Here is a 288358-nt window from a genome sequence, read left to right on the forward strand (position 1 = left end):
GCTGGGAGATATTCTTTGTACCAGTCCCTCTTCGAACATCTGCAGAACAAGGAAATGCAAATCAGCTCCTAAACTTTGCTGAACAAACAAATCAAAAAATTATTGTCCTGATGTTACTACAGGAAGCCCTTTAGTGGAATACAAAGAAATATTTTATTTAGCTATGTTTTAAAACACACAGAAATCAGGTAATGCAGTCCCTATTGTGTCCAATAGCTTCAGTTTACAATTAAGCAGCTATCTTCCACATGGTGTACTTTATAAACTTCTAGTGGAGTGTGAGTGAAAACAGCACAGATTAATGAGTAGGTACCTGTTTGGAATGTTAACAACAAGCTGCCTAAATTTACAGTCTAATTTTCAAAATAATTTTGATCACCTCACTATTCGGAAGCCGGTTACTGTATTGTTAGTATCTCTGTTCATTTCTGGTCTGAACATTAGTTAGCTTGTTTTGTTTTGTTTTGTTTTAAATCTAGTAATGGCTGTTTTTACTTTGTTAATAAAACAATAAATAAAAATAATTTTAACAGCTATGAGATAACAACCACTATGCTGAGTTCTCAGATGACATCTTAATATAATTTTTATTTCCTTGGAGAGCTCTCTGAATCTTGCTGTTTTCACTTCCTGCTTTTTTGTTCAGCTCTTATGGTGGCTTGATTACGTGACTCAGCCGAAGGCATTGGGCCTGATTCAGAGTCAGTGAAAGTTTCTGAATTTTCTTCAATGGGCATTTGGTCAAGGCACTGATCATTATCTGGAGGAAGGAGTCATATGTTTACCTGCAGTGTCCCTAAGTTGTTTTCATTGCACAGAGCAAAGATGTAGACAAGATCAGAGGAATGTGTAAATTTGAAGCTAGGTTCACAGACAAAGAAACAGAAGGAGAAGCAGCATTCCCTAGCTGTGCTTATTACTAAGGTGCAACAGTGATAATTGCCAAATGTCTATATTTATAAAAATACTCATGCCTTCATAAATATCCAGCTGTGCTTTTGTCTATATACGGTATGCATCCATTTTCTATAAATATAGACCAGAAATCGTTGTTAAAGGTTTGTTAAAGTCAAAAGTAGCTGTGTTAGAGGGATGCCAAAGATTAAAAAAAAAAAGTATGAATCTAGCTCACCACAAACACCATTTGAACACAATGGTATTTTCCATGATCAACAACGGAAGCATTCTGTGCTTTTGATCTGGAGGGCTACACAGAACTCAGTTGTAGTATGGGCTATCATGAGAGGAAGTTAGCCATCTGCAGAATTCCTAATTCGTTCAGCTAATATACATAGCCACATAATAACAGAGGAGCATACTGGGCCCAGTCATGAAAATGCCTGCATCAAAGAGCACATCACAGTTAAGAAGCTACACATCTAGCACAGAACATGTACGGCAACACAGAACAAATGGATGAAGTGTTTTATGTGCAGCTGCAATATGTAATATGCCTACATAAATTCTGCAAAATGGGATTTCAGCTTTCTGTGTATGTACCATTCCCTCCCCACTCCAGGATAGAATAAAGGGTTAAGGTTTAAACTATTATCCTGCTTCTGTGTAGCCACTTTACTGGATTTTAAACTTCCACCTGTTAAAGTTCTTCATTTTCAAAAAGCACCAGGGGAACCCACACCAATAAAAAAACTTGGCAGACATCCCAATGTCATCAGAAAAGGGCAAGGGGGAGAAATCTGGATGCTAGAGTACCACTGAAAATGTCAGCAATTAAAATTAATTAAAATCATTAAGTAATTCACTCCCATCTTCTTGCTCCCCACTGGTGTTTGTTTTATCTTGACATTACAGTTGCAGTCAACTCATGCACAATTGAAAACAAGCTTTGGATTCCGAGCTAACAAAGTTGGTGATTCAGGTTTCATCCTGATTATCTTTGCTGCTTCTGGAGCAAGTGACATTATTAGACCAGATTCTCCTCTCATGACACAACCGTAAAATGGTGTAACAATTGTAGTAAACCCAGCAAGAAGCATAGCGAGTGGAGAGAACCGTAAACGATTAGATGGGACAACTGTAATCTATTCCTGGCTTACACCCTTAACTCCTGCACAGCCTTTCATTAGTCCCTTCACTTCATCCTCTTTCTGTTTCCTCTTCCACCCTCAGTCTATTTAGGTTATAAACTCTTTATTGCAGATTCTCACTACCACTGTATCCCAAGGGAGGTGAGAGGGATAGCTTTACTTCTGACACAGAATAGCCCCAGTGACTGGGGGAAGGGCTTAGAAATCCTTTCATTAAAGGTGTGGGAGTAAGACTGTGCCCTGCCAATCATTCCAGAGCTCTCTCTCCTCTGGGAGGTTGAGAGGTGTGCATGGCAGGTAATTCTTAAAATGGAAGAAAATGTTTTCTTTTCCCTGATGGCCTGCACTAAGTCCCTCCACCACTTAAGCTATGAGGTGACAATGTCTTGGCAACCACAGAAAGGCAGGAACATAATTCCACTGGGTTGCAACTTTATTAAATAACACATGTGAGAACTTTCTGGCAAAATTTCACCCACTGCAAGTGAGCCAGTCTGCTGCCATAGGCCACATCTACACAAGAATCATCTGCCAAGAGAAGTGGCTGTTTGAAGGGATTTCCTGGCAAAACTTCTTTTGATAGATTGCGTCTACACATAAAAGTGGTTTGAAGAGCAATCTGCTGTGTTGACAGAGAGCAGCCAGACTGCCCTGTTCTCTCTGAACAGAATGGCTGACCAGAAGCTCTGCAAACAGGGCTGTCTGGCCAACAAAAATCCCTGTCTGTCAACAAAAGGGCTCTGGAGCATCTACACAGCTATTTTGTCAACAGGACACTGTCAAGAAAGGTATTATGAATGTGGACAGGTATAACGCTGCCAGAGGATGTACCATGTTTTATTCACAGACTGTCGACAAAGCACATTTTGTGTGTAGGTGCTGTGCTTGTTTCTGTGACAAAACCCCAGTTTTTCTGGAAAAAACCCTCTCGTATAGACATAACCATAGAATTTAAGGCATGGTGGGGGACTACAGGCATCCTGGCTGCATTGATTCACCAGGGCTGATCTTGTGCCTGCAGGCCATCAGATAATTTGTTTACCCGCGTGTCTTCAGTCAAAATGACTTGCAGCTCCCAAGTTTGCTGCTCCAAGACAGTGGGAGCTGCAGAAAGCAGTACAGTCAGGCAACAGCTTCCCACAGCTCTCATTGGCTGGGAACAGCAAACTGTGGCCTTTGGGAGCTGCACAGTCCAGTGCCTGAGGACACCCAGGTAAAAACAAGGAGGTGGTCCAGTTCTTTATAGTAGGGGAGGCTGGTGGCCACTGCTCCCGACCACCTGGCAGCTTCCTGGCCCTTGCAGTATCCCTGGAGATCTCTTTAACTTTTGAGTGGACCTGGTCCAGGGTGTGGGTCAGATGGCCATGGGTGAGGAAACCCTTGGACAGCTGCTCAAAGTCTGTGGCTTTGTGGCACCGGATACCTGTTTGCTGCAGGACCTTCTCATCCTCTCAGAGGGAGAAGAGGTCCTGGAGCTCGGCCTCTGTACAGGAGGGGGCCTGGTGCTTAGGGGCCTGGCTTGCTTCCTGGGACGACTCCCCACTGTCCCTGGGGGGTCCCTGGGGTGGGCGGGAGTCCAGCTGGCCAGTCATGGGTCCTGTGAGGGTTGCAGGCTGGCTGGAGCATCGCAGCTGGCAGTGGGCTGTGCAGCAGCGTGGGGTCTCTGCTGCCTGCACTTTCTCAGCTTCCTGCCTGGGGTTTCTGGGACCTCCTCTTATGTTATGAGTGGTGCTGTCTGCCAGCTGATTGGTACCATGAAGGACATCCTCTTTTGAAGGAGCCACCGGGGAGCATCTACACTTGCTCTGTTTCGAAATAGTCTTTTGAAGGAGAACACTCTTCCCACCATGGGAACAGAGGACCGACTTCGATGGAACAGCCCTGTTCTTTGAAAATTAATTCTGAAAGACCGTGGTGTGTGTGTGTAGATGCTCCATGGGGAATTTCGAAGAAAGGCCTTCTTTTGATATTATTTTCAAATGTACTTGCTATTGTAGACATGGAATAGCACCTAATTCAAAATAAGCCATAGTGTATCCAATGGCTCTATTTTGAAATGGGGTCTATTGTATGTAGATGCTGTACTTAGAAATAGCTAAGTGCTGTTCTGAAACACATTTTGTATGCAGCAGCATTATTTTGAAATAAATTATTCTGGATTAGTTTATTTTAAAATAAGGCTGCTGTGTACAAATACCCTAAGGCTACTTTTACACTACAGCCATCTGTCAGCAGAGGAGATCTTCCATCAAAACTTCTGTCGACAAATCACTTCCACACACAAAAGCAAATGAAAATTGCAATCTGCCCAGCTGCTGTCTCAATAGAACAGCCAACTGGAAGCTCTGCAAACAGGGCTGCCTGGAGCATCTGCATTTGTTGACAGAAACTGTTGACAAAGGCATTATTCCTCATCTTGGACAGGCAGAATGCTGTCATCAGAGGTTCTAAGTTTTGTCAATGCATTTTCTTGACTAAACTTTCTAGTGTAGATGTAGCCTAATAGAGTAATATATTGCCGTCATCCACTTGCCTGGTAATATGTCTTCCACATTGTTTTCAATGTCCTTGTAACGGTCCTTTTAAAGGGGGTTTCTATTTAGAAGATCGTACAACTGTGGTCCACCCATAGTGTCTATTCTTTAACATTTAAAAACCCTCAATATCAAGGTCAAGCTTTTAACAGCTCTGGATTACAATCTATAAAACTAATTGACCTGAGCCATGGGAATCCTGCCAAGATTATGCCAAATGTCAAGCTGTCTGAAGTGGTATATGAAAGAGAGTAACAGTGTCAGGGCAGATTATTAAGAAGCAGGGCACAAACCCCAAAATGTTTGTGAGTGCTCTCCTTAGATTCCAAATGACAAATATTATTCCTCAGGCACTATATAGTAAATCCTTGAAATGCGCAATTTTGAGTTAGGCTTAGCTTGCATTAACACAAGTTAAGCACAACTCAAAATCCCATTACCGCCCCCCGCCACCTTGGCCCTGGCTCAACACCCCTTCCCGGCCTCTGTTCAAGTCCCCAGTGGCCTGACTCACCACCCCCACGCGTGGCTCCACCTTACAACCCCCCACCCTGGTTTAGACCTCCTGGCCCCAGCTCACCACCCCCATGTATGGCTGTGACTCAACCCCCCGCCCTGATTCAACCCCCCCAGACCTTGTTTAACCCCCACGCCCTGATATGGCCCTGGTGCAACCCCCTGTCCCAGTTCAACTCACCACCCAAGCATGGCTCTGGCACACCACCCCCATGCATGGCTCTGGCTCAAGCCCCCTGACCCAGTTCAAACCCTCCACATACAGCTCCAGCTGACCACCCCCACATGGTTCCAGATCAGCTCCATCTCCCATCCCCTGTGCAGCTACAACCCACCCCAGACTTAACCCCACGGCTCACGGCAGGACGTACCTTTCAAAAGGAGCTCCAAGTGGTCTTGCTGCTTCCCTGGCTTCAGAATCTGCATTTCACTTGGGAAAAAGCCACCTCTTGACTTATGTGAAATTCGAGTTATGGGAGGGTGCATGGGAATTCAATCCTTGCATAACTCGAGAAACTACCGTACCATCTTATCACAGAGTCTCCCATTGGGGATTCTAATCTGGCCTGCCAGCAAGCAAGGCAAGCTTGATTCTGTGATAGATGGTCACCTTACATCAAGGATCACAAAATATTAAGGGTACTTCAGGGGTCCAAGGGAGCAGTCACTTAATCCAGGTCAATTTTGACCTTAAATCTCCCACCAAAGCCATCATAGACAACCCTGTAACAAATCAACAAAAAGGTTTATTAACAAGGAAAAAAGAAATAACAGTCACATAAGGATGGCTAAATCAGGTAAGCATACACACCCAAAGAGGTCCAATCTTATGTTCAAAATGTAATAGAAGCTACTATAGAAAGCAAGCTTTTCTATCCTTTCGGATCAACCCAAGCCAAGCAGCTTGGAGATCTCATACTTAAGTTTAGGGAATCTTTGCTCCTTAGCATCTAAGCAGCATAAAAATACCCTTTCAGAGATCACTATCTGTACCTCCCTAGAGTTAAAGTTGATGAGATGAATGCTTCTGCACATAACTTTCTCATGACTGGGTAAGTGGGCAATCAACAGTTATATTTTTTTTTAAATGGACCATTTGGATTCAATAATCCTCCTTGTTGGGCAGAAGATAATACCTTCTCTGGGGCTATATCTATACAAGAGGGTTTTGTCAACAAAACCCAGGGAGTGCCTAGATTCCCAAGGCATTTTGTCAACTGTAAAGCGACAGAACACAGCACTTTTTTTGACAGCCATCTTGCACTCTCCACAAGATATAATGCTTCTGTTGACAGAGACCTGTCAATAGAAAGGTACCACATTTCAAGAAATATGTGGAGAAATTGGAAAAGGTCCGGAGAAGAGCAACAGGAATGATTAAAAGCCTAGGGAACATGAGCTATGTGGGAATCCTGAAAGAACTGGGCTTGTTTAATTTAGAAACGAGAAGACTGAGAGGCAACATGATGGAGGTTTACAAGTACCTAAAACAGTGTTACAAAGAGGAGGGAGAAAAATTGTTCTCCTTGGCCTCTGATAGGACAAGGAGCAATAGGCTTAAACTGCAGTGAGGGAAGTTTAACTTAGACATTAGGGCTCTGTCCAGACTACAGGGTTTTGTCAGCAAATCAGCCATTTCGTCGACAAAGCCCGTGGAGCATCCAGATTCCCAAGCTCATTCTATCAACAGTAAATTGACAGAATGCAGCACTTTTGTCAACAGTAGTACCCCACTACTACAGAGAAAGAACATCTCTGTTGACAGAGATCTGTTGACAAAAAGCTGGTCTGGACGTTCTGGAGGAGGGGCCTTGTAGCGACAGAAAGGGCTTCCTAGACACCAGGCAACCCTGTCTGCTGTGGTTCCAGTTAGTTGTTTTGCTTACAGAGTGGCTGGTCAGTCTGGCCACTGTCTGTCAACAGAACGGATTGCACTTTTGGTCTGCCTTGCAATCTGGGAACAATCTATCAATAGAAGGTTTTGTTGGAAGATACCTTCTGACAAAACCTTCTGCCAACAAATCCATCTAGTATAGACATAGCCTAGGAAAACCTTCCTAACTGTCAGGGTGATTAAACATTGGAATAAATTGCATAAGGAGGTTGTGGACTCTCTGTCATTGGAGATGTTTAAGAGCAGGTTAGCTAGACATCTAATGGGGTGCTCCAAAGTCCATGGAACACTGTTGACAAGCTCTCCTTGACTGCATAGGTCACTGAACCATAATTTATGAGCCAAATGAGTCACTTACGTAAGCCTAATTACAATGCATGTTTTCTTGTGACAGTAGTGAATTTGTCTCTAGTTCTTTGAAAGAAAAATGACGTGAGAATGCTCTTCAAATGCAATGATTATAATTATAGGTAACTCATTTTCACATTGCTTTGCAAAGTTCACCCACAAATGGGCAGGCTTTCACACGTGCTGCATTTCCTTGCATTGTGGTTGTTCTCCCTCTTAAAACAATGAGAAAAAGATTTTACTGTGAGAAGTGGAGACAGAGAATTAGTGGGTTTTTTTCACTCCCTATCTCCAGTAATGATACTGTCTTATTTTCTCAGTCTTTCATCCTTTGACCCTCATGGTTTCATTACAGGTTTGCTAGCAGTTACCTCAATTTCATCAGTTAATGGTGACAGGGGAAGGTTTCTTTTACAAGATCTTCTATAAAGGATCTTCCTTTGGGAAGCTAACTGACATCCCAACCATTTTCGTAATTAGCTATTGATTTTCTTGTGCTTTCTCTCTATGTCAGACATGGGAACTTCATGCTTTAAAGATGCTATAACTAGGGAAGCAATTCAAACAGTATATTTTGCACCATATTTTGAGCTCCCATTAACTCTTGTTGATCTTTCTCTTGCTCTCACTGTTTTCTTAACCTTTTAGTGCTTTCTCTCTACCATGCAGGGATATCTCAAAGGACTTGATAAACCACGACTGCTGAGTTCTAAAGTACTCTACAACTTTTCAGAGACTCCTCTGTCTTTCTGAGACTTCTGAAAAGTGAAGTGATAATATTTATAAAGGGAAAGAAACAAGCATGCAAGTGAGCAAGCAAACTCAGAAAGCTCAGTGCAAAAAATGTCTTTTGAAAGAAAAAATATATAACCAAACAAGATTATTTTATAGGGCATACTTTCTGTCATTACCCACTTTACTCATGTGGCAGAAGGGCAATGGAAACCTCTTCTTACCCACCTTGGTACCCCCTGCAAAGAGCTGTCCGTGCAAGCAGGTACAGAGTTAAAAAAACATGACATCTATGCTGAATTAACATCATCACTTGGCTCAGGGAGAATACCAGGCTTTAGACATCTAGGAAGGGACTGGATACTGCCCCCACATAAAAGCCAACTGGGGAGGATTGTTTTTAGCATTTGTAAACATCAGTCCATTCATTTAGTCCATGAAATATGCGTCCATTTGCATGCCCACGTACTGTACTTGGGGTAGAAACCTGTGGCCACATCAGGCAGGCGCAGAGACCTGGACAAATGCCATAAATAATTTAAAGATGAAATAAAATCTGCTGCTCATGCTGAGAGGGGTTGATGACAGTTCTATCACTTGTGCAAAGCTGGATATTTATGTCTTTAAAGACTGCATGCAAATATTAGCATCTTTGAAACATACTCACCAATGCATTTCGTCATGTAAGCCTCAGTAAATTTGCATCTGGAGCCCAAATAGAAGATGAGACTAAAGTGCACCCATGAAAGGGGATATGGGAAAGGGAAGGATGACATTGCCTGTCCCTATTTTACTGAGATATGATCATAAATTTACCCACCAATGGATATTAATTTTGAGTTCACCTTTTTATGAGTCACCCATTCTGGATAGCTGTACAGTATATTAAGCTATTCAATTCTTATAAAAAATGACATATCTATTCAGTTTCAAACAGGCTTTAAACAGACCTCTGTTTTGTTGTCACTTACAGAGCTAATATCATCAAAAGCAAGAAAGTCCTCAGAAATGGATTAAAAAACACCTAGGGACCAATGAACACATCCACAGTTTGTCAGCCCATGTTCCATCTCCATCCCTATGCTGAAGGATTTTGAAATACACCCATACAAGATCCATATGCTAACTTTGTCAGTGTCTTGCCAGTGTTCCTCTTTTGGGCGGGCTGGGGATTCTCTCGCTCTCACACCAATGCTCCCAGCCTTTCAAGCTGGTTGAGTTCTGTTCAGGAGTGTTCTGTTCACCATTCTTTTCATACATTGAGTTGTCTCCCTCATTACCTCAATAGACCATTTGCCAGTGACAGGAGAGACAGCAGGGATGGATCCATGCAAGAACCAACATTTTATTCCTACAGATGCATCTGACCCTACTTTTGCTCTTGATTGTAGGTTCTTCCTCCATGGTTCTAAAGGCTGCTGAGTTTTACTTCGTTGAGGCACGTTTGTCGTCTCAAACACATCACAGTAGCATGGGTTGACTTTCTCAAGCTTTTCTTTGCAGCTGTGAGGGCTAGAAGCATTTTCTTTTTTCTCTTGTTTTTTTAAATGAAAGCTTAGTCTGATATAATCCCAAAATTCAGGGAACTACAGTCAAAAGCATGGGACCGAGTGTGTATATGTGTAATGAGCCATCTTACTGTGATGGCTTCACAGTCCTTAAAATAAGTTGAAACATCTTGGACTTCTAGTAGTGTTAGTCCATTAGCATGTGGCTTGCAAATGACCCTTCTTGCCTGAAGAAAGCTCCTCATAACATGCTTATCAGTATGTGTGCGTGTATACACACACACACACACACAAAAGATGGTTCAACATATTTTAGGGACAGCAAAGCCCTCGCAACAAGATGGAAGGATCATTTTGAGTTACTCCTAAACAGTGAGTCAAATGTCTCTGCAAAAGCTCAACCACATTAATGAGATGCTTGCTAAATCCTCCACTCATGAAGACGAAACATGACCTATCATACAAACCACAAACAACAAGGCAGCAAGGCCAGCTGTTATACCGGATAAAGTGTGTAAGTTTGGAGAAGAAGAACAGTAAGAAAGATACACAAACATTCTTCTTTATATCTGGTATAATTACAAGATTCCAGAACACTGGACAAATGGTAATATTATCACAATCTTTGAAATAGAAGACAAGTCAGTATGTGGAAGTAATGAAGGCATTGTCTTGCTATCTACAGCAGGGAAAAGCCTTGCCTTTTAAACAGATTATTTTCCCCTTGCTGAGGAAATATTGTGTGAACCTCCATGTGGTTTTACACTACCCTACAGGACAACTGAAATGATCTTCATTGGCCTCCAAATCCAGGAAATGTCTTGGAAGCAAAATCAGCATATGTGCATGACCTTTATTGATTTGACCAAGACCTTTGATTCTACCAATCAGAAAGCCCCATTGAAGATTCCAGCCAGATTTCGTTTTGCTCCAAAATTGATTAAGGTCTCAAGGCTTCTCCATGATCAGGTGATTGCAATGGTTTTCTGTAATGACCTTAAAATGGAATCTTTCATCAACATTGGAGTTAAGCAATGATACATTATTGCCCTAAATGTATTTTCCAATACAGAATGGATGGACAACTCTTCGTTGCCTCTGCTCAAAATCTGAAGTCTTCAGTGCATCCATTTCTGTCTTCATTATGCTGATGACTGTTCCATCCTCACACACTGAGAATGATCTTCAGTCCATTCTGGATTTCCTCACACAAGCTTACCAAAGCCAAGGAATCTCACTATATAGAGAAGACTGAAGTGCTCTACCAATCTACTTCTGTTCTTGCACATTAACCACCATATATCACCATCAAGGGCCAGACTTTGGAGATGGTGGAGTTCAGTAGCCATCATGCTCAAACACAAAAACTGACAGCAATCTACAGTTCAGGATCCAGTGTTTATGTGGTTCCTGTGGGCAATTGCTCTGACGTGTTTTCATGGATTGTGACCTACAGCAGGACACTAAGGTCCAGGTCTATAAGATAATTTTTGTTCTTGCACTCCTTTTTGGATGTGAAACCTGGCTGACCTATTAACAGCACCTCAAAAGTTCCACCTAAGATGCCACAAGAAGATCCTTCATGTCAAGTGACAAGATAACTGCACTAATTCCAGCATCCTCACTGAAGCCACTGTCACCACCACTGAAGCAATGATCATCAGGCACCAGCTTTGGCTGGCTGGATATTTTGTGCCAGACACTAACCTCCCAAAACAGCTCCTCTATCCTCAAATAACCCATGGTCAGAGATCCCACTGTGGTCAGAGGAAATGCTACAAAGACACACAAAAGTGTAGAAAGTGTATCTTAAGAAAATTGGGGTGAACATCACAATCTGGAAGAAACAAGTCACTAACCAACCCCCAAGGTTTCATATCCTCCATGAGCAACTGACCCAGTTTAACAAGAAGTGCTTTTCCCTCAGAGACAGAATGGAAGGAAAAAGAAACAACTTTCTCCCAGCAGGCAGCTGCCATGCCAAAAATTGGTACCTATGTCAGTCGGAGTTGAAATGCTAGGATTGGACTCCTGAGTCACATCAGGATTCTTTCACTAATGACTCTGTATCTATTAATCTTTTTTTTGTTTTGTAGTTTCCTTTCTTCTATTACTTTAATTGGCTTCTGGTCTCCAAGTAGTAAATTGCTTGATTCTGTGCTCATAGAAATGTGGTTAACTTTCTAAACCCGTTCCTTTTCAAATATTTAATGAGTCTGAAATAATCACCTTCATAGACCTTTTAAATCATTCCATAAATACACTAATACAAAGCACAAAAGTTCTGACCTCAGTTAGACACTGAAACCTCAAGCAATTAAATCAGCAATCATTATCACATAGATGTATAGGAGGTTTCAGGAGATAAGAAAGGCAGAAAGCACATATTTTTTGATTGCTTCCCTGGAATTAGCAGTTAGACTCCATAATAATTTTTCTTCCAAATATTGTACCTAACTGTATTGCAAACTTGTTTTTAGCTAATTGTTCCCATTGTTGCATGTGATCATTGATTGTGTCTAACAACTAATCAATGTGTAATGACTGAGATCCCCTCTGAATTTCTCCTGGTCTAGGAAATATAAGCTTAATTTATCTGTCCATTTTTTGAGTAATTAATGCCCCCAGCCCCATCTAATAGAAGGTTACGGGTGAAAATGTTAAGGAAAGTATGCAAGTGTTTATGGAGAACAACAAGAAGTCCTGTGGCACCTTATCGACTAACAGATATTTTGGAGCATAAGCTTTCATGGGCAAAGACCTGCTTCATCAGATCTGCATCTGATCAAGTGGGTCTTTGCCCATGAAAGCTCATGCTCCAAAATATCTATTAGTCTATAAGGTGCCACAAGACTTCCTGTTGTTTTCAAAGCTACAGACTAACAAGGCTACCTCTCTGATACTTGTCACCATTCAAGTGTTTATGGTGGTCCAAATAGATGTAACTTGGAGTTATGAAATGAAAGTGTAGTGTGAACAAATGTTTCTCAGTAGTTGACTGTGAAATGATTTTCCAAGAGCCCTGGGGGAAGATAGTGTCACTAAATAATAATATGCAGTAAAGCTTAATGGAAGGAAGAGAAGGAAAGATGAAAAAAGAAAAAAGAAGAAAAGAAGATTTAAGAGAAAAATGGACAGAAAAATAAAAAAGACAGATGGTGGCACATATGTCAGGAGATGTTGGGAAGGAAGAAGGAAGAAGTATCCATATAGAAATTCATCCTAAAGGGCTCTATCCAAAAGGCATGGAACTCTGTTTCTTAAACGGAAACAGAATAAATAGAGAATGAGAATTTATGGAAGTTTGGAGGTGGAGCAACGTCAGCTTAGGTCGGCCTTTTGATGTCAAATATTAAGTGCTCAGAACATCTGTCTCTGGGACCGATGGCTGCACATACACATGGTTGTGAGCATCTGGCAAATTTTGAGAGTTGAGGTTCCCTTACAATGGAAGGAACACGTGCCACCTCACTCTTCTATGTCACTCAAGCCAGTGAAGTGTAATGTGACAAATAGTTCTGCTCATATGCTTTAAAGGAGTCATATGCTGCAAATACTTTGATTAATTGGGGCCTTAATAACTTGCCCAAGGATCCCAGACAAGCAGGAGCAAAATTATAGTTAAAATTCAGGACCTGTCAGTGACCAGCTTTGAGTTCACTTTACCACAGCCTGTTTTCTCCTCCTTTATTGCTAGACCTCATTTTAACACGGGACTTTAGGAGCTGAAGAGGCTTAGTCACTCACAGAAATGGATCATCAGTCTCTTTCTTATCTTTAATTTCAAGCAATTTATTCAACTCCACAAGGAGTTCTGCCAAGGACTTCAGTCTCACCTGTCTGTGCTATCTTCAGAGACTGTCTATGGATCCTTCCTGTCCTCAGTCATCTTGAGCATCCTTCATATTTAGTCCTCCCCTACCCATTTGATTTTTACTCCATTGTGATGGTTCTGGTAAGCATGTTTACTTAAATGGAATAGTCACCTGTCTTTGTCCTTGAAAAGCACCTGTTTGAAGAAGTTAGAGACCTCAAGAGCAGCCTTTCAAAAAGCTTAATGGCAAATGAAATGGCACTTTTCAGTGTTACTCTGGACCTCATTAAAATTTAGTATCAGCTACTGGATTTTTTAAGATCCCAACTTCTATTGAATCATTGGATTCTGTCCTTGTAATTTTATTAATAATTCAAAAACTTTTGTTTCAAATACCATATGTTAGCATAACTGGCAGCATAATAACTTCAACATCCCTAGAATATAAAAGAAGGGAGTTCAGAGCACAGGCAGAGGATGAAGATTGGAATCAAGCGTTGCAGGGGCTATCAATCAAAGGGAATATATTTTCCATTGAGGAACATCAGCCTGCTAAAGAGGACATTGTACTTATTTATATCATTAATATTTTATCATATCCTAAACAAAATACATTTATATTGTAGGGACTACTCCTATGCAGTGCAGCTATAAAATGTAAATAACAGATCATCTAATGGAGACATTACATACTTGTTTAATGCCCATGAGCTTATAGTGTATACTTTGCTCTTCAAAAAATGAAGAAGAGTGTTAAAATATGTTTGTGTGTAAATTCATATTTAGACTTTGATGCAACTCACCCACAAGTGAAGAAACATTAGAATGCAATTCCATCAAGTTAATTAACTAATAGGGCACAAATTAATGTTTATTTATATCTTTATTTTGTTTATCATATATGATGAAATTTAATGGTGTTGTAGAGATCCAGAAAGAGATCTGTGCATCCCCACGGTAAGTGAGGACCTAGGCTAAAATGGTGCATGGGCCTTGTCTTTGCTTAATGTACAGGAGTGTTAATTTAATTTCTTGTGCCAGAAGTGTATGCTAGGTAACTTCAGAAAAAAACATGTAGATAAGATCTCCATTCCAGTGACCAGACTAGAAGCTGTCATTCTGGCTTTTCACATATGATATCTAGTGAAGAATGCATCCATACTAAAATGTAAGCCATATCCAGTGCCCTTTGTGTTATTTTCCATCCATGGGTGGAAAAAATTTTGTGCAGCGAGGTATGTGTGGATGTGTACTACTTATGAGAGCTCAGCAAAGCATCTGGGTGGTACCTGAATCTCTCCTGTGCAGCCTCCCAAGTGCTCAGCTTACAGGGATCCTTGGCCATATCCCTGTTTGAGATAAAATATTTTAGGTCTAATTGAGGATGACTTGGATTGTCAGTTTCTTAAAATTATTATTTTCCCAGCCATTGCAGCTTATAGGAAGTATCTCTTGTTTACCTTGGCTTAGAGAACAGAGAAACTGTGTTTGCCAAGGTGTGTCTCTACTCAAAGAATTTAAAGAAAGTCAGAATAAAAAGATGTACTAATAAATCCAGTACATAGAGAATTTGAGTGTCATAAGGCTTAATCTGAGAATAGCAACCCCAAAAGAGTTATACTGTAGAATAATTACAGCATAATAATTACATGATGCAACTGAGTTCTGAACACTCTGTGAATTACATTTCATATAATTGACTCAGTGTTCAGCAGTGGAACAACAATGTATTTCTGAATGACTGTATGGTAAGCCTCTGAGTCCTCAGTAATATTAATTCCAAGATTTTGGTTTTTTTAGCAATAATATTATTGGGGTCTTGATGTCCATTCCAAAGCCTGGCTATATTTCAGCATATAAAATTATTTAATTTCTTAAATGATGTATCACACAGTAAGGGAAACAAAGAGAGAGTTTCATTTCTTGACAATAAAGTATTGTTTATTTACAGGAGTCACCTTCTTTAGATCTAAAGCAATGGAAATCTTTACTGAGAAACTATTGAAAAATTTTACTGTATTTACCAGTGTGCCTGCAAAAAAGTGAACACTGCATTCCAGAATACCATTTGCCCTAAAACAAAGAAGGTTTGCCAATCTGCAATTTCTTTTAGAAAATCTTGTTTTTCCTCCTATTGCAGAAACTATATAAAGGGTCTCAGAGAGGTAGGAAGTGGATTTTGCCCACGAAAGCAAATATATAATAAATAATAAATTAGTAGTGTCTAAAGTGCCACAGGACTGTTTGTTATATTAAAAGCCTCTTCTTTATATTTGACTATCAGTATCAGTATGAGCTTCATTGTTATTGTGCTAATTCCCCTAAAAGGAGACATGGAACAATTTCCATCTGCTTATGCTGGCTAGAATTTTACAAAGTAAAGGAAAAGTTGGTATCTGTCACTAATATCTGTGAGACAGTTTTAGAGTGTTGTATAAGAACTTCATGATGCAGTATTTGTGTTTGTAATTGAATTAGTGCATGAAGCTCTGCATTCACAGTGGAATAGTAGGGCCAAACTGAACCTCGGTACTAGAATTGGTGGGAAATTTTCTGGTTAATTCTCCAAGAGACCATAGGCCGAACCCACAGGACAGCATCCCATGTAGCAGCTCCTCTCCCCTTCACAGCAAGACAGCTGCCTCTGCAGCAAGGGGAGCTCTCCTGCAGGGTGGCAGAAATGTTTCTGGCACTCCAAGGTATGGGGTAGCCACAGAGTTCTTCTGCAGGTCAACAGCCCCATTCCCAGGGCCTGGAGGAGTGGGGCAGCCAGTAAGTTTCCTACCACTAAGGCAGCCCCATTCCCAGCAACCAGAGGTGTGGGCCACCAGGAGCTGCAGCCACCCCCTGCAGCCAGGGACTGCCCTCCTCCTTCCTCTCAGGGCAGCAACCTCCACAGGGCAGCCACTGCTGAAGCTAGAGAGCATCCCTGCAGCATTTCTGGAGCCCGGTGGTGTGGGGTAGCTGGTGGACCTCGTCCCTGCCTCAGGGCAACTGCCTGTGCAACTGGGGAGCTCCCCCATGGGGCGGCAGCCCCATTCCAGTACCCCTTGTCATGGGAGCCACAGACAGGGAGTTGCCCCCCACCCCCATCCCATATTTGGCATAGGGAAATACGGTCACCCTATTAATACAAGTTTTCCAAAGATCTTTCTGATTATTCCCCATTTAAACCTTTTTAAACATAAGATGCCTTTTCAAGTAAAATATCACAAAAATATTAATTTTGTTCAACGTTTTTCCTGGTTAATAATATCTGAGCCTTTTAAACTGTGTACTTCATTTGGCTTGGGGTAGGGAGGGTCACATTCACCTCTTACCTTTTTCCTACAGAAATGTGGACAAAGATCACTGAAATTTTTGAGCAATTTTCTTTATTTTGAAAATTTTTATGTGAAGTACACTTGTTTGTTCGTTTTTTGTTTGTTTGTTTGTTTTTTTCCAGTGAGCTATAATCATTATCATTTGAGGGGCCTTATAGACTACTATCATTGTCAGTCTTTGTTACTGCATAGGGATCTGACAGAAATCCTTTACAGGTTGCATGTCTCTAGCCTGGCACTGTCAAGATCTGACCACGGCTGAAAGAATATAATGGAGCAGGAGAGGTCAATATTGTCTAGCAGCATTACCAACACTTTCACCACTCACTGAGCACTTAGAAGCCATTTAGTGTTAGATTAAAGCTAAATAACAGCCGAGAACACTAAGAACCAGGACTGGTAGATGTAAACACACTTCATGGAACCATGGGAAACTTGGCTTAACTCATGGTAAATATTCATCTGTCTAACTAAAATAATGCTGGATTATTGATGTTGCTGGTCAAGCAAGTGTGGGGCTAAACAGGTTCAACCTGTAGTTCTCTTAACATGCATTTTTTTCAGGAAAATCTCCCATTAATTCTTGTAAACGCTTTTATTTAATTCAATACTACCATTATATTTGTGAACATGATGGAGAAATTTGCTGAACTTGAGATAAAATGTGACACTTTTAAATCAATATTTGCAATTATAATGTGTGTTTTGCTATTTAAGCTGTATGAAGATATTAGTACAGTGATTCAAAAACATATAGGTCAAAATAAAGATGAAATCATATCAACAGAGAAACAGGAGAACTTAAAATTATAAAATGTTATGTTCTGTCATCTGTCATGAAAATCCATTTCTCAGCCTCTTGCAAGAAGTGCATTTGAATTTCAGAATCAGTTCTATGATTATCATATTATTACCTTGAAAAGTAATGTTTTATTTCTATAAAATACCATTGGAATAGTTTTATTTCTGGAATCCTTTCACAAGTCATTTTTGTACTCTAGACCACTTTTAGCATCTTCTATGTGGTTAAAAATGTAACAATTAAATATCCTACCCTGCAAAGGCTGAATATGCTCCAATGCATAAAGTTAAGCATGTATCTAAAAGCATTAGGGCCCTAATCTATAAAATTATATTTCTGCTACTTCATATAGCTGCATCTCCAGACAAATATCAGTTGTTAATGTTTCCTTCTGTATTGAAATGCTGCCCTATGGAATAAACCTAAACTTAAAATCTTCAGTTTGGTTAAGATTGGGAAGAAACTAGCTGTTTTATTGTTTAGTGCTTTAGCATCAGCTGAAATAATTCTTTCCAAAACCATATTTCCCCTCCTTACCATAAATTCAGGGTTTCAGAAGAAAAGCAATCACTCCAGAAATTGCACAGAAGAGAAAGATTTAGTGGGTGCATGAAATCAGCTTCTTGCATGTTGTGTGCCAGTTGACTCTTATCGTGTAATTATGTGGAAACTGCTCCTAAACCTTTTGTTCCCTGTGTAGTGCCATCGTCTACGTAACACACTATCCATATGCCTTACTAATACATCATTGCCATGACAGCTTCAATGGTGTACTGAAGCAACAGCTCATCAGAGCGGCAGCACACTCTGATGATTTATCACTGTAACACATCATCAGAATGAGGCAGTTTAATAATATATGATTAAAAAAACCTACAGGGGTATTATGCAGGAGTGAATTCAATTTAGGCATCAGATTGAAAGTATGAGAGAAAACTTCCAAACTATTGTCACTCAGTTAACAACAGCATTTGCATTCTTGCAGAGGGTCACCTACTCCTCTCCTGCACACCTTGTCCATTTAGTACACACCCTGAAGCATTAAGGAACATTCAAGGCTGCAAAGCAGTGGTACAATTTTTTGGTTTCTCTTGGAATGAGACAATGGTTTTACTATGTTCTAATATCTGGTTTTATTCCCATCTCTGCCCAGGCTAATGGAGTCATAACAGCTCTGTCCATAATGGACTAGTAATGTGCTTCAGAGAGATGCTCTCAGGGGGTGCATCCTGAAATATGATACAGTCAAACAGGATTATAGCATTTATTCTCACTGGTTACAAGGTCAAAGTCATACCGCATAGGAAACATGAAATGGAAATTGGATATACAGAGAATGCATACTTAAAACCGATCTAGTAGATATGTTCTTGCACTGGATGGCTTTGCTACAGGGAAAGATAAAATAAAATGAGCTGAAGAAAGTTTAGAAGAACACCTCTTTAGAAATTATGACCTGACTTTAACTTTGAAGTTTGCCACGCATACATAACTAAATCGAATATCTACTGAGAGCAATCAGTAATATCATTCCTCCTTTGGACTCAACTTCATTGGTCAACGTGAAAGCTCACATTACTTTTCTCCTAAGCACTCTGAGGAATACAAGCTACATATCTGCCCTGCTGCCCCAAATTGCATCATTTAAACATCTCACTGTTTTTACTACGGCAGTTTGTATAGCTAATATAAAGATATCAGTATGCTTGAGGGATATAATTTCCTTGGTCCCACAAATTCCTGTGATTGGGTCAATTAAATAATGGGATATTGGTAAATTCCACTTATTGAAGAAGTACTTTTCAATTTATATTCCTTTTTCATATTCAATGTTTCATATGTGAGACAAATAGTGCCAGTTGCTGTCTTCATACCTCTGTAACATTACTGATATTAAGGGAATGGCTTATGATTTATACCAAGGAAAATGGCAGCAGATGCAAGCTTTTAGGCTTCAGACTGGGAAAATTAAAGGATTTAGAATAATACTGATACTAATGTTAATTAATTAAGGGTTAACTTGTTGTACAAGAACTAACTTGAAATTACTTGGAGACTGTTGATAAAAGGTTGTTTCTTTCTTAACTATCTAAGGGTATGTCTACACTAGAATCATCTGTCAACAGAAGTTACTGCTGACAGGGAAATTTCAACAACAACCAATTAAAGAATCAGTTAGAGATAAAAAAAGCATCATTTAAAAAGCGGAAGTTAAATCCTAAAGACAAAAACAGAAAGGAGAATAAAGGTTTTATAAATAATCAGAAGTAGGAAACTTGCTAACTAAGCAGTGTGCCTGTTGGATGATCAGAATGCTAAAGGAGGACTCAAAGATAAGTTCACTGTAGAAAAACTAAATGAATTCTTTACAGCTAAAGATATGAGAGTGATTCCTGAACCATTTTTTTTTAGGTCCCAAATCTGAGGAACTGTCCCAGAGAGAGGTGTCATTAGAGGAGGTTTTGGAACAAATTGATTAACTAAACTGTGATAAATCACGAAGACCAGATGATATTCACTACCAGTTCTGAAAGAACTGAAGTGAGCAATAGTAGAACTACTAACAGTGGTTTGTGAATTATTCCTTAAATCAAATTCTGTACTAAAGGACTGGAGGATAGCTAATGTGATGCCAGTTTTTAGACAGGGCTCTACAGGTGATCCTGGTGATTATAAGCCAGTAAGTTTAACCTCAGTGCTAGGAAAAATGGTTGAAACTATAGCAAGGAATATAATTGTTAGACACATAGATTAACATAATTTGTTGGCGAAGGATCAACATGGCTTTTGTAAAGAAAAATCATGTCTCATCTATTTACTAGAATTCTTTGAGGTAGTCCATAAGCATGTGGACAAGGGACTTATAATGTACTTAGATTTATAGAAAGCCTTTGATAAAGTCCCACACCAGAAGCTCTTAAGCAAAGTAAGATATCAAGGCATAAGAGGGAAGATCATCTCATGGATTCATAACTGGTTGAAAGACAGGAAACAAAAGACAGGAATAAACTGACATGTTTCAGAATACAGAGAGGTAACTTGTGATGTCCCCCAGCAGACCATACTGGGACTCCTCCTATTCAACATAGTCATAAATAATCTGGAGAAAGGGGAAAATAGTGAGATGGCAAAATTTGTGGAAGGTACAACACTGTTCAAGATAATTAAGTCCAAAGCAGAATGTAAAGTGTTACAAAATGATCTAACTGTACTGGGTGACTGGCCAACAAACTAGTACATGAAATTCAATGGTGACAAATGCAAACTAATGCATATTAGAAAATATAATCCCAACTCTTCCTATAAAATGATGGAGACTAAATTAGCTGTTGCTATTCAAGAAAGAATGAGCCTGAAGTCATTGCTTATAGTTTTCTAAGAGCATCTGCCCAAACAGAATGTTGAGAATCATTAAGAAAGGTACAGAGCAGATCTTATTGCCTCTATTAAATCTATACGTAAATACTCCTTCCCATAACCCAAGAAGTAGGGGGTCACCAAATAAATTAATGGTCAGTAGGCTTAAAATAAACCAAAGGAAGTACTTCTACACATAATGCAGAGTCAACCTGTGGAACACCTTTCCCCAGGATATTTTGAAGGCCAAGATTATAATCGGGTTCAAAAAAGATCTAAATAATTCAGGGATGATAGGTCCATTATTGGCTATTAGCCAGAATGGGCAGCTCTAGTGTCCCGAGCCTCTGTCAGAGGCTGGGAACTGATCCTTTCAGAGGTCGCTTCATAATGAGTAGGACATCTTCCTGTCACCCTCCATTTTGTGAGTCCATTGATGGCTGAGCAGCCAGATTCTTATCACAGAAGGGGCAGATGCTGGTAGCTGTTGGAGGGAAATTTTTGCTGCTCTTTACGCCTTCTCCACTTATCATCATCTGCACTGCAGTGGGACCTCTCAAATTGCCACACGCCCCTCACAGATTACCCCTGTCCACTGGGGATATTCCTGGGTATGGTTCTCCCCAGATGTTGACAACAATGCTTCACTTTTTCATTTATGCCTCCAACACATCTTTAAATTGCTTCCTCTGGCCCCCAGTTCTCCTCCATCTTTCCTTCAACTCATAAAACAGAACCTGTTTTGGGACTCCCTGAACAGACATGTGGAGCACATGACCACTCCAATGAAGCTGTTGGTAAATGATAATAGCTCCAATGCTGGTCATGTTCAATTCTTCTGGGACACAGGTGTTCATGTGCCTGTCCTTCTACAAGATGTTTAGGATTCTCCAGAAGCACCATTGATGATATTGTTCAAGTGCCTTCAGATGACCTTTGCATGTTGTCCAGATTTCATATACATACAGTAGTGTTGTAACAACCACGGGACAATACACAAGGAGCTTTGTCTTGGCACAGATGTCCTGGTTCTTGTAGACCAGGGGTCTGTAATAGAAATAACAAGAAGAGGCTCTTTTTTTTTCAAATTCAGTTACAAGATCAGCACTTCAAGAGGTGCAAGACATGAGACTACAACATAGCCCTTAATAAATAACATCAAACCCTACTTTGTGTCACTACTATTTTAAGAAGAGTTCACGTACAATGTTTTGCATCAGTTAGAAATTAAAGTTACTGCCATCTCCAGGCTTTACCTCCTAAGCCCCCAAATCCACCCCCGCATCCCCAAGCTTTACCCCCATCCCCAGCTTTAACACCTTCAACCCCAAACCACAATCCCAACCCTAGGTTTAACCTCTTCAGCTCTGCCATTCACCCCACAGCCCCCACTTCCCCTGTGCTGCTCCTTGCTTCTGTCTTCTCTGTGCAGCTGTGCAGCTCCAGCAGGGGCAGGCTCCACCGCCCCTCCCCCCAGCTTTCCTGCAGATTGACTTCTCCCAAGTAGAGCCCTACTGGCTTTCTCTTCCTGGGCTCCCTGCTCTGCTGGCTTCTTCCCTGCCACAGCTGACTGCTCAGTGGCTCTGGAGGCTGCCACCTCATAAATAAAAAAACTTAATTCCTTTTTAATGCAGTTTTATTTTTTTTAAAGTGGCAGCAGCCTCTGGAGCCACAAGAGGAGTCGGTGGTGGCAGTGCTTGGATCCACAAAGGGCTCCTTTAAGTGCCTCATGCAGCTCCAAAGCCTCAGGTTATTGACCGCTGTCATAGAGCCTTTGTCTCAGCTGGGCGAAAGCAGTACTTGCATAGCTCAGACGATGCTAGATTTTCTTCATAAGTGTTGATGTTAGCAGAAAGATGACTTCCAAGTTATGGGAAATGCTCCACATTTTCCAGCAGTTCTCCAATGACTTCAACAGAGTGTGCAAGACATTGTCTCACTGGCAAGGGTTGGTAGAGCACCTTGGTCTTTTTGAGGTTCAGCGTGGGGCTGAGATTCTCATCTGCTTTGACAAAGCTGCTTAAGGTGGTCAGAAGGGCTACGGGAGAAAGGGTAGTGACCATATTGTTATCCAAATACTGGAGCTCCATGATGGAGGTTGTGAAGGTCTTCCTTTTAGTCTTCCATCTCCTGAGATTGAAAAGCTTCCCATTCATTGTATAGGCAATCTTCACACCGTCTGGAAGCTTTCCGTCAATGAGGTAAAGGGTCATGGTGAAGAAGATGCAGAACAGCTCTGGGGCTATGACATAGCCTTGCTTGACTCCCATTTTAACCTCAAATGGGTCGCTTTGCTCAACACTGTGACAGTCATGTTGCCGTGAAGCAGCCTCAGGATGCTAAAAAGTTATTTGAGGCAGCCAATCTTTCAAAGGATGTTCCATAGGGCACTACGACAGATTGATTTGAATGCTTTGGTCAAGCTGATGAAAGTCATATATAAGATTTGGTTTTGTTCACAGCATTTTTATTGCAGTTGCTGGGAGATGAAGATCACATCCACTGTTCCCCGGAATGGTTAGAAATCATGTTGGGATTCTGGGACAATTTCTTCTCAAAGTGTTGAGAGTCAGTTTGCAAGGATTTGAGCTAAGATTTTTTCCTGATGTTTCAAGAAGTGAGATGCCACGATTGTTTCCGTAGCCCAATTTGTCACACTTCTTGAAGAAACTGACAGACAGGGTATCTCTGAACTCTTGCAGCATGTACTCCTTATCCAGATCTTGAGAATCAGGAGGCGGAGTTGTTTGGAGAGCTCTGTCCTGCATTCTTTGAAGACTTTGGCAGGGATTCCATCTAGTCCAGTTGCCTTGTTGCCCTTCATCACTTTGATGTCAGAGTAGATCTCATTGAGGGTAGGAAGAATTTCAGGATCATCCCTAGGCAGTTGCTGAGGGATTGGGTCAAGGTGGAGGAGAAATTGAAAAGATCATAAAATTGCTCCCTACAGTTGAAAGCAATGGCTTCATTGTCTTTTGAGAGTTGGGTACCTTTCTTTGATCCCAGGTGATTGATTCCATGGTTTCTCGGTCCACAAGCAGGTTTAGTGGCATTGAAGAAACCTCTCGTGTCATTGATATGTCCAAGATTCTGGAGTTCTCATGCCTTCTCAGTCCACTATTGGTTTTTCAGAGTCCTTGTTTTACATTTGAGTTCTGCCTTGCTAACAAATTTCAGAGGATGTTCACTACAACTGATTGATTTGAATGGTTTGGTCAAGTAGTGAAAGAAGAGCTTCTCTCTTGTTTTGCACAGTTGATGGGAATTGGTGGCAGAACAAGGATCACTTGATAATTTTGAGTTCTGTTCATTCCTGTGGGCCACCTGGCATTGGCCACTGTCAGAAGACAGAATACTGGGCTAAATGGATCTTTGGTCTGACTCGGTATGACCATTTTTATGTTCTTATAGAAATTCCTGTCTTGGGTATTGAGATCATCTAATCAAAGGGGAAGGCACCTTAGGCCTGCTGCCAAAGGTGATCTGTCCAGGCCAATCTGTTTTAAAAGCAGGTGAGTAACTTGCCAAGATCAGTTTGTGAGGTCTTATTGTGGAACCACTCTGCATTGTCCATCTGCTGCTGCATATATTTGTTTCCAAAACAACCTCCTGCTAAGCGGAGTGACAGCTAGTCTACAAAAGACTTCCTATAATCTCTGGCTCTGTATGTTTTGCTTTACAGAGACTTGCTAGGAAGAGGTTCTAGCAGCTGGTTGGAGCACACAGGGTACACAAACTTTGTAATGTGTAATATCTCTGGAACATGTAAGACCATTAACAGAAGTACATTTACTTAAAATATATCTACATTACTGTTCAACATATGGGTGAAAATGTCCCTTATGTACATACAAATACTTTGTTTTTAGTTCAGTCTCGCTTTTGAAAGTACAGTTAATTTTACCCTGCAGGATTTGTTTGGGGTATCCTCTTTATATTGTATTATTCTCAGGCAAACCTACACATGATAATTCTTCGAAAGGACTCAGATTCCCAAATCTCAATCCACAGTCAGATGATATTTTAACACTCATTCAACAATAGGATTCCCCGATTGGTATTAGAGGTCATCAAAGCAGGTGAGTTGTTCCTAGGCAGTGATTTAGAGAGGTTTAAATCTTGGCTTATGCAGACTGCATTTTTGTTACCCTTCTATGTCACGGCTAATATGCCTTGGGGTGTCTCGAGGGCCCTGTCACAAATCTCTTGTTCTTTGTTTTCAGCGTGCTGCATTTAGCTACACTGATTTGTCTGTGTAATCCAGGATTTCATTTCTATCCAGAAGAAACACCAATTTACATGAATTTTCCAGTATGTTATAGCCCTGTTATAGTCCTTTTATATGTCCAGTAGTACTAGTTGGATTAGCTGAATGAAAAACAACACTGAAAGGAAGAAATGTTGCCAGTTGTTTCTTAGCATCATTTGGTTTGCATTTGTAAGAAAGGATCTTTGATTAGTAATGTATTAACTGTATCTAGGATTTGGAACCTGATGATAGCAAGGACACAGTATTGACACACAAGTGATGAAATTCACATGATAATAAAAAAGATTCATGTTGCAATTTAAGCAGTAACTGTTCTATTCACCCACATTGTTTCCAAGATATTTGTTGTGTCATGCTTACTTCTGTACGTGCCAGTCTAGCAGAGCACATTAAAGTATACATTTAACTTTAAGCACATCCACTGACTTCTGTTTTTGGTCCTCTCAAAGTCATTATAGACAATCTATGACCCAAATAGGATGAAAATATAATTGATGTGATTTAGATAAACTCAGGATACCTCCTGAGAGCTCAGTCCCTTCCTTTGACACCCAGTCTGGCTCTATATTTATTTTAAAATATGTTTTCTTCTTTACAAGACCCTTTATGTCCTTGAAATCTCTCATCTTAGTAAGCTGCTCTTGCTTTGCATTCTGGTCGAGTCCTATGACCTTAAGATGCCGGTCTGTTGACTGTGCCAAAACTGAAGCTGAAAGAGCCAGTGCATTTGCTCTAATATCTAGAATGCTGAAAAGGTTATACTTTTGAAAACCAAAAGGCTGTTCAAAATTACATTGTGTTACCCGCATTCAAATGGTCATACATTTAATTAAATGCAGAAATTGTTCCTTTTGGGTATGTCGTATGCCTTCTATTTCCTATCTCCTTGGAATGCCAGTTTATTCTTTTTTAAACTAGTTTGTGTTGTATTTAGTTCTGTACTGTGCTGGGAGTAGTTTCATGTCTAAGTTTCAGGTCTGAAACTATTGCTATGCACAATGGTCTGAGATCTGAGGACTTCATTCTCTTCTTGTTATGTCATGTAACAGCCAGTACAATCCCTGACATGCATACTGAGTGTAAATAAGTCCAAAATAGTATCATAGGGAAATAAAAGATCCTTCAAAGACACAGGTAGTTTAGATCCTAGTTCTTATTTACATTAAGGCAGTTGAACACTACTCAGGCGATGTAAACTATTTTAAATATTATTTGACCTCATTACACTGCCATAATGGTGTAAGGACATTAATAGCATTCAGGTTTCTAAAATTTAATTAATGTGGGCCTGATTCTCCGTTGCCAATGAATAGAAAATAAATGTAAAACATTTTCATTTAGTAGCTCTCACACCTACTTTGGATTCACTTAGCCGCGGTACAAATATAAACAGTAATCATTAATAAGTCATTGTTTGCTAACAGATGTCACACTGTTTTCATAGTTACTACAGTTGTTTCCCAGCTTAAATAAAAGGCAGATGTGGCTGGATTTTCAAAGTGATCAGATTACTCTGCTTTTAATGTACCAGTGTGACCTTTCCTGGGGGTACCTAGAATTGGGAGGGTTCCCTCTACCACCAGCCTTTAAAGTGAGGAAGTCTTCCATTTACCAGACATTGGAAACACAACCGCTGCTTTCTAGGCCTCTCTCTCTTTCTCAGATAGGTAAAGCCTCAGCCCTGTGAATATTTCCAGCCCCTGTTCCACTAGATGCTTAAAGTGTTCAGATAATTGTTCTATACCACCAGCTTACCAGTTCACCTACGATCAGCACTCCACTTGATACACAACACCAAGATAAACATCTATGTGTTTTCATTAGAAAACTATTTAACATGCGTAGAAATAACAAGTGACTGCAAGTCGCAATAGTGAAAACAAAAGATAACATGAATAAAATCATAATTCACATTCTAGGACCTAGACTTTTTAACTTGATATTTTCATGCCTCACATAGCAATGTGCATCCAGAATTCTGCCAACATTTACAAGCTTGACTTCTCAGTGAAAGAACCTGGGTGTCTGTATTTTGAGCTGTACCACAACAATCTCATACCCTTATTCATTAACACTGCACCCTCATCCTGTTTTTTTTTTTCCTATATAAACTTTCCTTTCCCTCAGTAAACATTTGGCTTACTATGCAAATTGGCAGGAGGGATAGCTCAGTGGTTTGAGCATTAACCTACTAACCCAGGGTTCTGAGTTCAATGCTTGAGGAGGTTGTATAGGGGTGTGGGGCACCTAGATTAAAAAAAATTGTCAGGAAGGGTGTATAGTTCTGCTAAACAGAGAGGGGACCAGACTCAAGCTTTCTTCCACCTCTATGAGGTATATATGGAGGCATATATTCTGAGACATACAATGCCTAGACAATCTGCTTATGTGCCTTAAGAACATAATTTTCTGTGAATATACTTAACTCCATAAATATTACTCAGAGGTTTCTCAGTGATTATGACATCCAGTGGGCCACTAGCTGTCAGTGAAGATCTCTCTTGCCACATTTGAGTGCATTATTATGTATATACCTGACCCAAAGGATCCATTTATAACTCTATGCACCTCTGTGCCTTCCAGCAGGTGGCCCCAAGAGATCCCTGAATTACAAATAGGTAGAATCAAAGGCCATTTCTAACATGTCACTTGTTCCAAAAGCGGCATGCTAATGAACAGCCTGGAAAAAGCTAATAAGGCATTGAAGTAAATTTCCGGTACCTCATTATCATTTCCGGGATGTTCATTAGCTTGCCACTTTCGGAACAAATGACATGTGCAAACAGCCAAAAAGTATCAGTTATGTAGTCCTGTAGCAACTTACATTTTGTGTGCATATTTTTCATTATAATTCAGATTCTCATACTAACACTCTCTGTCTTTTATGACTGCTGTTTACAAATTATTTTATTCAGAGGTTTGAAGAGAATATGAAAGTATGTGACATACTAACCTTATACTTATAAACACCATTAAACAAAAAAAAAGGCAACTTCTACCAATCTTTATTTTTAATTCCGATTATTAGAAAGCTAAGTTTTTAACCAACCTGGTTCATAATCAACATTGTCCAGGGATTTTATTCAAACATATTTAAGTAGCATGACAAAATGTAGCTCTAAGATTGTTTGTTGGCAAAAATTAAATTCTGAAACATAATTATAATTTTACCAATAGTCTTCCAATTCGCAGTATGGCACTGCACTATGCATGAAGGAATATGCAAGATAAGAGAATATAAAAGGGAAATGTTTTTTGTAATGGGATTACAGAATGAAAACACGCAGTTATGTAAATTTACTAATTACTACAAGGCTTTCCTTGAATGGTATGTTGACAAAAATCAGTCATGTTTTCTAAGTTACACTTTTAAACATAGAGTGACGGAGAATTTTCCAAACTTTATAAAATCAGGTTTGTCTCAGATAAGTATTACAAAATCAAATTAGCATTACCACATCAAAAAGACAGATAGTTTGATATATAATGTATCATATATAAATAATGTTCCTGGCACTAGTCCCAAGGCATGAGTTTCTGTCATAGAATCTTGCCCGTTTCTGACATTCCACTGAATTCTCATGGGCAGAGGCGTAGGGGTCTAACGTAGTATCTTCCACTGCAGGATCAGGTCACACATCGTACAGAACTGTGAAGTTCTGTGATGCAGTAAATGTCACTTGGGCCCTGCAATCTGAAATGCCCTACAGTGTTTTACTGTTCTGTCTTCTAACGTGGATCACTGACAGTCAGCATGCAGGTCATACCTGGAGCATCTGTATATAGCCACAGCCTTGATCCTGCTACTCTGATGCCAGTAACATGTCAGCAGCACAATAACACTCTGGCTTCCACCAACCTTGGTTTCGACTTGCAAGGTGATCCCAGCACACTCCTAGTCACAAGGCATAGTTTATACAGAAGAGTATTGCATTAGTGGGTAGGGTGTGAATATGGAGATGCACTCAGTGAAAAGTGGAAGAGTAAGTTTGAGGTCACCCTTAATTTGTGATCAAATAAGTCATGAGCTCATGAGAGGTTTCCTTGAGGAAAGCTTTTGGGACTGGTTCCAACAGCAGGCTTGAAATCTGATTGTAAAGACCGTCCTTTCCTCCTAACTCTCATTTCAAACTTTCACCCATATTCATCTGTGCCCTAAACATTTTTTTAAAACTCATACAGATGTCTGACAGTAGAAACAATATTTGTTAAAGTGCTCAAATGATATTCGTAGACTTATTTTAAAAATTTCAAATACGCTTTTAATCCTAGGTGATGTTTTATGCCCATGGCACTCATGAGTAATGAGGCCATCTACATTCATGTAGTACGAAGAAAGCTGGTAGGACATGATAAGATAGCTTTTTATACATTTAAATACATTAACAGTGTAACCTGCACATTATTACATTGCCTTGGCTTGCTGGGATGCATATAAAAAGATGTTTCCCAAAGCAGAATAGGAAAGAACAGCCTTTCTAATGTGCCATTTTCCAAGTTAATAGTACTGAGATACCACTTAGAAGGAGCATTACATTTGTTCTTCTGAAAAATATACCTATAACACCACTTATTTTGATGGACTCTGAAATAAGTTTCTTCCTCTTGCTCAGTTCATTACATAATGTTTTACATAAATTAATTGCATATCACTCAATGCTGAGCACTAAAAATTCAGGAAACACAAAAGCTATGGTTGGGAAAACATCACTTTACAGCACTGTCGTGAGTAGAATTGAGAAGATGGTGGAGCTATTTCTTCCATGTGTTCCACGTACGCAGCCATTTATATGGATGAAGAATGAAGAAAAAATCATTGCATTTAGGTAAAATCCGTAAACTTTTCACAGATTTCACGGTAGTTTCATTACAGCTTTATGAATGTAAATACTGATTTTTAGTGAAAAGAAGATAAAAGTTTTATTGATTGTTTTCTAACATTAAGGGATGTGCAGCAGGGTTACAGGTACAATCTGAATGGTAGAGCAACAATTTCTGTGAATGCTAATTCTCTCTCCTTTGGTCTGCATTTCTGCTGCCCTTCCAATCTGAACTGGAATATCCATTTTGTGGGAAATTACACAAATTTGAAATTTCTTTTTGTTCCAGGTCAGAACACTATATTGATTTTTGAAATTTCCCATGAACCAACTTTTCAAAATGAATGGTTTAAGCAAAACATTCCATTTTGATGAACTCATAGAATCATAAATTCTGGGGCGGAAGAGATTTCAGGAGGTCATTAATTCTATATCCCAGCCTAAAGCCAAACCAACCCTATCTTTGGACTTTGTCAGTACTTTGTCAAGCCAGGATTTAAAATATCCAGCCTAGACCACCCACACAAAATAAATCATAGAATCATAGAATCACAGAGCTGGAAGGGACCTCAAGAGGTCATTGAGTCCAGCCCTCTGCCCCAGGAAAGATCAAACCCAACTAAGTCATTCCACCCATGACTACGTCAAGCCGGGACTTAAAAACCCCTAGGGATGGAGATTCTACCCCCACCACCAGGCAATGCAGTCCAGTGCTTCACCACCCTCCTGGTGAAGTAATTTTTCCTAATATCCAACCTACTCCTCTCCTTCTGTAACTTCAGAACATTACCCCTTGTTCTGCTTCCTGTCATCAGTGAGAACAGTTTTTCCCCATCCCTTTTAGAGCACCCCTTCAGGAAGCTGAAGGCTGCTATTAAATCACCTCTCATTCTTCTCTTCTGCAAACTAAATAAGCCCAAATCCCTCAGCCTCTCATCATAGTCATGTGCTCCAGTCCCTTAATCATTTTTGTTTCTGTCCCCTGAACCTGCTCCAGCACATCCACATCTTTTCTGTACTGGGGGGCCCAAAACTGGATGCAATACTCCAGACTTGGCCTCACCAGTGCAGAATAGAGGAGAACAACAACCTCTCTAGATCAGCTCAAAATGCTCCTCCTAATGCACCCCAATATGCTGGCCTTCTTGGCTACAAGGGCACACTGTTTGCTCATATCCAGCCTTCCATCCATTATAATCCCTTAGTCCCTTTTTGCTGTACTGCTACTTAGCCAGTTGGTCTCCAGCCAATAACAATGCTTGGGATTCTTCCGTCCTTAGGGCAGGACTCTACACTTCTCCTTGTTGAACCACTTCAGATCTCTTTTGGCTCAATCTTCCAATTTATCCAGGTCACTCTGGATCCTATCTCTACCCTCCAATGTGTCCACCTCTCCCCCTAGCTTAGCATTGTATACAAAGTTACTGAGGGTGCAGTCCAGTCCCTCGTCCAGGTCATTAAAGATATTGAACAACACTGGCCCCAGAATCGAGCCTTGGGGCACTCCACTTGAAACTCACTGCTATCCAGATATTGGGCCATTGACCACTACCCATTGGGCCTGAACATCAAGCCAGCTTTTTATCCATCTTATAGTCCATGGATCCAATCCATACTTCCTTAACTTATGGCCAAGAATGTTGTGAGAGTCTGTATGAAAAGCTTTACTGAAGTCAAAGTATATCACATCCTTTATTTTGATTTAATGCACATTTACAAAGAAACAAAACAAAACAAATAGTCATAAAAAGCCACCTGGAAAGGGAACAATGAAATATTAAGTTCCAAAAGTGTCGAAAGTTTTTTTTTTCTCCCAGAGTGAAATATCATGAAATTCACATTGTCTTGGAAAAAAATGAAGAAATTTAATGCAACTGAAGAAGATGTTCCATCAGAAAAATTTTAACTTTCTCTAAATTTGTTGATGCTATCTAGATATGAGAGACCAGAAAGCCATCATTATTAGTCTTGTTCCTCACATCCCTATCATTACCAGGCCTCAGTATGTTACGCAAGGTCTCACATGGTCAAGGTATTTAGTCTCTTCTTATTATGTGGGAATTCATGCATAGTTCACTATGTCAGGGATTTGCACGAGTAACTCCCAAGAGTGTTAAATTAAGTGTTCCCATTTGTCTTTTTCTTTTGAAAGAGGAATTAATTAAATACTTACTCTCACTTCAGTTTGTCCCTCTTCTCACCCTCCCCCGCACAACATATATTTTACAGGGACATGTATCAGAACAACAATATCTTTGAACAGCTTTAGACATAGTTCTCAGTTTAATCTCAGCAAAGTGATTTTTGAGTGATTTTTGAGTTATGATGAAAGTTGTAAGTGATGGTTGGGTGCATTCACGCTACCTTTTTGACATGAAAATATATCCTTGATGGATTACTTAAAATCTTCTCTTGATATGTCGTTCAATTAAATTTGTCTTTGGGGTTGGTTTAATTTATTGTATAGTGCAATATGCAAATTGTTTGGTTTTGTAGCTAAGTGAAATAATATGAATAAAAAGACAGAATATTAGAAATATGGCTGACATATGCCATTGATCTTCTCACAGTAACTGAGTGCCCCAATTGGATTTTCATAATTTTAATGCAGAAAACCCTTAAGCATATAATTTGCACTGTCACTGACCTGATGTGCTTATCAGCTTGTTTGTCCCTGATTATTGATAAAATTTCTCTCTTGGTATCTCATTTTGTCATTGTGCAATCTTATTGTGGCATATAAATGGCATGCAACTGATTAAATGAGCAAGATAGAAGTTAAGACAACAATGTGAAAATTTAATTTTGGGTCTGTAGGAAAAAAATAAATTTGTAGCATGTAGGAATTCTTGTTTACCTACTGTCTGAATTCAGATTTCCTTACCTTTTATTGATTCTAGAAGTCAAGAAGTTGGCTTCTGTTCTTATTTAACTCAGAAGCAAGATGGTAGCCTCCAAGTATTAAGTTTTATTTTTAGCTTGTATTCCATTTTTTTAAGTAAACTCCAATAAAATTGTTTGTGGAGAACAAAAGGAGGAAATAACTATGAAAGGCTGAAAATACACCTTCAATGCATATTTAGGATAAATTGCCTGGCCCCTAACTTTCTTTCTTCAACCCTAGATTAAAATGAGGATAAAAGTGCATGTCAACTGTATAATTTTAATAGTTGGATGTTGCATTTTCTCACTGGTTCATTCCAAAGTTGCATTCATCAAAAGCTAAACTTCTTATTAAATATTCAGCATACAATGAACAGGTCTGTTTTTTTTTTGATACTTTAGTAAAAATGATTAAACAAGTAAGAGAAAATATTTCCATCTTCATGTATTTTGGCTTGTTTTAGCCTGTCCTGGAAGAGATCAGAGGCAGACACCACAATTTAAAAAGTTCTAAGCTATCTTCATAATATAATGACTGTGTGAATTCACATTGCATTTGGCCATTTTTAAGAAGTGACATATAATAATGAAGCAAGACTATGTTAAGCTCAATTTTCTTAAAACCAGAATTGAAAAGGCTACTGGGTAAGGTTGACCAGGTTGGCTCATTATGGGCTCAGGCTCATCTACACTAGCCCCCACCATTGAAGAGGGCATGCTAATCAGCCTGAGAGGAGAATAACAATGAGGTGCTGTGCTGCATATGCAGCAACTCATTAGCATAATTCCCACCTCATGAACTTCAAAGTTGCTAACTTCAAAAGAGCAGCAAGCCACGTAACAGAGGCCACTTCGAGGTACCTGCATGACTTCGAAGTTCCCTTACTCCCAAAATGTTTTTATATATGTATATTTAGAAAAGATGTGCAGAAGAAGTTGTAATTAAAACTAGTCAGAAAATGGATTCTACATCTTGGGAAATATTATGAGACTTAAACCAAAAGAAAATGTCCAAAATCTAGATGAAAAGCCAGAAAACTGAAAATTTTAACCAAAATAAAACCTGAGAAAAATCATGTCAGGTTAACTAGAATGTTCAATTTTGATATATGCAGAACATTTCACTTCAAATTTAAAAAATAAAAAAATGGAAAAATGGAAACTAAAAGTTCTTTCCAAACAAAAACAACCAAAACAGGTTTTATTTTGGTTAAAATTTTCAGTTTTCCGACTTTTCATCTAGATTTCGGAAATTTTCTTTTGGTTTAAATCTTATAATATTTCATAAGATGGAGAATCCATTTTCTGATGAGCTTTAATTTCAACTTCTTCTGCACCTCTTTTCTTTTCTGGTGCAACAGGTTCTTTATGCAGACAGCTACATGAGACTGCTATGAAGTATGAGATGAGTGAACCACAAATAAATATATGAATACTTTTTTTAGTGTTTACATATAAAAATAGAATTGGAACTTTAAGAAAGTAAAAAACAAAAAAAAAAAAAGAATAAGGTAAGTGTAGCAAAATGACTCATGATATTGTGCATGCCAACAGCCTGATAGAGATCATCAGAAGTGAAGAGGAAAAGAATAGTTAACAGAGAAGGTGCCATAAGCACCAGACTTCTGTCATCTCAATGTCTATATCACAGTCTGGGGTATACACCTTGTTTTATATATCTTTTCTATACAGCTGCACATGGCTGAGGCCATATTTAGATTGAATTCCAGGCCACTGACCAAGTGTGGTATTGTGAACCATAACTGGCATTTTGAGTGTGGACGTAAGCTACTTGAGTGAATGCTGTGTTAATATATTTCCCAAAATTTCCAATCCATTGGCGTGATTAACCTTATGGTTACACTTGCCAAAATTCCCTACAGTTTTATTAGAAATTAATTGTTTTATTTTGTTTTTTCCTTTTGGAATGTATTTGTTTATCGTAAGATACATGTTATGAAATCATAATACCCTAGGTCAAATACTAATCTAACTTTATGGTAATTGCTAGGCTCTATAAGGATGTAATTTTATTACTAAATCTATTTAATTAATTATACTTCCTTACTGCTTTTATTACATATTTAATATTAACATCTTTAAGTACCTTGTTTATGACCTAAATATAAGAACAAATCTTTCATGATCAGGCAATGGTCAAAGGTCAAAACTTGTGCATCATGTCACAATTAGTCCCTAAGGCTATGTCTTGCTTACAGCAACTTGTGGACAGAATTTTTTTTCAGAAGATATCTTCCAATAAAACATCAGTCCACAGATTGTGGCCAAAATGCCAAGTGGATCATGAGATTGATCTGCTCTGTCGACTGAGAGCAAACAGATTTCCCAGCTGCAATCTTGACAAAATGGCCAACCAGAAGCACAGCAGACAGTGCTACCTGGTTTTCCGGAAGATCTTTCTGTCCACAGAGGTACCCCCACCCTCGAAAATCCAGACCAGCTTTCTGTCGACAGATATCTATCAAAAGAGGTGTTATGCCTCGTGAGGACCATGATAAGACTTTTGACAAAAATGCTGCATTTACTGTTGAGAGAATGCCTTGGGACTCAAAAAAACCCTCTATTGTAGATAAAGCCTTTGTGTTTAGCTTTGTAGGTGACAATATTTAGGAATTGTAATTCTTGTGAAAAAATTAGAAGCTACCTTCACCCTTGCCCACACCTGCATGAGCACTTCTATACCATTACTGTCTTAAAGACCATTCTGTGCTGAAAGAGGAAAAAAGTGTGAGGCAGAAAACCATGGTTGAAAGTCATCACCTCAGCCCACAATGTTCAGGTAAATACACTCACATGCACTCACATGCACACCACTGTTGAATATAACATTAAAAAATAGCAAACAAGAGAAGGATAGTATATACAAATTAAAGATGAAAGATAACTTACACACAGGCTTTAAGAATAAATAGAAAAATATAATTTGCTTATATTTTTAGATGCTCTGTTATACTATTTGTTGACTTTCTCAACATTAGATTCACTACATTTCACAAATGACAGTAATGAGCAAGACCGATTGATCTATGTCAGAGGACCTAGTCCAGCTGTTGTTTTTGATTGATTTTACTTAATGTATAATCTTAAATTTATTCAAAGCCACCAGATTTCATGAATAATTTGGTGAACAACTATTCATGTTAAAGTTATGACAAAGGAAGTCTTCTGTAATTTATTTTCTAAACACGCTGCTAGTTGTCTGAAGAGACATAAACAGGATATGTTAGACTACATTAAATAATCCCCATATGGATATTTAATGGATAAAATGTCTACAATGTTAATATTTTCATTAGGCCATTTAATACGTGCAAGCATGGCAAGGTTTGCAGAAAATGAATTAATGCATCATTTTGAGCCTGTCATGAACTAAATAACTGATTATTTCCTTAGTGAAATTTTATGCACACTGTACAGTGTATAAAGGAGAGGGGAAAATTTTGCTCAATAATTTGAATTAAATTTGTTTAAGATAAAAATCTCTTTGTACATTGTTGAAAATAAACTTTAACATTCTGAATATGCTACAGTCGAGATAGCTCAATCCTGAATGGAAAATACACACGCTGCATACCTCTGCACTGGAGAGTTTTCCTGAGAAAACTGGGGTTTAGCCACCAAAACTCATGAAGTATCCACACGCAAAATGTATTTTGTTGAAATTGTTGACAAAACGCAGCACTTTCGTTGACAGCCTTCTGCCTCTTCCCTATGATGGAGAATGCCTTTCTCAACGGAATCTGTGAACAAAAACGCTGTGTAGATGCTCCAAAGGGCCCTCTGTTGACAGACAGGGCTTCCAGGTTACTGGGCAGCAATGTCTGCTGTGTTTCCAGTTGGCCTTTCTGTAGAGAGAGGGCGAGAAGTCCAGCCACTCTTTGTCAGAGTGCATCACTTTTTTTCTGGAAGATCTTCTGAACATGACTTCTGTCGACAGTGCTCTGTAGCGTAGACATAGCCTATATATTTAGTGTAGACATAGCCTATATATGGAAGTTTTGATTTACAAAGAGAAGAGGCAAAGACGATTTGGAGGTGGAATTATTATGATGTGTTACATCAACAATCACACAGGCTTTTTGCTAATCAGATTTTAGATGTGAGTTACGATGCAAGAAATGGAAATTTCAGAATTAAGCATGATAACTAAGTTATTGACAATGGAGAAAAATCTTATCAATTGGTCTGAGATGAGTATGGACATAGGAGATATTGAATTACAATAGGAAATTAGTATTCTAACCCATGATGGGTCCCCAAATCTGCCGGTCTGCATCAGAAATTCTCATTATTTTCAGAGAGATTAGAGTACGCAAGGAGTGCAAGGTGGGTCTGTGCTTATGTGATTTCATGGAAACTATCCCATTTTATATCAATTGAAAGTCTGACCCAAATACTTATGTTCAGACATGTTTTTTCTGTAACATATATTATAAGACAGACGGTTATATTAATGTAATATTAAAATTGAAAAAGCAAGCATATAAATGTCAGAAAGGAAATTTAAGGTTGAATGATCATTCTTAATTTTATTTTTTTTTTAAAAATACCTTCTCAGTTTATGTTTTTGCATGGTATTTAGTAGTTTATATGCATGGTATTTGTATATAACTTACTTCATTAAAAACAACAGACAAACCCAGAATAAAGGATTGAAACGAGTGTTTTAGTTAAATGCACACCTGATTCTACCAGCTTTATTCATATAGAGTAATATATTCCATGAGTAGCCCTAGTGAAACCAGAATCTGCCCCATATTTAAGTGACACATGAAGCAAAAATTCATTTACAACATCCCAGCTTGTGTTTTTCCATGAGACACAAGAATGGCTACTAGAGAACTTGCAAGGCTTCATGTCTGTTGAAATACTGAAGAACATGACTCAGGTTTTCCCTTAGTGAATATTTACCCCTTTGTTCAATAAATCTTTATATTTCACACATCTGAAGTCATTGTCTGCCTGTTAGGTATAACTCTTTAACTAATTGAAATGTCTCAGTCAAATTCATTTATAATTAGCACAGCTGAAGAACACATTGCAGGGCTTCCAATGCTATATAACACTATTGGCTCAAAAGGCTGCTTGTGTATTGATACAATGATAGAATTTCCTACATTTTCTTGTCAATTAAATTGCTGTGATTAGTATACGAGTGCAGTCAATGGATCCTTACACACTGGGTAAATTATGCAGTACCAAAAATGTCCTTTTTCAGTGTATGTTGTCAAAGAGCAATGCCTGAAAAAGCAAATTACGTATCACTGTGATAGCGATGGCATCTGGAATGTGCGGAGAGCATTCTGATAAGGTCATTTGACTGATTCCAGTAATGCTGTCTGCCACTCTGCACAATAATTCAATACATAATGCAAACAGTGCATTGGCTACTGTCTATAGAGCTCTCACCCCTCACTTGTTGCTCAGATGATATATTGCACCTGGTCAAAGAAAGGATGTTGATATTGAATTGTTGATTTTATTAATTGTTTTGTCAATATCTGTGATTCATGGATTAAGTACTTTTTCTTAGTTACTGCACACTTCATGTTGCACTAGGGAGTTCATATCAGCCCTGCATCCACAGACACGGATAACAAATGTCACTAGACTATCTGGCCCAAAGTAAAAGGATATTGTTTAATGTTTTGCAGCAACATTTTTGAAATGGTAAATAGCTGTTTAGCTAATTAGGGAAAATGTGTCAAGGGTATTGAGAATTAAAGTGTTTTACACTTTCAGAAATATGCATGGTTCCATAAGTGAAACTGGCTGCTTGGAGTTTCTTCATTGTCTTGTGTGATAACACTTCTACCTTTATCTTTCAGATTTTTTCCCCTCTGTTCTGTCCTTTCTATCCCTTCACTGTTCTGTAGAAGAATAATTAGTTGGAAGTAGAACTGGATCCAAAGCACAAGTTCAGATCTAAATGCCCTGTGATTCTGAGGTTCTAAATTTCATTGCTGGCTCCTGTCTGTACAGTGAGCTAAACAAGACCTCTGCATCCAGTAACCCCTGAACTCCAGAGCAGAATTTTACTTCTTGAGAGGACTCTTGGGTGGCATATGGCATGACAGAATTGAAGCAACACAAGGCTGGGTCTTACATTTCATCTCAAGTGCTCTAGAACAGTGGTCCCCAACCTTTTCACTAGTGAAGATCCCCAATCACCTCCTCAAACTGTTTGCAAACCCCTAATTAGCCCCCCAAACTATTTGTGGACCCCTATCAAAGCTAATTCTAGCTGCTGTATACTCCTAATTAAATGAAAAAGGAAATCACATCATACATTTTTGGACAGCAATTCATAACATTACTGGGAGATATTGAATTTAAAAATAATTGATTGTAACTTTGTAACTTACTTAAAATTAATTTCCTATGATCATTTTTATTTATCTTTTACCGTTTTTCATGGATCCCTTGCAATATCCTCACACATTCCCAGGTGTCTGCCGACCCTAGGTTGGTGACCAATGCCTCAGACATTTCAGTAAGCTCACATATTTTCTATTTGGCTCCCAGGAAAAGGAATATGAATGGGCTATATGTCTCCTTCGAATACAACTACACTGTCAAGTGATCAACATGTGCATGTATTTATATGAAACATACAGATGTAGTTATAAATTCCCAGGCAATAGTCAGATTTTTGGAAGGAATAGAAAAGCAGGAATTTCATCCCAATTGCCTAAAAGAAGTTAAATTCTGAATTTTCATTTAGAATCCTAACTTCCATTGATTCCTTTGGAGGTTAGGCTTCTATTTGGGGTTGTAAATCCTTTTGAACATTCAACACTTTTGTGACTACAGTGAATTTTGATGGAAAACATATGAGCTGTGTATACATGTTCAAGAAACTTCAAAACATGCATCCCTCTTTCGAAAGAACATGAGGAGAGGATACATGTAAGACATGTTCTTTTCAAAGAAAAGCAAAGGAATGCGGTGTAGATTTCAAAATCTGAACGCTGGCCCCATATCAGGAAGAACATCCCTTTTGAAAAACTATTTTGAAAGAGTACATGTGTAGATGCTCCACTGCCTGCTCTTTTGAAAGAGGAGTCAGCCATGTCACCAGTCAGACGGGTGCAGCCTGGGGACTGTCTAGCCTGGAGCAGCAGAAGTCTGTGATCCCTGTATCCAGGCCCCCCTTAAAGCAACATGGATGTAGAATCATAGAATCACAGAATCATAGAAGAGTAGGACTGGAAGGGACCTCGAGAGGCCATCGAGTCCAGCCCCCTGCCCTCATGGCAGGACCAAGCATTTTCTAGACCATCCCTGAAAGCCATCTATCTAACCTCTTCTTAAGTAGCTCCAGTGATGCAGATTCTACCACGTCCCTTGGCAATTCATTCCAGTGTTTGATCACCCTGACAGTTAGGAACTTTTTCCTAATGTCCAACCTGAACCTCCCCTGCTGCAATTTCAGTCCATTGCCTCTTCTTCTATCCTCAGAGGCAAGGAAGAACAAGTTCCCTCCCGCTGCCTTATGACACCCTTTTAGATACCTGAAAACTGCTATCATGTCCCCCGCCTCAATCTTCTCTTTTCCAAACTAAACAAGCCCAATTCTTCAGTCTTTCTTCATAGGTCATGTTCTCTAGAACTTTGATCATTCTCGTTGCTCTCCTCTGGACCCTCTCCAATTTCTCCACATCCTTCCTGAACTGCGGTGCCCAGAACTGGACACAATACTCCAGCTGAGGCCTAACCAGCGCAGAGTAGAGCGGTAGAATGACTTCTCGTGTCTTGTTCACAACACACCTGTTAATGCATACTAGAATCAAGTTTGCTTTTTTTGCAACAGCATCACACTGTTGACTCATATTTAGCTTGTGGTCAACTATAACCCCTAGATCCCTTTCTGCTGTACTCATTCCTAGGCAGTCCTTTCCCACTCTGTATGTGTGACACTGATTGTTCCTTCCTAAGTGGAGCACTTTGCATTTGTCCTTATTAAACTTCATCCTGTTTACCTCAGCCCATTTCTCCAGTTTATCCAGATCCTTTTGAATTATGACCCTATCCTCCAAAGAAGTTGCAACCCCTCCCAGCTTGGTATCATCTGCAAACTTAATAAGTGTACTTTCTATGTCAATATCTAAATTGTTAATGAAGATATTGAACAGAACCGGTCCTAAAACAGACCCCTGTGGAACCCCATTAGTTATACTTTTCCAGCCGGATTGAAAACCATTAATAACTACTCTCTGGGTACAGTTATCCAGCCAATTGTTCACCCACCTTATATTAGCCCTATCTAAGTTGTATTTTAGTAGTTTATTGATAAGTATATTATGTGAGACCGTGTCAAATGCTTCACTGAAGTCTAGGTATACCACATCCACCACTTCTCCCTTATGCACAAGGCTCGTTATTCTATCAAGGAAAGCTATTAGATTGGTTTGACATGATCTGTTTTTAACAAAACCATGCTGGCTGTTCCCTATAACCTTACCACCTCCCAAATGTTTGCAGATGATTTCTTTAATGACCTGCTCCATTATCTTCCTGGCACAGAAGTTAAGCTGACTGGCCTATAGTTTCCCGGGTTATTCTTGTTCCCCTTTTTATAAATGGGTACTATATTTGCCCTTTTCCAGTCTTCTGGAATCTCTCCCATCTCCCATGATATTCCAAAAATGATTGCTAAAGGCTCAGATACCTCTTCTATCAGCTCCTTGAGGATTCTAGGATGCATTTCATCAGTCCCTGGTGATTTGCAGACATCTAATTTTCTAAGTAAATTTTAATTTGTTCTTTTCGTATTTCAACTTCTAAACCTACCCCCACTAGCATTCTCTATGTCAGGCATTCCTTCAGATTTCTCAGTGAAGACCGAAACAAAGAAATCATTAAACATCTCTGTCATTTCCAGATTCCCTGTTACTGTTTCTCCCTCCTCACTAACCAATGGCCCTACCTTCTCCTTGGTCTTCCTCTTGTTGCCAATGTATTTGTAAAAAGCCTTCTTGTTTCCCTTTAAGCTTGTAGCTAGCTTGAGCTCATTTTGTGCCTTAGCCTTTCTAATCTTGTTCCTGCACGCTCGTGTTGTTTGCCTATATTCATCCTTTGTAATTTGTCCTAGTTTCCATTTCTTATAAGATTCCTTTTTTACTTTGAGTTCATGCAAGATCTCCTGGTTAAGCCAAGGCAGTCTTTTGCCATGTTTTCTATCTTTCCTACGCAGTGGGATAGCTTGCTTTTGGGCCCTTAATAATGTCCCTTTGAAAAACTGCCAACTCTCCTCAGCCTTTTTTTCCCCTCAGTTTAGCTTCCAATGGGACCTTACCTACCAGCTGTCTGAGTTTACCAAAATCTGCCTTCCTGAAATCCATTATCTCTATTGTACTGTTTTCCCTTCTACCCTTCCTTAGAATTGTGAACTCTATGATTTCATGATCACTTTCACCCAAGCATCCTTCTACTTTCAAATTCTCAAAATTTCCTCCCTACTTGTTAAAATTAAATCTAGAACAGCTTCCCCTCTGGTAGCGTTTTCAACCTTTTGGAATAAAAAGTTGTCTGCAATGCAATCCAAGAATTTATTGGACAGTCTGTCCCCTGCTGTATTAGTTTCCCAACATATATCTGGATAGTTGAAGTCCCCCATCACCACCAAATTCTGGGCCCTGGATGATTTTGTTAGCTGTTTAAAGAAAGTCTCATCCACCGCTTCCACCTGGCTAGGGGGGCTGTAGTAGATGCCTAGTAGGACCTCATCCTTGTTTTTTACTCCTCTGAGTCTAACCCAGAGACTTTCAACCCGTCCATCTCCTACGTCCATCTCCACCTCTGTCCAAGTGTGTACATTTTTAATATACAAGGCAACACCTCCTCCCTTCTTTCCCTGTCCGTCCTTCCTAAGCAGGCTGTACCCTTCAATACCAACATTCCAATCATGAGTATTATCCCACCCAGTTTCTGTGATGCCAACGATATCATAGTTGTATTAATTTATTAGTACTTCCAATTCTTCTTGTTTATTTCCCATACTTCTTGCATTTGTACATAGGCATCTCAGACATTGATTTGGTCTTGCCTCCCAGTTTTGCCCTGGCCCTCTTTTTACTCTCCCAAGCTGTGTCTACACGTGCATGCTACTTCGAAGTAGCGGCACTAACTTTGAAATAGCGCCCATCACGGCTACACTTGTTGGGCGCTATTTCAATGTTAACATCGACGTTAGGCGGTGAGACGTCGAAGTCGCTAACCCCAAGAAGGGATGGGAATAGCACCCTACTTCGACGTTCAACTTCGAAGTAGGGAATGTGTAGTCATTACGCGTCCCGCAACATCGAAATTGCGGGGTCCTCCATGGCGGCCATCAGCTGAGGGGTTGAGAGACGCTCTCTCTCCAGCCCCTGCGGGGATCTATGGTCACCGTGTGCAGCAGCCTTTAGCCCAGGGCTTCTGGCTGCTGCTGCTGCAGCTGGAGGTCCGTGCTGCATGCACAGGGTCTGCAACCAGTTGTTGGCTCTGTGGATCTTGTGCTGTTTAGTGCAAGTGTGTCTGGGAGGGGCCCTTTAAGGGAGCAGCTTGCTGTTGAGTCTGCCCTGTGACCCTGTCTGCAGCTGTGCCTGGCACCCTTATTTCAATGTGTTCTACTTTGGCGTGTAGACGTTCCCTCGCTGCACCTATTTTGATGTGGTGCTGTGCAACGTTGATGGAGGACGTGTAGACAATCGAAATAGGCTACTTCGATGTAGGGTTCACGTGTAGACGTAGCTCCAGGGTAGCCCATAGTCCCTCCCATTTCAAGTTCATCTCCCAGGTATCCATGCTCTCCACTTACCTGCAGGCTTGGCTCCCCTGCCCCCGTCAAACCTAGTTTAAAGCGCTCCTCACTAGGTCAGCCAGCCTCTGTTCAAATATGATCTTCCCCCTCCTCGAAAGGTGAACGCCATCTCTGCCTAGCAGTTCTTCCCGGAAAAGGATCCTGTGGTCAAAGAAACCAAAGCCTTCCTGGCGACACCATCTACGCAACCAAACATTCACCTCCAGGATACACCTGTATCTGCCTGGGCCCCTACCTCTGACAGGCGGGATAGAAGAGAATACCACCTGCACCCCAAACTCCCTGACCCGTGCCCCCAGAGCCCTGAAGTCACTCTTGACCTGCTCAGCATCACACCTCGCAGTATCATTAGTGCCCACATGGATGAGAAGCATGGGATTTTAGTCAGAGGGCTGGATAATCCTCAACAATGCCTGCATAACATCTCGGATATGGGCCCCCAGCAGGCAGCACACCTCCCGAGATGAAATGTCAGGGCGACAGATGGGCGCCTCCTTCCCCCTCAGAAGAGAGTCTCCAACCACCACTACTCTACGTTTCCTTATTGCAGGGGTGGCAGTAGACTTCCCAGCCTTGGGGGTATGAGGCTTCTCTTCTTCTGTACGGGGTAATTCTCGGTCTCCTGTATCAAGTACAGCATAACGGTTTTCCAGTACCACGGTGGGAGGGTTCTGAGCAGGGGTGGGACACTGCCCGCTGTGAGAAGTAACTAGCTGCCTGTGTCCACCCTGGTCCACCTCTTCCAGTGGTTTATCAGCTGTCCTGTGCACTGGGACAGTTACCTCCACAGTTTCCACCTGAATACTATCCAGGAACTGCTCATGGACTCGGATACTCCTCAACCTGGCCACCTCCTCCTGTAGCTCCCCCACCTGCTGCCTGAGAGCTTCCACCAGCAGGCACCTTCCACACTGAATATTCCCCTCAGCCTGGGTATCAGTAAGTGGGAACGGCAAGCCACAGTCCTTGCAGAACCACACCAGGATCTGGGTAGAAACATCCATGGTCAGGCAGTCTGTCTGGCTACAGGCACAAGTGGAGGAGACAGCAGTAGCGCTGGCACAGGCGTTGTGGGTCTTCCTAACCATTACAGTCCTCTCTGTCACACTCCCTCTGTCAAACTACCTCTTAAACTCCCCTGTCTGCAGCTCCCTGTCCGCTTTGCTGCGCGGAGTCATCACTGCACTGTCTTGGTGCAGCTCAGGATCAGCAGTGGCATTTAATGGCCAGCAGCCAGCCCCCACAGGAGGCCCAGGGCCTCCCTTCGGAGCTTTTGCAGGGCTTCCAGGGGCCCGGGAGTGAAAAAATAAAGGGCTCCCTCATAGACGGACAGGAAATGAGGGACCTCCTCAGCCTGTGGAAGGAAGACAATGCCCTCGGAGAAATGGGTGTGATGTAGCTAAATGCTGCTGCATTCACCCACCTTGCCCAGGGATTCCCGACGAAGGGCCACCCAGAGTGCACTGCAGACCAATGTCTGCAGTAAAGTTAAAGAACTGCACCAGGGCTATGCCTGGGCCCAGGACCAGGCTGGCTGCTCTGGGGCTGCTCTGGCCACCTGCTCCTGTGGAGCATCCTGGGGCCCCAGGATGGCTCCCCATCACTGGTGGTCCTTGACATGTCAGTGGATGAGCCGCAGCTGGAGGACCCAGGAGGCGGCTGTGACCAAAAAGAGGTCGAATGAGGATGCGGACCGTATCATCTACACCCACTCCCACTTGCCCAGCTGGATGACCGCCACCATCCCTGATGAGCCCTTCCCACAGACTTACCACAGCATGGTGATATCCACCCCCACTGGAATCTCCCACTGTGGGACAAAGGTGCCAGGCCCCATGAGCCGGTACAGCCTGGAGTTTCTGAAAACAAGGGCATCGTGTGTGCAGCTGGCCCAGCCCATGTAGATGTCTATGAACTGGCCCCTTGAGTACCAGGGCCTGGAGGACCACTGAATGGTAGCCCTTTCAGTCGACATACTGGCCAGCACTGTGTGCTGGGGTGAGGATGGGGATGTGTGTGCCATCCAAGGTGCCAAAGCAGTTCAGGAAGCCCAGTACGGCAAATCCTGCAATTGTGGCATTCAGACCCCCAGGTGGATGATCTTGTGCAGCAGCATCATGTTGATGGCTCAGATGACCTACACAGTGGGGAGGGGAACATGCAATCCTGTAAGGGCATGGCTGGGCATCCCTGGCCACCGCCAACTGCCTGTGTCCTCCTGGCCTCCTCCCAGTCCCCTGCTTGCCCCCCGCAACCTCCATGACTACAGCCCCATGGTGGTCTTTCCCACCCTGAACTGATGTCCTATGGAGCGGTAGGAATCTGGGGTGGCCAGCTTCCAGATGGCTATTGCGACCTACTTCTTGAGGGAGAAAGTGGGCCGCATGCAGGTGTTCTGGTGCCGGAATGTGGAGAGTGGAGGCAAGCCAGTGGCAGATCTCTTGAAAGGTCTGCCTGATCATCCTGAAGTTCCAGATCCTTCCAGCATCATCCCACTCCCTCAGCACTAGGCACTCCCACCACTTGGAGCTTCTGGAATGGCTCCAGAAATGTTGGGGCATCCGGGGGTGGGAGACTGTAGGATTCCTGGGCAGGGATGGCCCAGGGCCTCAGGGGTGGCTGTGGTGTGCCAGCAGGGTTTCCTTGATGAGGGCATCCTTAGCAAGGAGCAGCTGCTGGGACTCCATCCCGCGGCACAAGTGAGCTCTGCTTGGCTTGGGGACAGCTGGGCAGCTCTCAGCTCATGCAGAGTTGAGGGCGGTGGGAGGGGGCCCTTTAAGGCAGTGGCTGGCTGCAGCCCCAGAAGAGCTTGTTGGCCATGGGACCCCATCTGTGGTATTTCTGTCCCGCTTCTTTTGAAAGAATGGCTGGAGCTGTGTGGATGCTCCCTTTCAAAAGACAGAGGGCTTTCCAAAGGGTGGATTGATAGTTAATGTGTTGTTGCTCTTTTTCCAAAGCCTTGCTTTTGAATGGCATCTTCTGATTTTTGCCTTTTTGAAGGAGTGCTTACGTGTATACACAGCTATGCAGTATTTTGCTATGAAATTATACATGGTGATGCAGCAGAGAAAACTGCCTTTTTTACAGCAAATTCTGACATTTTCCTCAATAAGCAACTTCTGTCTTTTTTGATTCCTTCTGTTCTTTTGTTTACCCCTTCCATTCTCTTATTTGTCCTTTATCCATTTTCCATACTATTTTTATAATTTGTTTTCTTATTTTCACATGCTTCCTCTCATGATAGAGTCACAAAATATATTGGCATAATGGTGTTGAGCATTGCCATGCCTAACTTTTCACATCTACAAAAGCACTGGAATTTACAAAACTTGAATCATCCAGGCTCCCTTTTCAGTGAAAGGTGAAATATGTGCATCTTGGAAGGGGATTTCCAAAAGTCAGCATGCTTGCAAAGTTCTCATCTAAGCTAGACAATGGAGAGATGCTGAGGAAAAGCAGTGTGTTTAAGCTCTGCCTTCTCTAGGAGACAATCATTAAGGCACAGGTAGAGGTAAGCACCTCCCTCTTCCTGGGATTCGGGTTACAAACTGCATTAGGCAGCTATAATTTTTTTTTTTCCAAGAGATAGGCGAGGAAGATCTCCCTCAACTTTTAGCCCATTAGCTAGTGTATACATCTAGGAAAGCTCCAGTTCAATTCCCCTACCAACCCTGCCCCACCTGCTACCACAACACACTGAAGGGAAGAAAGGATTTGAAGAGAAATCTACCTCTTCTGTACTGAATATCCTAACCAGTAAGCTATAGGGTATACTGAGTGTCTACTTTCTCAATCTCTCCTTTGATGATGATCCATTGTCGATTCACCTCTCTCTCCTGTCTTTCTATATTCCGATTTTTCTGCTTGAGTGAGAGACATTAAACCAAACACAGATCAAATTAATATTTGCATATCTGTGTTTCATTTGTGAGACTCTCTTTTCATATCTTAGAGCCCCATGTCATCTCATTTTACAAGACCCACTTCTAATCTTGCACAAGACATAACTACACTACTAAAACATCTTAAACAGAATAATGCATGTTTGTGCAGAGGACTTAATAGTTATATTTGAGGTAAGCAAATTCTTCAAAAATCAGCATCACTATTTTTAGATTTAATTAAAGGAATAATTCAAAATGAGCTCCATTTTCAATGGGGAGAGTGCAACATATGCACAAAAATATGTATACAGATATTACTCCTGACATGACACCTGTTTTGCATAAACATTTTTTCCGCAATGAGTAAAAGTGTTTGCATTTTTCTGAGTGTACCCATGGGTCCCTTTTTTGTATGTTTGATCTATAGCATTTATAGAACTTTTGAAAATTTTTAATTTGAAATAAATTACCCTGGCAATGTCTCTCACCATATAGTGAAATAATACTAAAATGAATGACTCAATTAATTTTCTACAGATGTTACAATGACATGTGTTCTACAAGTGCAAAAATCAGAAAAGGATGGGGACTTGAATTTAGAAGTTACTTTAGTAGTGGTCAAATCTGGCTTTTCAGTGTATCATCAATCATTCATCACCATTTACCTTTTATTTTACCTGAGTATAGGCTAAATAAAATAGCAGACCAGATTCTGCCAGCTTTTGAAAATCTGCCATGATTAGCTTTCACTTGAACATTTGCAAGGGCACCCATAATTACTAAATATGAGAGTGTGTTGAACATCCATATGTATATTTGGAGGCCTAGTCAACTTTTCATAAAAGCCCTCGTTTATATTCACAAATCTGTCAAATCTAGTTGCACAATTATGCAGAAACCTTAGAATTTTCTCACTGAAAAATTGCCCGTTAATGCTCTCTAAAACTATGTATGTTGATATTTGTTCTTATGCATAATGAAAAAAATTATCAGAAGATTTCTGAAAATATACAAATTCATTTCTAGTAATCAAATAATTTGTTTTATTTACATATTTCCATATTTTCATTAATCTAATTTATTTGTCTTTTTATACGGCTTTTGTTTAGTGTTGTACATTACCAATTTCCTTTTCTTCTTGAAACCTCAATGTCACATTGCTTCTTTTTTTTCCCATTTTCAGATGTGAGTACTCTAAAGTCATTGAGTGCTGCATTTTCTCACACCCATTTAGCCACAAGAAAGTAAAATCAAAGCTAATATGGAAATGCAATGAGATTCATCCAGGGTATTTTAATTCTGTATTGACCAAACAAAAATTAATACAGCAAAATATGAGCTTTCAATAAAGAGATTTTGAAGGTGGGTTATGTTAAAATTTACTTTAAAAATCCTTGCTGTCTTACTCAGATGATAATTTTGATCTGATTTGAAAATGCTCAAGAGCTAATAGGTTAAATTTTCAGTTTCAGGTTACTTCGTTTGAAGTAGGAAACCCAGGGTGAGCCTCAACCTCTAGCCCCCTCAGAAGAGACCAAGGTCAAAACCCCAATTTCTTCATTTAGACCTCTCTATCACCATTTGGATCATCATATTTTAACTTTTGTGTGTAAAGCACAGAAGCAGAAATTGCAAGCCTGACCCTTCCAAAGTTCCTGCAGAAAACAAAGGAGCTTTGTTGAACTGAGTTTTTACAATGTGTGCAAATACACCGGATGGAATGAAGTGTTGGCATACTAGAATCACAGTGACATTTTAAGTCACTCTGTAAATAAAGCTTTGCAAGCCCTGCAGTATGGTCCATGGGATTTAGAAGGGAACTAACTTATTCTGGACTGATTTTTGCTCTCCCTCCGAAGCCAGGTTCCCCTCTATAGACTCCAAGCACAACCCTCTTCCCCACAGGAGTCCCTCTGAAGATGCTAAAAGGGCATCTGCAAAAATCTAAGGTCTAAAGGTTATGTTGCAGCTGAGAAGGAGGATGTTGATAGCCTCAAGGGAGACTGATTATATGGACAGGTTTAACAACTCCTTACCTATGGGAAAAACCTTCATTCATGTTTTGTGGATTTTCTGACCATCTTGGCAAACAAAGGTGAGGTTTGCACTGAGATCTGTGAATGCAATAAATATGGAGCTTGAAGGCTAAATTCTGTCTTCAGATTTACACTATGAATAACTGAGAAATGCAAAAGTTAAGCAGACAGAGCATGGCCTAACATTTCCATTTGATAATGCTAAGGTGGAATTGAGAAGATCTGAGTTCAGGTCTGTGCTCTGTCACATGTTTACTGTGTGAACATAGGCAACTCACTGTGGCTGTGTCTACACTACTTCCTTACTTTGAAGGGAAGATGGTAAATAGTGTGTCGGAAGATTATTAATGAAGTGCTGCATTGCATATGCAGTGCCTCATCAAGCTAATTCTCCCCCGTGGCAACTTCAAACTGTTAAACTTTGAAGTGCTGGATCACATGTAGCCTCAGCTAAGCCACCCGTGCTTTGAAGTGACTGGGCGACTTCAAAGTCCCTTTACTCCTCAAACTTGAGGCACTTCGAAATACCACAGGGGAGAATTAGCTTAGTGAAGTGCTGCATATGCAGCACAGCACTTCATTAATAATCTCCCGACACTCTTTTTTACTGTCTTCCTTTCGAGGGAGAGAGGTAGTTGTGCCTCAGTTGCCCATCTGTAAAATAGGAATAATAACATTTTTCTACTTCAAAGGAGAACTGAGAGCACTGGCATGTGAAACAGTTAGTGATGCTCAGATACAATAGTTAGAGAGATCATAAGACTAGCCGGTAGAGATTTTAAAGTTATGTCCCTAGCCCACTTCCTAATAACTAAAGCACCAATCCAGCATATTTAATGATAGGCATGTGCTTAATATTTTGCTGTTCTAGAGCTTTAGCTGCCGGGGATTTGGACCTACATCATATCCCTAATAGGGACATAAAAGTGAAAGACTTTATAACTCATTATCAGTGGCTAAGCTTTTGCCATTCCTCAGGAAGTGATTTTCAAAAATGTTAATGATTAATGTTATGCCACTGGATATATTTGAAGCATGTGAGACGTAAAGATTAAACTCAGTGCAGTTACAATTAAGGCTGCAATGGTCAGGACATGGCATAAGTAACCTATTAAACCTTTGCTGTCTTTCTTGTCTATGTTTCAGTAAAATAAATCAGATGACATTATCTAAATGGGCTATGGGATTTTAGATAGCTTAACAAAAATATTCTGACATTTGTTCAGATCAGTTTTCCTTTAGATGACCTCAAAGTTGGTACCAGTTAAACGCGGGGAAGTAATAAAACCAAACGAATGGTCACTTACTGTCCAGTGAACTGAGAGATTATATTGTTATACAAATAGAAACCAATTGTACTTGAAAATGGGTGGATTTTGAGACAAACATGTCAAAGTATTGCAAGCACCATTAACTCTTCTTAGATGAAGAGCAGAAGCTCCTCTTAGAATATAAATAAATAACCTCTAATGAGGTAAATGCAAGAGAAGTATTTCTTCATTTTGGATGAATCTCTGTGTAAGCAAGTGAATTGCATGTAAGAGGTTGTACAGCCTGCCATCACTCTTGTACATACGTATGAAATCTGGAGCAATAAAGGTGGGAGAACATGACCAAAGTAATATACCGCAATCCAGCAAAGCACTTGTTTGTGTACTAAATTAAATCATGTGGTCTGTCAGACAACACATGACCAGGATTCATGGTCTGCTGGTTGGAAGATTAGCTTTCCCAGCCCATACCTGGTACTGATAGGGAGCACAATGTGAATGCTGATCAATTGCGAGTTTATCTATGCCAACATCTGCTGTAGCTACCAAGATCAGTCCTTCTCAGACATTGACAAGGTCTTGAAAGATGGTGTGAAGCTCATGGCAGATATTGTATTAATGGTGCCTGCGCTAAGCCTTTCCAAGACAGTTTCTAGTGTATTTCCTCTGCAAGTGCAAGCCACAAGTTAAAAATTTTCTTCAAAGATGGATGTCTATAGTATGTTACAACTCAGTTTACCTCAGTGTGACACTGAATAGGCCATTAACATACTGCAACCACTTGAAGAAGATAGTAGTCAAAGCCAGCATTCAGGGCAATCTGCTCAGAAAATTGGTAAATTCAACCTGGTGTTCAAAAGCCCACATGCTTAAGGAATTGGCCCTTGCCCTCTGCTATTTTTATGGTGTTTATACTACTACAGGGTGTGATGGTGGAATATATGTGGCACAATGAGCTGAGGTTAAATTCAGGTGATGTTTCATAGTCTTGATAAATGCACATTGACTTAGAATCATAGAAGATTAGGGATAGAAGACATATTATGAGGTTATCTAGTTCAATCTCCTGCTCAATGAAGGACCAATCCCAACTAAATCATTCTAGGCAGGGCTTTATCAAGCCTTGTCTTAAAACCTCTATGGATGCATATTCCCGAGCAAACCTATTCCAGTAGTTCGCTACCATCTTAGTGAGATAGTTTTTCCTAATATCCAACCTAGATCTCACACTGCAACTTGAGACCATCAGTTCTTGTTCAGACATTTGCCATCATGTTAGTCGGTGGCCAGGTAATGTGCGGTGAGGTACTCCCCTGGGTCCTAAGCAACCCAGTTTTTTACTGTTACAGCAGACAGCTCCTAGCACACTCACCTATGGTCAGGCTGTTGTAACCAAATGGTTAAAGTTCTTTTGTTGTGCTGGCTGTGTTGCAGTGACAAAAGGGTTAACAAAATAGTTAGGCTTGGATCTTAACTAGTTACAAGTTTATTAAGCTACAGTTATAAGCGTGCGGTTACAAAAGGCTATTGTTTACTTCTTATATGCTAGCAAAGTACAGGTGTTAACAAGTTACGTTACAATCCAATACAAAGATATCTGTGACCATCTAACACAATGATATCTTGATACTAGTTACAGAGCTCTAATTCTTTAGCTGTGCACAAAAAAAAAAGTCAGAGACCTAGCATGGGTGTATCTTACCCTCTCTGTGTCTCTCGATACCAGCGTAGCCAAGCCGGATCGGTCACTCAATTCCGCGGAAAGACGAATACGAGGTTGGGCGTCCCCAGTAGTGGACCTCGGGAGGCAATCACCTGACCCGACCAGCAGGAAGTTGGTCGAATGCACTCAAAGTTAGAGTTCTGCTGGACCCATCTTTTATACCCCTTTTGGGTTACGTATTCTCTTTCTTATCTATGGTGCCAGATCATACTGGTCTGTCTTTGTGACTCCAGTTTGTTACAAGGGCATTTCTACTTAGTTTGCACTTGTAAGACAAGAGATAAACAATTTAGGAGTACAGGACATTCTTTTGTGCGGGCGGGGCACGTCCCCTTCTGGGTGATTGTGTGTGCATCATATTGATCAATGCCAGCTGGGGTGATTTCTTGAGGGTTCCCCTCCCCCTCTCATGTTGACAGTCTGGCCTGTCAGCCTTCTAGCTGTACTTTCTGCTTCTCAGGGTCACAATAAGCCAGCATATCTGGGCCTCAATGAGGGCATCAAAGACTGTGCTGTCAGCAGCCATTTCCGTGCCCTGTGTGCTCCTCAGTGGTGGGGGGGGGGGCAACGAGCAAGCTGGCTTGTAAGGGGGAGACTCTGTCTGGCTACACATCATTAGGAAAAGCCTGGCTCCATCCCTTTTGGAAACCTCCTTCTGATAGTAACAGAGAGGAAGCTGTGCTAGTCTATACACTATCAAAACAAAAAGCAGTCAAGTAGCACTTTAAAGACTAGCAAAATAGTTTATTAGGTGAGCTTTCGTGGGACAGACCCACTTCTTCAGACCATAGCCAGACCAGAACAGACTAATAGTTGAAGGCTGCTACCAAGTTCCCCATAATTGTTCTGTTCTGAAGACTAAATAAGACAAGTTCCCTCAGCCTCTGCTCATAAATTATGCTCACAGCCTCCCAGTCATTTACGTTGCCTTCTGTTGGATTCTCTCCAATTTGTTCACGTCCTTTCCGTAGTGGGGAGAGGTCCCAAACTCAATGCAATATTTCCAGGTGTGGCCTCACAGGCTATGGACACACAACCAGGTCATTCTGAGATAACAGCTCTTATTTTGAAATAACTTTGCTGTTTTCTACACTACACATGCACAGGTTTGAAATAAATTCAAAATAGTGGGTGCATTATTCCAAAACTGGCAAATTTCACTACAGGAAAAATAATACATAGTTCACAACAACTATTCAGAAATAGGTGCTGTTAAGACACAGAATAGCACTCACTTTGAAATAGGTGCTAATTCAAAATAAGTGCTGTGTGTGTAGACTATGTATTTCAAAATAGCTCAGTGCTATTTTGAAATACATTTTAGTGTGTAGCAGCCCTATTTTGACACAGTACTTCTGGAATTGCTTTTTTTGAAATAGGGCTGCCATGTCAATATAGCCACAGTGCTTTTGGTCTTCTAGCAGGGTATTTTTCCTGCTGGAATGGCATTTGGGAACCTTTTTTCCTGGGTGGGGTGGGGTGCTGTGCTGGAAGCTGCTGTGACTAGTTGCACATGGCTGGGCCACGCTACTCGAGGAGCTTCTGGGGGTGGCTCTGCATGTCCAGGACATGCTGTAATGGGATCCACTATGGGCAGCTTGTGCATGGTTGTGCCATGCCAGGAGCTGCTCTGGGCAGGACATTGTGCTGCAGAGGGAGCCCCTGTGGGTGGGAGAGCAGAGAAGCCACTGGCCATTCCTGTGTGAGGTAGGTGGGGGGCTTTTGAGGCTGTGGGGGAGCTTGAGGTTGCAGAAGGGGGTTAAGCCTGGGAATAGGGTGTTATTTTGAGGTTGCAGGTGGGTGGGTTATGGTTAGCGCTTTAGTGTGGGGGGCGCTAGCCTGGGGGTAGGAGGAAGCAATTTGGGGCTGCAAGGGGTTAAGACGCTTGTGTGCAGGAGTTCCAGAACCATTTTTTTTCTATAAAAGAACCATTGTCTTCTGGTAATGCTCCTACTAATGCAGCTCAATATGCCATTAGCCTCTCGGCAACAAGGGACACTTTTGACTCACATCCAACTTCCCATATACCGTAATCTTCAGGTCCTTTTTCTGCACAATTGCTGCCTAGCCCGTCTCTCCCTGCCCTATGCCAGAGCATGGGATTCTTCCATCCTATGTGTATCTGTTATTGTTGAACATCATCAGATTTCTTTTGGCCCAATTCTACAATTTGTGTAGCTCAGTCTGGACCTTATCCATGCACTCCAATACATCGACCTCTCCACCCAGCTCAGTGTAATCCGCAAACTTGGTGAGGGTGCAGACCAATCCACCATCTAGCTCATCAGTGAAGCTGTTGAATAAAAACAGCCCAAGTTCCTACCCATGTGGCACTCCACTTGATATTGGCTGCCAACTAGACATCAAGCCATTGATCTCTACTCACTGAGTCTGACAAACTAGCTAGCTTTCTATCCATCTTACAGTCCATTCATCCAAGCCATGATTCCTTAACTTGTTGGCAAGAATGCTATGTGAGGCTGTATCAAAAGCTTTTCTAAAGTCAAGGGCTGTGTCTACACTACAGTGTTCTGTCAACAGAAGTCACTGTCAACAGATATTTCCCGACAGAACCTCTGTCAACAGAATGTATCCACACCTAAAAGAGGTTCCCTCTGTTGATGCGCTCAGTTGCCAAAGAATGGGCAGACTGCACAGCTTTGTCAACAGAACAGCCAGAACCTGTACAAACAGGGCTGCCTGTTGAACCAGAAGCCCTTTTTGTTGCCAGAGGGCCCCCCCGCCAGCGTCTATGCTATTTTCTTTGGACAGAACCTGTCGACAGAGGCACTAAGCCTTGAACCGTCACGACAGAAATCTGCTGGGAAAAGTGCTGCATTGTTTTGACAGATTCTTGATAGAATGTATTTGTACTATGGACACTCTCTGGTTTCATCGACAGAAGGCCTCTTCTGTCGACAAAACTCTGTAGTGTAGACCCGGCCAAGATGTATCACATACACTGCTTTCCCCATGTCTACAGAGCCTGTTACCACATAATAGGAGGTAATCAGTTTGGTCAGGAATTACTTTTCTTTGGTGAATCCATGTTGTTTGATCCTCACAGCTTCCTTTCCTCCACCTGTTTCAAAATGGATTCCTATAGGACCTGCTCCATGATTTTTCCAGGAACTGAGGTGAGGCTGATCAGTCTATAATTTCCTGTGTTGTCCTCTTTTTAAAAATGGGCAGTACAGTTGCCTTTTTCCAAACCTCAGGACCTCCCTGATTGCCAAGAGTTTTCAAAGATAATGGACAGTGTCTCTGCCATCCAATCAGCTATCTCACTGCACTCTTGGATGCATTAGATCAATCCCCATGTAACTGTGCATGCCCAGCTTTTGTAGATAGTCCTTACCCTTTTGCCTTTACTACTGAGGGCTGCTTACCTCCTCCAGCTACTTTGTTGCCCAGTGCAGCAATCTGGCAGTTGAATTTGTTTGTGAAGACCAAGGCAAAAAAAGCATTGAGTACTTCAGTTTTTTTTCACATTATCTATCACTAGGTTGCCTTCCGCATTCACTAGGGCTGCCCACATTCCCTGACCTGCTTTTATTTTGATGCTGCTGGATCTTCCACTGGCCTCAAATATCTCAGCCCATTGTAAATATGCTGAGAAAGATCATTTGGGCAGTTATTGTGGATGCTTAAATTTAAGCTCATGCATATGTGGCTTGTTCAGTCAAAGTCATATTCTTGAAGGTAAAATTCACCAGTTTGCCAAACTGATTGTTTTACACCCTTTTTATTCTCTTGGTCACAAACATTTGGTTGAGTGAGGCTTGGCTGAAATTTCACAGGAAATGAAAACATCAGGAACAAATATTTGAGAGAAAAATCTATCTGAAAGTGATTTTTCCTCATGTATGTTAAACCCTATTTATTGTTAATACAGCAATTCATGCATTTTCAATATATATGAATTTAGCAGATTACACCAACAAAACAGTTACCAATAATTTGTTCCTGCTTTGGGAAATTCAGTGACTTAACTATAAAAAATGACACATTGAATGAACTATTTGATGAATATTATTCCATCGAGTCTGGTTTCAAACATTTGAAGAGTTCTGTTCATTCAGGTTTTGCACAAAGATGCAGACTGGTTCTAAACTCATCACGCCTGATTTACCCATCCTCAGTTCATAGACAAAGGAGTGTGAGGCAATTTGAAAAGGCATTAACTTTCCATCGCTGCTGACCTGCGGAGGGAGTCTCCCTCCTGCAATTGTCCCACTACATTGTTACAATTAAGGGACCACAAAAACCTTGTGTCTGACCCAGTGATATTGTCAGAAGGGGACAGTTGAGTAGGCTCTGATTTCAGAAGGATGGAAAATGATGGGGCACAGAGGTGGGGCAAGGAGGTCAGGAGAGATAGGCGGGCCCCCACCAACCTGTCTGGGATGGGATGGGAGGGTTTCCCCAGATCTGGGTTTGAATGCTAGCCCCCCTGTGCCCACCCATTGCTGCTGCTGGGGAGTGCGGGGTTAGAGTGCTTGCCCAAGTCTGCCTGCCCAGTGATTCTGACAGGCATTGGGCTGAGACCATGGCCCACTCTACCTGTCCGGTACTCCTATTGTGCAGTGGGGTCAGGGGCTTACAAGTCCCATGCAGCAATGCCGCTCCTCAGCAAGCATAGCAGGTAGCATAGCATAGTGTAGCATGATCAGCTGGGCATCTGAGTACTGTTCAGTAGTGCATTAAGTGGTGACAGGTTTGATATCTGTTAGTGTGAGAACTGGGCAGGACAGAAACAGGCTGGAGACTCCACAAGTCAGCAGCGATGGGAAGTTACACCAGGACAGATGACTAAGGAGGAGTACAAATATATTGCTGGAGAATGCCAGACAGTAATCAGGAAAATGAAAGCACAACTGGAATTGCAGTTAGCAAGGAATAAGAAGGGTAATAAGAAGGGTTTCTACAGGCATGTTAACAATAAAAGGGTGATCAGAGAGGGTGTGGAGCTGTTACAGGATGATGGAGGTAACCTAGTGGCAAATGCTGTAAGAAAGTTGAAGTACTCAATGCCTTTTTTGCCTCAGTGTTTATGGACAAGTTCAGTTCCCAAACTATGGCACTGGGCAATACAGTAAGTGAAGGAGGTGTGCAGCCTTTGATGGGGAAAGGACAGGCTAACGGTTACCTAGAAAATCTAGAGGTGCACAAATCTATGGGTCCAGATTTAATGCAACCAAGGGTACGGAGGGAATTGGCAGATGCCTTTGCAGATTCACCATTATCTTTGAAAACTAGTGGAGATCAGGAGAGATCCCAGATGACTGGAAAAAGGCAAATGTGGTGCCCGTCTTTTAAAAAAGGAAAGAAGGACAGTCCAGATAACTATAGACCAGTCAGCCTTACCTCAGTCTCTGGAAAAATCATTGAGGGGATTCTCAAGGAATCTATTTTGGAATGATTGGAAGAGGGGAAAGTGATCGAGAGTAGTCAACTTGGATTCAGGAAGGGAAATTCATTCCTGACCAATCTGATTGGCTTCTATGATGAGGTAACTGGCTCTGCGGACATGGAGAAGTCAATGGATGTGATATACCTTGAATTTAGCAAAGCTTTTGATATAGTCTCCCACAATATTCTTGCCCATAAGTTAAGGAAGTATGGTTTTGACACATGGACTGTAAGATGGATAGAAGGCTGGCTTGATGGATGGGCCCAAGGGTAGTGATCAATGGCTCAATGTCTGGTTGATGGTCGGTTTCAAGTGAAGTGCCCCAAGAATCAGTTCTAGGGCCAGTATTTTTCAACATCTTTATTAATGACCTGGATGAGGAGGTGGATTGGACCCTCAGCAAATTTGCAGATGACACTAAGCTAGGGGGACAAGTAGATACATTGGAGGATAGGGGTAGCATTTAGTGTGACGTGAACAAATTTGAGGATTGGTCCAAAAAAAATCTGAAGAGGTTCAACAAGAAGAAGTGTAGAGTCCTGCACTTGGGATGGAAGAATCGCAAGCATTATTGCAGGCTGGGGACCAACTGGCTAAATAGTAGTGCATCAGAAAAAGACCTAGGGATTACTTTGAATGAGAGGCCGGATACGAGTCAACAGTGTGCCCCTGTAGCCAAGAAGGCTAACGACATATTGGGATGCATTAGGGGAGAAGCATTTTCAGCAGATGTAGAGAAGTTATTATTCCCCTCTAATCAGCACTGGTGAGGCCAAATCTGGAATATTGTAGCTAGTTCTGGACCTCCCAGTATAGAAAAGATGTGGACACATTAGAACGAGTTCAGTGGAGAGCAACAAAATTTATTAAGGGGTTGGAGTACATGACCTATGAGGAGAAGCTGAGAGATTTGGGCTTATTTAGTTTGCAGAAGAGAAGAGTGAAGGAAGGATTTGGTAGCAGCCTTCAACTTCCTGAAAGGGGTCTGTAAGGAGGATGGAGAGAGATTGTTCTCAGTGGTGACAGATGGCATAACAAGGAGTAATGGTCTGAAATTACAGAGGGAAAGCTGTAGGTTGGATATTAGGAAAAAAATATTTCAGCAGGAGGGTTGTGAAGCACTGGAATGTGTTACTGAGAGAGCTGTTGGAATCTCCATCCCTAGAGATTTTTAAGTCCCAGCTCGACCTAGTGATGGCTGGGATGGTTTAGTTGGAGTTAATCCTGCTTCAGGCAAGGGGCTGGACTAGATGACCTCCTCAGGTGCCTTCCAGCCCTAGAATTTTATGGTTCTAGAGACTTCTTCTGAAGGTTCTGTTGCAGTAGAATACTGGGGGTAGGCTCAAAGGCTGCAGAGGGAAGTGCTAAGAGTGGTGCTGGGACAAGGCAGGTGCAAAAAAGGAACAGCACCAGAGCATATCTTAGAATAACAAAACATTAGGGTCAGAAAAGAAGAAAAGAAAAGAAGTCATCTAGTACAGGCCGCTTGTGTCCTCCCCTTCTCCCCGCACTCCCCTGAGGCAGAGCCAAATAAAGCTAGATCATTCCTGTCCAGCCTGTTCTTAAAACCCTGTTGTGGTGGGATTTCAAAAGCTCCCATGGAAGCCTGTTCCAAAGCTTAATGACCCAGCTGCTAATTAAGCCAAATACTTCTGGTCCACCTTAGGTGTGTGTGGAGAACAAATGATCACAGTCCTCTTTACAACAGCTCTTAATTTATTTGAAGTCTTATCAGTTCCATTCTGTCTTCCTCTCTCAAGACAAAACGTGATTTTTAACCTTTCATCATAGTCAAGATTTTCTAAACCTTTTATCATTTGTGTAGCATTCCTGTGCTTGGATGCTGCTATGGAGAATGTGCTGGGCATGGCTGCCAACTCAGTTTTGGCTGATGCAATATTGGTAGCCTAGTACTAAGATGATTTATGCCTGATGAGGAAGTGTAGCTATATTGAGCTATGCAAGCTGATGATGCAGCCCATCTCAGAGCAGGGATAAGAGAATTAGCCCCAGTCTTGCAGTCAGATCTATGAAAGTTGACCTCTGTGGCATCTCCCTGACATTAGGTGTGAAGGATAGTGGGTGCAAGGTGATAAGATGTAAGTCTGTACCACTTCATAACCTTTTAGGACAATTAAAACCATGATCTAAGTAAAAGATGTGATTTGTATCACTTTTCAAAATTGGTGTCTGTTAATGTCTATTCAATTCAAATTATCACGAAAAAAATTGGTTGAAATATCTGTTATTTTTTCAGCACAGCAGCCCTTTAATTAAGAGATAAAAAATATCATTCTAAAAAAAATAGCTCTGTATTTTAAGACAGCGTCTTGAGGCACCAGTCACCATGTTGTGTAAGATTGTACATATAAACATGGTAAGAGGCATTTTCTGCTTTGAAAGAGCTTTCAATTGAAATATGTAAAACAGAGGGTAGACGGAGAGGGAGAAGCACAGGGTGGTGAAGTGAGATACTATGGGATTACTCTCATCTATGTTCAAAGAGTCCTGTAGCAATACCTAGACAGAAAGAAGAGATTTGATGTTACTGATGTTTCCAGTGTTTAAAAAGAACAAAAAACAAAAACCAGAAAGAAAAATAATAACAAACCTTCCAGTCTATCATAAAGGATAAAATGGGCTTAACTTTTCCAGCCCCTCAAAGCATCACTCTTTTATTCTCAGATAACTTGTATTACTGTTCAGTCCTTGGTGTTCTGGAGATTGTACCATGGGTCACAATTAAATTTGTTTTCTCCGGTTTGATCCACAGTTTAACAATGTCTTATCACCAAGATCTCAGTTTTTGGCACCACATAATTAAATTTATGATTGGTTGTGCTAATTAATTTCATGGACTCTTTCATGCTAAGGTCACTCACTTGCTGACTTACCTTCATGAAAGTGCTCAGTGTTGATTCACTGATTGGTGAGAGTGTATGAATCCAATCAGAAGCTCAGATGGTCCCCTTTGTTGTTCAGTGCAGAGGAAAACAAGCTGAGTAATGTAGAGTAAGGGTAACTATCATAGTCATGGTAAGTTAAGGGCTCTAAGCAGCTAGTCTACAATGCAATAAAAAAGCCTGCAATACCAAGCTTCAGAGGCCAGGTTTGCTAACTGTGACTCCTGAGGGTTTGGATGCTGACCTAAATATTCTCAGAGAGCAGCAATGGGCAACCCAGGCTAGGATGGCTCTTCTTCACCTCAATGGTCCACAAGATTGTTGTAACCAAGATGGTCTCCTGGGATAAGGTAGTTTTGCTAACTGCACTTGTGTATTTAGAATTTGTAGGGTGACCTGTCTGAACCACAGCAATGCTTTGATTAGAGCAAGAGGGAGTCTGTGGCTCTAAAAGTCAGTGTTATAGGCAATCAGCATACACCTTACTTCATGCACCCTTGCTAACATGAATAGAAAAATAAAGTGCACTGATAGAACCCAGTGGAATCTGGCAACCATTGCACTTGAGCAATGGTAACCTAAATGTTGTATGAGCCACACATAGATCCCCAATAGGGGCCCCACAGGTTGCCCACCACTGCAGCTGAGGCAATTCTCCTTGGGCTGTAGACTGGGCGGAGACCCTCCACATCACTGAGTTTCATGTTTGCGCATAGTACATTGTAAACACTGTTTACGACAGAGTCAATCATGTACACAAGCCTTAGCCTGAACATGTCCACTGCAAATTAAAACCCCCACAGCCTGAGACTTGCAAATATAAGCCAGTTGACTCAGGCCAGCTGTGACTGCACAAAAAGTCTATTGTCAAAATGTAGACGAGACCAAGACATTGGGCTAAAACCACTGGCAACTAGCACCCCCATAATTGCGGTTGGGTTGTTCCGGTGTTAACAATGATAGGAAAAATGTCCAATAACCTAGCAAGGATGAGACAAAGAAGAAAATCCAGGGCCCAATCCTCCAAATAATCAAATAAGCTCCTTTGACTGTACTGATGTTATATCAAATTACCTACCTGAGGCTGTGCATATGTGACTAAAATGTTTCTTTGTATTTTTCACAGGATCATATTTCAGAAAGCACATTTCCGACTATTTCACAATCATAATGTACTCGGTTTGCAAATTGGTTTAAGAGAAATGCACAGGATAAAAAAACACATTTGAATAAAACTGACATGGAAATAACAAAAATGGTGGGACTATTTACTGACTATTAAATTGCTAATTTTCCATTTATAAGAGTGCAATGTAAAATGTATTGTATTTTTATTTATTATTGCATACAAAATGGAGTGCATATAAAACTAAACTGGGTGATACACATAAAAGTGTAGGGACATTGAGTGCTTTACCTCATTTTCTAAAGCTTAATTTAAAAATAACATTTTTCTTTAATTATTTCCCTACTCGTAATTAAATAAATACAGATTCTTGTAACTGGCTATAAAGGGAAGGACAAAAGGATATGACAACAAGAAGCAAAAAGTCACAAGTAATTAAAAAAAACCAAGGAATAAAAAATTCCAACTCAAAAAAACCAAGCCAAACTCATTGATGAAGTATGCAAAGCAGATGGCGATTAAAGTGTGAAAGGGAATTTACAGAAAACCAGAAAATCTGGAAGAACATAGTCATGGAAAGCAATGCTTCAGGCAAAGCAAAAAGACTTAGAAGGCAAGAAATGTTGGCATAACACAATAGTAACAACTAAGAGCTTGGAAGTAGTTAGCAGAAAGTAGTATCTCTTCACTGTTGGAGGACAGCCACTGTCTTGTAATCCTGGAAACCAAAACAGAAGTAACAATAAGATGCAAAGAAAGAGGAATAATATAACTTATTTCATATGAGAATTTCTTCCACATAACGTTAAATATACACAAACAAATATATAGTGATTTGTGATGTTAGAAGGATGTATTTGTGTATACCTTGTGAATGACAGGTAATACAGTTTTTTTCAGACAAAAAACGCAAGGTTCTGTAATCAACAGTAAAAACAATTATAAGGATGTTGTAATTTTCCTAAAAGGAAGCATTAAATATTCAGCAAATACAGAATGGGCTTGTCTACACTACCACCTTCCTTCGAAGGAGCGATGGTAATTAGGGTGTTGGGAGTTTACTAATGAAGTGCAGCACTTCATTAAGCAAATTCCCCCAAGGCAGCTTTGAAGTTTTAAACTTCAAAGTACCGGCACTCATCTAGCTGCGGCATACCCACCGGTACTTCGAAGTCCCCTTACTCCTCAACACCCTAATAACCATCCTTCCTTCGAAGGAAGGTGGTAGTGTAGACAAGCCCAATAAGTAGACAAACAACCCTTTCTGTATATCACGGTGATATTATGAGATAAACACATGATTATATCAAAGGCATTTTTGTATTCTGACCATCTTAAATAAGGAAGCTTGTGTAAGACGTTTAATCTTTGCTATGTTGAATTAAAATGTTTACTTGTAAATTCTCAGCGAAATTCTCTCTCTAATGAAATAGTAAATGCTGTAGTTTTTAAGGAGGATACCGTTTGCTCTTCATATATTAAGAAGATATACTTAGCAAAGTGGTAGAAACCCATTTTGAATGTACACTTCATCTGCACCTTAACTTTAGCATGACGACTGGCACCTTGGTAATGTGAACATTTAAACATATTTGCTCAGAATTACTCTGCTTCTGTGACTTTGCTGAATGCCCTGTATAGCAGCCTAGAGCAATCCAAGATCAGGCCCTATCAGAACAACTATATAAAACCATGCAAATTCATCTTCCATTTTAGGACCTATCTGGCCCAACTTCAGTTGAAGATAAAAAGTTTCAGCACCCCTCTTCTCTTCTGATTTGCCCATCTTGATTACAATTTTTCTAATTTGTTAACCTTGATAACTATTTTTGGGTCTCTGTGCCTCAAATATTGAATCTGTTCTGATGCGGCTATGATCTGAAGAAGTGGGTCTATCCCATGAAGGCTCACCGCCTAATAAATTATTTTGTTAGTCTTTAAAGTGTTACTGTACTTCTTTTTTGTTTTGATAGCACCATTCTCCTTACAGTCAGTCATTCAGAGAATGAGGGCTATTTACAGACAATTGTTCCACACAGGGCTGGAATGTTCAGCAGTTCATGCAAGTGCACCGGTACAACATCATCCAAGGTAAAGGTAACAGGCTCCATTTTCCCCATGTAATCTTGGCAGATGTTCCCTTACTATTTTATTATTTTCCCTTAAAAGATTGTAAATGCTAATGGTAAAGAAATGTAAGGATAGTGAATAATTATTATAGCCAGAAAGACTATCTCCTGTTATTCTACAAGTGAACCCTATACAATTCTGTGAATACACTGTTCTACTGAGAGGGCAGGATGTGGTTTCCACTTTCTCCAAAGGGCCATGGGGTCAGTCCAAAGTCCCATAGATTTCCTGAGATCTCTGGGGATAACAGGAAAGAGGGACCATTGCTATCTTTGTAAAGGCTCTAGGGATCTTCATTGTCTCTCCCCAGAAAGTTGATTGTCACTGGACCATTGAATGGACTAATTTTTGTGATGTTCATCAGGTGAGAAATCTGTCTATTTATGCTTGCACTTTTCTTACTCATGGTAAGGATTTCCATATTCTGATGAACTATGTGAATAAGGATTAATCTAGTTTAAATATTTACCTTCCTTGTACAGGTTAAATGTCTCTAATCTGGAACTCTCTTATCTGGCAACATTCATAACCTGTCATGATGCTAGTTAACCAGATGACCACTTAGCATACGTGAGACCAAGTTTGCTGTGGTCCCATAAAGTTTATTTACAGCTACCAGTCCTGGTTCTCAGTGTTCTGTGCTGTTATTTAACTGTAGTTTACCCCTAAAAGTCTTCTAAGAGCCCAGTAAGCAGTGGAAGTGTTGGTACTGTACTAGAAAATATTGACCTCTCATCGTCCAGCAAATTTGCTTGTCTGGAACTGGTCAGCTCCCAAGGGTGCCAGATGAGAGAGGTTCAACCTGGATTAAGATACAATGTGTATGTGAGTCTTGATAACAATGGGAATATTTTATAAATAAAAGTAAAATACGGCCACTGAATGATATTCTATTGTGTTAAGTTTTACATCTGCCAAGAGTAAACTTTAGTTTCACTAAGGAGTAGTGGAAGAAAAATAAAAACTAAAAAAATTGAAATGGGGAGTAAGGTTTGAATAAATTAAAAATATTGATGAAGCAATGTAAGAAAGAGGCATTAAATTTTAATGTTAATTTAAGTACAAATATTAATACTTTATGTGTTCAAGTTTCCTTGAGGCAGTAGCTCTGCATTTATGTAAATTACAATGCAAAAAACATTTTCCCTGGACCTGTGGCTATGTACATGACTGCAATTCAATGTACTTTATTTAGTAAATAAGGTTTAAATTAAATATTTATCTGCCTGATTTTTCTTAAAAAATAGAACCTGCCAAAAGTGTCTCACGTAACTTATTGCTCATTGATACACAATAAAGTGATAGTGCAACTAGCATTGCAAAATGACAAAGAAAGTAAAAAGTGAGGGAAAAAAGTAAGTCTGAGACTGGGAGTATTTACATATCTGTATTTTGTACCCCTCATGGTCTCAGCTGCAGCTTTGCCAAAGGTTAAGAGCATGTGGCACCTTAGCAGAGTGGAAGGCTGAGTGTAAAGTGCATAGTCATACTGTGTTTATTAGGTTGCCCCTTGCTCTGAAAGACAAGTACCCTTCACACGTATACTTTAGCCAGCTTACCATTTTAGCTGTATTTATCACTGTAGTATAGTGACAGAGAAAAACTGCCACGCAATCCATGTCCCATACCTCTCACTTGCATGGGAAAGAGACATGTAGCAGCCTTGTGCGAACAATCTTGGCTATATTTCAGAGTGGATGTCATTTAACACTCAGTATTTATTTAGAGTTACATATATAATATGAGAAACTACCTTTTTCTTTGAACAAGAATAGTGGTGGTGCTTAAGAAATGTTAAGTCCCAAGCCAAGATGGTGTAACTCAAGTATAGCTCTGCGGTTGTACAAGGAGTTATGTTGATCTATATCAAACGAAAATCTGTCCCGGTGTGTGCTAATTGTGAGCATACATTGATTTTAGTGGCCACACACTTATTAAAAATGAAAGTGTTTTTGTTATTCAAGCTGACAGAAAAAAAGTTCTTTCTTGTCAAACAGACATGTCTTAGTTATTGCAGAAAGAGAGGAACCATGAAAAGGGAAAATGAAGAATATTTTGGCATACATTGTAGCTTTACAATGTACACTTTAAACTAATAGAAGGTGGTACACAGCCTCAGCACTCTGGAAGCAAACCAGGAAACAAATTTCCATTAAGGTTGTGTGAACAACAGATATTTTGATTCTGTAGCAGAATGAAGGAAATTGAGAAAAAAACATAGTTTTAGTTCAACCTAAATATTTCATTCTACCCAATCTAAAAAGGTTCCATTTCATTTTTATTTTATATATTTATTTTATAAAGTAAAGCTATGTATAATTTGAAAAGAAATGACATTTTCAGCTGAAGAAATCCAAACATTTCAAAACAATAGTTCAGATTTTTGAAGTTGTTTTTATTTCTTTTCTCACTCCTTCAGTCTAAATGCTTCAGTAAATTCAACCCAAATTCATAAAGTGTTTTGGAAGACCCAAATCTTATTTTTCAGACAAATGGGAAAAACAAACCTTCAGATGAAAAAACTGGTAAGTGTTGGTTGTGATGCAAAGTTCCTCTTCTACATCTGCCCTTGTTCCTTTGGCTTTCTCTCTGGCCATCAGATCTGAGGATTGGAACCAGAGCTTCTCCTGGACTCTTGTGCTCTTCTTACCCACCCCACCCTTTACTTACAAAGGGGAGGAGGAGGCAGGTAGCCTCTATTCTCTTCCCTTTGGTCAGTTTTTAAAAATGAGCTGAATGAAACAGGGAATTAATAGGGGCCTAACGCCCCCCTCACTCCTTTTGTTATCAGGAAAGACCATGACCATATAGTCTTTTGGTATTTCTTGTATAGCAGTAAAAGTAATTCTGTATATTAATGGCACCATCCTGATTCCATTGAGTTCACTGAGGTCAGGATTTTATCCGTAGTATCTAGTTTGTATATAGTTTAAACTGGTTTAATTACAGCAGGTCCAGAAATATATTTTAATTCCTGTGAAAGCTTTAGAATAAAACACAAAACTTTTGTTTTCCTAGATACAATTTCCAGGTGTTCATTGAATAAGATAGTAGCCAACAAATTCAGCTTTTTGGTTTTCAGTTTTTTATAGGTCAAGCCTTCAACAATTAACAAAAATAGAAATTTTCTCATGCCATTTTTCATGGCAAATTGGAGAGAATCCAGACAAGGGCACCAAAAATAATTCAGGTGCTGGATTTATTTTTAGTCTGAAGAAAAAACAAACAGGTGTGGCGTGGGGAGTGGGGGGATTTGATAGCAGCCTTCAACTACCTGAAGAAGGATTTTGAAAAGGATAGTGCCAGGCTGTTCTCAGCAGTGATAGACAGCAGAACAAGAAGCAATGGTCTTGAGTTACAGTGGGAAGATCTAGGTTGAATATGAGGAAAAATATTTCATTAGGAAGGTGGTGAACCACTGGAATAGATTGTCTACGGAAGTGGTTGAATCTCCATCCTTAGAGGTTTTTTAGGCCAGGCTTGATAAAGTCTCTGTGGGAATGAATTTGATTCTCCTTTGAGCAGGGAGTTGAAAGAGATGACCTCCTGACATCTCTTTCAACTGTAATCTTATATGATACTATGATTTAATTGACAAGTCATTTTCCTCAAATTTTCATCCAGAGTTAGTCCTAATACAGGTTGTACCACTCTAGTATGGCACCCTCAGGATCTGACTAGTGCTGAACCAGAGAATTTGCCAAACCACAGGAGGTCAGTATTGTCTAGCAGCATTACTAACACTTCTATTGCTTTGGGGTAAATTAGAGCTAAACAACAGCACAGACCACTGGCAGCCAGGACTGGTGGCTGGAAACAAACTATGGAACCATGCCAAACTTGGCCATACTTGTTGTAAGTGGACATCCGGATAGCTAAAGTCATGCTGAACAAGGGATTTTCCAGACCAGAGAGTGCTGGAGTAGAGAGGGTCAACCTGTATGCATATTTTGAAAGCCCATGTTGTTTATCACTCTTTTAATATAAATCCTGGTGTAAGGAATGTGGCAGAATGAGCTCAATCCTGCTGAAGTAATCTGAGGAATGCCTTCTTTAGAGATTATTCCCATGGAAATGGGATGAGTTGTAGGGTATGTATATGCAAATAATTGCTTTGTTTTGCAAGACCATCTGGGTAGCAGTTGTGGCAGTAGTGTTTTGCCTATTGTAAATTACTTGTTGTAAAGCCACTAATTGAGCTATTACCTAGTTTTGGAATTGTGGAATATGACCAATGCTTGAAATTATTGTGAGGGTACAGGGTGGTCATCATCGCCAAATAAGATGTGGATCACACAGGGCTCCTCTCAGAAGAGCACTGGGAAGTAGAAGTGGGGAGGGGATGTAGGTTGAAGCTTCTTGCTGGGAGCCTTTTGGCCATACAGCCATAAATCTGGTTTGACTAGTCCTTTGCTGCACTGTTCAAAGATAGATAGAGCTAAAGCCCAGACAAATTTTGGGGACTGTAGTTATTCTGTGAGAATCCTTCCTGGTGGATACTGAGATTCTTGTGTCTAGACCCAGAGCTGAATCCACTGAGAACTGAAATCCCTGGCAGCTGAAGACACAAAGAGCTGAAATCACAGCATTTTGCCTGGAGCCAAACCTACCACAGACAAGCAGCCATCAGGAGCAGGAAGTGGGCAAACAGCCTGCAGGTGGTCCTGCAAGAGACTCCATAATGACGTACCGGTGAACTCTGGGTTCATATGGACCAGACCATGCTGTGAGTGGAAAGCTGAGGTGGAGGTACACTCTATAAGTGGGGGTGTGGAGATAAAGAGCTCTAAACAAGGGACTTGGCTCAGCAGACTCTGGGGAATGTGCTCACTTCAAGGGTTTTTCATTTCCTTTGTTTAGGAATACTTCATGTGGTGCTCTGTAAATTTATGTTAGGCTACTGTTATTAAACAAGCTGTTTCTATCTCAGACTCTGCGCTTGTGAGAGGGGAAGAACTACTTTTACATGCACCAAGTAGGTTGGGTGAGATTGTCCCAGGATAGTGGGTGGGGGCTTGAGCCAGTTTGGTTGTGTTATTGATGGAATCCCCTCGGACTGAACCTGGCCCTTGTCACCTGCCATTAATAGAAGGGTTACACTTAGAATACCCAAAATCTTTACTTCTAGCAAGACTGTCTCAATAAAATGAGATTGAATTGATAGGTTTTTTTATCAGAATATAACTAGGGAATTGAACTGGTGTCTGTTTTTATCATCTTATTTTATGTAAAGTTTTCGATTTCTTTTTAGCGTATTTGTGAAAACATGCACTTCCTGCGTGTAATTGCAAAAGCCACAAAATTCCTTGAGGTTCATTCTTTATACAGATAGTTTCCTTATACAATGCTGAAAATCCTTTTCTAGTTCACTGGTATACTAGCCATGCCTCAATATAGTTCAGTCTACAGTTGGAAACCAAGACATTAGTGACAACAGTTAACACCAAGTCCCTCTGAGCTCATGATGAAAATTATCTGAATGCTAGTTTAAACAAGATGAAGTTATTGTCAGCCCCAAAAAAAGAAGTGGACCTTAGAGTTAATTTACCCTATATCTGTCAATGTCCCAGACTCTTTAAAGGTGGCTGTTCAAGTGTTCCATTTCAAGAGGTGGAAGCATCATCAGATTACGTTGTTGGGTCTGACAGTTCCTTCCAATCTAACCTAAAATTTCTTTAGAAATCCTCTTGAAACAAAGGAAGGCATTCCACGCAGAATGATTACTTTCTTTCCCATCATTAGGCCTATGTGCCCAAAGCTTCACACTCTTAAACTTTAAATAAAACCATTCCCTTCATTTGCAATGTTGCTTTATTTCTGGACATAATTTGCTACTCTCAACACCAATCAGAAGAAGATAACAGCCGCGTCTACACGAGCCGGCTACTTTGAAGTAGCCGTGCCAACTTTGAAATAGCACCCGCCGCGTCTACATGTGGCGAGCGCTATTTCAAAGTTGAAATCGACGTAAGGCGGCAAGACGTCGAAGTCGCTATCCCCATCAGGAGATGGGAATAGCGCCCTACTTCGACACTGAACGTCGAAGTAGGGCACGTGTAGATAATCCGCGTCCCGCAACATCGAAATAGTGGGGTCCTCCATGGCGGCCATCAGCTGAGGGGTTGAGAGACGCTCTCTCCAGCCCCTGAGTTCTATGGTGGCCTCATGCAGCAGCCCCTTAAAGCTCCCGCCCCCTTATTTCCTGTGCAGGAAGCTGAGAGCTCATGCAGGCAGCAGCACTGCCACGTGCCCAGCCTGCACGGACCTCAGCAGCCCCAACCCACCATCCTGCACCCCAAGGCAGCCAGCCAGCCCCGCAAGCGCCCACAGGGCACCCCCACCAAGGGGAGTCAGGGCTCCCAGGCTAGTAGCCAGCCGGGGAAGAGGCAGCGGGGCCCCTCCTGGATGGAGGGCGAGATCCAGGACCTGCTGGGGCTCTGGGGCGAGGAGGAGGTGCTCCAGGTAATGGGGAGCAAGAGGTGGAAAGCGGATGTGTTCGCTCGGCTGGCCGAGGGCCTGGCTACCCTGAGTCACCCTGCCCGCACTCCTGACCATGTCAGGAGTAAGGTGAAGGAGCTGTGGCAGGGTTACGCCTGGGCCCGGGATGCAGCCAGCCGATCTGGGGCCGCCCCTGCCACTTGCCCCTTTTACAGGGAGCTCAGGGCCATCCTGGGCCCCCGGTACACCTCCTCCCCCCCAACCACTCTTGACACCTCGGCCGATGAGCCCCAGCAGGCCACGGAGATGGAGTCCGCCACGGAGGCAAGCCCTGCATCCCAGGGACCGCCCCCAGGAACCCACCTCTGGGAAGCCGGAGGAGGAGGACGGGGAGTCCTTCAGCGATGGGGGGCTCCACATTGCCCTCCCGTCCCGCAGCTCCAGCAGGGCATCCGCCCAATGGGTGTACCCCGAATGTGGGACCAGACTGTCAGGTATGTACCCCCCCGGTGCACACCCCCGGGGTTAAGGGGCGGGGACAAGAGACATGACCAGGGCCCTCCACACGCCCAGATGACCATGGCCCCATGGACAGCAGTGGCATGTCCCTCAGAAAAGTGCATCAGCCCCTGCCCCCCAGCAGGACAGCGCCATGCCCCATCCCTGGAGATGGGGGGAGTGGAACCTAGGGTCCCCCGGGGGAGGGGTGGGACACCCATCAGCAGCAACAGCATCTCCGGGGGACGGGGATCTGGAACCAGCAGCAGAGGGGTGGGGGGACAAGGGCCACAGGTCAGGGCCCAGACTAACGGCTGTCTCCACTCTTCTTCCACCCTGTGGTCCGCAGCTGCACCATTGGAGGGCCCGGAGAGGGCCGGTGTGGTGTCCATGGTCCTGGAGAGCCCACCGGGGCCATCCCAGCAGGCCAGCCCCTCGGCGGAGCACCGACCAGCCCCAGGATGAGGTTGACAGAGGAGCCACCTGCGAACGGCCACGGACCCCCAGCTACTCGCGACCATCCATCGTCAGCTGGAGGTGTCGGAGTGGCACCTGCAGGTGGAGCAGCAGCGGCTAGAGCTCCAGGAGTGAGCACTGGCCTGGCGCCAGGAGGGTTGGGGGGCCTTCATGCTCACTTTTGACCGCATTGCGCAGCACCTGGCCCCCCTGCCGCGCCGCCCGCCGCTCCACCCACTGCTCCACCCGCCATCCCTCCACAGTCTGCCACCCTGGGGCCTACCGCCAAGGGGGACCATGGGCCTGCGGACACTAGCCGGCCGAATTTGCGGGTTCTCCCAGCCCCCACCCAGCCTCGACCAGGGCTCCAGCCGAGACGTGGGTCACGCCCCCCAACACCAGGCGCTGGACATTTGGGTGTGGGGCCGAGGACGTGCCCCCCATCTTTGTACATATTCCCCCATTTGTAAATAGCTTTTGTTGGACCCCTGTTTTAGTAGCTGCCCCCCTGTGTACATAGTTCCCCCCTTTTCTTCTGTTAATAATAAGGCTGCGCTGTTTTGTTTGAAGCAACATTTCCATTTATTTCAAAGAAAAGTGTGGGGGGGTGTGCTCTCGGGTGGTCTGTGGTGTGGGCGTGGGGGCAGGGAGTGTTGTGGAGGATGGGGATGTGCAGTGGGTGGCTCACCCGCAGCTGGCCCTGCCATAGTTCACCCCACAGCCAGGTCAAAATGGGCCCGCAGGGCCTCCCGGACCTGGATCCCCTCAGGGTCGACCTGGCAACTGGGGGCAGCGGGTGGCTGGAGGTCGGCCCTGCCAGCCTCCACAGCCCAGCCCTGGAAGAAGGCCTCTCCCTTGCTCTCTACCAAATTGTGGAGTGCACTGCACGCGCCCACAACCTGGGGGATGTTGGTAAGGCCTGCATCCAGGTGGGTGAGGAGACACCTCCAGCGCCCTTTGAGGCGGCCAAAAGTGCACTCGACCACCTGGCACGCATGGTTCACGCGCGTGTTGAACTCCTCCTGGCTGGCTATGACATGGCCTGTGTAAGGGTGCTCGAGCCAGGGCTAGAGGGGGTACGCCGCATCTGCAATGACACAGAGGGGCATGGTGGTGTCCCCCACAGGGATCTCCCGCTGGGGGATGTATGTCCCCACCTCCAGCCGGCGGCACAGGCCCGAATTTCTGAACACCCGGGTATCATGGGTGCTGCCAAGCCAGCCAACATAAATGTCCAGGAAGCAGCCCCAGCTGTCCACCAAGGCCCGGAGGACCATGGAATGGTATCCCTTCCTATTAAGGAAGTGTCCTCCGCTGTGCTCTGGGGCACGGATGGGGATATGGGTCCCATCCAGAGCCCCAAAGCAATTTGGGAAGCCCAGGCTGGCAAACACCACAATGGCAGCATCCGGGTACTCAAGCTGCACGAGCCTGTGGAGGAGCAGGGCATTGATTGCATGGACGACCTGCAGGGGAAGGACATGAGAGTGCACGGGTGAGGGGTGTGCAGGGTGTGTCTGGCCCTCCACCGCTGGGCTCCCCCACTCCCCCTGAGGGCTCCCCCCCCCGGGCTCCCCCCAGGGCTCCCCCCCGGGCTCCCCACCCCCTCCCTGGGTCCTCTTACCTCCATGAGGACACACCCAATGGTGGCATTGCCCATGCCGAACTGCTGCCCTACGGATCGGTAGCTGTCTGGAGTGGCCAGCTTCCAGACAGCGATGCCAAACCGTTTCTCGACGGTAAGGGCACGTCTCATGGAGGTGTCCTGGTGCCTTAAGGCAGGGGTGAGCCACTGGCAGAGCTCCAGGAATGTCTGCTGGCTCATGAGGAAATTCTGGAGCCAGCGGTCATTGTCCCACTCAGCGAGCACCAGCCCCTCCCACCAGTCCGTGCTCGTGGGGTAGCTCCACAGCTGGCGGCATGTGCGGCGGGTGGGGGGAGGGCTGGGAGGGCAGCAAGGTCTGGGGCTGCTTCCTCATCCCCTGGGGGCAGCTCATCTTCCTCAAATAAAAGACGGTCAGCTGCCTCCTGCATGGCACTAAGTACGGCGAGCACTGCTCCTGCAGGGGCGGCTGGGTGGACCTCTGGCTGGTGCTGCTGCTGCTGCTGCTGCTGCTGCTGCTGGGGGTCCATACTGCCTCCAAGGGGTGTGCGTGCTTGTGGCTCTGCAGACCGTGTGCTGTGCAGGCTGCTTGTGTCTGGGAAGGGCCCTTTAAGGGAGCGGCTAGCTGTTGCCCGGGAAGTGCTAGTCCGCCCTGTGACCCTGTCTGCAGCTGTTCCTGGCACCCTTATTTAGATCTGGGCCACTTTGGTGTGTAGACGCTCCCCTGAAGCGCCTACATCAATGTAGTGATGCCCAGCGTCGATGTTGAACATCGACAGTACCAGCCCTGGAGGATGTGTAGACGCTATTCATCAAAATAGCTTATTTTGATTTCACTACATCGAAATAAGCTATTTCGATGAAGCATCCCCATGTAGACATAGCCAACATGCGGCATTATTGTTGATTAGCTGGAGTTCCCATAAGTTTTTTGTATCCACAATTAAAGAGACAGAACATGCCAAAAATGTTAAGAACAACAGTCTTCTTTCAGGAAGTCACAACTTCTTGAGCTGCATCTAAACAGGCCTATGTGTCTTATTTCTCTCTACAGTTACACCTATGGGTTTTCGGGCATATAACTAAGGGCTGAATTTGATTCATCAGGTATTATAGATTTAGGAACTTAGGCTTAAGAAGTTAAGGAAGTAAATATTTTTGATGTCTGGGGTATTCATAATTCAATAACTCATTAGCTGTTGCTTATCACTTTCCCTCTGGTAAACAAATAAAAGACACTGTTGTAAATCACACTGCACTGCAACATTGATTCCAGATGAGAAAAACTAAACAAAGTTGCCATTGAATGGAGAATCCAAATGATTTCATTTTTATATGAGTAACAAATATAGCAGAGAACAGAAATCCCAAACTTTAACAATTTTCAAAACAGGAATATAAACCAGAGTCATGCAAAGTGACTATGGAAACTGGTATTATATACTTGACATTACAAAATGTCCTCATTTAAGCTAATGGGCAGCACAACACTGAAACTGCTCAATAATTTGAATTCAGAGAGAGCATTCTGTATTGTTTCTGCCCAACAGCACAGTACATCATTTCTATTCTTCAAGATATTGCATATTGATGAGATACTTTTCTACTGACAGGCCACAAAAAATTAAGTCAGCACTTATCCAGTCAAAGTGGCTGAACAAATGGGGAGGCTAATGCCTCAAACTAGGTTTAAATTAGTTCACATTTCTTTAATAATTGCATTTTTGCTTTAAACTTGTTTTAAACAGGAAAATGTTTGATTCACAGTTCCTAAAGGCTAAGTTACTTATGTGTGTGATGGCAGACTGCTATGCTTCAAAGACTATGAATTCAGAAATTACCGTAACTTTGTTCTGAAAGGTCAGAGAGGGCTGGAAAGTTGCATGAAAACAAGAAGAGCTATGAGTGAAATAACCAGAATTGATAATGACCTTTAAGTTGATAAAGAATGAAAAATCATAAAATGCTTATCCATATGGAGGAGAGTGATCATAAAAAGGATTGAACAACAGGATACTAGGTAAAATAGCTCATTATGGCTGGAAATGATAAACTGGTACACTACTAAAGCAAGAGATTTTTTCCATGGGGGGGAAAAAAACCCTCCAGGAAATTTTCTTTTTAATAGTTATACTCCTCCTTCTCCCAGCATCTTTGCACTTGATCCTCTGAAGTCGTGAGTAAGCTACCGTGTCCCACTGTTTCACTCAGGTTTTCATCATCTATCTGCCTGTTAAAGAAGAAGTAAAAATAAAGAGGCCCAACACAACATTATTTCCATGAACACAATATTCCATGAATACACTTATGTTCCATTTAGCTATTCCCCTCACTATAAACATTACAGCCCTTAAAAGGTGGCTGTTTTCTGGATGTTGTGTCCTTTGTGTACACTAAGGAAATTTTACTCATAATTAACAGATGACCTGCAAACATAATTGAGCTGTGTTTACATCTCTCTGTTGGCCTGGTTTGTAGCTCATTGGATAGACTCCCATTAACTTCATTGTTATTTGAATCAGGGCCTATCTAGGCAGGCATTGAGATGCAAAGTGCTGACTTCAATAAAAATTGAAGAGGACAAGTATATGAAAGGGTTATTTGAAATTTAGTAGGATTATGGCCAAAAATTTCATCTGAATTACAAAGAACAGGGAGGGAAATTCTCTTTTTCACTTGGGCAATGTATTGGGAGAGTTCCCTGAAGAGTCATTTAGGTCTAATCAGAGACAACCTACTTTCAGGTCTCTTTCCCTCTCTCTGGTGTTTTAGTCTATGTTTCAGCACCTATAGTGCTATTTACAGATATTGATAGTCTCTCCAGCCTACCCCTCTTGCCCCTGCACCCAAGACACACTTGTTTCTGGTCAAGGGAACAGAACTGACACCTGACAGTCCTTCCTAACTCTGTCTTCATTCAGGCACTCAACACTGCCCCTCCCGCTCCAGCACTTCCTTCCTCTCAATTTATATGCTTCCTGATGCTGGGCTTGATCCCTTCAAATTAATTCTACTCAATTAACTGATCTTCCAATTACATCCCAATTAACTTAAATTGAAGGGGACTTGAGTGACAGCCCCAGAAATTGTTATGTAGAGCCTCTGTGCTGCTTCCTTAATTAAATAAACAATAATGATAAAACAGAATTCTATCAGTAAATGTAAGATAAAATAGGATGAATGACCCATGGTAGCTTAACTTCAGTTTTTAGTGAGGTACTGTACACTCCCAACTATCTAGAGGATAATTCAGAGGATATGCCAGGAGAAGGAGAAGAAAGAATTCACATCTAGGTTGCAAACAGTCTGGAGCCTTAGCCTAAAGTGTTTTTCATAGTTTCTAATAAGCACGGGCAGAGAAGGGTGGGAAAGTAGATTATCATAGGAACCCTTTACTATCCAGCCACAAATCTGACCTACTCCTTGCCTTGTCATTTCCTCTTAGACCATGTCTACACTATAGCAACCTTCTGAAAGAAGATCTTTCAGAAGAGATCTTCCAGAAAAATCTTCTTTCGAAAGATCACGTCCACACACTCAAAGTGGATTGATCATTCAAAAGAGTGTAGCCACACAGCCCTGGGCACCCTTCTGAGAGAACATGCCAAGAAACACTGCAGACAAGGTCACATGGTTGGAAAGCCAGCAACGCTGTCCCTTAAAGGGCCCCTCCCAAACACCTCCTCCTTGCACATGCTGCTGAGGCCTGCCGAGCTGTTCACAGCAAGGCTGAGCCTGTGACCAATTCTGACCTTGGCTTTTGAAAGCCATGGACCCACAGCAGTCACCTGCATGCCATGGCTGGGCTGCTGGCGACTCTCCTTACTGACACCCTCCACCTGTTGCAGTAGCTGAGCCCTATCCTCAGGGTCCCCCACCCGCCATGGGCCTGGCCATGCCCCTCCCAGTCCTGCCAGCATCTCTGGAACTACCACACTAGCTCTGACTGGTGGGACCAGGGGTCCTGGTTGAGTGGGATGATGAGCACTGGCTGCAGAACTTTTGCATGAAGAAAGACACCTTAATGGAGCTCTTCAGCTGGCTTGCCCACAGCCTCTGATGCCAGAACAGTTGGATGTGCCCTGCATTGACCCTGGAGAAGCATGTGGCCATTGCCATATGGAAGATGGCAACCCCAGAGAGCTACCACTCCATGGGGCAGCTGTTTAGGTGGGCAAGTCCACAGTTGGGGCTGCTGTCCTTGAGGTCAGCACATGCTGCTCGCTGGCCTGGCACAAAGGGCGCAAGGGAGGGGGGCAGGGAGGACTGGCCCTGTGGGACCATGACACCTCACACTTACACAGGCCCAGTGCTGGAGGGTTGTCCTTGTGGTGGGGGGCAGGGGAAGGAGGGGTCTGAGTGGGAGGGGCTGGGGCTTACTCCTTCACACATTAGGAGCTTGCTTACTCTCCATCCCCTGCAGGTTGTGATGTTGATCAAGCAGGTGCTTCTTCAGAGGGTCATGCACATTGGGGACCTGTATTCAGCCATTGCAGGCTTTGCCAACCTAGGATTCTCCCACTGCTTTGACATGATTGATGACACCCACATTGCCATCTGAGCCCTGGACCACAGCATTGGCTGCTGCACGAATCGCAAGTGTTACCATTCAGTGGAGCTGCAGGCCCTGGTGGACCATGGGGCCAGTTCATGGACATGTATGTGGGTTGGTCAGACTGGGCCCACAATGCATGTGCCTTTGGCAGCTCCAGTCTCTGCTGGAGGATAGAGGTATGGACCTACATCCTCCAGTGGGAGCTTGTGCTGGGGACATCATCATGCCCCAGCTTAGCCCCTGCAGCTGTGGCTCATGTGGTCATACACAGGCCACCTCACCCCCTCCCTACAAGGTGGGTGGCCAAGCCCAGCCCTGGTACGAGCAGCCCACAGCACCCCCTGACCCTCAGGCCCACCACAAGGGGCTCTACATCAGGGATGCCCACCTGGGCACACCTAGCAGGCTTCTCCAGGTAGCAGCCCCATCCCGTCCATGCCACAATCCTTCCCACCCAGCCATCCCTCATGCTGTCTCCCCCACTAATAAGGGACACGAGAGTGTTGGACAAATAAACTATATTGTAAAATAAACAAGAACATTTTCAACCAGTAAATAACTCTAAGAACTAAGTATGGAGGAACTATATACAATGGGGTGGGCCTGGGACATGGGGTGGAGGGGCCTCAGTCTTCAGACAGGGTGGAGGGCCGTGAGCCCTGGTGACTGTGGGTGCCCCTCCTGCCCTAGTTCAGGGTTCTCACTCAGGCTGGAATGGGGCTGGGATCATGGGGAGGCAGGAGTATATGGGGGCAGCAGCCTCAGGCTCAGTGAGGGGCAGGAGGGAAGTGTGGAGGGGCAGAGAAGCTGTCATGAATGGGCCTGCTCTGGCCATTAGCCAGTTCATGAAGCCCCACATCCCAGCAGGGGGGAGGTTGGCCTGGTGCAGAACAGTAAGGGCCACGGGGGTAGGGGGTGTAGGGCAGCAGAGGTGGCTAGGAGGCAGGTGGCAGGGACGGCAACTCGGTGAGGAGCCTACCTAAGATCCGGAGGGTGTTGATGATATTGCCCCAGGCCTCCCACAATTGTGTCAGGTTATTGAGGTTCATCTCCACCTGCTTCCAGAGCAGCTGGTTTTTCTCCTGAAGGGCGACCACATAAGCTATGGCCTCATCATCCTGCCCATGGCAGTGGCCCACCCAAGTGCTGGTGGTGAGGGCATATCAGCCCTCTGAGATGCCAAGGGTGGATGCTCTGGCTACGGGTGGGTAGACTGGGCTCTTCCGGCCCTCAGACAGTGCAGCTGTAAGGATGGAAGGGGAGTGAGAGACTGCACATCAATCAGGCAGCCCAGCTCAGCCCTGTGTGCTGTAGGCAGGTGTCCCCACCCCAGTCTGAGGGATGGGAATGTCATGAGTTCAGTGGCTTGTGTGCAATGCATAGTGGACTGTGCCACACAAGGCTTCCGCCATGCCTTGGGGACGAGGCTGACTGTTGGTGTGTGAGTGGGGTATGTGGCCAAGGAGGGCTCCACATAGGTCACAGTTGAGACAGCTACAGCCTGGCCTTTCTTGGCCCCCACCACACATGGGCAGACCATGGCATTGTCCATGGGAGCAAGTGCCTAAGGGTGTGCCCACATGCCTGGGGGTGCAGTTCTCACTGTACCATCTAGGTTTGGGCTTTTGTTTGTATGGCTGGCCCATCTTGGGCTGTGGCAGAGCCGGCTGTCCCCTCACTCTAGGTGTTGTAGAGTGCCAGGCACTTACGTGAGCATTCCAGGGGGATGTCTGGGGATGCCCAGTTGGAACCCACCTTGCTGGATGAGCCTAATGGGGACAAAATAAGGGTTCCATTGGATGACTTGCCATCATCTGAGGGGCCCTCAGAGTCCAGTCCCAGTGGCCAGGATTAGTGGAGGGTCTGAGTGGCCCTGAATCCTCCTTGGACATGGTTGCAGGGGCCTCCTTGGCCACTGTGTTGAGCTGCCCATGTCCACAAGGTGTGGCTCCCTGAAAAAGGGCAGATGGCCTTCCCTGCCCTCAAGCACTTTGTGGTGTCTTGGGCTGTCATGCACCCCTGCCTGAGTTCCTTCACCTTGGGGTGAACTTGCGCCAAGATGCATGCAGGGCAGCCTCGGGCAGTGAGGCCGGTGTCCAGCCAGCCATAAGTGGCAGTGTTCCTCCATTGACGGGTGGTTGTGCAGAGGATGTCCTCCTCCTGTCAGAACCCCAAGGGGTCCTTGGTCTCTGGCTCTGTCCAGGAGTGTGTGCTCCACCTGGGGGCTGGGATGGGTTCCTGGGACCCCTGTGTGGGCTCTGTCTGGGGCCCCTGGAGGTAGCGCGGGGGCTGGCTGGTGGCCATCGTCAGGGCATGCCATGAGGGCATGCTGCTGTTGAGCTCATGCCTTTGCTGCCAATATGGTGTCAGCTTCCTGTCAGAGGTTTTTTGTGTCCCTGTGGCTATAAACATGGTCAGATAAGGAAGCATAGAGCTCTGGGAGTGCTGGCTAGGGCATCTGCACACCCCAGATTTCCAGAGCCGTGAAGGAGCCCTCCTTCAAAAGAGGGACCCACAGAGTGTTAACACACGCATTCTTTCAAAAGAAAAGAAGGGGCTCTTCCTGATCCACGAGTGAAAATGGCTTCTGGAAGAAAAGCCACGTTCTTTTGATCTTGGATTGAAACAGTGCATGTTGTGTGTGGATGCTCTGCATGTTCTTTCAGAAAAGGGCCTGCTTTTCCAAAAGAACTTGCTACTGTAGATGCAGCCTTCAGCTGTATGGTACCCTGAAATCTCCCATACTCTCCTTAGGGGTCACCTGGTTATATGCAGTGATTCCAGTTTAGTTCTTTCCCAACACTTCTGCCCTGTACATTTGAATATGCCTTATAATTTCAATTTCTTAGAAAAAAGAAACTGCCCTCAGACCCCAGAACTGAGGTTTTTCTTGAAAAATACAAAAACACTCATGTAATTTTTGAGTAAAACATTTACAAAATGTTATTGCAGAATTTTCAATTTATAATGAATTGGTTTTTTTTTCAAAAGATAGGACAAAAACATTAAAAATTTGGAATTATGTCCCCTGTATTTTCCCATAAATTTACAAAATTCACCACCAGAAAGTTCAACAAACAACATTGTGCCAGATCCCTTGGGTATACACCCAAATTCTTGGTTGCACAATGGAACTGCAGCAATGTCACTACTAAACAGGCCTGCATGGCAAGAGAGGCAGGGGAGTACCGTCAGTCTTCTAGTGCAGTCCCCAGATTGCTTCAAGAGGCACAAGTACCCTTCCTGAGCTCTTGCTGCTTCAGTGAAGCTCTTAATTCAGTTCAAAGCAATGCAGCAGGTGGACTGCATAGTATTTCATTTCAAAGATATAAACACTGTGCTGCTCACCAAACTGTTTTAATGGTACATAGAGTGTGGGTAAAAGGTTGTGTGAGAATGTGTAGCAAAGCTGTATTTTTTTATTCATTTTATTTTCTGGATATTCTCCCATTATTGCAAATGACAAAAAGAGTAATACCTACCATTACCATACAGCAGAATGTCCTATACCAGTCACTGATTCTCTGTTAGTTCAGCTCCACCCAGGATGTTACTCGTTCAGTTTGTAATTGGTCAAGCAGCAAACAATGGAAGCCCTCTACAGAGAGTCAAGCAAAAAATAAAATAAAGTAAAATAAAAACGATGAGAAGCTGAGTACAAAGAAACCTATACAATCATACAAGAGATCAATCAAAATTGATCTCTTAAGGGAAATGGTCTTTTAATTAAGATGATTAAGATTTTTACTTGAAAAACTGAAAAAAATAATCAGATTTATTTCATACTGGGTGGCTGAATGGGAACAACCTTGACATCCCTGGGAACCTCTGGTAGCATGAGAGATGCTGGAGAGCTATGGGGTAAATTTATGCTTATGGAAAGGACTAGTTGCCAGGCAGTGACTTGCCCAGTGTAAATTGTCAGGCTCATAAGTTGTTAGGAGGCTAGATGGGGAAAGTTTTGGGAGGTGGGGGAGAGTTAGATAGTGAGGCAGGACAGGAAAAGGAATGATGGTTGGATATCAGGATGGATGGTGTGGAGAAAGAAGGAAAAATAGGGGGGTTGGCTGAAAAGATAGGTTGCTTTGCTCTGGAAGTGGATGTAAGTAAGGTACATTGAATTTCATTTATGTTGAGGAAGATATTTTGTTATAAACTGTGTGCATAAAAACTGAGTACTTATTTTCCTTCATTCCTGTAAACCCCCACCCTCCAATCCAGGAAATTTCCGTAGCTCTCTCTTGTTGAGTCATGTCTGCCATTATAATGTACATTATTTAGAGTGCAGATATCTATTTTTATTTGCGTAGTGGGCATTTAAATTGTAGGCGCTTCTGAAATATTAGTACTAAATAATACTGATTTGTTATTTTCTGTGAAGATAGATCCAAAACCCATTGAAATCATGGCAATAATTCCATTGAATTCACTAATCTTTGGTCCAGACCTTAATCAGTTTTCCTTGTTGTTCATCTGGGTGAGAGAAAGGAGAGAAAATAAAAGACTTTGATAAAGGATGTATATGACTCGAAAACTTCAAAAAAAAAAAAAAGTACCAGCATGACAAAAATATAGTCTGAAACTGTTTTCTTTTAAACTGATTATACTTCAGATCATTGGCATACTTTCATCGAACATAAAGAATTTAATGATGAATAGCTCTATAGAAATCTGAAGTGTTATAATTAACTGTTCCAAACCTTTGATTGTTAAATGTCCAGAACATGTTTTACTCAAATATGTCTATAACATCTTTAATCCCAGTTGTATTACCTAATTGATCTGCTTCATTTATTGCTTTTTTGTTTTAATGGGACTTTGAAGAAAAACATTGACAATCTTCAGATGTTTTGAAGCAAGTAGACTTGTTTCACAAATAGCCATGTTTACCAAGTTTGTATCATCTCAAATCAAGTTGACACATAATTTTTCTAAGATTGGTTTTGGAATCTTTCAATTCACTAAAAAGTAAATCAGATAGTCAGTTTGATTTTCCATAACATGAAAGATCCCTCAGAGGACTCCTGACATTTTAAATAAATCTGATTACTTATTTCCAAAGAGCTTTGTGTTTCATTAACACCCATCAAAAATCTTTTCCACAGAATTTAGGAAATATTTTTTCACCAATATTAACATGACACAACAACAAAATTAAAATGAATATTTCCTGAAGACAGATGGTAGGACACAGTTTCAAGGACCATTTGTAGACATTATGCAAGACTCATGTTTTAAGCAGCTGATATGGTAATTAGAGCAGTTATAAATATGAACTTGATCTCATTACTATTCACTTTTAGTTGCCTCTGATCAATTCATAAGACATTACATGAATTTTGAAAAGCTCTTCAAAATTGATTAGAAAACTTGGAAAGAAATGCCAAAGTTTGTCAAATAGAGAATCCTTTACATTAACAGTCATAAACAGGCTAATGAATCATTAGTCCTGTAGCTAAAACACATTCATAAACTTAAGACATCTGGATTAATTTATGAGCCAGATAAAACTTCCTCTGTGACTTTGAGGAAGTGACTTTGCTCAAGATTCTCAAAATTGGATGTCTATATTTGACTTCTAAATCCATGGTTAGCAACTAAATGAGTGTTTTTTTCTGGCCTATACTTCCTGTATTGGCCTAAAATTTAAGGGTAAGTGAAACCAATGCTTTGTCCCTTCTCCACTGTGTCCCCATCTATGTCTACTATAGGCAAAACAAGTCAACTGCAGATATGCAGATCTAGCTATGGCAATTGCACAGCCAAAATTGACATATCTGTATTTGGCTAACTTTTCTGTCTATACTGGGAAAGTTTCTCCCATCAACCTCCCTTACAGCTTACATCTCACGAGGAGTGCAGGGGTCAACTGCAACCCCTGAGAGGTAGGTTTAGAGTGTTCATACTACACTTACAAAACTGAACCCAGAAGATCAACCCTAAGCACCTTGATCTCCCAGAATAGTATAGACTTGTCCTTCGTTTCTATTCATTCCTTACTCCTCCTCTTCACCTAACTACTCTCGGGTGGTGGGTACATGGAACAACAACAAATTTCACTGTAATATATGGGTATATTCAAAATTTAAACTCAAACAGAAAGTTGCACTAAACGATTATTTTAATGGCCTGGCACAGAGTAGTCTTTTAATCACCCTTTAAGAATGATAAAAGAAGACTTCCTGGAACATGTTTTGCAATGCAGACAAAGCAGAGTAGCAGAGAAGAGATGTCAAGAAAGAATAAGACAATTTTAAATGCATTCACTTTCAAACTCTATGGGTTTGCAGGGCATCCAATATTAGATAACATCTGAACTCAAATCTCATTAATACAAGCTTAGCACGCAGGGGACATCATTTTTATAGATGCAAGTACATGATTAAAATTGGCCACAAACTAAATGAAAAGTTGTGGCATAAGCATAAATGAGCAAAGGGCATATCTACAAATTGAAAAAAATAGCACATTTTCTGAGAAGTCAGGTGCACAAGTCAGTGTGGTCGTTGGGTGACTTATTCAATAGCACTTGCGAAGATCATGCATACTCTGAGCACAGAAGCAAAATGGGGCTGACCTTTTGACAAATGCAAACTGATCTCGAACAATTTGTCCACTCTGCGAAGCACAAATAGGAATTTGCTTAGGAAGAAGCATTAGTAATTTCATAACCAATGTAATATTATTTTGCACAAATATTTTGCACTAGCTTTACTTTCTTTGTGTGATCATTCACTGACTGTTTCTTCAACCTTCTTGAGTGTAGGTAGATAACAGGATTGTGTTCTGCAGTCCTATGATTTGGTTGGAATCCAATCTGGTGCTCTAAGAAAGGTGATATTTTCTGTCATGTATTTGTAATCACACTCAATCTTATATATGACTGGGGGTTTAGAGTTGTTTTATTATGTCATACCAGGACAAAGTCTAGTATCCTTTCCTCTTGTGGAATGTCATTTTCACTGCATTGTTGGTCCCTGGGACTAGTGGAATGACTCATAAAATAAATTGTTCTTCAGTGTGAGTGAAAGAACCAGAGTCTGGTTAATAGGGACTCCAGACACAAGGTGACATCAGGGGCTTTTCAACCATTTGTAGAGTTGGGGGAAAAAAGTCAAATTGCTTATTTGTTAAAAAAAAAAAAAAACTATAGTTTTGGCTGATGCCAAACTAGGTATGAATTTGACAGAATAACTGGCCTAGCATGTCAGTGCTATTCACAAACAGGCTGGAGAAGGTGATGCTTTCGTAACTCGTAATCCACTGGTTGGAGGCCTGGGTTTAATTTCCCATAAACAATATTGAGAAAGGGGTTGAACTTGCTTCTCCCAGGTTAGCAATGTGGGCTCTAGCCTCTGAGCTATCATATAATCATGTGTAGCTTTGGTGCTATTTCTCTTGCTGAAGCTGTTCTGCTTTGAACAAAATACTTGAATGGCCACTGCTCCAGAAAGTGTCTATGCAAAAGATTCTATGGCCTGGTGGACAGAACAAAACGAAAGGCAACTGAATTTCATACCCATGCTCCCATGACTCTTAATTACACACATTTTAACAGATTCATTAGGCAAGGGGTAGTCCTTGCTTCTGCCATATAGGAGACCCAAAGCTGGCCTAGAAACTTATGGTCTATTTAGAACAAAGGAGGAATAAAAATATGGGCATTTAAGCTACATCTACTTTTGGAGTGGGGGATGTGGTTCCAAGCATTCAAAAATACAAGCACTAGGTGTCATCAAGCACTTATGCTAATACTGTAGTGTAGCCCCAGTAGCAGTGAAGAACAAAATAGGAAAACCTGCCTGGATCACATGGATATATACTCAGCATGCCTATCCCATTCCACCAGTTTGGAAAGGAAAAGACAAAAGCTCTGTCTACAAGTGCACAAATATTAGAAATAAGTGGCCCTTTTTTGAAAGAGAAGGAGGACCATCCACACGTGTAAATCTGTCTTTCAAAAGAAAATTGAAAGAATGGAGCGCAGACTTCGAAATCCGAACCCCAATCCCGTATCAGGAAGATTGCTCCCTTTAGAAATACTAAATCTAAAGAATACACATGTAGACGCTCCACAGTCCACTCTTTCAAAATACGGGTCTGCCATGGCACTGGTCAGCTGGAGCGTGGGGCCACTCCAGCTGGCAGCAGTAAGGCTCTATAGTCCCTCTGTTCAGCTGCCTTAAAGCTGCACGCATGCAGGAAACCCGTGGCGGGAAGCTGAGAGCGTGCTAGGAGCAGCTTCCCCACGTGCTCCAGCTGCAAGCTCCAGAGATACAGCAGGGCCAGCAGCCAGGCCCCCGGTGAGCCCCATGCCCCCTCCAAGCCCCCGCAGGGCCCCCAGGGCTCCCAGGGGGAGGAAAAAAAGGTCCCCCTCCTGGACAGATCGGTAGCTGCAGGACCTGCTTGGCCTGTGGAAGGAAGAGAAGGTCCTGCACCATATGGGGGTCAAGCGGCGCAATGCTGCTGCCTTCGGCTGCCTGGCACAGGGCCTCCACACCAGGGGCCACCCAGAGTGTACCAAAGAGCAGGTACGCTCCAAGGCTAAGGATCTGCACCAGGGCTATGCCCAGGCCAGGGACCAGGATGGACACTCCTGGGCAGCTCCAGCGATGTACCCCTTCTACAGGGAGCTCTGAGGAATCCTGGGGACCCAGGAGAGCTCCCCACCCCCAGTGTTCCTGGACACCTCCAGTGAGGAGCTGCAGCTGGAGGAGGAGGAGGAACAGCCCAGACTAGGGACCCATGAGGGCGACGGGACCACTGAGTGCTCGAGTGAGTAGGGGAACCTCACCATCGTGATCCACTCCCCCTCCACCAGCTGGGAGACTGGGAGACGGACATCCCCTGGTGTCACTGAGGGACCCTCTGGTATGTACAGGGAGGGGCGCACATCTACTCCACAGGGTGGGGGCGACACAATGGCTAGTCGCCCGCACAAGGACTGGTGGTCCTGGGCCACACACAGGTCACCCCCCCAACATGGGATGCGGCACACTGTGGTGGCACACCAGTGACACCCAGCACCTGCCCTTAGAGGACAGTGCCGCAAGCCACACGGGGTGGCAGCCAGTCAGTGCTGGACAGCGCCTGGGGCCCGTACACTGCAGGCCGGGAAGGGCCACCTGCAGGAGAGACCCCTGCATGCACCCCCAGGCCGGGAGGCTGAGCCCATCGGGGGCAGATCGGTGCCCCCTGGGGGGTCAGTGTCCTTTTGGGGGGCAGGAGACCCATGAGGTGGGCTCAGGTGGGTAGGCCACAGCCTGGTCCCCTCCATCCAGGGCACATTACTGACATGTTCTCCTCCTCTCCACACAGCCACACCATCCATGGGGCAGGAGAGTCCTGCGCTGTCCCTCGTCCCAGTGCCAGGCTGAGGTGGCCAAGCAACACCGTCAGCTTGCCCAGGCCAACATGGGCTGGAGGAGGACAGCCTGGGATAAGCTGCTGTCCACCATGAAGGGCATTGGCCAAGCAGTCTGGGACCATACAACCACTGTTGACCACCTTCTGGCCCCCTTGGTGGCTCCCCCCGCTGGTCCTGCCCCCCTGCCCCCACTGAGGCTGCACCCCACCCCCATCGCCACTTAGCCCACACCCTCCACCCCCATCAGGCCCACTCGCTGGCAATACCTGCTGGTGCTACCCACACCCTTCCCTCCCCACCGGGGACCCCACACCTGTGAAAGCAGGGGCTCCAGGAACCAATGGGGATCATGGCCCACCACCCCTGCCCTGGAATGAGTGCCTCACCCCCCTCCAAGTTAGGTTCTTTATTGTTCAGCACTCCGTGCTGTGTTTCTCAGGGGGATGGTGGGTGGCAGATGTGCGGGTGCGGTGCTGGTGGGGGTTGGGGTGGTGAGGACGGTGAGTGGCGGATGTGCGTGGGATGTGGGTGTGCATGCAGGTCAGAGGTGGCTATCAGAAGAGGCCTGCCTGAGGGCTTCTCAGATGTGATGGCCATCCCAGTGGGCTTGGCGGGTGGGGGCAGCACCTGGCTGCTCATAGACAGCGCCAGCTAGAGGGCCCCCCTTGGGACATAAGCATTCCCCTTTCCCTCCATGATGTTGTGGAGGATGCAACAGGTACCCACCACCTCGGGCACGCTGAGGACCCCAACCTCCAGCCTTGCGAGGAGGCACCTCCACCGCCCCTTTAGGTGCCCAAAGGCCCACTCCACCATGTTGTGGGCATGGTTGAGGCACTCATTGAATGCCTCCCAGGTGGGACTGAGGTGTCCTGTGTATGGCCTCATGAGCCACAGCTGCAGGGGGTACGCCACATCTGCCACCATGTAGAGTGGCATGGTGATGTCCTCCGCCACCAGCATCTCCCACTGGGGGATGAAGGTGCCGGCCCCCATGCACAGACAGAGGCCGGAGTTCTGGAAGATGCGGGCATCATGGGTGCGGCTGGCCCAGCCCATGTAGAGGTCAGTGAACTGGCCCCTCATGTCCACCAGGGCCTGGAGCACCACTGAATGGTAGCCCTTCCGGTTGATGTACTGGCTGGCACTTTGTGGTGGGGTGCAGATGGGGATGTGCGTGCCATCCAAAGCACTGATTCAGTGTGGAAAGCCCAGGTCCTGGAAGCTGGTGACAATGTTGTCCAGATCCCCCAGGTGGATGACCCTATGGAGCAGCATCGCATTGATGGCCCTGATGACCTGCAGAGGGGGAAGGGGAACATGTGCTCTAGTGTGGATGTGGCGGCTGTCTCCCCCAGCCTCAGGCCTGTTTTGCCCCCCTCCCATCCGTCCCCTGCCCCGTCCAGCCCCCTGCCCCCCACCCGTCCAGCCCCTGCCCCATCTGTCCACTTGCAGCTGAGGGTTCCCCTTGCCTCAGCCCCCCTCCCCCCACCCGGCCCCACCTTACCTCCATACGTACAGCCCCAATGGTGGCCTTGCCCACCCCGAACTGCTGTCCCACGGAGTGATAGGAGTCCGGGGTGGCCAGCTTCCTCATGGCGATTGTGACCAGTTTCTCCAGGGTGACGGCTGGCCACATGCAGGTGTCGTGGTGCTGGAGTGCAGGGGTGACCCAGTGGCAGATCTTGTTGAAGGTCTGCCTTGACATGCAGAAGTTCCACAGCCACCTTTCCTCATCCCAGTCCCCTAGCACCACATGCTCCCACCAGTTGGTGCTGCTGGGGTGGGTCCAGAAGTGTTGGGGCACCTGGGGAGGTGCCTGGCGATGCCCTGGGGGGACCCCCATGGTCCCGGGGGGACCATCCAGCCACCCAATGAGATCAGGTGCAGCTGCGGCGATGGTGCACAGCACTGCCAGCAGGGCATCCATGATGAGGGTGTCCTCCTGCAGGAGCTATCTCTGGGCCTCCATGGTGGGCACAAGTGGGCTCTGCTGGGCTGGGAAAGGCTGGGCAGCACTTGGCTCGTGCAGAGGGGAAGGCGGAGGGAGGGATCCTTTAAAGGAGGCGGCTGGCTGCGGCCCCAGAAGGGCGTGTCAGCCATGGGACCCTATCCCTGACGTTTCCTGCCTCCCTTCTTTCAAAAGAGGACTTGGAGCCATGTAGACACTCTCTTTCGAAACACCTCAATGGCACTTTGAAAGAGCAGATGGAAGTGCTGATCCGAAAAATCGCCACTAGTGCTCCTTTTTGACGGCCGCTATTTTGATCACTGAACTTCGATTTTCACCCTTCCGAAAGGGCACTCATGTGTAGAAACAGCTAAAGAGGGAACGTAACAGCTTCCAAATACCTAAAAGGGTTGACATTCAAGGGAGAGGGAGAAAAATTATCTTCCTTAGCCCCTGAGAGTAGAAGGAGAAGCAATGGGCCTTATTCACTGGTGGTTTAGGTTCGAAATTAGGAAAAAGCTTTCTAACTGTCAGGGTGGGTATGGACTGGAATGAATTGAGTAGGAAGGCTGTGGAATTCCCGTCACTGGAGATTTTTAAGAGCAGGTTAGATAAACATCGGTCAGGGATAATATAGATGGTGTTTTGTCCTGCCAGGAGGATAGGGGACTGGACTGGATGACCTCTCGAGGTTTCTTCCAGTTCTATGCGTTGTCTAAATACTGTGACAAGCTAAAGGGAAAGGGGGTACTAATGACTGTGGTCATTACAGTTTGATCAGCTTTTGTGTGTTGTTAGCATTGCCTGTAAGGATAGTGACAAGGTTAAATACTCCTGTGTTTTGGGTTTGAGGCAAAAAATATATTAACTTATTTATGAATTTTCAAGGTGTAATTTTCAACTCTCATCACTGTCAGTATTTGAAGGCAATTTTTTGTCATGCCCCCAGATAACCGCACTCACTGCCTTGCACATGTAATGGACTATGGGCACAAATATTTGAAATTTGGAATATGAATATCACCTAATTTATGGGTGTGACTTGAACATGCAATGAATTTCAGTGCATAAATGGATGCACGGCAGCAATGGGCCATTTTGGAAAAGATGGACTTTCACACATCATTTTGTCACTCAATGTCAATTCATAAATCAGTCAGAAGGGGATAATAAGAGTTATACCAACAACTGAAATGTGGATTTTAATGAATGCGCCTAAATGGTTAAATAGATACTCTAAAAATAAAACTATCGTGTTAGAAAATCCAGGTTAACCACATATGGTTCCTGCATTGCTGGATCAGGCTGCTCAGTTTATGTAATTTCCTGACTCTTTAGACCCTGTTGTTAGAGCATGCACTCCACCCTCATAAGTCACAAATTCTTGTAAGTGTGCATCTGAGACTGATGTTTGTGTCTGTGGTCAGAATTTGGAAATCGACTTAAATGTTTGACTCACTCTCATGCCAAACACAAAACTCCCCCTATACAATAATTCATGGGAATTTCTCCAACAGCATAACCAATATTGATTTAGCAAGGTCCTCAAAGAATTCCTCTGACAGCAGTAACATTTGTTCAGAATACTATATCTTGATGTATCCAATGGGACTTCTCTATGTACCAATCTAAAGCACTCAGCTACATGCTGTATGCACCTACTGAAGGCCAGCTCAATTGTAAGTGACACTGTAATACAACTTCCATCCAGCTATGCTCATTTCCTGGACTGTTAATGGTCAGCATGTAATTTACCTTTGGCTGAATTTATCCCCTGTATGTTTTATTACTGAATGTAATAAGGTCTCTGTGTCAGCATTTAATGTTATGGCTCCAGAATTATGTAACCGTGATCAACATCCAAAATTTTGCCTGTACTTTTGATAATCAATGAGCCTTTGTGGAATGTTTGTATATGTGGGGTAAGTGTATAATAAGTAGTGTCATGGTCCAAAAGTAAAAAAACAATAACAAAACAGTAATATCAACACAGCAAGAGTAAATAGTTCATGAGACGATATTTCAAGTTTTTAAAAAAGCAAATCCAGTTTTATTCAAATAGTGTCTGTCTTGGTAAATCTCTGACGATTTAAGAATCAAACCTGCTCTGAAGAGTGGGGGGCCATATTCTCTGTTACACAAATATAAGGTCAATGTTAATTAATGCAAATGAATGGAATAAGGGCATATTTATAGAAACAGAAAATAATTTCATCCTCTGTTAGATGCAGTACAAAGTATCCTCTAAAAGTATATACAGCATTATGTGACAAAATTATATTGGCTATAATAAAGATAGATTGTATTTTAAAATATATGCTAGATGTAGAATTACACAAGTAGTTGTATAAGTACAAGCTGCTTTATATAGTTATATAAGTGCAAAGGAGCAGAGTGTTAAGATTCAGCTTTCAAGATAGATCTCTATATCTTTAATTTCTCGGACTTTATAATGGGGCCAGAATTTTGCATGAAATATTTCACAAGACTGGTTGAATACACAATTTTTTACATTAAGGATTACACAAAAAGTAGCATTATTGACAGAATGATTTATTTGGCAAGTAGTATTACCAGCTTGAATACAAAATAATGCACAATTCAGAGTTTCTGTGTCATGTGTGGACCAGATATTTAAACATCGTAAATATAATAGTCCCACTATAGTCCATGGAGCTACACTGATTTGTATGACCTGAGAATCCATTTCATAATATCATTTTAAATAAGTATGCTTGGAAATAAGGGAGGTTCTTGTCCAGTGATGATAAAGGTTAAGTGTTGATAATACTGTGGTAATTTAATGTACCAGAGGCATAAGCACCAGAGACAATTATTTCTCCCCATTACAGTTTAATCCTTACTACTTATTCAATTTTCCTGGTACCAGCTTGTCTTTTAAAAACTGTCTCTTGGGGGAATTGATTGAGGGGGGGAGATAATATTTCTTTTTTTCAGTTTAGTGCAGTTTTCTTATTCTAGAATTGATTTCACATTTTAAAGTTCACCTGTATCCAAGCAGAACAAAAACAATTTAGAAATAGTAGAAGTCTGAATCTTTCAAAATTAGATCTATTTACTTTGGTACATGCTGTTATTCTTCTATACTGACCGGTATATCAGCACAAGCTACATAGTTGCTAGTAAGTAACAAATACTGCCTTAGGAAAAGCTATTGGACTTCACTCTAAGAGTTTTATTCCTCTACTGAATTACTCTACAAGCTAAGACTGAAGTTTGTCAGTCTTTTAGTGATGGCCATTCTTGTGCCTTTAGAACACTTCAGTACTTCAAAACTCTATCCAGATAGTATGTTGATTTATTAGCTTTTGCATTGTGTGTGTGTTTTGTGCATTTTTTGTTTTCCTTCCTGATCTTCTTTTCCCCCTGTAGGCTGGGTCTACATGGAGCTCTGCTCAGTGCTGCTGATCGAAGAACTATGCAAAGTGAGCTTCTGAGGATTGCAAAGGGCTACTTCTTTGCTTACGCCCGAAGCTCATTACCATAGCCACATGAGAGTTTGGTGCCAGCAGAAGGGGATGCTGGCATTGCAGAAGCTGTGTGGATGTACTTCTGCAGGCTAAACCCCACTCTGTCACCAGTCGCTTATGCCTGAAATGTTTTTCTGCAGTGCCGGCTCCGCCTTCTGCTGGCACCAAACTTTTGTGCAGCTATGGCAATGATCTTCGAGAGCATGCACATAAGCAGCCATTTGCAATCCTGAGAAGCTCACTTTGCATAGCTCTGCAGGAAGCAGCGCTGAGCAGAGCTCTGTGTAGACCCAGCCTCAGAGTACAGTTTTTCAACAAATCACAATATTCCACAAAGAAAAAAAAAATCTATAGGTACACAACAATGAGCAAATATTATTTCAATGAATTTCAGGGTTGTGACCATTTTCTTTATTAAAACGTCTTTATTCTAATAAGGTTTCAATTGAATTTTCAATACTTCGCTTTGTTATAGTAAAGTTTTCCCTAATTAGACCACCCCTCACTTCATTCTGTAGTTAACAGACATATTTTACTTGATTTGTTTCTCTCAGAGGAAGTTGTGGTAGAGTGTTCTAACCTATAGTCTATATTTAAGGGTTCAGAAGCTTTTTAGGAATATGAGTTGAGACTTTATTAATCTCCAGTAAACTCAACTCTTCCGCTTCATTTTATGGCTGAACATAACAGTATTTGCTCCCAAGATTCATTATAGAAGACATTGTGACAGTCAAAGTTATGTCCCTGGCATAACTGAAATGGGCTTTGTTTATCTGCCTGCTTTTATGTACCACTGACTATATAATAAATAATTTCTCAGTTGTGCTGTCTATTTATTTTTGTGAAATTACATTTAAATTACTAGCAGAAAAATATTCAAGTGAAACGGCAGTCACAGCTTACATCTGATTATAAAACTTCAAATCCTCTGAATTAGAAAATGTCATAAAACAAAGAGAAACAAGAAACATACCTTTCACAAAGGGGATCTGACTTGATAAATTCCAGTAATAGGGGTTGTTTTGTGTCCAGACTACCCAGATCCTGAATCTACTTAACTAAGACTATGTCTACACTATGGCATAAAGTCAATTTTAAGGCAGCTAGCTCAATTTTACAATGTCACTTCCTTCACTAAAAATATGATAGGGTCGATTTTAAAGAGTACTAAGGTTGACATTCTTATATAGACTATCCAAGGCTGCATAATGCCAAGTTTGAATTTAAAAGGTCAGACTAATTCTTGTGTGGAAACAATGTTACTTTAAATAGATTGTATTGGCCTCCAGGGGTGGCCCATGGGTATTCATAATGCCCCACAGGTGTCCATTCTGGCTGCTTTCACCTCTGCTGTTCTCCTGGTGGGCAGGAAGTAGGTAACAGGAAGCCCGGGAATTTGAATTCATTTTTTTTCTGACCAGTGTGGATAGTGCACCTCAGGAGCCATCCATCGCAGCTAGCCATTGCATCTAACCATCAGGTTTTTTTCTCAGGATTTGAGTTCTCAGGGTCGCAAAAGAGCTCCAGTATGGATCCACAGTGAAATCCTGGAATCTCATTTCGGTGGGGTGGGGGTGGAGTGAAGAATCAGGGATGATTGTGATAGGGTATGCCCAGGACTCTCAGCAATGCCAGGTCAAAGTGAAGGAGCTCAGGTCAAAATATCACAAAGTTAGCGAATCTTGGTCATCTCCCAATCTGGGTCATCTCCCAAGATGTGTTGGTACTATGAGCAGCTGGACTCCATTCTTGGGAGGGACCCAAACACAGTTCTCAAAGCTAACAAGGATTCTTCAGGAGACCATCCTCAGGACTCCAGTGGGAGAAGAGACAGGGAGCAGAAGGCCAATGAAGAGGAGGACACCAACGTTCAGCAGGCATTCAAGGAAGCTAATCTTGGCAGCCTGGAGCTCTTTGCACTCAACCTTGTGCCAGTCCCCTCCTCATCAACATCAGAACTTCTGGTGTCCAGCAATGGTGCAGAGTGCTCCTCTGGTGAGCATTTTTTTAGAATACTATAAGCGGTTTGTGGCTCAGGTGGGGTATAGGTTTACTTCTCTGGAGAATATTTTTTGAACTGCTACAAGTAGGTCGTGGCTCAGGTGTGGATCTATGCCCCTTAGAACAGCTTGTTAATATCTCTAGGGATATTAAATGGCCAGGGAGCAGTGCAAAAAAACTCTAATCAAAATTCCCATGCTGCTTCTAGGTTGCAAAGAAGAGACTTCGGGCTTCTAAGAATAACAGAGAGTGAAAAAGAAAATAGGCTCACACCATATGAGCACAGGATTTGAAAATTTGCCAGCATGCTTTGTTGTGCCATGATACCAAATTACTTACTTGTTGCCTGCCTTTTTGGACTTATCCTGCACTTATCCTCTTCAGACATCTCCATAAATGTCTCGGCCAAGTACTCTTTTATCTTGTGCACAAGGTTTTTGAGGAGGCCTGACTTATTGTGGCTTCCATGATAGGACACCTTGCCATGGCAGGCAACAAGTAAGTAATTTGGTATCATGGCACAACAAAGCATGCTGGCAAATTTTCAAATCCTGTGATCATATGGTAGAAGCCTATTTTCTTTTTCACTCTCTGTTATTCTTAGAAGCGTGATGTCTCTTTCTTTGCAACCTCGAAGCAGCATGGGAATTTTGATTAGAGCTTTTTGCACTTCTCCCTTGCCATTTAAATTTCTTAGGACCACCCTGACACTCCATGTGACTGGTGGACTCTCTGCATCCCCCTTATGCGTGGCCCATCACGCTGATGGATTTTCCCCCTCACAAGATTGAGGCAGAGCCACTGAGAAACTTTTTTCCATATTTTACAGTTTATATGGATGACCCCACCCCCCATCTTGCCATGCGGACAGTGGGCTTACCCTGCCCCCCTGCCATGCAGCTGCCAGGATCTGTGGACACAAAAATGTCCAGCTCAGGCTTTCCCTGCTTGAAATGGCTTTTCCCCTGCACATGATTCATGAGGAGCCACTGAAAAAGGAATATTTTTTTCCTGTTCTCCAGTTCTTCAGTATCATCATCCAAATCATCCACATCCATCACATCTGCCACTGGCTTTCTCTAATACAATACTTCATAACACTTCTGGAAGTGACCATAACACACTGTACAATGGCTATAAGCTGTTCAGGATCCATGCTAGCCCAATGCAATGGCGTGAGTGAGGGGCAGGCTTTTGGAAAGCGTCCTGAAAAAAGATGCAAAAGTCCATTTTGTTTTCCAGTGCTGAGGTGGGTGTGGGGAGGGTGGGTGCACTGTACTCTAGGATTATGACATCAGGCACCCACAAGCATTTGTGACACTTGTGGCTCATATTTTTCTCGTACCACACTGGCTCAAAAACCCAGAATGCAACAGCACTGCAGGCACTGTGGGACAGGCACCCACAATGCATTGCTGATGCAGTTGAACGTAGCTAAGGCAATGGAGACACACAATGTTGACCTTCTGGACATTGTTGGACACTCATCTTTGATTTTAAAAAATCTAGTGGTAAAAAGTCGACTTCAATAAATTAAATGCAGTGTAAACTTAGCCTAAGCTTTGTTTCTTGTCTTTTTATGCTTGCTTAACATTGCTGGGCAAAAAAGCAGAAATTGCACTCTGAAAAGTTTGGTAGTGAGGGTGCCTCGCCTATGATAAATTCACGGCCATCACCAAAAGGTGAACTAAACTGTGGCTCTAAAGGAGCACAGTGGCTACCTGCTATGCTCCTGAGGGAATTCTTTTTCAAGAAAATAAAATTTCGTGCAAAAGATTTTAAAATTCTGTACAATTCTGCATTTGTATTGCCAATAAGTAAATGTGGAGGTTCCAACCTGGCAACAGGAGCATGGGCTGCATGGAGGAAGAAGCTCACCCAACAGACCTCCATGGAACATGGACTTGAAGGTGTCACTTGACTCAGACATAGCAAAAGTGCCAGAGATGCCCCTTAAAGCCCCCAAGTCCGTATGCCTCCACATCACATTAACCAAGCCCTGGGGTAGGCAGGCTGAGGCAGACAGATAAGGCTCATCAGAATGCTAAGTAGATGAGTATCCAGGTGTGGGGAGAGAGGGTTAAGAAATCTGGATGTGGTTGGCTCAGTGGTGGGTAGTGGATGGAGGGCAATGGGACTCTGTAGGAGTGATTGGGGCTCAGCGGGGTGGACTGGTTGAAGGGAGATGGACTTGGCAGAGGTGTGGGAGGCCCAGCAGGGAGGACTGCATGCTAGAGGACTGGGGCTTGGTGTGATGGAGTTTGGGGAGCAGATGATTGGGTTTAGTGGGGCAGGTGTTGCTGGCAAAAGTAGTTTAGGTTTGACACTGGGTTCTCTGAGTACAAATACCCTGACCAGATACTTGTTGACACAAGCAGTTTATTGTCTGACAAGTATTAATTAGGCTCTTAACTAAAAGATATGGCAAGAAAGTGGTGATTATGTCCCTTCAGCAGCAGGGGACTCCAGACAGCTGCAGAGGAGTGGGAGTTCTTCTATGGGTCTGAGGCACTGGTACAAAAGTCCATCGGAGCAGCCCAAATGGCATTGATTTCTTCATTGCTTGTATCCAGTTTTTTCTTGTCTTGCTATGCAGTTCTATTATGTCACTCATTACCATTTAAGGTGTTTGCTTAATTGTTCATTACTGGTTCTATGTGTACTTTTGTCACTCACGTTGCTTATGTATGATTGTTACACCTGGTTACATAAGATCACAATTAACCCTTACAGCAGAGAAATAGATATGACTATTTTTTGGGGTGGTCTGGTCCCAGGCAATGTGGGGTTTGTCAGGTTGTGGGTTCAAGTGCAGAAGCTCAGAGGGGAATGATCTGGGTGCAAGGGTTGGGGGGGGGCAAATGTCAGAGGGGAAGGGCTTAACAGGAGGCTCTGTATGCAGAGGTGTGGCTTGACAGGATGAGAGTTTAGGTGTGGGAGGCTCGGGGGGTGGGGGGAAGATTCTGGCTGTTGGTGGGTGAGTCTAGGAAGGGAGGTGAGGCTGAATGTGTCTGGATATATGGGGTGGGGGTTGGATGGATGTGGGGAGCAACTTCCTGTACAGTGACTCCTCTCCCCTGCAGATGAGAACAGAGATGGGAAATGACGTCTGTATGCAGTCAGAGAGATTTCTGGGGGGTGAGTATGAAGAGAAAATGAAGTTTTGTCCTCCTCTGCCACAAGCCTACCTGGGACTAGTAGGTCAGCCCAGCCCTGATTAGGAGAAACCATCGCTCCCCCACTTATTGCCTTTTCATTGACTGCTCTGGCCTTCATAAACACTCTAAAATGTTACATTTACTTGTGTGTCAGAAGTTATTTTTCTGCAGAGAAGCATATAAAACTCTGAGGAGCATAAATTCTGCATGCACACAGCTTGCAAAACTCCCATAAGAATAATGCTAATATTTAGCTCAACTCACTTCTAAGCTCTTTCTAGGGACAGATATGTACATCCTCTACTGAAATAAATGTGGCTTGGTCTGACCAATAGTGATATGTGCTGAAAGGAAGCATGTTGTTATGCTTACTTGCTCTTGAAGATACCTGGTTTCAATTCCACAGACACACAAAGTGACCTTCTTGAGGTAACTTAACCTCTTTTGTGTCTTAATTTGTATACAAGTAAAATTAAATTGTAGGAAAGTGAATTTAGGATCATAGAATCATAGAAGAGTAGGACTGGAAGGGACCTCGAGAGGCCATCGAGTCCAGCCCCCTGCCCTCATGGCAGGACCAAACATTTTCTAGACCATCCCTGAAAGCCATCTATCTAACCTCTTCTTAAATAGCTCCAGTGATGCAGATTCTACCACCTCCCTTGGCAATTCATTCCAGTGTTTGATCACCCTGACAGTTAGGAACTTTTTCCTAATGTCCAACCTGAACCTCCCCTGCTGCAATTTAAGTCCATTGCCTCTTCTTCTATCCTCAGAGGCAAGGAAGAACAAGTTCCCTCCCTCTGCCTTATGACACCCTTTTAAATACCTGAAAACTGCTATCATGTCCCCCCTCAATCTTCTCTTTTCCAAACTAAACAAGCCTAATTCTTTCAGCCTTTCTTCATAGGTCATGTTCTCTAGAACTTTGATCATTCTCGTTTCTCTCCTCTGGACCCTCTCCAATTTCTCCATATCCTTCCTGAACTGCGGTGCCCAGAACTGGACACAATACTCCAGCTGAGGCCCTACCAGCGCAGAGTAGAGCGGTAGAATGACTTCTCGTGTCTTGTTCACGACACACCTGTTAATGCATCCTAGAATCATGTTTGCCTTTTTCGCAACAGCATCACACTGTTGACTCATATTTAGCTTGTGGTCAACTATAATCCCTAGATCCCTTTCTGCTGTACTCATTCCTAGGCAGTCCTTTCCCGTTCTGTATGTGTGACACTGATTGTTTCTTCCTAAGTGGAGCACTTTGCATTTGTCCTTATCAAACTTCATCCTGTTTACCTCAGCCCATTTCTCCAGTTTATCCAGATCCTTTTGAATTATGACCCTATCCTCCACAGAAGTTGCAACCCCTCCCAGCTTGGTATCATCTGCAAACTTAATGTGTACTTTCTATGTCAATATCTAAATCGTTAATGAAGATATTGAACAGAACCGGTCCTAAAACAGACCCCTGCAGAACCCCACTAGTTACACTTTTCCAGCCGGATTGAAAACCATTAATAACTACTCTCTGGGTACAGTTATCCAGCCAGTTGTTCACCCACCTTATAGTAGCCCCATCTAAGTTGTATTTGCATAGTTTATTGATAAGTATATTATGTGAGACCGTGTCAAATGCTTTACTGAAGTCTAGGTATACCACATCCACCGCTTCTCCCTTATCCACAAGACTCGTTATTCTATCAAAGAAAGCTGTTAGATTGGTTTGACATGATCTGTTTTTAACAAAGCCATGCTGGCTGTTCCCTAGCACCTTACCACCTTCCAAATGCTTGCAGATGATTTCTTTAATGACCTGCTCCATTATCTTTCCTGGCACAGAAGTTAAGCTGACTGGCCTGTAGTTTCCCAGGTTATTGTTGTTCCCCTTTTTATAAATGGGTACTATATTTGCCCTTTTCCAGTCTTCTGGAATCTCTCCCGTCTCCCACGATTTACCAAAAATGATTGCTAAAGGCTCAGATACCTCTTCTATCAGCTCCTTGAGGATTCTAGGATGCACTTCATCAGTCCCTGGTGATTTACAGACATCTAATTTTTCTAAGTAAATTTTAATTTGTTCTTTTCTTATTTCAACTTCTAAGCCTACCCCTTTTTCACTAGGATTCTCTATGTCGGGCATTCCTTCAGATTTCTCAGTGAAGACCAAAACAAAGAAATCATTAAACATTTCTGCCATTTCCAAATTCCCTGTTACCGTTCCTCCCTCCTCACTGACCAATGGCCCTACCCTCTCCTTAGTCTTCCTCGTTACCAATGTATTTGTAAAAAGCCTTCTTGTTTCCCTTTATGCTTGTAGCTAGCCTGAGCTCATTTTGTGCCCTAGCCTTTCTAATCTTGCTCCTGCACGCTCGTGTTGTTTGCCTATATTCATCCTTTGTAATTTGTCCTAGTTTCCATTTCTTATAAGATTCCTTTTTTATTTTGAGATCATGCAAGATCTCCTGGTTAAGCCAAGGCAGTCTGTTGCCATGTTTTCTGTCTTTCCTACACAGTGGGATAGCTTGCTTTTGGGCCCTTAATAATGTCCCTTTGAAAAACTGCCAACTCTCCTCAGCCATTTTTCCCCTCAGTTTAGCTTCCCATGGGATCTTACCTACCAGCTGTCTGAGTTTACCAAAATCTGCCTTCCTGAAATCCATTATCTCTATTGTACTGTTTTCCCTTCTACCCTTCCTTAGAATTGTGAACTCTATGATTTCATGATCACTTTCACCCAAGCATCCTTCCACTTTCAAATTCTCAATAATTTCCCCCCCATTTGTTAAAATTAAATCTAGAACAGCTTCCCCTCTGGTAGCTTTTTCAACCTTTTGGAATAAAAAGTTGTCTGCAATGCAATCCAAGAATTTATTGGACAGTCTGTCCCCTGCTGTATTAGTTTCCCAACATATATCTGGATAGTTGAAGTCCCCCATCACCACCAAATTCTGGGCCCTGGGTGATTTTGTGAGCTGTTTAAAGAAAGCCTCATCCACCTCTTCCACCTGGCAATGGTGCCTGTAGTAAACTCCTAGTAGGACCTCATCCTTGTTTTTTACTCCTCTGAGTCTAACCCAGAGACTTTCAATCCGTCCATCTCCTTCGTCCATCTCCACCTCTGTCCAAGTGTTTCCTTTTTTAATATACAAGGCAACACCTCCTCCCTTCTTTCCCTGTCCATCCTTCCTAAGCAGGCTGTACCCTTCAATACCAACATTCCAATCATGAGTATTATCCCTCCAAGTTTCTGTGATGCCAATGATATCATAGTTGTATTAATTTATTAGTACTTCCAATTCTTCTTGCTTATTTCCCATTCTTCTTGCATTTATATATTTATTTATATATTGGTAAAATTAAATTGATGCTGCTATGACCCTTTGAGATTCTCAGATGCAAGTTGCTACACAGGAATTAAGTTCTATTATATTGTGCAATTAAGCATGTATGCCAGGAAGAAAATCCTTCAGAGAAGATATTATAAACACATGTTGGGATAAGCAGGACTCAAATGCTCAGAAACAGAGCTGTCTTCTTATTTGTCAATTTACATAGCATAACCAGAAAGACATAGATCAAGAATTTACAGATCACCCAGAAATTCTAATGTAAACTCCAGCATTTCAATACTTGACTCTCTTTGAGGGACTTCAGGCTTATAAACTAAGAACAATGACACTTGTCTTGTTTATATCACCTTTCATCTGATGGTTGCAAAATATTTTACATACATAATTGATAACAAGAAGTCCTGTTACACCTTATAGACTAACAGATATTATGGAGCATAAGCTTTCATGGGCAAAGACCCGCTTCGTCAAATGTAATGCACTGTTGTTGCATCTGATGAAGCGGGTCTTTGCCCATCAAAGCTTATGCTCCAAAATATCTGTGGGTCTATAAGGTGCCACAGGACTTCTCATTGTTTTGGCAGATATAGACTAATATGACTACCCATCTGACACTTGTCATGACACAGGAATGATGTAAAGCAGGAAGCAGAGCTAACCAGACCCAGTAAACTTTGTTCCATTGCCTCAAAACATCATTCAGGGTGGGGCGGGGGGGCAGCTCAGGACAGGGCTGGAGCTGGGGTGTGGCAGGGAAATAACAGGGGAGGAAAAAAGCAGGGAAGAGGCAGAGCATGGCTGTGAACTTGAGGGAAGAGGTGAAGTGGAGATTGACTTGGTGGAACAGGGGCAGAATGCAGTGGGGCAGGTCCCAAGGCTAATGGGGGTTGCCCCAGATCCCGAACTCCCTTAGGGATGGCCCTGGTACAGGGGTCTGGATTTGACCCACTGACCTAAGCAGAATTTTAAATTTCCCACCACAGCTTGAAAGGCTGTCTATGTCTTGCAAGACAAACTCTAAAGGCTCAACGCTGAACTCAGCAAAGTCAATGTGAAGGCTCCTCTTCCATTCCATGGTACAGAAACCAGCCCTTACACAGCCAGGCTGGGATAGTTTCAATTTGCAAAAATTTTAAATGTTCTTTACTTCACAGTTCATGTCCAACTGACAAACAGTGATACAGAAAGAAAGAAAGCAATAAAATAACCCAATCAGATATAAATATCTGATATTGCTTTTGATGATCTGATTATGCACATACAGCAATCCAATCTTCTCTTCATGCAAACCCTAAGTGAGCTACAATTTTCATGCTTGGTATGAAAATGTCCATACTGTATTGTTGACAATCGATAAGGTACTGAATAATATTCTAATAACCTTTAGAGCAGAATTAATATAAGCCTAGGGTAGTTGTGGGAAATACTATTAAACTTTTGGGGCACTGAGTGCTTTCGTTTAACACTTTTCTCCATATACTTGCATTTAGATGAACTATTTCTTCTGACAGTAGATTGTTCTCATACAATTATCTAATGTATACTTCAGAATATTTTGAAATAAATTTAATCTTATTTAAACTCTTCCATTCCTGCTCCACTTTTTCCAGAGATACTTTTATCTTTTATCTTGGGAACACTTTAGGTAGAAAATCATTAAATTAATATTTTAAATCCTAATAATGCATTAAAATGATAAAATTGCATTTGTATATGATTTTCACTAGTTCACTGGTCCACAAAGAGGCCAAGTTACCCCTTAAGTGTTAAGAATTTAGGCAAAAATTCCAAACCACTGCTAAATGATTTTTGTATCACAAAGAGATCTTCAACTAGCCCTGTAGGAGCCTATACTAATTTCCCAAGCATGGATTGGGGAAAGAGAAACAGAATCCCAACCTATTTCTTTTTAACTGCACTGACAGAAAAGAACATAGTTCTTACCTGTGTCTTGTGTGGGTTCCCTCAGTATATTTTGGTAATAGTATCTGTTCTTAACAGTTTAATATCCATAAAAGAAGATGTGTTTGGTGACACTAGTTACTTTTGTAACAGTGGCATAGGACAATTAGGTGGGATTTCCTGAATGTTCAGGACCTAAAATATTCTGCACCATTAAAGAAATCAGATTGCACTCATAGCATATCAGACAGTTTTATTTAGTGTTTAAAGGAACTATTTAATTTAGTATTGCTAGAAAAGAAAACACTAATTAAACTAGTAATGGTAAGAAGAAGAGAAGTAAGTCATCTTTAAGAAGAAAATGCAAATACTAATCAAGCAGACTTTAACCAAGTTGTGGATGATTTTTAATATATCTACAATTTCTATTTTGTTTAAATTCTAGAGAAAATTTAAAAAAATGTCGACACAATATTCAGTAAAGCAGAGGTAAAGATGTTTTATTTTGTTATCAGTCATTAAGTGGACAAAAAAGGACTTCATTATGTTAGATGCAAAATTCAATGTTCAGCATGTATCTTTCTTTTATCTCTGAAATCTGTAGTGAGGGAGAAAACAGATATTGTAAATGTGCCTGAAAATGAAGTTGTATTTTGTGAGGGTTGTAAGGAGGTGAGTCACAGAATCGTAGATTATGAGAACTGGAAAATACATTGAGAGGTCACCAAGTCAAGCCCTCTGCACTCATGGCAGGACCAAGCATGGTACCAATCATCCTTGACAGATGTTTGTCTAATCTGCCTAGTTCTTAACCACTCTGACAGTTAGGAAGCTTTCCATAAGCCTCCCTTGCTGTAATTTAAGTTCATTGTTTCTTGTCTGTCATCAGAAGAACAAATTTTCTTCCTTCTCCTTGTAAAACTCTCATGGACTTGAAAACTGGTATTATGTCCTTTCTCAGTCTTTTCAAAACAAAACAAAACAAAGCAAACAAAACAAACAAAATTCTTTTCGCCTTCCCTCCATAGATTGTGTTTTTTAGATCTTTAATCATTTTTGTTGCTCTTCTCTGGACCATCTCAAATTTCCCATATGTTTTGGGAATAAGAGCACTTCAAAGCTGTGCGGGTACTTCAAAGAGCCTGCAGCTACACTGATTGCAACTTCAAAGTTTGCGCAGCGAGAATTAAGCTAATGAGGTTCTGCATATTCAGCGCAGCACCTCATTACTATTCACTGCTTGGGCTCATTTGCATGCCACCTTCAAAGGAGAGGGCTAGTGTTGACAAGCCCAAATAAAACCATGGGGGGAAATATAAATGTATATTTATAAAAAAAATAGAAGATTGATCAAAATAAACAGTTTGAATTATTAAGAGTATTCTCTTTTCCTTCTCTTCTCCTCCTTCCTTCCCTCAATACCTCTTCCAGTTTGTAGTCTATAAGAAACAAGACCCTTAAAGTAAATGAGGCATTTAGGAAGAACTATTTAATTCTTAATGTAGTTAACGTATGGAATAAATTGGCATGTTTGGCCATTAAAAGAAATGACATGGATGAGTTGAAGTGACACAGTGGATGTCAAAGAGAGTGTGAGAGAAATAAAAGCTTCAGAGGCAAAAAAAAGTGTCAATTTTAATTTAGTAATATTGTTAAGAGGGCTTTTCTAGAAAGCAATAATTTATTCATTGTATTCACACCACTACATATTTCAGTACATTCCTTGTTATGTAAGTGCTCGAAGTCCACATTATAACGTGAAAAAAATAGACCTGTCCTGTGCAAGGATTTGACATTAGTATAGCTCTTTCTCTCAGGCCGTGTCTACACTAGAACAAATCTTCAATTACTAATTACTAATGCATATTCAGCACCTCATTAGCATGCTGGCTGTGCAGCTCTTCAAAATTGCTGTGTTTCACAGCCGCATGGCTCGTCCAGACGGGTCCTTTTTGAAAGGACCCCACCAACTTCAAAATCCCCTTATTCCTATCAGCAGAAAGGAGTAAGGAAATTTCAAAGTTCCCGAGGTGCTTTTGAAAAGGACCCAAGTCTGGGCAAGCTGCACAGCAGCGAAATGTGGCAATTTCGAAGAGTTGCAGCTGCCGGTATGCTAATGAGTTGCTGAATATGCATTTCAACGCCTCATTAGTAATCTTTGAAATGGCCATTTGCATGGCCATTTCAAAGATTTGTGCTAGTGTAGATGTAGCCTCAATGTGTGGATTTTTCACAGCCCTGAGAAACATAGCTATATTGACCTAACCCTCATCAGACAGAGCAAGGTCAGTAGAAGAATTCTTCAGTCAAACTAGCTCTCACAACTCTGATATATGAATTATCCATGCAAATAGGAGAATCCTCCTGTGAGCACAGCAGGGCTGTGTCTACACTTGCATTCCTCTTTTCAAAGAGGTATGCAAATGAGGGAAATTGAAAATGCACATGATGTGCATTTGCATATTCTTATTTCAAAAGAGCTTCTTTCGGAAGAAGCCAAACAAAGTAAACCCCATCTTTGAAAGAATCCTTCTTCCCTTTATTTAATGGGGAAAAGGATTCTTTCAAAGATGGGGTTTACTTTTGAAAGAGCAGCATCTACCTGGTTTCCTTCTTTCGAAAGCTCTTTCAAAATAAGAATATGCAAATAAGGTGCCAAATATGCAAATATGCACCTCATTTGCATTTTCAATTTCCCTCATATGCATACCTCTTTCAAAAGAGGAATGCAAGTGTAGATGCACCCATGTAGACACTGCTCTTTCAAAAGTAAACCCCCACCTTTGAAAGAATCCTTCTTCCTTTTTCTTATGGGAAGAAGGATTCTTTCGAAGATGGTGGTTTACCTTCAAAAGAGCAGTGTCTACACTGGTTTTCTTCTTTTGAAAGAAGCTATCTTGAAATAAGAATATGCAAATGAGGTGCCAGATATGCAGATATGCTCCTCATTTGCATTTATAATTCCCCTCATTTGCGTACCTCTTTCGAAAGAGGAATGCGAGCGTAGACACAGCCAAAATGTCTATACTAAAGCTGTTGTAATACTCTGGTCTTCCCCAGTTGAATATAGTACAGAAATGTGTAGTGATATGCAGACAATCAATAAAGGATTCCTTTCAAGAAAAGCAATGAAGGGTCCTGTGGCACCTTATAGACTAACAGAAAAGTTTTGAGCGTGAGCTTTCGTGAGAACAGACTCACTTCATCAGATGCATCTGATGAAGTGAGTCTGTTCTCACGAAAGCTCACGCTCAAAACTTTTCTGTTAGTCTATAAGGTGCCATAGGACCCTTCATTGCTGATACAGATCCAGACTAACACGGCTACCCCTCCGATACTTTTCAAAAAAAGGTACACTATAATGTGCTACTGTATTTTTAACTGCCTCCAGCTGCATCTACACTAGAGTTTTGTTGATAGATCCCTGGTTTTGTCAGCAAAACCTTTGACGGGTCCATGCTAAAAATGCATTCTGTCGACACACTGTTGACAGAAATCGGCACTTTTGTTAACAGCCTTCTGCCTCCCCCCATAAGGCAGAACACATTTCTCAACAGACCCTGTCAACAAAAATACTGTGTGGACACTCTGGGGGGCCCTCTGTTGACAGACAGTCCTTCCAGGTCACCAGGCATCCCTGTCTGCTATGCTTCCAGTTGGCTGTTCAGTCGGGAGAGTGGCTGCACAGGGCAGCCACTCTCTGTCAACAGAGTGGATTGACAGAGTGATCAGCTTTTGTGTGTGGCCGTGATCTGTCATCAGAAGTTTTGTTGGAAGATATCTGCTGACAGTAACTTCTGTTGACAGATTGCTGTAGTGTAAACATAACCTTTAGTTTATTTATTTGTATTAAAATGGCAGTTAAGCGCCACAGCCATGATTTGGACTCCATTATGCAAAGTATTATACAATCACCTAGTGACAGGCAGATCCTGACTTTAAAGACCTTATAGTATAAATAAATGAGAGAGGCAAAGAGGGTGGAGGGAAACAGAAACTTGGAAAGTCAAAGTTACTTGCCCAAGGCCATGCAGCATGTCAGGGGCACCTGCAAAAATCTAGTTCTTGCCTCTTGATACAAACAGTTCACTGCCCTATCTGCTTGATCATATCTACCTGTACTTGACCAATAAATAAAAAACAAAAAAGACTACAGTCTCCATGCTCATCAATCCAGATGGTTTTACAAGCAGTAAATTCACCAAAAGAAAAATATATATTTTGTCCAGACTGGTCCTTTTTGAAAGGATCCCGTCCACTTCAGAATCCCCTTATTCCTATCAGCAGATATATATTTCTTCGCAAAGAAATGAAGAAAGGAAGCATTAGTAGGAAGAATCAATACCATCCTATATTAAATTTAAATGTACCTTTTTTCTTACTATGTTTGCAATTTTCATTGCTCCATTTTGGTTGAGCCAGACTTTTATTGTAAGCATTTATTTTCAAAAACAATTCATGTTTGCTTATTTCCTGGCACCATTTACAATGGCTGAAATCAATGGGAATAGATTTACAATAAGCTTTCTTATAAATCCTCTTTATAGAAGAGACTAAGTCCCAGTAGAAGAGGTAGGAACAAATTTCATTTTGTAGTTTCTGTTATCTTCTACCATAAATATTTTAGACTAATTTTTTTCTTTGCTGAATTAATGGTAAGTTTTAGTTACCATATGAGCAGAGCAGATGCCAACTTTGTAAGATGGATAAACATGACATGAACTGCTTCAATTTTTCAGAAATCATTTTGTGAAATATATTCATTCAACCCAAAACAACAAAACTAAAGTTATAATATCCAACTGATTCTGCTTCAAAGCACTATTGGAAACTGACGTTCTAAGTGGAGAAATATGCCAGGGGTTGGAATGCATTCCAGTCTGAAAATGCTTGCAAGAAAAACACAAAACATGAAGGAAGTTGCAGCAAATTCAGTAATAAACATAACGACTAAGTTAGACTTGCCCCTCCACTCAAACAAATAAAATGATAAACGTCACCTTGACAAATAAGGAAAATATATTTAGAATAAGAATTTTTTCTAATAATTAGGTAAAAATCAAGTCTGCATTCTGCCTTTGGTTCCCAGGATACGACTGACATATCTGTTATGTGAACTAGTACCAATACATTATCTTTTTAATTCAGTTTTTTCCACAAATTTGCTTTGATAGACATAAACATGCTTACAAGGCATACAATTCCTTTTTTTTACACAGAGTGTAATTGCTTAAGGAATTACTGGTCTAAATCTATATAGTCATTCATTGAAAACTCTCATCTTTCAACAAAGAACACTTTAATAACCTTCAAACACAGATGGTAAACTTCACTTCAACATGTTTGTTTATGTGTGGGAGGGTCATTTTATTTATTTATATCACTTTGTAAGTTCTGTTTTCTTGGACATATTTGCTGAAGTTGCCAAACGTTTATTCACTGTAAAATTTTTATCTCTGTGTTGTACTGCACAAAGGGATTTCAAATGCAATGTTTTATTCATTTTTCAAAGTCCAAAGCTCCTTAAAAGCCTCTGAAGGTCTTTCTTTCTTTCTTTCTTTTTCTTTCTTTCTTTCTTTCTTTTTCTTCTTTCTCTTTAGCTAGCAATCAGCAACAATAAGTCTCTTGTGATGCTCTAAATACAAGTCCTTTTCCCCCTTTGGGGTTGAGCAGTCTACCTTCTGACTGACACTCTTTAGAATTCTAAAAGCAGATACATAGTTTGGGGTTATTCTGCATTGAAAAGGACTGCTCTGTTTCAATATCTCACTCTGTCATGAGAGCAAAGGGCAAAGGCAAAAGGTTGCTACTAAGAATTTGAAAGCGTTGTTTCTCTTCATCATCATCAGCTCATCTCACAGACTCACTGCAGCCACAGAGAGTGAGTCCTGATCAGTTAGATCACCTCACAAAACTGCTAAATACTATGTATATGTCTCATAAAGAACATATAAGGTAAAAAGCAGAAATTTATTTTATGTGGTTGTGAAAATTACCTATATTCAAAAATAAAACAATAGAACCATTTTTGTTTCAAGTTTTCCAACAAAAACAAACATTCTTGGTATTTCTTTGAAAAATGAAAAATGTCTCACATATGGAACCAGTTGTTGAAGTCGCATATGAAAGGAGAAGGAACTTCTCCCTTCTTGCATCAAGTGAAAATTCAGCTATGAGAGGCAAGTCAATTTTTTTCTATCTTATTCACATAAGCTTTCCCCCTAAAATCAATAGATCTAATAGTGTAAAGTGAGCATGATTTGGTCCTGTTCCCAGCACATTCATTTGCTTCTGCATCGTATCTCTGCTGGAAAGACAGAAGTGATAGCTGAAGAAGAAATAAAGTTATTAAGAGGCCAACATATAGGACTTCACAATCCCCAAGTGGCTGAATAGAAGTTTATGAATAGATAGGTTTTGTATAAGTTTTAAAAGATAATTTTTAGTCACATTACTTTTTTTTAATGAGGCAAATTCACCTGATGGGACTAATAGGGGCAAAGTGGTCTTGTGGCTCAGGCACAGGCATGAGACCTGCAATAGCTGGGCTCATTCTTTGCTGGGTTCAGTTTGCTTCTTATGTGGCTGGGCAAATGCTTATCCTCCGTCTGCAACTGCACACAGGAGGGCGGAGCCTCCATAGGGCTCTGCTCAGCACTGTCTGTACTTACCTGAAGATCGATGCACTTCATTCAATTTTGCAGAGTTTGATTTTGCACATCTGGTGAAGACATGGGAAAATTGACCTCTCTGGGCTTGGCCATTGATTCCCATACTCCACACTATTCCACTGAGTAAGGGAAGTCAACACAAGACTAAAGAGGTTCGGACTACACTACAGAAGTAAGTCAATTCTGAGACCGCAATTCTAGCTACACAAATGACAAAGGTACAATTGTGTATCTGAAATCAACTTATTTCCCTAGTATAGACCAAGCCTAACGTATTTCTGTGAACATGCAGTTGATGGGCTGAAGCCTACATCATTCTGCCTGTTACTGCTCTAGCTTTCAACTTTAAATTAGTCAGACAGTTCAGGGATACTCAGAAACCATAATAAGAACACAGGAAAAAGCCTGTAAACAAGTGAAATAAACATGTGCATTATCACTATTAACCTCTGGACAAAACATCATTCTTAGTTTGTTTTCTTTCTTTCTTTTTTTTTTTAAGAACACTTCACAATGAATCATTGAAGTGGTCAGCAAACACACAAAATCCAACCATGGTGCATATGTTCCCAGAAGCTCAAACTCAACAAGTTCCTGAAATCAGACAGTTCTTTAATACATTTATTTAAGAAAAAAACTAAACCAATAGTAGGAATTTTACTTTTTAAGCTATTTGGACCATAATTCAATTTTTCATTACTAATTAATTATAGAAAATATCCAGTAATAATCTTGAATTAGGACAAGTCCAATTTTAACTGATTCAATGCTTTTATTATACAAAAGGTATATTCATATCCTTTTCTCTCTTTAATTCTCACATATTCAACCACAGGATGGACACATATGATGGGATGGTTTAGATAGTACTTGGTCCTGCCATTGCAGCAGGGGGCTGGACTCGATGGCCTCTTGAGGTCCCTTCCAGTCCTAGTGTTCTATGATTCTATGATAAATAGCAAGATTTCTCCAAGCCTCTTTGTTTCCTGAAAAAAGTTTTACTCGTGTTCCTTTAAGTATAAAAATTCTGGCTCCTGATCCTGATCCAAAGCCTGTTGGACACTATGTCCTTAGTGAGTATTTTACAGGGAGGGCTAATTCATTTATTCAGAGAGAATCTCATTGACTTTAAAAGGTTGCACTTGGCTGACAAAAATATTTTTTTCTTTTTGGAACTGAACTAAATATTTATTTAATATTCTGAATCCTAACAACAGCCTGATCCTGAATTCCTCACCTGCCTCAAATTCCTCTACAACCAGATTGCTCCTCAAGTACAATTAATTTCTATTGAGGTCAAATGTTAATGTATGGAATTTGAGTATGAACCCCTGTTCACACATCTCCCTTTGTAATCTCTTGTTAAAGTCTCTTTAATGTAGGACATATTCTCAGGTCTTTAACAGAATGGCCCACTCCATTGAAATGCTCAGTGGCAGGTTTACCTGCATTCGGACTCCTAAAGTCTGCTTGGCCCCAATAGGTATAGCAATTACCTCACGCATTACAAGGACTGTTTCCCGTCCTTTGTTATTCGTAATGATCTCATGCAGGACACTTATTAGTATCTTGTACACCTCACCCTCGTACTGGTTGTATCTGTCAGTTTCTATTTCAATTTTATGTGTTTGTTTGTTTGTTGGACCTCTGTGTTATGCGACTGCCAGTCTGTACTGGAAATTCTGTACCTCCAGATCTGAAGAAGTGGGTCTGCCCCACAAAAGCTCATCACTTAATAAACTGTTTTGTTAGTCTTTAAAGCGCTACATGACTGCTTGGTTGTTTTGTTAGAATACAGACTAACACAGCTACAGCTCTGTTACTACTCTGCAGACTGAATGATTTATAACTGTCTGCCTCCTGGTGTTACAATCCTGCTGATATTCTCTCTCTCTCTCTGACTTCATGGTGTTACTCACTTGTATGATGTCTGTGTTCACCTCAGAAGTCATTTGCATTAATGTTGTTCTGGTATTTCACTCTGGATGTCCTGTCTGCCTTCTCTCTACCTTATCCCCATGTCAAATATTTATTTCATTCTATATTTTATGGGAAAGAAGAGATAACTACTTCAATAGTTTCACCAGCTGTAGATTCACATCGTCAAATTCCTGCTGTGCCAGGATGTTCTTCTCCACTAATATAAAGCTGGCTGAAATGTCTCTGCCTTTTCCTATGCCAGCTGCCCACACAACTGTAGTGTCATGGAGACTCTGTAGTGAGTTGCTGGCAGTTTGGGAGCAGGTGGGGCATGGTGGAGCATAACGCAGTGATGGAGATTAAAGTAGGTGAGGTGTCCAAAGATACTGGAGTAACAACCTGTGCCTGAGGCTAAAACTGTATGCTATGTTGAAATGGTTGAAAACTCTGCTACCTTACTGTTATTTTTTCTACATATTTGCACATGGGTAACTCATTTGAAAATATTTGGGTCTGGTCTGTAGAAATTCATTCACTGCAGGAATTTTCAGTCATCTCAATAGTTCCACTGACTATTTGAAATAAGGATGGCTTGAGCAAGTAAAGCTTTGCAGGATTGGTCCCTGTATTACATGAAGTAGCATGCATATTCCTTCTCTTCCTACTGCGTGTTACTACTTATTTCCCATTGCTACTGCTAAGAAGAAAATAGAACAGAGATTTTTGCTCCAGTATACAATAGCAAATTGCTTTACAGTCCTTTCCTTACTCTGCCAGAATTTGTTCAAATGTTTTTCTTCGATAAAATGTGGTGCTCATCTTTAAAAAATGAAATAAGGACAATCCAGGGAACTATAGACTGGTCAGCCTTACCACAGTACCTGGAAAAATAATGGAAAGGATCCTCCAGGAATCCATTTTGGAGCACTTGGAAGAGGGGAAAGATTCACCAAGGGGAAGTCATGCCTGACCAATCTGATTGGGTTTTAAGATGAAGTAACTGGCTCTATGGACATGAAGAAGTCAGTGGATGTGAAATACCTGGCCTTCAGTAAAGCTTTTGATACACTCTCCAACAACATTCTTGCCCATAAGTTAAGGAAGTATGGATTGGGTAAACAGACTATAAGATGGATATAAAGCTGGTTTGACGGTTGGGCACACCAGGTAGTGGTCAATGGCTCAATATCCAAATGGCTGTCAGTTTCAAGTAGAGTGCCCCAAGGCTCAGTTCTGAGGCCAGTGTTGTTCAACATGTTTATTAATGACCTGGATGAGGGACTGGATTGTACCTTCAGCAAGTTTGTGGCTGACACCAAGCTAGGTGGTGAGGTAGATACATTGGAGAGTATAGATAGGATCTAGGGTGACCTGAGCTGTGTCTACACGTGCACGCTACTTCGAAGTAGCGGCACTAACTTCGAAGTTAGGCGGCAAGACATCGAAGTCGCTAACCTCATGAGGGGATCGGCATAGCGCCCTACTTCGACGTTCAACGTCGAAGTAGGGAACGTGTAGACGATCCGCGTCCCGCAACGTCGAAATTGCCGGGTCTTCCATGGCGGCCATCAGCTGGGGGGTTGAGAGATGCTCTCTCCCCAGCCCCTGCGGGGCTCTATGGTCACCGTGGGCAGCAGCCCTTAGCCCAGGGCTTCTGGCTGCTGCTGCGGCAGCTGGGGATCCATGCTGCAGGCACAGGGTCTGCAACCATTTGTCGGCTCTGTGTATCTTGTGTTGTTTAGTGCAACTGTGTCTGGGAGGGGCCCTTTAAGGGAGCGGCTTGCTGTTGAGTCCGCCCTGTGACCCTGTCTGCAGCTGTGCCTGGCACCCTTATTTCGATGTGTGCTACTTTGGCGTGTAGACGTTCCCTCGCAGCGCCTATTTCGATGTGGTGCCGCGCAACGTCGAAGTTGAACATCGACGCTGCCAGCCCTGGAGGACGTGTAGACGTTATTCATCGAAATAGCCTATTTCGATGTTGCTACATCGAAATAAGCTATTTCGATGTTGGCTTCACGTGTAGACGTAGCCCTGGATAAATTGGAGGATTGGGCCAAAAGAAATCTGATGTGGTTCAACAAGGAGAAGTGTCTACTTCCCAGGTATTGTTATAGGCTGGGGACCGACCAGCTCAGCAGTAGTACAACAGAAAGGGACCAAGAGATTATAGTGGATGAAAGGCTGCATATGAGCTAACAATGTGCTCTTGTAGCCAAGAAGGCCAATGGCATATTGGGGTGTATTAGGAGAAGGATTTTGAGCAGATATAGAGAGGTTGTTGTTCCTTTCTATTCCACACTGGTGAGGACACATCTGGATTATTTTGTCCAGATGTGGGCCCCGTAGTACAGAAAGGATGTGGATGTGCTGGAGCAGGTTCAGTGGAGGGCAACAAAAAATGATTAAGGGGATGGAGCAGATGACCTATGAGGAGAGGCTGAGGGATTTGGCCTTATTTAGTTTGCAGAAGAGAAGACTGGAATCTCCATTCCCAGAGGTTTTTAAGTCCTGGCTTGACGTAGTTATGGCTGGGATGAATTAGTTGGGGTTGATCCTGCTTGGGACAGGTGGCTGGACTCGATGACCTCTTGCGGTCCCTTCCAGCTCTGTAATTCTATGATATCTTTTATTTTGACTATTTTAAAAAAAATGATGCCATATTTTTATCTGTTCACTCAGCAAACTCTACCTTTTTTCGACTTAAAACAATGGCCTTATGTTTAAAAACAAAACACTAACTCAAGTGTGGAAAACCTATGGCATCTCAGCCACCCACAGTTCAGGTTGTGAGATGCTTTGGTTACCTGGGCATGTGCAGGCATGGCTCCTCACAGCTCCCATTGTTTGGGAAGAGTAAACCATGGCCTTTGGGAGCTGTAAGGCTTCATGCCTGTGGGCACTTAGGTAAACAAACCAGCTGGTGGCCTGTCAGAGTCTAACCCTGACAAATGGAATAAAGCCCATGATCAGTGGTTCTCCACACTGAGCTAGATCATCCAAAAATGATATATGTTAGTACTGCTAATGCAATAAACTTTGTGATGCAGAGTTGATAGAAAGGGAAAAAAAAATTCAAACCCACTGTACAGCCCACAATGCTCAGTTACTCACCCTTCCAATTTCTGTAATCTTAAAGCTGTTGTTTATTATTTTTGTTGTGGTAGGATCTAAAAGTTCCTTTTTTATTAGGCAATGTACAAGCTGGAGAAAATTTGGTATTTTCTTCGACAATAGTTCCCTCTATTGGGAAAGGTAGTTTCTGCAAAATTGCAGATGGCTTTTTGTCAGAAATATTGAAATTACATATTTTTGTTTTTGGCTAGTTGAGACTCTAAGCACACAGCAGCCATTTCAACACAGGCAAGATCTTCCAGAAGAACGGTGCCTTCTTCTGGAAGATCTGAGGAGCATCTACACATGCAAGATGCTCTTTCGGATTTCTTCTGGAAGAAGGCGCCCTCTCTTCTGGATTCTGTATTCCATTTCAGAATCAGGAAGAGGACCTTCTTCCAGAAGAATCTTCCGGAAGAAGGCATGTGTAAACGTTCCCAGACTGCTTCTTCTGAAAGAAGCAGTCCTCCATGGTGGCAGCCTGTGGGATAGTGGGGCTGCTGTAGACATCCCCAGCAAACCTCTATGGTCCCCAAGTCCTTGCAGACTTTAAAGCTGGAAGGACCCGGACAACCTGTGGCAGGAAGCTGAGCGTGTGAGACAGGCAGCACGTGCAGGGCTGCCTGTTACACTCCTGCCGAGGCCCTGCAGAGCCCAATGAGTCCCAACCCACAGGGATGGCTAGCTGGCCAGCACCCCGCACTGCCCAGGGGAGCCCCAGGAACCTGGATGAGAGCAGCCAAGACCCTCACCAGGCTCCAAAATGGAGGGCCCCCTCCTGGACTAAGCCAGAGCTCCAGGACCTCCTGGGGCTCTGGCACGATAAGGAGGTCCTCCAGGACACCAGTGTGCACTGGAGGAATGCCCCAGCATTCGCCCGCCTTGCCCAGGGTCTGGCTGCCCGTGGCCACCCCTCTCGGATACTGGAGTAGGTCAGGTGCAAAGTGAAGGACCTGTGGCAGGGGTACATGCAGGCCTGGGATAGCGCTGGCAGATCCATCCGTGCCCCTGTCAGCTGCCCCTTCTACCTGGAGCTTCGGGACCTCCTGGCTGCGGATGATGCCTCCCCAACCCATGTCACCATGGAGACAGCCACACCTGAGCCCCCTGCTGCACTGGAGGAGGAGGAGGAGGGACCCACCACTGTGGACATCCCATCTGATGGGGAGTCCACAGATGGGTCCCTCATCATCATGGTGCCCTCCACTGCCAGCAGCCAGGCTCCCTCCAGTCAGGCATCACCTGTCATATATGAGGCCACCTCGGGTAAGTGCACAGTGGAAAAGCATAGTGTGGGCAGGGGGAAACCTGGGCCCCAGCCCCAGGCCCCAAAGCCCTAAAGCCCATCCCCGGTCAGGTCACTGGGCACACCCATGCCTGCAAGCAGCACCCGTCTCTGTCTCCCATGGAACGTCCCATCCCCAAGAGTGCTGAGGCCCCCTTTGGGCAGCAGAGCTGCATCTGGAACCCCCCATGGCCAAGCCCTGCCCCCAGCCCACAAGCCCAATGCCAGGGTGGGCCACCGTGGATAGCGCCCCGGCTCTGGCATCATGCCCCAGTGGCCGCCGCGGTGGGTGCATGCAAGCCTGCATTGTGGCCTCCCCTAGCACATGCCTGTCCCATGGATCCGTGGGAGGAGTAATCAGCTGGAGAGACTGGGACCATGCCACCCAGGTCCCAGATGTGGCACTGACTTCCCCATCTACCCCCACCCTTTCTCTCTTAACAGTGGTACCATCTGAGGGTTGTGTAGCTGGACAAGGATCCTGGGGCCTGCCAGCCCCATTCAGGCCAGAGGACCCAGCAGCCCACCAGCTGGGCCTGCACCAATCCTCGCTGCTTGGCAGCCATGCGTGCGCTGGACCCAATGCAGCCGCCATGAGGAGGAGGTCAGGGCCTGCACAGCAGCCCTCCACCAGCAGAATGCCCTCGCCGAAAGACAGCTGGCCCTCAACGAGGCCAAGCTGCAGTGGAGGCAGAACACATGGGGGGAGGTGGTGGGGCTGCTCTGCACTGTGTGTGGGACCCTATCAGGCCAGCCCCCAGCCCCCCAGCTGCCCCCCCACAGTCCCTCCAGAGATCCCCCCAAGGCTCCCCTGCTGTCCCTCCTTCAGTCCCTCCAATGCCCCCCAAGGCCCCCGCTACTGTCCCCCTGAGCCCCTCCCCGCTGGCCCCTCAGCTGCTTCCATGCCCCCAGCCCATGACTCTGAGGCCCTGGCTGCCCTACTGTCCCCAGGCCTGCCCGATGCTGTGCTGAGGGACCTTGCAGCATGGCTTTTTGCCACGGTGGGCTCATGGAGGGTTGCCCAAGTCACAACCTGCCCCCCTCTGGCCCCTCCGCTGAGGCTGGGACAGATGCTGATCAGCCCTACGTGTCAGTGCTTCCAGCCCCATCAGCGCCCTGCAGGGGACTTCACACCCAGGGTGGGAGGGGCACCCGCAGGTGCTGGGGCTTGCGGCCTTCCACCCCATCCCTTGATTAGGACCCCCCATCATTCCTTCCCCAGTCTCCGTCCAGGTTTAAATGCCCCTGCCCCCTTACCCTCATGTATATAGTTCACTCCCTATCAGGTTTTGGTTGTTATTTTATTTATTCATCATTTGCTATTTACATTGCTCACAGTTGTTAATGGTTGAGGGTTAGATATATGTTATCATTCAGCACCCCCTGTGTCTCTGATTACTATGGGAGAGGGTGGGGAGTTGTGGGGTGTGAACATGGGGTGTATGTAGGTGGGGGCCTGTGGGGGAGGGGTGCAGGGGTTAGTAGTCCCATCAGCTGAATGCTTCCTGAAGCGCCTTCTGGATCTGGAGCCCATCATGGTTAAGCCACCTGTTGGGGGCCACAGCAGGCTGCTGGTAGTGGAGGGCGAGCTCCGCCATCCAGCCTTGTGACAGGATTCCCTCACGTGCCTCAATGAGGATGCGGAGCGTGCAGCTGTCAGCCATGACCTGTGGGATGTTCTCCACCCCTACACTGAGGCACTTGAGGAGACACCTGAACTGTGCCTTCAGATGGCTGAAAGCGCACTCGACTGGATACTGGGCCCATGTGAGCCAGGTTTTAAACAGCTCCTGGGAGGGTGTGGGGTGGCCTGTGTATGGGTGCATCAACCAGGGCTGGAGTGAGTAGGCCGGGTCACCCACAAGGCAAAGAGGCATCATGATGTCCCCGACAACGTGCTTCCACCAGGGTCCGAATGCAGAACAGGGTGGAATTCCACAGGATCAGTGCATCATGTGCCCTGCCCAGCCAGCCGACATAAATGTCCGTGAACTTCCCACAGGCATCTGCCACTGCCTGGAACATGATGTGATGGTATCTCTTGTGGTTGACGTATTGGCCACCACTGTGGTCCAGGCCCCTGTTGGCGATATGTGTCCTGTTGATCGCCCCAAAGCACTGGTGGAACCTGAGCGTGGAGAAGCCCTCAACAACTGCGTCCAGGTCTCTGATGCTCACCAGCCACCGCACCAGCACGTGGTTGATGGTCCTCATGACCTGCAGGGGAATGGGCGCACTCGTGTTCATACTTGGAGGGGGCCCTGCCACCTCTCCCTTCCACCTCCTCCCTCCCTACTGGGCACCCCCACTCAGGGACCCCTCTCGCAGCGGCCATGCGGTATCCCTTCTCCCCACCCCCCAGTCCTGCTCCCTCCCAATCAGCGCCTGGGGTCCCCCGAGCCCGCTGCCCCCCTCCCTCCCTCCAGTGGGACAGGGTCTGGGGAAGGGCTTACCTGGAGGACAACAGCCGCAAGGGTGGATGTGCCCACCACAAACTGCAGCCCAATGGATCGGTAGCTGTCCGGGGTGGCCAATTTCCAGATGGCGATGGCCACACCCTTCACTGGGGAGAGGGCTGGCCTCATCCAGGTATCCTGGCATCATAGCATGGGGGGGAGCCAGCTACAGATCTCGAGGAAGGTCTCTTTCTTCATCCACATGTTCTGCAGCCACTCGCCTATGACAACCCTGTCCCACCAGTCCATGCTGGTGGTGTGGGTCCAGACATGCTGGACCGGTTGGAGGGGGCCCGGCAGGGGTGGTCAGGGTTCAGGACCCACAGGCCTGGGCCTCTGTTTCCACAGGAGGATGAGGAGGGTGGCCAGGAGGATGGCAGTGTGTAGGTGAGGGCAAGCCTGCTGTACTGTGTCTGCTGGGGGTCTATGCCTGCTGGTTGGTGAGTTCTGAACAGGGACCTGGGTCTGGCTTGCTGTGCACAGAAGTGGCTGTCCTCGGCAGCAATTTCAGGGAGGGGCTGTTTGGGTGGGGCCCTTTAAGAGGCTGTGTGGCTGGTGGCCCCAGATGAGCTCCCTGGCTGTGCGACCCCGTCCATGTGGTTTCCTGCCCTGTTCTTCCAGAGGAGTAACAGTGCATGTGTAGATGCAGTCTTCCAGAAGAAGGGGCGGCTCTATCAAGATCCTGTTTGATGTGTAGATGCACTCTTCTGGAAGAAGATCTTCTGGAAGAGATCTTCTGGAAGATCTTCTTCCAGAAAAAGTGCCATATGTAGAAATGGCCAGCATGTTTTCTTTCAAATCAGTTCCATGCTTTAAACAGCCATTTCCCTAACAATGTATTGCTGTAAGCGAGTTGCAAATCAGGCACCATTTTTCCCTCTAGGCTCAATGGAGAATTGCAGAAGTGGTAAGAATACACTAGGGCTACAGCTACACAAGAGGCTTTTCCCAGAGAAACTGGGCTTTTGTCGGGAAAGACTACAGTGCATCTACACACAAAATGTGCTTTGTCGACAGTTTCTTGACAAAACCCAGCACATCCACCAGCAGCGTTATACCTCTCCCCATTCAGGTATAAAGCTTCTCTCAACAGTGTTCTGTCAACAAAACAACAACGTAGATGCTCCGGGGCCCTTTTGTCAACAGAGTCAGCCATTCCAGCAGAGTTTCCAGTCAGCCATTCTATCAAGAGAGGGCTGGGCAGTCTGGATGGTCTCTGACAACAAAGCAGATTGCTCTTTTGATCGAATTTTATGCAGAGATGCAATCTGTTCACAAATGTTTTGCCAGGAAATCCCTTCTGACAATGACTTCTGTTGACAAAGGTTTCTCATGTAGATGTAGGTGAATAATGGAAGAGGTGGTGTAGCTAGAGTATGTCCCATAGAAGTAAATGGTGGCATTAGAACTAGAACCCCCATGTAGCAATGAGAGAAAGCAATTCAATGTTAAATTGCCTGAAAATGAAAATTTTCTGATCAAATCAACAATTTAAAAAATTATTTGGTGAATATAATTTTTTGTTATAAAATTTGAGATATACAGATTTTTTAATCAAAATATCAGAACAGAACATTTGGCCATTTTCACTCTCCATAGTTAGATAAATTGATTGAATCTGCACACTGCTAGTCCTGAGACTGTTGCTTCTGCTGTCCAGTGCATATTCACCATCAGCTGGGTCAGTTAGAAGCAAAAATAAATTGGATATTCATAACTTTGATGCATATTCACAGGGTAGAGAATGAGCTAAAAAGTTACAAAATGGCCTGGGAGAACCAACAACAGAGAGAGAGGATGGAGTTAGAAAAATAAAGGAAATGCACCACACCAAAGATTTCTTATGTTCAACTGTTTATTAGGAAAGATAAAAATCACTTCTTTTTTTCCCATCCTGAATGAAATTATGCCTTTCTTAGGATTAGCATTCCTCAAACTCTGAGCCTTCACTGAAATGTCCTGACCTCCTTTAAGGGGAATTCAGTTATCTGATAAGTTCTTAAAGTATTTGCCTCATTCCTGAAAAAGAGTATAACAAAACATTTATGTAGTTTTATTATCAGGGAAATTCATTAAAATCTTATTATTCATGAATCAGGTTGTATGAACTCAGGGCCAGTCTTGTTCTCATGCTGAATTCTAAAAACATAAAAACTACTCCAGTCACAGTGGCTGAACAGAGGAGAGATAACTGCCATCCAGTATTCTAATGCTGACTCAGGGATGAACACCAAGTGTCACCCCAAAGGGACTCTGTGTATGCGTCAGTGTGTGCACAAGACAGACAGAGACAGAAGTAGGCATAAAGACAAAGAGAGAGCCTGTGGAAGGAGGATGACTCATGGTTTGCTTGTTCCTGCTGGTGAAGTAAGACAATGAAACAGTGAGAATAAATAAAAAAGTACATCTCTCACTGCAGGATCATAAAATTATTCATTCCCAAGAACAGTAACTTCCTACTTTTTCATGGTCCACAGGTTGTTTTATTTTTCTGTGTTCCACTGCAATGATAATATAGCATGATTATATACTATAATGCTTTGCATTTCTTCTATAGGATAGTGTTTTTTTCTTATTTTTTAAAAATAAGGGGTTTGCTCAGACCCAATTCTGTGTGGAAAAAGAATCTAGTTCTTATTACTGTTATTGGTGGTATTTACTTCCTCAGTGTGATATTCTGTGTTACTGTTCTGTTCCTTCAGGAGCAGCCTCAGAGCAGAGGTTAGCCACATATTCTGATGCAGTACTATTCTGAGTCCCTGTGTTTCTGTCTAAGTTGTATAATGAATGACTGCTGCTGTGCCAGCAGAGCCCTTGTAATGTTCTCTATGAAATAAATGGCTGGTGAATGCCTGGCATGCTTGAAATACTAAACACAGAAGGAGCCGTTGGAAAAAGTGCTTTCTCCAAACATTTTCTAAGGGCTAACACTACTTCAGTGCATAAACTATTATTATGATTTTTGAAAAGCACTATGGTGAATACATGAAAAGTGGAAGCAGCCAAACCTTTCTCCACAGCCCAAATAGATAGCAATACACCCAGTTTGTTACAGAGGAGGAAGCATATTGTCTCTTTCACATTGATGTGAAATTGGAAAAGATACATTAATTTCAAAAAGTTTCAAAACCTTTGAAAAGTTTCAATTTTGTTCAAGGGAGGATTTACATTTCAGTTCAATTATTTCACTTCTATATCAATGTAGAAGACTCATGTCTTTTCATGGTCTAGTAGATAAGTTTTCAATTTTGAGATCTTGACTTGACCTTCTGGTGAATGGGATGCAAGCTAAATCTTGGCTATATGGGTCAGCTTTAGCTTGAAAGAAGAGGCTGTTATATGGAAAGGTTGAAAAACAATGATTTCTTGAAAGATGCCCAGTAGTCTTGTACACTGGACTGGTACCCACATGTGTACAAGGTGTACAAACAGGTGTGCTTCGGTGGGACACTACAGAAAGTACCTAATTCAGAACAAACTGCTTAGAAACAGGACTGTTTACAGTCAAAGACTAGTAGTCCTCCACTATAAAATACACCAAACCTGTTGCAAAGAGAATGGTCTTGCCATACTGGCTAATCAGAAGTCATATAAGCAATTACCTCAGATGCACCAGTTCCCTTGTATCATCACCAGTCATACTCCTTGTGCAGTGAGTGATTATGAAAGCCAGTCTCTTCACAAAAGTTTCTTCTGATCCCAAAAGAGCAGTCACATGCGCAGGTCAATATGGAACTCAGATCTTTCTCAAAAATCTCACTGTTGCCAATCCTTTATTACATAAAGTCTAAATAGTAATCCGTAAAGAAATAGAGGTGAAAGCTAAAATTGTTACGCAAATCAAATACATATAACATTCACAAATTTATTGGTTCAGTCCTGTATCAGTGATGGAATAAAGTGCCGGCTGAAGTCTAGTCTCTGCCTACTTCCAAATAATTGCAAGGACCTTAGTTCCTTTGTTAGAATGTTCCCATTGGTATAAGTCCATATTGCAAAGACTTAAGAAGGTAAAATTGTGAACAGGAAAGAGGCAGAATGATGGAGTTCCCAGGCCTTTTATATCTTCTCCCATGTGGACAGAATCCCATTGTTCTTACTGTGGAAAAGTGCAATAACAAAACGAGTTTGTCACGTGAGCTACCACTCAGGCAAATAATCAGTCCCTTAATGACTCAGTTCTTTCCAGGTAGATGCCATTGCCCCAACGCTAATTTGAATGTTTGCAGGAAATTCCATTTAGTGTAGATGAGGGTCCCCCACAATTCATTGTCAGTTGAGTATTTCTTGATGAGCCATTCAACTTAAATAGTCCTTTCACAATACCCTGGACAAGCATCTAGGTTACGGTTTCCCAGAACTGAAATATGAATACATAGCCAAAGCTCAAAACTTCAGATATAACAATGATACATGCATACAAATAGCATATTCATAACCAGCAAAGCATAAACTTTTCATATGCATTTCACTTGGCACACTTTATATGAGATTTTTTGCAATTATATGACAGTGGTTGCAACAGTGATCTGCGTGGTTGTGTTTTAATCAAATAACATCACACCATAACTGGCTACTTCTACACTCGCTCCCACCTTTCAAAAGAGGGATGTTAATGAGACACTTCGGCAGATGCTAATGAGCTGCTGCTATGAATATGCAGCACCTCATAGCATAACACCAACCGCAGCAATTCGAAAGTGCCACTTTCAGATCGTACACTGCCCCTGTAGACAGGCCTTTCAAATGGAACTCCCAGTCTTTGAAAGCCCCTTCTTCTCATTTGTGCTTAACTTTTACTCCAGTGGAGAAGAGTAATTTTTCTGAGAGCAGTGTAGTATCAGAACAGGGACTAGGTAGTGGGATGATATGGCACAAGGGGTAAGTTGCCCCCAGGCCCAGCATTTCAAAGGTCCCTGGAGTTGTGGCTGCTACCACAGCTACTTTGACAGCAGCAGCAGCAGCTGGAGCGCCAGGCCCCTTTGAATTGCTGCAGCAGCCCTGCTCCAGCTGTGCACAGTTGTCAGGCAGTTGGGGAAGGAAGGGAAGCAGTCTAGGCAGTGCTGAGGGCTGACTGCCCTCAGCCCCGCCCCTTCTGCTCTTGGCCACAAGCTTTCTGGTATGCAGAGCAGGGCCCCCATCCCACCTGGCCCCTGGGCCTGTGGTGGCTGTCAATGCTGCTGATTCCAACCTGCTTTTAACTCTGTGACTATCTTCTCTTGCAATGAAAATATACCTGAAAAGGATATTCTGCACTGGGTTCCACATTATGCAAAATGTTGCAGTTTCCAGTTGAAGTTTAAGATCAATTTAAAGTTTGGAATGATGGATTTAAAAGGACCATTGAACTTCTCTAGGCAAACAATACAGTGCAGCATTTCCTCAATATATTTTAATTTGTGAACAGATTTACCCTTGGTTTCCCAAGCAACGGCATGGGTTTTACCTGCTGCTCTATGGAACATTTTGCTTTGAGTGGTGGTGTGAGGATGTACATGTACTGAGATTCTAATGCACACAAGACTGAAGTCTTCAGGGACTTCATTAGATTCAACATATGTGTGGGAAAGTGGACATGTTTACAGGCAGTGCCCAGAGGCATAGCACAACAGGAGAAAATGTAATTCCCAGTCTCACAAGGATCCTTTCTGCTTCTCTGTGCCTGGGGAGTCAGAGCATTCTAAGGAGCCTGTCAGGAGCTAATGAAAGCCCAGTGTTGAATGGCAAGGACTCTCTGATCTTTTGGGGGGTAGAACATGTCCTTTGCTGACACAGGATTGAGAAGGAGTCAGGATAAGGGAGTAGGAACCATTGACAGCCAAGATGAGGACACAGTTATTATAATATGGTGGGATGGATATCTGAATTGGGGAGATGGGAAAAGAGGAACTGGCAAGGAACATTCCATACACAACTGGTTATGGGGGAATCCAGGTCTTCCACAAAGAATTAACAGGCTATGGGTAAAGCAAGCCCTATAGCTGCCACACAGATTTTGATGCACTCCATTTCAGAAACAGAAGAGCTTCTTGAAACTAGACAGGGAAGGAGGATGCTAAGGGTCTTCTGTGGTTATGGTACCTGACAGCGACAACTGTCTAAACCATATAGCATCTTCACAAACAGGCTTTCTGTATTAGCCACTGGTCCAGATGAGGTAGAGAAGGGAAAGAAGACTGTGGATGCATTATAAAAGCATTCACTGCAGAGGGAAAGTACCCAAGAATTGTGGGCCTTGAACAACTTCAGAAACTGTCAGAGTTGGGATGAAGAACTGAGGACTCGGAAGACACCATTATTCCCTCTGGTCCTTTCCTTCCATGTGCTGAAGAATATATATATATATATATATATATATATATATATATATATATACACACACACACACACCTGTACAGAGGCATATGTAAATGTGCACCACTGATAGAAACAAAGAAACCTAGCTGCAGGCACTCTGCTAATCAGCTAGGCAGCATTTCAGTTTCTCCTGAGCAGCCACACAGCTGCACAGCATACAGGGAAAAATGCAAGGCATCCTTGCTGAGAGTAATGAAAAAGGAAAGAGCAGTGGCTAACAGACAGAAAGGAGAGAAGGGTATGCCAGAGCATGTAACAACATTTGCACATTCACCCAGTGGAACCTCCAGGTCTGGAAAGCAAATCTCAGTGTGTAGCTTTCTGTACAGTCCAGTATGCTAAAGACACCTGCATCATGAACTTTCCTTTCCCAACCTGCACTGGTGTCAGTGAAATGGCTGCAGAGATCAATCAGTGCCTCTAAGACTCGGGAGAAGTAGCCCTTTTGGTTGATATACTCTGTCACAGGATGGTCTCATGTCAAAATTGGAATGATCGTTCCATCTATTGTCTGGCAGCACACAGGGAATCCCATTGCCACAAAGCAATCAATTATTTTCTGTATATTACTCAGTGTCACAGCCCTTCACAGCCAGGCTTTCCAAGTCCAATTTTATTCACAACTGGCAAGTAGCAGTACGGATTTGCCAGCTTCCACACTGCTATTGCCACTCACTTTTCCACTATGATGGCAGGTTGCATTATGGTATCCTTGCATTGTAGGGCAGGTGTAAGCTCCACACACAGTTCCAGGAAGTTGGATTTGTCCATCCAAAAGTTCTGCAGCCACTGCTCATTGTGCCACTGATACATCACAATGAAATCCTACCAGTTACTGCTTCTTTTCTGAATTTAGTCCCAAATGCTCACCATGTTCAGCTGCTCCATGGATACCAGCAGAAATCCTAAATTGTTTCTGATGATTGCACAAACAGGACAGACACCACCAATTCACTTTGTGTTTCCCAGCTCATGCAACTTTGCACACGTAGCTGTGTTGTGGTCTTTATGATCTTCAACTGACTGGTCAACAGTTCAGGACCTGGTCTTTTAGGCAGAGATGCAGGGCACCCAGTTTGCAGTCAGAAACCCATAGAATGATAGTATGGAAAGAACTGTATCTTGGGATGGTGAGCATGCCCCTGGGATGCACCATGACATGTCTCCAGATCTCCCATAAATAGAAGGTAGCAAGTTTCATACTAGGATATCTACTCAGGATGCACATTCTCTATTCATGAAAGATCTCCATCTGTGGATGTGTGCCACCAACTCAAGGATCAATGTGTGAATGTGCACAACTGATGAAATTACAGTGGCATATGGTTGTCAACATAAGTTAACTCTGTAGTGTAGACAAGGCCTTAGTTTTGTTCTTGCCATTCTTCTCTTAGGCTATATCTACTCTATCCTAGAAGATCAACACATTCAGGGTTGATCTTCCAGGGTTTGATTTTGTGCTTCTAGTATGAGCATGTGAAGCTGACCTCTGTACTCCATGCAAGATGCAAGGATTAAAGGAGGTTGATGGGAGAAACTCTCTTGTCAACATTTCCCAGTGAAGACATCCAAGTTAGCCAAGCATAGATATGTCAATTATAGCTGTGCAATTGCTGTAGCTTGAATTGTGTATCTGGGTCGACTTACTTTGCCCAGTGTAGACATAGCTTTATTTTGCTTCATGCCCAAATTCTAACACATTTTGTGGTTCCCTTGGAATCAGGATATATGAAGAAGAATGCACCCCTTTTGGCTGTGTTGTGCCAAAAAAGCTAAGCTTTCTTAAAAACAAAACAAAACAAATTAAAAGCCCTTTTGGTGGCAAGGAACCTCACCCAAAATGATCCAAGTGTATTCAAAGCTGCAAAGTGTTCTTGAGTCAGCAGAAAATCTGTATGAGTACAATTCAAAAGAGGTATGAATTGGCTCCATTCATCCCACTTGAACCCATGGAATTAAAATACAAGAATTTATGCTGGTATTTTCCAAGGTTCCACTGGGAGTTCAGCATCTGTGAGGGTGCCTCAAAAATCTCTACTTTAGATATGAACTATCTGACTGCTTGTCATTTAGGGTTGAATCATGGAGGACTCAGGGTGCTTGCATTTCCCATTGATCTCAACATCCAGAACCATGCAGCAGATAAGCACTTAGCAGTACTGTTCATGTAATGTCCTCCCTCTCAATTCACAAACACCTCTCTCATGATTTACCAAAAGCCCCAGGTGCCTTACCTGCACAGTAAAATAGCCATCTCCCTCTAATCTCCTCTGCAATGCAAATAGCTAAGACCTTTTTGCAAGCACTGAGTTCAGAGTCTCAACAGATTTTAAGATTTGGCATTTTGGGCTTGATCCTGCTCATATCAAAGTGAGAGATATAAGTGCTCACGACTTAATTCTGTGGATGTTGCAGCTTGCAAATTTGGGCTACTAACTTGCATATATACAAAATTTGGCCATTAAAAAAACAGTAACAATCTCCTGAGGCTGGGAAATCTGCACATAGACTGTGCACCAGTGCAGTTCTATTTCCTTCTACTGGCACTAAATATGTTGTCCTTTAAGTTTACAGAGAATTCTCTTGTTTCTTTGTGGTGCAAAGAAAAAAGGAAGGGTTGACCAGTCTTTCACATGTTCCTTTTAATTTTATTAGTTTCAGTCAAATCCCCTCTAGTTGATCTCCTTTTCAGGCTAACTAATCCAAGTCTTTAAATCTCATGCCAGGATGGATTGGGTGTAGGAAATACACATTATTTAAATATCTTCAATAATGTAATGACCTATTTGCATTTTAATGCAGATTTTGACTACTGCACCTGAGACTTCCAATAAGGCAGGGATTTATATTTTAAGGTAATTAAGGATTGAGCAGATTGTGAAAATTCTGTTTGATCTATTTAATAAACCTGTTTACTGTTCTCAACAATGGGGTTGCTGACCCTTGCCCCAAACTACAAAGGAAAATAGTTTTTGTTTTTATTTTTTTTCTGGATTACTCAGAAAGTGGGTTGTGTTCTCCTAATGAATATACCTCTTTAACAAACAAGCTGCTTTGGTATTCCTGTTTCTATCTCTTGCTGAATGAAACAGAAGAGAAAAAAGTAAGACAAAAATGCTGAAAATGCTGAATATGTCATTACAATCCCCTTATTACATGGAACATTGCAGCTTTTTTATTCAGCCGTTGCTTGCTCTGGTGTATAGGGAAGTGCCCTGCATACCTGTAATAGCATTAATAGGAGTTAGTCCCATAAAGCCTTGGAGTATTGATTGCCAAACAAAACTCCACATGTGAATGCTAATTAAAAATAGGTTGGAAGTGAAATAGTTGAGCTGTCAGAAGCTCCCATGAGAAGTTTCTATTTCTGAAATAAACACTACAGACTCAGTTGGCCACTCTGGCACAAGGGTGCAAAGTGCACAGTCCTGCAGGTAGTTAGTCTGGGAGAGAGCAGATAGTCTTTCACTGTTGCACAAAATTGTCCCACTGCTCAGAAAGATCATTCTAATTGGAGGTTGTGAATTGACAGGCACTTTGTTCAAGGAAGCTATTTAGGGATGCAATTAATCAGTATGCCTTCTTGCTTTCTTGGGAATGTTTTCTTCTCCCGACAAAATAGCTCTTGCAAGTCCCAGGCTTGGTCAACTTTTTGCCAGCAAGGATCCTCCTCTTTTAGTGAGACCAGCAGAAGTCCCCCTGTGCTTGAATCAGGGTGACAACATATGCAGCATGGTCAGCATGATATTGGAAACAAGCTCAGCTGTTAAGGTTATTTATTTTGAGACTACTAACCACTCGTTCGCTGTAGTGGTGCCAGTATCAGTACTGTTAGGATGGTGATCACCTCTCATTCCATAGAAGGGCTGTTGGAAGGCTAGGTATCATGACACACTGAGCTCGCACTGTGTCCTGAAAGGTGCATGCATGCAGCCATACTCCAGCCATCCAGTTAGCAAAAGTTTATCTAAGATCTATGATGCCCCACCACCCTAAAGGTGTGATTAGCAGAATCCCAAAGTAACTGATTGGCAACATGCAGCTATTTGATCAACTAGAGTCCAGCTGTTGTGACTTGATTTCCTAGCATCCATGTTCAGTTTGATTCCTGGCATCTGACTTGTGGTTCCCAACCCCCAGTTTATCTCTTTCCTCTGACTCCCTGGTATCCTCTCCCATCCTGACTCTGGTTCCCAAATTATGGTTCTGGTCTCCAGATATTTTGACCCAGCTGACTATTGGTCGTGCCTCTGACTACTAGGTCTAGTTATCCAAAAACTAGCTTTGTCATTTAGTTCAGCTCCATGTTGTCATAGCAGGGATTAGAGCCCTTGGATACCTGCCGTTTGGAGTTAAATAGATCCCCACTTGTCCCTTCTTAAAAGATAAATTGTTTAAGATTCAAATCCAAACAGCTTTATAGGAAAATGCTGGCAGCAAGAGTCCCACTGTCCCACTCTGCTCCTGTATCTCCCTTTTCAACACATTTCTTTGGCTCTGGGGGTTTGGGCATAAGGATTCTCTGTTTTCTTACTTATCCACTCGACTTTCCTATGGACCTCTGACCAAAGGCATCAGCACTCATAACATTGCTTATCATTCCTGAGATAAATGTGCCCAGGCCAATGGGGAGGGAAGAAGCTACAATGACACTAGACTTATGAGAAGCAAAGTGGAAGCATAATGAAATCACCCTCATTGCGAGAACAGAATCAAGACTATTTTCTGTATTTGTGCATTTGCACAGTGCTGCTGGAATCATTGCTTAGTGTCTGCTGTGACAAAGATTTAGCCAAACTAAATACTTAAATATATAGTCCTGTGGAAAAACAGGAAAATATTTAATAATGCATCTAAAGCAAGCATTTTCCTCTTGGATCCTGAGATTTGGATAATTTATCTTAAATGTGCGGAATTTGTGTTGAAACAGAAGTTTTCTCAGGGTGCAAAGCAAAATGTCCCCTTTAGACCCAAGAAGAAAATGTTGCTGATTATATAATTTTGAAAAAAGGTCAAACATAATTTAGAATTCTAGATATTAGTGTTTCCCTAGCTTCATTAACTTCAAAAGTTTATGTTTAAAAATACAGTGTATTATGGGTTTAGAAATATTTCTTGTGATTAAATCAATACTTGGCAAAAACATGGTTCTTCCCAGATTTAGCTGTATAAGCATTAAACTTTCAGTCACTGTACATGCAGAATACCTATCCTTATCAGAATGCCTGAAGAAATGAATACAAAGAGGCTAGCCTGAAATCTGGTTTACAGCTCTGCCTTTTACAATAGTAAGAATGGAATCGGCTGGAGGAATAGGAAGATCAAAGTCTATATAAAACAGAGAAAAAGAAACACTAATTAACTACTTATTTCTTTTTTTTTCTACACAAGTTATGATATAGAAACACATTCTGTTTCATGAACCTAAAACTGGGATCTGAAGAAAAAATTAGGTCAGAATGAAGGCCTTGTCTTCAGATAATCTGTGCTTTATGTGAGATGGGAGGAGGATGACAATGCTGTTCTTGACACACACAATAATTAATGTAACTCAGATACCTTCTTCTACCTTCAAACACTCCATAGGTTTGTGAGACTGAGAAATATATGGTTTCAGTCTCACTTCTTTCAAAAGGAGTTATCAGTTCTGGCGAGGGCTAGATTCTCATCCCTTTGCTCACACTGCACTGTATGTTATGCCACAAATTTACCCATATAATTTAGAGGAACTACCTGCGGTATAAAGTATTACTGGCTGGGTCTACATTAGTGTTAGCCGGTGGCCGGGTAATGTGCGGTGAGGTGCTCCCCTGGGTCCTAAGCAACCCAGTTTTTTACTGTTAGAGCAGGCAGCTCCTAGCACTCTCACCCACGGCCAGGCTGTAGTAACCAAACGGTTAAAGTTCTTTTTGTTGTGCCAGCTGTGTTGCAGTGACGAAAGGATAACCGGGTCAGGCTCAGAGCTTAACAAGTTACAAGTTTATTTAAGCTACAGTTATAAGCGTGCGGTTACAAAAGGCTATTGTTTACTTCTTATATGCTAGCAAAGTACAGGTGTTAACAAGTTACGTTACAATCCAATACAAAGATATCTGTTACCATCTAACGCAATGATATCTTGACACAATGACATCTAGTTACAGAGCTCTAATTCTTTAGCTGTGCACAAAAAAAGTCAGAGACCTAGCATGGGTGTATCTTACCCTCTCTGTGTCTCTCGATACCAGCGTAGCCAAGCTGGATCGGTCACTCAATTCCGCGGAAAGACGAATACGAGGTTGGGCGTCCCCAGTAGTGGACCTTGGGAGGCAATCACCTGACCCGACCAGCAGGTAGTTGGTGGAACGCACTCAAAGTTAGAGTTCTGCTGGACCCACCTTTTATACCCCTTTTGGGTTACGTATTCTCTTTCTTATCTATGGTGACAGATCATACTGGTCTGTCTTTGTGACGCCAGTTTGTTACAAGGGCATTTCTTACTTAATTTGCACTTGTAAGACAGGAGATAAGCAATTTGAGAGTACAGGACATTCTTTTTGTGTGGGCGGGGCACTTCCCCTTCTGGGATGGTTGTGTGGTCATCATATTCATCAATGCCAGCTGGGGTGATTTCTTGAGGGTCCCCCCTTTCTCATATTGACAGTTTGGCCTGTTAGCCTTTTAGCTGTACTTTCTGCTCCTCAGGGTCACGATAAGCTAGCATATCTGGGCCTCAATGAGGGCATCAAAGACTGTGCTGTCAGCAGCCGTTTCCGTGCCCTGTGTGCTTCTCAGCGGTGGGGGGAGGCAGCGAGCTACCTGGCTTGTAAGGGGGAGACTTTGTCTGGCTACAATTAGCCTCTTCCTTTAGGAAGGGGCGTGTTAATGAGCGGGTTTGAAAGATGCTAATGAGGCACTGACATGAATATGCAGCAGCTCATTAACATAATGGCAGCCTTGGCACTTCAAAAGTGCCACTTTTGATCGCACGCAGCTCATCTACACCGGGTCCTTTTGAAGAAGACCATGCATTCTTCGAAATCTCCTCATTCCTATTCAAAAGGACCCTGTGTAGGTGAGCTGCATATGATCAAAAGCAGAACTTTCAAAGAGCTGCAGCTGACATTATGCTAATGAGGCACTGCATATTTATGGCAGCACTTTATTAGCATATTTCAATTAAGTTCATTATCATACCCCTTTTGAAATTCTGGGCCTAGTGTAAACATAGTCATTATGTCAGGAAAAAGCTTGAGTTAACAATGAACTTATGGTTTACTTTGATTTAAACATATACAAATAAAACAAACTCCTATGTCAGCTTCTAAGTGCCCCTAACACAAAATTTATTAAAAGTCAAACTTAAAAGCAAAATATTACATCAGTAACATTTTCTCTGCACAAATAAGCCAGTTCTAAAAAAATCTCCAAATTTCCTCATCTTAGTTCCTGAAAGTAGTTGAGATGCATACCCCGTCAGCCCTCAACCTTTCTAAATATAGACTTTGAGCTTTGTAAATACCAACTTTCTGGGATAACAATTTACTTTGTATTTGATAACTGTGTCCTAAGATTAACCTGAAATAAAATATCATGTAGTTTTCTCACTGGTATGGCTAACTAAAAATTAAAGGTATATCTATCTGCAACAATTTAAAATTTGAACAATCAGTTATCTGCCTCTGACTTCCGTTGTTCACACTCTGTTAGTTACCGTACAGACCTATTGTTTAAATCTCATCATTACTTTGATTGTTTTGTCATATAGCAATGCTGATACATACAGCAACTTTGTATCAACTTCTTTTCATCTTCCGCCACATCCAGATTTTCAGTTACTGTGTTACTAATCCATTATTCAAAGAACGAGAAGCTTAAGGTATATCATTGCAAAGATCTAATTTAAAGATTATATTTCAATGAAACAGAGAAGAAACCTTTAATGGGAAAATATATATAGGTAGTCCATCGTGTCCGACAATGATGACTTGAGCTTGCAGAAGTTCGTCAGTTGTGGTTTCGCATGTGGCTGAGGACTCCAAGCTTTGAAGGGCATGGATGTTCACAGTGGGGGCAAGGGAATTGTCCTGGCTCTGTTGGTGCAGCTGCTGCTGTTGCTTTCTTCCTCTCACGAGCATCAATGAGGCGTATGTGTCACTGCTGTTCAAAGTTGTGATACACATGTCATATGAGAACACGCCAGCTTGTTCGGTCTTTTGCATGCTGCTGTAGCTGATCTGGTTTTAAACCAGCATGAGCAATGTTGGCCTTCACACAGTCTATGTACCTCTTGCAAGCCCTACCTTGATTCCTTTTGCCCTGAGAGAGTTCACCGTAGAGGAGTTGCTTAGGGATTCTTGACTCCTCCATTTGTATAATGTGCCCTGTCCAGCTAAGCTGGGCTTTCAGAACCATGGCTTCAATGCTCGTGGTTCCTGCTCTGTCCAGGACTTCCAGGTTTGTAACTCAGTCCTACCATCGAATACGCGGTATTGACCTCAGGCTGTGTGTGTAGAAGCACTCCTGCAGTTTTATATGTTTTCTGTACAAGGTCCAGGTTTCACAGCCATACAGGAGATTGGTCAGGACTACAGCCTTGTACACTTCCAGTTTAGTGGACTGTCAGATATTGTGCTGAGTCAACACACATGCTCTGACCTAGTGCCCAGCTGGCCTGGCAGATTCTGGCATTGATTTCTTTGTCAAGGGAGTCATCATTGGCTATCACGCTGCCAAAGTACTTGAACTCCTGTACTGTTTTTAACTCTGTTCCTTCAATAGAGATTGAAGCATGAAGGACAGCAGATCCTGGAGCAGGTTGAAACAGTCCCTCGGTCTTTCCTAGGCTGATGGTCAAACTAAAGAGGCAAGTGGCATCAGCAAACTTGTTGACAATGAGCTGGAGATCAGATTCCTTGTGTGCCATAAGTGCACAGTGGGCAGCAAAAGGGCTTCAAGGATGAGCCTCTCAAGTGTCTTGGTTTTAGCATCAGACGACGAAGGTCGAAAAGTGACCTATCAAGTCTGTATTTTATATAGACTCCATGGTCCAGGTCCCTAACTGCATAGATGAGGACACACTTGAAAAAGAGGTTGAATAGCACTGGGGCCAGCACGCACCCTTGCTTCACACCACTGGATATCTCAAATGGATCTGAGGACTTGCCATTTGAAAGAAAAAAGCCAGTCATGTCATCGTGGAACAGACATATGAGGTTCACTTATCTTCTCGGACAGCCAAGTTTTGACAGGATAATCCACAGGGCTTCTCCGTTGATGAAGTCAAACACCTTGGTCAGGTCTATAAAGACAGTGTACAGATCCAAGTTCTGCTCTATGCACTTTTCCTGGACCTGATGAACAGCAAAGATGTCAGTGGTGCTGCGGCCTGGGTGAAAGCCACACTTTGCCTCTGGTAGGTTCTCCTCTGAGATGCTGGTGATCAGACGGTTGAGGATGACTGAAGCCAAGATCTTCCCAGCAGTACAAAGAAGGGAGATGCGCCGGTAATTTCCACACTCAGCTTTGTTGCCCTTGTTTTTGAAGAGCGAGGTGATTGTGGCATCCTTAAAGTCTTTGGGCATGGCTTCTTCTTCTTCCCAGATGCTGATCAAGATGTTGTGAAAGGCTTCAAGTGACACTGGTCCTGCCGCTTTGAAAATTTCAGAAGGGATACCATCCATCCCAGGGGCTTTTCCAGAGCTGGTCTGGCTGATTGCCTTGTTGACTTCATCCATTGTAGGGGGCAGGCCAAGACTGTCTATTGTGGGTTTCTGAGGGATCTGGTCTCAGGCCACAGGGCTGAGAATGGAGGGTCTGTTGAGAAGGTTGCTGAAGTGCTCTCTCCACCTACTGTTGATGCTGTTCTTCTCCCTCAGAAGAGTCATGCCATCTGCAGAAAGGAGAGGTGTAGTACTTGGCTTTGAAGGCCCATATATAGTTTTGATAGCACTGAAGAACATCTTGGAGTTCTTGGTATCAGCGTAGTATTGGACTTCATCAGCTTTACTCTCCCACCACTCACCTTGCATTTTGCAAAGTGCCATTTGCACCTGGCTCTGAAGGTGTTTGAAGCAATCATGTTTGGAGATTGAGGACTGATTGTTTTGCCATAGGAGAAATGTGTTCTTTTTTTCCTCTAAGACCTTCAGGATGGCTTCGTCATTTTCATCAAACTAGTCTTGGTGAACTCTCTTTTTCGGTTGTACTGTTGACTTGGCTGACTCCGTCACCAGGGTTTTGAACTGATCCCACTTTTGTGTTGGGTCTCCAGTCAGAGGTCCATGGGACATCAGCACTTTGTCAAGGAAGGCTGTGAATTTCTCACAATGACCAATATGTTGCAGCTTCCCGATGTTGAAGGAGGGTCTGACAACCTTGAGCTTCTTGCAGTGTAGTGGTTTGATCATAGAATCATAGAACACTAGGACTGGAAGGGACCTCGAGAGGCCATCGAATCCAGCCCCCTACCCCAATGGCAGGGCCAAATACTATATAAACCATCCCTCATAGATGTCTATCTAACCTGTTCTTAAATATCTCCAGAGATGGAGATTCCACAATCTCCACTGACAATTTATTCCTCAGTTTGACCGCCGTGACAGTTAGGAACTTTTTCCTAATGTCCAACCTAAACCTCCCTTGCTGCAGTTTAAGCCCATTGCCTCTTGTTCTATCCTCAGAGGCCAAGAAGAACAAGTTTTCTCCTTCCTCCCTATGACTCCTTTTAGATACCTAAAAACCGCTATCATGTCTCCCCTCAATCTTCTCTTTTCCAAACTAAACAAGCCCAATTCTTTCAACCTTTTTTCATAGGTCACATTCTCTAGACCTTTAATCATCCTTGTCACTCTTTTCTGGACCCTCTCTGGTTTCTCCACATCTTTTTTGAAGTGCAGTGCCCAGAACTGGACACAATACTCCAGCTGAGGCCTAACCAGCACAGAGTAGAGCGGAAGAATGACTTCTCGTGTCTTGTTCACAACACACCTGTTAATGCATCCGAGAATCATGTTTGCTTTTTTTGCAACAGCATCACACTGTTGACTCATATTTAGCTTGTGGTCCACTATAATCCCTAGATCCCTTTCTGCTGTAGTCACTCCTAGATGGTCTCTCCCCATTGTGTATGTGTGAAACTGATTGTTCCTTCCTAAGTGGAGCACTTTGCATTTGTCCTTATTAAACTTCATCCTGTTTACCTCAGACCATTTCTCCAATTTATCCAGATCATTTTGAATTATGACCCTTTCCTCCAAAGTAGTCGCAACCCCTCCCAACTTGGTATCATCTGCAAATTTAATAGGCATATTTTCTATGCCAATATCTAAATCATTGATGAAGACATTGAACAGAACTGGTCCTAACGCAGACCCCTGCGGAACCCCACTTTTTATACTTTTCCAAAATGTAATTGGAGATATGCATCTCCTATAACTGGAAGGGACATTGGGAGGTCATCTAGTCCAGTCCCCTGCCCTCTTAGGGGGATCAAGCACCATCCTGGACATCTACTTGCCCCAATTCCTAAATGGCCTCCTCAAGGATTGAGCTTACAACCCTGGGTTTAAGCAGGCCAATACTCACACAACTGAGCTATCCCTCCCCCCATCAGTTCAGCATTCAGCTCCCCACATGTCCCTGGTGATCTTAACTTCTTCAACGTCCCACCTGCTATTCATGACATAGTCAATCAGGTGCCACTGTTTTGATCGCGGGTGCATCCATGTGGTCTTGTATTTATCGGCTTGCCTGAAGAGAGTGTTGGTAATCATTAGGTCATTTTCTGCACACAAACTCAGCAGAAGGCAGTCATTGGAATTTATGTTAACAAGACCATGAAGCCTTAGCATCCCCTTCCAGGTCCTACAGTCCTTGCCAACCATGACATTGAAGTCACCCAACAGAAGAAGCTTGTCAGTAGGAGGAGTCACTTTCACAAGATGGTCAAGGTTCTCATAGAAACTTTCTTTTGCTTCATCACTGCTAGTCAGTGCGGAGGCGTAAGCGCTGATGACTGTAATGTGGTGAGAGGTGTTGAGGGGGAAGTGGAGCTTGATCAGACGCTCACTGATGCAAGTTGGTAGGTCAGCAAGCTGGTGCAGAACTTATGTCTTGATGGCAAGTCCCACTCGGTGGATTCTGTCTTCATTTTCTGGCCTGCCTTTCCAGAAGATGTAACCTCCTTTTAGTTAGAGATGGATCCTTCCTCTGCTAGTCTGGTCTCGCTCAGGGGGCTATGTCAATGTTATAATGTGCCAGTTCTCTTGCTATGAGGAATATTCTTCTCTCAAGCCTCATAGCATTCTCCCTTTCCAAGAGGGTGCAAACGTTCAGCGCTGCAAATATCATCTTTCTCTTCACTGTTTTCGAATGCTGTGAGGGTAAAACTGCCAGCTGTGGCATGCCGGCCATTTTGGTTGGGACAAGTAATTTTTCGGACACCTTTTCTAGTCCCCTCCCTCATTTTGAAGGTGAGCAATGCTGTACCTAAAAAGGCCTGCTCAGTCACCTGGGATGCTGCTGAACTCCTCTGTTGTCCTGGGGTCAGAGTTGAGTGACCAAAGTCCACAGGCCGCCTATGTGTAGGTTTGGAGCTACAACTCCCAGTGGTCACCTCCACCTGTTGCTTTGCCCCTCTGCCATTGCCATAGGACTTTGAGGTAGACAGAAGTGATGGGAATGTGCAAAAAACCTGTGTGGGAGAATTTTTAAAGTGGAAAAGCCATTGCACAGGGGCAGTTGCACTCTCTCGACCTCAGAAGCCTGGTTCCAGTGGTACGAAAAGTCATCACGGTGGGACTTTCTAGGCTGCAGTGGATGGCCATGTCGTCTTTGGTGCCTTGTCATGCCCTTTGCTCTCCACAGAGCATTGCAGAGCCACCTTCCTGGTCATTGGATCTTGCTGTTGATCTCATCTGCCCAGTCCGCTGGGGCTGACTTTGTGTGCTGGGATAGGCAATTCCTTATCTCACCACTGGTTTCAGACCTGCCAGCTACCCTCACCTGGTTTAGCCCACCTGTCAAAGAGGTTTATCAGGATGTGGTTGCTGCATGCTACAGCTTCTTGGAGACACAGGTGAGAGCTGGGTGCCAGGTGGGGACCAAAGGTGCATGAACTGCCCTGAAGAAACATGACAAGTCCCCACACCAGAGGTGCTACCCCTCCTGGACACCCCATACACCCCCATGGGAAAATGGGATGGTGACAAACAAATATTTTTGGATTCCTTTTGTCCAAAGAAAATGAAGCTACCAAAAAAAAAAAAGATAATTGGAATGCTATTTACAAAAAAATGAAACTGCTTGTGGTTGGCTGTGCTTTAGTATTTCAGTAGATGAATGGTATTTTTTTTTATCTGATAGCAATCATTTTTCTGATTCTCACCACCCAAGTCAGCAACTTCATCACTTTATAGCACATGCATCATAAACAATATCCAGAAGAACTGCTAAATAAACGTGAAAACTCAGCTAGAGAAAACACTGCTTTTCCACAAAGAAGACTTGAGATCAACTCATTCTTTGAACATTTTTGGTCCTTCCTATCTGAGGTGCACTATCTTGGCTTCTCTTATGGAGGGGAATTAAATTATTGAGAGCTGAGCTGTATTTTTTGGGTCAAGTCTGACTAATGACTTTTCTTATTTAAAACTATGAATGCCATTTTTTAAAAAATGGGAAATCGAGGAAGCTATTTTGTATTAACTTTTTTGAGACTTGGTGCTCTTTTATGCAAAATTTGTCATATAATGCCTTTGAATATGTAAATAAAAAACATGTTTTCAAAATTAAAGATGACCGGCTGTTCTTCAAAACTGGGTCTCTAGACATTTAAAGTCAGTAAACATGAAGTAAGGAACAAGATTTTTCATGCTGCATTTTGCCTATGGAGCATGAGTATATTGTAATGTACTAAGAATTATTTTGAACATAGGGACAGAAACAAGTAATTTGAAGCTTTGTTTTTTCTTTGTTTTTTGTTTTTGTTTTTTAATTAAGGTAGCTTAATGTACTGATTAATTTAAGAAGTCAACATTTGACCATGAAAAGTACAGATTAGTTGTCTCCAAACAAAGAATTAGATCCAACATAATGTCTGATTCATTTTCTGTAGTGTGGACAATAAAGAACAAAATATGTTTCATAAGTAGATATCTCTCAGCATTTGCACACTGCAGTGAAATAAAGGAAAGAAATTAACTAGAAAAGATTATATGAAAATAGTTGTAAGTAAGAGACATATGATCATCTCAATCTGCAGTTGAATTCCCAATGATATCAGTGAGACATGCCTGTAAGGATCAAGAGCAACATGTAAGCTGGAAGAAATTCAAAGGCCACCCAGCTGATTAGCAGAGTGACCACAGCTAAGTTTTTGTTTTTTTATTGGTGCTGTGCATGCACATACCTTGGTGTGCATATAAAAATTATTCCACAAAGGGGTGGAAAAATTCTGCACGTGCATGGAAAAGATTAGAGAGACCATTGATCCACAGCAGTATTTCTTCCTAAGACCCTGATCCAAATTCCACCGAAGTGAAAGGCAAGACACCTGATTGTTTCAGTTACCTCTGAGTGCCAAATTTGGCAAAGAGAAAGCAAAGATCTGTACACAGATCAAATATATATTTATGTGGGCACATTAGGTAAAAATTCAGGCTAAGAGGTGAGCATTTTAGAACTGGTAATACTGGTAACTCACTCTTAAATATGCCCTCAGACAAAGACTACACTTTGAGGTCTATTTCAAGATCTAGTTCAACATTATTTGCAGCCCTTTGTATTTATTTCCTTCCAGTGTGCATACCGCTGATTTTTTTATGAATAGTTTTATGAATACACATTTATGCAAAAACCTTAATCTGTGAATTAAAGTTGTTGGAAACCTATTTCATTTTTCCTACTTGTAACTGAAAAACTCCATATGATGAATCTGATCCTAGGTTTATCAGTGTCTTCTGAAAGATCTAAAGACAATTAGGAATGCAAAGGAAGTAAGTTTTTCTGAGGGACAGTCAGAACTGGCAAAACCACACTTTTGCCAGTGAGGACTTCGCCCAAGTATTACTTCATCTAAACTCACTCACTGTCCATCATTATAAATTATTAAAGTATAGTGGCAAAGTTTTTTATCTTATCATTAGCTAACTTTCATTTTATAATTTAATGTTACAAGGCAGTATATGTTATCCCTTTAAACTATATGGGGTCTGGGGAGGAATTACCAAGGACAGGAACCCTTTTCTGTCAAAATTTCTCATCTTATTTAAGCTTGGGTTTTCAAAAGCCTTTTTCATTGAAAATCGAATTTTGTTGGTGAACCATTATGAAAACACCTTAGAAATTTTCCTAGGAACGCTTTTTGAGGGGTGCCTCATTGCTAAAGCCTTGCTATCAAGTTATTTTTGTAGTGCTTCAACTTCAAGTCCTTCAACTTCAACTTCAAGTAGCAAGCACACACAATGGCTCTCGCTACACTAGCCCCTCCTTTCTGAAAGAGCCATGGTAATGAGCAAGGTTTGAATATGCTAATGAGGCACTGCCATGAATTCCTAATAGGGATAAGGGGTTTTCAGAGACTGGGGGTTCCTTTCAAAAGGTTCCCATCTACATGGGTGGAGTGCAATTTGAAAGCAGCACTTTTGAATTGCCGCGGCCACCATTATGCTAATGAGGTGCTGTATATTCACGGCAGTGCCTCATTAGCATAGTCTGACCTTGCTCATTAGCATGCCTTTTTTGAAAAGAAGGGGCTAGTGTATACATAGCCAATGATTTCCTGGCAGAAATCTTCCTAAGCTAGTTAAATGGCAGTTTCATAATCTGTCAGAAGACCTCAGGGTTTTCTTCTCTTATTTTTTCACCGCAAAGCATGGTAATGATTTGTTCTCCAAGCCCTACAGTTTAGGGGGAAAAAAACTGGCAGAAGCTGTTTCTCTTGTTGAACTGTCATGGCTGTGTTGTCTCTTTGTTCGTTTTGGGATTTTTGAGACCCTGGATGGGGCAGACTTCAGTTTAATTGAAGAGCTAAATTGCCTTTCCCCAAAAGGAAGGCATTTATGATTGATCCACAAATGAAGAGACCTGTGACATTATGGAATAGGTCTGCATCATCAAGAAAATGGAGTAGGACCTTTGTCATCTCTAACTTCTCTCTGACTTCTCGGATCCTAATTTAAAATAAAATTTAAAAAAAAAGTAAAAAAACCACCACTGTTAATATCCTCCCGTTTTATGATCATAACATAGGTAAAATTATTGTGAAATTTAATGTGAATTTTTCTTCAATTGGAACTGTGGATCTAATCCAAAGACCGGGGAATTCAGTGGAGAGGCATCCATTGGCTTTAATAGGCTATATAGCAGGCACTCCAAGATGCATTCTAATGCAATTAAAATTTAGTTCTACTGACCCTTACAAAAGATGGCATAAAATATTTGTGCAATACTTTTGCATTTCAGTGTTGTTCTACTGACACAGTTAAGCTCATCTGTTTCTCCAGATGAGTCACACTCATCACCATAGTAACTGGTTGCTATAAGAGAATTTAGCAGCAGAAGAGACTTATTGTGGTAGAATTGTGCCCATCCAAACTTATTGATAGACTAAATAAATAATTATCTAAAAAACACTGTGTTCTATTTTGCTTCCACTCGATACAAATGGAGAAAATTTCAAGTATAGCTTTGTATACATACTTATGGAATTGAAATGCTACATGTGATCATTTTAGTTATATCTATATCTGTCTAGATAAATATAAATATAAATATAAATATTGATGATGTTCTGAAAAAAGAATAATAGTTTATATACTTTATTAACTGAAACTTAATTTACTTCTATATAATTAAAATTTAGACAAATTGTTTATGGACTAAATCAGATCCAATATGGATTATTGGTCCAATTTTGACCTATTTTGAAAAAAAATCTTCTTAAGAAAATAATGCAATGGCTATATCTTCATTAAATATGAAACTATTTAACATATAATACATTCTGCCATTCCTACATACTGCCTTGCATCCCCTGTAGACATCTTCATGGATCCTTTTTGTGGTTTTACTGTTGGGAGTAGTAGTTTTCTTGAAGGCGATCCAGCAGGTGCTCATCCACTCTATAGCCTGTCCCCTGCTGGTCTGCCCTTAGTCCAATGTGTCTTCTCAACCCAAATGCTTGTCTTGGGATTTTGCCTTCTTTGATCATTGCTATGGGGAATGGGAGGGGTGAGCTATGAGGATAGAAATATTAATGGATGTTTTTGTGGTTAAGATGAAGAACTGGGACTTCAGAGCTCTGCATTAAGTTATTCAATCTGTCACAGGCTTCATGGGTCATGTTAGCTAATTCACATAGGCCTAAATCCACAAACATGTGAAGGCTCCTTACTTCCTTGGAAATCATTTAGGAACCTATATCAGTGTGGCTCTGAGCCTTAATTTCTGTGTCTCAGTTCACCATCTTTTCTTCACCCTTTGTTTATCACATAAGATAGACAATTCTTGGAAACAGGAACAGGCCCTAATGACATACGTGTGTACACTGCCTGTCACAAAGACACCACAAACTTGGCTGGTGGCACTCGGCACAATTATACTGCAAATGCTAATGGGCCAGTATGACATTCTATAACTCAAAGCAGCTCCCTGGAAAACTCAAATTCATCACTGTTATACAATTATGATATGATATATTTTCACAAAGTGTGCCTTCTTTAATATAATTTTTTAAAGTCTTGACCCATTAAACATGAATATCCTGTTGGTTATATATGCTATCATTGTATGTGATGCTACAAAGTTTTGATACATGTGTGTCGCTGAAATATGTTAATTTGTTGGGAACACCCACAACCACTCTCGTCAGGTCCAACAATGGAGTAGCCAGATGAGCTGATGGCTTGTTAACGAGACTCACTCTCCCAGTGATGATCTCAGAAGGTGGATATATACAATGGAAACTGCTTGACTCACATCATAGTTAAAGAGAGAAAGCCATGCTAGCTTATATACTATCATAACAAATAATCAGTCAAGTAGCACTTTAAAGACTAACAAAATAATTTATTTGGTGAGCTTTCGTGGGACAGACCAACTTCTTCAGACCAGAGCCATACCAGAACAGACTCAATATTTAAGGCACAGAGAACCAAAAACAGTAATCAAGGTGGGCAAATCAGAAAAAAAATATCAAGGTGAGCAAATCAGAGAGTAGAGGTGCGGGGCGGGGGGGGAAGTCAAGAATTAGAGTAAACTAAGCATGCAAACGATCCCCTGTAGTGACCCAGGAAAATCCCATCCCTGTTCAAACCATGTCTTAATGTGTCGAATTTGAATTTGACACATTAATAAGCGGTTTGAACCGAGATGGGAATTTTCTGGGTCACTATAGCGGGGAGGGGAAGCAGCTTCCTTCTACACCCGTCAGGGTTTGAACCACAGGTGCTCTTGTATTTTGGACACCTGGATTAGAAGGTTCAAGTATCTCTGACAGTGATTACATACAACTGGAAGTCTGGAGGGGCTGAGTTTGGATCCAGCAAATCTAATTCTCCAAACCCTGTAACAGGAATATGTGAGCATCTCTATTCCTCAAGTATGCTTACTACTTAAACACCACCATCGGGAAATCTCATGAATTATTTTATTCTATTAAGTTGCAAAATATATCTTAATGACTTTCCACACTATAAGTTCCTCCAATCCTCTATGTGGATAAAACACTAACTAATTTGATTCCTCACTTTGAATTTCTTGATGCCAAGACCATTAATATTACTTATTTTATCATGATTTATACTTAAGTATGTACTGTATTCAAGCTCAATAAACATTTAGGGCTCCAAAAATGGGAAAAGATTTATTAAACACTGATAGTGAGGTAGCCTAAGAAAAACAAGTTAAGTATTTATTGGAAAAATATTTTTTTCCCCTGTGAATGGTTAAAATTGATTCTGTGTGAAGTAAACACATTGGATTATAACATATTATCACAATTTACGTTTAAAACTAATTTATTCCAGGGACAAGACAACAGCAATATATATAAAATCATCTCCTGCTTTATAAAGTTAATTATTAATATTAATGGATAGAAACAATATTTAAGAAGAATGTTGTGAAAGGAGCTGTAAAAATAATCCTATGTGACCATTCGGAACAGCTTTTAAACACAAAAAGCTTTAGAAAGCCACTTAAGGATACATTTTATAAATATTTAGTTTCATCATATGCTCAATAGTTGCCAGCATTACCATTTTACAATCTAAAGTGCAGTCATTTAGGCCAAAATTCTTGATCATCCTAAAGTTTAGACTATGTCATAATTTTACTCTGACACAGTTACTGATTTATGTCAAAGTATTTCATGGTAATTAATCCTTGTATTGATTACTAAACACCATTATGTTAAGATTGTCCTCTGATTCTTTGGTGAGTTCTCTAACAAGTGAAATTATTACTTATAAATATGAATTTATTTCATTTGACAATTGAAATCTCACACCTCAGAAACATCTCTATCCATGACACTGATGAGATTTTTTTAAATATGTATTTGCAGGAGATTAATGGCCATAGCATGTTACTGTAAATTTTAAAATATTTCTACAAAAGATTAGGAACTTGCATTTTTCATGGTATATTGTTGTATGTATGGGGAACGGTGGTTGTTAAAAGAAAAAATGTTTTAGAAAAACATATAGAAATAAAAAAGACTTTTTTTTTCACAACGCACACATACAACGAAAGTATTAAGGACCAGATCTAATACTATCATTGATTTAAATAGGATTTGGATTATGTTGTAGATATTTTCCTCCCAGAGAAAACCCTCAAGAGAGGAATAATACCTCTAGAAACTCTACAAAATTCTCCCATTGAAGTTTTTGCTATATCTTCCTCCCAAAGGACAGGGGTATGAAGACTTCATGGGGAGTGGGTGAACGTTGAAAACCATTTGGATTTATGGTGAACATGCAAGCCAACCCAGGCACATCAAGGAAAAAAATCTTCTGCCAAGCCTGGCATTACTAAAATCCACCTTTATTAGTGGTGTCAAATGACTAGTGTTTTCTAATGCCTCCAGGGGACTTGGATATTTCTTTAGGTACTTTTATAATCCCCATCAGAGTAGTATCCAATGAATATCAATCAACTGGAGCAGGATGTACATCTGACATTGATTGGTGGAAAAAGTCTTTTTGTTGTGGAGGAAGCCATTCACAAATAAGAATATACTTCAAAATAAATGGGTCATCAGCAAGAGCAAACAATCAACTGGTTGCAATGACAAACAATGGCAGAGCACCCATCGCAGCCCAGGAAAAAGGAAGGCAAGTCATCAAAATAAAACTTTGAAGATGTACCTAAAAATCAATGTTTGAATATTGGTGAAAACAGCTCAAACATTAGTGATTTAAGATTAACAGACTCGAGCTTATAGAAGGATACTTCAAAAGAGAGACATAGAGCCCCTTCAGAAATGCACAAGAGAAATCCTTAAAGCTTAATTATGTCCACACTGAAAATGACCAATAGATCTGCTTCCTAAACTGCAGAATGTGTTGCAAAAACAAAGAGACAGTGAGATGTGCTTGGACTTGCAGGAGCTTGGCCATGAAAGAATATATGAACCAATCGAATGACATTTCCATGTGTCTACACTGAAGCCTTTATGGCAAGTACACTTTTAAAAAACCTGTGCAGCCATGGAACTGAAAGCAATCAGGGAATGAAGAAGCTATAAATGTTATGTGATCTGGTAATTGTCACAAGCTGAATGATTCAGTCATAGTGGGTTGATTGAGAAGAGAAGACAAATAAGATTCTGTTAATTTATGATGCCATACCAGCAGACAGAAACATTAACAAAAGAGATGAAAAGAATGAAGTATGAAGAATTGTCTTTCAAAGTAGAATGACTATGGAAAATAAAAGCAAAGATGAGGCCATTGATTATTGAGGCATTCTAAAGCAGTCCTTAATGATATAAATGAACAGTCCAGGAACCCATTAGGGCTGCGTCTACACTACATTCCCCTTTTGAAAGCGAGATCAGATTTACATGTCTTGCTTCCAAAAGAGACTGCTTTTGAAACAAAAACAGCTGTGTAGGTGGGGTTCCTTTGAAAACAAACCCCATTTTCAAAAGAACCCTTCTTCCTGAAACAAAAATATAAAGAAGGGTTCTTTCAAAAACAGTGTTTGTTTTTCAAAGGAACCCTATCTACGGCTACGTCTACACGTGAAGCCAACATCGAAATAGCTTATTTCAATGTAGCAACATCGAAATAGGCTATTTCGATGAATAACATCTACACGTCCTCCAGGGCTGGCAACGTCGATGTTCAACTTCGACGTTGCGCGGCACCACATCGAAATAGGCGCTGCGAGGGTACGTCTACACGCCACAGTAGCACACATCGAAATAAGGGTGCCAGGCACAGCTGCAGACAGGGTCACAGGGCGGACTCAACAGCAAGCCGCTCCCTTAAAGGGCCCCTCCCAGACACAGTTGCACTAAACACCACAAGATCCACAGAGCTGACAACTGGTTGCAGACCCTGTGCCTGCAGCATGGATCCCCAGCTGCCGCAGCAGCAGCCAGAAGCCCTGGGCTAAGGGCTGCTGCCCACAGTGACCATAGAGCCCCGCAGGGGCTGGAGAGAGAGCATCTCTCAACCCCCCAGCTGATGGCCGCCATGGAGGACCCGGCAATTTCGATGTTGCGGGACGCGGATCGTCTACACAGTCCCTACTTCGACGTTGAACGTCGAAGTAGGGCGCTATTCCGATCCCCTCATGAGGTTAGCGACTTCGACGTCTCGCCGCCTAACGTCGAAGTTAACTTTGAAATAGCGCCCGACGCATGTAGCCGCGACGGGTGCTATTTCGAAGTTAGTGCCGCTACTTCGAAGTAGCGTGCACGTGTAGACACAGCTTACATGTCTGTTTTTATTTCAAAGCAGTCTCTTTCGGAAGCAAGATTGTGTGAGAATAAGCAAGTGAGGCACAACATATGTAAATCTGTGCTTCATTTGCATTTCTGATCTTGCTCATTTGCATTCCCCTTTCAAAATGGGAATGTAGTGAAGATGCAGCCGAGAAGTGCAAGATAGCACAAACAGATGACCACTAGAAAACAGTGATCTTGGGCACTGTGAAATTTTAGGGAAAGTCAAAGGAGAATTAATGTATTTGAAAAGGTAAACTACAGAAAGTCTACAGAGGGTTTAATAAACCCCCGGATGACCCAAACTTATAGAATTAGTTTGTGATCAGAAGTTTTGGTTATCCATGGGAATAAATTTTAGACAGAACCTTTCCCCCTTTCATCCTTAAAAATCCTGTATGTTTTGATGTCTAGTTGTTTAAACAATCCCCATAATGTAATACTGAGGGAAAATACTAACACTAATAATTGATAATTCAATATAATGGATGATAGATTCTCTTTTTTAGCTCTGTATGAAGAATTTCAGGGATGTAGGCTCTCCAGGTCTGGAACATCTGGTGATATAAAATAATCTTTTCAAGATCTTTCTGTCTTGTTTGGTACTTGAGAAGTGTCTGCAAAGCTGAGAATATTTGTGGCTCAAGAAAATTCACTATGGCTAATCTCAAGAAAATGATTTTTCATCTGCCAAGATACTTCTCAGATGACTATTTACCCCTTGTAGGTCATGGATAAAATAAAGTGCAAAGTGTATATCACAATTCTCTTCACTGGATTGAGAATAAACATCTACTGTATTTTAATAAATCACTGCTGATTAATCTTTCTTTTAAAAGGTACTTTTGTAAATATATATTTTCTGTATTCCTTATCAGATTCAAAAGAAATTTCTCCAGCACTATTAGAGATGAAAGATATGCAGTGTAACATGCATGGAACAACACAGCAAGAGAGATAATCATAGAAAGGGAAAACAAACATGGTTACTGATCAGTTTATTTTTCATATTAACAAAATTGAGGTCATGTGTTCATCTTTACCTACTGCATGTTTTTACTGAAAAATAACAGGCCAGTCATTCCTCCCCTTCCATTTTGGTGTCTAACACCAGAAGAAAAGACTTGTTCCATCATGCCTTTCGGAATTGGTATTCCATTTATGAGGAAATCTGACATCAAAGACTTAGCAGCAGAAAGGCAGGTGGGATCAGTCAAGTGAGAAAAAAGACCGTGATTCAATAATGTATCCTGTCTGAGCATTTGATTGCTGCTGTTCCTGGAAATAATGCTTCTGACTTCCATTTTGAATTTGTGCTTCTATCTAAACTGCTTGACTACAGAATAATAACTTGCATACTTTCTAGGCCATATGTAACATTTGCTCTGGCAAGAATGAGGTCAAAGAATCCAAAGGGATATGCTAATGAACTTGTGGCTGTCAGAATTGCTTTATCTGTGCATTCCAGCTAATATACTGTTGGGGTCATTTTCTGGTTAAACTGTGTCTATTCTATACATTCCTTCGGAGTTTTTAATGGGCAGTTAATGTGATGTTTTGTTTTAATGGTCCTACAGATGACTAAGAAGAACAACAACAACAATAATAACAACAATGAAAACAAAAATCTCTTTGTAAACTCCTGGATTACACAAGGGTTCCTGATTACCATTTGTCCTTCCTCTGGCATTTTTAATCACTGCAGAATACTTTTTAGAGATTTGTAGGAGACGAAGAAGGATGAGATGATGGATTAGTGCTAGGTGTGCATTTTTCTATGTGATTGCAACCTAAAAATTGTGTTTTCGCTGGATATTGAATATGAGCCTAAATTCATCATGTGCAGGTAGGGGTGGGCTTGTGAATATAGTGAGGGTATATTGGCATGTGATGGATGTCAACATGAAATCACTTTTTAATAATTTGGGATTGTTGCTGTTGGGGTTGGGGAAGATATATGCAGTCATCATTGTTTGACTGAAGAGGACACAATTGTGCTTGGGTGTTGTCTATAGATTTCCTTGTGTACATGGCTACAATTGCCCTGTAAACGACCTTGGCCTGTGGCAGCACCCCCTCTGGGTGGCATGGGCCAACACAGCTCGCCCTCCAGGTAACTGGCTGGCCCAGGGCTTTGTCCCCTTTAAGGGCTGGCTGCCGTTGACAAACAGCTGGAGAGCCCCACCAGCAGTCCAGGGAGGGGCAGCAGTTACACAGGCTGTTTGGAAGCCCAGCCCTTGGCTCAGGGCAGGGCAGCGGTCCAACAGACAGTTGGGCCCCAGCCCTCTGCTTGGGGAGGGGCAGCAGTTCCACCAACAGTTTGGGCTCTCAGCCCTTGCTTCAGGGCGGGGCTGTAGGTAAGTGCACAGTTCGGGGGCCCAACACTCAGTTCAGGGCAGGGCAGCAGCCAAGCAGCAGCTTGACAGCCCAGCCCTCAGTTGGGGTGGGGCAGCAGTCAGACACACAGTTTGGGAAGCCCAGCCCTCAGTTCAGGGTGAGGCAGCAGTCACAATGCTTTCCCCTAACTGGGGTTGGCTTTAGAGAGATGGGGGGTGACCCCGCCAAGGAGGAGGTAGGGGGTCACAGGCCCTCCCACTCCACTGCGACCCGGCCCAGGGCTGTATGGATCGCTCACACCTGAGCATGGCAGTGGGGATCCAGGCCACAACACACCGCCATTGGCTCAAGGGGAGCGTTCCCTCAGTCTGCTTCCTACCTCTACCTCCATAGGTGCGGGGTCCCAGTCGGCCTGGTCTGCCGGTCCCGGCCAGTAGGTCTCGTCTGGGTAGTCTGCCCTTGGTGGCTCCAGCCAGTTGGACATCTCGATGTCGTTGGGGTAGTCCAGCAGTGGCAGGACTGTGGGCTCCAGGCAGTCGGAGGCCTCTGTGCTGCAGATGTCTGGCAGAACTCCGGGATCTTGTACTTCTGGGGCCCCCAGGTAACTAGCCCTGGGCAGTCTCTCTGGTCCTGGCCAGACCTCGGGGGAGGGGGCCCTCCACTGGCGTGAGGACCCCGGTAGGCCTGGGAAGTCCAGGTAGTAGCCCAATGGCATCCTTATCTGTGGCCGCCCAGGCTGGTTTGTGGGGTAACTCTTGCAGACAGGCTGGGTGGCAGCGGGTCCTGTGCCCAGGAGCCTGGCCAGTGGCTTCCTCCCTGCATGGTGGCCCAGCCTTTAATGGACCTCGAGCCCCGCCCCTGGCCCTTCTGTCTCTAGGCGTTGCCCTCTGAGGGGTGGGGCACAAATATTCCAGCTCAGGGCCCACCCATCAGGACCTCTGAGCAGCCTTCTCCTCCTCTGAGTCTGGGGGAGGTCACAGCACCTTGCTACATGCCCCCTAAGGTACAAGAAGCAATATTTATTAGTTTTTCACATATAAGAATGCTATAACACTTTATATGTTTGTGTGAAATCTAATCCTGACAATCAACACAGCCTTGCTGCACCAATATATTGCATCAATTTGAAAACCCTTCAGAGAACTCAATTTGTATTAGAGGTATATGTTACTCTTACATATTTCTCTGATGATCATATCACTTATAATAGAAATCAAGCTCTTTTATGATATTCATGCTGGGCATCCACACATCACAAATGACTTTTAGAAGTCTTGGCCAATATCCTGACATACATTTGGACAGAGGTGTGACACTTTGGGTATGCAGCCCAAACCAGTTAGAGATTGTCACCACCTTCCTTGAGACTTTGTGTGTTTCCATGCCATGCATTTTGGAACAGAGCCCTGGCAGCAGCAGCTGTCCATGCAATGAAAACAAAATTACGTACAGGTGTTTAACTGATGCAAAGTGGAGTGGATTGGGATAAAATGATTACCAACAAACAGAAATACAAATAAACTTTTGTGACTTACATTCAGCTTAACAAACAAATTTCTTTTGTTCAGCGTTTTCTCACTAGAGTCATTCTTCCAGTGGGGCTGTCCCATCTTTGGCTAGGACCCAACACCTGGCACAGTGTGGATGCTCAAGCCCAGGCCCCGTTAACCAGACCAAGGATGTATATGCATAGAAAACAAAACAAAACAAAAACCTACAGCTGTGAGACTCAGAGCCTGGTTGCACAGTCTCCTCATGGGACTTGTACTGCTGCATTACAGATAACTATGTGTGACAGGAGTGACCAAACTTATTGACCCTCTGAGCTGTAGGCAGCAATCATAGGATATGTCTTCCAGGGCTTGTGGCTTCAGTCCCAAAGGGAGTGCCAATTGGGGCCCAGGACTTAGTTTCTAAAGGAGTACTCTGCATGGCTAAAGCCCCGAGACCCTCCCCAGGCTGAGCAGAAGGCAGAAGCATCATATAGGAAGAGGTATGTGAAGATCATGTGACCTCACCCCTGACTTTTGCCAGGATTTGCTGGCCTCACTTGGTTGCATGATGCTACAGAATCCCCTCTCAGCACAAACTCAGAGCTGAGCCATGGGGAGAGGCAGCCTTGAGCAGGTGGGAGCAGCAGGAAGACTGCTACTTTTCTATTGCCTCTCCCCAGGAGCTGTAGGTAGGAGCCACTGAGAGTAAGAAGGGGAGAGGTCTGAACTGGCAAGACTAAAGCTGAAGTGGGAAGCTTTAAATTGTGCTCCCCTATGCTCAACAGTATCAGTTGTCTCTTGCAGAAGCCCCTTGCCTTACCACACAATACTAGAGCCGCAAGTTCCCGACTCCCCAGGTCTGGTATTTGGAGAATGAGGGGACTTGGGGGGGATCTGGGAGCTACATGTTACCTATAAAAGCACCACATGTGGCTCATGAACACATGAGCATGTAGGACACACACACTCAGAGACATCAAGTTACCTTAGCAACTCTTATGAATTTGATGATATAATTCCGTACTGTCTGAGATCATTAGAACACTTGCTTTGCAAGTTTCCTGTTCACATATTTATACATATTGGCTATGGCTACACGAGCGAGTTTTGCCAACAAAACCCCACTTTTGTTGAAAAAACTGGTGGAATGTCCACACACAAAATGCACTTAGCCTCTCAGCCAAGAGGCATCACACTGATGACAGATTCTGTCAACAAAAACCTGTGTGGGTACTCTGGGGGGCCATCTCTCGACAGACAGGGCACCTAGAACAATAAGCAGCCTTGTCTGCTGTGCTTCTGGGTGCCTGTTTTGTCAAGAGAGCAGTCCGGTTACTCTGCTGCCAGCACTCTTCTCCTTAGCTTTTGTCTGTGGCCACACTCTTGACATAAGTTTTATCTAGAAATCCCTTCCAACAGTGACAACAGAGCTCTGTAGTATAATTACACCTATCGTGTTTTCAGAAAGAAGTGGACAGATTCTAAAGAATACTGGAAAAAATTAACATACAGGATTTCAGACCCAGTAGTATCTTCCATAGATCAAAGCTATAAAATGTGTAATGATCTAATATGAGTGGAAAAGAAGGGGCACATATAAAGGGCCACTGTGTACCAGAAACATGGGAAAAGCTGTAAGGCTTTAAGTCTTAAAATAATGAAAATGATTAAGGAGGGAGTGTTAGTGAAATATATTATAATCAATTATTGGAATCCAATTGAGAAAAAGATCTTTAATTTACTCGTATAAAAAACTAAACAGGATGCAATTTATTAAGTTTATTTCAGGATGTGTAGTCTAAAGTGGTTCATTATTACACAAAACATGACAACTTCCAAGCAAATGAATATTTACAAAAAGAGACACAGAAACACTAGAAAAATAATACTCCCCTTTTAAACCTACATTTAAATAAGTGTCACATCCAGCGACAGCCAAATTCACTAATAGAACTATACAATATTTACAAAAGTTGGCTATAGGAGCATCTCTGGCCACATCTACATGAGAAGCCTCTGTCAACAGAAGTCACTGTCAGAAGGGATTTCCCGGCAAAACTTCTGTCGACAGATTGAGTCTACACATAAAAGCAGATTGAAAGAGCAATCCACTTTGTCAACCAACAGCAGCCAGACTGCCTGGCCCTCTCTCGACCGAATGGATGACCAGAAGCTCTGCAAACTGGGCTGCCCAGTAAACTGGAAGTCCTTTCTTTCGATAAAAGGGCACTGGAGTGTCTACATGGCTGTTTTGTCAACAGAAGATTGTGAAGCATACCTGAATGGGGAGAGGTATAACACTGCCAGCAGATGTGCTGGGTTTTGTTGACAAACTGTCACCCAAGTGCATTCGCCTTGTAGACACTCCGCATTTTTTTTTTCCAGCAAAAGCCTGCTTTTACTTGAAAAAGCTACTTGCGTAGATGTGGCCTCAGTGACCAGCAGAGATATTTAGCTGAAGGTGGAGGGAGAGAGGATTCCATAAAAATCTTGCTACAAGATTTCTCACTAGAAATAGTTGTTTTCTAGGTACATTGTTTCCTATCTGGTCTCAATATTACTTAGGAAGCTAAATTGGATTGTAGACACAACCCAGACAAAAAAGAAAAAAATTAGTGGTTCTTTGCAAACTTAAATGTGTGTATGTTTTATTTTTTAAACAGATTCTAGCTTCCATTAACATTTACACAGGTTGAACCTCCCAAAACTGATATTCTCTGGTATGGCAACATTCTTGCTCCAGCAGGTCCGTGGATCTTATGGAAGCAGAGAACCCGAGTTGAGAGGTTAGTAGGGAGAACCTGTCTGCTTTCAATAGGGGACCCCGGGAGGGCTTGTGTTCCCAGTCAGAGGTGGCCTCAATAAAGATGGGGCCACACTGGCAGCTGTCTGGGGCTGGAAACAGTTTGTGCATGGCCCAGGTTGGTGCCTGTGCGGCTGTGGCACCAGCCTCTGTGGTGACTAGGGCTGAGGCCATAACTGGCAGCCTTGTTGTAACCAGAGCTGGAGCATGGGGCTGTGGCTGCGTCCAGCACCTGTGGGCCCAAGGCCGAAGATGATGTCCATCAAGCTGGGGCCACGTCTGGCAGCCTATCTGGTGCTGAAGCCGGCCTCTGTGGCCATGGCCAGCATCACGAGCATGGCTGGCCCAGTGTCAGGCCTTTAGGAGCTGAGGTCCAGGCAGGAGGTAAGGGTACCTAGGCTGGAGGTGCAGGGCGGGGTGGGGGGTGGAGTGGGGAGTGTTGGGCAAAAGCAGATGCTGCAGCAAGGTGGCCAGTGGCACAGGAGTACCCTTTGTCTGGCAAATTCTTTTGTTCAGAACCAGTCAGGTCTGGAGGGTGCCAGACAAGGGAGATGCAACCTGTATATTTGTGTTATATATTCACTGATTCTCTAACTCATATATTGCCTGATTATGCAACTCTGTGATGGAGTGTACTTATTTACACAGTCTCACTGAAATGAATGACACTACACATGCATGTATACGCACACTTCTAGGTAGCAAAACTGAAGAAAAAATAGAATGTAGAAAAGAAAAGAGCTCAGTCACCTTAAACAGTTTCCAACTCACTTCTCTAAAATCCAGTCACAGGTGCTGAAGATTTTTCTTCACATCCTATTATTTACTGTAGTAAGCAATTTGTAGATCTCTGCTCACTCCATCTTTCCCTCAGATAGGCATCTAAATCTGTAATGGGTGGTCTGATTTCCAGAGATACTGCGCATGAAGGGTTAGTGCATTTTCCAAAGCTCTGAACATCAGCTCCTCCCTACAGACACCTAAATATGAATGCAGCTAACCAACTTTAGGCCCCCGACTATGAAAATTTTGTCCCCTTATTCTGCTGATCAGGCTTTCTTATTTGGGTTCTGCAGATCTCTTTCACAGCAGAAATTAGTGTACTACTCAGTGACAGAAGAGAGGGCTGAAAACATATTATATCTTTTGGTTTTCTGTGTGCTCTTTTTAAAACTGCCTATATTCATGTATTAACATTTCTGTGGATTTAATTAAATTCAGTTTTGTAGTAGATAATAGCATCAGAAACATGAAAGGAAATATTGAACATCTAATTCTGCTCTTTCTCATCTAATGTTAGTCATAATTTAGATTAGTTTTCTTGTCCATTATTTTCTGTGTTAAACAATATTGGGCCATTTTTTTTTTTAATCTTGTGTTCAAAACCCTGACCTCTCACTATTTTTTTCCAAAAAAGTCTTCTGACTTCTATCTTCTTCTAAAAAGAAAAATATTCTGTCTTTGAATATTGGTCCTGCGAGCTATCACACAGTGGCTATGTCTACATGTGCCCCAAACTTTGAAATGGCCACGCAAATGGCCATTTCGAAGTTTACTAATGAAGCGCTGAAATGCATATTCAGCGCTTCATTAGCATGCGGGCGGCCACGGCACTTCGAAATTGACGCGCCTCGCCACCGTGCGTCTCGTCCAGACGGGGCTCCTTTTCGAAAGGACGCCGCTTATTCCGAAGTCCCCTTATTCCCATGAGCTGCCACCAGCATGCCTACTCAGCTGTCCCTGACGACTGCAAAGGCCACATGGCCAGCACTCGGAAGCCTCCTGAGCCCCAAGGTCCCCCTCAGAACCCTCACAGGGTTCCCAGGAGCCCGTTCCAGAAAAGGAGAAAAGGGACCCCTCCTGGATGGACCTCAAACTTTGAGACATCCTGGCTCTCTGGAAAGAGGAGGAGATCCTCTGGCAGATGAGGTCAAGGGGAGGAATGCTGCCACCTTCGCCCTCCTGGCCCAGGGACTGATGAGCCATGGCCACCTGGAGTGGACCCTGGAGCAAGTCTGGAGCAAAGTTAAAGAACTCCAGCAGGACTACGGCTGGGTCCAGGAAGAGGCCGAGAACTCAGGGGCAGGTCCTTCCACCTGCCCCTACTGCTGGGAGCTCCGCTCCATCTTGGAGCCCAGGGACAGCTCCCCACCCCCAGTTGCCCTGGATACCTCAGCAGACCAGCCCAATCTGGATGAGCTGGACGAGCCAGGACCAGCCACCCCAAGCTAGGGTGTGGACACCACCTGGGACTGGTTCAGCGAGGAAGGCGACCTCATCATAGCCATCCCCTCATGGTCTTCCAGCCAGGCCATGGGGAGCCAGGCATCACTGGAGATCATCGTGGGACCCCCCGGTAAATACATGGGGGACTGGTACCCTGGCTGACACAGCAGTGGCAACACTGCTGCCAGTGGACTGGGTACAGGCCCAGAGGCCCAGGGCCAGACAACCCGGCAGGCCACAGCCCCCCACACGCCCCTTGCACCCACCTGAGCCACCCATTACCTAGACCTGTGAACAACTCCAGGCACCCAGAAGCCCAGTGGGATGTCCATGGGCCGGTCAGCACCCAGGAATCATCCCACCTTGGGGGAAGCCCTGTGCACACCTGACACCACATGAATGCCATACCCACCATGGCTGGGCCCTGGCAGGTACAGGGGAGGCAAGGGAGGCAGGGCCCCAAGGGGGACAGAGTCCCAGGGTGGACGGGGGGATGGGGTCCTGCTCAGGGACTGACATGCCATCCGTCAATGCTTCCAGGTGCAGCAAGCAAGGGCCAACACAGCCCATCAGCCTTGGTGGTCTCCGAGAGACCCTGGAGGCATCAGACAAGGGCCAGGCACCTCCAGAAGCATCATTGCACCAGGCACGCAGCTGGGGGTCGCAGCAGTGCATGGGGGATGACCTCGCCAGTGTCCACCAGGCAGAGCTAATGAAGCAGTGCCTCTGGCTGGAGAAGGCCGACCTGGCATGGCAGAGGGAGGTGTGGGACCGGCTCATGTCCTGCCTGGAGGGCATCTGTGGGACACTGCAAGAGCATGTGGGCAATGTAGTCCAGCTCCTGGCCCTCCACACACACACTCCAGCTGCCCACCCCTCCAAGCCCCACACACAGGCCCCCCGAGATGCCTCCCAGGGGACCCTGCCCACCCCACCACCCACAGAGACCCCCACCCCACCCCACCACATACTGATGCCCCCTGCTGCCATTCCACCATTACCCCACCTTCCAGTGCTTCCTGCCCCATCCCAGCCCCACTGTGGAGCTCATTCCTAGGGGAAGGGGATCCCAATGCCAACAGGGGTCTTGGCCCACAACCCCCATGCCCAAGTGACCGTCCCAGTTCAGGACCCTCCCTGAGCCCCCTCCCAGTCCGGAATTGCAAAAGACCCGGGCGTCATGGGTTCACCCCAATCAGCCCACGTAGAAGTCCATGAACCAGGCTTTGTGGTCCACCAGGGCCTGAAGGACCACTGAGTGGTAGCTCTTCTGGTTGATATAGAGGCCGGTGCTGTGTGGTGTGGCACAGATGGGTATGTGCATCCCATCCAGGGCACTGAAGCAGTTCGGGAACCCCGATGAGCAGAAACTTGCAACACCAGCATTCAGGTCCCTGACACAGACAACCCGATGCAGAAGCATCACATTTATGCCACAGAAAACTTGCAAGGGAGAGAGGCCCTGAGCTCTCATGAGGGTGTGGCAGGGTATTCCCAGCCAGTGTTCCTTCCCCCTGTCCCCTTCCCAGTCAGTATCTGCCCTCCTGGCCAGCATCCCCCGCCGTCCTCCTCCTGGCCAGTGGCCCCCGGGGGGGGCCCTGTGCCCATGGGCTCCCTCCCGCTCCCTGTGCTGGGGGTGTGCCCTAGGCCCGACTTATCTCCATGAGCACTGCTCCAATGGTGGCCTTGCCCACCCTGAACTGGTGCCACACTGAGCAGGAGAAGTCCGGGGTGGCCAGTTTCCATATCACAATCGCGATCCACTTCTTGAGGGGGAGTGTAGGCTGCATGGTGATGTCCTAGTGCCTCGGAGCTGGTGCCAACCAGTGGCATAGATCCTGGAAGGTGTCCTGGCTCATGCAGAAGTTCCACAACCATGTGGCATCATCCCATTGCTCCAGAACCAGTAGCTTCCACCAGTGTGTGCTCCTACGGTGGCTCCACAGGAGCAGGGATGCCAGAGGGTGGGGTGCAGGCTGCCGGGGGGGTCCATGTTCTCAAGGGTGCTGTTCTGTCTCCAGAGGAGGAGAGGGGCAGCTGTGATAACCATGCAGACAAGGTGGGCAGCACTGTCCACAATGTCTGCATCCAGTGCCAGGAGCAGGGTGTCATCAACCAGGGGGTGCTGCTGTGCTGGGGTCTGCATCATTGTTGGCAGCTCAATGGGCCTTGGCTAGTGCAGGGCAGGGGAATTGGAGGGGGGCCCTTTAAGGTGGTGTCTAGCTGTGGGCCCTGGAAGGACTTGGAGTCCATGTGAGTCCGTCCATGACATCTCTGCCTCCTTTCTTTCAAAAGAGTGCTTGGATGTGTGTGGACACTCCCTTTTGAAAAAAACAGGGCAGGTCATCGAAAGAGGGGGTCAGACCTGTGATCCGCTTTGCCATGTGGTTGTATGCTTTTGACAGCCAGGATGTTGATTTCTGGCTTTTGATTTTGCCCTTTCGATGGTGGCCTCCCCTGTAGACATTGACTCAGAGATCAGGATCCCATTGTGCTAGGCACAAAGACATAACAAAAAGAAACTCCTTGTCCCAGAGAGATAATAGCATATGTGGTTGATAAAATCTTTGAGCCTTTCTCTTTCTCAGTCCCATCATCCCTACTGCTTCTGTATGTCAAAGAGTGGAGAGTATGGAAGGATGGAAGAGGAGGTACAGGGATGTATTTCTGTCTGCTTCCGTGTCCCTGAATGTCACGGAATTTCCTTCTGGACAGGCAGAATGATGGAACAATTTTTATATATAGAATGTGAAGTATACTTAGTGTCCAGTGCCTTCCTGAATACGGAGCAAAATGAGGTTAGCCAGTAAAAATTACTGGTAGAGAGAAATGTACTGTTTTGCAGAGGTTGTAAAATGTGGAACAGAGGAGAAGCCATAGCTAAAACATTTTTAAAATTTAAATGCAGGTGTAACATTTACTGGAATCATGCTTTTACCCTCTCTCCATAGTAATACATAATGATTGATGGGCTGTGTGTGTCTGTTTGTGTATACATTTTTCCCTCAAATTTTAATAATTCGTTGTAATACTGTGATTTTCTTGTTCGGATTATTTTATTGCAGCATTAAATTGTTTACCCCCAGGAAGCATTGAGACATACAGGGGTCTGTTTTAAAATCCCTATATGAGAATTAACTGTATATCCTGCAAAACATCAGTGGATCAAGTTTTAAAAATGTGGCCTTTTCCTTGGATGGGATACTTTACTACATAAGTGATGATATACTTACAGATGAAAGTGTGAGGACAGGAAGTTTTCATGATCAGTAGCCTCTGGTTAATAGACGAGAATGCAATTAAAATGCTTCAGCTGATAGGGAATAAATTGAAATGTGTCCAAGTTGAAATGACCACTTCATAATTTGAATATTTTGAAATGGTGTCAGTAAAATGCAATCTGAATGTATTTAATTGACATAAATGCAATTCTGACCATTCATGACTTGTTATGGAACAACTATTCTTTTCTAAATTAAATATTATTCAGCACGCCACTCTAAAAAGATTAATTTAAAAAATAGTATTTTATGTGCTTGTTTGTTGTTAGGTTCTCTTTAATTACTACAGGAACTGTGCTACCCTTGTCACATAAGCTGGTTCTACATGCGAGCACCCAGATGGCAGAAGGGAAGGGGCTGGATGGGGCAGGGGACAGATGGGAGGGGGCAGAGGGCTGGATGGGGCAGGGGAGGGATGGGAGCAGGGCAGAACAGGCCCGAGGTGGTGGGGAGATGGACTCCACAGCTGCATTATAGCATGTGTCCCTCTCCCGCCCATGCAGGTCATCAGAGCCATCAATGTGATGCTGCTCCATAGGGTTGTCTGCCTCGGGGCTCTGGACAGCACTGCTGCTGGCTTCCAGGACCTGGGCTTTCAGAACTTCTTTGGTGCTTTGGACGGCATGCACATCCCCATCCATGCGCTGACACACAGCGCCGGCCAGTATGTCAACAGGAAGGGCTACCATTCAGTGGTGCTCCAGGCCCTGGTGGATACAAGGGGCTAGTTCACTGACATCTATGTGGGCTAGGCCAGCCACACCCATGATGCCTGGGTCTTTTGCAACTCTGGGCTCTACCGGCACATGGGGGCCATCCCACAGTGGGACCTCCTCCTGTTTCCAGAGGCCAAGGAGGTCCGGCAGCTCCCGTTCCATCCAGGAGGGGGGCCTTTTTTTCTCCCCCTGGGAGCCCTGCAGGGGCTCGGAGTGGGGGCCATGGGGCTTGTGCGGGGCCTGGCTACTGGCCATGGCTGCGGTGCTGGAGCAAGGGGATGGAGCATGTGCAGCAGCTGCTCCTAGCATGCTCTCAGCTTCCTGCCAAGGTTTTCCTGCATGCATGCAACTTTAAGGCAGCCAGACATAGGGACCATAGAGGCCCGCTGTTGCCATCTTCCAGGACCTGGGCTTTCAGAACTGCATCAGTGCTTTGGACATCTGTGTGGGCTAAGCCAGCCACACCCATGATGCCTGGATCTTCTGGAGCTCTGGGCTGTGCCAGTGCATGGGGGCCGGCACATTTGTCCCCCAGTGGGAGATCCCCGTGTTGGAGGACATCACCATGCCACTCTGCATGGTGGCAGATGTGGCGTACCTCTGCAGCCATGGCTCATGAGGCCGTACACGGGACACCTCGACCACACCCAGGAGGCATTCAATCAGCGCCTCAACCACACCCACAATGTTGTGGAGTGGGCCTTCAGGCTCCTAAAGGGGTAGTGGAGGTACTTCCACATGCAGCAGGAAGTAAGGGTCCTGAACGTGCCCCAGGTGGTGGGCACCTGTTGCATCCTCCACAATGTTGTGGAGGAAAAGGAGGTGCCTATGTCCCCCAGGTGGCCCTCTGGCCAGCTCCAGCTCTGAGCAGCCAGGCACTGTCCCCATCCGCCAGGCCCACCGGGATGGCCACCACATCAGGGAGCCCCTTAGGCTCGCATGCACACCTACATCCCATGCACATCCACCACCCACCATCCCTGCCACTGCCACCCCCACCTGCACCTAACCCACACATCCACTACTCACCATCCCCCTGAGGAGCACAGCACAGAGTGGTGAACATTAAAATAAACATTTATCGAGATCATGTGTTGAGAACTACATACAGGTGGGGGGAACCTAACTTGGAAGGGTATGGGGAGCTCATTCCGAGGCAGGGGTGGTGGGCCACGAGCCCCATTGGCCCCTTGAGCCCATGCCTCCCCAGGTGCGGGGTCTCCAGCAGGGAGGAGATGGTCCAGGGATCACTGGCAGGTAAATCTGGAGAGTGGGCCTGGTGGGGAAGTGGGGATAGGCTCAGTGGGGGCAGGGAGGCAGGCTTAGCAGGGGCAGTGGGGGCAGGCTGAGTGGGGTCAGAGGGTGCAGGCTTAGTGGGGGAGCTTCCGGGGGGCTAGGAGGCAAGCAACGTTGGCCACATGGTCCTGGAGGGTCTGGCCTATGCCCTCGAGGGTCCCCAGCAGCCTCTCCCAGGCCCCCATCTGCCACTCCATCTCAGCCTCAGTGAGCTTCAGGTGCTGATTGGCCACCTTGGCCTTGCGCTGGCTGGCTGGGTCCTCCTCAGCCCAGCTGGGGGTCCTCCGGCTACAGCCCTAACTGCGTACTGTGAGAGGTGGCATCTGGGTGCCTCTGAGGTCTGTGGCAGGGCTTTCAGGGATGAGGGACAGCACAGGGCTCTCCTGGCCCACAGACGGTGCAGCAGTGTGGAGAGGAGAGCATGTCAGTAATGTGCCCCGGATGGAAGGGACCTGGCTGTGGCCCCTGCACCCCCAAGGGACACTGACCCCCCAAGGGGCACCAACCACCCCCCACAGGCTGGGCCTCCCAGCCAATGGGAGTGTATCCTGTGGTCTCTCATGCAGGTGGCCCATCCCCACCTCCGGTGTGCAGGCCCCAGGTGCTGTCCAGCACTGACCAGCTGGACAGCACCTTGTGCAGCTTGCGGTGCTGTCCACTGCACGCAGGTGCTGGGCATCACTGGTGGGCCACTGCGGGGTGCCACATACCATATGAGGGCTGGCCTGTGTGCAGCCTGGGACGACCAGTCCTATGTACAGCCGACTAGCCATTGCATCATCCCCCACCCTGCGAAGCAGGTGTGTGCCCCTCCATATACATACTGGAGGGTCCCTCAACAATGTCCAGGGATGCCCAGCTCCTGGTCGCCCAGCTGGAAGAGATGGAGGGTATATAGATGGTGAGGTTCCCCTCCTCACTCTACCACTCTGTGGTTCCCTCACCCTTCTGGGTCCCTGGTCCAGGCTGCTCCTCCGCCTCTGGCTGCAGCTCGTCCGTGGACATGTCCAGGAATCCTGGGGGGTGGGGAGCTGTCCCAGGGCCCTAGGATGCCCTGGAGCTCCCGAAAGAAGGGGCATGTGTCTGGAGCAGCCCCTTAGTGGCTGGCCTGGTCCCTTGCCCAGGCATAGCCCTGCCACAGCTCCTTGACCTTGGAGCATACCTGCTGTGCGATATGCTCCAGGTGTCCCCTGGTGAGAAGGCCCTGATCCAGGCGGCCGAAGGCAGTGGCATTGCAGTGCTTCACCCATATTTCATGAAGGACCTCCTCCTGCTTCCAGAGGACAAGGAGGTGCCGCAGCTCCTGCTCCATCTATTCTCAGACTATGCACCACAGAGATTGTTCCAGGAAGGATAAAATATATATGCGTAAAGTAATTTCAGAAAATGAATATGATGATTTCCAGTAGAAATGAGACCACAATTTATGGACAGCTAAACTTAAAGTCTCTCCAATTTGCAAGATCTTCCAGGTTTATTTTTACTTTATTAAGGATTTAAATGATGCTGTTGTTTGTCTTCCACACAGAGTCATATGAATTAACCTTTTACATAGAACCTGTCCTCCCTGTGGAGCTCTGTTCGCAAGAATCACAAAGACAGCAACCAATGCAGGATTATAGGACACATGGGTATATGGAGTCATGCTGCAGACAAGCTGAGAAGGACCAGAAGAGGAGCCCTAGATAGAGTGTAGCTCAACTGGGCTCTATTCAGAACTACATGAGATTTGAGGAACTGCATTTTCTTTTGTATAGTACTTGCAAACTGCTTATACCTAATACACATTTGAGAGCTGGGGGATATGACAGATAACTTAGTTGAGTATCAGAGGGGTAGCCGTGTTAGTCTGGATCTGCAAAAGCTAAATACAAAAGCAGTATCTTTTTTCCTGGTGTTCACTCCTCCAGATCAACTGCTGGTAGTAGGCCTCACCCTCCCTGCCTGAGTTAACCTCGTTATCTCCAGCCTTGCTCTGGCCTGCCTATTTATACCTGCCTCTGCAAATTTCCACTACCTGCATCTGACAAAGTGGGTCTTTGCCCACAAAAGCTTATGCCCATACATTTCTGTTAGTCCATGAAGTGTCACAGGACCCTTGTTGCAATAACTTAGTTGGGAAGTGAAGTAGCTGCTGATTTCATGGTATGCACTAATAGAGCTAGATAATCAAAGCACTTCAATAGTGTGGGTCAACAGGTTCCCTGAAAAACAACTATTAGTAAAAGTCTCCTTCACAGTTACAAAAATTTGTGTTTTAGTACCACTGTATACTTAGTAAGTGAAAAGAATAACAACGGCCTAATCAGCACAGGAATTTATTACTGCCTGTTTCTCTCTCTGTCATGAAAGAAAAAATATGGATCTTGTCTACTCTGAGCTTGATACCGATATGCTAAAATTTGTGACTTCTCACCACCCCACAAAGGTCTGTGTCTAACCGACACAATGAAGCCTCAAGTTACATTAAGCTTGCTTTCCTGTTTTTGAAAGCTAATGGCAAACAAGCATGGTCTAGAACACATGACCGTGCTATTTAAGTCACTAATTTTGAATGCCAAATGACAGCATGAGACAATCTGCAAATAATTTCAATGTAAAGGGTATTAGTGTACCAGCCTAAGATATTATATTATTTTAACTAAGAAAATTTATGATCATACCATTGTGATCTACTGGCATGATTCTCAGCAGATCATCTTCAGCCCAATGATATGTTAGTACAAGAAACTGTTTGAAATTTATGGCAAGGAAAGTTGCAGATCAATCTTGCTTACACCGTTGTCTTAGCAAGTTCTGATATAATCATTATTCTTTGTATTTATTTGCCCCAAACTTGGTCAATGTAGAATTCACACAGCCCCACTCTTTCTCGCCATTGTTCTGTGCAACACCAGGAAGAAGCAGAAACACTGCCTAATGTTATGTTTAGAATGATTCTATTTTTCTGATGTCTGCATCCCTCCTCCTCCATTATATATTATCTCCATAGTTACAGCAAGTGAATTTCTTTATGACTCTCTGAAACAGAAAAATATATCTGAATATTTACTTGTCTTTTCTTACCTGTCAGAGCTCTTTGCTGCTTTTATTTCTAATTACTTTCTCATATAACTATAGGGTACCCAAAGAATGGGATACTATGACCAGGTATTAGAATGTAGCCTAATGGAAATATTGAAGTATGCTTTGTCTTGTGAAGAAAAAAAATCCAGAAAAAACCCAGCAATATTTTGGGCTGTTGCTGTTACTTAACCAGTCACAAATCATCCTTGGTAATGGCAATCCCCCAGAGACAGATAATGCTACAAATGGTCTGACCCAATTCCAAAATTCACTTTAATAATGATGAACTGAAAAAAATATATATTTATTCTTTCAGACTTGTGGCCAGGGAAGAAAGAGGATGTCAATTGCTTAGCATTTTTTCTAGATATACATGAGTCATTTGGAGTCACTGACTACCAATGGAACTCCATTGTGGTTAGAGTAATATTTCAGAAAAGTTGCTCAGAGTTACTGCTGTGTTAGCTGCTGTTATTTTTGAATTTTAAGAAAGAAAGTCTACAGAACAGCAAATAGCAGTTCTATAAGATGCAGTTTTGACAACTTGCCACTGAAAAAAGAAAACATTGCTTCTGTCTAGCAAGGCTGAGGAATGTTGAAATAAATCTAATGCAGAGGATAGTACAAGCAACTTGTGAGATAGGTGATGAGAGAAAAAAAAGCAAAAGAGATCATTTTAAGACAAACTGTCTTAAGCAGAACAATTTAAAGGAAGTCCAACACATATCAGTTACATGGAAAAAAACAAAACAAAAAAAACTAATGACTTAACATCAAACATAATGTCACCAACAGCCAAGTTTGTTAAGTTAACATCCAAGCAGGTGTTACAGTTGACAGTTTATGAGCTAAGTGGTTGAAGTTTTCAAAACATATTTCATAGCCAAACACTACAGTATTTTAGTTAGAATTCACTTCCCATATTCATTGACTTCAGATATTTTTGTAGGACAAATGGTATTTTTAGTAGAATGAATCAAAGGCTGAAAGTACATTGAAATATGAATAAGCTTATATTTTAGTAACTTACATGGTTACAGCAAACATCTGTTTCTTCAAGGAACCTTAATACCTCATTAATCCCCCCCACACTGCTGCACATGCGTGCGCACACACACACTTCACAGAAACATCCACACCTCTGTGCATCTCTTATTTCTAGATATTGTAGGTGTGAAGAAAGCATAGTTTTGCAGACCTGTCACTGCTTAAAGAATAATAAAACTCTGATTCAGATTGCTCTACAGAAATTATTTAGCAAGTGGCACAATTATAACAGCTACTGTTTAAAAACAAACAAACAAAACAGTTGCTGTAGGAGCACTTGTCCTGACCTTGTATCCTTTATCTCATTCAGCAGAGCCCAAAGCACTTCCCGTATGAAGTGAGTGGTATGTAAAAAGTGTGAATTCGCCTTGAATAATAAAAGATCAGCCTGTTTTCTTTTAAGTTGCCACTATCTGTGAAAAGCCCATCATCTGCACTCCAAAGCCTGCATTGTAAATGCAGGAGTCTAAAACCTCATGGATAAGTCTACTTGAGAGGCTTTTCTTGGCAAAACTGGGCTGTTGTAGGGAAAAACCATGGAGCATCGACACACAAAATGCGCGTTCTCAACAGTTTGTTGACAAAACCTGGTACATCTGCTGGCAACCTTATACATCTTCCTGTTCAGGTATAACACCTCTCTTGACACTGTTCTGTCAACAAAACAGCTGTGCAGATGCTTCGGAGGCTTTTTGTGGACAGACAGGGCATTGGTTCACGAGGCAGCCCTGTTTGCAGAGCTTCCAGTCAGCCGTTCCGTTAAGAGAGGGCTGGGCAGTCTAGCTGCTCGTTGTCGACAGAGCGGACTACTTTTTCAATTTGCTTTTATACGTCGACTCAATCTGTCAACAGAAGTTTTGCTGGGTTCTGAAGTTTTGCTGGGTTCTGACAGAAGTTTGCTCCCTTCTGACAGTGACTTCTGTCAACAGAGGCTTCTCACATAGATGTAGCCCTTCAGTATTAATTTGCCAACTACTTGGAAAAAAAAGACTCTAGGTTTCCAACTCACTTTCCGGTACCATGGTCTATGGATGCCAAAACCAAACAGTTGAAGATAACTCCCAGCCTAGGATACTCAGCTGAAGAAAAAATACTCCTTGGCTACATCTACATTAATGCAGACGAGTAACCTACTCAGGGTTGGCATTCCAGGGTTGATTTCAAACACTTGCAAAATTACGCTTTCAGGAGTCAAAGTCGAACCCTGTGCTCCTCGCAAGTGGCAAGGAATAAGGAAGGTCAAAGGGAGAAATGCTTCTATTGACTTTCCCCTATGCAGACACATGGAAGTTGACCACAGATAAGTCGATTTTAACTATACAATTGGCACAGCTAAAACTGCACATCTGCGGTTCTCTTCTATGTCTAGTGAAGACATAGCCCTTGTAGCATAACAATTAGAGGAGGGTGGGTGATTTGAACAATGCAGCAGGTTGTCATTTTTTTTTTTGGCAGTACAGGTTCTAGTCATAAGATTTATTCATATAGGTACAAGTCCTCACTGCAGTTGCGTCAATATCAATACTCTCACAGAGTTCAGTGGGAGAGATTTAACACATAATAGCTACGTCTACACTGGTATGCTACATCGAAATAGCTTATTTCGATGTAGTGAAATCGAAATAAGCTATTTTGATGAATAGCTTCTACACATCCTTCAGGGCTGGTGCCGTCAACATTCAACGTTGACGTTGGACAGCACTACATCGAAATAGGTGCTGCAGGGGAGCATCTACAAACCAAAGTGGCCCAAATCAAAATAAGGGTGCAAGAAACAGCTGCAGACAGGGTCACAGGGTGGACTAGCACTTCCAGGGCAACAGCAAGCCACTACCTTAAAGGGCCCCTCCCAGACACACTCAGCCTGCACAGCACCCGGTCTGCAGAGCCACAGGCATGCACACCCCATGAAAGCAGCATGGACCCCCAGCAGCAGCAGCAGCAGCAGCAGCAGCAGCAGCAACAGCCAGAGGCCCACACACCCGCCCCTGGAGGAGCAGTGGTTGCCCTGCTCAGTGCCATGCAGGAGGCAGCTGACCATCTTTTATTTCAGGAAGATGAGCTGTCCTCGGGGGATGAGGAAGCAGCCCCAGACCTTGCTGCCCTCCCAGCCCCTTCCCCCCCGCCACACACGCCGCCGGCTGTGGAGATACCCCACAAGCACGGACTGGTGGGAGCGGCTGGTGCTCGGTGAGTGGGACAATGACCGCTGGCCCCAGAACGTCAGAATGAGCTGGCAGACATTCCTGGAGCTCTGCCAGTGGCTCACCCCTGCCTTACGGCACCAGGACACCCCCATGTGACGTGCCCTCACTGTAGAGAAATGGGTCGGCATCGCTGTCTGGAAGCTGGTCACTCCAGACAGCTACCGATCCGTAGGGCAGCAGTTTGGCATGGGCAAGGCCACCGTCGGGGCTGTCCTCATGGAGGTAAGAGGACCCAGGGGGAGGGGGGAGAGCCCGAGGGGGGGGAGCCCAGGGGGGGTCCCGGGGGGGGAGGGCCAGACATACCCTGCACACCTCTCACTGGTGTTCTCTCATGTCCTTACCCTGCAGGTCATCCGCGCAATCAATGCCCTGTTCCTCCAGAGGTTCGTGTGGCTTGGGGACCCGGATGCTGCCATTGCAGGGTTTGCCAGCCTCCTCTTCCCAAATTGCTTTGGGGCTCTGGATGGGACCCATATCACCATCTGTGCTCCAGAGCACAGCGGAGGATGCTTCCTCAATAGGAAGGGATACCATTCCGTGGTCCTCCATGGCTTGGTGGACAGCTGGGGCCACCTCTTGGACATTTATGTTGGCTGGCCTGGCAGCATCCACGATGCCCGGATGTTCAGAAATTTGGGACTGTGCCGCCAGCTGGAGGTGGGGACCTACATTCCCCAGTGGGAGATCCCTGTGGGGGACACCACCATGCCCCTCTGTGTCATCGCAGACGCGGCTTACCCCCTCCGGCCCTGGCTCATGCACCCTTACATGGGCCATGTCACAGCCAGTCAGAAGCGGTTCAACACGCGCTTGAACCATGTGCACCAGGTGGTCAAGCGCACTTTCAGCCGCCTCAAAGGCTGCGTCTACACGTGCACGCTACTTCGAAGTAGCGGCAGTAACTTCGAAATAGCGCCCGTCACGTCTACACGTGTTGGGCGCTATTTCGAAGTTGAAATCGACGTTAGGCGGCGAGACGTCGAAGTCGCTAACCCCATGAGTGGATGGGAATAGCGCCCTACTTCGACGTTCAACATCGAAGTAGGGACGTGTAGACGATCCGCGTCCCACAACATCGAAATAGCGGGGTCCTCCATGGCGGCCATCAGCTGGGGGGTTGAGAGATACTCTCTCTCCAGCCCTTACGGGGCTCTGTGGTCACCGTGGGCAGCAGCCCTTAGCCCAGGGCTTCTGGCTGCTGCTGCTGCAGCTGGGGGTCCGTGCTGCATATACAGGGTCTGCAACTAGTTGTTGGCTCTGTGTATCTTGCACTGTTTAATGAAAGTGTGTCTGGGAGGGGCCCTTTAAGGGAGCGGCTTGCTGTTGAGTCCGCCCCGTGACCCTGTCTGCAGCTGTGCCTGGCTCCCTTATTTCGATGTGTGCTACTTTGGCGTGTAGACGTTCCCTCGCTGTGCCTATTTCGATGTTGGGCTGAGCAACGTCGAAGTTGAACATCGACGTTGCCAGCCCTGGAGGACGTGTAGACGTTATTCATCGAAATAGCCTATTTCGATGTCGCAACATCGAAATAAGCTATTTCGAAGTTGGGTGCACGTGTAGACGTAGCCAAAGGGTGCTGGAGGTGTCTCCTCACCCTCCTGGATTCAGACCTCACCAACATCCCCCAGGTTGTGGGCACGTGCAGTGCACTCCACAACCTGGTGGAGAGCAAGGGAGAGGCCTTCTTCCACAGCTGGGCTGTGGAGGCTGGCAGGGCTGATATCCAGCCACCCACTGCCCCAGTCGCCAGGTCGACCCTGAGGGGATCCGGGTCCAGGAGGCCCTGCGGGCCCATTTTGACCAGGCGGCAGGGTGAACGCTGGCAGGGCCAGCTGCAGGTGAGCCACCCACTGCACCCCCCGCCATCCTTCACAACACTCTCTGCCCCCACGCCCACACCACAGAGAACCAGAGAGCACACACACCCCCACACTTCTGTACAATAAAAAAATGGAATTTTTTAAAACAAAACCCTGCAACCCTTTGTATTATTAATAATATGAAAACAGAAGAATAAGGGGGGAACTATGTACATGGGGGGGCAGTTACAAAACAGGGGTAGAACAAAAACTATTTACACCAACATGGGGGGAATGAGTCCAAAGGAGGGGGCCTTGGGGGGGCAATGTCCTCAGCCATGCACCCCTATTGTCCTGTGCCTGGTGTTGGGGGGCACAACCCACGTCTCGGCTGGAGGCCTGGTCGAGGCTGCGTGGGGGCCAGGAGAACCGACAGGTATGGCCGGGCAGTGTCCGGAGGCCCATGGTCCCCCTCAGTGACAGGCCCCAGGACGGCCGATGGAGGAGGGACGGCAGGCAGAGCTGCGGGCGGAGTGGCGGGGGGGCCAAGTGCTGTGTGATGGCATCGAACGTGTGCATGAAGGCCCCCCAAGCCTCCTGGTGCCAGGCCAGTGCTCGCTCCTGGAGGTGGAGCCTGACGCAGGAGGGTGGCGAGCAGCTGGTGGTCTGTGGATGCCCGCAGATGGTCCTGCCGCTGTCGGGCTCATCCTGGGGCTGGTTCATGCTTCGCTGAGGGGCTGGCCTGGTGGGATGGCCCTGGTGGGCTCCCCGGGATGACAGACACCGCGCCGGTGCTCTCCAGGCCCTCCGATGGTGCAGCTGTGGAACAGAGGGGGGAAGAAGAGTGAAGACAGCCGTTAGTCTGGGCCCTGACCCATGGCCCTTGTCACCCCACCCCTCTGTTGCTGGTTCCCCATCCCCATCCCCCAGAGATACTACTGCTGATGATGATGGGTGTCCAAGCCCCCCCCCCGGGGGGGACCCTAGGTTCCGCTCCCCCCATCCCCAGGGATGGGGCATGGCACTGTCCTGCTGGTGGGCAGGGGCTGATGCACTCTTCTGAGGGACATGCCACTGCTGTCCTCGGGGCCATGGTCATCTGGGTGTGTGGAGGGCCCTGGTCATGTCTCTTGTCCCCGCCCCTTAACCCCAGGGGTATGCACCAGGGGGTGCATACCTGACGCTCCGCTCCCATGGTCAGGGGACAGCCATCGGGTGGACACCCTGCTGGAGCTGTGGGAGGGGAGGGCAATCTGCAGCCCCCCGTCGCTGGAGGCCCCCTCCTCGTCCTCCTCCGGTGTCCCAGGGGTAGGCTCAAGGGGGGGCCCTTGGGGTGCAGGGCTGGCTTCCAGGGCGGACTCCGTCTCCGGGGCCTGCTGGGGCTCGTCATCCGATGTGTCAAGAGTGGCCAGGGGGGAGGAGGTGTACTGGGGGCCCAGGATTTCCCTGAGCTCCCTGTAAAAGGGGCTAGTGGCGGGGGTGGCCCCAGATCGGCTGGTCATGTCCCGGGCCTGGGCGTAACCCTGCCGCAGCTCCTTCATCTTACTCCTGACACAGTTAGGAGTGCGGGCAGGGTGACCCTGGGCAGCCAGGCCCTCGGCCAGCCGAGCAAATGCATCTGCATTCCGCCTCTTGCTCCCCATTACCTGGAGCACCTCCTCCTCACCCCAGAGCCCCAGCAGGTCCCAGATCTCGGCCTCCGTCCAGGAGGGGCCCTGCTGCCACTTCCAGGGCTGGCTGGCAGGCTGGGAGCCCTGGGTCCCCTTGAGGGGGTGCCCTGTGGGCGCTTGGGGGCTGGCTGGTTGCCATGGGGTTCAGGATGGTGGGTTGGGGCTGCGGAGAGACGTGCAGGCTGGGCACGTGGCTGTGCTGCTGCCTGCATGAGCTCTCAGCTGCCTGCACAGGAAATAAGGGGGCAGGGAGCTTTAAGGGGCTGCCGCACATGGCGACCATAGAGTTCAGGGCCTGGAGAGAGCATCTCTCAACCCCTCAGCTGATGGCCGCCATGGAGGACCCCGCTATTTTGATGTTGCAGGATGTCGATCATCTACACGTACCCTACTTCGACGTTCAACGTCGAAGTAGGGCGCTATTCCCATCTCCTGATGAGGATAGTGACTTTGACGTCTCGCCGCCTTACGTCAATTTCAACTTCGAAATAGCGCTTGCTGTGTGTAAACGCGGCGGGCGCTATTTCGAAGTTGGCACGGCTACTTTGAAATAGCCAGCTAGTGTAGACACTGCTAATGAGTTACTATATGAAGCAATGAAGTCAAGTGGTAAGCTATTGAGAGTCAAGGAAGAATATGATTGTAGCAATAAAAATATGAAGCAATATCCATTTTAAGACTCTGTATATGGGTAGGCAGAATCATTTACAAATATGGAGAAAGATGCACTTCCAGTAGCGGGTCACAAATGCAAAATAAAATGTTGCTGGCTACTCACAAATGCCTGATTATACTACAAACACTAAACATGAATAAAGACAAAAGGGCTTGTTGGGAGACTTATAGATCCTGTATATGAGGGAATCAATGACACCTGAAAACATATATATATATATATATATATATTACTGAAGACCAAGAAATTGGCCATTGTTTCATGTTTTTTTCTTTTGGTAATAAAGAAAAACAATTCAAACAGAATATGTAGAGTGCATGCATTTGATGACATTGGAAACCCAAGATTCAAGAAATTGTAGAATTACACTGAGACAAGAAGAACTAGCTCAGAAGACACTGTAGGACACATGGGCTATGTCTACACTAGCACATTATGTTGAAGTAGCCTATTTTGAAGTAAGAACATGGAAATAGGCTACTTCAACGATTATCGTCTACATGTCCTCCAGGACTGGCAATGTCGATGTTCAACATCGAAGTCACGACAGAGAACGTCAAAAGGAGCCGCCCTGGAAGGAAATGCGGAGCGTCCACACACACAAGCACCCTCTTTCGAAATAAGGGGCCAGGAAAGACTGCAGACCGAGTCACAGAGCACACTAGCCCTTCTGGGGCAGCTGCAAGCCGCTCCTTTAAAGGGCCCCTCCCAGACACACCCAGCCTGCACAGCACGAGGTCTGCAGAGCAGTAGCCACTCTCTCACAGACCAAGTCACAGCAGATATGGACACCCAGTAGCAGCAGCAGGAAGAGGAGACCCTCCAGGTAGTCATCCAGGGGGCAAGCGCCCTGCTAGGTGCTGTCCAGGAGGCCTCCCAGTGGCTCCTGGCAGAGGATCCCACCCTGGAGACAGAGAGGGATGCCCCTGACCACCAGGCTCCCCTCTTCCTCCCTCACTGGCTGCTCCCCCACTTCTGGAACTACTCCACCAGCTCCGAGTGGTGGGAGCAGCTCGTCACGGGGGAGTGGGACGACGATATGTGGCTCCGGAACTTCCGCATGCACCAGCAGACCTTTCTCTGGCTCTGCCAGTGGCTCACCCCAGAACTGAGGCACCACGACACCCAGATGCGGCGTGCCCACACTGTCTAGAGGAGGGTCGCAATAGCCATCTGGAAGCTGGCCACTCCAGACAGTTATTGCTCCGTGGGACACCAGTTTGGAGTGGGAAAGGCCACGGTTGAGGCCGTCGTCATGGAGGTAAGGAGGCCCGGGCACGCACCCACTGGGGGGCGTGGGGGCCGGGTGTGGGCTTGGGGAGGGAGGGAGGGGCTGGGTATGGGCTGGGGAGGGAGGAAAGGACCAGGTGTGGGCTGGAAAGGGAGGGGTATCGGGGAGGGATGGGCTGGGCAAGTGGGGTACCCGGGGAGGAGCCTGGGAGGGGGGTCTGGGGGATGGGCCCTGGGGCACCCTGCATAGCCTCATGGGCACCTGTGTTCCCTCCCAACAGGTGGTCCGTGTGCTTAACGCCATGTTGCTCCAGAGGGTCGTCTGACTCAGGGACCTGGATGCAGCCACCACCGGATTCACCTCCATGGGGTTCCTGAACTGCTTCGGGGCCCTGGATGGGACCCACATCCCCATCCGCGCCCCAGACCACAGCAAAGAAACATACATCAACCGCAGGGGCTACCACTCTGTGGTCCTGCAGGCCATGGTGGACAATCAGGGCCACTTCTAGGACGTGTATGTGGACTGGCCCGGCTGCACACACGATGCCTGTGTTTTTAGGAACTCGGTCCTGTGCCGCCGGCTGGAGGCAGGCACCTACATCCCCCAGAGGCAGAGCCCTCTGGCAGACACCACCGTGCCCCTCTGCCTCGTGGCGGAAGCGGCCTACCCCCTCCAGCCCTGGCTCATGCGCCCATACACTGGCCACCTCAACGCCAGCCAGGAGAGGTTTGATGCCCGCCTGAACCACGCCCACCAGGTGGTGGAGAGAACATTTGGCCATCTGAAGGGCTGCTTGTGGTGCCTCCTTGCCAGACTAGAAGTCAGCCTCCAAAACATCCCCCAGGTTGTGGGACCATGCTGAACGCTCCACAACATCGTTGAGAGCAAGGGGGAGGCTTTTGTCCAGGGGTGGGCAGTTGAAGCCAGCATGGGCTTCCCCCAGCCGGCCGCCAGGCCCACCATGAGGGGGTATGGGTTTGCAAAGCCCTGTGGGCCCACTTCAATCAGGGACACCCCTGAGCACCTCCCTGGCCTTCCCCAGAAGACCCCCCCACACACACAGCCCGCACTGCCTGCACACTGCCCCCAACACCCACACGCCACCCCCCTACAAGCACATGCCTCCAGCTTTTTGAAAAATAAAACCTTTTGTTTTTAAACCGGATAACTTGTTTTGTTCAGCACAGAAACTGCAACTAATATACAAAAAGGGGGATAACTATATACATGGGGGACAACTATCTACATGAGCCAACAGACGAGCCATCTGCTGGGCCCCCATCAGTCGGGAGTGGGGGTAGAGGGGCGTTAGCCCTGGCGGGTACAGCTCACAACCCCCCTTCCCCATGTCCGCAGTCCCCGGCGTGGCCGGCTGGGGGCTGGAAGGACCGGCAAGTATGGCTGGGAAGCCTCCACTGCCCAGTCTTCAGACCCAGTGGGCTCTGTGGAGCTTGCCAGTGGTGAGGTGGGTGGGGCGGCAGGAGGGGCAGCAGGCGGCGAGGTGGGTGAGGCGGAAGGTGGGGCAGCAGGGGGGGCCTTGGGTGGAGCAATGGGGAGGGCGGTCCAGGGGGCAGCGGGGGGCGGGAACCTGGCGACGGCCTCCCAGATCGACCCAGCTATGTCCCTGAAAACCCCCATAAAGTCCTCCCATGGCGCCCACCGTCGGGTGGACTCCTCCCGCTCAAAACAGAGTATTTCCTCCGCCACCTCCGTCTGCTGTCGGAGAGCTGCCAGGAGCTGAGGGTCCACCAGGACAATCCCCAGAGTCCGGCGGTGGCGGGACTGTCCCACTGGCCTTGGGGGTGTCTCCAGGCACTGGCGGCAGCTGACCTCCAGTGGGCTGTCGGGGACAACAGAGGGTGCCTGGCTGCCTGGGGCATCAGATGCTGCAGCTGGAGAGAGGGAGAGAGGGAGGGGAAGGCTGTTAGTACAGTGCCCTGGCCCGTGGCCCATTCTCCCCACCCCCTCTTGTGTGCTGGGTCTCCGTCCCCATCGGTGGGTTTGATGTCCCTGTTGGCTGTCACCATGGCATTGTCCCCCTGCCCCCAGGGTCAAGACTGTTCTGTCCATGGGTACAGGTGCTGACTGGCGCTGATGGCCGTGCCACCATCCTGGGACTGTACTGTGGCTGGGCATTCGCGGGATGGGGTCTGCTGGGGGTGTGTGAGGCTCCCGGTCATGGCTGGTGCCCCCGCCCTGTGACTCATGGGTGTGTGCTCTGTGGGGTACGTACCTGACCATCCATTGCCGCGGTTGGGGAAGCCTGGTGGTCAGATGCCCAGCTGGTGCTCCAGGAGGGGAGGTCGATGAGTAGTCCCCCTCCTCGCTGCTGGACCCCTCCTCGTCTGTCCAGAGGGGGGTCTCCTCAGGTGGACCCTGGGGTGCGGGGCTGGCCTCCAGGCCGGATTCCAGTTCCAAGGCCTGCTGGGGCTCATTGGCAGTGGTGTCAAGTGTGGCCGGGGGGGAAGGAGGTGTCCTGGGAGCCCAGGATGTCCCTGAGCTCCCTGCAACAGGGGCAAGTGACAGGGGCATCCCCAGACAGGCTGGCCGAGTCCTGGGCCCAGGCGTACCTCTGCCACAACTCCTTCACCTTACTCCAGATGTGATCCAGAGTGTGGGCAGGGTGACCCCGGGTGGCCAGGCCCTCAGCCAGTCAAGTAAATGCTTCTGCATTCCGCCGCTTGCTCCCCATCACGTGGAGCACCCCCTCTTCACCCCAGAGCCCCAGCAGGTCTTAGAGCTCGGCCTCTGACCAGGAGGGGCCCCGCCTCCTTTTGGCCCCCTGCTTGGCTGCTGGGGGTGCCTGGGTCCCCTCAGGAGGGGAGCCCTGCGGGCACTTGGGGGGCTGGCTTGAGGCCATGGATGGAGGCAGTGGAGAATGGGGCCTCTGAAAAGCATGCAGGGCTAGCACGTGCCTGTGCTGCTGCCTGCATGCTCCCAGCTTCCTGCCACAGGAAATCTGGGTCCATGGTGCTTTAAAGGCTGCTGCACACGGGGACCATAGAGCCCCGCAGGGGCTGGACAGAGCGTCTCAACCCCTCAGCTGATGGCCACCATGGAGGACCCCGCAATTTCAAAGTAGCGGGATGCGGATCGTCTACACACACCCTACTTCGATGTTAAAAAGGCAGTGAGAGAGAAAAGGGCAGCTTTTAAAAAGTGGAAGTCAAATCCTAGTGAGGAAAATAGAAAGGAACATAAACACTCCCAAATTAACTGTCATAATGTAGTAAGAAAAGCCAAAAAAGAGTTTGAGGAACAGCTAGCCAAAAATTCAAAAAACGATAGTAAAATGTTTTTTAAATACATTAGAAGCAGGAAGCCTGCTAAAAAAGCAGTGGGGCCCTTGGACGATAAAGATATAAAAGGAGCGATCAAGGAAGACAGTGCCATTGCGGAGCGATTAAATGATTTCTTTGCTTCAGTCTTCACGACTGAGGATGTTACAGAGGTTCCTAAATCTGAGCCAGCCTTTTTAGTTGACAAATCTGGGGAACTCACTCAGATTGAAGTGACATTAGAGGAGGTTTTCGAATTAATTGATAAGCTGAATAGTAACAAGTCTCCAGGACCAGACGGCATTCACCCAAGGGTTCTAAAAGAACTCAAATGTGAAATTGCGGAGTTATTAACAGTGGTTTGTAACCTATCCTTTAAATCCACGTTGGTACCAAATGACTGGAAGACGGCCAATATAACACCAATATTTAAAAAAGGCTCTAGAGGAGATCCTGGCAATTATAGACCGATAAGTTTAACATCAGTACCAGGCAAATTAGTAGAAACACTAGTAAAGAGTAAAATTGCAAGGCACATAGAAGAGCACGAATTGTTGGGCAAAAGTCAGCATGGTTTCTGCAGAGGGAAGTCGTGTCTAACTAATCTATTAGAATTCTTTGAAGGGGTTAATAAACATGCGGACAAGGGGCACCCAGTGGACATAATATACCTAGATTTCCAGAAAGCCTTTGACACGGTCCCACACCAAAGGCTTTTATGTAAATTAGGTGGTCATGGGATAGGAGGAAAGGTCCTTTCATGGATCGGGAATTGGTTAAAAGACAGAAAACAAAGGGTGGGAATAAATGGTAAATTTTCAAAATGGAGGAGGGTAACTAGTGGTGTTCCCCAGGGGTCAGTCCTGGGACCGATCCTGTTCAACTTGTTCATCAATGATCTAGAAAATGAGGTAAGCAGTGAGGTGGCAAAGTTTGCAGATGACACCAAGTTGTTCAGGACAGTCAAAACCAAAACAGATTGTGAAGAACTACAAAAAGATCTCAGCAAACTGAGTGATTGGGCAGCAAAATGGCAAATGAAATTTAATGTGGGTAAGTGTAAGGTAATGCATGTTGGAAAAAATAACCCAAATTACACGTACTACATGATGGGGTCAAATTTAGCTACGACAGATCAGGAAAGGGATCTTGGAGTTATAGTGGATAGTTCTCTGAAGACATCCACACAGTGTGCAGCAGCAGTTAGTAAGGCAAATAGGATGTTAGGAATTATTAAAAAAGGGATTGATAATAAGACAAAAGATATCATACTTCCCTTATATAAAACTATGGTACGCCCACATCTTGAGTACTGCGTGCAGATGTGGTCTCCTCACCTCAAAAAAGATATATTGGCATTAGAAAAGGTTCAGAAAAGGGCGACTAAGATGATTAGGGGCTTGGAAAGGGTCCCATATGGGGAGAGGCTAGAGAGACTGGGACTTTTCAGTTTGGAAAAGAGGCGATTGAGGGGCTATATGATAGAGGTATATAAAATCATGAATGGTGTGGAGAAAGTGAATATAGAAAAATTATTTACCTTTTCCCATAATACAAGAACTAGGGGACACCAAATGAAATTGATGGGTAGTAGGTTCAAAACTAATAAAAGGAAATTTTTCTTCACACAGCGCACAGTCAACCTGTGGAACTCCTTGCCCGAGGAGGCTGTGAAGGCCAGGACTCTATTAGGGTTTAAAAAAGAGCTCGATAAATTTTTGCAGGTTAGGTCCATAAATGGCTATTAGCCAGGGATAAAGTATGGTGCCCTAGCCTTCAGTACAAGGGCAGGAGATGGATGGCAGGAGATAAATCACTTGATCATTGTCTTCTGTTCTCCTTCTCTGGGGCACCTGGCATTGGCCACCGTCGGCAGATGGGATGCTGGGCTGGATGGACCTTTGGTCTGACCCAGTATGGCCATTCTTATGTTCTTATGTTCAATGTCGAAGTAGGGTGCTAGTCCCATCCTCGGATGGGAATAGCGACTTCAATGTCTCGCTGCCTAATGTCGATTTCAACGTCGAAATAGCACCTGGTGCATGTAGACGGGTGCTGTTTCGACGTTGTGCTGGCTACTTTGAAGTAGCCGGCTAGTGTAGACGCACCCATGGTCAAATAAGCAATGAAACATATGTTCTTAAAGAAGTTGGTGGAATCATTTCTTTTAGATACCTCCAGCAGCACTGACAGGTGCTGCAGGCCTTGGGGCAAAGTGTGGTGGTGGTTTGGGGGACAAGAGCAGGAGGGGCAGGGCTTAGTGCATTCTGCCCTGAGGCTTTCCCCACCACATGTGGAGCACTCTGCGTTGTCTCAAAGGGGCTCTGGGGCAACTACCCTCTTTGCTGACCTAACCTCACATGATCAATGGCCCTGGATACCTCCAAGACTTAACCTGACACGTAAAAAGGGAGAAAGCAGATGTGGAGGATTTACTATATGTTACTTCCATCTCACACAATTCTAATTTTACCTACCATTGTGTGCCAGTATTCGATATTAACGAATGAGTGTTCCAGACATTTATGAAAATTATGACATGCATTATACCATAGTCATTGCTTGCTAGGGGTAATCCATTAGTTTATATACTGGCAGAACTTGATGAACTAAGAACTAGATTCTGCCACTTTTATTCAAATCGAAAAGTAGTAACAATAGCAAAGAATATCTGTTTTCCCCCTAATAATTCTAATGTAATATTCATTGGCTGTGTCTACACTAGCAAGTATTTTTTTGAAAAGCTGGGCCTTTTTCAACAAAAACCTTATGGAGCATCTGCACACAAAATGCATCCTTTTGATCTGAAATCAGAAGAATGCAGCACTTTTTCTGGCAGCCCTCTTCCACTCTTAGGTGAGGAAGAACACCTTTTTCTGAAAGATTCTTTTGAATAAAAGCCTCTGCAGATGCTCTGTGGGCCTTCATGGTGCCAGATTTTTCAGTCCCCGGTCCATTCTTTCATAAAAGCGGGGGTTGTGTAGACACTCTCTACTGAAAGAGCAGATTGATCGTTCAATCCATTTTTTTGTGTGTGGACACAATCTGTTGAAAGAAGTTTTTTCAGAAGATCTCTTCTAGAATAAGTTCTTTTTAAGGATTGCTGTAGTATAGATGCAGCCATTGTGAACAAAAATGGCAGACTCAGATCCTAAGTTAAATTAATTTGATTTTAAAAGTTTGTAAACCTTGCATAAAATTCAGTTGGCATTGGAAAATGTCTGTTTAATAGGAATAAAACCACTTAGTTACTTTTTTTCTTTCACTATAGATATGGTTTTATGAGAGCTTCTGTGATTCCTGTTCAGATATATTCTGTTGTGACTCTGACAGCTAATTTCTAAACTAGACACACCTTCTCTTTTATTTAACACTGAATGTCAAAGACAGTCTGTGCCTGGTAGTCAGTAAAAAGCATGTCATGAAATCTGGATATTTAAGTTAGCAGTTCTTGAGGTCATTAGCAGACTGAAGTGGCAATAGAAATCTTTAAATGTTTAACTGTTCTAAATGCTTAGTGGGAGGAAAGGTTAACATGCCATGAAAGGAAGATCATTCAGAAGTGTGGGATAAGATTGTTTAAGCACAGCAAGACTTCCAAAGAAATACATTTCCTATAAGTATACTGAAGCCTGTGTAAGCCAAGAACAGATCCTTTCACTATTGTCACTGCCAATAACCTTAATGCCTGTAATTTTGGCTTAAAAAAAAAGCACTTCTTACAGTGGCAAATCAGTGTGGAACCTTCACATACTGCACAGCACACATCCATAACAGTCTTTTCATAAACAATTAATCTGGATCTACACATGCACGAAACACTGAAATAAGTGGCCTTCTTTCAAAAGAATGGGAGGAACGTCTACACATGCAATACCATCTTTCAAAAGAAAATCGAAGGAATGGGGCACAGACATTGAAATCTGAACTCTGATCCCATATCAGGAAGATTGTCCCCTTTTGAAGAAGTAAATCCAAAGAGTACACATGTACTCACTCCACATCCTGCTTTTTCGAAAGAGGGGTTGACCATGGCACCGATCAACTGGAGTGTGGGGCTACTCCAGCTGGCAACAGAAGGGCTCTATGATCCCTGCATCCTGCCACCTTAAAGCAGCATGCACGCAGGAACACCATGACAGGAAGCTGAGAACACGTTAAAAGCATCTCCTGCATGTGCTCCAGCCCCACACTTTTATAGCCAAGACTACGGACAGTAGCCTGCCCCCATGAAGCCCCATGGCCCCCCCTCTGAGTTCCACAAGGCTCCCAGGGTTCTGGGTGGGAGAAAAATAAGGGACCCCTCCTGGAAGGACCAGGAGCTGTGGGACTTCCTGGGCCTCTGGAAAGAGGAGGAGGCCCTCCATGAGACAGGGGTGAAGCAGTGCAATGAGGCAGCCTTTGGCCGCCTGGTTCAGAGACTCCTCCCCAGAGGCCACCCCGAGCATACCATAGAACAGGTATGCTCCAAGGTGAAGGAGCTGTGTCAAGGCTACGTCCAGCCCAGGGACCAGGCCGGCCACACCGGGGCAGCCCAGTCACCTGCCCCTACTTCTGGGAGCTCTGGGGCATGCAGGGATCCTGGGACAGCTCCCCACCCCCAGAGCTCCTGGACACATTGGCTGATGAGCCACAGCCAGAGGTGGAGGAGCAGCCTCGACCAGGGACCCAGGAGTCTGAGGGCACAATGGAGTGGTTGAGCAAGAGGGGGACCTCGCCACCTACATACCTTCCCACTTGTCCAGCTGGGCGACCAAGAGCCGGGAACCCCTGGACGTCACTGAGAAACCCTTTAGTACATACATGGCAGGGTGTGCACTCGCTCCTTAGGGTAGGGGTGATACATCGGCTAGCCAGCCGCACACAGAACCAGTGCTCACAGGCCATACACATGCTAGCCCACCATGGTATGCGGCACCCATGGTGGCCCACCAGCAATGCCCCAGCACCCACCCCAGTGGACTGAGCTGCAAGACGCACACAAGGCGGTGGCCAGTCAGTGCTGGACGCTACCTGGGGACTGCACACCAGAGGCTGGGAGGCCCACCCACTTGAGAGGCCCCCAGCCACCTCGCCATTGGATGGGATGCCCCATCTGTGGGGGGTGGGTTGGTGCCTGGTGGGGAATGGGTGCCCTGTGGGAGGCAAGCCTGCTTCAACCACCCCTCCAAGCCCCCCACAGCCTTACCTGCTGGTGCTGCCTGCACCCTCCCCTCCCTCCCAGGGACCTTGCATCTGGTGAGGCAGGAGATCCAGGGGCTGACAGGGCTCACAGCCCACCACCCCAGCTCTGGAATGAGCCCCCACCACCTCCAGGTTAGGTGCCCCTCTCCCACCCACAAGGTTCAGCACCCCCTGCCCCTCTCCAAGTTAGGTGCTCACCACCCCCCTGCACACTACATTCCCCCACCTCTACACAGTTCAACATAATGTCCTGTTCTTTATAAATGTTTATTTATCATACACCTCCTCATGCTGTACTCCAAGAGGAGGGATGATGTGTGGGTGAGGAGCTGGTGGGGGTGGTGGTGGCAGGGATAGCGGGTGGAGGTGGGTAGCAGGCAGCCATCTGCAAGGCCTGCCTGAAGGTCTCCATAATGTGGTGACCATCCTGGTGGCCTGGCAGATGGGGATGGTGCTTGACTGCTCATAGCCAGAGCCAGCCGCAGCACCCCACTCAGGGACATAGGCATCCCTCTGCACTCCACAACATTGTGGAGGATGCAACAGGTGCCCACCACGTGGGATATGTTGAGGACCCTGACATCCAACCATATGTGGAGGCACCTCCACCGCCCTTTAAGGCACCCGAAGGCCCGCCCCACAATGTTGCAAGTGTGGTGGAGGCACTGGTTGAACGCCTCCTGGATGGGGTCAAGTAGTACCGTGTACAGCCACAAGAGTCATGGATGGAGGGTGTACGCTGCATCTGCCCCCAGGCAGATGACCCTGTGCAGCAGCATTGCATTGATGGCTCTGACAAGCTACTTGGGGAAGAGAGGGACACAAGTTGCAGTGCGGGTGTGGTGGGCCATCTTTGCTCCCCGGCCCAGCCCTGTCTGCCTCTCCCCCCCTTCCATGCTCCCTTCCTCCCACCCAGCTGCATCTTGCCCCCTTGCCCCGGCCCCCCCACCCAGTTGTGGGGGGCGCATGACCCAGTCCTGCCATATCTCCATAAGTATGGCCCTGACAGTGGCCTTGCCCACCCCTAACTGTTGTCCCATGGAGTGGTAAGAATCTGGGGTGGCCACTTTCCAGATGGAAATTGTGACCTATTTCTCCAGGGTGAGAGCGGGCTGCATGCAGGTGTCCTAGTGCTAGAGTATGAGGGCGACCAAGTGGCAGATCTCCTCAAAGGTCTGCCTCAACATGAGGAAGTTCCACAGCCACCTTTCCTCAACCCACTCCCCCAGCACCAGGTGCTCCCACCAGTCTGTGCAGCTGGGGTGGGTCTAGAGGCACCAGGGTACTCGGGGGACACCCAGTGGTGTCCTGTGGGGGTGGGCAGGAGGACCTCCCAGACACTCAAGTAGATCTGGTGCAGCTGCTGCAATGGTGCAAAGCACTGACAGAAGGGTCTCCAGGATGAGGGTGTCTTCCTTCTAGAGCTGCTGCTGTGCCTCAATTTTGGAGCACGAGTGGGCTCTGCTGGGCTGGGGACAGTTAGGCAGCACGCAGCTTGTGCGGAGTGCAGGGTAGAGGGAGGTGACCTTTAAGGGAGCCGCTGACTGCAGCCCCAGAAGGGCTTGTTGGCCATGGGACCCCGTCCACTATGTTTCCTGCCTCCCTTCTTTCGGAGGAGGGCTTGGAGCCACGCAGATTCTCCCTTTCAAAAGACTGCAGCAGCACTTCTAAAGGGCGGATTGACCTGTTGATCCACTAATGGCATGTGGTTGCTCCCTTTCGATGGCCGCTATTTCGACCACTGAATATCCATTTTCACCCTTTCGAAAGGGTGCTCATGTGCAGACCCAGCTTTAGTGTGTATCTGTGGTGGGCAACCTTTGTCCCACCAAGGTAATCCATAGGCAGGCCAGGAGACATTTTGCAGACATTAAGCATCCCCGGGAATGCCTACCCACATCTCCACCTGTCTGTGGTTTACCCTCCTGGCTAATGGAAACAGTGGGAAATTATGGCCAGCTTGTCCCTGTAGTGTAGACAATGTCTTTTCCCACAGGTCCACTGGCTGGAAATGGTGAACTCCAGCCAGTGGGAGCTATTCCTGCACACACTCAATATCATCAAAATGTCTCCTGGCACCCCAGTGCATTTCTGTGATGGGCCATGTGTAACCCCTTGGCCTTAGGTTGTCCACCACTGGTGTACAGTATGTTAAAAGCTGTCACACTGGAAGAATTACTACAGGTTGCATCTATCTGGTCAGGTGCCCTTGGGACCTGACTGGTCCCAAACACGGGAATTTGTTGGACTAGGGGAAGTCCTCTGCAGCTTGCCACCCATTCCCACTGCTGGCTCCACTTCTGCCCCTGGATGGCCTCCCTGCCCCAACCTGAGCTGCTGACCCTAGCTCCGTTGCCGGAGTACAGGTCTGCCACCCCCCACTGCCATCAGGCTCATTGCCCCGCAGGGCTCCATGGCTGACCACAAATGCTGCTGAATGAGTAAATCCCAGATTTGGGAAGTTCACTCCGTACCAGATAATGAAAAATTTAGGGGACAAAATATTTTCCCCTTATACATATTACTGAGCATGTATGCACATGAGTAAGTTGCAATTGACCTAATTGGTCACCGCTCACTATTAAAATAAAGGACTCATACCAAGGTGCTTGGAGTTCAATCAGTTCAAATGTGACATTCATCCACTGTTAAAAAGAAAAGTGAACAATTGATCACCATCCTTACTGTAAGTTAACAAGATAACTGGACAACAGGATTTTTGTTTTGTTTTATTTTTTGTTTGTTTGCTTGTGCGGAGGAGGAGATAGCTAAGAATAACTTGCATGTGTTTGCGTCCATTTGTGGAAAGTTCAGCAAACCAAAGACAGAAAAGCTTTCTGATATGGAGGCTTCAACATTGCACTTGCTCAGAGGCCCATCAGTACCTGAATGTGACTTTTAGCTCACAAGGGCTGTGTCTACACGTGCCCCAAACTTCGAAATGGCCATGCAAATGGCCATTTCGAAGTTTACTAATGAAGCGCTGGAATGCATATTCAGCGCTTCATTAGCATGCGGGTGGCAGCCGCGCTTCGAAATTGACGCTCCTTGCCGCCGCGCGGCACATCCAGACGGGGCTCCTTTTCGAAAGGACGCCGCCTACTTCGAAGTCCCCTTATTCCCATGAGCTCATGGCCATTTCGAAGTTTGGCAAATGGCCATTTCGAAGTTTGGGGCACGTGTAGACACAGCCAAGGACTGCTTCCCTTCCTTTAATGCTCATAATGATCTCAGGCAGGACACTTAACATCTCCCCTCCCATGAGCTCATGGGAATAAGGGGACTTCGAAGTAGGCAGCGTCCTTTCGAAAAGGAGCCCCGTCTGGACGCGCCGCGCGGCAGCAAGGAGCATCAATTTCGAAGCGCGGCTGCCACCCGCATGCTAATGAAGCGCTGAATATGCATTCCAGCACTTCATTAGTAAACTTCGAAATGGCCATGCAAATGGCCATTTCGAAGTTGGGGGCACGTGTAGACACAGCCAAGGACTGCTTCCCTTCCTTTAATGCTCATAATGATCTCAGGCAGGACACTTAACATCTCCCTTCCCCCATCCCCCTCCTTCAGTTCTATGTCCTTGATTTGTTAGTTTTTATTGTTTTTTTTCTTTTTTTTTTTTTGTCCTCTGTACTTATAATATCAGTCTGTGCTGGAAATGAGATTGATCTGATGAAGTGGGTCTGTCCCACGAAAGCTTATCACTGAATAAATCATTTTGTTATTCTTTAAAGGGCTACATTTCTGCTGCTTTGTTTTGCTGGAGTACAGACTAGCACGGCTACCCCTCTGCTACTATACTGACTTATTGTTAGATGATTTATTTTTTACAATTAACATTCTAAATTAATTTCTGCTTATGCCAACATACCATTTCAGGTTACAAGTTATAGATTACTATGTTTTCCTGAACTGCATCATATACTGGGGGCATTTCATTAGAGTGTGCTATTATCATATGAATTAAAGGTATCATTGATTAGACCATTCACCAATCAATTTACATTATTTAAAAGTGTTTTACTAATAACATGTATCTGAACATGGTACTTTTAGAAGGACTGATTGCTTGAATGTCAAAAATGGGCTACTTTTTAAATCCATTTTAACAATATACCAATTAATCTTTATAAAATTCTTCCTTTCTTGGCTACAAGGGAAAAAATATCTCAATTAGTTCACTAGATTTCTAAATGCTACCTAATTTTAGTTGTCCAGGTTCTGTGCTGCCTGAGTAAAACTGTCAAGGACTGAAAAGTGCAAACACACCTTACCACAGATTGTCATAGAAAAATTGGGTTTGCTACTTTCAAGATCTATCTGGGCAAAAACAAGCTTTAGGCTAAAGAAGGGGATAATTATCTGTGATGAGAGGGGGAAAGAGCAGGGAGAAGTGTGAGAAGGCTTAGAGTCAGTTTAAAGTCACCTTGCCACACCCATAAAGATTTTTTTTCAGGGTCTCCTTCTTATTACACATCTTTTCTCCCATCCATCTGTGATGTTTATAAATTCAGTCTATAAATCTGTCCCATAGTTCTTTAGAAAACTATTACTCCATTATTAGATCAAACAATAAAGAATTATGACTCCATATCTTTAGTCCTGAGTACCGGATTCCAAGGGAGCATGTACCCTAGAGTGCTACTTCGAAGTAGCAGGCACAACTTTGAAATAGTGCTTCGTGTCTACACATGCTGCGTGCTATTTGAAGTTGAAATCAATGTTAGGCGTGGAGAAGTCAAAACCGCTATTCCAATAAAAAGATGGGAATAGCGCTCTACTTCGTGTGTAAACAATCTGCGTCCTGCTACTTTGAAATAGCGGGGTCTGTCATGTCAGTAATCAGCTGGGATGTGGATACATGCTGTCCAGGCTCTGTGGTCTCTGTACACAGTGGCTCTTAAAGCTCCACGGACCTGGAAACCCCATAGCAGGAAACTGAGACCATGGAGGCAGCATCTGTGACACAAGGTGCCTCTGCATAGCCCAGATCAAGGTGATGGCAGTCAGCCAGCCCCCCAAGGGCTCCCAGAGTTCCTCTGAGACATCACAGGGCTCTCAAGCCTCCAGCCAGTAGGGCAGGAAGTGGGGCCCCTCCTGGACCAACGCTGAGCTCTGAGACCTGCTGGAGCTCTGGGGTGAGGATGGGGAGCAAGTGGCAGAATGTGGATGCATTCACCCAGCTGGGTGAGGGCCTGACTACCTGGGGTCACCCTGCCCACACTCTTGGCCATGTCAGGAGTAAGGAAAAGGAGTTGTGGCAGGGTTAGTCCCAGGCACAGGACTCAGACAGTCTATCAGGGGCTGCCCCCACCACTCCCCAATTGTCAGGAACTCAGAGCCATCCTGGGTCCCCATCACACCTTTTCCCCATCAGCTGTCTTCAGCTCTGCAGCTGAGGAGCCCCAGCAGGACGTGGACCTGGTGCCAGGACTGGAAGCTAGCCCCGCACCCCTAGGGCCAGAGCTGGCACCAGCCACTGAACCGTTATAGTGGTCCAGTGAGGAGGGGGAGCTGGTGATGGACCTTCCCTCCTGCAACTCCAGCTGGTCATCCACCTGACGGGCTTCCCCTGACTGTGGCAATGGACCATCAGGTACATACCCCACAGGGCACACAACCCCGGGGCATGGGGCAAGGGACCATATGTGACCAGAGGCTCACCACACTCCCAGCAGACTCTGGCTCACCAGGGGCCAGTCAGACTATGGCCCTGGGACAGTGGCATGGCTGCCAGTGCTTGTCAGCATCTTCTCCTGTGGAAAGTGCCATGCTCAGCCCCAGGAGGAGGGGTGGGGGAGCAGACCAGCCAAAGGGGCTGCCCACAGGGGCACCACACCCATGGATGGGGCACAGGGGACAGGGAACCAGAGCCCATGGGGAATGGGGGTCATGGAACATGAGGCAGGGCTTGGTACTCACAGCCTTCCTCTCTCTTCCCCCCCCACCGTTTCCGCAGCCTCACCATCTGAGGGCCAGGAGAGCACGGCACCATCAGTCATCCTGGACAGCACCCCCACTTACACGGACAGCGACTGAATGGAGGCACCATCAGTGCTGGGATGTGCCTACCCCCACCAGAGTTAGAAGCGAACCAGCATAGACCTCGATGTGGCTGCCTCACTCCAGCACTAGGTGGGTATCTCGGAGCAGAGCAGTGGCTGCTCTTCAAGGAGTGGGAAGCCACCTGGCTCTGGGAGGCCCAGGGGGTCTTCATGGCCACATTAAATATTGTGGCTACCTCCTTTGAGGGGTTGGTGGCCCAGCTGCCATCCTCTCTGCCCCTCCTGCGGCTCCTCCCGTTCTCCCACCTGCCAGCCCCCCAGGACAGGAACCCACTGGGGCTGATAGCTGGGCTTAGGACCCACCCCAGACATACCTACCAGTCCTCCTGACATCCAGGTGGACCAGAAGGCAGCACCACTGGCCCTTGAGGCTCCCAAAGGTCTGCTAACCACCTGCCAGGCATGGTTCAGCTGAGCTTTGTAGAACTGATGGCTGGCAGTGAGGTGACTCATATAGGGGTGCATGAGCCAGGGCTGGAGTTGATATGCCACATCTGCCACAAGGCAGAGGGGCATGGAGGTGTCCCCAGTGGGATCTCCTTCTGGGGTATGTAGGTCCCTGCTTCCAGCCAATGGCACAGGCCTGAGTTCCAGAACATGCGGGCACCATGGGCACAGCTGAGCCAGTCCATATACACATCCTGGAATTGGCCCCAGCTGTCCACCGTGGCCTGCAGGACCACTGAGCGGAGGCCTTCCTGTTTATAAATTGTCTACCACTGTGCTCCGGGGCATGGATAGGGATGTGGGTCCCACTGAGGGCCCTGAAGTAATTTGGGAACTGCATTGCAATGAAGCCTATGATGGTTGTGTCCAGGTCCCTGACTTGGATGACCCTCTGGAGCAGCAGGGTGTTGAGCACATGCACCACCTGTGGGGATGGGACATAGGCACCCATGAGGGTGTGCAGGGTGGACCTGGCCCCCTGTAGCCAGACAGAATCCCCCTGCTCTACTCCATCTTGCCCCTCTTAGGTGCCTCTGAGACACAAAGCAAAAGGAAACAGCACAGTCTTAGAATGCTTGAAAGCACAGATGCGCTTATCTCAAGCCCAGTCTTTTGATGTCTCAAAACACAGATGTGCTGTGTCAGTATGACCCTGGACTGAAGAATACAGAAAAGGAGGCTAACAGGCTAGCTGTTGACCACGGGGCCTCAAACTGCCCTTGGCTGGTACTGATAATTGATACGCCCACACTTCATCCCAGAAGAGGAACCTCTCACCCCTACAAAAGAATGTCCTGTTTTAATGATTTGGTTATCTATGTCTTACAAGTGTAAATTAAATTGCAACTGCCTTGTAAGAACTGGTGTCACAAAGACGAGCCAGCACAATTGGTACCTTTAGATAAGGAAGAATGTGTATGACCCAAGGGGTATAAAGAAGCATCCGGCAGACCACTCTAACGGAGCTCCAATTACGTATACCTGCCAGTCGGGAAAGGTCTTTGCCTCCCGAGGACCCAGGGGATGCCCTCCTCACATTGTTCTCCCCAAGGGATTCAGTGAACGACGTTGGCTATGCCAGGAGTCGAAGGATGCAGGCGTGAGAATTATACCTGTAACGTATTTTTGTGCACTTTTAATAGTAAGAGCTCTTTAGGTTGAGGCATCTGGTCCTCAAATGAGAAACTTTTCATTTGTAATCTAATTGGCATGTCATATGTCTCATCCTACTAGTAGTTAAGAAGATAGAGCAATAACCTTGTAACCATTAAGATTCTTGTTTCTGCTTTTAATAAATAGTAACCATTTAAGCTTTCAGCCTGACTCCTTCTAATTACTGTAACTCAGCTGAACACAAAAAAGAACCTGAGCCGTTTGACTATATTAGCCTGGTCAGTGGTAAGGTGCAGTTAAAGCTGAGCGCTGAGTCATGCTGCCTCCACAGAGCAGACTCTTGGAGCACCCGTCAGCCTCCCTGGCTGCCCACTGCAAAGGGACAGTCTGTCCTAGAAGTTAAAGCCTCGGGTGGAATAAGCTCTCTGCACCAACCTTTGGGGCACCCGTCAGCCACACTGGCTGCCTGGTGCAAAGGGACTGCTGGTCCTAGCAGTTAAAGACTTAGATGTGATAAGGCTCACAGACCACTCATTACCCAGCCATCGGATAACACCTCCCCACAACCCTGGGCCCTCCCACTAGACTGCCCACCTCATCCCCACCCCCCGGCCCACCCACCCCCAGATAGGTGGATGCCTGGTCCTCCTTACCTCCATGATGACGGCCCTAATTGTTGCCTTGCCTACTCCAAATTGGTGACCAACAAAGTGGTAGCTGTCTGGAGTGGCCAGCTTCCAGACAGCTATCATGACCCTCTTCTCCAGTGGGAAGACCCACTGCATCTGAGTTCCTGGTGCCTCAGGGCAGGGGTCAGCCAGTGGCAGAGCTGCAGGAATGTCTGCTGCCTCATCTGGAAATTCCAGAGCCACATGTCATCGTCCCATTCCCACATGACTAGGTGCTCCCACCACTCAGAGCTGGTGGTGTGGCTCCAGAGCTGGCAAAGCACATGTCTGGGCAGGGCAAGAGGGCCCAAGGGTCTGAGGTATCCCCTTCTGCCCTTGGGGAGGGGTCCCCCACCAGGAGCTGCTGAGGCGCCACTCGTGCAGTGCTTAGCAAAGCGCCTGCTCCACAAGCGGCAGCCTGCAGGACATCGAGCTGCTGCTGCTGCTGCTGTGGGTCCATGGCTGAGGGCACTCTGTCTGTGGGGCTTGGGGCAGCTCTGCAGGCCTCATACTGTGCAGGCTGAGTGTGTTTGGGAGGGGCTTTTTAAAGGAACAGCTTGCTGTTGCTCCGGATATGCTTCTCCGCCCTGTCACCCTGTCCGCTGGCTTTCATGGCCCTTCATTTCCAAAGGGGGCGCTTGTCTGTGTAGACACTCCCATTTGCTGTCCCTCCAATGTGCTGCACCAGCCCTGGCACTGAAGTTGCATATTTCGATGTCGCTACTTTGAAATATGCTACTTTGAAGTAGCGCTCTAGTGTAGATGTAGTCTGAATGTTCCATTTGAGAAGCTGACACCAGGGACTTCTGCCATTGTTTTCACTCCACAAAATGTTATTAAATACACCTATGTTTAAAAGATATAAAAAAGGGGTGAAATTTCTGTAAGGGTCCATCTTAATTCGGAAACTACCCTTTCAATGGCTGCTCCAGACAATCCCCGATATCTGAAGTACAGTTTTCTTCCATCCTTATTTTAGTGCACCAAAGCCATCATTGTGTAATGTTCACAAGTGCTCAGCCATCATCATTTAAAAAATACAAATCAGAACATAAGATAAAAATTTCATATTTTTATGCAAGTCAAAATAGATCACTCATTTAAACCCTCATAGCAAAATTCATTTAAACCCTCCTAGCCAAATTGTCTTTAATTCTCCAGTGATAGAGATCATACCAGGGATCACCCACGGAGACTATTCTGAACCTCGTCTAGTAAAGCTTTTTTTCATGGAGGACACAATGTGCTTCATAGCACTGTTTTGCTGGGCCCCCTATTATGCTGGGGAGCTAACTAAGACAGACTAAGGAGCTGCTAGGGGAACTAGGGCACTGCTAGGTACACTGATCATAGCCTCCTCTATAGAAATAGAACAGTGACTTGTACCTTGAGTGGCCTATTGAAGTGGGTTCAAAGGTGCACATCAGGTATTCTGTGGCCTTGAGAGGCAAGAACTATATCACCCTGGTGCCCAGAGAACTTCCCTTCCCAAATCCATTGGACATTCTGAGCGATTCCCTTTGCTACAATGTCTTTATTAAACCTTTTTACTCCATTCTACTTGAAAGCTTGAACTGATCACGTTACTATGCACCTGCAAGGCTTGATTCTATTGTGAGCCTCATTCCTTATGACTGCATATTCATATTAATAAAATCTTTTTTTCAGAGATCTTTTGTTCTGACCACATAACTTCATCCATATGGATATTCTAATAATAAGTTATAGTACAGTCTGTGCACTGTCATTAATCTGTCCTCTTCAAATTCAGCCCTATTTGTACTATAAATCTATTAATTTTATAATTCTTGGTTGGCTGATACATTGTTTAACTGTTTTGCTAATCCTTGATCACTACATACCACTGCTTGATTGGATGGTGTAGGTACTGTTCAAGAATGATCTTACAGTCTCCAGTTCTACAGCTCTGTCTCTGCCTTTGTCTGACAGTATCTGTACACATTATTACCTTTTCCTAATTCTTTATTGTATTTAAGCTTTCTTTGCCCAGGTAGTTCATCTGTGAAACAGCAAATAATCTCCCTTGCTTGGATGCTATGTGTATTATGGCATTCCACAAGGGCTTAGAGTTCTTCCTGGCCAAGATGCTTTGCTCTTATTACTTCTATCACAACTTCTCCCAAGTTCTACTGTCTCTGTGACTATTCTTGTCCCTTCCAACCACCATTTGGATCATCATCACTGGCTATGTCTATGGCAATGAGATAAATTTGACTTTATTGAAATTGATTTTTTAAACCTGGGTTTTATAAGTTCAAATTTGCTCATCCTCACTTCCCACAGGTCCTGCACAAATTTGACATATTGCTGCCACACACAAGTCGCCAAACACTGACTGTTGCAGCAGTGTATTGTGGGAGCCTATCCCACAGTTCCTGGAGCCCCGTAGCTTTATGGGTATTTTCCCTGGTTCATCATGGGAAAAAATGACCTGCAAGTGGCTGTGGGTATCTGATGATGTCTTCCCACATTTCATTTCCCTCATTCCCCTGCCATGTTAAGCAAGTGTCCCTTTTCCCAGGTGGAATCTTGCTTGTATAAGTGATTTGCTTTTTATAAGTGAGGGGAGAGGAGGGGTAGAAAAGTGATTAGAGCATTCGCCTGCTGGACCCAGGGCTCAGCGCTTTTCTTAAGAAAGTCTCCCCACTCCAGATCAGTGATCTGGAATGGATTACCCATAACTCCGGAAAGAAATTCTGTGTCACTTAAGACCTGACCCAAAGCCCATGAAAATCAATGGGATTCTTTTCACTGACCTCTGTGACCTTTGGATCAAGCCCATACCAAGGTATTGTTCTGTCATGTTTCTTTCTTAATGATCCATAATCTGCAAATGTGAATGTCTGCCCTCTCAACTTTTGATGGCACTTGCTGTGCCTACCGCGGTGCAAGCCTGGGCATATCTTAGTTGGCCGGAGGGAAACTTCCCCACAGAGGCAGCAAGCCCACGATCATTTAACCCCTGGGGGGAGACTTCCCCTCAGTGGCAGCAAGGCCCCAAAAATCTTTCCCACCCTTGAAGCCCTAACCATGCACAAGCCAGGACATGGTGCTGCCTGGCTTCATGGTCAGCACGGAATGGCAGGCACATCCATTTATTGGGTTGGGCGTTACCAACGTGATGTGGCTGAGCACAGGAAAGACTCTGGTTGTGGTGCCTGTGGTAGAGGGAGCAGGGGGTTTGTGCACAAATGTAAACTGCTGAGAAGAAGTTTCCTGGCCTCTTATGTAAGCACAACCTCCACAACAGCCTTGTTGCCACCAGGCACCACAGAAAAAAATACTAAGTGTAGAGACAGAACCATGAACTCCATGCTGGAGCTATTTGTAGTGTGTAGCACTAATAGCGAAGAAAGACAGACATTTTCTCAGGCTCTCATACGAACATGAGCCGATAGACACAGGCTTGCTGCAGCACTTCATTAGGCAAATTCTACCCTGCGGCAACTTCTAAAGGTCAAATTTCGAAGTGCTGGCATGCCGTGTAGCTGTGGGCACTTCAAAGAGCCCACATTACTCTGAAGTTCCTTTACTCCCCAAAATTCATGGAAGCATCACTGACCAAAACATGGTTTGTCCAAATCGTCCCTTGGCATACTTTAAAGTACAGTGTCTGAGAGATGATCATGCCTTTTTGGTGGAGACTACAGAAAGGAAAGGGCAAAGAAGGCCTATATTTAGACCTTCTCACTACAAACGCAAGCACTCCTGAATCAAAACTCTGATCAGGCTGCTTCAGGAAGAGCCTGACAAGATTGTAGTCATATTTCAAGGAAAGTCCTCCTGCTTCAACCATCAGTTATGCACTAACCATTCTATATATGTTCCTGTAAATAATGTAATTTTCCACTTGCCTTCCTCTCCAGAAAGTAGGGCAGTCCAGAGTACAAAAGTGCACAATGGTACATAATTAGAATGATCACATTACTTATTTCTCCTCAAAGGTTCAGAAAGAAAAAAAAAATACATGAAATGTAAGCCAGCAGCTAATAGTTAGTCTACTGGCCTCTCCATCTCAAGAATACTGATTGCTAATCTTGGCTTAGTTCACCAGTAAAATTGAACTGATTAGTAGGAATAGCTGGAAATAATTTCACTGCATAAAGCCTGTAATTTTTAACATTATTCATATAATTAAGTTCACATTGTGTTAAGACATTAGAGCACTATTTGTTGAGGAAAATATAGCTGTCAGGGCTCAGTAACAACTGGCACAGTTGGGTCAGATCCATATTAGCAAAAAATTTGCAACAAAGAAGACAGATGGGTTTGTATGGAGACAGTATGAGTTCCATTTACTCTTCTGCAAATGTAATCAAAGAGAGAATCCATTCATAACATGCAAAAATCTTCACTAGAGTGAAGCACATGCCAACCACAAAGTTTTCTAGATGTATGCAGTCAGGAAGTGGCAATAGGTCTCTCTCATTTATAGAGCGTAGCCCTCCAACCAGACCTTCCAATGGGGGAGGCAAAGCTGCCCCAGGACCAGTGTTTCAAATTGGCCTGCCTGCGCTGCTGCTTTAGTAGCGTTGGCAGCCTGTTCTCTGGGCCCCTTTGAAGAGCATCAGGAGTGCTGCTCCAACTGCATGCGGCTCTGGGAGAGGCAGCACCATTGTCCAGGCAGCATTGACAGATGACGGCCACAGGCCCCATCCCTTCCATTCTTGCCCCCCCTCCACCCGCCTTGCCCTGGGGCCCTAGGCAGCTGTTGGCTTGGAAGTTCTAAAGTAAGTAGGATTACTCCATGGATCTCAGGGTATTTGCAGAAGGACTGAATTTACATGGGGGGAAAGGTGCATTCTGTCTTGTTTGCTATCTTCTACTTTTGTCTGTCAGACTGTGCTGACATGGATATACATCTACACCAGGATTAAACTCTCTAACTGAAATCATTTCAGAGAGAGGAGTTGTGAGAAGGAATACTAACAGGATCATCTGTAAATGTTGTGTATATATTTCCCATGGGTTTTGATGCAGGGATGATGAGTAGCTACCTCTCACCTAATAGTGAGAATCTCCCAGTGGGTTGTGCTGCAGAATTTAAATCCTAGAGCTCCCTTGCAGTTAGAAGTGGGGTAATGCCACAGCATCAGCTCCGCAGCCTTTGACATATTAAGGGCAATTATTCGTGGACCATCATAATGGAAAGCCCAGGGAGTGATCTGAGCCACATCCTTAACGTTTAGTATAGTATATTGAAATATGATGAAGACGGCACACACACACAAAAATTAAGGAGCAGCTGAGCTATTTAGTAGAAAATATCCCAGTTTAATCCAAACATTCTTGGTTAAACAAAAAGACATAAGAAGAAAATATGAAATTATGGGGATAATTTTTCCACATGTTCATGTTTCAAAGTTTTCCACTGTGCATCATCATTCTCTACCATTATAAAGACTCTGTTAAAAAGCAGCATGAAAAGTATCACAGCTAACTAATCTTCCAAAAGAGGGAGGTTAAGGTTTTTAATTCTTCTTCATGCAGTGGAGAAGACTGTGAATACAGAATATTAAAAGAAATATTTCTGTATGGAAATATATTTTAATAAAATATTAATGCAATTTTGTAGGTAGATTTATAACTAGTATATCTACTTTTGTACCCCTGTTGAATCAGCAAAGACAAACACTACTTATAACAATACCAATGATGCATTTATATTCACAGTGCTGTTTACAATATAAGATTAGCAGTTTAAGCATTCACATCCATAGTCTGTAACTAATCTGCACAATTATCATGCAGAGGTTTGTATTCAGATTCAGCAGCAACATCATAAGTATGCAGAAAGAACTGTATGGTATGTACAAACTATAACTATTCATATTATAATTTCTTAGCACAAGGAATTACCTGTTTTGAACATCATAACGGGAACATTTCACAAACAAGTTTTGGTTTATATATAAATTTGCATAGTGACTTTTTGAAATTAAGCACTGCTCTTAAACTTTTTAATAGATTGAATATTTGGCATTGTTATTTTTATAAAAGTATCCTGGATGTTCAAATGCATTGATTCTTAAACCAAGCAAAGTGAAACAGAGTTCACGTCAGTTCTTCTTTTTCAATTATAGATCTTACCCACAAATAGAGTTATTATACAATGTTGATCCATTAATATTCATCAATTATTACACACAACTATGATTGCCATCATTCAGCCAAACAGTTACATGGATCAGTTTAACTGCAAATATTTATGACTTTTAATACATTTAAATTAACCAAGTTCTTCAAAAAACTGTCAGCTAGTTGATTTCTTAGAATTCCTGCTGCTATTATTTCAACACTGCTTTACGATTTGTTCTAATGTAATCAGAGTTTATATTGGATTCATGTGGTAAATACATGGACAAAATGAGGAAGTTTCTGAGTCTTGATTTAACTTTGCTATGAATATAAAGCTACTAACTTTACCTGAAACTGTGAATACTGTGAAATGCATACAGAATAAGATCTACTTAGCTGACAGAATGGCTCTTAAAATGGTCTTCCTTTTAACTGAATAAGTCAATTTCCATGAGAAACTTGAAGAATGTTGGTATGCAGAATTCATGTAGCACTACCATTTAGGTTCCTTTCTGATATCAGATGTCTTATGGCTGCCATCCAATGGACCTGTCTTGTCATATATAATTATTTAATGTTTTTAAGTATTCTATCCCTGCCAGTTTTCTTTTACAAAGCACAGTGAATATCTAAGAACCTGATCTAAAAACTACTACAGACCAAATCATCATATATGGCACTCTCTGGTTCAACACCAGCCATGGTCCAGCGTGATTTTAGGTTGCCAGATGTCAGGGCCACAGAATGGGAATGAAAGGGGGCCCTGGCCTCGTGTGTCAAAGGTGCTAGGAGCTCCATCTGCCACTGCTGCTACTTTGGCAGTGGCAGTGGCTGGAGACCTCAGTTCCTTTGAAGTGCTGTGACAACACTGCTCTTGCTGCCTGTGTCTGTCAGGGAGTAGGTAAGCAGCCAGAACTGCAGTACAGGTAGCTCTGAGGGCTGACTGCCCTTGGTCCCACCTCTTCTGCTCTTGGCTCTGCCTCTTCTGAGTGTGGAGCTGGGCACCTCTTTTCCACCTCCATGACCACAGGGTCTGTCAGCACCACTGCCAGATATAATGGGTGTGGCCAAGTTTTCCCGCAGTTGCATGAAGTTTAATTACAGCCAGTAGTCCTGGCTCTCTGTGCTATTATTTAGCTGTAATTTTACCCCAAAATGTCTTCTAAGAGCTCAGTAAGTCGTGGAAGTGTCAGTAGTGCTGTTAGACTACATTGAGACCTTGTGGTATAGCAAATTCTCTTGTTTGGCACCAGTCAAGTCCTGAGGATGCCAGATTAGAGAGGTTCAACATATATTAGAAATGTATAGTGCAATGCACAGAAATAAATTAAAAATAGAAAAGACCCATTTTATGTTCCCCAGCCACATGCTTTCTCTCCTGGGGAAAGAGAAGTGACAAAATACATGTGATATATGATAGTGATGTAATTTCATGCAGTATTGGCAGCATGCATTTCAGGAAGATGAACACACATAACACAGCAAGGAGTGTGATAGAAAAAACTGAATGGAACACGATGGGGATTAAATAATTGTCTTTACTTTTCTGAATATAAAATTTCTAAAAAGTGAATTTATTATGCATAAAAGGTACCAGATGGCAAGGTCTACAGATTGCTATTCACAAAAACAGGGTTAAATTTCTCTCTGTCCTTCTCTCCCTCTTTCTCTCTCTGTCTCTGCCTCTCTCTTTCTCACACACACACACAAACACACACATATTGTGGCTCAGTCTTGAGAAGTGAGATGATAGTTTAAATATGGTTCTTATATACTCCTAGGTCTTCTTCCTGCAGAGATGGCCTTTGATTACCTAATGATGATGTCATATGGGCATCCATCCACTAGGAATTGTAGTGAGGCCACCAAACAAAATACCAAAAACAAACATAGGCTATGTCTACACTAGCCAAAAACTTCGAAATGGCCATGCAAATGGCCATTTCAAAGTTTACTAATGAAGCACTGAAATACATATTCAGTGCCTCATTAGCATGCGGGCAGCCGCGGCACTTCAAAATTGATGCGGCTCACCACCGCGTGTCTTGTCCAGATAGGGCTCCTTTTTGAAAGGACCCCGGCTACTTCGAAGTCCCCTTATTCCTATCTGCTCATAAGAATAAGGGGACTTGTAAGTAGGTGGGATCCTTTTGAAAAGGAGCCCCATCTGGACGAGCCGCGCAGCTGCGAGCCGCATCAATTTCAAAGTACTGCGGCCGCCCGCATGCTAAAGAGGTGCTGAATATGTATTTCAGTGCTCCATTAGTAAACTTTGAAATGGCCATTTGCATGGCCATTTCGAAGTTTTTAGCTAGTGTAGACACGGCCATAGTGTGTTTTGATCAATACCAATTTGGAATAGATGTCAGCAAGTGACCTAGAGCAAACAGTCTCTAAGGTGTCCCACTTCCTTAAGTATTAAACTAGTTGAACATACCTACACAAAATACAAACCAAGCTTTGTGTATGTACTTAAGCTCCTTAGGATGTGTCTACACTAGGAACTAACTTTGAAGTTAACGTTAAAGTTAGGCACTACTTCGAAGTAGTCAGAAGAGAGTTTACACATATTTTCCCTTACTTCCAAGTTAACTTCAAAGTAGGGAACCCAACTTCGAAGTCCTTACTCCATTCCAGGGAAGGGGGTGTGTAGATGCTCAACTTCAAAATTGCTTACTTCAAAGTTGTGCTTCGAAGTAAGCAACTCTGAAGTTATTTTTGTAGTGTAGACGCAGCTTAGTGATTCACCCATTTGCTAGTGTGAGCTCCAGGACAGGATTATCCCTTACTCTGTGTTTGCCAGAGGCTGGCACATTGTGACTACTACTGTAATATATATGCTATTATAATAATGCCTCCTGTATCAAGTAATCAAGTAACACATATGACTCTGAATTTGGAAAGATGACTCTGAGTATAAGGAAGAGCTAAAAGAGAAGAGTGTAGTATACACACACACACACACACACACACACACACACACAGAACAATGAGTACCACTCAAAGGTATGCCTCTTGGCTCATTTGCATATAAGTTGAGTCACCCCAGCATTCACTCCCTGAGCACATTAATAAGCAGGTATAAGTGTGTTTAATGTGAGGTGTATCTGTGAATTCAACTTAGTGTAAGAAGCAAGAATTTTCTAAGACGGAGCTATGTGGGGAACCTTGACTCTTTGGAGGTAACTAAAGAACACTACAATTCTGAGTAGTATGAAGATATTATTAGGCTACATCTGCACTATGAGATAAATTTGAATTTGAGTAAAGATGGCAAAAATGGCTCTTCTCTAAAGATAATTGAAAAATATGGGGAAGGGCAGAAATTATTTTCTATGTATTTTCCTTGGTATTCAGACTCATGGGAACTTCATCATGGTTTATGAAAACTAAATGGGGGAACATATATGTGGTAGTAGCTGATTCTTCAACATACTTGAAAAGAGGGTGATGAGATTCTGTGGTCAGAAACTGAAGTCAGACAAGTTCATATTCTGCTAAGGCATATATTATTAAGAGGGAGAGAAATGACCACTGAAATGACTTAGCTTGGTGTTGTAGATTGTTCATGATTTAACTTCTTTATATCAAGCTTTGATATCTTCCTAAAGAAGATAGTATGGCTCAAATGGATATTATGATCTCGACGGAGAATGACTAGAACGGTTTCTATGGTTTGCAATATTTAGGACATCATTCTAGATAATCATAATGTTCCTTTCTGGACTTAAAGTCTCTGAACCTCTGAAAATTCATCAAAATGTCTATATTTGAATTTTTTGAAAGAGCTCTAATGTGCATATCTCAGTCAGAGTTTCCCCATACATAAAATGGGGATAATGAATATTTTATAGGACAATTGTTGAAAGCTAATGGCCATAAGGGTCTTAAGTGTCGTAATTATTTTGAAAAATTCTAACCAGTAAAGTGTGTTGAGTACTAAATTTACTACACAGTTAGACTGTGATTTATTTTTCACTAAGAACTATAATGCATGGCAGAATGAGTAATTTTGAATTAAATTAAAATCTCTAAAAATTACCCCCAAAATTTCAGCCAAACTTTTTTTTAGAGAGCTGGAAAAAATTTAATTTAATTTTCTGTTTCAATTCCTTTTAATTTGTGTATCCATTTATGTGTATGCCTTCCCCATCACTAAAAAGCTGATATAACAAACTATCTAGAAATAGCCTGTTTTTGCAAGATTTTCAGGAGGATTTTGCAGATTCAAGAGCTCTGCAGACAGATAAATACAGGTTGGACCTCCCTGACATGGCAACCTCTGGGCCTCAGTGGTGCTGAATGAAGAAGTTTGCCAGACCAGGAGAGAGAGAGATTCTGCCTCCCCTGCTTGGATGGCTCCCAGCTCCACTCCTGGCCTCAGCTACTGCCCTGCTTGGTCACTGGCCCCCTGCCTGGCTCTGGCTAGGCAGCAACACCCACTCAGACTGCAAATCCCTGCTGGGCTCCCACTCACCAGACCCTTTTCAGCTGCTGCCCCACTGCTGCGGGCACTACCTGGACTCCTGGCCAGCTGGCCCAGCTGCTGTTGTCCCTGGCATGGCTCCCAGCCGCCGGCCCTTCTGTCTCCTGATTTCCAGCTACCACGGGTTTCTGGCCCAGGAACATCTGTGGTCCTACTGGACTATGGATATTGTGAGGCCAGACAGCCCTGGCTTTTACATGTTCAGCCTATATCATCTTGTCTTTCAGATGTGCATCTGAGCTGAGCCTAATCCCCATTTATTTGGAATTTCATTTCTTTCTAATCCAGGAGTATCTCTTTAAGATTTCCAGGCATAGGAAGGAAAATTGATCTCTTTTTGAATTTTCTTTTCCCAGATACAGACAGTTAAGGATCTTGCTGTGGAATGTGAGTTCATTTACTGGGAGATATGTATGTGATCACTGACGTGTGAGGTTCCTAGGGTTCTACTGTCACGCACACAGGTTCCCAGGTTCATCTAGTGCTGTCCAACTGGGTTAGGTTGGAATAAGGCATTAACTAAAATGGGGTTAACTGAAAAGGGTCCCAGTAGCGAGCCTGCCGACAGCCCACCTTTCAGTACTGACAAACAAACACACGACACTGTGCCCTGTAGAACACCACGGTTCAGCAGGGCACGCTTCCCAGCTGAGGCAGCTTTCTTTCAGATCTTCACGGTCATTGGGTCGGAGCCCTTTCTGGGGTCCTGGGGCATCTTTGCCTCAGCCTTACCTGTGGCCCTTACAGGCTCATGAACTAAGATATAAACACCCCACGATACACAGTTAAGGGTACCTTTCCCTCTGACCACTGGTCAGGGTACTGGGTAAAAAAAAATGGGTATGAGTAATGAACAAATAACAAGAAGTAGACGAATTTAATACAAACAATATATTTTACTTACTCAATTTAGCAGGTACAAAGATAAAACAACAAACTGTTGCATTATGTTGCTAGAGCTATACTTATACAGGTTACTTCACAGTACTGATAAGTATTCATGCACTACTCTATCTAAATCGTGAGCAGGCAGGCGGGGGGAGGGTGATCAGTCCTCGGCGCAAGCGACACTCAGCTTCTCCAGGGCATCGGGAGTCCCCCTTTTGGGGCTTGCTGTTATACTCCTTTATAGGATTTCTGATATCGCTACTTCCCAGGGTGATATATTCCTGTACACCAATCATTTTTAACATATTTTGCTTTTTCCCTTATATGGGATATACGAGGGAAAGGGTATTTTAACATATTTCACTTGGTCCCTTATTTGGGATGTGGAATGGGGAGGGCTCACCAGCCTTAGCCTGATTAACATATTCTTTAAGTCATGTGTTATTAACCGCTCCTTCTCCTCCAGGCTCTGTGTTTGTTGCATATGGTCAAAGAGGCCCTGCCCACTTCCCTTTTTCTTGTCTCAGACACTTCCCCATATTCTTTAGCCGAGGTCACAAGCTGAGAGACTGAGCTATGCACCTGAGGTCGGCCATGCTGATATGGCCTAACCAACATTTGACAATCACTATTTCAAACAATACCGAACTCCATATTTTTTTGTCTTGATTTGTCTTGTTATTCAGGATGCATAATTGTAGCTGTCGCATCTGGGTCACACTTCTTTATTCCCTTTCCTTTAATTCTGACAGAATAATATACAAACTGAAGCTAACAGAACCTGGCTGAACCATATTTATGTTTGTGTTAAAGACCAGGGCCTCAACAATTGATCTGAAAATTATTGAACTACACCTAGACAGTATTTTCTAAAATTTATTACTAAATTACAAGTAACTTCTCTATTGGACCCTTTCTCAGTCATGCTCACTGTCAACAAACATTTAGACTCAAAAAACCAAAACCAAAAACTATTTCTGTTTGTTGCCATGTTTGTTGCAATTTGTGCTGTGAACTTGTCTCCTGGACCTGCAAAGGATATGACAACTGATTTGTGTGTATGATGGATAGCTAGATTCCACATCTAAAAATTAACTGCTAATTTCTAAATTCACTTCAGGCTGAATTCCATTAATTTTAATAGTAACAGAGAGGGAGCCGTGCTAGTCTATATACTATCAAAACAAAAAAGCAGTCAAGTAGCGCTTTAAAGACTCACGAAAGCTCACCTAATAGATTATTTTGTTAGTCTTTAAAGCGCTACTTGACTGCTTTTTCGTTTAGATTAATTTTAATGCTCTTCTTCCATGGAAAAGCTTAAAATACATCTTTGGATTCAGACATTTTGTTCTGACACCCATACGCTCACACTTGTAGAGGATTAGATATCACATATATATGTAACCTAAGGACCAGTGCATTTCAGCCCCAGCCCTGGGAACTACAAGATGTGGACTACAAACTGCAGCATGCTGGGAAAACTTCCTAGAACGTGCACTATTCCCTCTGCAGGGTTGGAGCAGAAACTGAGCTGAAGCAGCATGCAGGCTGCAGCAGAGGAGCGGGGCTACTGAACTGTGGTTCTGTTTTGTGTTTTTTTACAGAATAAAGCCTGTTCTTGGTGATTTGTCTGTGTGTCTCTGGTCTGAGGTACACACACATTAACACATAATGCAGAGCACACCAAGGAGCCTCAAGCCTAGTCTCCCAAGTTGTATAAGAAATCCCAAGGCTTCCCCTATACTGATTAACCTCACACTGCATTAGTGAACAGGGTGGGTTACATATACAATGATACAAAGCTCCTATTCTTCTTTGTGATAATTCTTCTCTGTTTCTTCATTGAATCATACTTATTTTATACCAGGGTAACTACATGGAAATTTACATTAAAAGCCTCCAAGCTGAACTTTTGTTTCCACACCTTTCTGTTTAGTGAGGGGAAGGGTGCAGTTTCAATTAATTTAAATGCAAACACTCCTTAATAAAGTGCAAATAAGGAAGTGGTTAGTTATTCTACCTACAGTTATCTTGCTACTTATTTTCATTTATTTTCTCTATAAGGGAAATGTAGTTTATGAAGAACATGATTTATTTTAACAGAGAGTAAGCCGTGCTAGTCTATACACTATCAAAACAAAGTGCTACTTGACTGCTTTTTGTTATGATTTATTTTAGTCCTAGTAAATGATGAGGAACTCTTATTCCAAATCCCAGTTCCTTAGGCCGACAATGAGTCTTATGTCTATACTGATTTCCATTGAGGACAGAAGAGCTTTTTGGTGTTATAAATGCTCAAAGGTCAAGAGGGGAGCTGTAGCAGTGGAAAGCAGCTGCAAACTCCCCTGCAGAAGTTAAATGAATTCAATGCATCTCATCAGCAGCCTTCACCAGCATGCAGGTTCTTCTTGTGGATACCTGACCACATCTTAATGCTGACTTCCTAATGTAGAAACTCCATGCACAAACACACAGTTACAGCACTTTCAACTTTCCCTTCAACTGAATCCAATGGAGTGCTGGAGGTAGTAAATTTGACCTTTCAGTACCTGTTTTGTTTCTGGTATCCTATGAGCTTGTTTTCTAGGTCTAAGTTCACTCCTGTTCAATAAGGGCTTGTCTACACTTGTCTTCCCCACAGCAACTTCCAAGTGCCCTTACTCCCCAGAATATTCACTGCAGCACTTCATTAGCCATCTCCCATCACCCTGATTAACATGCCCTCTTCAAAGTTGGGGGCAAGTGTAGACCTAGCCTAACTGTCTTTTAATTTAGAATGCTATATTCCACCTGTCTAATTAACAAGCAGTCATAGTTAAAACAACAATTTGTATTTTTATTGGTAACCATTTATTCAGTAAGATGCTAATTATTCTGAAACCACTATAAAACAAAAATATTATTCAGGTACTATTTTGCTGCTGACATGACATAATATATTGTCACATACATTACATCTCTTTGTTACAAGCTACAGCACATATAGAAATTATGTGTGTGATTATAATTATGTTTGAAAATGAGGTAGTCCAGAATCATTTATAACAACACTGAAGAGTCCATAAACAGTTATTCTTCCATCACTGACACTTGATATGAAGTAATGTTCTGCAGAAAGTAACTTATCAAAATTGATTTTAAAACCATGATGAATGGTCTTGTTTTACTTCTCCAGGGTGCCTCTTGCATTCACAAAGTATGGATTATGTTCTTCTTCATTTTCAGCACAAGTGCATGTGTGGCTACCACCAGTCCCTGATGCACAGTCTAATTAGCGTTCTCATTTGACCTATTTTTAGGGCACTGTTCCAAAAATCCACCATGGTCTTCAGTTTAAATGAGAATTAAATACATGAATAAAGGCTTCTTAAAAAACCTAACATAGTAAAAATAATTGGTTATGCAAGATTCGACCAAGCCACATATATATACGAGCAAAATGTTAGTGCTAGCATTCACGTCCAGTTGTCATATGGAAAAGATTCCTTTTCATTTTAAATATAAATAGCTACAGATTTTACGTGTCTTTTTTCAAGAAAGAGAGAGTAAAAAAAATAGTATGATGACTGAAGCTGTGTGTCCCAAGCCACTCTCCTGGCTCTTAGTCACTGTCATGGACATTCTGAGTTGTGTGCTTAGAAAATTACTTCTTAGAGTGCCTGAAATTTAATATAGATCATAGAATTTTCTATGAAAATTCAATACAAATCGGCAGACATTTCAATCCTTTTCATTTTTTCTCAGTTTGCTGTATATTTTGGTAATGAAGCTCACACAAAATTAATATAAATTAAAAAAAAAAGTTTGAATCCATTGATTTGGTGGATAAGAGATTGATTTGCCTAATGTGAAATGACAGAATAATTTCTCCAAGATGTCAAATATTTCAACATAGAAGAGGAGATTATTCAGCATAAAGATATTTTTTCCTCAGTAAAATTGTGAGCCTCAGAAACTACATCTGGCTTGCCAGAACTATTTGCTAGTATGGCATTAAAAAATGGTATTCACTATGCAGAGTAGAATTTGTTTTTTGCTAGTCCTAGGAAATACTAAGCTTATCTAAGTCTAAAAAACAAATTTTGTTTTAATTCTTTGTATTTTTACTAGATTTTACTGGGGGACTATGTTAAAATAAACAGAACAAGATGAAATCAAGAAGGAAAAGTGGTGTCAGGTGGTTCTAGTACAGGGATAATTCCTCTGTATTCTGTTGTTGTATCTCTGGAGGCTATAAACTATTAAACTGCTCTGATTATACCTGTTACCCTCATGCATTATTCATGAATTTGGTACTGCAACATCTTTAAACATCCTGTCATTTTCCATTACTTTCCATCAAATAAACCATATGCTGTTCTCATAGTATATAGATTCTAGAGAATATACAAAGCAGACAGAAACAGAAGCATTATCTGTTTTCAGATGAGCTTTTCATATAGTTATTATTTTACACTGATTTTAATTGTCTGTTTGATTATTTAGAGCTCTGATTATGAAAATTCAACACAGAGAATGACAGATTACTGCCTTCTTTATAGAGAAGAGGATGCCTTCCTCATAAACAGCTTTCCAAGCAGTGGAATAATGCTGACAAGCTATTTAATCAAAGAGGTCACATAGTAGATTTTGCTTTTGAACTTTTTTTCTCTGAACATCTCAAATGTATGGTGTAAACCCCTGGATTTAGTCCTTGCATTATTGTATATCAGATTTGTAAAATTCTACCTACCCTCTCATAGAGGGTGAATAATTGTCTTTGACCAGCGAATAGAATTCTGAGGGTGTTGAGGATGCAGGCTCTGTAGACTTGCATTTTGGTGTGAGTGTACAGCTTGTTGTTATTCCACACTCTTTTGCTGAGTCTGAACAGAGTTGTGGCTACGTTTCCGATCCTCCTATTTAGCTCAGAGTCCAACGACAGGGTGCCAGTGATGGTGGACCCGAGGTAAACGAACTCGTGGACAACCTCTAACGTATAGATGTCAATGCTGATTGATGGGGATTCAGCAACATCCTGACCGAGTATGTTTGTCTTCTTTAGGCTGATGGTAAACCCAAAGTCCTTGCATGCTTTGGAGAACTGATCCAGCAGTTTTTGAAGCTGGTCCTCTGTGTGAGACACTACAGCAGCATCGTCTGTGAACAGCACTTCTCTGATGAGGACTTCCCGCACCTTAGACTTAGCTTTCAGCCTTGCAAGATTAAAGAGTTTCCCAAAATGCAAGTCTACAGAGCCTGCATCCTCAGCACCCTCCTTTATGGCAGCGAGACTTGGACCCTGTATGCCCGCCAGAAAAAAAGGCTGAACACCTTCTACTTGCGCTGCCTCAGGCACATCCTTGGAATATCATGGAAGGACAGAGTGACCAACACCGCCGTCCTCGAACAAGCTGGAATCCCAACCATACACACCCTCCTCAGGCAGCGTCGTCTCCGCTGGCTTGGCCACGTCCACAGGACGAATGATGGAAAGATTCCAAAAGACATCCTGTATGGTGAGCTAGCCTCTGGCAAAAGACCTCCCGGACGCCCCCAGTTGCTCTACAAAGATGTCTGCAAGAGAGACCTCAGAGAGGTAGACATCGAGCTGGACAACTGGGGAGAACTAGCAGACGACCGCAGCAGATGGAGGCAGGGGTTACACAAGGGCCTTCAGAAGGGCGAGATGAGGATCAGACAGCTAGCAGAGGAGAAGCGAGCGCACAGAAAGCACACTAAGGATTTGCCAGACACCCACCACATCTGCAAGAGATGCAGCAAAGACTGTCACTCTTATGTGGGTCTTCATAGTCACAGTAGACGCTGTAAATGAAGTCCTAAATTGAAACTATAAAGGGCGCGATCTGTAGTCTACGTAGACTGAAGGATGCCTACTGCTAGAATTCTGAACTGTTTTTCATGACCATCTTCATGGTAAGACTTTGTGCCTTGTCTGGCAAACTCCATGGTATTTTTGCAAGACTAACTATGTACAATATCAATCTAGAAGAACATTTGTGAAAAAAAAAAGAAGAAAAAGATCAGGAATAAAGTGCTTAACACCAGAAATTACCAGTTTAGGAATTACTAAACAGAGGTGCAATTTGATGATCGCACTATAATGTTTTCTCTTTCCTCCTACACACGGTCTTTACTATATAATTTGATAGCATTATGTGATGAAGCTTTGCAAACTGTGAAAAATGCTCAGATCAAACAGAGATTTAATTTATTGAAGTCAGCTTATGCATCACTATTCATAACCACTACATTCATCAAGATGTTTGGTACCATTCATTCATAAATTATAACCATATCTTGCACATTAAGGTTTTATTGGGATAAGACATAAAATTTCCTTAGATGATCAAGAGGATTTTAAAATTAATGGAGTTATCTCAATTTTTCATTTTAAGATGGTTTCTTTGTTTCTTTGACATCCCTGAGCCAAGCTGAAACTGAACCAGGTATCACAGGCACTAACTATCCTTTCATTTGCATAAGTGCAAATAAAAAATCAAGAAGATGAAGTCAACGAAAGTAGAAGGGTGTAAAATTGATGTAAACGAGAGCTGAATATGGTCAAATGTCTCCAAGCTGTGTTACAGTGTAAAATAATAAAGGGCATTGTATTGATTTGGGATTTGACACTTCTCATGTCCCTTTTTACCAACACCTTGAAACTCCTATAAATCAGTTGGCTTAAAAAGACTCAGACTGTGTCTAGACTAGCCCCCAACCTTGAAGGGGGCATGGTAATTAGGGTGTTGGGAGATTACTAATGAAGTGCTGCGGTGCATATGCAGCACTTCATTAGGCTGAATCTCCCCCACAGCAACTTCGAAGTACGAAACTATGAAGTGCTAGCTTGCGTGTAGCCACGGGAGTAAAAGGACTTCAAAATAGCATGGGCTCTTTGAAATACCCACAGCTGACCCACAGCTACCCGCATGCTGGCACTTCAAAGTTTAAAACTTTAAAGTTGCCCTGAGGGAGATTTAGTCTAATGAAGGGCTGTATATGCACTTCAGCACTTTATTAGTAATCTCCTTACACCCTAATTACCATGTCCCCTTCCAAGTTGTGGGATAGTCTAGACACAGCCTAAGATAAACACAAGGGCTACATCTACCCTAGCCAAAAACTTCGAAATGGCCATACAAATGGCCATTTTGAAGTTTACTAATGAAGTGCTGAAATACATATTCAGCGCCTCATTAGCATGCGGGCGGCTGCGGCACTTTGAAATTGACGCAGCTCACTGCCTCATGGCTCGTCCACACGAGGCTCCTTTTTGAAAGGACCTTGGCTACTTTGAAGTCCCCTTATTCCCATCTACTCATAGGAATAAGGGGACTTCGAAGTCGCCGGGGTCCTTTCGAAAAGGAGCCCCATCTGGACGAGCCGCGCGGCGGTGAGCCACATCAATTTTGAAGTGCCGTGGCCACCCGCATGCTAATGAGGTGCTGAATATGTATTTCAGTGCTTCATTTATAAACTTTGAAATGGCCATTTGCATAGCCATTTCGAAGTTTTTGGCTAGTGTAGACACGGCCAAGGTATTTTAACCATATTTTGATTGGCAATACAATTTTGTTTTAAAAGCACCACAGCTGTATCTGAATGAAATGAAGGAGAATCTCAGTGTTTCCTCATCACTAGAGATCAATCTGTTGAATACATGAAGAAATTAGGTTGCACCTCATATGCAGTATTTGCTTTTTTCAGTTCTGTTCTATTTCCTTATTTTTCTTTCTGAGCAAACCATCTTTGAAGGGGAAGGTCATTCCATATCTGATATTCAACATAGAAAAGTAAAGTAGTATTTCGACGTTGCATTTCTATACTTCACATAATGAATGCAGTTAATAGGAAAGAAATACAAGAAACACTACATTATGTCCCCTGCCCCAGCATTTTTTTTCAAGAACAGATCTGATGGGTAGCTGAAGGTCACTAAGCTGAAGAATGACTTAGGGTAGGGTCTCACCTGCCATCTACAGGATTCTCAAAGGATACAAATTCAGTCCTGGTTTGCAGGGCCATCAAATGGACATTAGGCTCACTGTAAGGCACTGAGCAATTGCTGAACAGGAAAGCAGAGCTCCAGCTCAGTACCTCTGCTCAGTACCTGGTCTCAGTACCTGCTGTTTCTTGGCCTGTGAGTATAGCCTATGGTACCATTTGGCTCTAGGACAAAGGCACAAATGAACAGTAGCCAAACTATGTTACTGTACAGTAAATGGTAACAATTTGAAAGGTTTAGTGTCTTCAGTTACTAGAGGATCTGTGTCCACATCACCGGAAAATCTCACAACTAACATTTATAAGCACAAAGTTAACATGTGACCAAAACATACTTCCCATTTGTCACTAGAGGCGATCTCTCCTATTGAGACTGTGTCACTTTAGTGAGTTAGTGTAGGAAATGAATAGACAGACAGTGGCTGTTTTCCAATGCACCCCAACATCTATCTATCTATCTATCATTATTGTTACTATTTGTATTTGTATTATCTTGACCAAGAAATGTGAACCTCAGTTAAAAAAGAAAATAAGACTATCCCTAGTGCAGGGGAACTTGCCTATTGTCTTTTGTTGATGAAATTTTCACACAAAAATAGTTCAAAATATATCGGAACGCATTTTCGAAAGATGGACTCTACATGCACAAGTGAGTATGAAGGTGCAATAATTTGCATGTGCAATTTATGTAGCAAAGATTCATGGTTTTTGTACAATCATTTAATTTACAGTGCAACAAAGCTGCATGAGTGAAATGCTTATATTTTTTAAAGTCACTTACCTTACACATGAACATAAGGCACTTTTAAACTCTGATCAAATATTTCATATCCAGCATGTATATCTGAACAGATCAGTTGCTATGGTACGAGCATGGTAAGACGAAAAGTGCTATTTAGCAAATCACTGTCGACAGAAGTGTTATACCTGATCTAGGAGAGGTAAAACTGCCAGCTGAATAGCTGAGTTTTGTCAACAAACTTTGGGCAGAATACTGTAACAGGGTAGAAGCTTGGTGAGTTTTGTCAACAAAAGCCCAGTTCTGTTGACAGAGGCTGCCCGTGTAGATATAGACTGTGAGTTATTGCAGTAGCTGTCATATGGATGTTGTTCAGATACCAGTGGAATGAAATGCGGTCCATGTAACCATTATTGGAAAAGATGGCTCACAAACAGTCCTCTATTTAAATGTTAGTCCATCCTGTGAATGAGAGAATTCTGTGTTCCTTTTCAACCTGTGTTATTTCTTAATATTACATCTGTTTTATTGACTTTTCCTGGAGTGGTAAGAGAATTGCTGTCCATAATATAGCATGCAGCAGTCAATATATTTATAGAGACAGGAGTCCTGCTGTTTAAATAGACATTATGTAAGTTAACCAAATAATTTATTTTTCTTACTCTTCTATATGCTGTGACTCTTACATGTACTTCATATAATTCATAGCAGGCGTAAGGTGATATAAGGCCATAGCTTGGTTTTCATGTCAGAATGAATTACTGTATTAATTTCTTACTTTCAAAGTCCACAGAACTGAAGTTGGATGAGTTATATTATGCCACGATTTTTCTACATTTTATTAAGCTTATTAAAAGCAAGCTTTTTATTACTTGCTAAATGCTCTTTATACTTAATCAAATTATATTAATACACATACACTGAAAAATTCCCGTTTAGAAGTATCTCAACATTTGCTACCTACATATAGCATCTGGAATACTAAATGTCCTTCAATTTAGAACTCATCAAAATATTTATAGGAACTAATTTACTCCATCTAGATTTTATGTTACAAAGTATCCATGTATAAACTTTGTTTTTTCACAATTTTGCTCTTCAAAATTTATTGATGAATGCCTAGCAAACATATTTCAACATGCTTCAGAAACCACTTACTGTTTTAATCATGGAGTGTGATTTGTCATCCGTGTAACATGATAATGTTATTGCCCAGAATTGGGATGACTAAACATTTTACATATATGTAGAGAAAAATCAAACATGTTTAAATATGCTTACGTGAATGTTTCCAGTGTGACTCTTCATATGAACATACATTAGCATAAGTATTTAGGACAGGGGTCTGCAACCCGTGTCTCCATAGCTTCAGGAGGCTCTTTAAGGACTTCTTTGTGTGTAGCTCTTGATAATATAATTACAAAATAAAATAAAACTCCCTCTTGATTATATTCAGCATTTCAGTGAACATCTAAAAGCTGAACAATGAACAGCTCATATCTAAATAGCAAACGATATGTGATATTGAACTTTTGGATAACTCCTACTTTAATATGTACAGTGTATTGTGGGATATGCGTGTGCACTATTCTTAAAATAGGGGTTACAAAAAAGTTATTGATTAAGGATCAGCTCATATTCGCATGCGTTGTGTCTTTTGAATTATTGTTTTTTACTGAATTAAAAAAAATGGCTCTTCTGGCTTTTTTGGTTGCTAATCCCTAATTTAGGAGATGTTTATTTTCCTAATCACCTTAATGGGGAAAAATAAATAAAACATGTAAACATAGATGAATGTTTAATGGCATATGGGTAAGAACTTCAAAGCAAGGTTTTATGTTCTTTAATGTGATCATTGTGATTATTTTCTTCTTTTTTCTTTCTTTATTTTTTTATTTTTATTTTTGGACTGTATTCACCAGACTCTGTTTCTTGCTTATAATGTTCCATTGATAAGCCCAAATAAGCCACACAATTTGCATTAATAAATCATTTTCTTACTGTGAATTTATTTTGGGTAGAGGTTGAACAGTATGCACACTTTTAATATTTTGTTACTATATAAGAAATAATGAGCAACTCACAGGAATATTTTGCTAAACTGCAATTATTTTGTCCAGTTGGTATTATACAACCAAAATTAAGAAAAAATATCCTGCTTTCATTTTCTTTCCATGCCAGTACCATATACACTGTTTGATGCTCTATAGAAAAATCAACGTCTGCAGCTAGAAGAATGGCAAACTGAAAATTAGCTTTTTTATTTTTTTTCTGTGTGAAAAGGAATGTGGCAGACAACCCCAGATGCTAAAGAGTGATCTTCTCTTCCCTCACACCAAAATCAACACTTTTCGTTAGGATGACTAATATCCTGTCTCCAAGACCATTGCATGCAGGCCCACTGACAGGGAAGAAAAGGGTATGATTGCCCTGGGCCTGGGCCCCTTTGAATGCCGCTGGATTACTGCTTCACACAGCTCTTAGGGCTGGAGGGGACAAAGCACACTGTAGTCTGGGCAGTGTTAAGGGATGACTGCCTATGGTAATACCCCTTCTGCCTTTGACCCTGCCCCTTCTGGAATTCTGGGTATGGGCCCCACCCAAAACATATTCAAGGGCCTGCAGTAGCTGTTGGCACCACTGTTGTATGCAAGTTCCTGTCTCGTATGTGGACTTCTACCGGGTATGTGTACATCGAATCTGCCCAATTCTCATCCTAATTACACTGGTGTAAATCTGGACTCTTTACTACCGCAGAATGAAAGACAGGCTCCAATGACTGCAGGGAAAAGTGAAAGACTGCACAGACCACAACCTATTGGTCTAACTGAGTAAAAAAATCAGGCTCTGCATCTACATTTGAACAGCACTGACACAAGTCCTAGAGTCCCAGTTGTTGTCTCACACTAATTTTTCATGTGTGTAACACCATTAGTTTCAATAGACAATTTCCTGATTTACACTAACGATCATTCTGCACATTTAAGCAGGCAAGATGATGGGAGTTGGCTGGTCTGGCAAAATGAATGCAACAGTATTTTCTGGCTGTGTGTATGTGGAGAGAGATGAAAACTTCTGTGGAAGGCATAAAGGGTCATTGACTCATCATCTGGGAATGTAGGGTTGGAGAAGGAGTACCTACGTGATGGGAGGTTACTTTTACCCAAGCCCAGGCCAAAGCAGGACTCACCCTTCCTCCCTTTTGGGAGGTAAAATACCAGATTTGGTCAACACCTGCTATGAGGATTATGCTAACAGCCCTTTGCAGGGAAGGTGGGGCCGAGAAAGAATGTTTCCCTTTACCTCCATATTGGCTTGTGTGCATTTTTTTCCATCGTCCTCACAGCAATCTTCAGGAAGAGTATTGTTCTTATACAGCTTGCTGTGTGATAGGCCAAAGTAGCAACTCTTTATTTGAGTTTTGGGTGACTCTACATTGCAGGTTTACCACAGTGACTGGATAAATGGCTTGTGAAAGGACTTAAATAGAGGTGTTCATTAGAGGAATGAATGGCTTGTAGGTGAAGACTCCTGTGATTGATACAGAAGGAAGTCACCTTCATAGCCCACTTTAACCCTTTTGTGAGGTGGGAGAAGATGGCAAGCTCCCAGCAATGTTTTTTCTGGGGAGTCAGGGATGGGAAAAGATGGGGACCTGGGCAGTTTTGGAATAAACAGGTGGGTTACCTGCACTGTGATCTGAGTGAAAATTGCAGATGTCGAATAATAAAGTTGTGGACAGATTGAATTTCTGTCAAATGTCTCCTGTTCTTCTGTTGGTACAGCCAGAAAATGTAAGTGCACAGAAAGTCAGGCCAAAAGTTTGCAACATTGGTTCTAAATGATTCATGATAAGCCTCAGTCAAATTTGAAAAAACAAATATGAAAAATATTTTGCAGTAAATATGACACTTTGTTCATCCCAATATTTGTACATTCTCCTAAGAACAACCTGGTTTCTAAACCTCATAGAAAGATGACATCCATTTAACTTTATACGCTGTACTACTCTTGGGTGTTTCTTGCTTACTCATTCACAGCTGAGGTTTTCTAAAGATCACGCAGTTAATGTTTTGTTGTATCACAAACTAGCTTGTCTTTAAATAATTTGCCATAAAAGTGAAATGGACACATAAAAAAAGGTTGGATCTTAGCTTGGGAGAGGCAGATGGATAGGAACTAGAAGCTGGAATATTCAAGTGTGCTCGGAGTCTGTGCACTGGAATCACTGTAAAAGCATATTAAATTGGGTTAACCTTCCTCTGACATCAGTTGAGAGATGGGTATGTGTGATACGTTATCTTCTCAAGGAGCTATAGGGTAGCCAGCAGTACATTCTTTGGCTGCTTATGCATGGAAAGATCCTCTATGGTGACATAAGGTGGTACAGGGTACTTTTAGTTATTTGGGGTGATAGAGATTCATAGAGAGTCCTATGTGTAGGGTATAGTCTCAATGAATGGTCTCTGTTCCTCTTTCCAATCTTCATAGTTCTCAAACTAAAAATTAAATGTAACAGGAGCAATTATCATTTTTAAATTGAATCCTTTATATTTTGTTTCTGGAATTCTCAGGTCATGTTTTGTTTTCCCTCTTTCAGAAATCTACCACTGGATAAATTAGCACTTCACTGCCAAAAATGGCTCATCACTTTCACTTGAAAAATTGCACCAAGAAATAGATGTTTTTCCCCCTCACTGGCAAAAGCTAAAAATTTAGCTAGCTCAGTCTTATTAGCGAAATCTTCTTTCTAGTTCCAACACATATCCCCATCATAGGAATTATTGCATTATAACAACACATCAACACTGCTGTAGTTATGATTGTGCCAGCACTTCCATTATGACTCACTAGTCAAAAACTTTATTACCTGCAATGTAAGTAGTTTTTCAACCCAATAATGACATTTATCTCCAATTTTGCAAAAGTGTTGGAATAGTACAAGTGTCGAGATTGAACTTAATTGCTTATAATAATACAAAAGTGTGAAAATTAAATAAAAATGTTGTGTGTGACTGATGATTTGACTGTAATACCTTTTTAAGGTGAAATGCATGCTATAACTACATAATTAGTCAAACAGCTATAAAATAGGCTTTTTATTTCATATTAAATATAAAATTAAAAGTGATTGATGAAATATTATGCTTTACGTGAGATTTTTAAGAGCACATAATTAAGAAAATTCCCATTAACTGTAATTCAGTCCAATATTCTTCTATAACATTTGTATTTCTGTGTATGGTATTAACTTTAATACTTTTATATCAATTGTTCTCTAACTGAGATAGTAAAGCTGTGGGAACCAAATGTGAATTGTCTGATATTTTTCACAGTAAACCACTTTGCCTTCATTTTCTTTTAAAACAAAAAATGAAATAATTATATCCAAATTTACATTAAAACTAACATTTCCTGATCATGCATTTGTTGACAGACATTGTACAAAGTACTAAAACCTTAACTCTTGCCTCCCTTATGGTAGAAACTCTAAAGCCAGCCTAAACTCTAAATCCATTGATCTCCAAGCTCACAGGAGGAAATGAAATTGAACTCTTCCCACAAAGCAGAATTCACACAGCTCATAGCTGTGAGTCAGCCAACCTCATCCTCAGTCATGGAGAACATGTCTATTATTCCAGCCAATCCCCACTTCAATAGACAATTGGAAGAGCCGAATGCTAGGAGTTAGCCACCAGCTTCCATTCCTGTGATCTGGAGATTGGTTTCTCTGATATGGGCAAGTGGAGATGATATTATTTTCCTGACTTTATGAGCTGAGAGAGTTAGCAGATGTTGAACCTCTCTCATGTGGTGCTCTCAGGACCTGACCAGTGCCAGATGAGAGAATTTGATGGACGATGGGAGGTCAATATTTTCTAGCACATTACCAACACTTCCACTCCTTACTGTGCTCTTAGAAAATATTTAGGGGTAAATTGCAGCTAAATAACAGCATAGATCACTGAGAGCGAGGACTGACAAAAGTGAGGGATGTTGACTGGGGGGGTTTCGGTTGACAGACCTCTGTCTACATGGCTTGTTTTGTGGTGACACAAGTCTTTGCTTGGACAGTGATCATGCAAGAGTGTGCAAATGAGGTGCACAATTTGTAAATGTGTGCCTAATTTGCATTCTCAAGTACCCTCATTTGCATGACCCTGCTGGCAGTAGCACCAGACGTAGACATAGCCTTTGTGTCTGAATTATACCCCTGACATTTTCCAGATATGCCAGTGTTTATTTATTTGACTATAAATAGATCCATAAGACAGGGGAATAAGGATCTAATCATAGCAGAGGAACCTCCAAAGATCTTTTGCTGTTGCAGTGTTTTAGGATATCTTTTTTGACCTCTCCTATCTATTATCCTGTTCTGACCTTTGTCTACTTTGGGCTATGAAGTCTCTAATCTTTCTGTAATATAATGCCTACCTACAGAAAGAGAAAAAATAATAAATAATAAGGCACTAATACATGTTGTGGTATTTTATAAAAAAGCTGTTCTGAGTTTGTTAAACGTCCGATTTACTACTAAGACTAAAGTATGTAGATGCATTACAATACCATGTGTTTATCATTACATAAAATAGAAAATTAAATACTGCATTTAATGGAACCCGACAAGCACTAATATATCAGTCACTATGATATAGTAACCACTTTGAGTAACTGAGAAAGCATCTGGGTCTGTAGCTTGCTGAGAATAATTCGGGATGGAGTAATGGAAGGTGTTAGCTCACCTTTGGGTTATTTAAGACTTTCCCTGCATTTATAAAAGCCTCACTTTGGGACCATAGGTAGGGTTTAGGTACATAAAGAGAAGATGATGCCTGAGTGAGTAAGCAAGAATGAGCCCTTTTGTATAATGACTATGTAACTGTGGTTTTTCAGAATCTTCTTTCACTTTTGAGTGTTTTCTAGAAAGCTGATCTTTTTAAATCATGTTCCCTTGTGAGTCTTTATTCAAACAAGCAACCTTTATAGGCTCTATTAATTGTAAAAAGGCTGGCTTGGATTTTACTAGTCTTATTCTCCAAATTCACTCAGAATAAATATGGAAAAACCTCAGCCCAAAAAGTCCTGTGTATATAATGTGTCAGTGGGCATATTGATGAGACAGTATAATAGCTCTTCTAAATATACTTGCCTATTAGGCAGGTCCCTACTATAACAAGATTTAAATAATATATATTTTAGCTTTATTCCCTTAAATTTGGTCAGAGCTAATGATTTTCTAAATCTCCACAATTTACAGAGAAGTCGAAATAAAAACTACACTTCTGTGGTGGCAGTGTTGGTTTATTATTTGTATTACCATAACACCTAGAAGACCTAGTCATAGATTGGAACTTAGTGTGTTAGGCATACAGAACAGAAAGATGGTCCCTGCCCCAAAGAGCTTACAAGTGTTATCTAAAGGCAAAATTGTTTTTGCTGAATGAAAGTTAGAAAGTATTTCATGAACTCCCAGGCATTAAAATGTTCTCTTTGTTACAGCTGTGCAAGCTGGAGGTAGACAAAGAATCTTCTATTGCAGTGAGTAATGTCTTGGAATGTCAAGGGCACAAGAGTCAGAAGCAGTGTTTTACTCATCCTGTACAGCAGCACTCTGTTCCCTAAATGCTGTTGTGCATTCACAGACTGTTCAACAGGGACGGGGGTCCGTGTTTTTGTCCCAATCCTTATTCTAGACGTGATCTATGGAGAATGAAGGAGGTAACTATGCTGTTAGTGGAGATGGGCTTGTTTTTAGGGCTTCTGGAGCCTGATTTTCAGAAGAGGAAATAACTCACACATGCAGCTGAAATCTCTTAGAGTAAAATGCTTCTGAAAATAAAAGCTCCTGGAGTGCTAACAACCAAAGCATGGCTGCCTACTCACTGGGCTATCTATGTTTTAGCACCCCCATACCTAGAAGCTATAACTTCACTCTAAAATGAGTGATGTTTAGGCAGCTAGCAGTTTCTTCCTCCTGTGGTGGTGGTAGAGCTGTAAGGCTGCATGAACAAGTAGTTAACATAGGAAGATTTAGGAAAGAACTAGTCAGTTCACAAAAGAAACAGATACATATTCACAGCAGCAGTATTTATGCCTAACTGAAAAGGCTGCATAAAATTCAAATATATTAAATTGATATCACAGCAGGAATATGACATCCAATTATAACTTAAATGTGCATCAGTCCATGACAGGTGCTTTAATTCAAAGGATCTTCCCAAGTAATCAGTGTTTTTTAAAGAACATATATTCTTTACTTAAGAATTCTTTTCATTCGAAAGACCACACTGGCCTTTGACAAAAAGACAGTACAAAGAACCTACCTCTGTTAGTAAAACATCAGAAGAAATATTTTTGATATTTTATAGAAGCAGTATGGTGCATCAGTTTGTGTTATTGCCTTTTTGCAGTTTCCTTTTTAGTGCTGTGGGCCTCCTTTTACTTCTGAAAATATCTTAGATTTCAGTAAGTGCATGATTCAATTAATACTTGGAGCACACAATATGCCATGTATGCTGGAGACAAGGGCTACGTCTACACGTGAAGCCTACATCGAAGTAGCCTATTTCGATGTGGCGACATCGAAATAGGCTATTTCGATGAATAACGTCTACACGTCCTCCAGGGCTGGCAACGTCGATGTTCAACATCGATGTTGCGCAGCACCACATCGAAATAGGCGCAGCGAGGGAACGTCTACACGCCACAGTAGCACACATCGAAATAAGAGTGCCAGGCACAGCTGCAGACAGGGTCACAGGGCGGACTCAACAGCCAGCCGCTCCCTTAAAGGGCCCCTCCCAGACACACTTGCACTAAACAGCACAAGATACACAGAGCCGACAACGAGTTGCAGACCCTGTGCATGCAGCATGAATCCCCCGCTGCAGCAGCAGCAGCCAGAAGCCCTGGGCTAAGGGCTGCTGCACACGGTGACCATAGAGCCCCACACAGGCTGGAGAGGCAGTGTCTCTCAACCGCCCAGCTGATGGCTGCCATGGAGGACCCCACAATTTCGACGTTGCGGGACGCAGATCGTCTACACGGTCCCTACTTCGATGTTGAACGTCAAAGTAGGGCGCTATTCCGATCCCCTCATGAGGTTAGCGACTTTGACGTCTCGCTGCCTAATGTCGAAGTTAACTTCGAAATAGCACCCGACGCGTGTAGCCACGACGGGCGCTATTTCGAAGTTAGTGCCGCTACTTCGAAGTAGCGTGCACGTGTAGACACAGCTAAGTTGTTTTAATTCTATCTTATTGTTCAGTGTCCAAACCTCCTTTTCAAAAGGAATTTCATGTTCTTCATCATTGATTTCCTGTTTGCTGCTGTAGCAATTATTTTTTTTTAAAAAGGTGCTCAAAATAGTATTACACTCTTTAAGATGTGGACTGTTGTCTTTAATATGAAACCAACCCTGTGAGTGAATTTTCAGTTTTTTTTTGTTGTTGGGTTTTTTTGTTGTTGTTGTTGTTTTGTTTTGTTTTTTTAAGATCTCTGTGTTATACACCATAAGTTGAATCTCTGTAGTCTGGAATCCTCTGGATCTGAATGAGAGAATTTCCTGTACCATGGTAAATTAATATTGCATTACCAACACTTCCACTACTTAGTGGACTCTTATTTAAGGGCAAAGTAGAACTAAATAACAGCAGATAACATTGACAGCCAGGACTGGTGGCTGTAAATAAACTTTCTGGGACCATAAAAGATTTGGTTTTAAGAAGAAGGGGCTTTTGAAGACTGGGAGGGGCCTCATTAACATCTTCCGACCTCGCTGATTACCATGCCCCTTCCAAACAGAAGGGACTAATGTAGACCTAGTCTCTGTGTTATAAAACCGTCAGTGCTGTATTGGAAATGGCATATTTCTAGATCTAAGGAAACTGGTCTGTCCCACAAAAGCTCATCACCTAATAAATTATTTTGCTAGTCTTTAAAGCGCTACTTGACTGCTTGTTTGTTTTGTTAGAATACAGACTAACCCGGTTACTTCTCTGTTGCTATTTCCGGGACCAAGTGAAACTTATCTTTCCCATGATGAGTAGTCACCGGGCTAACTGAAACCATGAGAGTTTATGGATGTTGTTGGACTAGAGAGATTCAACTTGTACAATGGAAAGCATGGGAGAGAATTTTGTGTTTATACAGTGATTGGAAGGTGTAAAGCATCACATTATATATATGCTAAGTTTTCATAAGTATTTACAAATATTAGTTACTGGGTAAATATTAAAACAGTCAACATTTGTGTGGGTATGCACATGCTTTAAATGTGAATGATTTTGAAACATAAATGAAAAATAACTGTCTGGATTGTATGTCCGACTGGCTCTCTTACTATGCTGATATAATTTTTTTCTACTTCAAGAAATTGAAAAAAATGGATTGTGGTTGGGATTTTGGTCTAAGAGATAATTAGCTTTTTCGTGTTTTGAGAATATCAGCTACTTAACTTTATGTTCCAGTGCTACATTATTCTGTACAATTAGTAAGTCTCTTCCTTTGGGTGTGTGAATATAAAATTAGCAATTGAGATAAAAGTAAATTGTGTAAAATTATTAATCCCTTTGCCACCCAGCTCTTTCTCAGGGATCCAATTGCATTATGTTCCTCCATGAATCAGAGTAAAATCCATTCCTGTGCAGGGGGTCTCACAGGACCCTTTCAAGCATGTAAGCCTTTTACAAAGATGAATTTCAGTCGCAATGCCATGGAAAATGACCCCATGAATTTTTAAAAGCTTAATTTCTCTAGACTATTTCTTTGTACCTCTAAGGAGCAACTCCCAATATCTTGGCTGGTCTTCTTTCCCTTCATAATAAATACAATGATCCAGAACTATTCTTAAGTCATGCAACATCCTTATTATGTCTAATGCTATTCTTGCCACATTTGATGGGAGTAGAAAATCCTTGAAGAACCAAGCACTTGCCTCCTCAATACATTTCTTAAACTGTGTACTTTCAAAAGGGACCCTAAATTAGTGGAGGAACCTGTTCCTCTCCTCCACTTTCCAACTGATGTATTCCTGAATTCAGGAAATGTAAACAAGCAAAAACATAGCATAACTCAGCCAACATTCCTACCGGGGACCTCCACTGAATCCCTTTTGGACTCTGTCTAATGTAGCCATGACTCAAAATATGTGTCTTGTTCAAAGCCGTTCACTCATGCTGTGGCTAATGTGAGATTAAAATTATTTATTTGTACTTGTCAGTAACAACATGAGTTCATACTGTGCACCTTGTTACTTCCAAAAGGAAAAAGTTAAGTGGAGGATTTGTCATCCTCTGTTTTGGTCATGTCAACCACGTCCTCACAGGGGATGAGATTTTGAGTAAGATTTGCAAAAATAGGTAAGTGACTACATTTTGGTTCGATAATTAGCTTGTAGTGGTCTGAGAGAGTTTGGTCCCCCATTAAGCACAGTATCAAAACTATAGTAGAGCTGATCTAATTAGCACATGGGAAACAGCTTCTGTAGTGAGATGTACTTTATTTAAAAAGACAAACACTAAAGCTGTGGCTACACATGACCCCTCCAAGGGGGCATGTTAATGGCGGGAAATTTGGAATATGCTAATGAGGTACTGACATGACCATGCAGTGCCTTATTAGCATGATGGAGGCTGCGCGTGATTTGAAAGTGCCACTTTCAGAACACATGCCCCCTGTGAAGATGGGAGCCTTTCAAAAAGGACTGCTCCCCGCAACATTGAAAGACACTTCTTCCTAAAACCAAATAGGAAGAAGGGGTTTTTGAAGTCAGGGGGCCCTTTTGAAAGTCCCTCCCCCATCTACACAGGTTGTGTTCATTCCGAAAGCTGCACTTTCAAATTGCGTGTGGCCACCATTATGCTAATGAAGTGCTGCATATTCATATGAGCTCCTCATTAACATATCCCAAACTGCCTCAATGACATGTCCCCTCTGAAAGGAGGGGCATGTGTAGACAGAGCCTAAGCAAGCAAACCAACAACAATAATACAAAGGAAAGAATAAAACAAAGAAAAGAAACATAACACAAAATATGCAGCACATGAATCATTTATTCATTCCTTGTGGAGAACCCTGTGCAGTCAGTGAAACAATAAGAACAATAAAAGGAAATCAGTCCGGCATATCTCAGTAGCACAGCACACAAGCCAGGGGATAACCTCTACAATTCTCACATTAACACCCACCATATCTCATGCATAATCAGTGCTTCCCTCTTCCCTGAGTTCAGCCCCCTTTCTTTAGCTATGCTTTGGACTCTATGATAGTGGAGATCTTACATTTATACATTACTCATGAATGTTGAATAGCAGTCACATTAACTGAGTACTGTATTTTTGTTATGCTGCAATGGAAGTTTGACTTTATAGATATTTCCCAGGAATCTCTCAAAATATATTACATGTTCTGATATCTCTTTCTTCACCTCCATCAGCACTTACCACTTATTATATTTCCTTACTAATGGACTTTATCTTGTGACATAAGGTCACTTATCTGATACTTATGCATGCCTCATTTAGTTTACACTTTAAACTTCATGTTTCCTTTAGTTTGGCTAAGCTAAAGGTCTTAGGCTATATTTACACTAGAGAGATTTGTCAACAGAAGTCACTGTCAGAAGAGATCTTCCAACAGAACTTCTGTTGACAGAGTGTGTCCATACACGCAAGTGGATTAAAAAAGCAATCTGCTCTGTCAGAATGTTGCAAGACTGCCTGACCCTCTCTTGACAGAACGGACAACTGGAAGCACAGTAAACAGGGCTGCCTGATGGCCTATATGCCCTGGCTGTCGACAGAGGGATCCCAAAGCATCCACATGGCTTTTTTGTTGACATATTCTGTTCAGAAAGGCATTTTGCTTCATGGGGAAGAGGCAAAAGGCTGTCGACAAAAGTGATGAGTTCTGTCGACACTTAGTTGACAGAATGTATTTTTAGTGTGGATGCTCCATGGGTTTTGTTAAAACTAGACGTAGCCCTAGAGACTAGAAGACTGCTCTACCTGTGTTTACAGACTTAACGACTGTATCAATCTCCATGCATACTTAAAGCTTGCATCTTGCTACAGTGAATTACCTTTCCTGTTCAAATCACAAGTTACAGACATTCATAAACAGATGCCTGAGGCACATCCTTCACATCAAATGGCAAGGCTTTGAAACAGATGAGGAGCTTTGGAACAGAGCAGGACAAGAACCACTTGACATTCAAATCAAGAGAAGAAAGTGAGGCTGGCTAGGCCACACAATCAGAAACCCTTATCCAGAATAGTTCATCAAGCTTTCAAATGGAACTCTCAAAGAAAATGCAAAAGAGGAAGACCTAGCACAACATGGATATCTGCTGAGACTGAAGGACAACAACTGGGAAACTCCTAAGGTCACAAGTTCTGTACCAAGACAGAATGAAATGGAAGAGATTTATAGATGACCTATGCTCCACCTGGAGCATAAGGGTTTAAGTCAATCAGTCATTTTCATTGAAAGCCATGGAGTTGGGTGCCTCACATTGAGTGATGCCTTTGAGGTGATCTCTTCCTGTAGAGTGATAATCCTGTGTGTTAGTCAGTAGGAAGAGATGTAAAAACTGCTCTGGAAAAAAAAACAAAAACAAAAACAACACATTTTGTCCTTTTCTTTTGGACTGTTTATAGCACACAGTGGAGACATCAACAGAACTGCTTCATATCGGGACAATAACCTAAACCTTGCACTAGGGCATAATGTCATTTAACTATCGTGTCTAATCTAGTTATAAACAGTCACAGTGATGATAGCTTGGTAGTCATCCCAGGTTTGCCAGTTATTCCATTCTGCATTTTGCTATTCTATTTCACAAACTTCCACAAGGACATAATAATCAAATGCTAAACCTACATTCATTCCTTCATAGACTTTTGCACATACAAAGTGAGAAATGCATGTGCAGATACACATTTGTATATATTACCCCTTATTTTCATGCAGAAATTTGTGCACATTTTTTTTCTGTTTCATACTGAGCTGTGCTTTTTTTTCCCAAAAAGGTTTTTTTATGCACACATCTGGAAAATGTGGCTTTTATTTGTGTGTGCACAACCATGGTGAGAAACCATTTGCACACAAGGGAATTTCTTTTTGGCATTGTGACTTCTTTGCTTTGAACTGCTGGTGAAATCTGTCCCTGAAGAGTGCTTGAATAACCCAGGAGACCTATCCAAGTACTGTATTAGGGTGATCCTTTGGTGAAAAAGAGCTGTGACAGAGCAATTATGCCTCCCATCACCCTACTGTTGCTTATATAGCCAGAAAAAGGGAGTTTGGCCAAAGATATGGCACATTACCTGGTTCCCCATGCACTACAGCTATCGTTAGCTCATTTTAGCTCTCTACAGGCGTAGCACCTCGTATCGTTCTGCAGGTGCTGCAATATGGAATGAGAGCATAGGCCAGATCTCCAGCAGAATTGGAAGGGCACAATGAGTCCTGAGCTCTGATATATTATTCTTGAGATGATGTAGTGGACAACCTTCATTTTTCGAGAGCAAAATTGCTTGACAGAGTATTTATCCAGTAATTCACCACAAGTAACTTGTAAACAACTTTGTGATAAGTATTTGTGAATCATGGAAAATGCTGTGTTTGGTAAATAAAGCTATGACCTGCAGTTCCAGAAACAGTGTGGCACTTGGCTTTTTGTTGAGAGTGTAAGAGCAAGTACTCTAGAAAATGTGAATTTTTTGCTTTTATGCCTAATTTTTCTTTTAATATGGCTGCTGATATTTGGAAACTGCTAAAATATTTAATACAACTTTTAAAAGTAGAGGTCATGAGAGAGAGAAATGATTTTGAGGGCTTATGAAATGACTCATTTTGTCCCAGAATTTTGAAGGAAAGACTGTAATTTCCACAGTTATAGTAAGCCATTTGTCCTAAACACAACATGAAGAGAAGTATCTATCATCTGGATATTTTTAAACTGTCTCCCATAATACATTCCTTATAAATGAACCTTTGTACTTGGGAACAGCTTTACCACTGAAAGCAGTATTGTCCTCATGGTAGCTTTAATCTCAAACTGAAGATTCACCAAAAAGTCTTTGCTGTATGAAGAAAAAGTTTTCTCACCACCGTGCCCCTCTGCCTCGTGGCAGACGCTGCCTACCCCCTCCAGCCCTGGCTCATGCATCTGTACACCAGCCACCTCAATGCCAGCCAGGAGCATTTCAATGCCCACCTGAACCACGCCCACCAGGTGGTGGAGAGGACGTTCGGCCATCTGAAGGGCTGCTGGTGGTGCCTTCTTGACTGACTGGACGTCAGCCTCCAAAACATCCACCAGGTTGTGGGCGTGTGCTGCATGCTCCACAACATCGTTGAGAGCAAGGGGGAGGCTTTCGTCCAGGGCTGGGTGGTCGATGCCGGCATGGGCTTTCCCCAGCCAGCAATATTTGGAAATCACCATGCAAATATCATTAACTTCTGTGAAAGGTATATCTTTGTTATGAATTTCTTCAGAAAATAAACACCTGGCTCTTAACATAAAAGTACAGGTATTTGTTTAGAGCAGGAACATAACTAAATGCAGTGCAAAAACAATATTCTACATTGGTTCTGAATGCTTTCTCCAAAATTTCCACTTAGTACAAAAGAAGTTCTCGATGTAGAACTTCAGTATAAATATTATTATAAAACAAAACATTAGCTAAGAAAAAACAGGTGTCAAAAATAAAGTGCACATAAATATGAAGAAAGAAGGAAGATATCGAGAAGAATAGATGTGCATGAGCAGGAGTAAAAAGTATGCTTCAGTTTTAATAAGACAAACATGGTGCCTATACTTCCATGTTGTTCTTTTTTTAATCTTCTGTTCCGGATTATATATTAATTTGAACAGTTTTGTCCATGGTAACATCTCTTTTGCGTTCACTTTTCACAGGTATTTGTGTAAGCGCATTGTACTAGCTTGAATATTCACAGAAAATAAATTATTAATATTTCATGTGTTAGTATTCATGAAACAGAATTTAAATTCACACATGGAAACGTTTGCACTGTAAGTATGTCAAGAATAGAAACAATAGAAACAATACAGAGGCTGTGTCTACACTAGCCCAAAACTTCGAAATATCCATGCAAATGGCCTTTTTGAAGTTTACTAGAGAAGCGCTGAAATACATATTCAGAGCCTCATTAGAATGCTGGCAGCTGCAGCACTTTGAAATCAATGTGGCTTGCTGCCACGCAGCTCATCCAGACGGGGCTCCTTTTCGAAAGGACCCCCGCAACTTCGAAATCCCCTTATTCCTATCTGCTGTTAGGAATGAGGGGATTTCGAAGTTGCTGAGATCCTTTCGAAAAGGAGCCCCGTCTGGATGAGCTGCATGGCAGCAAGCCACATCGATTTCAAAGTGCCGCGGCCACCGGCATTCTAATGAGGCGCTGAATATGTATTTCAGTGCTTCATTAGTAAACTTCGATATGGCCATTTGCATGGCCATTTCAAAGTTTTGGACTAGTGTAGACATAGCCAGTGTGTTTAGACACAACCAACATAAAGTAAATTGTGACAACTCACAGAGAACTGTTCACAACCAATCCAGAAAGAGAATTTTTCACACCAAAATAATTGTTAAATAATTGTGAACTACAAATGCATTCGAGACTATCGTGATAATCTTTAACATATTGTACATAGAGAGACTGTATTTGTAATATAACTATTTGTTGTGAATTCACTTCTAGTGAACCTAAGGCAAATTTTGCACTTTAAAGACTAACAAAAAATTTAGCAGGTGATGAACTTTCGTGGGACATACCCACTTCAGATCTACACAACTGCTTTTTTGTTTTGATAGAATACAGACTAACATGGCTATCTCTCTGTTACTAAGGCAAGTTTTGAGATCATAACAAAATTGTATCATTTGATAAGTGGTTTTCTTGTTTCAAATTTAGTTGTAAAAAGTGTGTGCACAAAGTCACAGCATTATAGTTCTTACAGGAACGTGAACATTATTTTTTATGATTTTTGTGGAAATAAATCACCATCCTTATCATGAAGCAAGAGCTCTCTAGCCGCATCTACATTCACCTCCCCTCTTCTGGAAGGGGCATGGTAATGAGCAGAGTAGAAGATGCCAATGAGGCATGGATTAAAATATCTTACTCCTCATTAGTATAGCCACATGAGATCTTACTTCTGGAAGATCCCCTTCTGGAATGAAAGCTGCCATGCCGACAGGGCTCTTTCTGAAGTACATGGGGATCCTTCCAAAGGAAATCACCTTTCCAGAAGAAATCTGCACCTTCTTAGCATCTTCTGCTCTTCTCATTACCATGCCCTTTCTGGAAGGGGAGTGGACGAGTGCAGATGTGGCCTCTAACTGTTTACCTTACCTCTTACAAAATAATTAATATTAAAAGATTAAATTAGTAACAAATGTGAAAAAAAAACCTAATATATACATTCAAACTGCCAAGAATATATATAAAAGGGAAAGTATGGTATGAATAATGAAAATCAGACAAAGCTGCAAGTTTAATGAAAACTATTAAAAACACCATAATAGACACTCAAATTAAATTTGCCACCCTCACCCAAAAAAACCACATAAGCAGAGCAAAAGAGGAGCAAGACAATGAATTAATTTAGAAAGAGACAAAGAGCTAGTTTAGAATCAAAATCACATCATTTGAAAGTAGATAGTCAAATCCTACTGCAGAAAATAGTAATAAGCATGAACTATGGTGAGTCATGGGTAAAAGTAAAATTAGACCGGCCAAAAAGAATTTGAAGAACATGCAAAAGAGATGAAAACCAATAGCAACTTTAAGTACACCAGAAGCAGGAAGCCCATCAAACAATCAATGGCCATGGGACAATCGAGTTGCTAAAAGAGCACTCAAAAAAGACAAGGCCATTACGGAGAAAGTAAATTAATTCTTTGCATCAATGATCTTCACTGCACATGATAAGAGAGAGATTCCCACACCTGAGCCATTCTTTTTAAATGTCATATTTGAGGAACAGAACCAGAATTAGGTGTCAATAGTGGAGGTTCTGGAATGAATTGATAAAATAGTAAGTCACCAGGAACTGATGGTATTCAATCAAGAGTTCAGAAGGAATTCAGATATGAAATTACAAAACTACTAACTGTGATATATAATTATTGCTTAAATCAGCCTCTGTACCAGATGACTGGAGGATAGATACTGTAATCTCCCTTGGGAAAAAAAAGAAAGACTTCAATTATAGGGTGGTGAGCCAGACTTCGGTACCTGGCAACCTATTGGTGGCAACCATCATAAATAACAGAATTATCAGACACGTATGTGAACAGAATTTGTTGGGGACAACTCAATGTGGCTTTGTAAAGTAAAATCATGTTTCACCTATCTATTAGAATTTATTCAGGGATCAATAAGAATATCAGTATGAGTGTTCCTGTGAATATTGTATATTTGAATTTTTGGAAGCCCTTGACAAGGCCACTTATGAAAGGCTCTTGAGCAAATTAAACAGTTATGAAATGAGAAGCTTCTCTTATGGACCAATATCTGGTTGCAAGATGGGAAACAAAGAACAGGAGTAAATGGACAATTTTCACTGTGGAGAGAGGTAAATAGGAAGTGGCACCAAAGATCCACACACAGAAAAGTGCTGTTCAACATAGTCCTAAGTGATTTGGAAAAGCGGGTGAGCAGAGAGGTAGTAATGTTTACAGATGAAAAAAATTACTTAAGACAGTTAAGATCAAAGCTGAATGAAAAGAATTACAAAGGAATTTCACAAAACTGGTTGACAGGGCAACTAAGTGGGAGATGAAATTCCATGTTGATAAGTGCACAGTAATTCAGTTTGGAACACATATTTTCACCTATACATGCAAAATGATGTTATCTAAATTAGCTGTTACTACATAGGAAACATCATGGAGTCACTGTGGATCTTTTTCCAAAAATATCCATTCAATATCCAATGACATAATGCAATTCTATAAATTCTTGACATTCCTCCATCTTGAATACTGTGTGTGGTTCTATACTCCACATTGAAATAAATAGATAAGTAAATAAGTAAATATTCAAACTGGAAACACAAGGGGCGGAATTAAAAAGACTTACTTTTCAGCTTAGAAAAGAGATGAGTAATGGAATGATATTACAGCCTATAAAATCATGAATGGTGTGAAGAAAATGAATAGAAATGTTTAATTTACCCCTCTAACTAACACTAGAACCATCAGTCACACACTGAAATGAATAGGCAGCAAGTTTTAAACAAGCATAAGAAAGTACTTCCTCACACAATGCAGTCAAAATGTAGATGTTGTGAGGATCTTGTGAAGTAGAATCTGGTTATAAAATGTTCAACAACTTCATGGTAGGCACATCTACACCAGCCCCTTATTTTGAAATAAATATAGAAAGGGGGCCTAATTTCAAAACAGGGTGCAGAGAGTGTCCACACACATAACGACCTCTTCAAAATTGCTTTTGGCAGAAAGGGGTGCACATTTAAAAACCGCTCTTCCCTTCCAATTTCAGGAAGAGTGGCCCCTTTCAAAATTGATTTTCAAAACAGGCCATGTGTAGATGCTCCAAGGCTGCTCTTTGGAAAGAGTGGGATTGCCATGGAGGTCGCTGCGGGAAGCACGAAGACACTCTTGCCAGCCCCAGTGGGGCTCTATGGTCTCTGAGATCAGCAACTTAAAGTGGCAAGGCCCCAGAAACCCCATGCAGGAAGCTGAGAGTGTGGCCAGAGCTTCTGGAGCATGAGCTCTGACAGGCACATCCTCCAGCAGTGCAGATCCTGCAGTCAAACAGCCCATAGGCCAGATGGTGAATCCCCACACTCCTGAGACCCCCAGAAGGGCCCCTCCACCAAGCCTGAGGGGTTGTCAGAGGCAATCCAGGGCAAGAAGAGGGCGCCAAGATCAAAGACCTCCTGGGCACGCACTATTGGGAGCTATACCAGCTCCTTGGCCCCAAAGATGCTCCTGAGCTGATGCCCGTGGTAGACACAAAATGGAGGCACAGGACTGACCAGGACCATCGGGCTGGAGCAGGCTAGAAGAACCGGAAAGCACCTCAGAGGAGGAAGGGCCCCCTGGTGATTGATGTCACCTCCAGCTCCCCCAGCCACCTCCTTGAGGCAGGTGTTCCATGCTCTGTTCTCTGGAGCCCCAGATAGGCAACAGGTTGATCAGGAACCCTGGGCCGGGGGGACCCTTTTCCTATATCTCATGGCCATCTCCCAGGCCCAGGCATGGCAGCACCCATCACCCATCACCTGTACCCGTGGACAGCACGACAACCCTCCTGACTGGGAAGGGAGGGTCAGAATACATCCAGCAAGTACCCCACAGATATAGCCCCACCAGACACATGGGGAATCAGGTGAGTGGACGCTGCACCAGGGGATTGTTGAGGAGGGCAAGGCGGGGCCCCCAGGGCTGTGCAGCAGCACTAATGGGTTGTCTTTCTCTCTGCTGTGTCTCTTCAGTACCATCCTCTGAGGGCCAGGGCAGTCCCATCCCAGGTGCCAGCAGTCCGGCCCCACCCTCCGATGGAGCTGAAGAACCCCCATCCCTCCCACCCAGGCAGGTGCCCACATAGCACCAGAGGGCCCTCTGCCAGCATGACCCAGAGGAGCCTACAGCAGCACACATGGCTGCCATAAGGGAGCAAATGGCTGTCCTCCGTGAATGTCTCCTGATGTAGCAGGAGGAGAGGGCCTGGCAGTGGGAAGTCTGGGGCTAGGTGGCTGTGGCTCTCTGGCACCTTGCCCAATGCTAGACGGACTTCCCTGCCACCATCCTTACAGCCCCCTGCTGCCTGCCCTCCTACCTTTGTTCCTGACCTTGCCGCACCCCTGCCACCCTGTCCCCACCCCTGCCACCCACAAACTGAGTGCCCTTATCCCAGCCAACCTCTTCCTGGCCATCTGGCTCACACTGGGCCAGTGGCTTATCACCAGTGCAGTCCAGAACAAGCCTGGTCCCCCAAACCCTCTGCCCCATCAAGCCTGCTCCATGGTATTGTGGGCATGGTTGAGGTGGTGGTTAGAAGTGTCCTGGCTGATGGTGGTATGCCCCGTTTAGGGGCACATTAGCCATGGCTGCAAGAGGTACACCCTGTTGGACACTATACAGGGTGGCTTTCTTGTGCCCCCACCCCCCTGGGGAGCTCCTGGGCAGGGACATATGAGCCTTTCTCCATGTAGCACCTGAGCCAGGAGTTCCCTAGTACCCTCATGTCGTGGGCTTGCCCAAGCCAGCCCACACCAATGTCAGTGAAGCAGCCCCTGGCATCCATAAGGGTTCACTGGGCAGCCCTGTTTGCACAGCCATTCTGTTGACAGAAGGCTGGCAGTCTGGCTTTTCTTTGTTGATAGAATGGTTTTCTCTTTCAGTCCTCTTTTATGTGTAGATGTAATCTGTTAACAGACGTTTTGCCAGGAAATCCCTTCTGATGGTGACTTCTGTTGACAGCAGCTTCTCATGTACACATAGCCATGATGTACATCCAATAGAGAAGGGGATTTGGATTTTAGCAGCAGAACACTATTCTAAAGCATTTCTCCAGCAATGAGAACATTTATTCTTCTTGCAATTTTATTGCCACAGATTCCAAGAACTCCAGAGTTTCACATTTCTCAGGCCAGGAATCATTCACTGTCCATGCAATGTATCTAACTTTCGATGTCCTTGAATATAGCCTATGGGCTAGGCTTTAAAAGTGGATATATGCTTAACATTCCAATCGTTAGTATTGCCATTGAGATTAATACAACTTCTACTATTTGTGATGAAAGACGAATGAAAAATAAAAAGGACAAATTTTAATGTAAAATGAATATTTTAGCCAGCTAAGACATTTTGCAAATTGCATGAAATTTGCTAAATTATTTTTTTTCCTGTACCAAAAAACAAACAAACTGTGCAGAATAGGTCAATATGTTATGACACTTCAATTTGAATCAACTATTTAAAATTTGGATATATATATATAAAAGTTAAGGAAAACTTCTCAAAGCCAAGGCAAAACATTTAAATTTGTCTCCACCACATATTTTGTTTCATCTTACTTTTTTCTTTTTTTTCAGTTAATTTTGTGTGAATTTGAATTTTTTGACGATACGCGTTAATTGTCAGCTTGAAAAACTGGTTATTGTCACAACTCTATTCATTATGTCCATGTGTATGTTATGTAGCCACACTGGTTCTCCAAAACAATGGTAGTTAAAGAAGATCTTTTCTATGGACATTGACCTGGTGAAAGTGCATAAACTCTATTCCTAGTTCCCCACTAGAAAAGAACCTCTGTAAAGCATCCTTGAAAATGTGTGCTGAAAAAACAGCCTCTATGGCATGTGATAGTCAGCACTATTTGTCTGGTATTAAGAAACATAAGTGTACAGAGCAAGAGAGTAACGGCAATGAGAGAGACACAAAAAAACTTTTCTTGGGAAGGATTTATTGGCATGTTACTTTATTCCTTTTTCAAATATTCATGAGTATTTCAAGAAATCCCTGCCACCTCAGCACTGATTTAGTTTGTATGATTGCAAAAGTGAAAATGCTTATTGACTTATTATGATAAGAAAGATTAGGGTTTTTTTTTTTACTTGTCAATTCTTGCTGTGAAGACTTCTTGTTTCACATAATGGGTGCCACAGCTACCTCTTTGATAATAGTAAGGTAATATTTTCTAGGGCAAATAAATATTATATGAAATCCTAACGTCAGACTTTGAGTCTAACAATAATAAAATGTTTAAATGAGATGGCTCTGTAGCCTTCCCTTAGCGGGGAAACTGATATGACTACATCGTTAAATAAATACGCTTATGCCTACTTGTCCACAGGTTTTCAGTGCTCCCCTGCTTGTGCCTTCTTTAAGTCACATCAAATTCCTTCATCTGAGTGAATAATGATTGGAAAGTTCTTCCAAATCAATCTCACAGAGTTTTCTGGTTCCTCTGGGGGAAGGAATACTTGGCTCATCTTTTTTTAGTTCTGAATGTCTAAGTATTTCCACAAATATGTGATACAGTATGTTACATGACACATCACAACTGGTCACATAAGAGCACGTTTATTCCTAGTACCTAACATGATGCAAATCCATTGACATGAAATTAAAACTATATGTACATCTCTGTCTAGATAAACCATATATGGATGGTGTTCACAGATTTAAAATGTCTATACTCCGACCCTGTGCCCCTTTCTATTTTGCATAAGAACAGATAATTTCCTGGTTCAGAGGGGAAAGTATATTTCGCCTTCCTGGTTATCTGTGTTATCTGAAATTGTAGTATGGTTCTGTTTGGCAGCTGAAATTAATTGTATGTGATAGTTTAATGACATGCAAACTTTTTTCCTGGGTCACATTTTACCTTAAAACAATGTGGTTTGACTCTAACAACACTGACATGTAGCTAGCTAATACATTAATTACCAACCCACTGTAAAGTTTAAAACCATGATAAATATATGCAATGAATTACTCTTGTGCAAATAATTGGAAGTATCTCTCACTCGCACTGGAATTTTTTCCTTCATACGTGTGATTTTAATCAACAGTAAGAAGATAGTAAAGCAATTCTAAATTGGAATATTTGTAATACATTCACAACATGCATTGTTGTACACAGTACAGTATAATCAAATCCAAATGTTAAAACTAAAAAGCAGTCCAGTAGCACTTTAAAGACCAACAAAATTGTTTATTAGGTGATGAGCTTTCGTGGGACAGACCCACTTCTTCAGATTGTCCCATGAAAGCTCATCACCTAATAAGTAATTTTGTTAGACTTTAAAGTGCTACTGGACTGCTTTTTTGTTTTGATAGCATATAGACAAGCAAAGCTATATATCTGTTAAAATCCAATTGTTATAATTTTTATAAAATGTTCCATTCAATTTTGAAAAATCTTTTCAAAACTCACAGATCCTGCTAAAATCTAACATAAATTATAAAGGGGAAAAATAATGGATTTCTCACAGTGCATAATTCTAGCAACACATAGGCGGCGCCTACACTTGCCCTCCCTTCCAGAAGGGCTATGGTAATGAGTGAATGCAAATGAGGCATGGATTCAAAAATCTTGTGCCTCATTTGCATATACCCATGAGATCTCATTTCCAGACTATCCCCTTCCAAAAGCGAAAGCTGTTGTGTAGATGGAATTCCTTTGGGAGGAAACAGTGGTCCTTCCAAAGGAACCCCCCCTACACCCTTCCGGAAGACACTTTTTCTGCAAATGGAAGTAAGATATCATGGGAATATGCAAATGACACATGAGATATTGTAATCTGTGCCTCATTTGCATTTTCCACTCTGCTAATTAGCATGCCCCTTCCGGAATGGGATGAAGTGTAGCTGTGGACATACAGAATAATAACTTCAGCAACACCAGTTTAACATTTATAAAAGAAAATTATTTCAAAATATACCAGAAGGAATTGCACCTATATACTTTTAAGATATTGAAACATTAGGAAATGTTATTCTGAATGAATGAAAACTATGTTAAATAACAAATACAATAATAGACGGTGGCCACTTTTTTGTTAGCGACAATAGACATTTGGCATAATTTAATGTGTATTGTTTAAGTACAGGTTGACCCTCTCTAGACGGGCGCTCTGGGGACCTGACTAGCGCTGAATGAGAGAATTTGCTGGACCACAAGAGGTTAACATTGTATAGCAGCTTTACCAACGCTTCCACTACTTACTGGGCTCTTGGAAGACATTTAGAGGTAAATTACAGCTAAATAACAACACAGAATGCTGAGAACCAGGACTGGTAGCTGTAAATAAACTTTATGGGACCGTGATAAACTTGGCCATACCCCACGAAAAGTGGTAATCCAGCTAACTACAATCATGCCAGATTATGGATATTTGCCAGATTACAGAGATATTATTTGTATTTGAGCACAGCCATCCCCAAGACTAAGGGCTTGTAAAGATGGCCGAAAGTTACATTTCACCTGGACTCTCCAGTCTTGTGTAATCAGCTAAGACACCAGAAAGGATTCAGTCACTGTGTTTTTCTGACTAATGTAAGTTTTATGGCTTGGTCCAAACCGTACGGCTTTGTTTCAGAGATTTAAAGGCAATGGGTCCAACAGCCACTGCAGGCCCTGGGGCAAGGCGGGAGCTGGGCCGGGCTCTGCACCCCAGAAAGTGCAAGACCAAAGGTGGCAAGAGCGTGGCCTAGGGCCATCTGCCCTTAGTACCACCCAGACCAAGGTGAGAGGATCTCCCTCCTTCTAGCAGCAAAGAAGCACTTCCATGGCACTTCCAAGAGGCTGGATCTGCAGCTGCTGCCACTGCAACTGTCAGAGCCACTGCTTGGGGACTCGCCCTCCCCTGTTAGCAGGACTGGCCAAAAGAAACGCTAGATATCTCAACTGATGTATAAGATAACTAAGATGGGATTCCACTGTTGATTCAGCTGTGCTATTTAATGCTGTATTATTGTTTATGCTCTGGAGCCATTAGAAAAAAGCACATTGAATTTTAAATTGAAGGACTCAGCTCCAGATCCTGTGAGGCAATTTTGCCTCCTTGACTCACTATACCAAATTCCACCTAGAATCCAACAGACTTGCTCCAGGAATACATTTGATTCACTGACTTTGAGCCATGGTACTAACATTCTACTACCTGCTTGTATTTTTGGTTTGGATTTATGTTTCAAGTGCTATGGGGACTTAAATTTGCAATCAGTTAATCAACATGATAATACATTTGATGGCATCTCTAGCAAATTAATTCACCGTGTCCTCTTTCAGTTTATATAATGCACTACAGGACAACATATCTCCGTTCTAAAGGACTGGGGGTAACCCCTTGGGAGTTTTGAAAATGACAACATAGTGATGAGGAAAGTAGAAACATTTTCAAAAGGAAAGATGGTCAAGTAATGAAACGTTACAAAATAACAATTTAAATGTAATTTTGCCTACAGAGTTACCACCAAATCAACTTTAAAAATAAGAAACTTTATGGCATAGTAAGCTGATAATGGGATCAATATTTTTCACTTACAGAACTCTTATTTGAAATTTCGCTCAGCCGGACTGCACTCTTCCTGCAGTTTTGTCTATACGGAATGAATTGTTGGATCTTAATCCACTTCCTAGGGGCAAGGTGGGTGAATCACAAAAACATAATCATAGTCAATTCCCCTGTTAGTATTCTTGTAAAACATCCAAGATCAAGTGAACACAATGACTAAAAACTATATTTTCAGCCCATATTGGTGGTCCCAATCAGTCTGATGAAGTCTAAAAACCTGCATTAATTCTAACTCTTTCATACCTGGTTTGACTATACTGCCCAGAAGACCTTCAACCTCCAAAGATAACTTTGTAAAATCAAAGGTTTTTTTTTTGTTTTGTTTTTTACTATATATGCAGTTGTAATCCGTAATGGTCAATAACTGCTTTTCCATTATGAGGAATTTATGCTCCACAATAGCTCAGTAACAGACTACAAAAGTTACATTTCTTGCATTATATCATCTGTCTGTGACAAAGTTCTGACAACTTTGTTTGATGGATTCATAGTGTCAAAGCCTTTGAGGCCAGAAGGATCATTATCACAATGCTCTCTGACCTACTACATAACAACGGACAAAGAACCTTACCCAATAACAGTTGCTTTAAGCCCATAAGTTCTGTCTGTCTTATAGCATAGGTCTTAGAACCCTGGTCTTTATATAAACAATCAAGTGATGAAGAATCACATGTTCTGACATACGTTGTTCCACTGATAAACTACTCTCATTGTTAAAAACTATCACCTTATTTCTAGTCTGAGTGCATCTTACTTCATCTTCAAACCACTAGTGTATAGATTATAAGTCAAGAAGAGACAATTGTGATGATCTAGTCTGACGTCCTACATAATACAGTCCATAAAACCTTGTTTTGCTGCCTTCTGCGAGATATATTATTGTCTATCAGAAACTTCCTCCCACACAGGTATTTACTGACTGTGATTCAGTTATCAACTGTTCTTTTGAATACATGAGCATGTATGTGTTTCATTTTTGCGGTTCTTTCCTCAGGTCTTTTTTCATTTTTTTTTTTTTTTTTGTTTTGAAGTACAGAAACCAAATTGATACATTGATACAGTATTCCAGTACTGGTCTCCTAAATGTCATATGTAATGGTGTTGCCATCACCTTAGTTCTCATCGATGTCCCCTTTTTCATACACCCATTAACTGTATTTTGCCCTCCTGCTCATAAATGTTTATGTTCACTCGATTTTCCTTCAACTTCCCAGGACATAGTCCCCATTTTTTTAAAAGTGTGACCTACATTATTTGTTCCAAGATTCTATCTTGCATTTTTCTTTTATAAATGACCTGTCCTTATAAATGTTTATCACTCCATCAGGTTTTATGTCATCTGCAAACTTCACCAGCAACAATTTGTGCTTTTACTTCCAGGTCATTTAGAAAGATATTGGATAGCATTGAACCAATCACAGATCCCTGTGGGACTCCAGTCTGAAACACTATGAAAAAACACTATAAATGTATTAGCTCCAGAGATATTTGTTTGTTTTGCTCACATAGACACATTATCTGGATTACTCAATATAAATAATCATCCACATAGAAAAAAAGCAACTCTAAGAACAAGAAATGGAATGGCAAGGAAAAGTTATTCTTTTATTTGTCTTCTACAATGAGCGTGCACATATGGACTGTGTCTACTCTGAGCCCTAGTGTCAGCAGTTAGATGTGAATAAGCAGTCTTGAAAATGCAAAATGGTGATTCATTTGCATATTTGTGCAGTTAATGTGCATATAAAATCAGCTAATTTGCTTATTTACAGCAGAACTCAAGAAGTGTACACGTGGTTCTGCTGACAAAGGGTTTTTTTTGCTGGCAGAACTACATATACATGCACTGATTTCCTGCCACAAATATGCAAATTAGACGAATAAATATGGACACTAGCTGCACAAGTATGCAAATGAGCCACCATTTTGCATTTTCAAGACTGCTTAATTAAATCAAACTGCCTGCACTAAGGCTGAGTGTAGACACAGACGTGTTGTACCAGCTACAGAGTCTGAGGATTTCAGAGTGCTTCACAATACAAATTAAGCCTCAAAACCTACATGTGGCATATAATTACAATTACATGCATTTAAATACAAAAGTAAAGTTACCCAGAGTTCAGTTATGGCCTAAGATTGTTTAGAAATGTAACTGAAAACTGCACAAAAAATCTTTTTTGTCTGAGATGTGGTATATAAAATGTGTAATGCATATTTACAAGCTAGGTGTTCAACTAAGTAAATGACTACACATTTCAGACAATGGTTCAGTGGAGTAGTTAGGAGTCCCTCTGGCAATCGGTTCCCTTCTATAATCATTGGATAAGAGTTCTAAAAAATGCTTATCAGAGATGCCAAAGTGTATTCTAGGATAGTGGAAAGTAGCCTAGTTTTGCCTAGTGAAATAAAAGCCAATTGTAAGGATATGTTGATAAGTAAGGACTTTATTATGACTTTAAGATACTGCCCCAGTGAGGTCCCCAGCATGTAACCATTTAAGAGGATGTCACATGCATTCCCTCCATAGCTGGACATTAATACTGGCTGCTACAAAGAAAAAAAGGAGGGGGGGAAAGAGCATTTCAAAAAACACCTGAACTAAGCTAAAGATCTGAGTGGATACTGAATCTGAGTGAGGGAAGTAAGATTCCTGACAACCCTCTTAAGATGGGAATAGACTTTTGAAGTGAAACACAACTCTATTGTGAAAAGTGTACACAGTTATAGTAGGCTGATGGGAAGATGTACTCAGGGGCTATGTCTACACTAGGACACAATGTCGAAGTAGCCTATTTCAAAGTAAGAACTTCGAAATAGTCTACTTCGACAATTATCATCTACACGTCCTCCAGTGCTGGCAAACGTTGACGTTCAACGTCGAAGTAGTGCCGGGGAACATCGAAAAGAGCTGCCCTGGAGGGAAACATGGAGCGTCCACATGCACAAGCCCCCTATTTCAAAATAAGGGGCCAGGAAAGCCCACAAACTGGGTCACAGAGCACACAAGCCCTTCCAGGGCAGCTGCAAGCCGCTCACTTAAAGGGCCCCTCCCAGACACACTCGGCCTGCACTGCACAAGCAGCCCTGCATTGGTGAGACAAGCCTCACAGACCTCGAGCCCACAGACATGGACCTCCAGCAGCAGCTGGAAGCCCTACAAGCTGCCTCCCGTGGAGCAGGTTTCCTTCTAGATGCTGCCTGGACAGCCGCCCAGCAGCTTCTGGAATGAGAGCCCTCCCCAGGAGCACCAGGAGATGCCCCCGACCGTCGGGCCCTCCTCAGCCTCCCCCACCGGGTGCCCCACCGACTCTGGAGCTACCCCTCCAGCACCGAGTGGGGTGGGAGCACCTGGTTATGGGGGGATGGAATGATGACCAGTGGCTGTGGAACTTCTGCATGAGCCAGCAGACCTTCATGGAGCTCTGCCTGTGGCTCACCCCCACACTCAGGCACCAGGACACCCGCATGCAGCGCACCCTCCCCGTTGAGAAGAGGGTTGTAATAGCTTTCCGGAAGCTGGCCACTCCAGACAGCTACCGCTCCATGGGACAGCAGTTTGGAGTGGGAAAGGACACAGTTGGGGCTGTCCTCATGGAGGTAAGGAGGCCTGGGGCTGAACTCCCTGCTGGGGAGGGGGGCCTGTGTGAGGAGAGCCTCAGGAGGGGGGCCTCAGGAGGGGGGCCTGGGTGAGAGGGTCACACTCTGCAAACCCTCACAGGCACCCGTGTTCCCTCCCCACAGGTGGTGACTGCACTCAATGCCCTGCTGCTGAAGAGGGTCATCCGAGTTGGGGACCTGGATGCAGCCATCAAGGGATTCTCTGCCATGGGATTCCCCAGCTGCTTTGGAGCCCTCAATGGGACCCACATCCCCATCTGTGTCCCAGATCACAGTGGTGGCCACTATGTCAACAGGAAGGACTACCACTCTGTGGTCCTGCAGGCCATGGTCGACAGCCGTGGCCACTTCCAGGACATCTACATGGGCTGGCCCAGCTCTACACATGAGGCCCACGTTTTCTGGAATTCGGGACTATGCCGCCGACTGCAAGTGGGGACCTACATCCCCCAGAGGGAGATCCCTCTGGGGGATACCACCACCGTACCCCTCTGCCTTGTGGCGGATGTGGCATACTCCCTCCAGCCCTGGCTTATGCGGCCCTATACAGGCCACCTCACTGACAGCCAGGAGCGCTACAATGCCCGACTCAACCATGCCCGACAAGTGGTCGAGTGAGCCTTTGGGCACCTGAATGACTGCTGGCGTTGCCTCCTGGCACGCCTAGATCTGGCCCTTCTAAACATCCCCCAGGTTGTGGGGGCCTGCTGCACACACCACAATCTGGGGAAAGCAAGGGGGAGGCCTTCATGCAGGGCTGGGCACAGGAAGGTGCAACAGCCTACCCCCAGCCAGCCGCTGCCCCGAGCCGCCAGGCCCACTAGGATGGGGTCTGGGTCTGGGAGGCCCTAAGGGAGTACTTTCACCAGGGGGCCCAGTGAGAAACCCCCCCGGCCACCCCTGCACCCCACCCCAGCACCCACACCTCACCCTCACCAAAAGCACATGGGACACAGGTTTTGGGAAAAATAAAACTGTCATTATTTACAACAAGAACAAAAATGTCACCTCCTTTTGGCAAATAAATAATAATATTAGCAAAAAGAACAGATTAATGAAAATAATAACTATGTACAAGTGGGGACATCTCTACAAACTATAACGGGGTCAACTATAAATAACTATATACAAGGGTGGGGACAACTATTTACAGGGGGAAGACATGGGCAGGCTACCCATCAGCCCATCATTCTGGGGAGGGGATGGAAGGGTGCGACCCCCGCCACATCCAGCTGGCCAGTCCCCCTCTCAGCCGGGGTCCCCGGTGAGGCTGGATGGGGGCTGGGAGCACGGGAAGGTATGGCCGAGGTGGGTCCATGGCCCCAGGTGGCTCCTGCCCTGAGGAGCTGGTGGGTGGGGAAGCAGGTGGGACGACAGTGGGCGGAATGACAGCAGGCAGGACGACAGCGGGCAGGACATCAGTGGGCAGGGTGGTGGGGAGGGCAGGACAGAGGATATCGGGGGGAGGCAGATGGGCCACCAGCTCCTCAAGGGTATCAGCCACCCAGTTAAAGGTGACCATGAACTCGCGCCAGGCATCCTGGCACCAGGCGGCCTCCTGCTCCTCGAATTGGAGCCTCTGCTCCATGAAGTCTGCCTGGCACTGGGTCGTAGGTGGTGGTGGTGCGGCGGTGTCATCCCCGGGAGTGGACCCGGACTGGGGCAGGCGGTGTCCCTGACAGCTGGTGCTCTGGTGGTCTGGGAGGGCTGTTGGGGATGATGGATGGTGCGGCTGTAGAAACAGGGGGAAAGGGGGAAGGGAGGCCATAAGTACCCAGCCTTGACCTGTGGCCTACCCCCCAACCCCCTAAGGGCCTGTGTCCCCGCCCCATCCATCCCCCATTGGTGAGTGCAGTGATCCTGTGGGTAGCCCCCTCCCGTGGTCCTCCCCTCTCCCCTCCCACTGGGGATGGGGCATGGCACTGTCCATGGGTGGAGGTGCTGCTGGGCACTGGTGGCTATGGCACCATCCTTGTGCTGTGGATTGCCTGGGCCATGTCAGGCTGGGGTGTTGTGGGGATGTGGGGGGCCCCTGGTCACGTGGTGCCCCAGCCCCATGCTCAGGGGGTCTGTGACCTGTGGGTACATACCTGATGGTGCACTGCCAGGCTCTGGAGATGCCCATGAGTCAGACACCCGGCTGGAGCTGCAGGACGGCACGTCCAGCACCAGCTCCCCATCCTCACTGGACCACTTCGTGGCTGGGGTGGAGGGTCCCAGCTGTAGGTGTGGGGGGCAGGGCTGGCCTCCGGTCCTGACCCGGTCTCCGAGGCTGGCTGGGGCTCATCGGCCATGGTGTTAAGGGTGGCTGGGGGGGAGGAGGTGCCCTGGGGGCCCAGGATAGCCCTGAGCTCCCGGTAATAGGGGCAAGAGGCGGGGGCAGCCCCAGACCAGCTGGCCGAGGCCCAGGCGTAACCCTGCTGCAACTCCTTGACCTTACTCCTGACATGGTCAGGAGTGCGGGCAGGGTGACCCTGGGCAGCCAAGCCCTCGGCCAGCTGAGCAAATGCCTCCGTGTTCCGCTGCTTGCTCCCCATGACATGCAGCACCTCCTCCTCCCCCCAAGAGCCCCAGCAGGTCTCGGAGCTCAGGGTCTGTCCAGGAGGGCACCCACTTCCTACCCTGCTGGCTGGAGGTCTGGGAGCCCTGGGAGCCCTGGGATGGCCAGGAAGGGGAGCACTGGGGGGCGCTTGGGAGGCTGGCTGGCTGCCATTATGTCCCTCTGGCAGTGCAGAAACACCATGTGGCAGGGCTGCTGCATGCATGCTGCCAGCTTCCTGCTACGGGGTTTCTGGTTCCCTGCGGCTTTAAGAGCCGCTGAGTGCAGAGACCATAGAGCCCCACAGGTGCTGGACAGAGTGTCTCAACCCTTCAGCTGATTGCTGCCATGGAGGACTCCGCTATTTTGAAGTATGGGGATACAGATTGTCTACACACATCCTACTTCGACGTTGAACGTTGAAGTAGGGCACTATTCCCATCTTCTGATGGGAATAGCAATTTCTATGTCTCACCGCTTAATGTCGATTTCAACGTCGAAATAGCACCCGGCACGTGTAGACGCGATGGGTGCTATTTCGACGTTGTGCCGGCTACTTCGAAGTAGACAGCTAGTGTAGACATAGCCAGGTTGATTTGTGAGGGAGCATGAGGACACATTACAAGGCTTTAAAGGTAGGCCAAATATCTGACAGGTGTGGTTAGTCAAGTTAGAGGTGCTCCTTAAAGGAAAGCACTTACTCAGCCCGACAGCTATTGAATTTATTGGGTTTTGAAAGACTTCATCTTCAGGTGACATGGACACTGAAAAAGGTCCTGATATAAAAATACATTGTAAGTATGTGCTGTCTTGCCCTAAGCTTTAGTCCATTCGTTCCATCCCAGCAGCTGCCTTTGCTTGTGACATGGGAGTGTAACCCACACACCTAGGTGGGGTTCACTGTTCAATGTATTGAAACTGGACCACTTACTCTGAGATACGAGTCTCCTTTACCAGCTTAGCTGAGAGGTGCCTTTTAGCTCAAACTGTAGAGCATCCAGCACTAAGCTCTGGTAGTCCCTGGTTTAAGTCTGCCAGTCAGCTGTTACTTACGCCTTTCTGTCTTATATCAGCTTGTTAGTTCAATACTCTTTGTTTTGTTGTTGTTTTCAGCCATGAATTTCGTTGAGAACGTATTGGGCTTATTAAGGACAAAACTGTAGAAGTGGGACACCAGCTGCATGGTAGAAAACAGTGGGGTTTTCCTGCTTTAGGTTGCCATCAGACCAACAACTGTCTATAGCTCTTATTTGGGAATGGGAGGGTAAAGTTTCTCTTTTAAATGATTCACAGACTGCTTGGAGAATGCCTAAGGCAAGGCAAATTAAAGCAAAGCAACAAAACAAAACAATTCCTGAAGCTTTAAAGTGCCCTGTAGAGAGACAAAATTCATACATAAGCAAAGGGAAAACCTTTCATCTTAGTCCCTGCATTGTTATCAGTACCTTTGTACTCAGAGGACAGTTCATTCTCACTTTGCCCTGCATGGAGCTAGACGCTATGAGAGCGTTCAGACAAACAATGTTCCAGTGGGTACAAAAAGTGTGACATTTCACTTCCAGAACTCCCACATACAGCAGTGAGACAACACAGAGGTTTTTAAAGTGCAATAAAACTTTTCAATGGAACACTTTTCAACTATGGTCACACATTTAAAACATCACTTCTTTTTTTCCTTTGTTTAATGGGGAAAGAAAAACGACTGAGGCTTCTGGTTTAATGGACGTTTTCCACCGACATATCTGGATATCAGAATATTTGACAGAGTCCAAAATGATTATACTTGAGAGCCCAAATTAGGCTCCTAAAATACTATGACAAAGGCAGGCCAGGGGGCTGCTAATGAGTAGGGAAACGGGTAAAGGGCCTGCTAATCAGAGGTGCAGGGCTGCAAGATAATTGGTCACAGTTGGCAGGGAGCTGGCCCAGTTAAGATTGACTTGCTGGATGCCTACTTCAAGCCTTTAAAGGCATCCCCATTTAGAAGGAGGAAGATGAGAAAAAGAGAGACCAGGAGCAAAAGCCATATGGAATACCATCAATTATACAATTAGGAATAGGAAGGAAGGGAGGCTCAGAAGGAGCACTGAGCTCCCTACACCAGAAACCAGCTGCAAACCCACCTCCTTAAAAAAGTGAGAAGGCTGCTAGCCCAGCCACTGGCCAGGAAAAGCCCTTGCCACTATAAACATTCAAGCATGTAAATAACTCTGTTTTCTCACTGGTGCTGAGCAACGCAGGGGCACAGTAGAGACATCTGGTTGGAAAATGGGGATTCCTGACAAACAGCTAGCTAGAAGAGGAGTGGGAAGAAATTCAGGTGTTACAGCTCCACTGCAGTCTGATGGTTTTCAGGCTGATGTCTAGAAAAGTGCCATTGCTTTGATAAAACAGAAGGAAGTCAAATCTGGAACATGGGAGAAGTTGTGGAAGATGCTCTTTGGACAAATGAGACAACTAAGTTGAAGGGGAAACATCTGTTTTAATGTGGACTTGTGAAGGGGCTTATGATTTGGAGTTTTAGGTGGTTGACTGGTGTTCTACAATGATAAAAACTCTAACTGTAGGACAAATCTGAATTTCCTTTTGTAATTCTTAAATAGGCAACAAGCCCTCTTGTGATGCCATCCAGATTGCTGATTTTTGGATGAAAGATCCTTAGCATAAACTTCCAATTTTTGCTCTTCAGTTATTTGATGCTGGTCCACCACCATATAGATATCAAAAGCTAACCTGCTCTCTTTCCACTTAGAAAAAAAAAAAAAGTAATCCTGTCTTCCAACATTTAATTACATTCCCAAAGCTACTCCACCTTACTTGATGGGAAAAAGATTTGACGCTCTTATTACTGTACAAGGAGGGAATACATAGAGGACATGGCTGTCTAAAAGGCAGGGTGGCAAAATAGTTACTTCAGTTATTGCTGAAGCTTTTAGTTGACACTACTCACATTTTTGCACACATCAAAAAGATCTAGTAAAATATCGACTCTCTGATAGCTCAGTCAGTTCACTAACTTACATGGAGCAATATGTCATATGGGCTACGTCTACACATGAATGCTACATCAAAATAGCTACATCAACACTACATCAAAATAGCTTATTGCGATGTAGTGACATCGAAATAGGCTATTTCGATGAATAACGTCTACATGTCCTCCAGGGCTGGCAACATCAACGTTCAACATCGATGTTGCGCAGCACCACATCGAAATAGGCGCTGAGAGGGAATGTCTACACGCCACAGTAGCACACATCGAAATAAGGGTGCCAGGCACAGCTGTAGACAGGGTCACAGGGTGGACTCAACAGCAAGCCGCTCCCTTAAAGGGCCCCTCCCAGACACAGTTCCACTGAACAACACAAGATCCACAGAGCCAACAACTGGTTGCAGACCCTGTGCATGCAGCATGGATCCCCAGCTGCAGCAGCAGCAGCCAGAAGCCCTGGACTAAGGGCTGCTGCCCACGGTGACCATAGAGCCCCGCAGGGGCTGGAGAGAGAGCGTCTCTCAACCCCTCAGCTGATGGCCACCATGGCGGACCCCGCTATTTCGATGTTGCGGGACACGGATCGGCTACACGTGCCCTACTTCGATGTTCAACTTTGAAGTAGGGCGCTATTCCCATCCCCTCATGGGGTTAGCGGCTTCGATGTCTCGCCGCCTAACGTCGATGTTAACATCAAAATAGCGCCCAACACGTGTAGCCATGACGGGTGCTATTTCGAAGTTAGTGCCGCTACTTCGAAGTAGCGTGCACGTGTAGACACGGCTATGGACTGTAAAAGAGCCATCTAATCTTGAGACAGAGCTTGTCATCAGATGTGGACTCATATCTGTAATCTACAAAAGTGGCTAGTTCATATATAATAATTTCACATTTTTGATTGATACAGGATTGACTAATACCTGAAATAAGCTTTCTTAAATATTTAATCACATTAGTAAGTTACTGAGCTTTCCATTTTTCGTTTGAACAAATTTGTTGTTTTCCTCACTTTTGACAGCTTTTGATATTTTATACCAGCCTTTGACATCAGCATTACCATTTGTTATAATGTTATTGTTTTATATTATGCATTATCTCAATTTATAAAATGTGAATGCGCTTTTGAAATTGTTTTGTATGAAATAAAATGCTGTTAGGCATGCATAGTCAGTTTTTTGTGAGTGGTGTGGTTTCTTTTCACTTGCAAGCTTTTCATGAAAGTAGTAAAAATTGCGTAATACATAAGTTGCTCTTGAGCATGTGTATTGGCTAATGATAGACAATGCAAAATTCGTCATGCACCTGTTAGCCGATGGTCAGGTGAGATGCCACTATGCCCTTTTATTAATATGAGATATTAACTGCCAGAGCAGAGCTCACCAGTGACCAGGCTAAGAGCTGCTGAAAAGCAGCTAGGTTCTTTGCTTTGTGTTTGGGCACAGTAACAGGAGGAGTCAGGTTACCACTTAATCAATTACTTTGTTTATTTACCTAACAAGTTAATCTCTTACTGTTACAATGTTGCTTTATTTGTTACCTAGCGAGTTAAGCTCTTGTGGTTACAATTGTTACAAGGTTTATACTTTGATTACAAATAGCTAGCATACACTCTAGTTCATAGATCTATACTTGTTAAATTTGCGCAAAAGAAATAAAAAGTAAAATACCTAGCAGGTCTTATCCTCACCCCTGCATTACAAACATGGCTTGGCCCATTTCCTCTCAATCCCTTGAGAAGAAGTTCCTTTTTTGTCCTTTTTTTTCCAGGAGTCGAGTGTCCTCGGGGACCTGGGGAGACCCCCACTCTCCTGTCCGGCGGGAAAGATGATTGGAGCTCAAATAGGGGGTCTGCCAGACCCCTCTTCATACCCACTAGGTCAGGTAGGCTTCTTCCTTGGTTTAATTGAATTAAACTGTCTGATGCTGGCTCTTACAGGCAGTTGTGAGGTAGACAATTAGGGGCATTTGTGTTTTAATGGGTTGGAGATTTTCCTCCCTGTCTGGGACTAGTGTCCTGGCGAATTAACTGATGGTAATTAGCCAAGGGCAGTCTGAGGCCCGGCTGTTAATTAGCCCATTGTTCTTAGCTGTGCTCGGAAGCTTCAAAGGCTGTGGCTAAAATAATCCCATCTGTGCTCTCCAGCATTCCAGGGCTGGGCTATTCCTTTTTAACCCTTTCGTGCTCTGAAGCATCTAGGGAAGGCAAGATGGAGTAGAGCGAAAGGGGGGGGGGGGCTCTGTCTGGCTACAGCACCCCACTTTAACTTCCTGCTAGAATTGTTGACTTACTGCTGCATATTTAGCAAATGACATTATTAATGTATATTACATTGTCTGTTGCTAATTTGTTTATAAACTGTCGCAAAACCATCTGACACAAGAATAATATATTTTACAGAGAGAATTGGTATTCTAAAATTACACTTCAAGTCTCCATTAAAGCCTCTGAAATATATAGCCAACAATGCCAGACCCATGCTATGGCTTCACAGCATAGGTCTGCTCTTACTTTGAGTTACGGTAAATAGCTGCAAAGTAGCGTGCTTACATATAAATTCTAAAAGTGGAAGGAACCTCAAAATAAATACATTGGGCCTAGTGCCATGACTCCATCCAAGACTAATAACTTTCATACAGATGACATCTGAGGTATAGGGTCCTCTTTACTTGATTTAGTACAATTGTTTCTATAAGGCCTGGGAGAGTTCCACATAACTAGTACAATAAAGTAACGTATACAGAAAGCATTATATTTGATGAATGAGTCAACAACTACTCTACAAGGTTTCCCTCAAGGCTTGGTTTTAAGGTCTTGTTATATTTAAACACCTGTATAAAATGATCTGCATCTGCAGTTACAGCTTGTTCATTTGCATTTTAATGTGGATGATATCATTTTGGATGTCAGTGGGCCTGTTTAGAGAAGTTCAAGGACACTCATCAGGAGGCTTTTGATATGCCATATGCCACACATTTAGATCATCATTTAAGCGGGGGGTATATAGACTGAAAAGAGTACTATATTCATAACATCATGCAAATTTGGGAAAACTCATAGAAACTTCATCCTTCAAAAGACATTAAGGCCATTTCTACACATGCAATAAACGTCCCAAAATATGCTAATGACGTGTGGATGCAAATTCCTCATACCTCATTAGCATAAGGTCACGTGGTCTGTAGTCCAGAAGACGTTCTTCCGGACTCCAAAACACCATTTAGAAGCGTGGCCCCTGGGGGGGCGGTCTTCCAGAAGGAAGTCCTTCTTCCGGAGGCCACTTCTTCCTGAAAATTTTTGGGAAAAAGGGGCCTCTGGAAAAAGGACTTCCTTCCAGAAGATCCCCTGGGGGCCGTGCTTCTAAACAGCATTTTGGAGTCCAGAAGAACGTCTTCTGGACTCCAAACCACGTGACCTTATGCTAATGAGGCATGGGGAATTTGCATCCATGCCTCATTAGCATCTTTTGGACAGTTTATTAGCATGCCACTGAAACAGCCTAAATGTTTCTTTAGTCTGTATTTGTACAAATCTCTAGGCCTTTTCTGACATAACTAATTTATCCTTTGACATATATACAGTTATTTTATGCCAGCCTAAAATACATTTTTCTTTCAATATCATAAATTATTTGCTAGTTAAAGACTCCTGCAAACTCAGGCTAGTTTTCTCATTCAGTTATTCAAATAAGCCTTGAAGATTAATATGTTCTAGTGCAATTAACTGCTTAACATTAGTACACACGTGGCTGAGAATTACCCAAATCTGACAAAGTGATATTTGAATATGCAATAAGTTGATGAAAATCAGTATTGTAGTTTTTATTGGAACAGCATTGTAAAGGGCTAATAAATAGGAGCAAGGTACAGGTTAAATCTTTCTCATCTGACACCTTTGGGACCTGACCGGTGCCTGATGAAAGAATTTGCTGGATGATGAGGGGGAGGGTCAATATTTCTAGAACATTACCAAGACTTTATTACTTAGTGGGCTCTTGGGAGACATGGAAGGGTAAATTACAGCTAAATAACAGCACAGAACACAGAGTTAGAACTGGTGGTTGTAAACACACTTTATGGGACCACAGGAAACTTGGCCACACCCACAATAAGTGGTCACCTGGCTAACTAAAATCAAGTTGGGTTACTGAGTTTGCCAGAGGAGAGAGTTCTAGATTAAAGAGGCTCAACTTGTAGTAAGTTGCACTACATAGCAAATCAAAATACAGCCGAAATAAACTTGTTAATTTTGTAGCATTAAAAACAAAACAAAAAAAATCAAATTTTCTGTTTTCTTGACAGCTGCCTATAAAAAACAGAATATTTGATAGAAGAAAGTTTTATAAAGGACTATTGTTTTCAAGTTAACTTTGTTACCTCTGTTCAAAATATACTTGCAAGTCCTCCATAGTTTGTGCCACTGTTGTGATTCTCATGGCAGAGATGTCAACAGAAATTGGGGGACATTGTGCTAGACATAACAAAAGACCATCTCTATCCCAACAAACATTTCATTAGACAACACAGAGGCTGTGTCTACACTACAAAAATAATTTGGAAGTTGCTTACTTCGAAGTATGACTTTGAAGTAAGCAACTTTGAAGTAGAGCATCTACACACGCCTACCTTGAAGTTAAACTTCAAATTAGGGCACTATTCCATTCCCAGGATGAAATAAGGACTTTGAAGTTGGGCTGTCTTAACTTTGAGGTAAGGGAAAATATGTATAGACTCTCTGCTGGCTACTTCGATGTAGTGCCTAACTTCGAAGTTAGTTCCTAGTGCAGACAGATCCAGAGAGTGCAAGGGAAACAAAGGTACTAAAAGGAAAAAAAAAGTTTTCCCAAAAATCAGACAGTATTTTAAGGATGCTGTTTTGCTCAGTGCTTTACAACTTTGATTGAAGTTATTAGGTAAGATACTTCAGAGGCACCTATGATTTATTTAGGGTTTGAGTCTGTAACCCTTATTCACTCTAAGGGCTTTTCTACATGGTTTAACAAAACACACTGGATGGGTATGATTTGCAAAGAGCACTAATATACTGTAACTGCTCTTTTTGCACCCTGATAGTATGCTCCAAAAGGCATCTAATTTGTGTTCTCTAAAACTCAGTCTGAAATAGGTATCTTTTAGCATGCACTAGCAGGATCTACACGGGCAGTTACCATGCTTTAGAACTCAAACCCCTATAAGTGCAATTTGTTGTAAGTTTGTATACAAGTCCTAAGTAGCACTTATAGGCAGCATGACATGACAAAGTCTAATGTGTGGGACTTATTTCCTTTCTTAATTTCAGCTCAACTGTTCAAATGAGTCAGGGCTGCTCAATTTGAGGAAAATTTGGGGACTTAATGTGAAGGGTCAACCATTGAAGCAGATGGATCTGTTACACCAGCATAAATCTGGAGAATCAACATTTATGATTTGAGCCAGGACTACACTAGGGGGTAAAATCGATTTTAGATATGCAAGTCCAGCACTGAGCATTGCGTAGCTGAAGTCAACTTATCCCAGATCAATTTTTTCAGATATCTACGTAGTGGGTAGTTGATGGGAGAAACTCTTCTATCAACTTCCTATACCCCTTGTGACTGCCAGGAGTACTGGCATCAATGGCAGCCCCATGGGAGTTCAGTTTCACATGTCCCCCCATAAGTGTTAACATACCCTTAAACTAAAGACTGGTGGTGAAAGGTAAGTATATTTTGCAGTATTTCAAAATTTGGTTTCCTTTTGATTTGGAATGAGAAACTGTAGATTTGAGCTGGAAGGAAATCTGGCAAGTAAATCTGGAACCCTGCCTAGTTTCCATTGCAAATTTGTCAAAAATCAAACTGTCTCCACAAAACATGTAGGTTTTGATGGATCAGTAAATTCTGATGAAAAGAATATTTTACTGAAATGTTTCTGATCAGCTGTAATTTGCATGGCGGTGGCTGACATCAAATATCACACAAAGCATATTCAGTCTTCTCATACATTAAATGTAATTATTGTGTACAATGAACTTTATAAGGAGAGCAACTCCCTCTATTGTTTGCTGACAATCTATATGCATATATATTTATAAGGACACCCGCCTGTGTTTTTCTGTAATTGTAAAGTGCTTTTATGGGTGGTTTGGAAGACACCTAGAATATAAAACAGAGGTGAGGATGATTAAATGCTGAATAGTCTGTTTAATGCCTAATAGTCTGTTTACTAGTAAGAGAGAAATGTAGAGAAGAAAATACCAAAATAAAGTGACAAAAGCAAGGCAACCATAAAAATAAAAGACAAAGATAAAAGTAATAAGCACAGAGAAACTACAACTTTCTTGTACAGATGTATGGCTGGCAGAGACTTCTAAAACCCTTGCCAGTGGGGCAGCGAGGGAGTATAAATTAGGGAAAGTTTGTACAGCTGCTCTAGTGAGTAGTCTAGCCATTGCTAACGTTTTCTATCCTCAACATTACCCCAGATCAGTTGGTCATTATGTAGGAAGGGAATGTTTTATGTGCCCTTAGCCCTTATCAGTAGCTCAAATAAACTTGGGAAGAATAATGTTCATGCTGAGCTGTGCTTTCTTTCAATAAACATTGTTAGAAAGTAGAAACAAGTCATAGGCATTTTAGTACTCAGACATTTCTACCTTTATTCATTTTCTCTTGTTGATGTTAGTATGGAAAAAAAAAACCTGAATATGCAGTCTACTTTTGTGCAGATTGGCACATTCTGTGACTTTGTGTACGTAATTGGTGGAATAGGGACAGCCAGTATTATTCTAAATGTCACAGGCCTTATAATCAGAATTAAGTACCTAAAGGCTGAATTCTGAATTGTTAATCAATGGGGGAAAAAAGCCCTTGAGAATTTCTGAAGCTAGTATATATAACAGAAAATATATATAAGGTTTCACAGATACCAATGTTATTAAGGACCACAAAGTCTTTTTAAACTTAGTTTATCAGTTAAACAGCTGATTGGAATAGTTATTCCAATTATGACACATAAAAATGATTGAATATAAATAATACTATATGTTCAACATTTATTATGCATGTTTGACATATGCACATTGAAAGACTAATTGCACATTCTGCTCCCCTGTGGCAATATCTGAAAGTGTTATAAATTAGTAACTCACAAATTGTCATACAAATTAAAAGCAATCATACACGTTAGTCTCTTGACTTATAGATGGACTTTGTGGGCTCTAGTCATTGTCAGTTATGATAATCCTCAGTAAGTCTTCCTGTTTAATTACTAACCCTCTTGTATGCATATGATTTAATAATTCATGCAAACTACCATGCTGTTTGTTGTGATAAAAATTTTATCTGTGCACACTGGGAACAGATGAGGAGTAGCATTAGTGCTCAGTTTATTCTTCCCCAATAGTTCATGACATTTACATCAGTCTCCTGTGATCATTAAAATATGCCAATCCAACAATTATTTTCAGCCATGCTTTTGCATGATTGGCACACTGTCTATAAAAATCCTTTTCAATAAACAGAAGCCAACAATATCTGAGCTCATCACAAATTCAGTACCATCCAGCAAAAATGCTCAATTTACTGGTCAGCTGCTTGCAAGATATTCTTTGTTCACTCTTTATTAGACAACAGTTTTAGGATCCAGCATCAGAACTGTTACAATGTGGGTACTGATGCTCAATAACCAGTCTTTATCATAAAAATACAGGAGGAATATATGAAATGCTAAGTAAAAAATATAAATAAGATCAGTTCATTCATTCATTTCTTCAAATCCTGATGCTGTTAGGATATGGGAAGGTTGATTTTAAAATATTGAAACAGAGCCCAGCATGGTTTACATCCAGTTTAAAGAAATAAACTCACATAGTTTGCACAAGGGTATCTGATTTGCTTTTAAATGTTAGACTTTTTTATATCTTAATATCTCCATTCTCCCCCACACTTACTCAAATTCTTCACTTTTAAAAACAGAGGTAACTCAAATTGAATTTAGGGGAACTAATCCCATGAATAAAAATAAGCAACTACATAAGCGTCTGTGGGACTGACATCTATATTAGCAATACTGCCAAGGAATATACATAGAAAACGATTTACATGCACTTGGTTAAAGCACTTACTGGCACTTTGAGAGAGACAATATGTTGAATAACATGTCCATCTAGCAGCAAGGAAAGAACAGAAGTATGATATCTGTAAAATAAACAAGAAGTCTTGTGGCACCTTATAGACTAACAGATATTTTGGAGCATAAGCTTTCGTGGGCAAAGATCTGCTTTATCAGATGCATGAGTGGGGAGTCGTTTCAGAGGGGTATTTAAAGAGTGGGGTCCCAGTGAAAGGGAGGACCAGAGCTGACCAGGTTTATTTAGCAAGGTGAAAATGGCTGAATGCTGAATAGACCTTGTCAGCTCTGGCCTTCCCTTTTACTGGAAATCCACTCTTTAAATACCCCTCTGAAACCACCCCCCCCCCCATGCATCTGATGAAGTGGCTCTTTGCCCACGAAAGCTTATGCTTCAAGATATCTGTTAGTCTCTAAGGTGCCACAAGACTTCTTGTTGTTCTCGAAGCTACAGACTTACACGGCTACCTCTCTGATACTTGTAAAATAAACTTTACTAACAAAGTAAAGGGCTAATATTTTTCTATTTCTTTGTTATAGTGCAGGCTTTTTACCTTGTGAATTTCACGACATGTTAGAGGACAGAGGGAAAAATTCAGATGCATTTGTGAAAAATATTACAGCCTTATGATACACTAACAATAAGATGAATTATAACCTTCTCTCACATTAAGACATTTTAAGCCAAAATATATGCTACTATGGACAACAATCTCTGAGGGCTGATAGTCCTGATACACATCATTTAAGAAGGGAGATAACATTATTATCAAAATACAAAATAGAATAGCATATTAGGGCAAATACCTACAATTGCATTCTTTTGCCATGTGCATCAAATAATGATGATAAAAATAATGTGCTGTTCACTGGCATAGTTTTACATGCCAGGCTGATCGACAGTGGACCACTAGGAAGGTGGTATGTTTCTGCAACTTTAAGACAGAGTTAAGGAAGTCCTCACCCTATGTCTGTAAATGGTCTTGGATCTCCACGCAGCCAAAATATTCATAGCTCATTGCCTTCCCCCAGTGGTCCTTCTGCACGCTGAAAGAGAGGTCCCTCATTCCAAGATCAAAAGGTGTGGATGATGCCCATTCCCTTTCATCTGGGAAACATGACTGGTCATATTGAACTTATCATAGCTGACTCTCAGAGAAACAAACTGGATTAAATGGTTTTAAAGGACATGGATAAAACTGATTTATGGGATCTTTTCTGTCTGAGACCCAAAGCTCAGAGAGGCAGCCTAGACAAGCAGTCCCAATGTTTTTGCTTGCGCTTGCCTGCAGCTAAAGGAGTATGGCAGAGGAAGAAAATAAGTTAGGTCATGGAAGGTAGTGTAAAGGGTAAACCCAAGCTATTGAGGGAATCAAATGTCAGCTGTGTCATGACAAGAGAAAGGAAAAGAATCTTTCCATCATTTTCAAGTCCTTCATCTGGTAATAGAGAAGGGTTCTCCACTGAATAAATGAACAGGTTAAATACAAAGCTCCATCACTTGATAAGTAAGATACCTAAATTAATAAAATATTCAAAATGAGGAGGGTTGAATGTTCATATATATATATATGGGACACTGTTAAATACAAAAGAGGAACAAGAGTCAGAAAATTTTGTAAAGGGCAAAATTTTAAAAAGGCTCCCAATTAAGTGTTTATACTCATGTAGAGGTGCGGCCAGAGACAAAGGCCAGTATTAAAGTGATGGTTCAGTCAGCCATAGTAAAGGGTATAAGAAATACTGCCTAAACAAATAATATATTACCACAATTTTGAGCTGACATGGCTAGAATAGCCCTCACCGAAAATTCCAAGGTCAGGGAAGGCTGCAAAAGGCAGAGCAGGCACTCTTCACATTGTTGGCTACCACTGACTCAAGTAAGACTTACAACCAGTGACAAACTCTGCTTCTGATCCCCCACGCTGATTACCAAAGAGCTGTAAAAATGTAATCGAATAATCTCTTATTTCATACTGGTTCTCTGGCTTGCAATTGGCAGCTAGTTTCAGTAAAGTGAGGAGTTATTTAAAAGCTCTGCTTACTGTACAAAATGGTCTTCTGAATCCCAAAGAGCTAGCTAGGTCAATATTAGTTTGGATGTTATCCAACATAACATGCAGCCATCCAATCCTTTAGTATCTAAAACTAAAGTTGTTTTTTAAAAAAAAGAAAATAAAAAAGAAGAGAGTTGCTCAATCTGCTCAATTATCAAAGAAGTCAGATACATACCTAAGATTTCAACGTGTATGTGTGCAGATCTTTGCAGTGGTGAATTTGCTGGTTTTAAAGTCCCTTGGAAACATATCAAAAGCTTGGATGAGTCATTCAGTCCTTTGTTCAGAGCTTCAGTTTGTAGATCAGTTACCTCAGAGATAGGAAACAGGATTGAAAACAAAATGGAGACAGTGCAGCTGCCTACTATAGCCTTTGCCATGTGGCTTGTATTTCTTTCTGAAATGCAAACTTCAACACATTGGTATGGAAAAGCTTTAGTGTTCTCTGTCCAACAGCATGTCCCTACCTTTCTTGTTGATTCATAGGTGGAGCCCCTGTCTTCTCCAAGGGCTTGTCTACACTTGCTCCCAGCTTCAGAGAAGGCATGTTCAACAGGGCAATAGGAGATTACTGATGAAGTGCTGCGGTGAATACACAGCACTTCATTAGGCTAATTCTCCCCTGTGGCAACTTCAAAGCTTCAAACTTCAAAGTGCCAGTGTGCGTGCAGCCACAGGCAAACTCCCTGTTAGCTGCATCTGTTTGCTTCTCACAGGTGTTCACCGTGGCTGCCTTCTTCGCCTCTCTGCACAGTTGATACAGTGGAGATAGCTGGGGCTGATACCTCACAGGAAATGGATCGGATGAAGACCCCACAGTTTTGAAGTTTCACAGTCCTAGGGATGTGGTTTCTATGACCCGCCCCCCAGAGAAGAAGGGGTGGTGGTGGTTGGGGACTCCCTCCTAAGAGCAACGGAGTCCCCCATCTGCTCTCTGGACCTAGAATCCAGGCAAGTTTGCTGCTTGCCTGGAGCTAGAATCCATGATGTTACAGAGTCTCTGCCAAAAATCCTCAAACCTGTAGCCTTTTACCCCTTCCTACTTCTCCAAGTATGAACTACTGATATAGCCAAGAGTGATCTTGATGAGATCACTGAGGATTATGTAACCCTAGGAAGAAAGATCAAAGAATACAGAGCACACGTTGTGTTCTCATCCATCCTCCCCATGGAAGGAAGAGGTCTGGATAGGGATCATCGAATCGCTGAGGTAAAGGCATGGTTGTGTAGGTGGTGTAGCAGAGAAAGATTTGGTTTCTTTGGCCATGGGATTCTATTTCAAGAACAAGGACTGCTAGGAAGCGGTGGGATCCACCTAATGAAGAGAGGGAAAAGCATCTTTGTGGGCAGGCTTGCAAACATAGTGAGGAGGGCTTTAAATTAGGTATGTCAGGAGACGGTGACACGAGCCCTGAGGTGAGTGGGGAAGGAGTATTGTACAACAAAGTAGGATTCCTAGATGAAGAGGAGAAAGTGGGCCCATCAGCCGCTTCTCTAAAGTGCTTGTACACAAATGCAAGAAGCCTGGGAAACAAACAGGAGGAACCAGAGGCCCTGGCACAGTCTAAGCAGTATGAAGCTATTGGAATAACACAGACTTGGTGGTATGACTTGCATAACTGGAGCACAGTCATGGAAGGGTATAAACTGTTTAGGAAGGACAGGCGGGGAGAAAAGGAGGAGGAGTTGTGCTTTATGTGAGGGAGCATTTTGATTGCTCAGAGCTCCAGTATATGGAGGGAAAAAAGCCAGTTGAGTGTCCTGGACTAAGGTTAGAGGAGGAAGCAATAAAGGCGATGTTTTAGCTGATGTCTGGTATAGACCACTAGATGAGGGAGATGAGGTAGATGAGGATTTCTTCAGATAGCTAACAGATGTTTCCAAATCACAGGCCCTGGCTCTCATGGGAGACTTTAATCACCCAGGCATTTGTTGGGAGACCAGTACAACAGCATACAGACAATCCAGGAAGATTTTGGAGAATGTAGAGGATAACTTCCTGGTACAAGTGCTCATGGAACTGACCAGGGGCCATGCACAACTTGACTTGCTGCTCACAAACAGGGAAGAACTAGTAGGTGAAATTGAAATGGGTGGCAACCTGGGTTGCAGTGGTCATGAGATGGTAGATTTCAGGATCCTTACAAAAGGAAGAAATATGAGCAGTGATATGCAGATCCTTGATTTCAAAAGCACAGACTTCAACTCCCTGAGGGTACTGATGGGCAGAATTCCCTGGGAAACAAAGATGAAGGAGAAAGGAGTTCAGGAGAACCGGCAATATTTTAAAGTTATCTCACTGAAGGCACAGGAACAAACAATCCTGCTGCAAGGTAAGAAATGCAAATATGGTAGGCAACCAGCTTGGCTTAACAGGGAAATCCTTGGTCAACTTAAACTCAAAAAGAATGCATATAAGAAGTGGAAACTTGTATGGATGACTAAGGAGGAGTATGAAAATACATCTGGAAAATGCCAGGCCGTAATCAGGGCAGCAAAGACATAATTGGAACTGCAGCTGACAAGGGATGTGAAGGGTAGCAAGGGTTATCAGGGAAGGTGTGGGACCATTACTGGATCAGAGAGGTAATCTAGTAACAGATAATGTAAGAAAAACTGAAGTACTCAATGCTTTTTCTTGCCTAAGTCCTCACAGGAAAGGACAGCTCCCATACTATGGTGCTAGACAATGCAGTGTGGAAAGATGGAGGACAGCCTTTGGTGGGGAAGGAAAGAATTAATAACAACTTAGAAAAATGAGATGCACACAAATCCTTGGGTCTGGATTTAATGCACCCAAGGAAACTGAGGTAATTGGCAGACTTCATTGCCGAGCTTTTGGCCATTCTCTTTGAAGAGTATTGGAGCTCAGAAGAGATCCCAGATGATGGGGAAAAGACAAATGTAGTGTCCATCTTTAAAAAAGGAAAGAAGGACAATCCAGGGAACTATAGACTGGTCAGCCTTACTTCAATACCTGGGAAAATAATGGAAGGGATCCTCAAGGAATCCATTTTGGAGCACTTGGAAGAGAGGAAAGTGATCAAAAGCAGTCAACATGGATTCACCAAGGGCAAGTCTTGTCTGACCAATCTGATTAGCTTCTATGGTGAGGTAACAGGTTCTGTGGACACAGGGAAGTCAGTGGATGTGATATACCTTGACTTCAGCCAAGCTTTTTGACACAGTCTCCCACAACATTCTTTCCCATAGGTTAAGGAAGTATGGATTGGATACATAGACTATAAGATGGATAGAAAGCTGGTTTGATAGTCAGTGGTTGTAGCCAGACAGAACCACCCCTTTTCTCTACTCCATCTTGTCTCTCCTGGGTGCTTCAGAGCACCAAAGGGTTAAAAGAACCAGCTGAGCCCTGGAATGCCCAAGAGTGCATATGTGCTTATCTCAGGCACAGTCTTTTTGATGCTCCAGAGCAAATACAATGGGCTAAAAAACAGCCGGGCCTTGGACTGCCCTTGGCTAAGTACCATCAGTTGTTTCGCCTACACAAACGTCCCAGTTGGAGGAAAAATCTCTGGCCCATAAAGAAAGAATGCCCTAAAATTATCTCCACCCCACAGGTGTGAACCAGCCTTGTGAGAACTAGTGTCTCGAGACAAGTTAATTCAATTGGCATCTTTTGAGGTAAGGAAGAGCGTATGTGACCCAATGGGTATAAAGTAAGGGTCTGGCAGCCCCTCTAACTGAGCTCCAATTACCTCTACCTGCTGGTCAGGAGGGTCTTTGCCTCCCGAGGTCCTAGGGGACACCCATTCCTCGTTATTATTGCTTCTTCCTGAGTGATTGAGTGAAAACACTGACCACACCACGTTGATAATGCAGTGGTGAGAATAAGAGCCGTTAAGTGTATTGCTTTCCTTTTGTTTTCTTTGTGCACGTTCAATAATAGATCTATGAATTGTTATATGCTAGCTATTGACAACTAAAGAACAAAGTGTAAACCTTGTAATCTTTGTAACAAAGTATAAATCTTGTAAGCTTGCAATAAAGTATATATCTTGTAATCTTGTAACCATAAGAGGTAGGTCTCCTTAGTCAATAAATAAGAAAGTGGTTCAGTTGTAACCTGACTCTCCCTGTTACTGTGCAAGCTGAATACAAAACAAAGAACCCAGATGCTTTTCAGCTGCAGTAGCATGGTCATTGGTGAGAGCCTGCTGAGAGCTGAGCACTGAGTCTTGCTGCCTCCACGGAGCAGACTCTCTGGGGCACCCGTCAGCCACCCTGGCTGCCTGCTGTGAAGGGACTTTCTCATCCTAGAAGCTAAAGACTCGGGTGTGGGAAGCTCTCAGTGCAACCGTGGGGCACCCGTCAGCCTGTCCTGGTTGCCCACTGCGAAGGGACTTTTCCTGTCCTAGCAGTTAAAGACTCAGGTGTTAGGATCTTGGGGCATCCGTCAGCCTGCCCGGGCTGCCCGCTGCGAAGGAGCTGTCTGTCCTAGCAGTTAAAGACTCAGATGAAAATAAGGGCATAGGTGGTATCTCACCTGACTGTTGGCTAACAGTGGTCAATGGCTCAATATCTGGATGGTGCAGAGTTTCAAGTGGAGTGCCCCAAGGCTCAGTCCAGGGGCAGGTGTTGTTCAACATCTTTATTAATGACCTGCATGAGGGACTGGACTACACCCTCATCAAATTAGCAGATGACACCAAGCAAGGGGGAGAGGTAGATACATTGGAGAGTAGAGATAGGATCCAGAGTGACCTGGATAAATAGTAGGATTGGGCCAGAAGAAATCTGATGTGGTTCAACAAGGAGTAGTGTAGAGACCTGCACCTGGAACAGAAGAATCCCAAGCATTGCTATAGGCTGGGGGCCGACTGGCTAAGCAGAAGTACAGCAGAAAGGGACCTAGGGGTTATAGTGGATGAGAGTCTGGATATGAGTAAACAGTGTGCCCTTTTAACCAAGAAGGCCAATGGCATACTAGGGTGCGTTAGGAGCATTATGAGCAGACGTAGAGAGGTTGTTGTTCCCCACTATTTGACATTGGTGAGGCCACATCTGGGATACTGTGTCCAGTTTTGGGCCCCCCAGTATAGAAAGGATGTGTATGTGCTGGGGAAGGTTCAGCGGAGGGCAACAAAAATAATTAAGGAGCTGGAGCACATGACCTATGAGGAGAGGCTGAAGGATTTGGGCTTATTTAGTTTGCAGAAGAGAAGACTGAGGGGTGATTTAATAGCAGCCTTCAACCTCCTGAAGGGGCTCTCTAAAAGGGATGCAAATAAATTGTTTTCTGTGGTGTCAGACAGCAGAAAAAGGGGTAATGGTCTAAAGGAAGGAGAGGACTAGGTTGGATATTAGGAAAAACTATCTTACCATGAGGGTGGTGAAGCACCGGGAATGTGTTGCTTAGGGAGGTGGTGGATTCTTCATCCTAGAGGTTTTTAAATCCTCACTTGACATAGTCATGGCTGGGATGACTCAGTTGGGGTTGATCGTGCTTGGGGCAGGAGGCTGGACTAGATGATCTCTTGAGGTCCCTTCCAGCTCTGTGATTCTATGATCAACATCATTAAAATGTATCCTGGTTCACCAGAAGACTCCCCTGATGGGTCACTTGCAGCCCACAGACCACAGGTTGCCCCTCTCCCACTGATCTAGAAACTTCTGTAGCACAAATACATAACAATAGTAACAAATAAGCACCTAGCATCTTGTGTGAATGGGCCTTTTTTAGAAGGTATAAACTAACAAGCAAATAATGTCCATTTGGGAAAATCAAAAGCTATTGACCAAATAGATGTGCTCTAGAGACCAGCCATTTCTCTCAAAGGTAACAATGATAATATTCTCATATTTTGCCCTTTTTTTTAGTGAAGGGGTATGAAGAGAAACAGACTGAGAACTCACAGACATGCTCTATGGGTTATCGTCTTTTAATGTTAATCCATGTCTTTTTTTTTCCTTTGTGAAAATGTTTGGTTTTGCTTCCATGCTCATTGAAGACAATAGAAAAAACACTTCCTGACTTCAGTAGGCTATGGATAAGGCTCTTAAATTACTGTCTTTATAATAAATTGCCTCACCCTTGGTTCATTAATAGTTTAACATAGTTTGTAAAGATAATTAGAAATTAAATTGAATGAAATCATCACAGCTTACATTTTTATTTGTCCATGTGATGCCAAAAGTTTTGTTTCAGTATCTTCACTGTAACTCTGATTACTTCTGGAAGCCAGCTGGGGAGCAGGCTTGCTTTTAAAGAAGAAATAAATCTTAATTTCATGAGCCTAAGGCAAACTTCCATCTATTATCTTCTGTAGAGTCTATAAATATAAAAAGAAATTATTTGAGCAGCAGCATGCAGCAATAAATACAAATAGGTCAAAGACAGACTAGAACACAAAGCCATGGTGCTTGTCAACATTGACATAAGCAATGGGAGCAATAGGATTGGCAAAAGATAAAGAATTTTGTGTTGAAGCCACAACTGGTATTAATTAGCAACCTGGTTGGTAGTCTCAGCACATAGGCCAAGGTTGCAGTGATCCAAAGCTCAATGAAGTAAATAGGATTATTTTCATTGTATGAAAGTCTAAATTCTATGCTGAATTCATAGAGGCACAGGAGCCTGAATTATCCCTTTACCTTTTCACCAGGTCACGATTTATGCTCTTTGGCAGAGCAGCACAGGGAAGTTTTCACAATTAGTATTGACTGTGCTGGCTATAGTAAACAAAGAGGTTGCTTCCTTCACCAACAAGTTCATTGTCATATCTTCAGAGCATTAAAATAATTAAGGTAAAAGTAATAACTGAAGTATTTTAGTAAGAAAAATAAGAGCATTATTTAGAATTAACCTCTCATATGCTAGCTCAGGAATCAAATACCATTTTAAATCCTCCCCTCCCCAGTTTATGGAACTAAAATAAAATATAGGTTTTAATCAAAATTATCCCCTTCTCCTAGCATCCCTATTCAGACTGTGGTAGATGAAAGCTCTTTCTAGTGTGTCTGTGCTAGAAAACTAAAAGCATTAGTTAAGCAATATTTCCGAAACCATATTGCACAAAATTTAATTTCAGGAAGAGGATAAAGTCTTGCGGGAAGTCCATTTTATTTCATTTTTTCTTTTTTTTTAAACTATGTGGCATCTTGGTTACCGTTAAATGGCAATGACAGAAAAAAACAACAACATGCTTTTCAGGCATATCCTTGACAGAAATTATATGTATCCTTGCATCTTAAAGTTATATGTCAGAAGAGCATTTTTATTTTATTTTAGTTTTACACATATATTAGGAAACTCTGTACAAAAATATTGAATATATGTCTACAAAATATTAGAAAACTGTAATGACTGATTTCATGGCATTCCAGTTTCTGTTTAAGTAAGTTTCATTTTAACTACCTGCTATTCTTCACACTATCTTATTTCTCTTTTCTCTTTCTTCTTTTCTTCCTCAGTTACTAATTATTATTAATTATTGGTTTTATAGTAGCAGCTAATATTGAGGCCCATTGTCCTAAAAGCTGTAGTAAACGCTGAGTAAAGTGTAACTCTTTCTCCTCTTCTGCCGTGTTTCAAGGCTTGTGTACACAGTGACAGCCAGTAATGTTAATCCAAATTGATTAAATGTGTGAATTTGCAGTGGATTATTTAAATCACCAACTAGTGGTGGATTAGTTACATCATTTTACAAAATTCACAAATGAAACCAAACCACATAAAAGTCATGTTACTTTTTAGGCTTTGTCTACACTATCACTTTTGTCTGTAAAATTTTTGTCAGTCAGGATTGGGAAAAAAGCTCCCCTTTAACAACCATACATTTCACCAGCAAAAGTGCTCGTTCAGAAAATACTACATCATCAGGAGAAACTCACTGTTTGACAGGATAATGTGGCTCCTTGGGCATGGTTTAATTATGACACATGGTACTGCTGTATTGTTGACTGGCCTAAATACCTGTGTCTATCCAGGGATTTATTTTAGGTTGACTAATCCACTTCAGATTCATACCTTTAGTTAATTCAGATTAACTTTCTAGGCTTATATAAACAAGTCCTTATTATCTGGAGTTCCTGCTTTCTTTTTCACACCTTATTTGTGTAACTTCCTATGAATTTTCTTTGTCTGCATCTCTTTACATTATTATTTAAAATATCTCCCAACTCCCCACCACACTCCGCCCTCCCAGTTTCCCTTGTTTTCTCAGGGCATGTCTACACTACAATATTAGTTTAGGTTTATTAAAGTCAATGTGGAGCCAAGCTTCCAATTTATCATATATGATTATGTGTGTCTCCACACTGTGCACTTGGTCAGCAGAGTGTATCCTCACCACTAGGGCTTACACTGATTCATGGAGCAATGCACTGTGTGTAGGCATCCCACAGTTCCTAAAGCCAACTGGAAATATGGATTAGGGTTCCATGCCTCATGGGATGAAAATATTTTCACGGCTAGTTAGGAATACATGTTATCAGCCTCCCATCATGCACCTCCCCCCTGCCCTGAAATCAATACAAAACAATAATTTTAACGCTTTTATTTTTTCCTAAGCCTGGGTTACCCGTGCAGATGCCATGGCATGCACTCCACTTAGTTGTACATTGTTGTCATGAGCACCACAAATACCTAATGCTACAGTATTTGCAGACCACAGGCAGAAACTGCCATATGGAACAATGTGATGTGATGGAAATAGGTGTTCTGGAAGTCATAGAATGGAGCAATTCTCAGATGTTGGTGACAGCCACACATGTTGACACCGTGGAATGTCACTTCTGAGCCTGGGAAACAAGCACTGAACTGACCTCTGGGATCTGATAGCTATGCAGCTATGGACTGAGAAGTTCTGGTTCCAGATCTTTCTCATGCCTAACAGCACTTTCATGGAACTGTGTGAAGTACTTTCCCAAGCCCTGAAGTTCAGCAAGGCCAAAATAAGACCTGCTCTGTTAGTTAAGAAATGAATGGTAAAAGCTTCCAATAACAGACTGCTAGTTATGAGGTGCGAATCAATTTGGAGTTTGTAAACCTACTGCTGCTATGCAGGAGAGTGATTCTGTGAAATCTGCAGGACAAAGAGGATGTTTTTGTCATGCTGGGAATCCTGAACTGTGGTGGGGCAATAGAAGGAACCTATGTACCTATCTTGGCACTAGATTGCCTTGCAAAAGAGTATATAACCCAGAAGGGGTATTTCTCAATGGTGTTGTGAGCACTAGTGGATCACAATGACCACTTTTCGCAGCTCTGGGGAAATGTTTAATGAATATACACCTAGAGATCCCTCACTTGGTCATTTGTTGCCTAATTTAAGGGTTAGAAGTTTATTTAGTGCAGATAAAGACATATATTTGTGATTATGTGTAAATATCTTATGTGCCACATGCAGGGATATACAATAAATAACATACTTAATAAAATTGAGGGACAAATAAAGGTCATTGCTGTATATTGTACTTGACTTGCCGTTTATAACACTAATTGCCACGATATCACAAATAGTCTTTGCAAGTAATTGCCTTTTCCCCTAGTCTGTTATGCTTTTTCCCAAGTCCACCCATAGTAATCAGTGTCTCAAACAAATTAAATGTAAACTTGAGGAGAAAAGGAGCAAACAAAGTATAAATTAACGTGCTTCATCTATTACTCTGTTTCCATGCCAAGGATTGCAAGAAACGTGTGTGCTGCTATGGGATTCATCTTTAGAGGATTCCTTTTGACCTTGGAGTTTGTTTTCTTGCACTGAAATTACACACCACTCATCACTGTCAGTGTCAAAAGATATATCAGTATTCACAACAGCAATACAGGCAGCAACTTGCAGTGGAAAAAATATCTGTTTACTTTTAATACTGTCAATTGTTCTGCATTCTCAATATTTAGTCTTACTCATCAGTGGGTAATATGATTCCCAAATGTGCAGGAGACTTTTAAAATTAAATCTAGAAGCTTGCATGTTAGGCAGAATGTAAGCTGTGTTTGAGGGAGTTTTTTCAATCACTTAGGGTTATTGTTTTTCTTTTTTTTTTTCCACTTCCCATTTATTTTGCAAACCAATAGGCAAAGAAAGCTTTTCTTTTCTTTTTTTCTTTTTTTAATTTGTTTGGAGAGGAGTTCTGCAATAAGAGTATGGTAAGAGTCTGTGAATTTTTACTTATTCCTCTGAATTCCTTTCTTGATTGTGAAAAATAGGGTTGGTGGTTAATGGGTCAAGCATAAGGAAGTATATATTATTTAACTACATTGATCAATAAGTGTCAGAGCTTTTCTCTTTTTCCAGTTTTCCTAAGGTACAGGTGCTTCAGGCCTGGACCAACATGCTGTCGTGGGACACTCTATTTCACCATCCCTTTCAGCTTATATGTATATGTATTCCACAGTTGTTGTTCCACCAAAACTTCTCACCCTCCTCCTTGGAAAGATTCACCTGGGGATTTAGCTCACTCAGGGTTATTGAGAGAAATGTTGGGCCCAGGGTAAGATAGAAGGGTAGCTCTACGTCCCCAGAAGCTGTGGGGACTCAAGCAGATGGGACAGGGCTGGTTGGGGGGAGGGTTGCCTTCCCCAGCCAGCCCTTCAGTGCTTCCTGGCTCATACCACCCGGGGTCTGGCAGGAATTTAAAGGGCGTGCAGCAGCTGCCCCTTTTGTCCTTCCAATCAGCAGTCCTAGGTGCCCTATACAGTGCTGGCCTGTGGCATTGCCACATGGCTGCTGAGCTGGACCATGGACAAAGGCTGGATGCACATGGTACACACAAGCCAACACTTTCTTCATGATTTTAAAGCCCACTTTGACTGCCACTACTATAGCAGTGGCAGGGGCCAGGAGCTCTGGGTGCTTTTAAGTTGCCCAGATCCCTGCACAATTGTCCCCTTTAACCTCCCCCACCCCAGCAGCCCTGAGCTCACTCCAACTTTCCCATCTACAGGATTACAGTAATTACAGAACTAGGATAGCTGATTATTATTTATTTTTAAATAATCAACCACCAACCATTCTTGAAGACTACATTAGTATTTCTGTTTTGGGTCAAAATATTTTTGGTCTTCAGATGTTTGGTTTTTCTTTTCTGTGAAAGGACGACAGATTAGGCAAAAAAAAAAAATACATTCCATTGAAAAAGCAAGTTAGTTGACAAATTTCCCACCATCACTAGTGGACATTTTCTGGCAAGGCAGAGGTTCAGGTTCTGTAGGTTCTTTTTCCTCTGCCTCTCTGACACATGTGACTCCTGATATTAAAATACATGCACGTGCTTTTGTAAGTCTGTACTATAAAGTGTAAGAATAAACTACCATTCATATGTGAGAGCCAACTCAAAATGCTCTGACAGCATTGAGTCTATTGTCAGTTAAAATTAAAGCAAGGAGGAGGGTCTGGGAGTCAAGCTACACATTTATTTCACCTTTAAGCTTTGACAATATGTGGGCAGTTGCATGAACTTTATTAGACTCAAGATGCAACATGCAATGTGCTTTAAAATGCTCACCAGCAGAGAAAGAAGCTTTTGGGAATGTCAGAGAGTGAGTTCTCATGCTATGTGACTTATCGGGTGCGTGTACACCAGCTGGCTACTTCAAAGTAGCTTGCACAATGTCAAAAGAGCATGTGTCACGTCTACATGTGTTGTGCGCTATTTCGACATTGAAATCAACATTAGGCGGCGAGACGTCAAAATAGCTATTCCTATCTGAAGATGGGAATAGTGCCCTGCTTCAACATTCAACATCAAAATAGGGCGTGTGTAGATGATCCACATCCGGCTATTTTGAAATAGAGAAGTCCTCCTTGGCGGCAATCAGCTGAGGGGTTGAGACGTGCTGTCCAGCCCCTGCAAGGCTCTATGATCACCGCGCGCAGCAGCCCTTACAGCAGCACGGACCCGGATTTCCTGTGGCAGGAAGCTGAGTGTGCGCAGGCAGCAACACATGCACGTGCTAGCCCTGCATGGCCTCTACAAACCCCAACCCAACAACCCAGTGTCATGGCATCAAGCCAGCCCCCTGAGCGCCCCAGGGTTCCCCCCAGCAGCCAAATGGGCAGCCAAAAGGCAGCAGAACCCCTTCTGGTCGAAGGCCGAGTTCCAAAATCTTCTCTGGGGGCTCTGGGATGAGGAGGAGGTGCTCCACGTTTTGGGGAGCAAGCAGCAGAACATGGAAGTGTTCACCTGACTGTCCAAGGGCCTGGCCGCCCAGGGTCACCCTGCCCACACTCCAGATCACGTCCATAGCAAGGTGAAGGAGTTATGGCAGGGCTACGCTTGGGCCCAGTACTTGGCCAGCTGGTCTGGGGCTGCCCCCGCCACTTACACCTATTACAGGGAACTCAGGGCCATCCTGGACCCCCGGAACACCTCCTCCCCGACAGGCCACATTGGACACCGCAGCCAAGGAGTCCCAGCAGGTCTTGGAGCCGGAGTCTGGCCTGGAGGCCAGCCCTGCACGCTGGGGCCCACCCAAGCAGCCACCCCTCGGGATGGCGGAGGAGAGGTCCAGCAGTGGGGGGGAGGGGCTTCATAGTCCTCCATTCCCAGAGCACCAGCTTGGTGTCTGCCAACCAGGGTTCCCCCAACCGTGGCAGTGGACAGTCAGGTACATACCCCACAGCACACACACCCCCGGGCCACAGGGCGGGGGGCACCAGACATGACCAGAAGCCCCACACATCCCAGCAGACCCCAACCCACAATTGCCCAGCCACAACATGGTCCCAGGATGGTGGCATGGCAATCAGAACCTGTCAACACCCACACCCATGGACAGCACTGCGCCCTAACCCCGGGGACAAGGGGACCATGCAATGGGGACACCCAGCAGGGACACCACACCCACCAATGGGGGATGGAGACCCAGCATGCAAGGGGGGACTAGGGGAATGTGCCACAGGCCAGGGCAAAGTACTGACAGCCTTCCCCGTCTTCTCCCCTTCTCCGCAGCTGCACCATCTGAGGCGGCAGGCAGCCAGGCGCCCTCCATGGTCCCCAAGAGCCTGCTGGAGGACAGTCACCACCAATGTCCAGTGATGCCACTGCTGGACCCAGGGGATGGCCACTGTGGACCCCCAGGTCCTGGCAGCTTTCCAGCAGCAAGTGGAGGTGGCCGAGGAGCAGCTCCACTTTGACTGGGAGGAGTCGACCTGGGACTGGGTGGTGCGGCAGGAATTCATGGGTGTGTTCCGGGACACAGCCAGGTCCCTCCAGGAGGCTGTCACCAAGCTCCCGCCCCCTGCTGCCCCCCTCCCTGCCACTCCACCTGATGCCCCCCCAATATCCCACCTGCCTCACCCACCGCCCCACCTGCCTCGCCTACTGCACTGCCTGCCATGCCACCTGCCAGTCCCCCAGGACTAGTGGAGGCATCCCAGCATCCTGGAGTGGCCAGCTTCCAGACAGCTATTGAGACCATCTTCTCGCTGGGGAGGGCGCACTGCATCCAGGTGTCCTGGTGCCTCAGTGCGGGGGTGAGCCACTGGCAGAACTCCAGGCAGGTCTGCCAGCACATGCAGAAGTTCTGCAGCCACATATTGTTGTCCTACTCCCCCATGACCATCTGCTCCCATCACTCGGACCTGGTGGGGTAGCTCCAGAGATGGCAGAGCACCCGGCGGGGGGAGGAACAGGGGAGCCCAGTGGTCAGGGGCAGCACCTAACAGGATACTTTCTACCTGACTGACTACCTGGAAGGCTTTCAGGTGTTGTTGCTACTGCTGCTGCTGAGGGTTGATGGCTGCTGTGCATTGGTCTGCGAGAGTGTGGCTAGCACTCTGCAGACCTTGTGCTGTGCAGGCCGGGTGTGTCTGGGAGGGGCCCTTTAAAGAAGCAGCTTGCTGTTGCCCTAAAAGGGCTAGCCCAGCCTGTGACCCCGTCTGCAGGCTTTCCTGGCCCCTTATTTTGATGGGAAGGGCTTGTGTGTGTGGACGTTCCACATTTCCTTCAAGGGTGGCTCCTTTCAATGTTCCCCATCGCTACTTTGATGTTAAACATCGACTGCACCAGCCCCGGAGGATGTGTGGATGATACACATTGAAGTAGCCTATTTAGATGTTATTTTGAAATAGAGCTACTTTGACATAGTGTCCTAGGGTAGACATAGCAATTGTGTGAAGAGGGTTATATTCATGCTCTCTTACCAGAAATGGTTCTATTAAGTTAGGGATAGTGTTGTACACCGGAAGACATATAGGCATTTTGAAGTCCAATTAACATCTTTATTGTAATGTGGAGGCTGCACCATTGTTTTATTAACTTATCACTTCCAAGGATCTGGGTTCAGTTCCATAATAGGCATAACGATCCCAGAACAGAGTTTCTAATCCAAGGCCCTAGATGGGATTTTTATGAACATTTAGAATGACAGCTAGAGTCTTGTTCTATCCAATAATCATTTTCCAAATAGTCTATTATCTTTACATATTAAATGTTATGCCCTATATTTGTTACTTGTGTAATTTCATTGACTTCAGTAGAATAAGTTGTTGAATGCTTTTGAAAATCCCACCCGATTTATTTATGTTGATCTGTAAATTATTCCTGGAAATAGAAAGTATCAAAAATGCCACATGGCTGTTTCTGAGAGCTCCCCATCCCAGTTTTGCACGCCCAAGAGGTTCAAAAGGTGAAGGTACCCATGCCTTGAAAAGAAAAGCTCCATTCAGAATAATATACCAAAAGTGCTTGTCTTCATGTATATCAGCTTCACTCTTGTGCTTTCAGAAAGCCACTACAAGAGCTAAACATCTTGCTGGTCTTCTCGGTTGCTGGGAACCAGAAGTCTGTAGCTTGCACCCTAAGTGGCACAGGGGTTGGAACCCAGTCCTCACAGCAGGCACATTTCTTAGTACTGCTTCTATCAGCTACTGAGTGCATGGGGCTGTCTTTAACACCCATATCCTTTACCTGCCCAGCCTATTCACACTCCATTTGGCTTAGCTCTCAGAAGATAACTAGGGCATGACTCAGCATGTTGGTTGACAATCGTGAACTTCCTGCACATCCTCAGAAACAGTTACTGAGCATTCTTAGTAACTGTCACACCCTTGCTTAAGAATTCTGTATCCTTTTAGCTGATTTGGCCTTCCCTGCTCTCTACACATATAACAGAGAGACAAAGTAACCAGCCAAGCAGCCTTCCCAACTGCTTTTCTTGTCTTCTCCTTAAGAAACCCAGTCTATGACAGTGCATAAGTCGTGTGGGTTACATTATGTTTATAAAAACTCACAGTACCATGTGAAATTTGGCCCAGAAAACCAAGCTTGTGGATTTTACACAGCTTTCACTGTACTGTGACTTTTAACATTTAATAGTTGACTAACATAATTAATTCATCATCAGTGCAGATACAAACCCATGCTGCAAAGCTAAACAGTACAATATTATCAGTTCAACTTAAGGTTGTTCTAGCTTCCTAATGTCACAATTAATTCAAAACATAAGGTCTTTTCTGAAAGGAAAACAAGGTTGTTTGTGCGCGAGGTTCTCTTTGTTTTGCTTTAGTATCTTTCTGCCATGTTCAAAATGACTTTGAGTACATATGCCTGCAACAGCTGCAGAGATCTGATACATCAGGGATCAAATCTGATTCCCCACACAATCTATGTGTACCACCTAAATATTCTGTGAGAGTAGCTGGGCAGAATATATCATGTGAATTTTTGTTAGGTGACTTAGAAAGGAAATATTCCATCCTGTTCCTTTTTCATGCTTTATATTTCTCCTCTGCTTCTGATATGACAATGTCATCATCTTTCTTTATCACATCATTACAGCACTTTATGCCATGTCTCCTCTTCTCTGTCTCCTTTATCATGTCATACTTTTATACATTATATAATTTAAAAGTCTTTTTAGTACATACAGGTGTCTTACGCTTTTTTACAGACTGAAACATTTCATCCCCCACATGTTCTTATTTTACTTTAATGTATTTTTTCTCCAGTATGGTGTAATTACATATGCAACATATTTGACTTAATTCATGTATTAAATGCTCTCTCTTTTTAAATGCTTGCAACGTACACTCCTCTAACAAAGTCAGGATTTCTATGTTAGTTCAAACTCATTATACCTGTTGTCAGATTGTCATATCTAGTTCTGCAGAATATAGGCGTTCACATAACAGAAAATTGTCCACAGAGGATAATGTGCGCAGCAACCAGACTGATTTTTCATGACCTTTTATTGGAGAACTAATATAGATTAATCAATGAGATACTTACTTGGGACTCAGGAGATGTAGACTATATGACTTTGGGCACGTCTTTTAGTCTCTGACTCTGTTTCCCCTACTGTCCATTGTCTTCCTTATCTGTTTATATTGGAAGCACCTTAAAGCAGGGATTCTCCCATTTGGGTTTGCACAATGACTAGCAGAAATGGTCCCAAATCTACTGTGTCCTATAACGAATAAATAACAATAATAATGAAGCTAATAAAAGCACGACACCTCTGGCTTATAATAGGAACTTCCAGTATGCAAATGAGTGGCTAGACTCCACACCCATTACATTTTAAGATAGAAATCTGAGATGGGAGATATGATATGCACACTTGTTCACTACGAGATTAATCAAGACAATTAAAATCAGCTAAATTCACATTTTTGTCATTATAAACCTGGGTTGTACATATAGGCAGATATGCACGTCTCTGAAAGTCACATCCAATTTATTGTAATACAACTGAACTCGTAATTATGACATTAAATTTCACTGTATATGTTGAATTTCCTGAGGAAATAAGGAAACTGAAAGTGGGATCTCTATTATTTACATTGTAAGCGAGTGTTGTAATAATTTGTCTTTAATGCTAAATCCCATGCAATCTTGAACTCCACGAACACCAACGCTTGCTCAGAACTTACATAGAAAACTAAATGTGTATTCCATGAAGACAGTTGAATTGCTAGTCGCTATTATTTCTCAAATGTTTGTATCCTTAACAGAAATGATATCCAGACATTTAATTTGAGCATGACACACATATGAAATCACTAATTTTATATGTGAAAAATAAGAAAAGAACCAAAAGAAATGGAATAGTTTAAAAGCTGCACAGCTATCAAAACAAAATGTCTATGTGTTGTGATTTAGAAACATTTATCTAACTCTTTCCTTCTTGGAAACAAGGGATGAAACACTGAACACTGAGGCTGTAGCCACACTAGCCCCTCCTTTTGGAGGATCTATGGTAATGTGGCACTTCAGAAGATGTTAATGAAGCACTGCCTTGAATATCCAGTGCCTCATTAGCATAATGGCAGCCACATGCACTTCAAAAGTGCTGGTTTTAAAATACACTCAGCCCATGTAGCCGGGTGCCTTTTGAAACGACCCCCTGATTTCAAAAGCCCCTTCTTCTCAAAACCAAATGTGAAGGGGCTTTTGAAATCAGGGGTGTGGGGGGAGAAGCCATTTCAAAGGGCCCCCAGCTACACAGGCGGCGTGTGTTTTGAAACCAGCACTTTCGAAGTACGCTTGGCCACCATTATGCTAACGAGGTGCTGCATATTCATGGAAGTGACTCATTAGCATCTTCCAAAGAGCCACATTACCATAGCCCTTCTGAAAGGAGGGGCTAGTGTGGCCACAGCCCAAGGTCCTTACTCAGATTTCCCTCAGATACTTAGGGAAATGCCTAGTTAAATTAATGGATGAGGACAGAATATGATTAAATAGAGTATCCCAGAATTCTGGCCCAGCAAGGGACAGATTCATGTTGACCACTACACAGGTGCCTAGTGTCACCTCCAAAATAATCAGAGACCATTGGAAAATAGGGATGGACAAATAAGTTTGAATCACAACTTTATTATCTCGTAAACAACAGTAGACAATAGCTTACAGTCTTTAAACAAGAACAGCAAGAAGTTACCAGCCTCTAATATGAGGTTTATGTTATCTAGGTTATGGGAGATGCAGTTGTCTGGATGATTCCTCTGTATTTTCAGTTCCAATCTCCCTCCCGAACAACACAAAGGTGATTCTTGCATAGCTTTATTTCATTCTTGGTAAGTTCAGATTTGACAAAGCTATTTTAAATGCACCAGCCTGTCTGGGTAAAATCTTCACTCGGGTTGTACCGTACCCATTTGATTATACAATGTCTTCTTGATTGCAACATACCTTTTTAACAGAAATGTGATAAATAAAAGAAATGTAATGGGTCTAGAGACATTTTCATTATATAATATTGGCTGCCTGACACGTAGGGGATTTTGGGCTACTCACAGACTGACTACACAATGCTTGCAATATACTCAAATCCCATATTAGGTCAGTTATGAGGGGCTGGGTCACCTGAGGGTGGGAGTTGCAAGGTAATATTCCATATTGTCTTCCTGCTCTCGAACCAGAAATTGCCTAGAAGCCCATTGAGATTTGCTATCCCTGGTCCTTGTTACACCCCATAAACTGCTAGCTATCCGGGAACATGAGTACGGCCAAGTTGAAGGCATGGCCAAGGTTCTGCCCTCTCTTCGGTGGCCAACAGTGTTGTCCTAGTTCAGTGATGACCACATTCCATCTTTCAAGGACAATGGAGCCACCACACTAACATGCACATTCAACGGCTTGGAGGAATAATTCTATATGACTCAGCAAAAATTGATTTCTGAGGACTCTAGTCACAGTAGTATCTCTCTGAACACAGCCTCAAGAAACTGTCAAAACACAGGGTAAAATCCTGATGTACCCCTGCTATGTGCATCAATATGCTTATATTCAAAACTGCTTCTATTGTTCAAAGTTATGGAATGCTCCACTGTGATTAAGAGAGCATGTTAATTAAGAATATAGAGCCAGCTCACCACTCAGTAGAACTATATCATTTTTAACAGCTGGAGACCAGCTGTAAAGTCTAGGTGCTAGGTGTCATTGCTAGATTTTACTCTCAACCTTATCACAAAATAAATGACTCTTTCTAAAGCAGTCCAATTGTGTAGAAGAAATCTGGCAAGGAAGGTATTTCAGATTCATAAAACATACAGCATATCACCTTCATGCTCATTTTTTTCCCACCTGTAAATTTAAATTAATTGATATATGTTCACAGGTGAATAGAAGCAAGGGAAACAGCTTGGGTTTGCCAGCATGGATATGTGTACTTTGCTAAGGATCATAAATTACCAGCAACAATTTGAGTAATGAGGCACAGCTTGTTAGAATGTTTGTACATTTAAACTCAAGCTGAACACATGATGAATTTAAGAAAATATCTTCATAGAAAATGCAACAAAATACCTGGTATCACATCTCAATAAGGCATCAGAATAACTTATGTGATTCCCATTATTATACATATATAGGAGAATATCTTGTTCATAAGAAATATAAGGCTACCAGTTCATCACAACAATATATGGGGATTGTAGTTACCTGAAAGACAAATCTTTCCTCAACCCCTAATGACTCAATGTGCTTGAATTATTGTCATAACTGTCCTGTTGAAAACTAAAAGGATGCCCTCAGAAAAGCAGATCTGCTACTTGAGCTGAGATGCTGGTTTTGGCATGGTTCAAATTGCTCATCAGCATGCTTGATCTCCTCTCTGGGCACAGAAACAGGAATGAAATTGAGCTTAATGGTTGGTAATTTGGCAATTTAATATTTTGGGGACATATGAACTGACAGTCTGTCTTTTGGGTCTGATCCCATTTCTGCCATGACATTATAATAACCATATAGTAGCAGTATTGGCCTCAGAGTATTCTAACATTTTTATGGCTGACTTAGAATGTTTCCTCAGCTCCCATCCCCTATCACCTCTCCTTTACGTACAATACATCAATGATATCTTTGTCATTTGTACCCATGGTAAAGAGACCCTTGAAGAATTCCACAGGGATTTCAACAACTTGTACCTCACCATCAGTCTCAGACTTGACCCTTCCACATGAGAGATACATTTTCTGGACACTACAGCACCAATGACTGATGGGCAAATCAATACCACATTATATTGGAAACCTACTGACCACTGCTCTTACTTACATGCCTCCAGCTTCCATTCAGGACACATCACACGATCCATCATTTTTAGTCAAGCCCTAAGATACAACCGCATCTGCTCCAATCTTACTGACAGAGACAAAAAGCTTCAAGATCTCTACCAGGCATTTGTAAAATTTAATTACCCACGAGGAGAAGTAAAGAAACATTGGTAGGGCCAGATGAATACACAGAAGCCAGCTACTTCTAGATAGGTCCAAGAGGGTTAATAACAGAAAACCACTTGTCATCACCTACAGCCCTCAACTCAAAAGCCTCCAGCTTATTATTAACATTCTACAACCTATACTGGAACATGATGCTTCAGTCTCACAGGCCCTAGGTGACAGACTTGTTCTTTCCTACACACAGCCACCTAACCTCAAGAAAATTCTTACCAACAGCCACACCATACCACAGAAATACTAATCCTGGAACCTTTCCTTGCAACAAAACCCATTGCTAGCTGTGTCCACATATTTACCCTACAGACACCATCACTGGACCTAACTATGTCAATCACACCATCAAAGGTTCATATTCCTGCACTTCCACTAATGTGATATATGCTATCGTGTGCCAGCAATGCCCTTCTGCCATGTACATTGGACAAACTGGACAACCACTTTGCCAAAGAATGAATGGACACAAATTAGACATTAGGGATCTGAAAACACATAAAAAAGTGAAGTGAGCATTTCAACTTGGCAGGACACACTATTAATGATGTAATAGTCTGTGTTTTAAAACAAAGAAATTTTAACACCAGATTACAAAGGGAGACGTCCAAACTGGAATTAATTTTCTAGTTTGATACCTGTCACCATGGACTCAACAAACATCTCAATTATCTTATGCATTAGATGGGCAATTTCCCCACCTTTGATATTTGCAGTAATACAGACATCCCACTTAACTCAATAGACACTTGCAGAGGGTTTTTCTCCCCCTCCCCCATAGTCATCACCTCCATCCAGTTGATTCCTCAGTTTTTCCGATCATTTTTTTTCCTCTCAATTATCAGTTATTCTCCTGATCTGAAGAAGTGAGTCCCTCCCACAAAAGCTCATCACCTAACAAATAATACTGTTAGCCTTCAAGATGCTACAGGACTGCTTTTTTGTTTTGTAAAGATACAGACTAACAATCCCTGAGTTAATTTTCAGTTTAGACATTGTATTAACATGCGGTAGGGTATTTGCTTTGTAAATCTTAAAAGACAATGTTTTTGTGAATTTCCAGAGCACAAAGCAACAAATATTTTATCTAGTTAAGAAGTGTGTTGTGCTGTAAACTCAATATGCTTGATGCCATTTTCAGGTGGGAAAACAATTAAATACTTCAGAAGCATAAATTTAGGTATACACAAGGATTTTTTGGATTGGTGACTGCTTCTGAGGGTGTCCCTGTGTCTGTGTTGTTTTCTTCTATAGCTAATGACATCTGATTTGAGGAAAAACAACATAGAACATGAATTCTGAATAAGGAAAGCATCTTTATTTAGAATAGCATCTCAGAAGACACTTAATCTAAACCCATGCTTCAGTCCAAGGGACTTCAGATCAATCAGGTTTTCTAAATCCTTGTATAAAGTAAAGGCTGAAGCCCATCCCTGCCTAGGCTATAGAACTCAGCCTCCTTAGTGTGACCATTTAAAGCTAAGCATGTGTTTCATAATGTTATCCCTGAATCTGACATTCCTTTGTGCACCCAAAAATTTGACCACATCACAATCAAACATTTGATAGATTAGCCAATTCCAGGTTAAAATTTGATTAGTCAATTCCAGGTTAATATAGGAAGGGATGATCTTTGGCCTTTGTGAGGCATGATCAGACAGATGCATACTTGAAGTCTGTGGGCCAGAACGAGAGGATGGCCAAGAAATTTATGGAAGAGAATGAGAGAAGAGTAACCTTGGTTTAAGAGGTCCTGGCACTTTGTTGTTACAACTAGAAATATTTTAATGAAAAAAGATGAGTAGTTTTGTTGAAATTAGGAGAATTGGTGGCCTACTAGAAGTCATTATAACTTCAAATATTTGGTGAAAGGTTGTGCTTTGGATCAGTCTGAGGGAGTTTTTCTTCAAGAAAGCAGTTGACATCCAAACTCCCCATAAACTGGATGGAAAGAGAGTCCCTGCAAGACTGGTAATCACTCAAAACCATCTCAGAGTCTGGGTTACTATATGTAGGATGTCCAAAAACTTTGGCTGTATGTGTGTGTGCTTAAAGTTGAAGAAATAGAAGTTTTAGATACGAGCACACTTGCTTCTATCAATGATTTATCATGAAATGAGTTGTGGCCCCCACTAATTCATTCCTACCACAGCCAGGCAAGAAATAGTTAAAGCATCGCTGGTTTAATTTCTGAGAAACCCTGCACAACAGAGATGGAGAGCCAGTTGCCAGGACTGATTGAGAAGATGGGGAGTATTGGTGCCAATGGTTAATTTGTTTGTGTTCAGTAGGAGAAGGAAACAGCAGAACATAGATGCCACCTGTCATTTCCTGTGTTGTTGTCCTAAATTGATTTATGGACACATTCTGAAAACGATTCAGGGCTAAAAAGCCTGGTTGAGTGAGAAAATGTATCAGAAGGAAAAGGAACATCTGGAAAGTTAGAGATAACATTGGAAAACAGCTTGACTGATTTTGTACAGGACATAGTAATGATTTTTGGAAGCTCGGAGACTATTGGTCTCAAAGTATTTCTGTAGCTCTGTCAGCAACAGGAACCTAAGTTAGGGTCAGCATATAGATGGGAGCAATGGTTTTAGATGAGTTGCAGTGAAGTCTCAGGAAATTTCTTTTCCCCAGGGCATTTCTGAGTTGATTGAAAGTGTGGTGGATGACCACACCCATAGATTCACAGTAAGGAAAACTGGTCCCCAAGGGGTAACCAAGGAAGGGAAGAATGGTTGAAGGTCAAGCCCTTCTCTCTGACAAGGCTAGAACTCCAGGAAAATTGGTTGGTCCATTAACCTAAAGCGCAGCCTTGGAATGGTTGGCAAGGATAACTGGCACATCCTGTCTCTCTCTAGCAGATGTGGTAGCAATGCCCTCTCTCCTCTCAGAGTTAGGATACTGGTTACTACAGGGGTTTCCAGATGCTAGGGAGCCCCACTTCTCAATTTGTTGTTCTCTTCTGCGCTTTTTTGTGGCTTAAGTTTACTGAGCCTGCTGATTGGGGGTCACCAAATTAAACTAATGGGTAGCAGGTTTAAAACAAACAAAAGGAATGTTTTTTTTTTCCACACAGTGCATGGTAGGCCTATGGAACTCCTTGCCAGAAGAGGTTGTGAAGACCAGGACATTATTAGGATTCAAAAAATAACTAGATAAATTCATGGAGGAAAGTTCCATCAATGGCTATTAGACAGGATGGGAAGAATAGCATCTTTAAGTGAGTTTGAGAGAGGCTGGAAATGCATGACAGGGTAGGGATCACTTGATGAGCACCCATTACTTTTACCTTTCAAGAGACAGTTGTGTTTTGCTCATTTCCCCATTTGTTATGCCCTGTAGTGTTGTTTCATATACAGATGATATACTGACTGGCATTCAGACCAGTAACCTAGGTTTAAAATAAGTCCAAAAGGAGGTCCAGCTGCTCTTTCAATAAGTAAGTGACTTTGCTGATCATGGCAACATCCCTCCAGTTCCAAAGAATGAAGCTCATTTTTAAATTTTCAACAGACATTACAGTTTTTAGATTTGTTTTAGGAATGGTTAGTTTCTCCTGAGGTTTTATTGAGGGAATTTCAAAGAAAGCAGAACCATTGCTGGAATTGTTGAAGGAAAGAGGAGAGGAAACATTCATTTGTGCTTTAGCTGGCAATTACTGACAGAGGATAATACAGGGGTGTGCTCAGCAGAAGCCATGTAGTGAGGCTACATTTTGTTTCTTATGCAGCCTGCCAACTCACTGTGGAAAGAGGACACAGCAATCATGTAGCAGTTTAAGGACTAGCAAAGTGATTTATTAGGTAGTGAACTTTCATAGGCCAGACTCACTTCTTCAGCACTCATCACCCAATAAATTGTTTTGTTAGTCTTTAAAGTGCTACATTACTACTGTTTTGTTTCCCTTTATTTAATGGAAAGAAGGATTCTTTCAAAGATAGGGTTTACTTTTGAAAAAGCAGCATCCACCCTGGCTTTCTTCTTTTGGAAGAAGCTCTTTTGAAATTAGAATATGTAAATTAGGTGCTAAATATGCAACTTTATACCTCATTTACATTTTTGATTTACCAAATTTGCATACCTCTTTCAAAAGAGGAATGCAGGTGTACACACACCCCAAGTCTCATAGTACATGTTCACACCACGTTCAATCAAGATAAGATCAAAGCTGATTTATCAAACCTCTTCTAGCTAGCTTTCTTTTAAAATTGATGATACCCAGCTACATAACAGGAAAGCTTGACAAGAAAAAGTTTTGACTTAGACAGATGTGAAAGAGAGTAGGAAACTAGAGCTAAGAAATTGTGGCAATAGACCTGAGAAAAGTCTCAGAAATAGAAAATAACTATTTTACTACTGTGTAATAAAAAAAAAAAAAGGACCAATAGAGATAGGGAAATGATGCTGAAATAACAAAATCATGAGAGAGGGATAAAAAAACATTCAAATTCTAAATATTGCTGCAAGTATGCAAGCATCTGCCATGGCAGGATCCATTAAGACTTTTAAGATAGATGTTAGATAATAGCAAAATAAACCCTTTGTATGTTGAATGATGCTAAAAAACTCCAAAGGGGAGCCCTCCCAGGAAACAATACACAGATATCTTCTGGTAATGGTGAACACTGTGTAAACAAAAAAGACAAACTCTTACAAGCTATGAGATAGAAAGAGACATGCTGTATGTTATGGCAGGGTACCCTAGCATCTTGCCAGGGTCCTATATCTCTCCCACCTTAGTGGAAAAGTTAGGTTGCACCCACCTTTGACAGTATGGGCTGGCTGGCCATTCCTCTCCCCCTCTGCTACTATCAAGGATTCAGTCTCACTAAGAGAGAAGAGCCAAGCCACTCTTCCATTGAGCCACTCCCTCTTCCCCCTGCTGTCTCTTGTAAATGTTAATTGGTCACCTTAGCTATTTTCTCTCCACTTCCTTACCTTGTTCACCTACTCTCTCCCCAGTCCTCTGCCTAGGATGGCTTTTTTAAATCCTGCTTGCTCTCCAGCAGTTAGATTAGCTGATCCTAACTGATTACCCGCAGCCTATCCCTAGTACCTCCACCTGGGAACTTAACTAGCTCCTCCTGTTCTCCCACTAGCCCAGGCTGTGTTCTGAGTTGCTTTTACCCTTCCAGCAGGTGTTTGCTGGCTTGACCATGCCACAATATTTAAACCATATCTTCAGTTGAAAAACTTACAGTCATAAGGAAGGAACAAACCAACATGACACTGTAATAGAGAACTTTTTATTATTCTTATTAATTGTCAGTATGGAAAGTGACCAAAACTCAGAAGACATTTTTGCCTCCCAGTACATCTCATTCAAATGACCATATTCTGGTAATCTTACTCAGGATACATGGCAGAGTGCTCTATAAATAATACCCCTAAAGTTTTAGGAAGCTTTAGGAAGAGCTCCTTTCAAAGCTACAAATATATTGTGCATGACCTGGAGCTATATTTATTTTATAAATCAGTGTGTATTGAAGACATGTCAGTCAGTCATCAGGTTTCTAGGTTGATTTTTTGTGATGAATTGCAATAAAAATTCTTATATGAAACATAAAATAAAATAACCTCACACTTTCCTTCTGGTGTGAGTATATTCAATAAATAATATTTCCAGTGACATCATGAGGGACAGCACTAGCTCCATGAGGAAAATTATTAGCAGCTGCACCAGGATAAAGTTCTTTGCCAAATACTTACAAGCTTCCCAGCAGTGTTTTCAATGTAATAATCCAGACTGCAGGCATCTTGCATTTAATGCATGAGTCTCTTGTGGAGAAGTCAAAACATGATACCCTTGATGATGCCACAAGAAGGACAGACATGAAAGGATTTTTGTTTTCAGATTTACTATTTACAAGGTTTATTGGATGCAGTTTATTTGTCATCTTAGATTAAGCATAATGTAGCTCCACAGCAGGGACTGTTGTCCTGTACACAGAAGCTGAAGCTGCCTATCACCTTAGGATGCCTAATTCCCTTGAAAACCAATCAGAAAAAGCCATGCAAATAACCTAGATTGCTTTGGAAATGTCAGCTGGAGTTATTAAGGTTTAGGTACCTGATAACAGCAGCACCCTCAGAGCCTGCCTATGCTAATGGACTGATGATGAAACCTTTCCTAAACATTGCATATCTGTCATTCACATGAGCAGTTCCACAGAAGCCAAAGGGACTGCTTCTATGGATAACAGCTCCCCATTGTTTACAATCTGTCCCTAAGTGAGAAATCCATAGCAGGGACATTTGTCATACAAAATACATTGGTGCTTTGCTTGTCCTTGCAACAATGTAACAAATTTACCCTGACTGAGTCAATTTTATAGCAGTGTTTGTAGCTCCTGTTCAAACAGGGGAGAGATCATTGTAGACAGCATTTGTTCAGGCAGGTCAGAAATAGAAACACTGACTTATTATTGCAATCACAGCCAATATGCGTGTAATGCTTTGTATTTAAAACACCCTCTCAGGCATTTAATAGGCATTGCAAGGTCAAGGCAATCCAAGAAGTGGCTTATTGCTTTTATTTTTTTCTTGCAGACAGTAACCAGACATTTCTAGATTCTCACGTCACACCATGACTGCTTCCTTTTCCCTTCCCTGTATGAGTAGGTGCAGAAGAATGCACATGCATAATTGGATCTGCAACCATTTATATCTGTAACAAGCACTTGCAGTATAATTGTATTAAATCTGCTGATTTTAAAATTGCTTGGTGATTAATATTTTGAGTTGTGTGCCCAAAGTGCATGAATACTAGGTAGGGTGGGTATTTTGACTATTAGGTCTGCAATTGCTTCTGCCATCTTCCATTACATCATTCCCTAAAGAGTTCTTCTATGCTATTACCTCTAAGTCACAGCTGATTTTTCTTCCTCTTTACTGTCAGAGAATTCCCGAAAAACAATGTCTTGCACACCTACAATATTCAATGTCCTTGAATGTGCTGTGGAGAAAGCAAGTCAATGTTTATGGCCCACAATGATCATCTCTTCTCTTCCACCCTAAGATATCTAGCCAAATAAAAAACTAGTTACTATGAATCTTGTTTTATGATGGCCTTGAAATCCGAACAATCTGTGAGTCTAAATTATTTGATAGTATGTAAAAATTAGTAATAAGGAACTCAATAGACTCTGCAAGATACTAAGTGGACACAGTAGAGCTGCTCAGTGCCCTTTGTCTTCACTGCTTAATGCTAAAGATGTAAATGCATAGCTCAGTTGAAATTGTGTATGCTGTAATAGACAGGGCCTGATTCTCATTTATACCAAGTGTTTTTTGCACGGTGACAGTCTTAAAGCAAAACCACAGTAGCATTTAACATTGCAGCATTTAATTTCAAAAGGAAGGAATTCAAAAAGGTTGAAGTTATTTACATAGGAATTAAAAGGTACTGTGACAAGAATAAAATCCCTGCAAGCTGAACGGAGACTTTTTAAAAACACTGTAACAGAGCTTCAACTTAAATGTATACCACACATTAAAAAAACAGCAAGAAACCAAAAAAGAGCCACTGTGGCTAAGCAACACAGTAAAAGAAGAAATGACAAAAAGAAATGATTTTAAAAGGGTAATTGAAATCCTAGTGAGAAAATAGGAAGAAGCATAAACTCTGGCACCTGACAAGTAAAAATGTTCAGTAGGAAAACTGCTGAACAACCAGAGGGGCCACTGCATGATCAAGATGCTAAAAGAGAACTCAAGGAAAATTTCCACCTCCCAAGTGAGAAAACCCCTCTTTAAAACCCGGGAAGATGCACTTGGGATATCTCCCTGTGGGGTACCCCAAGTTCTTAACCCTCTCTTAGGAGAGAGCTTGAAAACAAAGGTAAAGAAATTAAGCTGCAATCTGATAGCTGACCTTTCAGTCTTAGGCTCTGTCTATACTACAGCATAAAGTCAATTTTAAGGCACTTAGCTTGATGGTCTTCACTGCGAATACCATTAGGTCAATTTTAATGGGCACTAAAGTTGACATTCTTTCGTTGACTATCCAATACACTGTAATAACAGGCTCGAATTTAAAAAGGTCGAATTAATGCTAGTGTAGAAATACCCTTACTTTAAATCATTTGTATTGGCCTCCAGAGGTATCCTACAATGCCAAGAATGTATATGTTCTGTCCACTTTCATCTCCCCTGCTCTCTAGTTGTGAAGGAAGTAGGAAACAGGAAACCTAGTAATGTGAATTCACTTCTTTATGATCAGCGTGGTGATCACATCTATTCTTGAAAGAGAGCCCCAGCATAGAGCCATCAGGAGAGCCAGGATCTCTGGTGGATTGGCTGTGGGGACCAGGCAGCTGCACATTAAGCAGTGAGATGTCCTGCCCTGTGTGGGGTGAAGGCTTCTTCCCAGCATGGGATATAGCAGGAGAGGCCAAGAAACTTCTTTTCTGTGCTTCATATTTGTACGGGGCAGCACCTTCCCACCCCGGGCACCATGTAGCTGATGGGCCTGTTCCCACCCCACCCTGGCACATGGTGGCTGGGCTGTGGGGGTCATGCTTCCATAGAGCAGCATGTCCTGCCTTGTATGGAATGAAGGCACAGAATTTAGCAGGGGAGGCTGAGAAACTTATTTTCTGCACCTCACATTCTTATGGGACAGCCCCACATCTCTCACAGGTGCCATGCAGCTGGCGAGCTAGCCCTACCCACCAGCCCACGTAGGTAGTCCCTGCCCCACCACACCATGTGCTGGTTGTGCAGTGCAGACCATACTTCCAGACAGCAGCATGTCCTGGACTGAGTGGGGAGAAGGCTTCTGCACTTCACATTTTCAGGGGGCTCACCAAGCTCTGGGGGCCTGGTTCTCCCTGTTGAAAATATTTTCAGGGGATGGCTGTCCACTGAGAGACAACACACACCAGGGAATGGCTCCATCAGTAGTACCTATTTTCAAGGGTAGCCCAGCTGCCTAAGAAACCCATTGACAGCACCATGTCAACTGGACCCTCACTTTGCCCCTGTCAGATGAAGTTTGTTAGGGGGCTGGCACCTGGTGGCACTTATTTTCAGGGAGGGCCCCCCCTAGGCACATAACTGATAGAAAAATGTCAACAGGTTATTGGGAATGGCCTACAGAGGACAGCATGACATTTCTGGGCTGATTCCCCTTTGCCTAATAAACCCAATGACTGAACCATGTCAACAGGTCCTTCAGCCAGTCTCTGCCAGCTGAGTTTTGTTGAGGTCCAGCCCCTGGCCCTTTTCCAGTACTCTCCCTTCCCACAGTGTGTGGTTCAGGTGAGCCACAGGCTCTGCAGTGGCCTGTTTGTCATATTTTCACCAGGTGAAAAGTAACTGAGTGACCATTTCACATGGCACAGACAGCTGGGTGCCCCCACAGCTATTTTCCTAGTTGGATGGAGCCAGTTTGTTCCACCTTGTCATCTTGGGTACATGGTATAGTAACTGGGGTGCTCCCCTGCTTGTTTGGGTGCTTTGCTTTGTGATTTTCTCCCCACTTTTTTCTGCACATGAGCTGGTTTTAATCCACTGTTATCATAAACAACATTGTACTACGTGGGATTGACCGTTCACTGATGTGCTGCCTTAAAATGAAAGGTGTTCTTTCACCAGGAGATACTAGTTGATCAACCTGTTGACAAGGCACAGTAAGCTGGGTGCTTTTAGAGCACATTTGCGATGGGTGCTTCAACTTCTGAAGCCCACCACCTGTTTGACATTCTTTCCTTTGGAATACCCTACTTTTCTTCTTTGTGAATAATATGAAGTCTTTCCCTGTTCACATGGATACAGATTCTTCCACAGTTTGGTATTCTTTCATCTGGGGAGAAAACTAGTTGAGTAACCTGTTGACATGGTTGAGTCAGCTGGGAGCTCTCAGGAGACATTTGGTTGTGGACAAGTCAAAAAATTTCTCTCATCAGGGAAAGAGACTTCTGAAAAAATGGATGTTTGTCTTCAGTGGGAGGGAAATGAGGGCAAAGCAGTTTGGGAAGATGACAACACACACACACACAACCACTTGCAGGACATTTTTTCCAATAGAGAACCAGCAAAAAAAAAAAAACCAGAATGCTACATAACTTACATAACTGAGGGAACTGTGGGATAGGTTCCCACAAAGCACTGCTGCAACACTCAAACTTTGGTGACTTAAAGGGGGTGCACTAAGTTGACTTCATGTGGAGATGTGGAAACCCAACTTTGACTTTATTAAACCCAGCGTTTACAAAGTTGACTAATAAATTCAACTTTATTTCATATTGTAGACATGGCTTTAGGCATGCATATACAAAGACCTTTCTCTAAGACACAGGAATCATTGCCTTTTTTAAAGTGATTTACTAACAAAACAAGAGATTTACATAATAAAGTATACCTGATTGCTAGTTGTTAAAGCAGCTTTAAAAAACAGGTTAAAACATAGATCATACTGCCCTGGGATCCAGTTTAAAATTACAGCAGCCACTTGAAAAAGTCCTAAATCAAACCCAAAATAATAATAAAGAATATATCTAGTCTCTCTATACATTTTCTTTGTAATTACTTATCTGTATGTCTAGATCTTCTTGTGCCCTGGATATTTAGTGAATTTCTTAAGCCTCCTCTGTGTTTCTCTTCTGGTCAGCTGTTCTGTTGAACACGTCTTTTTATTGGGTCAGGAGCTAGCCACATGATATGGTTGGGCACAGGAAAGACCCTGACTGCATGGCACATGTGGGGGAGAGAAGGGAACTGCAGACAAGTTCTTTGGTCTTTCATACAAGCACGACCCCCCGCAGCCTAGCTACCATGTGGTACAGTGGGGCAGGGGCTGGAGCCAGCACAGAAAGAAAATGTGCAGGTTACAGAACCCTGAACTCTGTGTTGGGGATTTCTTTAATGAATGGACGTGCTCAATGCACTTACAGCAAAGGAAGACAGGAGCTTCTCAGCCTTTCTTATAGGAGTGATTCCATAGGCTTCCTGGTGTCAAATTCAAATTCACAGGCTTCCTGTTACCTAATGGCTTTCCTATTACATAATTCCTGTGCACGTGGAGAGCAGTGGAGATGGAAGCAGCCAGAGAAGACAACCATGGAGCACTATGGGATACATACGGAACACCTCTGGAGGCTAATATAGTCTATTGAAATTCATGGCGTTTCCATACTACCCTTAATTTGAACTTCAAAATCTGAACATGATGCTATGTCAAATTTTTTCTCACAATATTATAATATTGACATTAGCACTGCCTGAAATCGACCTAATGGTATTTACAGTGAAGACAGTGACTTTGAAAAATCAAGCTAACTGCCTTAAATTTGACTTTATCATGTAGTATAGACATAGCCCTAGAGAAATGAATGTTAATTAAAATGCAAAGCTTACAGAAGATACAAAATTCCTCAAGATATTTAAAACCACAGCATACTGTGAAGAACTTTAGGATGATCTCAAAAAACTGAATGACTAGGGAGCAATATAGCAGGTGAAAGTCAACGTTGATAAATGCAAACTAATGCATATTGGCAAACATAATTCCAAATATACATGTAAAATCATAGGGTTTAAGTTAGCTGTTACTACTCAAGAAAGAGATCTTGGAGTCATTGTGGATATTCTCTATGGAAAATATCCATTCAATGTGCAGCAACAGACAAAAAAGCCAAATGCATGTAAGGAATTGCTACGAAAGGGATACGTAATAAGACAGAAAACGTCATCTTGCCTCTCTTCAACTCTATGGTGTGCTTGCATCTTGGACACTGTGTAGATGTGGTTGAGTCATCTCAAAAAGATATATCAGAATTGGAAGAGGTCCACAAAAGGTAAAAAAAAATGTTTAGGAGTATGGAACAGCTGCCATGAGGAGAGATTAGTCAGACTGGGACTCTACAGATTTGGAAAGAAATGTCTAAGGAGGGATATCATAGATGTTATAAAATAATGATGTGTGTGGAGAAAGTCAATAAGGAAAAGTTATTTACTCATTCTCCAAACACAAGAACTAGGGATCAATAAGGGTGTGTCTACATTTGCACAGTATTTCGAAAAGACTGGCCCTCATTTGAAAGAACGAAGGGAGCGTCTACATGTGCCATGTGCTCTTTTGATTTCAGATCGAAGGAACACAGCCCACACATCAAAAGCTGGACCCCAATCTTGTACAGGAAGAGTGCCAGCCATCGAAAAACAACGTTGAAAGAAGGCACATGTAGACGTTCCACAGCCCACTCTTTCGAAAGAGGAGTCCTCTACGATGGCGCCCAGCCCAAGTGCGGAGACACCCTGCCCCACCCAGCGGAGCTCTATGACCCATGTGTCCAGCCACTTTTAAAGCCGCACAGACCCAGAAACCCTGTGGCAGGAAGCTGAGAGCAGGCAAGCTGCGAAAGCATGAGCCCCCAAGCAGCACACCCTCTCAGCCACCCCCGATGATAGCAACAGGCACATGGCCAGTGCCTGGTAGTCTCCTGAGCCCCAGAGCCCACCATCCAAGCCCCCACAGGCCTCACAGGGGTCGGTCCCTGAAAAAAAGAAAAGGGGCCCCTCCTGGATGGGCCATGAATTCCGGAACCTCCTGGGCCTCTGGAAAGAGGAGGTCCTCCAGGAGATAGTGGTAAAGTGAAGGAACACCTCTGCCTTCGCCCACCTGGCCCAGGGACTGACCAGCCAAGGCCACCCAGAGTGGACTCCAGAGCAAGTCTGAAGCAAAGTGAGGAAGGTCCAGCAGGGCTATGCCCAGGTCCAGGATGAGGCCACGCGCTCAGGGGCAGACCACTCCACCTGCCCCTAATATCTGGAGCTACACCACATCCTGGGGCCCCAGGACAGGTCCCCACCCACAGTGGCCCTTGACAGCTCAGCTGACCAGCCTGAGGCAGAGAAGCTGCAGGAACCAGGACCAGCCAGCCTGAGCTAGGGGGCAGACAAAATCCAGCAATGGTTCAGTGAATAGGGCAACCTCATCATCGACATCCACTCATGGTCATACAGCCAGGCCACAGGGAGCCGGGCCTCCCCACAGATCCTCAAGGTCCCCCCCAGTAAGTGCACAGTGGGGCCAGCACCCCGGCAGGCAGAGTGGGGGTGGCATCCCTGCCAGTGGACCAGGCACAAGCCCAGAGACCCAGGGTCAGACACCCCAGCGGGCCACAGCCCTGAACATGCCCTATGCATCCACCTGCGACACCCAGGACCCAGACCCATGGACAGTTCTAGGCACCCACTTGCCTAGTGGGATGCCGGTGGACCAGCTCACAACTGGGAATGATTCCACCTGGGAAGGAAGCCCTGTGTGCACTTGATGCCACAGGGACATCATGCCCACCATGGCCAGGCCCCGAGGAGA

This window comes from Carettochelys insculpta, chromosome 2 (assembly GCF_033958435.1).
Source record: "Carettochelys insculpta isolate YL-2023 chromosome 2, ASM3395843v1, whole genome shotgun sequence".
Lineage (NCBI taxonomy): Eukaryota > Metazoa > Chordata > Testudines > Carettochelyidae > Carettochelys > Carettochelys insculpta.